This window comes from Plecotus auritus (assembly GCF_963455305.1).
Source record: "Plecotus auritus genome assembly, chromosome: 4".
Lineage (NCBI taxonomy): Eukaryota > Metazoa > Chordata > Mammalia > Chiroptera > Vespertilionidae > Plecotus > Plecotus auritus.
The window spans coordinates 63,696,008-63,984,365 of NC_137775.1; the positions used below are offsets into that span (position 1 = coordinate 63,696,008).

Consider the following 288,358-nt stretch of genomic DNA (forward strand, 5'->3'; position numbering starts at 1 on the left):
TTTAAGGAACCCACACACACAAATAACATCTTATCACTGATTGGGGAAATTTAGTGAAAATGCAGAAATTAAAACGACATTAATATGGTCACATTGCAGAGGATCTGAAGAAGAGACTCATGTTTAGATGCTTTAAAATGTAAATAGTGCCAGCAGGGGACAAAGCCTCGCTTCACATAATGGGTTTTAGATAAACAAGTAGGGGAAATTTGCACTGATTCTATAGGGGCATAATTAAAAATAATTAGGAAAAAACACTCTACATATTTTATAAAATAACTTCAAGAAAACAGACAGAGATGGATTTTGCATTTTCAGAAAATGGTGAGCATGTAGCACAGGGTTGGGATCTGAAGACCCCAATGATGCAAGCTTCCTTCCTTGTGTATATACATGCCAATTTACATTAAATAAATAAATAAATAAATAAATAAATAAATAAATAGAAAAAAGGTACAAAAGACTGTCTCCAGGGAAGAGAAGTTATATGTTTAATGACTTGCTGCCAACCATCAGTAAGTATGCTAGTTAAAGCAACCAAAGAATGTAATATACATACTGCATATTCAGGAAAATACTAAAAGGGATAGAGAGAGAGAGAGAGAATAACCTATGGTAAAATAAAAAAGTAGGCAGAATGACAATCACTCTGGTTTTTGCTACAGTAACAAATAATGGCCAAGGAGAAACCAAGATGGTGGCATAGGTAAACACCTGAACTTGCTGCCTTGCACAACCACTTCAAAACTACAACTAAAAGAGAAAACGAACATCATCCAGAACCACAGGAAGGCTGGCTGAGTGGAAATTCTACAACTAGAAGGAAAGAGAAAAGCACACTGAGACTCAGAGGAGCTGCAGAACTAAAGTGCAGAGGTACGGAGGCGCGTGCAGAAAGGGCTGGCAACTGACTATGTGGCTGGCTTTTTCAATCCGCAGGGAGACACAAGCTCCCAAGTGCTCTGAACTCCAGTTCTGGGCAAGACTCTGGGGACCCAGACTCATACGGGGAGAAACTGGACTGTTTGGCAGTAGGTGGAACTCGAGGGCGGCTTTCTCTCAGAGGTGCTTGCAGTGATTACCAAGGGACACTGACACCCAGGGGCCTCTTAGGGCAGGGTTGATGTGAAGCCATTGCTGTTTGCTCTGCCCTGAGACTCCGCCCCATCCAAGCTGTGCGAAGAGGCTTTTGCATATGAATGGCCTGGTCCTTTGAAATCTAAACTTACCTAACAAACTGCAGCTGTGTCAGAGAGACCAAGAACATCCAAAAGTAGGCCCAGGGCTCCACAGCAGCTTGCATTGCTTCACATCTGGGCCTCATCTGGGCCCTCCAAAACCCAAACAAAGAAGAGGAATCTACAGATCTCTCCATAGCTCCTGCTGGGTGGCCTCAGGCAGAGGCTAAATTAGCACCTCCTTGGAGATCCAAGAGCCAGTGTACTCAGGGGTCAGAGTGGGACCATCCAGATTACAACTCCTCAGATCCATAAGGGACACACTCAGAGGGCAGACTCAGTGAGCACCAAAGCCCAACTGAAGCAAGTCTTGCCCCATAAGGGTGTCGCCAGCACAGAAGTTCTCCCATTGTAGACACAGCTGATCCTCACAGCCAATTGGCCTGGAGGTCAATTCCTCCCAGTGATACCAACAACAATCAAGGCTTAACTACAACAAGACTGTGCACACAGCCCACAAAGGGGTGCACCAAGTGTGTCCACCTCAGGTAACTGGGGAGGCTGACCCACTGGGCCCTATAGGACACCTAGCACACAAAGCCACTCTATCAACTCAGGGAAGCAGCCAAAATGCGGAGACAAAGAAACAGGTCACAAATGAAAGAAATGGAGGAAAGCAAATGACTGGATATAGTGTTCAAAACCATGGTTATAAGGTTTTTCAAGAATTTCCTAGGAAAGGCCGATAAACTTAGCGAGACCCTCGAGGATATGACAAAGGACCAACTAGAAATTAAGCATACACTGACTGAAATAAAAAATATTATACAGAGATCTAACAGCAGACTAGAGGAATGCAAGAATCAAGTCAAAGATTTGAAATACAAAGATGCAAAAAACACCCAACTGGAAAAGCAAAAAAATAATAAGAACCCAAAAATATGAAGATAGTGTAAGGAGCCTCTGTGACAACTTCAAGCATACCAACATCTGAATTATAGAGGTGCCAGAAGAAGAGAGCGAGCAAGATACTGAAAACCTATTTGAAGAAATAATGACAGAAAACTTCCCCCACCTGGTGCAAGAAAGAGACTTACAAGTCCAGGAAGCTCAGAGAACCCCAAACAAAAGGAATCCAAAGAGGACCACACCAAGACACATCATAATTAAAATGCCAAAAGCAAAAGACAAAGAGAGAATATTAAAAGCAGCAAGAGAAAGACAGTTAGTTACCTACAAGGGAGCACCTATACGAATGTCAGCTGATTTCTCAACAGAAACTATGCAGGCCAGATGGGAGTGGCAAGAAATATTCAAAGTGATGAATAGCAAGAATCTACAACCAAGATTACTCTACCCAGCAAAGCTATCATTCAGAATTGAAGGGCAGATAAAGAGCTTCACAGATAAGAAAAAGCTAAAGGAGTTCATCACCGCCAAACCAGCATTATATGAAATGCTGAAAGGTATTCTTTAAGAAGAGGAAGAAGAAGAAAAAGGTAAAGATAAAAATTATGAACAACAAATACATATCTATCAACAAGTGAATCTAAAAATCAAGTGAATAAAAAATCTGATGAACAGAATAATCTGGTGAATATAATAGAATCAAGGGCATAGAAAGGGAGTGGACTGACAATCCTCGGGGGGAAAGGGGCATGAGGGTGCATGAAGAGACTGGACAAAAATCATACACCTATGGATGAGGACAGTGAGTGGAGGGGGCCGTAAGGGCATGGGGTGAGGTGGGAACCGGGTGGAGGGGAGCTATGGGGGAAAAAAGAGGAACAACTGTAATAATCTCAACAATAAAGATTTTTAAAAATAAATAAATAGAAATTAAAAATAAAAAAAACAACAACAACAAATAATGGCCCAATCTCAATGCATCTACAAACATTTATTTCTTGCTCACATTACATGAAGGCTATCGGTCAACTGGGCTCGCGCTGAGCGTGGCTGGGCTCTATGAATCTTCTCATTCGGGGACCCAGGCTGAAGCAGCAGCCCACTATTTGGGGCATGCACTACTCATCTTTAACAATTTCAGTGTCTTTACTGTCTATGTTCAAGTTGTGTTTCTTCTGTGGTCATGATTTTTGTCTTCTTGATGTTCAAATGCAGTCCTGCTTTGGCACTTTCTTCTTGAATTTCAACCGAAGTTGTTTTAAAATATTGCTGCTTTCTGCCAGTAAGATGGTGTCATTTACATATCTTAAATTATTGATATTTCTTCCCCTAATTTTCACTCCTCCTTTCTCTGAGTTGAGCCCTGTTTTATGTATGAAATGTAGCATACTTCTCGTCCGCTCACAGATTAAACAGAGGGATAAAATGCACCCTTGTCTGACAACCTTGCCTATAGGAAACCATTCTGTCTCTCCATATTTGGTCCTGACAGTGGCTTCCTGTCCACAATACAGGGTACGCAGCAGGACAAATCAAGTGCTGAGGGACACCCATTTCTTTCAGAGCAACCCATAGCTTTTATGATCAATGCAGACCTGTCATCCATAAAACATAGACCATCCTTCTTCTGAAATTCTTTGGAGCATTCCATATGCAGTGAAGGATCGCAATAAAGAAATGACAAATTTAGCCTGGTCATTGTGGCTCAGTGATTGAGCATGGACCCATAAACCAGGAGGTCATGGTTTGATTCCTAATCAGGGCACGTGCCCAGTTTGCAGGCTCGATCCCCAGTGGGGGGCATGCAGGAGGCAGCCAATAGATGATTCTCTCTCATCATTGATGTTTCTATATCTCTCTCCCTCTCCCTTCCTCTCTCTCTAAAATCAATAAAAACCTATATTGAAAATATTAAAAAATGACAGAGCACATCATGAGAAGGCGGGGTTTTGGGAAAAGAACAGTAATGCTGGAAAAAATAGAAGGCAGCAGGAAAAGAGGAAGACCAAATGTGAAATAGATTGACTCCATAAAAGAAGCCACAGGCATGAGTCTAAAGGAGCTGAGCAGGAGTGTGGCCTGAGCAGCATTATGGCCTGTCTTCCATAGAGTGGCCAAGACTTGGAGCCGACTCAATGGCATGTAACACAGTACTCATAGTGGACAGCCGAAGTTGAAGGACAGAGCCAAAACACACAAGGGCATTGTGATTTTCTGCTGGGACGTAGCATACTTCTCGATGGCTCACATTCCATTCCCCAAAGAAGTCCAAAGTCAGTAGGTGAGGAAATATGGCAAAGATTGAGAGGATTGAAAATTTGTGGGCAAATAAAATAGTCTTTCACACCTAAGAATTAGAAAACACCAGACCTATTTAGCTCAGTGGTTAGAGTGTCCTCTCTCGGACCCAAGGGTTCCCGGTCAAGGGCACGTATCTCTCGGTTGTAGGCTCCATACCTGGCGCCAGTCAGGGTGGGAATTGGAAGCAAACAATCAATGGTTCTCTATTTCTCTCCCCACCCCTCCACTCTCTCTAGAAAAAAAATAATAATAATCAGAAAATAAATGTATATATTTTAAAGAAAATATTGTGATTATTAAACACTTAAGCAATCTAAACAGAAAACTCTTTCAGTCAGTGGTGGACCCAAATTTTATTTGTTCTTAAACTCATGCAATTTTTGTGATTATTTTTAGGAAAATATGATCAAATACTACTATTATAAAATTAGGGCCCTTGAAGCTTAAATTTAATAGCCTTCAGTTTATGTAATGTAAAAAAATCTAATGCCGTTCATCAACAAAATTGTAGCAAAAACATATAGCCACCATTTCAAAACATATATTGGTACAGTTCTTTAAAAATAAAATACCATAATTTGTAATAGGCTAATGATTATTTATTCATTTGGACCTAAAAATACAATAAGGTAATCTTCTGTCCTCCTGAGACCGCCGAGGTCATACACTAAAAGGGAGGTGGGAATTCCCTGGAGGGCCTCATATGAAAAAAACCATAGAATCACATTTTTATTTATTCAAAGAATCCAAACTGGCTGTCATTGTTTAATGTATTATGTACCTCTTCATGGTGCTGTTGTAATGAGTATATTATTTTGGAAAAAAATATTTGCTCCCCTCATCCCAGAATATAGGTGATGTGTAGATGCCAGGTGTTTACTAAGAATTACATATTGTTTTTAGTTTAAAAAGTAATTCATTTCTTATACATTTTCTATATGACTAGATGTTATTGAAGATAATGGGGGAAATGGTAGATCGTATCATCTTTAAGCCAGGTGAGCTCAAACTAAACAATAAGAGTGTTATATTGGGTTGTATGGTGGTAGACCCAGATCCAGTCAACAAGATAAGACAATGAGAATAAGTTGAAAGGTGGAGGCCAGAAAGTCTTTACATTCTAGCCTTAACTTGGTAGGGTAGGCAGAATAATGGCCCCCAAAGAAATCCATTTCCTAATCCCCTAAGCCTGTGAACATGTTACTTTACACAACAAAAGGGGCTTTGTAGAAATGATTAAGGTGATAGATCTTGAGATGGGAAATTATCCTGAAATATCCAGATGGACCCCCTCAAATTACACAAATTTTTAAAAACAGAGACTATTTTCTGTGGTCAGAGATGATGTCAGTGTGACTGGGGAGAGAGACACGACCTGATATGCTGGCCTCCAAAAGTGAACACAGCCCTGCTGACACATTGATTTAATCTGGTGAGATACTCACTGGACTTTTGACCTACAGAACTGCAAGATAATACATTTGTGTTGCTTTAAGCCACTAAGTTTGTGGCAATTTGTTGAGACAGCAATAAAAAACTAATACACTTGGTGAAGCAGGGAAGTACGTCACCTGATGACTTATGCAGATGGGTTCTTAATTCCCTAGTGTGAGTGCTCCAGGAAGATTAAATTCCCTGAACCTCATCTTTTGACTCTCACCCAAGTTTCTGAGGCTTTCCCAGGTCCAAACACTGCCACTCTGTCACGGCCCACCAGGCAGTATTTCCAACCCAGAAATCTCTTCTAGTTTATCTTTTCTGGTTTCCTCAATTTGTGTTTGTGAAGTGATATTTCAGATCCTCTTAGTTTAATTATTCTGCATGAGGTAAAGTGGGAAAATACACTTTGGCAACCCCATGGGTCGCATTCTCCAGTGTGATTAAGCTGTTTGCAGTGATCGGGGAAATGATTTTGGAAGTACGTTAATTTTCTACTGGTACAGTGTTTAACAATGTGGTTTGCTCGTATTGCTGAAACTGAGAGCCTATACTGTTTAGTTCTTCAGTGGCCCTTGAAATACGGACATATTTGAACTATTAAACTGCATTCTGTTGAAATCCACCTAAATATTGTTGCAGTGAAAGCATGCCTGTGTTTTTGTTCTTGGCTGGACATACTGCTGTGCAAAACAAGTGTCTGTCTAGCTCCAAAGGGGATACTCAGGAAGAAGCCATAAGAGGAAGCTTTAATTAAAGACAAAGGCAAAAGTGAGTCACTGGGGAAAGTTAGAAAAAGATGGCGACTATGTGCAAAGGCAATGGATGGACTAATTCCAAAATGCTGTTTAAAATAGTTTGAATGGAAATGGTCATTGACCGGAGGTGAGAAACAGTCACACAAAAGCTATAATGAATGGTTTTCTTTGCACATAAAATAGACTGGAAAATGGATTCAAGCAGCAATGAAGGCGTGATAAATAAATGGACTAAATCTACTGAGGAAAAACAGAAGTCCTCCTGGAGAAAGACTCTGTGAAACAATAAAGCCACTTGTCAAATAATGGACCAGAATGATGACCTTTGAATTAATTGACATTGTCAGGTTATTGTATAGTATTTTATTACACTTTAATATGTTTTTTTTTTAACATCAAAGGACTTAATAATGTCCAGAAGAGTGTTTAGTATCCTCATTGAGTTTGATTTCTGGATTTCAGCTATGCATCACCACACTAACAGAATGTAATATTAATGGAGCATTACTTTGCAAGGATTATTGGCTATTTATAATATACAGTCGTTAAAAAGAAGCATTGGCTTGCTAACAAGATTTAAATACTGGAGGTTGGCAAAAGAGAAGGTTGTGTTCCTAACGGGAGATACTTATTCATGCCGACTTTCTTTCCGCTATAATCCAAGCAGAAGCCACAAGAATGTATTTTGTACCTCCCCTTGAGAGACAGCTAAGTGCAACAAAGAGCACTGAACTTGGTGCCCGAACACCTGGGTTCCAGTCCTCATTCCTCTGCCTCTGGCACCAACAACGCTAGGAGGCCTCCCAGAGCCTGTTCTCTACCTGAAAAACAGAGATAATGTTACTTATTTTTGTCTGATTCACAAATGAGGTAACATGATATACTACAATAGGAAAGTGCATTGTAAATTTTAAAGGGCACTATATATTAGGGACTTTACATTAGGCTTAAAAGATAGATAGATGATAGATAGATAGATAGATAGATAGATAGATAGATAGATAATCATTGAAACACCAATTCAGTACAAATATATATTGTTATAATGTTTGGTATAATTTTATCAAAATTTAATCTTATGATAGTTTTGCAATGTGGTTCTTATCATCTTAGGCTGTATGTGTTTATAGTGGATATTCATTGCACATGAATATTTGGAAAATAAATGTTGCCTTCTCCACAGTGCTGCCTAGAGCTAGCCTTTTGCCTTTGTTTTTGAGTTCCTTATATTGTTTGTTTACAGCCAGATTATGTCTTCATTAAGGTACCAGAACAAATGTTAAGTTCACTGATTTATTGACCAGAAAGTACTAACCACTTATTATGTGGGTAGCATTATACAAGGTATTATTTTGTAAACTCAGCAAAATGAGGGGTTTGATCCCCACCCCCCCGCCCCCACACACACACACACACCCTTCTAAACTGACTAGCTCTTTGTCTGAATTAATCAAATCAACCAGTAAGTTTTTGGCTTTCTGTAGACACAGCTTAAATGTCACTTTCTATCTCTAAGCTGCTATTTTGAGAATTGGTGATGTGTAGGTGAAAAACACTTTACTATTTAGAAATAGAGTACTACACAGAAAGGCTTATTAGAAAGTTATTTTCACTTTGTAGTTTTTATTTCATTTAACTTTTTTAAAATATATTTTTATTGATTTCAGAGAGGAAGGGAGAGGGAGAGAGAGATGGAAACATCAATGATGAGAGAGAATCATTAATCGGCTGCCTCCTGCACGTCCCCTACTGGGGATCGAGCCCGAATCCCAGGCATATGCCCTTGACCAGAATCAAACCTGAGACCCTTCAGTCCACAGGCTAACGCTCTAGCCACTGAGCCAAACCAGCCAGGGCTCATTTAACTTTTTATTATGGAAAATTATAAATATGTACATAAGCATATGGGATAATATAAGGAATCCCCCATACCCCTAACCCAGCTTCAACAATTAACTCGTGATCAATCTTGCTTCATCTGTACCCCCACCTAAACCTTTAGTTTAAAGCAAGCATCAGAAATTATATGATATAATACTAAAATACTTCAATGTGTACCTCTAAAAGATAAGATATTTTAAAAAAATAAATAACCACAATAAGCCTTAGCCAGTTTGGCTCAGTTGATAGAGTGTTGGCCTGCAGACCAAAGGGTCGGGTTCAATTCTGGTCAAGAGCATGGACCTTGGTTGCAGACCCCTCCCTCGCCCAGGCCCTGGTCAGGGTGCGTGCAGGAGACAACCAATCAATGTGCTTCTCTCATATTCATATTTCTCTCTGTCTTTCCCTCTCTCTTCCAGTCTCTCTCTCTAAAAAAAAGAGGAAAAATATCTTCTGGTGAGGATTAACAAAAATTAATAATAACCACAATAACACACCCCCCAAAACAAAATTAACAGTGATTCCTTGATGTTATCAAATATTCAGTATGTGTTCACATTTCCAACTGTTTTTTGCTGTTTGTTTCAATCAATATTCAAAAAAGGTCCACATATTGTGATTGGTTGATCTGTCTCTTATGTCTATTTTAATCTTCAACTCTCTCTTCTCCCCCCCCGCCCTTGCAATTCATTTGTTGAAGAAACTGGGTCATTTGTTCTGTCATCTTTTCTACAGCCTAGATTTTACTGAGTGCATCCTGTGATATAGTTTAATATGTTTTTCAATCTTATGTGTTTCCTGAATATTACTATATGGCTATAGAACTGTACTGCCCAATATAATATGCATATGTAGCTTCTTTTAAAAAATAAACTTTTTATTCTAAAATAGTTTGACTTACTGAAAAATGTGAAGACAGAGAGTTTACACCCAGTTTCCCCTGCATTGAATATTAAGCATTTTCTTTCAAGCAGGTAATTTACATACATATTTTATTTCTATATATTTTACTATTAAATCAAGAGTCTGAAATTTTGAATTTTTCTACATTGTGCCAATTCAACCAGTTCAAGTGGCTATTTGGTTAAGTAATGCTAACTAAGTGTCTGTGTGACCTTTGACTATTTTTTTTTAATTTTTAGAGAATTAACTAAATATTTTGACATCTTGTAATTACAAAATACCTAGAGAAAGTTAATAAAATGGCAAGTATCATAAGGAGAGATAAAATTTAGTTTTGTGGAAATCATACAGTAAAAATTTATTAAGATGAATCCTTTAAGGTATACTTTCTGAATAGCTAGATAAACCAGCAGTTAAAATTTTCATTGTAAAATTTATAAATCACTTGTTATGAAAATATACAATGGTATTATAAAAATCTAATTCTAGAGGAATAACACATTTTCAAGGATTGTCATTTCTATACAAAATATACTAATTGGATTTTTCATTTATTTGTTAAGGTTATTTTCATAGAAGTTGTTTTTTAAAGATTTAGTTTGATGAAAGTTATCCATCAGGATTTCAAAGCCAGGCAGACTGAGCAAAACAACTTACCAACTATTTGACATTGGGCAAGTTAATCTTTCTGCTCGTCTCCTCCCCTGTAAAATCTGTTTTAAGGCAGATTGGTTCCTGTATGTAAAGTACTTAATACATATCTACATGTATGCATAACATGTATGTATATCTACATATATTAACATATGTGCTATGTACATATATTAACATATATGTGTTATATATATATATACACACACACACACACAAAATATCTAGAGTCCAGTCCATCTTAATGCTCAATTATAGTTGTCCCTTTCTTACCTTTTAATACTTTATTTTCCTTCTAAATACTTTAATATTACTCTTCTTTAGTAATATTCGGAACTTAAACATTTTGCTAATTCTGACTTCATCATTCAATCCAAATTAGTGGAATTTTGCTCTAGTTTATATGTTTTCTTTATACCAACACTATAATGGGAATGTGTGAGTATATATGTGTGTGTGTGTGTATGTATATATATATATATATATATATATGTATATATATATACAGATATATATACACACACACACATATATATGTATGTACACACATACACATATATATATATATACACACACACACTTTTTTATCTTTTGTATTTCTTAGTGTGTAACCTTTGCTCATTCTTCCCAAGGCATTAAGATTATAAGTAGAATGCAAAAATTAAAAGGGTTTCAATATTCAGCTTTTACTATTTTAAGCAGGAGTTTGAGTTTGCAGCAAGAAAATACTCCTGAAATCCAGGCTTTGTCAAAAGATTCCAAAAATTTCTGTGTTGACTTTGTCCTTTGGAGTTATCAAATGCCAGGGATAGAGGCCCTGGCCAGGTTGCTCAGTGGGCTGGAGTGTTGTCCTGTTCACCAAAAGGTTTCAGGTTTGATCCCTGGTCAGGCCCTTACGGGGAGGCAACCGATCAATGTTTCTCACATTTTTGTTTCTCTCTCCCTTCCTTCTCTCTCTGAAATCCATAAAAGGGTATCCTCAGGTGAGGGTAAAAAAAAAAAGCAAAGGATAGACAGAATTCAAGATAAGACCTGAAGGAAGACCTTGTAACTTGGGAAGATCATGGATAAGGATAAGGAGAAATCAGGTTATCTCTTTTGGCCTAGGGCAGATTTATAGAAAAGAGAATAGAGACAGAGGTAGGAAGATTCAATCCCGACCATTCCTTTGCAGGCAGAAGCCCCTATGGAAGTGGTAGTGCCTTTAATATATTGGAGAACACTGCAAGTGAGGGGTTTTGCTTTGCTCTCTTTTTGGAAAAATGGGAGGAGACATGGGTGAGTAGCCCAGCAATAGCACTTGGTAGAAAGAAATTATCTAAACCAAGCGTCTGGCTTCCTGGCTCTCCTGGCCTATGTGCTGTGAGCTGGGGATCCAGAGTACCTATGTGTCTTGGTGGGGAAAGCAAAGATCCAGAAAGGCCCAGTGGATTGACAAGATCCAGGGGTGAGGCAGAGACCAATGGTCCAGCAGTGGGTGCCCACACAATGCCCCACAGTGCAAATGGGACTGTGAGCAACCAGGAGTCACAATTCAGGAACCAGACCAGACACTCAATTGCAGAGACCAACGAGGGCCCACTGAAGTCACCATCTGAATGCAAAGCCCCTTCTCACCACCACTCTCTCCATCCCTACTCCCCTCAGATAATGTCATGACAGTGTCTTGGAGCTAAGTGGAAGGAGAGAAAAATTTTATGTAATTAGCATTTTCTCAAAAGAGATTGACATGCCCCAAAGAGACTGATTAAACCACCAAGAGCTCAGTTACAGTGAATCTACATTTAAAACACACTCACTATCCAGTGAGTGAGAGTTATGAGAAAAAAAGTTTCTAAATTTGAAACCCAATACAAATAGCAAAGGATTTGAAGACAATAAATGCCTTTCCTTACCTGGCTGCTCTGCAAATCAGATGGGACAAGTTGATGGCACGCAACTTTGTCACTGCAGGTATGACCATGGCAGCTGCATGCTCTGACCTGAGCATGCTGGGAATGGGACCACACAAGCAGCAGGCACATCTCAGCTCTGGGCCAGGCGGTGAGGGCACGAACAAAAAGCCAAGTTCAAGCCAATTACAGAATGTCAGGTAGAAAAAACCACAAGTTACGGAGAATTGGAAATCCAAATGGTACTAGAGGACCAGGTCTGAGTACAATCTCCCTTCCTGAGGAGGCAACATGGAGGCTCAGTTCTCCAGAAACATCTAGGGGCCTAGGGCTATCTGATGATTTCTTTAGTTAAATTTATTATGCAAAAGACTGGATATCACAACAGTGTGGTGATGGGGGGTACGGGAGAAGGTGGAAGGGCAAAGAGGGGGTAAATGGTGATAAGAAAAATAAAATAAAATAAAAAGACTGGATATCTAAAAACAGGTTCACTGAAAGTATGTCATAGAGTGTGGCTTTTAGTCCCACGGAGGAAGCCTTAAATTAACATTAAGAATCATTTTGTCAGGACAGAGAAATATGAGAAGGTTAAATCATAAAACTAAATAAGATCTGGATAATTAATTCAGGGGAAATTTCCTCAGAGGTTCACATTGAGGAAAGAAAGTCTTTGCAAGAATGGGGGGGTGTGGGGGGGTAGATGCAGGAATTCTGATGGACTATATTTTAATTCAGTTCTATTTATGGCATCTAACAGGTTCTTTGGTAGGTAATAAAGAGGCCCTTGCTAATGATCCAGTAGGAGCCCAGACAAGCCAAAAGACCTTTGAAACAAACACAGTAATTAGGGAGGAATGGGAGCACAGAGGAAGAACAGAGAGAATGACACTTTTTAGCCTGAACTAGCCAGTGTGGTATCTAGTTAATCAACTATCTCAGAGCATATTCACTGAGGACCTACCAGGGGCTCGACTGTACTAGAGGATATAGAAGTGAATGTGGGGTGCCAGAAGAGGCTTCCTAAAAACAGTAATATCTAAGTTGAGACCTGAAAGAGTGGGCATTTCTTTCCTCTCCTCCCACTTGCCTCACTCCCATTTCCTAGACTGTCTATCATTCATCTGCATGCCACTTTTCCATTGCCTAACACAGTGTCTTCACAAAAGTGCTCAATAATTGTTGAATGAATGAACCAAACTCCTTTAAATCCCCTCAGAACCATCCCTGGCCCTCTGACCCTCTCCTGTAGTGGAAAGGATGCCTTGCTCCTTGCTCCCAGAAGCCCTGTGAATACCCATCACTACAGCTAGCATTATAGGTTACCTTGATCTCTCGCCCCAGAAATCTGAATCCTGAGCAGAGTGGTACTGAGACAGAAAATGGTGAGTACAGATTCATTCCAACGGGCTTTCTGAGTACACTGTGCATGGGTTCCTCCTACCTAGATTCATGGGACTGCTCTAGGATCTGTCCCTTCCCAGGGTTGCTCATCAGCTTTCCCTTTGATTCTGTGAGCAAACCCGTGTTCTTCCAACAAATTTCTTTTCTGTTTAATTAGGCAGAGTTTGTTTTCACTGCATATAATCAAACTCTAATAGTGGTTGGACGTGAAAGTTCCACTTTTACTATGGTTTATGGGTATAGCTCAAACCAGCAAAAAAAGAAATAACTGAAAAAAGTCGTGTATGTGTGTGTGTGTGTGTTTTCTACTACATGTATAATGCACAAGAAAAAATAGACTTTGTGCTATAATATACAGGGGTGGAGAAAAAGTAGGTTTACAGTTGTGAGTATGCAAAACAGAGTTCATTCTTGTATTTTTATTTATTAATTATTGCACTATTTATTATTAACCTACTTTTGCCCATCCTTGTATATAAAGGGAAAACAGGCCAACTATTATTTTATCATGGAAATCTATATGTGTCTTAAGGTAACCTGAAATTTTAATTACTCAAATGAGAGCTCTCTTTGCATATTTAAAGTTGCCATAATTCTTTTTTAAAAACATATACTGCAATATTACACATTTTTAAATTTAAGTTCTTTGTTAACTGGACTGACATATATTTCCCTTAAACATAATATTTACATTAAACTGATTTATTTATGAGGTAATAATAAAACAATAAACACATCAAATTCATAAATTAGAGGAAATAATATGCAATTGTAGCTTAATTTGCTACAGTAAACTATAAACCCATTACATTTTATGAATACAAATATATGCATATTTTTATGTAAACACTGTTAATAATTTCATGATGAACTTTAGCTGTTATTTAATTTTAAATTACACTTAATAAATTAAACTAACAAGTTTATAAAAGGTGTTCATTTTAAAAAATACTTATTAAAATCCCTTAAGAATTAGCCTATAAGAACAATCACCTATGTTCTCTCTGAAAAATAATTATTTTTTGGAAGAGTAATATACAAAGGTTTTCAATAAATAATTCTGAGGGATTTTCCCATCTCTCCTTTTGACTGTGAAGGTTTATTCATTTATTTTTCTTTATTTTTATTGTTGACACTATTACAGATGTCCCTATTCCCCTCCCTCCCCCCCTTTGCCTGCCTCCACCCAGCCCCCACCCCACCTTCCCTCTGGCCATCATCTCACTGTTGTCTGTGTCTATGGGTTTGGCTAATCCCTTCACCTTCTTTCACCCAGTCTCCCCCTCCCACTGCCCCTCTGATAGCTGTGAAGTTTTAAAAGATTTAATCTGATTTAACTCTTTTTTGGGTGAATGTATATTTTGCAGGCAGAATGTTACATTGAACACTGGAAATAATTCTAAGGCAGTATTTATAATGGTAGCAAAAAATTACCTAAAAATTTACCAAGAAGTCTTCACAATGCCTATAATGTACATTGTATATAATACAAGTACACAGAGGAATTTTCCAATAGTTAATATGCCATCCTCTATGTTTGGCATATTCTTGGATTAAAAAATATGTTGCATACAGAGACAACACTAATTTTTATTGCTGCATACATTGTCTTTACAACTAAACAGAAAGAGAGAAGACACGAGTCTGGTATCATCTCCCTTCCCTTGTTTGAAGTTGCTTTGCCTTGCCTTTCATCCCCTGACCTGTGTGGATCAGGCTGAAGCACTGGTCTTCAGCAAGGGTTGACTGGGGTTATGTGAGTGTTGTTATTTAGCAAACTATCTCTGATAGCACTTCGTAAAATAGTCTTTCATGAGTTGGAAAATATTTCAAAAGATGGTCCTGGTTTTCTTATTTTAAATTCTGGGCTTTTTGATTTGTGAAAACTACTAGAAGTGTGTGTGTGTGTGTGTGTGCGCGCGCGCGCGCGCGTGTGCGTGCGCAAAAAAAAAAATGCATAAAACAACTACATAGGAATAAAAAGACCAAGACAGAGAGGTCTTCTGAAATAACCTACTTTGTAGGTGTGCATGAATACATAGATATTATGCACATTATATTCCCAGATAATTTGTGCTACTATAAAGTTCTTAGTCATCATTCTAAACTGGGTCCTTGATATTTCCCAGAAATCCTACTAAATCTTTCACATTTCCCACCAGCTCTTTCTCATTCCCACAGCAATCAATCACCAAATCTCAACAATACTTTCTCCTAAATATATCTCCAATCCAGCTGATGTTATACATTCCCGGGGCTCCTTCAGAACTCTGTTCTCGATCCCTTGATGCTTGATTATAGCATCAAACTTCCAGTGGGTTTGCCTACCTTTCTTACCATTCCTCTTCTTTCTGTATTCCCAGTAATCCATTTTGGACTCCTCTTGACTTTTAAAACATGCCACATCTTCTTCTTCCACGAGTTTCCACTTGTCTTCCTTTTTCCTGAAACAGGTTTTCTCTCTACTCTCTATTTAAACAATATCTATGCTGCAAGTTACAAATTAAATATTCCTTTTTTAGCAAGTCATTTCCAGTTTTTAGGCCTGGCTGGGTTCCCTTCCTATATGTTCTGTCATAATAATCAATTCACTTGATTGCTTTTGTTTTTTGAATGTATCTTCCCTGCGCGTCTGTAAATTCCTGGGGGTAGGGACCATGTCTTGCCTTGTCTCCTGTGCTGTCAGCTTCTCTCCTGTGCTGTCAGCTCCAACTGAGAAATCCAGGAAATCTTTATCCAGTCTGGGAGAAGTTGCAAAACCTTCTCTTCTTACACTTCCTGCTTTCTTCCAAATGTTTTGTCCTTGCCAAGGCCAATGTTTTTGAGACTCAAAAGCAAAGAATTGATTCCTTTGTTCTCTGTCTTTGGTTGTTTCATCCTTCTGTCAAGACAATGGCAGATGGGACAGAAGAAAAGTCTGGGGTATAGGAATGTGTCTGTGAAAGAGGGGTCCAATCAAATGTTGTCTCAACTGTCATTCCACCTCACATTCACAGCCAGCACCTAACCCAAAGATGACATCTGTTCTCCATGACGTCTGGATCCTGTGCTGCACAAGGATCCTGTTCTCCTTCTGTGACTAAAGGTCTTAGTCCCCCGGAACCAGGAATTTTGCCTGCTGACAGCTATCGGCTTTCAGCTTTCTCTGGGAATTACGCTCAGCTATAGAGAGCCTCCTTGCCTAGGTTCCAGCCCCTTGCCTTAGTCATTTCATATCCAATCTAAAGGCCAGCCCCTTCCACTGACCTAATCCCAGGAGTTGGCCGAAGTCTTGTGACTACATTACAGCCCATTTTCTTGGTCCCATTCTGCCCAGTCCTTTCCTTCACGCTAAGTGTTGATCCCAAGAACAGTCCCCAATAAATTTTCTGCACACAAACCTCTATTTCAGAGTCTCCTTCCTTCCTAACAGACTTGTTCTTTATAATCCTCTTTGTGTGGTTTTTTTTTGTTTGTTTTTTTGTTTTTTGTTTTTTCAACTGTCTATCTCCCAGTTCCTGAAACCTAAAAAGGGTGGGGAAATTTCACTTTGCTAGTCTTCCCTTAAACAAGTGATATGGGAAAAGAATTTTTATTTCTGTTAATTTTTTTATTTTGGATACAGTCAGTGGGTATATTGTTCCAAGGAGAGGGAAGGACAGGGGAGACAAAAACTTCTGCACTTTTACTTCTTTCTAGATTGCATATTATATATAACATATGTATATGGAGAACTCATAGAATTAAAAGTAAGAAAGACGTGTAAATGAAAGTTGCTGGCAATTTTTAAGTACAAATTATATAAATTTCTCTAAGAAATAAAGTAACAAGTCATTTTAAAGAGTAGAGCTGGTGTTTGTTGTGCAGATTATAAAATATCATCTGACAAGACTTTTAGTGTAATTCCTTTTCCCTAAAAAACTGAAGAAAATCAAGTTGAAGAAAAGGTACGATTAAAAGAGACAACATTCACTGTGTTTTTTTAAGTGCAAAGGAATTATAATATTACTTTTTCCTGAGAGTTGGAAGGCTCTTAGAAGTCCTATCGTCTAAAGTCCTGGCCAGTTCAGGAATATCTTCTGTGAGTTATTTTATTTTTGTTTAGAACACACAAACATATTTCTTTTCTTTTTCTTTAGTGTGAATAAATGTTTGAAATATTTTTGCTTCTGTTGTTATTTCACTACCATGGGTGTAACTGTAAGGACATTTAAAATGAGAACATGTGATTACAAGCTACTTGATAAAATGATAAAAGGGATTCATTTGTAGAAGTCATTCTATTTCAAAACTTCAATGTTCCCTGCTGTTTTATAAGGTTAAACTTAAATCCTTCAAAATGGTTTCATGGTGCATTCATTGACAAATATATTTCTAATATTAATTTTATAGTTTCTTGTTTTGAAGTTTAATTAATAAATTTTGTTAAATATCAGCTTGAGGCTTTATGCATACAGTGCTTTTTCTTGCTCTTTGGTTGTGTTAATATTGATGCTTTTGCCCTATCTTTTGTTTAATTTTGCCTCTGGGATCTATTACATTTAGTTAGCACAGAGCATATAAAGGAGTTACATTGATTTACTTTGGTTTGCCCTCAGACTCATACTACACTTAACCCATATTCATGATAGTTCAGAAGGTTTTCCCTCCTTGCTGAACAACTACAAAACAGAGGTGAACAGTGTCCAAGTAATGTAGCATAATAACTCTCTTGAGCATTGACTCATTATGGATGGATTGTGCTACAAAGAATGCATCTGTAATTTGTTTCCCTGTGCGAATGTATGTGTATGAGGAACAAGAGCTAGAATGTCCCCGTTGCCATAGAGTTTATTACTTTTTTGCCTCTTTATGAACGCTAGAGCAATTTTATTCAGAACATGAAAATTAAAACAAAGTAATAACAATTGGCCAGTCTTTACAAGTGGTTCTTATGTTCTAGGCACCATGCTGAGTGTTTTACATACATTTGGCCATTTAAGTCCCATAACCCTGTACTGAGTGGGTTGGTATTACATACCCACATTTTACAAGTAAAATATCTGAGGCTCAGAGAGGTTTAAGTAATTTGTCTAAAATCACATGGCTGAAAAATTATCACAAGTCCTATCGAATTTTTTAGCCACTCTTTTCAAACTTTTAAAGATTTCAACTTCAGGTCTTGACTGACTTCTCCAGAAAGAGCCTCTCTGCCCTTAACTTTTCCAATGTGTGTAAGTAATTCAATTCCATTGCTTTTCTTCCTCTCTGCACAAAAAAAAAAAAAAAAAAAAAAAAAAAAAAATGCTCCACACTTCTTCCCACTACCAGCTATCTTCCCTTTTCCCAACCACCTCTCACTACTCAACACTTATCTCTTTGTTATCTCCTAGAACTTGCTAACTGGGTGACTAGCTGCCAAACAAAATCACAGGAGGAAAAGATAAAGCATCTCATCTTTCTCTCTTAAGCCTTTGCTCCCTTCAACTTCCTCCTCAGGGAGTGTTCAAGTTCTCCTGTTACCCCAGGCAGGCCCAGTGCTAAAAATAGCCCACTATGTGCGGTTGCACCAGTGGCATTTCCTGGAGTATGAGAGTCCCAGTCAGAACAACTGGTGAGATGAGATGATCAAATAATGCAAGTGAGTGTGGGGACACCCTATACCTCTCCCCTGCCCCACTGCTAAGATGCTCACACTTCCACAGGAGTTTGTTCATAGCCACTCTTAGAACAGATCAAAAGGAACCAGTGTGTTTCCTCTTCGCAGATAAGGGTGGCATAATTTACAATTGTTTCAAGGGCATAAAACAAATGTAATCATTGAGATAGAAATATAATTTAAACCTAACTGTCAACCATACCATTGTTACAACTAAGCAGAGAAGCTTGATGAGACGTAAATGTTAATTGAACTGCTAATGTTTAGCAAACCTAATTAAACACATTGCAAATCAATGGAGGGACATTTTTTTCTCATACATACATAACATTTGGGGAGCTATCTTAAAAGAAAGATAACATTAAAAAAAAAAAGACTTTCTGCCAGGATAAAGACGGAAAAAATGATAAAGAGAAAATATATAAAAATCTGTACTCTCCCTCAGCAAACTGTTATTATGAAACTAGAGGCCCAGTACATGAATTCGTGCACAGCTGGGGTCCAGCTGGCCCGCCCTGAAGGGGGCCCATCGGGCCAGGCTGGCAGGGGGGAGGGGCTGCGGGTGGTTGGCCGGCTGACCCCACCCCTGATCAGGGTGTTGGCGGCCAATTGGGGGCCAGCAGCCTGGGGGTGCGGGGGAGAGGGGAGGCTGATCAGGGCCCAGATCAGGTTGGTTGGCTGCCGCAGTGCATGTCATAGCCACCAGTCATTCCACCGGTCCGGTCGCTGGGCTTTTATATATATAGATAACCTTTCCATACACAAAAAAAGCTTTATCTTCTTTTTCTGATTGCAGTAATAATATGCTTACTTCTAAAATTCAATGTTAAATTAAAGAAGAATGTAAAAATTATACAAAATCCTCCACACTGAGAAAATCAAAATTTTCTTACAATCTTTAATGCATACACAAAATTCATTTTCCTAGCCATGGGGATTCAAAATACAGCCAGTTGGGGACAGGATGTGAGAAGTAACTTGCTGAAAGGTTTTTTTCCTCGCTCTTAAAAATAGGTCATTAAAAGAAACTGGCTGTTTTTCTTCTGGCCAGTGTCAAGTGTAGATGCCACTTCCAGAAAAACTGCTGTAGCCATCTTGATACCAGTCCCAGCAGGAAGCCAATTCAAAATAAGTGAGTGAGAAATTACTTGAATAAAAACACTGGCTTAAGCCCACCCTGCCTATGGACTGCCAGGCATTTGAACCCATAAAATGCCTGTATGAGTTGAATTTTTTGGTACTAGAAGCTGAATGCATCCTAGCATATATTTTTTGGCCTAACAAAAATTTTAATATTTATATAGGGTTAATGACATGATTTGTTTATTTATTCATCCATTTCTTTCTTTCCTTTTAAATTGAATTTATTGGGGTGACGTTGATTCACAAAACCATACATCATCTGCACTCCAGGAAGACAAACTAACTAGCTGAAAAATGGGCAAAGGATCTGAAGTGACACTTCTCCAAAGAGGACATACAGATAGCCAATAGACATATGAAAACATGCTCAAAGTCACCAAGCATCAGAGAGAAGCAAATTAAAATCACAATGAGATATCATCTTACCCCTGTCAGAATGGCTACCATCAATAAATCAACAAACAATAAGTGCTGGCAAGGATGTGGAGAAAAGGGAACCCTCATGCACTGTTGGTGGGAATTGCAGACTGGTGCAGCCACTGTGGAAAGGAATTTCCTTAAAAAAATCACATATTCTCTTAACAATTTCTGGGTTACTAACTTGCTTTAAAAGGTATCCCCAATGTATAGGTTACACATATGGTCTTCTAATTTTAACTTTCAAAATTTTTATTATTTTATTTAACTTTTAAGACTAGTGCAATGGTATATACTATATCATATTAGTTAGCATTCCAACTATACACTAGTATATCTACCCAGCTCTCTTTCATATTCTGCATAGTAATTATCACCTCAGCAACTGCTCAATAATTTTACTTGCCTCCATCTTGCCTCTCACCTTCTCAGCAGAAGACTTCACTTCTAATATCACTTCTAATAGCATCCGTCATGAATAAACTCCTCAACTTCCCTTTTCTGCCTCCAAATTTTTCTATATTTTTTCCCTCCCTAAACTTTCCTACATGCTTCAGAGGAAGAAGTGGCCCTGTTTCTTTCCATCTTCTTCTGCCTCCTTTGAATTGTTTGCCTATTAAGTATTGACTTTCAAATTTGTATTTTGGTCAGGATAACTTATGCTGTGCAGCAGTAACAAAACAAAACAAAAACACAAAACCATAAGTCTGATGGCTTAATAAAAATTGTGTTTTACTTATTTCATCCACCAGATCCATTGTGGACCTGGGCAACTCTGCACTGCAATTGTCTTTGATGTGGTGACTCATGAATTCAGGCAGCTATGATCTTGTTGTTCCTACATGAGTCCCTCTTGGTTCCCATGACAGGTGAAGAGAGACATTTCAATTACAAAGGGGTTTTGAAAAGTGCCCACCCACCATTTCATATGTATAACTTGCCTTAGATATTCCCTACATTCCAGCCACACTGAACTGCTTGATGTTACCCACATGCTTCATGCATTCAACAGCTTTTTTTCTCTTTCCCTCGTGTAACTCCAGCACATAGATACTTTTTCCTAGAATGTGCTTTTCTCCATCCTTACCTCTGCAGCATCCCTGCTTATTCCTCAAAGCCAACCCGAATACCTATGTAGCTTTCCATGAGTACTGCAGACAGAAAAAAAGGCTCTCATATCTGAAATTTACATATTAGGATGCTACTAGGATTCTTTTATATATTAAACTCATCACCAGTCCATTATATATATATATATATATATATATATATATATATATATATGAGAGGAGTCAGAAGCTATCAGAAGGGGTACCTAAACATGCAAACATTTAGTAACCTATATTACAGTATAATTATTTGCATGATTTCTTAACTTTCCATCTAAACTATGAGATCATTAAGAGAATAATTATGTTTATTCACTCATATACTCAGCAGCTTGTACCTGGCACACAGAAGGCTTTCACTAAATGTTTAGTGAATAAATGGCTGAATAGGTCAGTGAATAGTAACATTTCTGAACACTGATAGGGGAGACTGCATGTTGCAATTTTTAAGGTGTTTATGTTAGGGTTCTGTTTTATCTTTTCTTAAAGAGAACACATTAAATACTTATTTCTTCTAAAGAATTATTTGGTAGCAGAAGTAGCATGAGATAAAGAATTATGAATAGTATTATAATGTACTAGTGGCCCGGTGCACGAAATTCGTGCACATTAAAAGGGAATAATTAGAGGAAATAATTTAATATTGCTATTTGCCCTTTCTCTATAATAGAAGTGTCAGAGATGAAAGAAAATTAGTAAAATGTATATGAAAACCTTCCTCCTGTCAGAGTCTGGGGTGCACCACAGGACCCAGAGTCAAGTCCCCACCCACCCACATGCGCCTCAAAATCGCGTGAGACCCAGACCCCGCCACCCCCCTCACCATTGGGCTAGTTCCAGACCCGGCCAGTCCCACCCTTGTCAAGCCCCGCCGGGCAGGGGCCATAGCCTTAGGTCCCCCAGCCTGGCGCCAGGACGGGGGGCGTGGCCTGAGGTCCCCCAGCCCAGACCAGGGTGGGGGGTGTGCCTTGAGGTCCCCCATCAAGACCCTCTGGGTGGGGTGCATGGCCTGAAGTCCCCCATCAAGCACTGCCAGGCGGGGGGAGGGGGCGCAGCCTCAGGTCCCTTGGCCCAGTACTGGGAGGGGGCGCAGCCTCAGGTCCCCCATCAAGCCCCGCTGGGTGGGGGGCATGGCCTGAGGTCCCCTGTCAAGCCCAGCCAGTCAGGGGGCACAACCTCAGGTCCCCTGGCCTGGTGCTGGGGCAGAGGGCAGGGTCTGAGGTCCCCCGGCCTGGTGCCAGGGTGGGGGGCACGGCCTCAAGTCCCCCGTCAAGCCCCGCTGGGTGGGGGGCATGGCCTGAGGTCCCCTGTCAAGCCCAGCTAGTCAGGGGGCACAGCCTCAGGTCCCCTGGCCTGGTGCTGGGGCAGAGGGCAGGGTCTGAGGTCCCCCGGCCTGGTGCCAGGGTGGGGGGCATGGCCTGAAGTCCCCTGTCAAGCCCCATCTGGTGGGGGGCATGTCCTGAGGTCCCCCAGCCTGGCGCTGGGGCGGGGGGAGCAGCCTGAGGTCCCCTAGCCCAGCATCAGGACAGGAAGCACACCTTAAGGTCCCCCATCAAGCCCTGCCAGGCGGAGGGCATGGTCTGAGGTCCCCTGGCCTGGCACTGGGGTGGGGAGTGCAGCCTGAGGTCCCCCAGCCTGATGCCAGGGTGGGGGGCACGGCCTGAGGTCCCCTGTCAAGCCCCATGGGGGCAGGAGAGGGCGTAGCCTCAGGTCCCTGCTGATTGCTCGTTAAGGCTCCTTGTGGGAACTTGGCCTCAGCTGTGGGTGCAGCCATCTTTGTGATGGAGTGATGGTCAATTAGTATATTCCCTCTTTATTAGATTAGATTATTTATAAAGCACTAAATAACCATGGCATAACACAAAACACATACTAAACAAACTATCTATTTAAAGGAGTTAAAGTATGTCTCAATATTTATGATACAATGCCTTGTAATTGAGGCGGGGATACTCTGGCATGTCTCCCATGATTGGTGATAATGTTTATAAATTCAGTAATATACAAATAAATTTTACTTCTATATGAAGCATAGGTATTATAAATGAACATGTACCCTTCAATATATAATATAAATTCTAGAAAGAATGGACTAATTAATAATAATAATAAAGCTAAACAAATGTTTAAGGAAACATTTTAAAATATTCTGAGGATGTTTATAATTATTAGTAAAAGTTTTTAAAATTTGGAATAGATAATAAGATTTAATAATACTGAAATATTAGGATATCATTTTAACCATTCATTTTGGATATTTTTATAATGCTTATTCATTTGATTATGTATTCTACCATTTGGCTTGAATAGTATGACAAAAGTAGTTATCCTCTGAAACTTCTATTTGTTCTAAAATATAAGCAAATAGACAAAGGGATCCTGGCCAAATAACAGTGTTTTATTCATTCATTCATCATAAGTTATACCATATAGCCAACGTAAATCTTGCTTTTGTTAGAAAATGCTTTTTAAAAACTAAGATTCTTTTATATATCAAACTCATTATATATATACATATATAAATATATATACTAGTATACTAGAGGCTCGATGCATGAAATTCATGCACTCTGGGGGAGTCCCTCAGCCCAGCCTGCACCCTCTCGCAGTCCGAGAGCCCTTGGGGGATGTCCAACTGACAGCTTAGGCCCGCTTCTTGCGGTTGGACATCCTTAGCGCTGCTGCAGAGGTGGAAGAGGCTCCCGCCACTGCTGCTGGGCTTGCCAGCCATGCCCAGCTTCTGGCTGAGCGGCACTCCCCCTGTGGGAGCACACTGACCACCAAGGGGCAGCTCCTGTATTGAGCATCTGCCCCCTGGTGGTCAGTGCGCATCATAGTGACCTGTCGTTCTGCCATTCAGTCTACTTGCATATTAGCCTTTTATTATATAGGATAGCCAGGAAGCAATCAGAAGGGATACCTACACATGCAAACATTCAGCAAGGGTTTGCCCTGAAATGGCAGTCAGAAACCAAAAGGAGGTGAGCCTAGGTGCAGAGTAAATCCAGAAGCTGGAGCCAAAGATCAAAGGCAAGTTGGGCCCTTACAGACAGAGTTATTTAAAAGAAAAGAAAAAAGAGCAAGCAAGAGGAGTATAGGAAGCCAAGGCAGTGAGCAAAAAACATAGTAGGAGAGAGAATCACGAAGGGGGCAGAGTAGTTAGCTGGGAGTGAATTAGTGCCAGAAGAATTGTTCAAAGAACAAGAGTGCCTGTTCAGAATTCTGCTGGACAACTCACCTCTTCTACTTTTGTTTATTCTTAATCTCCACATTGCGGGGGCCGGATTATTTTTTTTAAATAAATCTTTATTGTTCAGATTATTACAATTGTTCCTTTTTTGTCCCCCTATAGTTCCCCTCCACCCGGTTCCCATGCCACCCCATGCCCTTACCCTCTGCACTGTCCTCATCCATAGGTGTACAATTTTTGTCCAGTCTCTTCCCGCATCCCCCATGCCCTTTTCCCCCGAGAATTGTCAGTCCACTCTTTTTCTATGCCCCAGATTCTATATATTCACCAGTTTATTCTGTTCATCAGATTTTTTTATTCACTTGATTTTTTTTTAAAATATATTTTATTGATTTTTTACAGAGAGGAAGGGAGAGGGATAGAGAGCTAGAAACATTGATGAGAGAGAGATATCGATCAGCTGCCTCCTGCACACCTCCCACTGGAGATGTGCCTGCAACCAAGGTACATGCCCCCGACCGGAATCGAACCCGGGACCCCTCAGTCCGCAGGCCGACGCTCTATCCACTGAGCCAAACCGGTTTCGGCTATTCACTTGATTTTTATATTCACTTGTTGATAGATATGTATTTGTTGTTCATAATTTTTATCTTTACCTTTTTCTTCTTCTTCCTCTTCTTAAAGAATACCTTTCAGCATTTCATATAATACTGGTTTGGCGGTGATGAACTCCTTTAGCTTTTTCTTATCTGAGAAGCTCTTTATCTGCCCTTCAATTCTGAATGATAGCTTTGCTGGGTAGAGTAATCTTGGTTGTAGGTTCTTGCTATTCATCACTTTGAATATTTCTTGCCACTCCCGTCTGGCCTGCATAGTTTCTGTTGAGAAATCAGCTGACAATCGAATGGGTGCTCCCTTGTAGGTAACTAACTGCTTTTCTCTTGCTGCTTTTAATATTCTCTCTTTGTCTTTTGCCCTTGGCATTTTAATTATGATGTGTCTTGGTGTGGTCCTCTTTGGATTCCTTTTGTTTGGGATTCTGTGTGCTTCCTGGACTTGTAAGTCTATTTCTTTCACCAGGTGGGGGAAGTTTTCTGTCATTATTTCTTCAAATAGGTTTTCAGTATCTTGCTCTCTCTCTTCTTCTGGCACCCCCATAATTCTGATGTTGGTACACTTGAAGTTGTCACAGAGGCTCCTTACACTATCTTCATATTTTTGGATTCTTTTTTCTTTTTGCTTTTCCAGTTGGGTGTTTTTTGCTTCTTTGTATTTCAAATCTTTGACTTGATTCTTGTGATCCTCTAGTCTGCTGTTAGATCTCTATATAATATTTTTTATTTCAGTCAGTGTATGCTTAATTTCTAATTGGTCCTTTTTCATATCCTCGAGGGTCTTGCTAAATTTATCGGTCTTTTCTAGAAAATTCTTGAAAAACCTTATAACTGTGGTTTTGAACTCTATATCCAGTCATTTGCTTTCCTCCATTTCTTTCATTTGTGACCTGTTTCTTTGTCTCCGCATTTTGGCTGCTTCCCTGAGTTGATACAGTGGCTTTGTGTGCTAGGTGTCCTATAGGGCCCAGTGGCTCAACTTCCCCAGATACCTGAGGTAGACACTCTTGGTGCACCCCTTTGTGGGCTGTGTGCACAGTCTTGTTGTAGTTAAGCCTTGATTGTTGTTGGTATCACTGGGAGGAATTGACCTCCAGGCCAATTGGCTGTGAGGATCAGCTGTGTCTGTGACAGGAGAACTTCTGTGCTGGAGACACCCTTATTGGGCAAGACTTGCTTCAGTGGGGCTTTGGTGCTCACTGAGTCTGCCCTCTGAGTGTGTCCCTTATGGATCTGAGGAGTTGTAATCTGGATGGTCCCACTCTGACCCCTGGGTACACTGGCTCTTGGATCTCCAAGGAGGTGCTAATTTAGCCTCTGCCTGAGGCGACCCAGCAGGAGCTATGGAGAGATCTGTAGATTCCTCTTCTTTGTTTGCGTTTTGGAGGTGCCCAGATGAGGCCCAGCTGTGAAGCAATGCAAGCTGCTGTGGGGCCTTGGGCCTTCTTTTGGATGTTCTGGGTCTCAGTGACTCAGCTGCAGTTTGTTAGGTAAGTTTAGAATTCAAAGGACCAGGGCATTCATATGCAAAAGCCTCTGTGCTCAGCTAGGATGAGGCGGAGTCTTAGGGCAGAGCAAACAACAATGGATTTGTGGGGTGGGATCTCAGGGCAGAGCAAAGAGCCTTGGCTTCCTGTCAGCCCTGCCCTAAGAGGCCCCTGGGTCTCAGTGTCCCGCGGTTATCACTGCAAGCATCTCTGAGAGAAACCCGCCCTCGAGTTTTGCCCGTCACTAGACAGTCCAGTGTCTCCCCGTATGAGTCTGGGTCCCCAGAGTCTCGCCCGGAACTGGAGTTCAGATCAGTCAGGAGCTTTTGTCTCCCGCCCGCTTGAGAAAGCCAGCTGTGCACTCAGTTACCAGCCCTCTCCATGTGCGCCTCCGTACCTCTGCCTTCCGCAGTTCCTCTGAGTCTCAGTGTGCTTTTCTCTTCCCTTCTAGTTGTAGAATTTCCACTCAGCCAGCCTTCCTGTGGTTCTGGATGATGTTCGTTTTGTCTTTTAGTTGTAGTTTTGAAATTGTTGTGCGAGGCAGCAGTTCAGGTGTTTATCTATGCTGCTATCTTGGTTTCGGGGCAGGGGGGTTTGATCTTAAGCCTTGAAAGCATGAAGAATGGTTTCTGACATTTCAGCTCTCACAAACATTTTCTTTCTCTACAAGAAAAAGAGCAAAGGTTTTAACATTTCAAAATCCAAAGATAAAAACATGCACCTAAGAATTTTTTTTTAACACTGAGAAATTCTTTAAAATTCACAGAAGCTGTGTCTGTGACACAGCTTGTATATTGTATGTTTTTTTAAATTTCATTCTACAAGAGGTATTGACAGGGTTCTTGTCCCAGCCTTACAAAGGTTCAGCATTCTGGAGAAAGGGGCTGATGCGTAGATTCAAGAAGGAGTCCAAAGATGAAAGATAATTTTGAAAGGCATTGGGGGTCAGAGGATCTTCAGCTAAAGGAACTGAAGACTCTTTCCTCATCTCAGGACCCTGCTTTTATTAACACAATTTGTCCCTAGGCAAGGTGGAGATATACACTTCAAATGGTAAGGTTTCAAAGGGTACAGAAGCATTGTCAGTTTGGGGAATAGCCTACAGCTGTTCAGGTGTTTGGCCAACAGGAGGCAATAAAATGCCCTGAGCTGTCTGGCAGTTAACAATCCTATTCAGGTTTGGGGGAAGTGCCTTTTAGCCATTCCAACAGGTAAACTGCGTATGTGGCTCACCCTTGTTGAGCTGTCCAAGCTTCACCAACCTTTTGGTGAAACTCTTGTAATTATCACATGCTGGAATTGGTTACTGGCAGGTCTTTCAAGTCAACTTTTTGCTATTTTGTTTATCTTATGAAAGATTACGGTGCATTAACAAAAAAATACAATTACATAACTAATGGTCATATCTTGTAGTTGCTGGTACCTTGGCAAAATTAAATTTCAGATTTGTTTCCAGAAGGAAATGGGCCAAGAATTTTTCCATGGTGGAGGTAGGCTTCATTCCCTCCTTAGATAACAAGAAATGCACACTCCAGCTGGTGTCTGTGAATGACTGGATAGAAATGGGCATCAGCTCTTCCCTTGTGTGAGGCTGGTAAATTAAAGTCACGATGATAGCCACCTTCATCCAATTATATATTGATTTAAATGCAAACAGAGGCCCCAAGAAGTTTAAAAGTTTAGCAAAGGTAGCAATGCTGGTGAATGGTGGAATCATCAGTTAAACTTGGCTCTGGTTCCCAAATAACAATTCTAACTTTAGATAAGTTATACATTTACTTTGAGCTTCAATTTCTTCAATTGTCAAGAAAATTAGAAATATGTTGTTACTACGGTAACAAAAATCCTGGCACACAATCTCAGTTGTCCAGAGATAAAATCTTTGAAGTGAGTATGAACAAGATAAAGATACTGGACTGCCTTTTCCAGTCATAGAGAGAGCAGTATATTCCAGCCAATTTCCTCTCTAAAGAACTACTTTTGTAAGAGGCATCAAGAGGCAGTGGTTAAGAGCACAAAGCCCCTATTTCCTCATCAATAAAGTGGGGATTATAATATCTGGTTCATAGGGTTGTTGTGAAAAGTAAATGAGATGATACAAAGAAAGTGTTGGGCTCAGAGCTTGAATATAGTAACCAATCAAAACATGCTATAAATTATTAATATTATCATCATTATCATTATGAAAAAGCTATATTTCAATCTTAGATTACAATTACAAGAGACAATAATGATGTTCATTGCTTAAGGAATATAAAACGCTTAAATAATTTTAAGTTACTCAAAATAAAAAAACACAACTGTTTTCATATCCCTAATTTCTTGGAGAATTTTGCTTTGTAGGATCAACCTTTCTAAATGGAACCTACACCAGATGGATGGTGATTCACATAGACTTATGCCCAAGATACTTCATTCTACAAAAATGATTGACCAGGGTTTTTTGTTTTTTTTTTTAAGCATGAACACATTTGTTTAAAAAAGTAGGGGTCTCTGAAGGCTGAAAATGGCACCTGAGGATGCCATAGCTGGCACCCATTCCCAGGCTTAGCCATTATCAAACTGGACATATTCACAGAGAGCCCAAGAGCCCATGTCTTTGATCCATGCATAATTTTGGCCATAGAACTATTTTATCTAATGCAGACATTTTTATTACACACAAGTTAAATAGAAATAATCAGCTAGTGATTTGGTTGTAATGTTTTAAGAACCAATTTAGGCTTTCTGACTAGGTAAGCAAAGTAGAAATGTAAAATACAGCATGAAATATGTTTCTGATCTTTCCAATGATGTGGACCCCCATTTCTAAATCAAGTAATCGCTGAATCAAATCACCTACTATTCAGTATTGTGTGATCATGGAGTGAAATTCCAGATCATATTGTGTATGCACAGTTAATAATGGAACTTCATGGCTTTAATGAATGAGCAAAGTAAAATATTTTACTATCTCCATCAAGCATTCAAAGTTCATAACCCTACTCAGATTATTTATGATTATAATGGTTTTTTAGCTAAAAATCAAGTATGAGTAACCCCCCTTAAGCTATTTCCAAGGGCATAACATTTAGAAATAACATATGGTCCCTGTAGTCAAGAATAGGTTCCTTAAATTAGCCAAAGACATTCACAGAAAAGTGAGTTGGAGGAAATAGGATCATGGGCAAGAGGGAAAAAAATGTCATCTCTCTTCTCTCTGCTTTTCATTTTCTTTGCATGGCTGAATGTGGTTTTCATTTTCTACCCAACTCTAGAGGTAAAAGTAGAGGTGCTATTAGTCTCACAATGTACTCACATTTTGTTTAGTTACTATTTTAAATGTTATTAAAATAGAAGAGTATACCATATCATAAAATGTGAATATTACTTTTATTCATTTAATAAGCATGCATTGGATGCCTTCCCTGTGCCCAGGGCTAGGCCCTTAGGGCAGCACATATTCCCTAGTCACTATTACAGTCTAGTCGCAAGGGAGAAGACAGACATAACCTGGCTCCTTTTACTCTTGCATTCTCTAATCTTTTCAGGATCATATTGCTTACCTGCTGAAAATCCTTCAATGGTTTCCCATGTCAGTAGAATAAAATCCAGACTAATTACTTTGTCTCATACAGTTGTGCATGATCATGCCTCTACCTCTCAAATTTTAGCTTTTGCCAGTACCATCCACTGGCCTTTCAGCATCTTCCATTTGTCTTGCTTCTTCCCAATTGAGGGCTTTACATATGCCTCTCCCGTGTATGGGGCATTCCACACATACACACACACACACACACACACACACACACACACACACACACACACACACCATAGCTAGTTCTTTCTCATTCTTCATTCTTCAGATTTCAACTTAAGTATCACCTCCTCCTGGAGAGACCGTCCCTGAAACTCACAGGTAAAAATAAGTCACTTCACATGCTTTCTCTTATTCCCTGTAATATATATTCTATATATTTAAAGATTTTACTTTTAGAGCAGGAGCCCTGGCCGGTGGTGCTCAGTGGGTTGGAATGCTGTCCCCTGCACCAAAAGGTTGCCGGTTGATTCCTGGTCAGGGCACATACCTAGGTTGTGGGTTTGATTCTCAGTGGGGGTGTGTATGGGAGGCAACCAATCAATGTTTCCTTCATACAACAATGTTTCTCTCACTCCCTTTCCCTATCTCTAAAAAAAAAAAAAAAAAAAAAAATTGGGAGGTAGGTACAGAGATTTTCTCTGCCCTCACGCATGCATATCTTCCTCCATTATTAATACCTCCCACCACAGTGATCTACATTGATATATCATAATCACCAAAGTTTATAGTTTACAATAGTGTTCACCAAGAGTGTTCACTCTTGGTGTTGTACGTACTTGTTCATGATAAGTTTCTCCTACTTATTAGCAGTGAAATACCTGGATCATAGTAGGTGTTCAATAAATCTTGCTGAATGAATGACTATTGAATGAATGAAACAGCTAGGAAATAACTGCAGGGTAGCATTTACACAAGCACATAACAATTTAGTACTAATTCTAGATATATACTCTGGGAAAGGCTTGATCAGAAAGGAATGGAATTTGCAGTCACAAATAATTTGTCCTACATGCTAACAATTTGTTTTTGTTGTGGTTAGACATTTCCTGGTAATCACATTTTAATTCTAATTCCTGGAAGTAAGTAAATAAGACAATTACAATACTTTAAAAAAAAAACAGGTGGGTTAACTAAGGCACTTGCCTCACACAAAGTTGAATTAGGCCACATGAAAAGTTCCTTTGCATAATCTCTTCATGACTTTGCATTTAGTTAAGTGGATTCCAAGCTAATGTAACTAACCTCTAATTTTAAAGAAATTGTAGACATGCATTTATTATTTTTCCTTTGGAGAACTTCTTGATAAAAAATTGGGTTGCTTTAGTATCTATTTAAATCTCATTAGGGCAGTGGTTAGAAGTTCCAATAACAGCTCTCTCCAAGGATTTGAGGTTTGGCATTCACCTTTGTAGGAGCTGATTCACTCTTTTTAAACTATTTTCCATGTAAAGAAATGGGGCTCATTATCTTCACAAACCTAATAATTAACTAGGCACAATGCTTCTCTTTATATCTCACATGACTGATGAGAAAATAAATCATTCATTTTACAAATATGCATTAGGAGCCTACGGTGCGCCAATTATTATGGCAGGAGTGAAAGGGTCAGAATCAAATAGGAAGGGAAAACTGGCATGGACACATCATTCAATGCAGAGCTAGCTACAGGGGTGGCACAAAGCTCTGTTAAAGGGAAGTTAGGGAGGATTTCTAGAGAAGAGATTTAAGCTCAGGTCAAAAGTAAAAGTATGAATATTCCTGGTAGATTAGGGTTGGAACCTGGGTAGGGAGAAATTGGGAGGATTGAGCAATCCAGGCAGAGGAAATCTATATATATAAAACCCTAATATGCAAATAGACCGAACAGCAGAACAACCAATTGAACAACCAGTCGCTATGATGTGTGCTGACCACCAAGGGGCGCATGTGGAACATGGCAGGCGTTGGCAGCAGGCGGCAGAACATGGAACATGGAGGGTGTTGGCCGTGGCCGGATGGTGGAGCAGGTGAGTAGGGGCGCCAGACCAAGGCAGGGAGCCAGTCGCTATCATTGGGGTGAGCCTCTGGTGGTTACTGAAAATTCTTTGCTCCCACACGCCACGGTCCCACCCAGTGCTTGCACCTGCTGCTGGCACTAATCCCACTCACACCCACTGCCAACATTGGAGCTGCCACACACCTGCTGCCAGTGCCTGGCGCCAGCCCTGATTGCTCGGCACCGTCAGTGGGTGCAAGTGAGGCTGCCGGCTCTGATAGCCCCTCAGGGCCTCTCCACCTCCCCCTGCTCCTGAGGGATGATCAGGGCAGCAGCTGCTGCTTGCACCTGCTGCTGGCACTGCACCCAATTGCTCTGCGCCATGAGTGGGTGCGAGCAGGGCCACCGGCAGACAGGGGGCCAGGGGCCATGGCAGGAGGGGCCGGGCGGGGACACGGAGGATGGGCCGAGCCCTGCCCCTGTGCCCACTGCAGCCTCACGGCCCACAGTTCCTTTCAAGGTGCACAAATTTGTGCACTGGACCCCTAGTATTAAAATAAATGTACAGGGGCATGAGACAAGTGGCGCACAAGCTCAGCTTGGATGAAGCTACAAGTTTGAGAGCTAGAGCAGTTAGTTAAGCAAAAAATATGTATTGGGTGATTATTAGGTGCTGAGCACCCTGCTTGGTTTAGAAGATTCCTGAAGTAAATGAGACAGACCTTCAAAAAGATTACAGGTTAGCCCAGAAGACAGATATTAGGCAAATGATTTCAAATGCAGCATGTGCTTCAAAGAAGGAATACAGGGCGCTGTGAGAGAATACTACCGTGTTTCCCCGAAAATAAAACATCCTCTGAAAATAAGACCTACTTACAGGTTTCCTTCTGAGTGAAATATAAGGCATCCCCCGAAAATAAGGCCCCCAGGCTCTGTCTCAGAATGAAAAGTAATTTACCGTAAACTGGTCGCTAGGGCCGCCCCGACTGGCGTCTAGCAACCAGTGACATTACGCGGAGTCCTGACATCACTGCTGTGTGGAGGCGGAGCGGACATCGGAGTAAGCGGTGAGCGCGGGGCGGGAGAGAAGAGGAGACTTTTGCAGATGCGTGTAGAAGAACAGGAGGATTAGAGCGGACGGGACGTGGCGAAGGTGGTGAGTGCTGGTCTGTCTCTGGTGACACTACCTGATGCTCACAGCCGCCTTCATGATGACTGAAGGTTCTCAGTCAGTGGCAGACCCTGCTCCAGCCCAGATCCAGGCCCCAGCAAGCCCAGTGACAGTCCCCAGGCAGGCCCCAGGGGGTAAATGTCTGATAAAGGGGTAGGGGGATGTCTGGTGAAGGTGTTCAGTGGCACAGGGGTGGGGGGAGGGGGATCACTTAAAATGACACAGGAGGATCAGAGAGGGCAATCAAAATAACACAGGAGGATCAAAGGGGGTTACTAAAATGGTAATCCCCCCTCTGATTCTCCTGTGCCATTTTGATTCCCCCCTCTGATCCCCCCTGTGTCATTTTGAGTGATCCCCCTCCCCCCACCTTGATACCCCAATTCCTTTTTTTTTACCCCTAGAAATGAGCGCAAAAAGAAAAAGCTACTTCGTGGAGTACAAGAAAGGAATCGTGGAAGACTCTTGGGGCCAAAATCTTACTGCTTTCTGCAAAGAGAAGATGTTGAGTATCCGATTGGTCCGAAAATGGCGAGCAGAGTATGGTAACCTCATTGAACAAGTGGACAAGGGAAATGCTAAAAAGCGCAAGTGTGGATCAGGTCGGCAACCATTATTTTCCAAGCTGGAAGACCTGATCTGTGAATGGGTTGTTGACAGGAGAGCAAAGGCTTTGGTTGTGAATAGGGCTCAGATTCAAGAATTTGCCCTTGCAATGGCACCACAGTTTGACATAGCCCCCGAAGACTTCAAAGCATCACAACACTGGCTGGATAATTTCCTTCAGCGAAGTGAACTGTCTTTAAGAAGATCTACATTGTTTAGGTTGGAAGATACTCAAGTTATTAAGCGAGCACTTGCATTCAAGTCCTTTATTGATGATGCTGACTTCTCTAAATACAATCTTTTCAACATGATTGCTATGGATGAAACCGCAGTGTTTATGGGCCAATCATCTCAAACAACAATTGAACAGCGGGGTGCCTCCTTGGCGTACATTCCCTCCACTGCTTACGAAAGTGCACGTGTTTCCTGTATTTTGGCAATTCGTCTGGATGGCACTAAAATCCCACCTTTAATCATTTCTAAGGGCAAGAAGAAAAAGATTGAACGTGTTTTGGGCGTTTTTATTCTTGAAACTGAAAAAGCCTGGGCCACACAAGCAGTTATAAGGAAGTGGGTCGATTTAATGCTGCCGCTTGTTATGCGAGGGAGCCAAAGAGGTCTGCTAGTCTGGGATGCAGCCAGCACTCACCGTGCTAAAGACATGAAGACATTTCTTCACGAAAGAAAAATAGATCAGATAATGATTCTTGCAAGAATGACGGCCTATCTCCAGACTCTTGATATTGCAATAAACAAGCCATTCAAAGACAATTTGCGCATGGAAATTAATGACTACATTGAAAATAGAATGGAGAGAAATCAGTGTGGAAACTTTGTGAAACCTAAACTGCAAGAAGTTGTGACTTGGGTGAAGAATTCATGGGAGAAAATCACTGACAGTTGCATTGCAAATGCACTGTGAGCAGGCTACCTTGACAAGAAGTACTCATTTAAAGACAGTGCTATTGCTAAACATGAGAGATTTGGTCCACTGATTCTGAAAGAAATGGAGTCACAAGAAATTCACCAGGAAATTCAGGAATTGGATTGTTATGATGATGTTCCAGAAGATGATGACATGATTGTCATTGAATAAATGAGTAAATTCTTGATACTGTAGGATTCAGTTTGTCTGGTTTGTGTTGACAACTACCGTACTACCGTACCGTATACAGGTAATAAATTTCCTTTATTTTCATTTAACAATAAATGTGTACCGTATTCTTCTTCATGGAAAAATAAGACATTCCCTGAAAATAAGACCTAGCGTGTCTTTGGGGGCAAAATTAATATAAGACACTGTCTTATTTCCGGGGAAACACGGTAGTAAATCTGGAAAAGTAATTATGGAATACCAACAAATGTTCTTTCTCTCTCATTTTTGCTTTCTTCCATAAATGCCTCCCTTTCCTTTCCCCATTCCCAAACCCAATTCAGGTAGCTTGTCTCGTTGCCAAAGAGGAACACTTTGCCAGTATAGAGAAAATAAGTAACCTCTGCTGCTTCCTAGCTTTGCGGTTATTGGTGTAATAATTGAAAGCATGGAAGTGGACGACTGACCTAGAGAGGACAAAGGATATGGAGTGAAAAAAGGGCAGTGTCTAGCATAGAGCTATGAGAAGCACACAAAGAAAAGTGTAAAAGAGCCGACATGAGAAAGAGTCAAGACAGAGGAAGAGAGAGAGAAGGCAAGTCAGGTGGGGAGGTAAGCAAGGCTCAGCTCTACAACAGTATCAGGAATAGGAAAATGAACATCACTATAGATCTTACCTACGTTAAATGTATAATAAACACCCAGGAACACCTTTATGCCTACCAATTAGTGAACTTCAATGAAATGGATAAATTCCTTGAAATACACAAAATATCAACGCTTGCTGAAGAAGAAATAAACAACAGAAATAGCCAGTGTTGATTAAAGAAAATGAATTTGTAGTTAAAAATCTTCACATGAAGAAAACTCCAGGCCCAGGTTGACTTCGCTGGCAAATTGTATCAAGTATTTAAAGATGAAATAATATAAACTCTATACAAATGCTTCAAAAAAAAAATAAGAAAAGAGGGAACACTTCTTTTTATTTCGTAAGGCTAGCATTGCCCTGGTAACAAGATGTGCCAAAGACATAATGAGGGGGTTCGGGTTGAAGACTCTGTGCTGAATCCCACCCCCCAATGTTCCTGATATACCTTTAACTTTCATAATTTCCTGTGCAACCATGCCACTTTGGAGATCTTTCCCCACAATCTTGCCTTCTACCCAGAGGTAGCCTACTATTATTGCTTATTATTCAACTGGGGGCCCAGTGCACAAATTCGTGCACCTTGAAAGGAAGTGTGGGCTGCGAGGTTGCAGTGGGCACAGGGGCAGGTCTTGGCCCATCCTCCGCGCCCCCACCTGGCCTCTCCTGCTGTGGCCCCGGGTCCTCTGTCTGCTGGCAGCCCTGCTCCCGCCACTGCCAGTCCCACATGCTGATGGCGCCGGCCCCTTTCGCACCTGCTGACAGCATGGAGCAATTGGGATTGGTGCCAGAAGTGGGTGCGAGCGGGGCTGACGACACCATCAGCAGGTGTGAGTGGCGGCTGCTGCCCTGATCACCCCTCAGGAGCAGGGGGAGGTGAGAAGCCCTCAGAGGAGATCAGGGCTGGCAGCCACTACTCACACCCACTGATGGCACTGAGCTATTGGGACCAGCACCTGAAGCCAGCAGTGGGTGCGAGTGGCGGCTCTAGCACTGGCTGCAGGTGCAAGTGGGGCCTGCGCCGACAGTGGGTGCAAGCGAGCAGGGCCATCAACAGCAGTGGGTGCAAGCAGCGTCTGCCAGCCCTGACCGCTCCTCAGGAACAGGGGGAGGTGGAGAAGCCCTGAAGGGCGATCGGGGCCGGTAGCCACACTCACACCTGCTGATGGTGCCGAGCAATCGAGGCCGGCACCAGGCACCAGCAGCAGGTGTAAGCAGTGACTCTGGCACTGGCAGCAGGTGCAAGTAGGGCTGGCGCCAGCAGCAGTATGAACGCCAGGCTGGACTGCGGCATGCAGGGCAAAGAATTTTCAGTAACTACTAGAGGCTCACCCCAATGACAGCGACTGGTGCCCCGCCTTGGTCTGGTGCCCCCGCTCACCCGCCTGCCGCCTGCCGCCTGCTGCCAACACCCACCATGTTTTGCGCACGCACCCCCTGGTGGTCAGCACACGTCATAGCAACCGGTTGTTCTGTTCGGTTGTCCTGCCATTGGGTCTATTGGCATATTAGCCTTTTATTATATAGGATGCTTGCTACCTGGGGGGTAGGCGGGAAGTTTCTCTGTTGTCCTGGCTCACTTCAGTCTTAGTTATGCTCTGTGTGCCTAGGTCTTTGTGACGGGTATTCTCATGATCCTGCCATGACAGCCAAAATTCTGCTATGCATTCTTATTGGGTCTTTTTAGGGAGTTTCAAGACTCCCCGCCCAATGCCCCTAGCCCTCTGGCAATAGACCTCCCATGGTATTGATTGACATAGGGTCTGTGTCTAGGACTGGTTCCTGCCTCTCTCCTATAAGTAGAGGGTATTTTTCTTTTACCTGTCTACCAGCCATAATAGTGCTTCAAGTATGTCCTGGGAGTATTAGGGTTTGCTGCTTCTACTCTATGACTTAAGGCTTTTATTTCCTAGGGGTAAAGGTCCAGGAGATGCTTTATGCCTTTGCCACAGCAGCACCCAATCCCTTTCAGTGACCCTGCACTACTAAAGGACGTTCTTTCTGGTCCTTCCCGCAGCACCCAATGGAAACCCAAGGAAAGGGTTTGCGTTTAGGTGCTGGCTCTCTTGGTTTGTGGCTCCCAGGTCATACTGTCATGCTAGCCCATCCTCGGTCTTTTTATCTATTTCTGAATTTTTTACATGATTTTTTGGTGCATCTTGCCTCTCTTTCTCATGCTGTGCCATATATAACCCAGTTCTTGCATTCTCTCTTTCCTTGGAGAAGCCTGTCTGTTTTTGGATTTCAGGCCTCATGCTTGCTTTTTTTTTTTTTTTTTTTTTCAAATTTTTATTAAGGTATTATATGTGTACATATCTTACCATTGCCCCCCACCCCCACCCCACTCCCATACATGCCCTCACCACCCTATGTTTTGCATCCGTTGGTTACTCTTATATACATGCATATAAGTCCTTCAGTTGATCTCTTATTTCCCCCACCTCTCCCTAACCTTACCACTGTAATTTGACAGTCTGTTTGATGCTTTACTGCCTCTGTAACTATCTTTTTGTTCATCAGTTTATAATGTTTTTCATTATCCCCAAATGAGTGGGATCATGTGGTATTTTTCTTTCATTGACTGGCTTATTTCACTTAGCATAATGTTCTCTAATTCCATCCAAGTGCCTACAAATGGTAGTAATTCCTTCTTTTTTACGGCAGCATAGTATTCCATTGTGTAGATGTACCATAGTTTTCTGATCCAGTCATCTGCTGATGGGCACCTAGGCTGTTTCCAAATCTTAGCTATTGTAAATTGTGCTGCTATGAACATAGGGGTGCATATATCCTTTCTGATTGGTGTTTCTGGTTTCTTAGGATATATTCCTAGGAGTGGGATTACTGGGTCAAATGGGAGTTCCATTTTCAGTTTTTTGAGGAAACTCCATACTGTTCTCCACAGTGGCTGCACCAGTCTGCATTCCCACCAGCAGTGCACGAGGGTTCCTTTTTCTCCGCATCCTCGCCAACACTTGTCGTTTGTTGATTTGTTGATGATAGCCATTCTGACAGGTGTGAGATGGTATCGCATTGTTGTTTTGATTTGCATCTCTCGGATAATTAGTGACTTTGAGCATGTTTTCATGTGTCTCTTGGCCTTCCTTCTGTCTTCTTTCGAAAAGCTTCTATTTAGGTCCGTTGCCCATTTTTTTATTGGATCATTTATCTTCCTTTTATTAAGTTGTATAAGCTGCCTGTAGATGTTGGAAATTAAACCTTTATCAGTGATACCATTTGCAAATATGTTCTCCCATACAGTGGGGTTTCTTGTTGTTTTGTTGATGGTTTCTTTTGCTGTGCAAAAGCTTTTTATTTTGATGTAGTCCCATTTGTTTATTTTCTGTTTGGCTTCCATTGCCCTAGGGGCAGTATCACTGAAAAAGTTCTTTTGGCATATGTCTGAGATTTTGCTGCCTGTGGATTCCTCTAGTATTTTTATGGTTTCCCGTCTTATATTTAAGTCCTGTACCCATTTTGAGTTTATTTTTGTGTATGGTGTAAGTTGGTGATCTAGTTTCATTTTTTTGCATGTATCTGTCCAATTTTCCCAACACCATTTATTAAAGAGACTGTCTTGACTCCATTGTATGTTCATGCCTCCTTTGTCAAATATTAAATGCGCATATTGGTTTGGGTCGATATCTGGATTCTCTATTCTGTTCCATTGATCTATATGTCTGTTCTTGTGCCAGTACCAGGCTGTTTTGATGACAGTGGCTTTGTAATACAGCTTGAAATCTGGTATTGAGATCCCTCCTACTTTATTCTTCTTTCTCAGGATTGCTGTGGCTATTTGGGGTCTTTTTTTATTCCAGATGAATTTTTGGAGAGTTCTTTCTAGGTCTGTGAAATACGCCGTTGGTATTTTAATGGGGAGTGCATTGAATCTATAGATTGCTTTGGGTAGTATGGACATTTTAATGATGTTGATTCTACCAATCCATGAACATGGTATGTTCTTCCATCTGTTTACATCTTCCTCTATCTCTTTTTTCAGTGTCCTGTAGTTTTCCGCATATAGGTCTTTTACCTCCTTGGTTAGGTTTATTCCTAAGTATCTTAATTTTTTTGGTGCGATGGAAAATGGGATTGCTTTTTTAGTCTCTCTTTCTGTAAGTTCATTGTTGGTGTATAGAAATGCCATAGATTTCTTGGTGTTAATTTTGTATCCTGCTACATTGCCGAATTCATTTATTAAGTCTGTTAGTTTTTTGATGGAGTCTTTCGGGTTTTTTATGTACAATATCATGTCATCTGCAAATAAGGACAGCTTTACTTCTTCTTTTCCAATTTGGATGCCTTTTATTTCTTCTTCTCTAACTGCAATGGCTAATACTTCCAGTACTATGTCAAACAGGAGTGGTGAGAGTGGGCATCCCTGTCTTGTTCCTGTTCTTAGGGGAAATGGTTTTAGTTTTTGCCCATTGAGTATGATGTTAGCTGTGGGTTTATCATATATAGCTTTTATGATGTTGAGGGATGATCCTTCTATTCCCACCTTGTTGAGAGTTTTTATCAAGAAAGGGTGTTGGATTTTGTCAAATGCTTTTTCTGCATCAATTGATATGACTATGTGATTTTTATCTCTCAATTTGTTTATGTGATGTATCACATTTATTGATTTGCGGATATTGAACCATCCTTGCATTCCTGGGATAAACCCTACTTGGTCATGGTGTATGATCTTTCTGATGTACTGCTGGATCCTATTTGCTAGAATTTTGTTGAGGATTTTGGCATCTACATTCATGAGGGATATTGGCCTGTAATTCTCTTTCATTGTGTTGTCTTTATCTGGTTTTGGTATTAGGGTGATGCTGGCTTCATAGAAGGAGCTTGGAAGTGTTCCTTCCTCTTGAATTTTTTGGAATAGTCTGAGGAGGATAGGTTTTAGTTCTTCCTTGAATGTTTGGTAGAACTCTCCTGTGAAGCCGTCTGGCCCCGGGCTTTTGTTTGCCGGAAGCTCTTTGATGACTGCTTCAATTTCTTCCATAGTTACTGGCATGTTGAGCTGTTTAGATTCTTCCTGATTGAGTTTTGGAAGGTTATATTTTTCTAGGAATATGTCCATTTCCTCCAGGTTGTCCAGTTTGTTGGAATAGAGTTGTTCGTAGTATTTTTTAACAATCCTTTGTATTTCGGCGGGATCTGTTGTTATTTCACCTCTTTCATTTCTGATCTTGTTTATTTGGGTCCTCTCCCTTTGCTTCTTGGTGAGCCTGGCTAGAGGTTCATCAATCTTGTTTATCCTTTCAAAGAACCAGCTCTTGGTTTTGTTGATCTTTTGTATTGTTTCTTTGGTCTCTATGTCGTTTATCTGTGCTCTGATCTTTATTATTTCCTTCCTTCTGCTTACACTGGGCTTTTCTTGTTGCTCTTTTTCTAACTCTTTGAGTTGTTGGGTTAGGTAATTTATTACCCCTGTTTCTTGTTTTTTGCAGTAGGCTTGTAGAGCTATGAACTTCCCTCTCAAGACTGCTTTCGCTGTGTCCCATAGATTTTGGATTGTAGTGTTTTCATTGTCATTTGTTGTCATGATGTTTTTTATTTCTTCTTTGATCTCTCTGGTAACCCAGTCATGGTTTAATAGCATGCTGTTTAGTCTCCATGTGTTTGATTTCTTTGGGTTGTTTTTATTGTAGTTGATTTCCAGTTTTATGCCACTGTGGTCTGAGAAGATGCTTGATATGATTTCTATCTTCTTGAATTTGAAGAGACTTTGCCTATGTCCCAACATATTGGCTATCTTTGAAAATGACCCATGTGCGCTTGAGAAGAATGTATATTCTGTGGCTTTGGGGTGAAATGTTCTGAAGATGTCAATTAATTCCATCTGGTCTAGTGAGTCATTTAGGATTGATGTTTCTTTGCTGATGTTTTGTTTAGAGGATTTGTCCAATGGTGATAGTGGGGTATTAAAGTCTCCTACTATGATTGTATTGCTGTCAATGTCTCCCTTGATATCTTCCAGGAGTTTTTTTATGTATTTGGGTGCTCCTGTATTGGGTGCATATATGTTTACCAGAGTTATTTCTTCTTGTTGGATTGCTCCCTTTAGTATTATGAAATGGCCTTCCTTATCTCTTGTTATGTCCTTCAGTTTGAGATCTAATTTGTCAGAAATAAGTATTGCTACCCCAGCTTTTTTTTCAGTTCCATTTGCCTGGAAAACCTTTTTCCATCCCTTCACCCTCAGTCTGTGTGCGTCTTTTTTTCTGAGGTGGGTTTCTTGTAGACAGCAGATATATGGGTCGTGTTTTCTTATCCAATCTGTTACCCTATGTCTTTTGATTGGGGCATTTAATCCATTTACATTTAAAGTTATTATTGATAGGTACTTATTTGTCGCCATTCCTATTCTTTACCCCTGTGTTACTTCTTCGCTTCCTGTTTCTTTCTTTCTTTCTTTCTTTTTTTTTTTTTTTTTTTTTTACAGTAGACCCTTTAGCATTTCTTGCATTGCTGGTTTGGTGGTAATAAATTCCCTTAGTCCTTTTTTGTCTGTGAAGCTCCTGATTTCACCTTCAATTTTGATTGACAGCCTTGCTGGGTACAGTATTCTTGGATTCAGCCCCTTCCTTTGCATGACTTTGTATATTTCATTCCATTCCCTTCTGGCCTGATGAGTTTCTGTTGAGAAATCAGTTGCTAGTCTGATGGGGGTTCCTTTGTATGTAACTTTCTGTCTCTCTCTGGCTGCTTTTAAGATTCTTACTTTGTCGTTGGTGTTTGCCAATTTAATTATAATGTGCCTTGGCGTCGGTCTTTTGGGGTTCATTTTGCTTGGGACTCTGTGAGCTTCTTGGATTTGTGTGGGTTTTTTCTTCTCTATATCAGGGAAATTTTCTGTCATTATTTCTTCAAATAGGTTTTCTATTCCTTGCTCAGCTTCCTTTCCTTCTGGAACCCCTATTATGCGGATGTTGTTTTGTTTCGTGTTGTCCCAAAGTTCCCTTAGACTCTCCTCCTGCCTTTTAATTTTTTTTTCTAGAAGTTGCTTTTCTTGGGTATTTTTTTCCATCTTGTCTTCTAGCTCACTGATGCGGTCCTCTGCTTCTTCTAGTCTACTCTTGATGCTTTCTATTGAGTTCTTTACAGCAGCGATGTCATTTTTCATTTCTTCTTGGTTCTTCTTCATTTCCTCTTGGTTCTTGCTCATATTGTCGAATTTGTCTTCCATTCTTTTCAGCCACCTTATGACCATTTCTCTGAATTCTTTTTCTGGAAGGTTGCTTGCCTCCATTTCGTTTACTTCCTTTTCTGGTGATGCCTGCTTTTCTTTCATATGCGGACTGCTTCTTTGTCTCCCCATGGTCTCTCTTCTCTGGGTGTCTGGTTATGTAGTTCTCTCTCTCCTGGGTTGATTTAAAGGCACAAAATACAGCACTACCAGGTACAACTCACAAGGCTCATGCTTGCTTTTTAATCTTAGCTTTCTGATATGTTCAAGAAAATGTATGTGTTTGTAATTCATTATTATAAACTATTTCTAACTGTCACAGTAGAAACTGCACTCTTCATAGCTTTCTACATCCTAAGAGAAAGCAGAAATTTTCTTCATTATTTATTTATTTATTTATTTTTTTAAAAATAAATCTTTATTCAGATTATTACAATTATTTCTCCTTTTTCCCCCCATAGCTCCCCTCCACCCCTTTCCCACCCCACCTTCTGCCCTTACCTCCCCCCCACTGTCCTCATCCATAGGTGTATGATTTTTGTCCATTCTCTTCATGAACCCCCCCATACCCCTTTCCCCCTGAGAATTATCAGCCCACTCCCTTTCTATGCCCCTGATTCTATTATATTCACCAGATTATTCTGCTCCTCAGGTTTTTAATTCACTTGATTTTTAGGTTGGCTTGTTGATAGATATGTATTTGTTGTTCATAATTTTTTCTCTTTACTTTTTTCTTCTTCCTCTTCTTTAAGAATACCTTTCAGCATTTCATATAGTACTGGTTTGGTGGTGATGAACTCCTTCAGCTTTTTCTTATCTGTGAAGCTCTTTATCTGCCCTTCAATTCTGAATGATAGCTTTGCTGGGTAGAGTAATCTTGGTTGTAGGTTCTTGCTATTCATCACATTGAAAATTTCTTGCCACTCCCGTCTGGCCTGCATAGTTTCTGTTGAGAAGTCAGCTGACAGTCGTATGGGTGCTCCCTTGTAGGTAATTAACTGTTTTTCTCTTGCTGCTTTTAATATTCTCTCTTTGTCTTTTGCTCTTGGCATTTTAATTATGATGTGTCTTGGTGTGGTCCTCTTTGGATTCCTTTTGTTTGGGGTTCTGTGGGCTTCCTGGACTTGTAAGTCTATTTCTTTCACCAGGTGGGGGAAGTTTTCGGTCATTATTTCTTCAAATAGGTTTTCAGTATCTTGCTCTCTCTCTTCTTCTGGCACCCCCATAATTCTGATGTTGGTACGCTTGAAGTTGTCCCAGAGTCTTCTTACATTATCTTCAACTTTTTGGATTTTTTTTTTTGCTTTTTGCTTTTTCGGTTGAGTGTTTTTTGCTTCTTTGTATTTCAATTCTTTGACTTGATTCTTGTTTTCCTCTATTCTGTTTCTGGGTCTCTGTATAATATTTTTTATTTCAGTCAGTGTATGTTTAATTTCTAGTTGGTCCTTTTTCATATCTTCGAGGGTCTCGTTATATTTATCGGCCTTTTCTAGGATATTCTTAAAAAGTCTTATAACCGTGGTTTTGAATTCTATATCCAGTCGTTTGTTTTCCTCCATTTCTTTCGTTTGTGATCTGATTCTTTGACCCCGCATTTTCACTGAATCCCTGAGTTGGTAAGGTAGATATTTGTGCTAGGTTTCCAATATGGCCCAGTGGGTCTGCTTCCCCAGTTAACCTGAGGTGGACACTCTTGGTGCACCCCTTTGTGGACTGTGTGTACAGCCTTGTTGTAATTAAGTCTTTATTGTTGTTGGTATCACTGGGAAGAATTGACCTCCGGGCCAGTTGGCTGTAAGGATCAGCTGTGTCTATGCTGGGAGAAGCTCGGTGCTGGAGACAGCCTTATAGGATTAGACTTGCCAAATTGCAATAGCCTCTGTGCTCAGCTTGGATGGGGTGGAGTCTCAGTCTTGGCTTCCTGTCAGCCCCGCCCCTGCGCGCATGTGCGCTTTCAGTCCTCCGCCTTCCCCAGCTCGAGTCTCGCCTGAGAGTCCAGACTACCCCCACAAGAGCGTGGGTCCCCAGGGGCTCGCCTGGAACTGGGGTTCACTGCAGTCAGAACTGGGGCTCGGTGCAGTCAGAATCCTCTGACTCCCCTCCACTAGGGAAAGCCTGTGGCAACCCCCGCAGCCTTTGTGCGCACCGGCGCGGCGCGTGTGCGCACTTTCAGTCCTCCGCCTTCCCCGGCTCCTGAGTCTCCGCCCGAGAGTCCAGACTCCCCCTACAAGAGCGTGGGTCCCCAGGGGCTCGCCTGGAACCGGGGTTCACTGCAGTCAGAACTGGGGCTCAGTCAGGATCCTCTGACTCCCTTTCACTAGGGAAAGCCTATGGCTACCTCCGCAGCCTTTGTGCGCACTGGCCCGTGTGCGCCTTCAGACTTCTGCCTTTCCCAGCTCGCGGTCCGAGGCTTCCTTCCCCCTTCCGCCAGAGGAAGTCAGCCAAGCTCTCAGCCGCCCTTCCTCTCTGCGCGCACAAAGCCCCTTTGCCGTACCTCCAATTCTCTGTGAGCTTTTCTCCTTCCTTCTAGTTGTAGAATTTTCACTCAGCCTGCTTTCCTGTGGTTCTGGATGGTGTCCGTTCTGTCTTTTAGTTGTAGTTTTGAAATTGTTGTGCGAGGCAGCAGTTTAGGTGTTTACCTATGCCGCCATCTTGGTTTTCCCCCTAATTCAATTTTCTTCATTATTTAATGATCTTATTTTTCTGGGTATAAAACTATAGATTAAAATATTTTGTTTTCTTTGGTTTTATTTCTTTTTAAAAAAATATTTTATTTATTTCAGAGGGGGAGAGAGAGATAGAAACATCAATGATGAGAGAGAATCATTGATCCGCTGCCTTCTGCATGCCCCACACTGGGGATCCAGCGCACAATCTGTGCATGTGCCCTGACTGGGAATTGAACTGTGACCTCCTGGTTCATAGGTGATGCTCAACCGCTGAGCCACACTGGCAGGGCAGATTTTATTTCTTTAATGAAGTGTCTCCATTGTCTTCTGGCCTGAATGGTTTCTGATGAGAAGTCTGCTGCCATTTTTGTCCTTATTTCTCAGGACATAATGTGTTCTTTACCTCTAGATGTTTTTATGATATTTATTTTTATCACTGATTTTTAGTAATTTGATTATGATGTGTCTGGATACACTTTTCTTCATATTTTTGCTGATTGAAGCTCATTAAGGTTCTTGAATCTATGGATGTATAATTTTCATAAAATTTGAAGAAACTGTAGCATTGTTTTCTAAAATATATTTTCTGTTTTCCCTCCCTTCCTGGTTCATCAATTACACATATATTATTAAACTATTTGATATCCCACAACTCATTAATTTATTTTTTTAATGTTCTCTTTTTATTTCATTTTGGAGTGTTTCTGTTCCTGTGTCATCGAGTTCACTAGTCTTCTGCAATGTGCAACATACTGTTAATCTCATTTCGTTATTTCAGATCTTGTATTTTCATATCTAGAAATTCAAATTGTTTTTAATACCTTCCATTCATATTCATGTTTTTTTTTAACATCTTGGACATATTGAAAATATATATGTATATATTTTTAATAGTTTGTTTTTATTCATTTTTAGAGAGAAAGGAAGGAAGAGAGAGAAAGAGAAACATTAATGTGAGAGTGTAACATAGATCAGCTGCCTTCTGCACACCCCCAACTGGAGATTGAGCCCATAATCTTGGCATGTGCCCTGGCCAGAATCGAACTGGCAACCTTCTTGGTGCACAGGACCATGTCCAACCAATGGAACTACATCAGCCAGGGCCTTAAACATATGGAATATATTTAAATTAGCTATTTTACCCTCCTTGCCAGCTAAAATTCTTTTATCTGTATCACCCCTGGGTCTGTATCTATTCATTGATTTTTTTCTCCTGGGTATGGGTTGCATTTTTCTGCTTCTTTGTGTGGTGTTAATATTTACATTGTTAGATGTTGTATTTTGTAGTGTTCACTTAAATATTGTTGTGCTTTGTTGCTTGGAATCAGGTTGACCCTTTTGAGATTTGCTTTTAAGTCTGTGAAGCAGATTGAGACTAACTTTTAGTTAGTAGGCTAATGTGTCCCTATTACTGAGGTACCATCCTTCTGAGGACTCTACTTAATGCCCATGTAGCAGGAGTTTGTTTCATTCTGGTTAGTTAGAATACAGATTATTGCTTGTCTGTGTGAGCTTAATGATTATTTAGCCTATTTCTTCCTGGGAGTTATTTTCTTCAGCCTCACACAGTTCCTTCCATAAATTCATAGATCAGTACTCAGCCTCAAGACCTCTGAGAAGCCCTCAAAAGATCTCTGGAGCTACCTTCCCCCCAAAAGCATTTACTTCTTCAGTATTTCCCTTCACAAATTCTAGTTACCTTTATCTCTCTGCGTTTCAAACTCTACCTCTGAAAAGAGCAAGACTGCCAGACTTCGTTTTGGTTCTCTCACTTTACTATGGCCTGGAAACTTCCCATGCAGTGAGCTGGGGCAATCAAAGGGTTCACTTTATTAGTCTCCTCTCTCTTAGGGATCAAATGTCCTGCACTGTCTATTGTCTCAAAGTCTAAAAAATGTTTTGTTGGTTTCTAATTGTTTAAAGCCAGTGAATAAATAGACTCTCTTTACTCTAGTATATCTAGAAGTGGATGTAGTCAACTTAAATGTTTTAAGGTATAGACAATGTGGTAACATTTGTGGGTAAGTCACTCTGATTGGCCAATGAAGTATTAATTGGAGGAGAGTGAGACTAGATACAAAAAATCAGATTAAGTGCAAATAGTCTGTGCAACAGACAGCAGAAGCATAAATTCTAGGTAGTAGAGATGGGTGTGGACAAGAAGTGATGGATATAATAAATATTTAGAGCAATGGGATCTACTGACTGATTGAATATGGAAAAATCAAATGAGATAATGAACACAAAATCATTTTCAAACATTAATAACTACTGTGTGCCCAGCAGTATGGTAGGTTAACAGACTACAAATATAAATACAAGATAGTATCTGGGCAAAGAGAGTTAACAGACTACAAATATAAATACAAGATAGTATCTGGGCAAAGAGAGTTAACAGACTTATAAATATAATTATAAAACAATACAGGGACTGCCATAATGAAAGTACAAGCAAGGGGCTTTATTACATAAATGATGGAGTGATAACAGCAGAGGAGAGTCAAGGAAGCCCTTTAAAAGGAGGTCATATTTGAGATAATTCTTGAAAGGTAGGTAGAAGCTTTTTAGACAGATAGGGAAGGAAAGGACATTGCAGACAAAGAATAATAAAAGAATAGTGATTTCTCAGAACAGAGACAGTTTCACTGTGAATGAAGTATAGAATATGTTGAATAATCAAGGTATATAAACATCAAAATGTAATATTATAAAAGCAAGATATTATTGCAATTCCAAGGATTGTTCCTCTATACATATGCATACATCATGTGAAATGTGTAAATAAGTTTTGGTGATGCCATGGTACTCAAAGTAGACTCTGTATCATCAGTTATCTAGAACAGAAGAAATCAATGCTTATGCCTACTTCCAATCCAGGATTCAAGAAATGCAATTACTAAAAATGTCTGCATTCATGTACCAAGATAATGTTCAAACAATCCATGCAGTCTAAAAGAAATAGAAGTAAAATATTTGTAATGGTTCTAAGAAATAAAAAGAATTTTACATAGCATTCATTTTTTTTTAAAGTTCTCTTTATGTAGGCAAATTCCTTTGGCAATCATTGTTACACAACAAAATAATGTTCTTTCTGTTATTTGTATCCATGACTCTAAAAAACATATAGATCTCCTTAATATTTCAGTTTTGAACATTCTGATGTTAACTTTGTCTTCATCTACCTGTTTCCCATTTGGAATTCCCATTGGAAGTGTGCCTGTTCTCTAGTCAAGACCCTCTCTTTAACCTTCTCCAGAAAATAACCTCCAGTCTGTTGCTGTGTAGTAGAAGGTTAGTCATCTGCAGTGCAGAGTAGCAAAGGTGTCTGTGGGTATAACTGCTTCTCAGACTTTCAGCCAGTCTATTTTTGCCCAGAATTTACCTTCTCTATCAGAGGTGCCAGACACCAATTGCTGAACCTTTGGGGTGGGAGAGGGGGTGGGAGTGGGGATCAGATTCTGCACTGTATGTAAATCAGGCTGCTTCTTGGCTTCTCCCCACTGCAGCCTTAGCTCTCCTGGGTCTGCTAAGTTAGTTGCCATTTATCTTTCTTCTTTCCAGCTTCCTATATTCGAGTGATATTGTTTTGTTTTTGTTCTCTTTGTCCTTGTGGGTTTAAACCTTATGTTTAAAAATCCATTTACTGTCACTGTAGTGGTCTTCAAGAGGAAGCTGAAAATACATGTGTTCAATACTTCCTCTTTAACTGGAAGTCCTTCAGCTCATTTGTTTTTAATATCAGTGTCTTTTATAATGTATACTAGCGGCCTGGTGCACGAAATTTGTGCACGGGGCGTGTGGGGAGTGTCCCTCAGCCCAGCCCGCACCCTCTCCAATCTGGGACCCCTCAGGGGATATCCAACTGCCAGTTTAGGCCTGATCCCTGTGACAGGACTGGCTTCCTCCACGCCGCGTGGAGCCGCGGGACCCCCAGCACTCACTGTGTGGAGCAGGCGCCAGGCCCCGCCTCCGCTGTGCACATGGCCATCTTGTGGCGGCCATCTTGTGGTGGCAATCTTGTGATGATGTCGCACATGAGGGTCACCTAGGTTTTTATTAGTATAGATACTATAGATGGCGGCCATCTTGTGGCAGCCATCTTGTGGCGACGTTGTGTGTGAGGGCCACCTAGGCTTTTATTAGTACAGAAAACATATTTGTACAATAATACACACACGCACGCACACACATACACACACACATATATAATCCTATATAATAAAAGCCTAATATGCAAATTGTCCCCTTGGGTGGTTGTTCGACTGAGAGTTCAACCGCTCGTTATGACATGCACTGACCACCAGGGGGCAGTGAAGAATATGGTGGGTATTGGCCATGTGCTGTGACCTCTTGCTTGGGGTGAGGGTGACGGGGACGGAGGTGCGGTGAGAATGCGGGGTGTCCACCAAGCTCGCTCTCACTCCACCTGCTACCCTCTCCCAGGACACCAGGGCTCACGCACCAGGGAAGCACCCACGCTCAGGTGCCAGGTGCCCACGAGAAGCCTGCTCCACACCCAAGTGGTCTCTTTCAGGTGAGCAGGGCTGCAGCTGCTGGAACTGCAGGGGCCAGTCGGGCTCCCCATGGGTTCGCACAAGAGCTGGTCTGTGAGGCCGGCTGGGAGAGAGCATGCTGCCCACCTGGCTTCCCTGTGGTGCCACTGGGCAGCCCAGAGGCCCGTGCTGAGACCCGGCCCATGGCTTCTGGCCATGCTCACCACATCTCCCAGGTGATGCCCAGGGCCCAGAGGTCATCTGTGACCTGCCCTTCCACACCAGACGCTCATGCTTTGATCGCCGGCCAGGCCTAGGAACTGCACCCATGCATGAATTTCATGCACCAGGCCTCTAGTTTATAAATAAAATTCGTGCACATTAAAAGGGAATTAATTAGAGGAAATACTTTAATATTGCTATTTGCCCTTTCTCTATAATAGAAGTGTCAGAGATGAAAGAAAATTAGTAAAATGTATATTAAAATAATATATAAATTTATTAATAAATAAACAATAACAATATGTTATAACAACAAAGGGTCCAGGGTGCAGGTGAATGGGATTCCTGGCTGGCATGCTGCTGACAGCAAGCTGACCAACAGCCGATTCCATGAGGAATGGGGCTCCCTCCTCCCTCCTGTCAGGGTCTGGAGTGCAGGTGAATGGGATTCCTAGTTGGCAGGCTGCTGACAGCAAGCTGACCAATGGCCGATTCCTTCCTGTCAGGGTCCGGTTTGAAGGCCGGCCACACCCTTGATCGCAGAGACCCAGAGTTTTGCCGCACCCTGGCTGGGGCCCAGAGCTCCCTCCCACCGCCACTGTGCCCAGGCCGGGGCTGGGAGGGAGCTCACTCCCACCAGCAGCCTGCTGTTCAGTCATCCATTTGGTCGTTTAGGTCAGGACAACCCCTGGATTTTTATATATTAGGATACCTACTATCACATTGCTCTATTTAAATTACTTTTTCTTCTTCTTACAGATTATGTGATTATAAAGGTTTAAAGGCTATGGTTCTTCCTGGCCTCTCAATGAAGGGGCACCCAAGGGCTCAGAGCTTGGCATTTTTCTCTTTTTGTATTCATACTCCTTGAGGTGATCACTGCTGATGCATCCTGATGCTGATGACTCCAAAATGTATACATTTAGCCCTGACTTCTGTATTCATGCCAGATATCCAGATATTCACTTAATATTTTCACATGGATGTCTAACAGACTCAAATTTAACCTCCAAATCAGAACTCTTGACTACCACAACCCCACACGCTCCACAAACTGCACCCTGCCCAGCCATACCAGTTATACAACCAAAAACTTGTACTGAATATCTATATGATTCCAAAACCAGAGATTACAACATTAAACCAAACTGAAAGACTGCTGCCATGAAGCTTACATGCTCAGAGGTGGAGGAGAAGACAACTAAAATTTTTGAAGTCAATATATATCTTGTGTTTATACTTACTTACATTTATCTAGGTTAAGTGCTACTGAGAAAAATATAGCTAAGGAAAAGGTATGGATAGTCATGTATATCTGTGTTTTCTGTTATCTCTTCTTTCCAGCTTCCAAAATTTTGTCATTAATATCTCCTATGTTGCTCTTTTTCTTTGTGAGTTGCTGGGTTTAAAATACTGCCATTTAGTAGAGTTTGAGGAGAGTGCTGAGGGAAATGCAGATGTTCAATCTTCCATCTTCACCTAGAAGTTAAAGAGTGTCAAGGGAATATTTATGAGAAAATGATATTTAAGCAGAAACCTGAAAGAAGTGAGGAAGTAAGCCATGTAGAGATCTAAAAGAAGAGCATTCCAGATGGAGGAAGCTACAAGTGAGAAAGCTCCTAAAGAAGGAGTGTGTTTAATGTGTTCAACGAACAGCAAGGAGTCTAGTGTTGCTGACGTGGAGCTGAGAGGTGGGATGAAAAGGGAAGACTGTTAGAGAAGGAAGTTAGAAAGGTGGCAAGGGGCCTGATCATTTATTGGAATCAATGGTAAGTATTCTTATTTTTATTCAGAATGAAATTGGAAGACCTTGGAAGATTTTAAACAGACATTATTAAAACTATGTTTTAAATACTCACTCTGGCTGCTGTATAATGTCCTGTAGGGAGATGAAGGCAGAAGCAGAGACATCATTAGGAGTGTATAGGCAAGTGATGATGATGACCTGACCTAGAACAGTGCCAATGATGTGGTGAGAAGTACTAGCATTCTGGATATGCTTTGAAGTTAGAGCCAAAGAATTTTACTGAGAGATTGGGCAACAGAAGAGTCAAGTATATTCCAAGGTTTTTGGAGACTGAGGAAAGAGTTGTCAATGAAACAGGAGAACCAAGAGAGGGTGGTGCCTAGAGGAAAAGTGATGGGTGTTTCAAGAAGAAGGGAGTGATTGATTCTGTTAAGTCCTGCTAAAAAGGTGAATAAGTTAAAATCTGAGAAATGATTACTAGATTAACAATGTGGGGATCACTGATGACCTTGACAGGATAATTTCAGTGGAATGAAGGAAATGTAGCTTAATTACAGCACTGCAGACACTGACTTGATGACTCAGAATGAATAGAAGTTATCTGTTGGAGCAATCTTCAAAAGTAGGCAAGAAAGAGGAGAGCCAGAGTTTAGATGGAGATGGTGGTCTTAAGTAGGAGACCAGACAGTTCATTCACTGCAATGGAGGGAAGCCAGAGAGCTCAGTTTGCAGTAAGTTGGGAGATGGAGCCAGAGATATGGAAGCTCATTTTTTATTAAAACAGGAAGCAAGGCCATTATCAGCTGAGAAAATTGAGAATGGATAAGTATTGGTTAAAGGAGAGAGAACATGGAAAATAGTTATCTAGGAGAGTAGAAAGGCAAATTAAGTAGGAAATTATAGTAGGATTGCATGGCAGGGCAAAGTCCCATATGAAGTCTGAAGTCATGAAGGAGATTAGTTAGCTTGGACATGTGCTTTTTCTCCATCCATGTTTCATCACTCAGGTGCAAGTGAAGAGTCCATGGAGATGTAGATTTTACCAAGTTTGAGGTTTTTCCCAGCAAGGTTAATGGAGAGGGGCAAGGGAGCTGACAGTGTGACAATGAGGTGATTATATTGTGGTGGGCCACCTCAGCTAATGCACTCTCCATCACTTGGTTGCTCTACCCAAAAGTCTCGAAATCATTTTTGATTTCTTCCTTTCTTCATTCCCTACACCATCCTATCGGCAGGTCCTACTGTTATTTCCATATGGAATCTATCACCTTTTCTCAATCTCCATGGCCACCACCTTGGCCTAGTCACTTGCCTCTTGGTGCCAGTCTCTTGGCTGTCTAACCGGTCTCCTTGCCCCATTTCTTACTACCCAGCAACCTTTCCTCTACACAACATCCACAGTCAGCTTCTAACATCTTAACCAAATTATAAAGTCCCTACTTCAGCCTCGAGTGGCTTCCCACTGAACTTGTTTTAATCCAAATGGAAGCCACCAAGAGCTTTGCATTTCTGCCCACTTCTCCAACCTCCTCTAGTACTGCTTCCTCTGATGACCACTCTATTAGACACTCTTCTCTAGTTTTCAGACATGCAAACATTTTTTTTCTCAGATTGATGAAATTATCTCTCCTTCTGACTGGAATGCTCTTCCCCTGGCTATTTAATTGATCAGTTTTACTCATTTTTCAAATCTCAGATCAAACTATAACTTCCTCAGAGACTTCCCTGAGCTTAGTATTTAAAGCATTTTTACCCATGTACTGTGCATCACATCACCTGGTTTCTTTTAGAGCCTTACACAATCTGAAGTTATCTTTATATATTTGTTCACCTCTGTACCTTTGTTTCTTTCATTATCCTTCCAAGTCCTAGAGCAGTGGTTCTCAAACTTATTTGTCTCCAAAAATTTACACTCTTAAAAGTCATTAAGGACCCCAAAACATTTTGTGTATGTGAGTTATACCTGTTACTATCAACAATTAGAAATTAAAACTGAGAATTAGAAAATATTTATGTATTCTTTTATTTAAAACAATTAACCTATTACATATTAACATCAATAATAATTTTATAAAAAATAATTCTATTTTCCACCACAAAAAATAGTAAGAATATTATTCTTCATTTTTGCAAATATCTTTGATGTCTGATTTAATAGAAGACATCTGGATTCTCCTGTTTCTGTTGTAACATGTTGTTTTGGTTGAACTACATAAAAATAATCAGTTTTCACCCTGACATAGTTGGAAAAAAAAGAATATTTTATGGACTTTTTCAGATACTTGTGAATATCTTCTTTGATACTACACTAAAACTCAACTAGTAGTAGTTCCTTAAAGGCTAATTACAACAAGGAATCTGAAACCCTATCAAGTCAACACTTTGTGTATTAAAATTCATTGGTCTACTTTAAAATTTGAATGGATCTTTTGCCTATATATGATTTTATAACTTCATGCACTGGTCATTTGCCAACTCATTTATGTGGATTTTTCAAATGTTGATGTATTTTATTATACAATATAAAAAATTCACATTTCTTCTGATCTCATTAGAAAAGTTCTTATGTATTGGGAAGCTGTCAAGTTCACAGTAGTAGATAAAATTTTCCTAAATTCTAATTTTCATTTAGAAGCTTTAATTTCTATTGGCACCAGCTATTGTGTTCTTTGTCTCTTTTGAAATGAAATAGTCACTTTTTCTTATTTTTGAGAAAATGTTAAATAGCAAATCCAGTAATCTATATATATAAAAGCCTAAGTGACCAAACGACCCAACAACCGGTCACTATGATGCGCACTGACCACCAGGGGGCAGATGCTCAATGCAGGAGCTGTCCCTTGGTGGTCAGTGCACTTCCACAGCCAACCTCCCGCAGTCCCTCCTCCCGGCCGGCCAGCCCAATGGCCCTAATTGGGCAGCAAACCTCCTGTGACCCCTTCCCCCACCTCCTCCCCCAGCAGGCCAAACTCCTGCAGTCCTGATCGGCCCCGATTGCTGGCCAGGCCAAGGAACCCCACCCGTGCATGAATTCATGCACCAGGCCTCTAGTTTGGTTTATAAGCCAGTCAGTCTTTCTATTAATAATGATATTCCATGAAAAAAAAAGTGGCTAATTCAGCTTTCAAATAATGGCAAAAGCACTTTCCTCAAATGACCATTGTACTTCAGATGCATACTTTCCATTTTATCGCAAAATATTAAAAAGATAAATTCAAGAGTTAGCTTTGATAAAATTAATAACCGCATTGCCTCAGCAAGGAGATTCTTAATAAATAAAACTGATGTTATTGTTTTTTTACTACGAGCTCCTGTCAGTGACGACCTCATGACTACTGGTACAGTGTGGTGCTCTGCCTTGATTCATGCTAAGACACCGACAATTTTACTCATTATTGCTTGTGCACCATCAGTGCAAATGGCATCAGAGTGAAAAAAGCAAATAACATCTTAGAAAATTTGTGAATATATTCTTATCTCATAGACCTGAAGGGGTCTTGGGATCACAGGTATCCACAGACCGTACAAGAACACATGATAGCTTGCCATATGGTAGAAAGTCAATAAAATTTTGTAATATAAATTAGGTACTGGATTATCCTACCATCTTGGTCTATTATTATTGACCCAGCAAGTTCTTATTCTAAAAAATAATGTCTTAGAATTTAGCATTTTGTTTGAGGCATCTTATGAGAAAAAATAAGGAATCATTTAATCAAAAGTACATATCAACGTCTGTCTTTCCATGGAGCTGTGCAGACACTGCACAGAGCAAGTCAAACAGACCTTGTTTTGAGGAGTTTATAAACACTACAAACATAAATAGCATAAATAGGGCTAATACTGAACATGTACATTAGTTAACAATGCTAACATGTCACAGATTAGATGAGATATCATTCATACCTTAGTCCTCTAGGGAGAAAACTTAAAACTCTACTAAATACCATGAAAGAAGATCTGAATAAATGAAGATTTAGCTCATGCTTATAGATAGAGTGACTTAGTGTAAAGATGTCAACTATTCCTGAATTACTCTGTAAATTCACTACAATCCCAATCCAAATGTCAGTTGTAATAGAGAGATGAATGGAGTAGACATAAGGAATTGACAAAGGAAAATACTAGCTTTGCTATAAAGCAAACTCCTAGAATCAGCAAAATGGAAAACCCTAGAAAGATGAAAAAATAGGAATAAATAACAAGTATATTATCTCACTAAGTAAAGAAGAAAATCAACAATGAGATATTACTTTACACCCACCAGATAGAGAAAATTTGCCCAATTCAATAATGCTAAGTGTTGATGGGAAAACAAGAACTCATTTATACATGGGTATTGCCATTTTGGAGAACAATCTGGCAAAGTCATGGTACCAATTATGTATGATTATATAATCACACTCCCAAAGAAAAAGGGAGAAAGAGAAACTTCACAAAAAGAAGCATGTAAGAGAATATCTTTTTCACACTGTTGTTTGTGGAAGCAGTAAATTGGAAACAACTTCATTGTCTACCACTTGAGGAAGAAGGAGAAGGATGTGGATGCACTCTACTGAATATGACACCATAGCTAGAAACAATGTAGAGCTTAAAAACATAATGCTTTGTGGAAATAAACAAAAAATGACATCTAAGAATGTAAAATGAACATATTTAAAATATACACATGCAAAATGAAACTACATGTTTCCAAAGGCACATTTAACCTTAAGAATGCACATCAAGCACATTAGAGCAGTTACCTGTTAGGAAGGAGAGGATGGGAGTGAGGGATGTGGTAATGTGAAGAAATCCATTTACTAGTAGAATTGCTTTTTGGCCTTATTCAGATCAATGATGACAATGGAGCATGAACCAACGACTTAGATTAACTCAACCTCTGCATCTATTCCATCCTCCTCTAAATTTAAAAAAAAAAAAAATTAAAGAAAAACTATGTATATTGTAGGATGGTAACATATTCACAGTTTGCATATTTATACAAAGATAATTAGAAAAAATTGCTACCTATCTATTGTATGATTGATCAGAGGAATTAGCCAGAGACCTGTAGAATTCTTGAAAGCTGAAAGAAGATCTCAATAATTTGGTTTTTCTAGTTCCCTGGTTATATTTTCCCTGTTGGAAAAGACATCAACAAAGGGGACTCCACATCTTCTTTTAATAGCCTGTAACAAACGACCCTTCTTTCTTATGTCTGTACTGTGTTTTCACTGTTACTTTCAAGTCATTTCTCAGAGAAGATGGGTAAAAATTGGTCTGTCTTTCTTATGATAATGTCTCATGTATTCAGAGACAATTATTGTCTCCTGACTAATTAATTCCAACTCCTTCTACCTGTTCTCATGGGTCTTATTTATTCACTATTTTAATCATATTATTAAACTACTCTGAGCTTCTCCACTTCACAGTATCCTCAAGGTGAAGAGACATAAAATGGATGCAATACTAATTCCACAATGGCCCAATGTATGCCTAATTGAGAAAGAAATTATTTCCAACGACTGCTACCAAGAGTCCTTAAAGATAATAACTAGGGGCTGGGAAATCTCATCAACCTTTTTTCTTTATGCATTTTAATTATAACAATCCCTTATATGTATAAATGTTATTGTTACAAAACACTATCTTATTCGATCTCCCAGCTCAATAATGATAGGAAAAATGTCATAATTCTCATTGCATACATGAGTAATGTAAACTACAGAGATTAAAGTAACTTTCCTGAGGTCTCTGAGCTAACAGGTGCTGGAGGTAGGATTTATGATTCTAAGCATGTAGGAAGCATGCTTGATTTCAAGCATGTAAAGAGCAGTATAGCATAAGAGAAAGAACATTAATTTGTTGCCGGAAGACTTGGAAACCAGACCCCAGCTCGGCCACTGGCAGCCCTGTGACCAAATGGGGAAAACAGGGTTAATGTAAATGTGTGGTTAAGGTGTAATACAGCCAAAAAGCTTTGATTGTTATGTTTTCTTTTCTTTGTATTGATGATTTGAATACATCTGATTTTTTTAAAAAATATATTTTATTGACTTTTTACAGAGAGGAAGGGAGAGGGAAAGAGAGTTAGAAACATTGACGAGAGAGAAACATCCATCAGCTGCCTCCTGCACACCCCACACTGGGGATGTGCCCGCAACCAAGGTACATGCCCTTGACCAGAATCGAACCCAGGACCCTTGAGTCCCCAGGCCAACGCTCTATCCATTGAGCCAAACTGGCCAGGGCTGAATAAATCTGATTTAAAAAATTACTCCAAATTAATTTTCCTTTGCATTTCTGCTCCCATATCACCAGTTTATTCTTCTTGAAAATGTTTCCTTTTGTTGTTATTTGGGTTTTCTTCCTGTCCCACCTAGACAACATCCCCTTGCTCTTGTTTTTTAGATATTCATTAACAAAATTAGGAAATTAGGAAACATTTGCTATGACACTTTTGCTCTTCTTTAGATTATATAATCATCTTCAAGAGGTTAACAGCTATAGACAAAAGAATGAAAAGCACAAATATTTGTGCTTCCTTATACATTTGGGTTTTTTTTGTTGTTTTTTTAAAATATACTTTATTGATATTTTTACAGAGAGGAAGGGAGAGGGATAGAGAGCTAGAAACATCGATGAGAGAGAAACATCGATCAGCTGCCTCCTGCACACCTCCCACTGGAGATGTGCCCGCAACCAAGGTACATGCCCCTGACCAGAATCGAACCCGGGACCCTCCATTCTGCAGGCCGACGCTCTATCCACTGAGCCAAACCGGTTTCGGCTACATTTGGTTTTTGAAGCACTAAAAGATAGAGCAAATGACCACAGGAATTGAGAAATAAATATTTTAATATCAATGTAACTTTTGTAAGCCTAATGACCTTTTAAACCTTTAAAAGTAGGGGGGGGAGGAACATCTGTAATACTTTCAACAATAAAGATAAATTTTTAAAAACTTAATATTGGAGGAGAAAATTTCAGAATGTGTTAATGGCCCACTATTGCGATATTTTATTACACATAATTACAGTAGTTATACACCAGATTTTCCCATATAGAGTGTTACAAAGTCTTTACAAATTATAAGCAATGTGTAAACTTTATTTTTTGCTACACAGGGAACATCTGAAAGTTTCTAGTTCACACCCACACCTAGAAAATGTCCTCTTCTCATCCACGGACTGAACATTGGTCCAGGGCCTATGTTCAGAATTTCCTGAGACTCAGTGATTCCTGACTTATTTATGGTTTAGTTGTTAGTATTTCCTTGGATTACATGAACCAATTTAATTCTTCTTTTGCCTTACTGTGGTAAAATCTCTCTTTCTTTCCTCTCTCTCTCTCTCTCTCTCTCTCTCTCTCTCTCTCTCTCTCTCGCTAATACCTGCTACAATGAAGATTTATTTATATGTGTATGGTCATGTCTGTCAGCTAGGATGCTGAGCTGAGTAGGTCAAATGGGAAAGTGAACAGGAGGAGAGAGCAGCCTCGGGAAAGTAATATTAACCTGGCAACAAAGAAAAAAATCATGTAGCATGGGAAGATTCAAGAAATTTGCCTAAAAAAAAAAAAAAAGAAATTTGCCTAGTGAGTATTCAACACTACACAATCAAGGCATTAGCAACAGTATTGAAAGAACAAATAAATGAACTGTCTGATAACTGTCTCTGCTTTCACAGGCACTGTGAGATATTATTACTCAGTTGCCATTGATTTGTTGTAATTGTTGCTCCCTTTAGCTTTGCTTCCAGTCTTGAATGCTTTCAATGTGCTGCTATTGCTGTAATATTCAAAAGTGTGACAGAAACATATCAGACTGATATGCATAATAGAAAAGAAAGAAGTTGAAACATACTTTACTTTCTCAAACTCTGGTCTTCGGTCTTTACATTTAATATGTCTAGAATTGGAATATATTTTACAGTGATATTAAAAAAACAAAAAAAAAAAACACCTGCCAGCTGCGGGGGGTGAGGGTGGGGGTGTGGGGAGGGGAGAATATTTTGTCATTGTCTGCGCATGTGCAAACTTGTATTTAGCCGGAATCTATTCAACTTTGTTATTTGCTGTTGAATTTTAAATTAATGAGAATCTTGCTTATATAAAGTGAAAGCCTTTCACTAAAGCATTGAACATCTATCTGTGAAAAGCTCCCAGCTGGCTTTTAAGAAAAGTAATTATTAATTTACAAAAACCCTGTGATTTTACCCAAATAGAAAGTGCAGGAAAAACACTGGTAATCTTCAATATGCCTAAAAATTCTCCTCTCTAGCTTTATGATATTAGAGTTCAAGGTTTGAGCTTAAACTATGAAATGCAGTGCGTCACCATGGTATTATCTATAATTAAAAATAGCCTAACATCATGCAGACTTCTTGATGTCAGACATACAGATTTACTCTCCAGTGCTGATTTGCTGCTCAAAGAAACAATACAGAATTATATGGATAAGAGAATTATACTGGCAAATTAAAATAAATTATCTTCATTTAATATAGTTTTTATCCTTGAAAACTACTGCAAAATAAACGAGGTGTCTCAATATTCCTGGCAATTGAGGGATCCATATATTTTTTTCTGTACTTCTAAAAGACTGCTAGTTGTGACTTGAGTATCTGTTGTTCATATACATAGATGTAAAAAAAAAAGTATGCCTGGCCTATGTTGCTGTGTTCTAACATTGGCCCCTCCACCAAGTGGTTTCCGGTTTGATTCCCAGAACCTGGGTTGCAGGTTCAATCCTCCACTCAGGTTGGGGCTCCTTCGAGAGGCAACCAATCAATGTGTCTCTCTCACATCAATATCGATGTCTCTCTCTCTCTCTTCCTCTCTCCCTCCCTCCCACTCTTCCTCTCTCCCTTCCACTCTCTCTCTAAAAAAAAAATAATAATAATTCAATGGGAAAAACATCCTAGGATGAGGATTAACAAAACAAACAAACAAACAAAAAATGTGTTTGGATTAAATAACCCTGGTTTAACTGAATTGCTTAACAAATAATTTTATCTCCTCATCCTCTAAAATTTCCAGGATATGATTGCTGTTTTAGAATGATAGTTCTGTAAGTTTCATCTGCCATACTTTTAAAAAAATTATCCTTTGTAGAAAAAGCTTTTTAAAGTTTTTATGAAAGGTTTTCACCAAGAAGTCTACTCAAATCAATTGGTGATGATTCAATGAGTTTCACTGCCACTTTAGGGATTCTTTTTAAACTCTCAGAGAGGTTGGGAATTGCTTGGGATTGAAACAAGACGAAATCTCCAACTTTAAAACATTTAATAAACAGCTCTGAAAAAATTGAAAACTGTATGTCTTGAGGCTAGTGATTACTGAGATAGAAGGATCATTAGTAAGGTAAATAGTAAACATAGCCAGCCATGTAGCGGTCTTTTATTCCAGCATCAACTGATCTAAGAAGTTTTAAGTGATCTTTAAGTTCAGAGTTGCAGCAGTATTGGGACTTCTTATTTTGGAATCACCCATTTAACTAAATTCCATAACCTATCTAGAATTTGTGTTCTTTGTCAAGGATACATAGCTTTCTTAGATATTTGATCCTATATAATAAAAGCCTGATATGCAAATTGACCATCACTCCAACACACAAGATGGCTGCCCCCATGTGGTCAAAGATGGCTGCCACAAGATGGCCGGCAGGGGAGGGCAGTTTGGAGGGACCAGGCCTGCAAGGGAGGGCAACTGGAGACAATCAGGCCTGCAGGGGAGGGCAGTTTGGAGGGACCAGGCCTGCAATGGAGGGCAGTTGGGGGCAACCAGGCCTGCAGGGGAGGGCAGTTGGGATTGGGCCTAAATGGGCAGTTGGACATCCCACGAGGGGACCCAGACTGGAGAGGGTGCAGGCTGGGCTGAGGGACATCCCCCTACACAAATTTTGTGCACCAGGCCTCTAGTATTTTAATAAATAGTTGTATCACAATATTTTAATGTCAATATAACCTTTGGTAAAGCAAAATTTCATTATGTAAAGATGTTTAATTTTTTAAAAGTAACTAAATATCTTTGTTTATCAGAACCCTAGTAAAAAGCAGTATGGATGGAGTATTGCAGCTTGATACTAGCAGATCAGATTCAGTTTCTTTGATCTGCTTAAGTTTCCACAGGAATGGATCTTTAAATAGTCCCCACATCATGCTAAGATATTGCAACTTGTCACTCTTGCCACCTGTGCTTGAATTGCCCGCCGTCATTCAAAGGAAGCCACATGCAAGCATGACCAGACTTTATCATCTTTATCATTGTTACTATGGGCCATAAATTAGGAGAACACATTAAAAGCATTTCCTATACTCATATACTACTCTTGCAATTAAATTGCTGCTATTAAATTTAGCCTTTTTTTCCTGAACCCTGACATTTTATGTCAATGTTGCATAGATAAATGATAATTTTCTTTCAGGGAGAAAAATACTTCACTGAAACAATGAGTACAATGGAAAAGCTTGTATATTGATTTAAATTAATAACTTTAGGAAGAACACAGGAAAGGATAAGTTTTCATTTTTAAAAAGATGGTGTTTTAAAACATTAATATTCACTCATTATAGTTAGTTACAAAACAAAAAAAAAATACATTCTTAAAAACAACAACGAAAATCAAAACACACAAAACAAAACAAAAATCACCATAGACTTTGTAGTAAAGCTCAGAACCTCTAGCTCCATTTATTGTATTGGATAATTGGCTAATAAGATATATCCTCAAACAATAATGCAGTAAAGTGTTTTAGTGATAAAAGAAAGCACCTCCATTTTGAAATATATTTTGTTAAATATACACTGTATGTTTTTTGAATTAAAGAAATCAAAATGGGAAACTACCAAAGGGAGAACTGAGCATAAGTTGAGTCTGAGATATGGCATGAAAAATAAAGGATATGAATGGATGATGAAATTTTTTAAAAGAATGACTTCATTGTTACCATTCTTTTCACCAAAGAAACATTCCCAGGTATCAAAAATGAAACAAAAGGGAGCATAAGAACCAAAGATGGTGCTTACTTAATAAATACTATTCAAAAGTAAGAAGATGGACTTGCTCATGAACTTCAGCTGTTTAGAAGGTTCTGGTTTGTTAGAAATGACATAGAAATAATAACACTTCCCATATAAAAATTATGATAGTGAATTACCATATAATGATTAAAATGACTAACCCACTTTCTGAGATCTAGTGTTGCTGGACTAGAAAGAGGAAAGTAGTGAAGAAATTATTTACTGTGAGAAAGAATGTGATTTTTTTAAAAAATTACTTACCTTGGTATATAATGAAATAAATTTTATCAAACTGGCTTCGTGATTTAGCATAGACATTGGTAAACTAACACCTCAACTTTAAAAGTTGACCATATGGGTAAACATCTTTTTCTTTTTTTAATGTCAGTTTCTAGCCTTAACCAAACGCTTCACCTGAATGTGTACTTATTTATTTACTATGAGAGAAAAATAAAAACCAAATATAAGACAGTTACATTTTTTTAAGGCACCAAAGGGATGATTATCCTGATGTTGAACCACCAGATACAATTTGAGACTTGGCAAGAGATCATTAGGCCAAAAATGTCCACTCGGAGGCCTGAGTGATCTAGATTCTTAATTTATCCTCAGAGGATAATTTTATAAGGGTGTCACTTTTAGTACTTTGACGGGGTCTGGTTTTTCTGTAACTCTACTCTGCAATGGGACAAGATTGAGGAATCTTATCTATAACAACTCTCTTTGAATACCAAATAAAGGTTATGGATTCTATGTGCATAAAATAGGAACACTTACACAAAAATCTGCATATACTGTAATATCAAGAGGTTCACAAATTCAAGAGCTCCTGTGTACCTGGTCCCAGGTAAAGAAATTATTTTGCAAGGTCACATATGCTATAAACTTGCTGTGAGCAGTCTTTTCCCTGCCACTGAAGTCTACATAACTTCCATAATATGATAGTCTCACCTGCCAGTAGGTATCATGCTTACTGGAGGATAAAACAGCAAAGGAGAGGAGCTTTGTCTGTCAGTACTAAACCAAGCATACAAAAGGAATAAAGAAGCCCTAAGTATTAGTCAACCTGTCATCACTGACAGCCCCAAAGAAATCAAACCTAAATTTGTCGAATGCTCAAATTTTATCTTTTGATTTTATGGTATATCGATAGACAAATGCATGTTTTACATAAGTAACTATAAAATAATTTATATTTTACTTTTTTAAATGGTTTAAAAATGTCGTTATGACATTCTAACTAACTCTGGTGGCAAAAAAAAAAAAAAAAGCACAAAAGAGAATATACTTGGTTTCAAGCTTTTCTGCAAAAAATAGTACAGTGGTGAAAAAGAATTAGGCATAGCAGTTAAATCTCTTGCTTCGATTTTTGTTACAATTAGAGAAAGCATTCATCATACAATGTCTTACTGTCAAATTGATACCAATAGCTTACACTGAAGACATTTTATGAAGCTGATAGGTGAAAATTATCTGAGTCAAGCACCAAGATAAATACAAGAGTGAAAAGCTTTCTTTTCCCCTTGGAGAAAAGTCACATTTATTTAGAGTGCCAAGGTTTAAAATATTACTTAAAAATAAGCATAATGTAAGAGAGATAAACTACTCTAATTTGGGTGAGATAAACATTTTATAAGCTGAAGAATGGATTTCTGCTTACAGCCAAGATGGAATAACAGAGACTAGATTTACTCTAGGGCCTGACACAAATAAAAAACTAAATAAAATATATAAATCATATGTTTTCAAGAAATTTAACATCAGGAAATCTGTGACAGTGATCTAAGAAACAGGAAACAAATGAGGTGAACAACAAAATTACCCCAGTTTATTGCCTAGAAATACGTTCTAGATTGTGGTGCGGAATGGAGGAAACCAGATGGAGACCGGGAAGTCTCCCCAAGTTCAGGAAGCATGGTTTGAGGCCAGGAGGGCCAAAGCTGATAGAGTTTGCAGGGCACAGAGGAGAAAACTGTATAAACAGAGATATCCTACATACACTAACAAAGCTCACTCAAGAAAAAAAATATATCATTTTAATGATAATATATTTATTAAAGAAAATAATTTTTTATCTAAAAAATTTCTACAGAGAACAACTCTAGGTCCAGAAGGCTCTATTGATGCCCTAGCCGGCTTGGCTCAGTGGATAGAGCGTCAATCTGCGGACCGAAGGGTCCCAGGTTCGATTCCGGCCAAGGGCACATGCCTGGGTTTTGGGCTCGATCCCCAGTGGGGGGCGTGCAGGAGGCAGCCAATCAATGATTCTCTTTCATCATTGATGTTTCTATCTCTCTCTCCTTCTCCCTTCTTCTCCCTTCCTCTCTGAAATCAATAAATATATATTTAAAACAAAACAAAACAAAACAAAAAAACAGAAGGCTCTATTGGTGAATTTCACACAAATATTTAAAGAAGATAACAATCTTGCCCTAACCGGTTTGGCTCAGTGGATAGAGCAGCGGTCTGCGGCTGAAGGGTCCCAGGTTCGATTCCATTCAAGGGCATGTACCTTGGTTGCGGGCACATCCCCAGTGGGGGTTGTGCAGGAAGCAACTGATCAATATTTCTAACTCTCTATCCCTCTCCCTTCCTCTCTGTAAAAAAACAATAAAATACATTTTAAAAAAAGAAGATAACAATCTTATAAAGACTTCGCCAGAAAACTTAAAAAAAAACAAACTTTCCAACTCATTCTATGAGACTAGCTTTACTCAGATTAAAAGCCAGACTGAGACTATACAGACCAAAAACTACAGACTAATATTTTTCATTTACATAGATGCAAAAGAATTTTTAACAAAATTTCAGCAATTTGAATCAAAAAGTAAACTCCAAGTAGGGTGTGCTTTTTTTTTTTTTCCAGAAATGCAAGGTAGGTTTCACATTTAAAAATATCTTTAATGTAATTCATCACAGTAACAAATTAAAAAGGAAAACCATATCATCTCAACTGGTGCAGAAATGTTTAATCCACTTCATTCCTGATTAAAACTCTCAACAAACTAAGAAAAGAAGGGGACTTCCTTAATGTGATAATGGGCATTTATGAAAAGCCCACAGCTACCATCAGACATAATGGAGAAAGACGGAATGCTTTACTCCTAATGCCAGCAGCAAGGCAAGTATGTCTGCTCTCACCATCTTTACTGAACATTTTATTGGAGGTTAGAAATAAAAGTTTGGACATTGGAAAGAGAATAAAACTGCCTTTATTCACAGGCAATATGATTTTCCTGTAGGACAAATTATATGGAAACACATAAAAGACGTTAAAACTACTAAAGTTTAGTGAATTTGAAGCATAAAAGTGCATTATTCAAAATTTAGCTGTTTTGCTCAGCTGGTGTGTCTCAGAGAGTTGGTTGAGCAACATCCCATGTACCAAGAGGTCACTGGTTCGATTCTCAGTTAGGGTACGTGTCTGGGTTGCAGGCTTGATCCCCAGTAAGGGAAGTGCAGAAGGCAATCAATTGATGATTCTCTCTCATCAATGTTTCTATTCTCTTTCCTTTCCTCTCTCTATAAAATCAATAAAAACATTTTTAAAATTTAGTTGTTTTTTTATATTAGCAATGAAAAATTAGAAATTGTAATAGAATTTTTGACAAAGAAGCAATGACAATTCAGTAGAAAAAGAATTATCTTTTGAACAAATGATACTAGAAAATTTGGACATGCATATGCAAAAAATTTTGATCCATACATCACATCATATACAAAAATTAACTAAAAATGGATCATAGAACTTGATGTAAAACCTAAAACTATAAAACTTCTAAAAGAAACAGAAAATCTTGGGTTAGGCAAAGGTTTTATAGATATGATTCTAAAAGCATGGTTTATAAAAGAAAAAACTGATAAATGGGCTTCAAAATTAAAAATTGCTCTTCAAAAGATACTATTAAGAGAATGAAGAGAAATTGGAAAGAAAGTAAAAGTTGTTATATGAACATATAAGCCACAGACTAAGAAAAAATATTTGCAAATAATCATTATATCTGATAAACAATTTCTATCCAGATGTTTTTTAAAAACCACGTCTCAGATATCAATAAGAAAACAAATAACACAATTATAAAAAGGGTCAAAAGATTTCAACAGACCTTTCACCAAAAAAAAAAGACATAGAAATAGCAAATAAGTACGTGAAATGATGTTTAAAATCATTAGTCATTAGGGCAATGCAAATTAAAACTACAAGACACCACTCCAAGACTATTCAAAAGCTAATATACTGTACTAACACTAATTAAAAAAAAATGTGAGTAGCTGTATTAATTTCAGACAGAGCAGTCATCAAAGCAAGAAAACTTATAAGAGAGAAAGATGGGCATTACATAATGATAAAGCAGTCACTTCTCCAAGAAAATATAAGAATCCTTAATGTGTATTCATCTAACAACATGGTGTCAAATTATATGAGGCAAAAAAATTGATAGAACTTCAAGAAGAAATAGATAAATCCACTACACTTGGAGACTTCAATACCCCTCTATCAGAAATAGACATATCTAGCAGGCAGAAAACCAGAGGGACATAGGTGAACTCTAAAACACCAACAACTGGATATAATTGATATCAATAGACGACTTCATCCAACAACAACAGAATAAGTATGCAGTCTCAAGTTCACATTGAATATTCACCAAGAGTCTGGGCTGTAAAACACACCTTAACAATTTAAAACAATAGAAATCAAACTATGTCTGCTTTCAGACCTGAATGGAATTAAACTGGTAATCAATAACAGAAAGATAACTGAAAAGTCTCAAAACATGTGAAGATTAAACAGCACACTTCTAAGTAACATATGGGTCAAAGAAGAATTTTTCAAGAGAATTAAAATATTTTTAACTAAATGGAAATGAAACAACTTATTAAAACGTGTGAGATACAGTGTAAGCAGTGCTTAGAGCAGTGGCTCTCAACCTTTTTAATGCCGTGACCCTTTAATACAGTACCTCATGTTGTGGTGACCCCCAACCATAAAATTATTTTCGTTGCTACTTCATAACTGTAATTTTGCTACTGTTATGAATCGTAATGTAAATATCTGTGTTTTCCGATGGTCTTAGGCGACCCTGCTAGCAGTTCTCAACCTGTGGGTCGCAACCCCCAGGTTGAGAACCACTGCTGTAGAGCCTAAGACCACCGGAAAACACAGATATTTACATTACGATTCATAACAGTAGCAAAATTACAGTTATGAAGTAGCAACGAAAATAATTTTATGGTTGGGGGTCACCACAACATGAGGTACTGTATTAAAGGGTCACGGCATTAAAAAGGTTGAGAACCACTGGCTTAGAGGGAAATTTAAAGCATTAAATGCATATATTAGAAAAACAAAAACAAGTCAAAATAAAAAACAACAACTAAGTTTCCACCTTAGGAAACTAGAAAAAGTAGAGCAAATTAAATGCAAAATAAGCAGAAGAAAGGAAATAATAAGAATTAGAGCAGAAATAAAAGAAACCATAATCAGTAGATCAATAGAGAAAACTAACAAAACCACAAGCTGTTTCTTAGAAAAGATTAATGAAATTGATAAGCTTCTAACCAAACCAAACAACAAAGAAAAGAGACTGGATACAAATACTAATATAAGAAATGAAAGAGAGGATATCACTAGAGAGCCTATGGACATTAAAATAATAATATAATACTATGAACAACTCTATGCCCACAAATTTGACAAACTAAGATAAAACGGACCAATTTCTTGAAAGAGACAATTTGCCAAAACTCATACAAGAAACAGACAATCTGAATAGCCCTACATCTAGTAAAGAAATTGGTAACCTTCCAACACAGAAAACACCAGGCCCAGAAGGGTTCACTGGTGAACTCTACAAAATATATAGGGAAGAAATTATAGCAAAGTTCTATAATTTCTCTCAGAGAATAGAAGCAGAAAGCCTATTCCTAACTTATTCTATGAGGCCTGCACAAGAAAGAAAACTATGAACCAATATCTCTCATGAATATAGATGCAAGCATCTTCAACAAAATATTCTTCCCTGTATTCCAGCAATGAACAAGTGAAATTTGAGATAAAAAACACAATACCATTTTCATTGCATGCCAAAACATGAAATATGTAGGTATAAGTTAACAAAATATATGTTTGATCTATATGAGCAAAACTACAAAACTCTAACAAGCAAAATCAAAGAAGAACTAAAAAAATGGATAGATATTCCACATTCATGGATACGAAGATTCAATATTATCAAGATGTCATTTCTTCCCAGCTTGATCTACAGATTCAGTGCAATCCCAACTGAAATCCCAGCATTATTTTGTGAATATTGACAAGCTGATTCTAAAGTTTATATATAGAGAAAAAGACTCAGAATAATCAACACAATATTGAAGGACAATAACAGAGTTGAAGAACTGTCACTACTCACCTTCAATACTTAATATAAAGCTACAGTAATCAAGACAGTGTGGTATCAGTGAATGAATAGACAAGTAATCAGTGGAACAGAATGGAGAGCTCAGAAATAGACCCCTCCCCCATAAATATAGTTAACTGATCTTTGACAAAGGAGCAAAAGCAATACAGTGGAACAAAGATAGTCTTTTCCACAAATGTTGCTGGAACAATTGGACATCCATATCCTATCTAATAAAGAGGGAATATGCTAATTGGCCATCACTCCATCACAAAGATGGCTGCACCCACAGCTGACGCCAAGTTCCCATAAGGAGCCTTAACGAGCAATCAGCATGGACCTGAGGCTACACCCTCCCCCGCCCCCGTGGGGCTTGACCGGATCTCAGGCCACATCCCTCACCCAGCAGGGCTTGACAGGGGACCTCTGGCTGCGCCCCCGACCTGGCAGGGCTTGACAGAGGACCTCAAGGTGCGCTTCCCGTCCTGGTGCTGGGTTAAGGGACCTCAGGCTGCTCACCCCGCCCCAGCACCAGGCCGGGGGACCTCAGGCCATGCCCCCCACCCCAGCACCAGGCCAGGGAACCTGAGGCTGTGCCCCCCTGCCTGGCTGGGCTTGACAGGGGACCTCAGGCCGTGCCTCCCACCCAAAGGGGCTTGACGGGGGACCTCAAGGTACACCCCCAGTGCTGGGTTGGGAGAACTCCGGCTGCACCCCCACCCAGCAGGGCTTGACAGGTGACCTGAGGCTGCACCCCCCTGCCGGTGGGGCTTGATGGGGAACCTGAGGCTGCACACCCCCTGCCTGGCGGGATTGATGGGGGACCTCAGGCCATGCCCCCCACCCAGCAGGGCTTGACAGGAGATCTCAGGCTGTGTCCCCCACCTGGCGGGGCTTGATGGAGGACCTCAAGGCATGCCCCCCCATCCCGGTCTGGGCTGGAGGATCTCAGGCCACACCCCCCTTCCTGGCACCAGGCCAGGGGACCTGAGGCTATGCCCCCTGCCAGGTAGGGCTTGACAAGGGTGGGATTGGCCGGGTCTGGATCTAGTCCAATGGGGGGGGGGGAGGCGGCCGGGTCTGAGTCTCATGCAATTTTGAGGTGCATGTGGGTGGGTGGGGACTTGACTCTGGGTCCCATGGTGAGCTCCAGACTCTGACAGGAGGAAGGTTTTCATATACATTTTACTAATTTTCTTTCACCTCTGACACTTCTATTATAGAGAAAGGGCAAATAGCAATATTAAATTATTTCCTCTAATTAATCCCCTTTTTAATGTGCATGAATTTCGTGCACCGGGTCACTAGTGTGAAAATAAATAAATAAATGTAGACACATATTTTACACATTCAAAAAAATGCACTCAAATGGGATGAAAGGACTAAATGTAAAATGCAAAACTTCTAAAAGATAACATAGGAGAAATTCTAGATGACCTTGGGTATGATGATGACTTCTTAGATACAACACCAAGGACATAATCCATGAAAGAAACAATTGATAAAGATTAAAAATGGTGGCAGAGTAAGTGGATGCTGCACGAACATGCTCCCAGAAACAAACTGGTATTAACAACTAAAATACAGAAAAATTTCCTGAATAATCAATGGAAAACTCGCAGGAGAGAACACTGATACCCAAGGACTGAAAGTGGAGACCACATAGAGACTAGTAGCAGGCGCAGAGGCATGAAAGGACTGGCTGGGCACCCACAGACAGCAACTGAAGTCCTGGAGAGATATCTCAACTGTGGGGGGTTGCCACTGAGAACTCTGGGATCTAGTCCCCAAGTTAGGCCCTCCAGCAGAGCACCAAAACTGAGGAGGGTACCCACATAACATCTGGCTGTGAAAAGCAGCAGGGTGCTATCTGCCAGAGAGTAATAACTGAAAATTCAAGCACCTTCTTAAAAAGCCAACATACAAAATTCCCTGTGGAGCCGCCCACCTTGTGCTCTGGAAGAGGGTGGGTGAAGAGGACTGGAGCTGTGAGAGCAGAAGCCAGGACTGGGGACTCGGGGAATAGAACTCAGAAGGCCACCCCCACACCGGTTTCCTGGGCTGAGCATTCCCTCACATAGCAGAGGGCATCTTTCCCACATAGACATTTTCCTTGCCTGGGGGGAAGAAAGTTGACACACGCTATTGGAAAACACCTTGTCCTGAGGCCACTTAACAGATTAAAAATAACAATTAGCCTCCAGGCAGAAGCAACTGCCCCACCCTGTTGAAAAAAACCTCCCACCACACCTGAGGACCATTGCCTGGGGGGCAATTCAAGTTGGAATCCTATCAATCTGTAGGCAGAGACGGTTTCTGGAGGCTTTGAGTCTTTGCCTGATCTAATTAGTTAGAAACAGCCTTTAACACTATCCTGCATTAGAGATTGAGAGGTGTAGAGCAAGCATGTCAAACTCAAAGGCTAACACGGGACAAATAAATGAGGCATTTGGCCCGCAGGCCGCAAGTTTGACATGCTTGGTGTAGAGGATCTACCTAACACAGAGTCTCAAACCCAAACAGAAAACCAAAATGAGAAGACAAAGAAACAACCTCCAAATGAAAGAACTAGAGAATTCTCCAGAAGAAGAGATAAATGAAGCAGAGATAAGAAATTTATCTGAAACAGAGTTCAGAGTAATGATGGTAAAGATGCTCAACAACATGAAAAAATATATGGTAACTATGAAAAAAGAACAGTCTGAGATAAAGAATGACAAAAAACAAATGAAGAACACATTGGAAGGAATACACAGCAGATGAGAGGAAGCTGAGGATCGAATCAGTGAATTAGAAGACAGAGTTGAAAATATCACACAATCAGAAAATCAAAAAGAAAAAAACAATTAAAAAACAGAGGACAGCTTAAGGGAGCAGTGGGACAACGTGAAGCATAACAATATAAGAATAGCAGGTGTGCCAGAAGAGGCAGAACGTTCCCATAAGGCTGACACCTGATTTCTCATCAGAAATTCTACAGACCAGAAGAGAATAGCATGAAATACTCAACATAATGGAAAGCAAGGACTTGAGACCAAGATTACTATATCCAGCAAGGCTATAATTCAAAATTCACAGTCAAATGAAGAGCTTCCCAGACAAAAAAAAAAAGGCTAAAGGAGTACATCACCACTAAGCCATCATTACAAGAAATGCTAAAGGGATTGCTGTAATGAGAAGAAGAAACAGAGAGATAAACCTAGCCATTCAGAATTAAAATGGCAATAAATAAGTACCTATCAATAATAACCCTAAATGTAAATGGATTAAATGCTCCAATCAAAAGGCGTAAGGTAGCTGAATGGATACAAAAACATGATCCAACTATACTGAGTGGCCAGATTATTATGATCTCTGAACGCATAATAATCTGGCCACTCAGTGTGTGCATGCGTGTGTGTGTGTGTGTGTGTGTGTGTGTGTGTGTGTGCTCGGTGCATGAATTCATGCATGGGTGGGGTCTGGCCAGCCTGGCCAGGGGGAGGAGACATGGGCGCTTGGCTGGCCTGCCTGCTGGTCAAACTCCTGGTCGAGGGGATAATTTGCATATCAGCCTTTTATTATATAGGATATACACTGAGTGGCCAGATGATAATGCGTTCAGAGATCATAGTAATCTGGCCACTCAGTGTATATGCTGTCTACAAGAGACCCACCTAAAAACAAAAGACACTCACAGGATGAGAGTAAAAGAATGGAAAAAAATCTTACATGCAAATGGAAAAGAAAAAAAAAGCTGGAGTAGCAATACTTATATCTGACAAAATAGACATTAAAATGAACACCATCACATGAGACAACAAAGGTCACTACACAATAGTAAAGGTATCAACCCAACAAGAGGATATAACCCTGGTAAACATATATGCACCCAAAATGGGAGCACCTAAATATGTAAAAAAAACTTCTAGAGGACTTTAACAGAGAGATCGACAACAATACAGTCATAGTAGGGGACTTTAACACCCCTCTGACTTCACTGGATAGATCTTCAAGACAAAAACTTAACAAGGAAACAGAGACTCTAAAGGACATCCTGGATCAGATGGATTTAATTGATATTTACAGAACATTTCACCCCAATGCAGCAGAATATACATTCTTCTCAAGTGCACATGGATCATTCACAAAGACAGATCACATGTTAGGACACAAAACCAATCTCTACAAGTTCAAAAAGATTGAAATCATATCAAGCATCTTCTCAGATCACAGTGGAATGAAATTAGAAATCAACTACAGTAAAAACATACCAAAACATTCAAACACCTGGAGGCTCAATAGCATGTTATTAAACAATGAATGGGTTACCAATGAGATCAAGAAAGAAATAAAAAACTTCCTGGAAACAAATGAAAATGAACATACAACAACCAAAAATCTCTGGGCCACAGCAAAAGCAGTCCTGAGAGGGAAGTTCGTAGCACAATAGGCATACCTCAAAAAACAAGAAAAATCAGCAAGAAATTATTTAACCCTACAACTTAAAGAACTAGAAAGGGAACAACAACAACAAAAAAAGCCTGGAGTATGTAGAAGGAAGGAAATAATAAAGATTAGAGCAGAAATAAATAACATAGAGACTAAAAAACAATACAAAAAAATCAATGAAACCAAAAGCTGGTTCTTTGAAAGGATAAACAAAATTGATAAACCATTAGCCAGACTCATCAAGAAACAAAGAGAGGACCCAAATATATAAAATAAAAAATGAAAGTGGAGGAGTAACCACTGACACCACAGAAATACAAAAGATTTTAAGGAAATACTATGAACAACTATATGCCAACAAGCTGGACAATGTGGATGAAATACACAAATTCCTAGAAAAATACAATCTCCTAAAACTGAATCAGGAAGAATCAAAAAACCTGAATAAGTCCTAGCTGGTTTGGCTCAATGGATAGAGCATCACATGCAGACTGAAGGGTCCCAGGTTCGATTCCGGCCAAGGGCAAATGCCTGGGTTGTGGGCTCGATCCCCAGTAGGGGGCGTGCAGGAGGTAGCCAATCAATGATTCTCATCATTGATGTTTCTATCTCTCTCTCCCTCTCCCTTCCTCTCTAAAATCAATAAAATATATTTTTAAAAAATGAATAGGCTAATAACCACTGATGAAATAGAAGCAGTAATAAAAAACCTCCCACCAAACAAAAGCCCAGGTCTGGATGGCTTCACAGGGGAGTTTTACCAAACATTCAAAGAAGAACTAACATCTATACTTCTCAAACTATTTCAGAAAATCCAAGAGAAAGGAACACTGCCAAACTCTTTTTATGAGGCCAGCATTATCCCAAGTCCAAAACCAGATAAAGACACTACAAAGAGCCCTAACCGGTTTGGTTCAGTGGCTAGAGCAGGGGTGGGCAAACTTTTTGACTCGAGGGCCACAATGGGTTCTTAAACTGGACTGGAGGGCTGGAACAAAAGCATGGATGGAGTGTTTGTGTGAACTAATATAAATTCAAAGTAAACATCATTACATAAAAGGGTACGGTCTTTTTTTTTATTTCAATAGTTTTATTCATTTCAAACATTTTAACAAGAAGAATGTAAACACTAATTATTATAATTTGAAACTTCAAAAAATGGAGGAATCATAGCACAATAACATACCTTATATTGAAGATGGCAAAGGCAAAATAAAATTGCCTAACAAAGGAAAGGTACAAAAGCCTTTCAAATTAAACTTAAATATAATAAAATAATTTAAAACTAAAACAAATAGAAAAGAACAAAATGTGTAAACAGTAAATTAAACATTTTCTTGAGTGCAACTTCCAAATTATGCCCGGGACATAGATGTAGATGGCAATGTAGACTGGGTTGAAAGGTTTTTGGTCTTTAAAACATCAACTTCAGTGGGAACAGTGTTGTTGGTCTCCTTTTTAGCTAATGCTCTGATACTGTGCTCTCCAGGGGCATGTCTCCCTACATCACCACGATAACATGTCTACGCATTCCCAGGGTGATGTCGGGGGACGCGTCCGCGGGCATTACAAGGAGCCTCTGGAAGATTGAGAGGTTGTTCCTTCTACTGAATGGGCAGATATAAATCCACCCACTCAGAAGGAGCTGCGGCCGTGTTTCCCGACGTTGCCATGTTAACACTGCTGCTGGTGAAGGAGCGGAGGGGAGAGCAAGAGAACCCTCCGCTCTTTCGGCTCCGCGGGCCGGATAGAACAGCCGAACGGGCCGGATCCGGCCCGCAGGCCGTAGTTTGCCCACGGCTGGGCTAGAGCATCGGCCTGAAGACTCAAAGGTCCCAGGTTCGATTCCAGTCAAGGGCATGTACCTTAGTTGCGGGCACCTACCCAGTGGGGAGTGTGCAGGAGGCAGCTGATTGGTCTTTCTCTCTCATCGATGTTTCTAATTCTCTATCCCTTTCCCTTCCTCTCTGTAAAAAATCAATTAAAAAAAAAAGACACTACAAAGAAAGAGAATTACAGGCCAATATCCCTGTTGAACATAGATGCTAAAATTCTCATCAAAATTCTAGCAAATCGTATCCAGCAATATATTAAAAAGATCATACACCATGATCAAGTGGGATTTATTCCAGGGATGCAAGGCTGGTACAATATTCTCAAATCAATAAATGTGATACATCACATAAACAAATTGAAAGACAAAAATCACATGATCATATCAATAGATGCAGAAAAAGCACTCGCCAAAATCCAACTCCCATTTTTGATAAAAACTCTCAGCAGAGTGGGGATAGAGAGAGCATATATCAGCATGATAAAGGCCATATAAGACAAACCTATAGCCAACATCATACCCAATGGGCAAAAACTATAACCATTTCCTCTAAAAACAGGAACAAGACAGGGATGCCCATTTTCACCACACCTGTTTGACATAGTACTAGAAGTGCTAGTCATAGTGATCAGATAAGAAGAAGAAACAAAAGGCATCCAAATTGGAAAAGAAGAAGAAAAACTGTCATTATTCGCAGATGACATGATATTGTACATAGAAAAACCTCTAAGAGTCCATCAAAAAACTACTAGACTTAATAAATGAATTTGCAATGTAGCGGGATACAAAATTAACACCCAGAAATCTATGTTGGTTTCATACACCAACTAGAGGCCTGGTGCACGAAATTCGTGCACAGGGGTGGGGTCCCCTCAGCCCAGCCTGCACCCTCTCCAATCCAGGAACCCTCAAGGGATATATGACTGCCAGTTTAGGCTCGATCCCGGGGATCAGGCCTAAACCATCAATCGGACATCCCTCTCACAATCTGGGAACACTGGCTCCTAAATGCTCACCTGCCTGCCTGCCTGATCACCTGTAACTGCCCCCCCCGCCAGCCTGATTGCCCCTAACTGCCCTCCTGCCAGCCTTGTTGCCCCCAACTGTCCCCTTTCCCCCTGCTGGCCTGGTTGCCCCTCACTGCTCCCCCCCTGCTGGTCTGGTCTCCCCCAACTGCTCCCCCTGCCGGCCTGGTCGACCCTCATGGTCCCCCTCTGCTGGCCTGGTTTCCACCAACTTCCCTCCCCCCCATCGGCCTGGTCGCCCCTCACTGCCCCCCTTTGCCAGCCTGGTTACCCCTCACTGCCCCCTGCCGGCCTGGTCACCCCACGCAGCCTGCTGTTCGATTGTTTGGTCATCCATCACCAACCCCCCTGCCAGCCTGTCGCCCCATGCAGCCTACTGTTCAGTCATTACTGTGAGGGCATTCTGACCAATTTGCATATTACCCTTTTATTAGTATAGATAATGAACTCAGAGAAAGAGAAAATTTTAAAAAATCCCATTTACCATTGCAACAAAAAAAATTAAGATACCTGGGAATAAACTTAACTAAGGAGATAAAAGGCCTGAATTCAGAAAACTACAGGACATTGAAAAAAGAGATAGAAGAAGATATAAACAAATGGAAGAATATACTGTGTTCATGGACTGGTAGAATCAACATCATTAAAATATCCATATTATCCAAAGCAATCTATAGATTCAATGCAATCCCCATTAAGATAGCAATGGAATATTTCACAGACCTAGAACAAACTTTCCAAAAATTCATATGGAATAAAAAAAGACCCTGAATAGCCACAGCAATCCTGAGAAAGAAGAACAAACTTGGAGGGATCACAATATCAGATATCAAGCTATATTACAAAGCTACTGTTCTCAAAACAGCCTGGTACTGGCACAAGAACAGACATATAGACCAATGGAACAGAACAGAGAACCCAGAAATTGACCCAAGCCATTATGCTCAATTAATATTTGACAAAGGAGGCAAGAGCATACAATGGAGTCAAGATAGTCTCTTCAATAAATGGTGTTGGGAAAATTGGTCAGATATGTGCAAAATAATGAAACTAGACCACCAACTTACAGCATACACAAAAATAAACTCAAAATGGGTAAAGGACTTAAACGTAAGATGGGAAACCATAAAAATATTAGAAGAACCCATAGGCAGCAAAATATCAGATATGTCATAGCAATATCTTTGACAATACAGCTCCTAAGGCAATGGAAACTAAGGAGAAAATAAACAAATGGGACTACATCAAAATAAAAAGCTTCTGCACAGCAAAGGAGACCATCAACAAAACAACAAGGAAGCCCACTGCATGGGAGAGCATATTTTCCAATGTTATCTCCGATATGGGTTTAATCTCCAAAATTTACAGGGAACTCATACAACTCAACAAAAGGAAGATAAACAATCCAATCAAAAAATGGGCAAATGACCTAAATAGACACTTTTCAAAAGAGGACATACAGAAGGCCAAGAGACATATAAAAACCTGCTCAAAGTCACTAATCATCCGAGAGATGCAAATCAAAACGACAATGAGGTATCCTTTCACACTTGTCAGAATGGCTCTACCAAAGAAACCCTCTTGCACTGCTGGTGGGAATGCAGACTGGTGCAACCACTGTAGAAAATAATATGGAGTTTCCTCAAAAAATTAAAAATTGAACTTCCATTTGACCCAGAAATCCCACTTTTAGGAATACATCCCAAGAAATCAGAAACACCAATCAGAAAGGATGTATGCACCCCTATGTTCTAGCAGCACAATTTACAATAGCTAAGATTTGGAAATAGCCTAAGTGCCCATCAGCAGATGAGTGGATTAAAAAATGGTGGTACATCTATACAATGGAATACTACGCTGCTGTAAAAAAGAAGGAACTCTTACCATTTGCAACAGCATGGATGGACCTGGAGAGCATTATGTTAAGCAAAATAAGCCAGTCGGAGAAAGATAAATATCACATGATCTCACTCATTTGTGGAATATAATGAAAAACATAAATTGGTGAACAAAAATAGACACAGAGAAAAAATATTTTAGAATATAATAGAAGTAATCCTGTTATTTGCAGATTTTTAATATTTCCTACAACTTTTGTGATATTATACTAAAATAACTATGTTAGTACAGTTTTCGTTTTTCTTGAAATATTAATTATTATTGCATGTAACATTATAAAAAAAATAACATAGATGGTGTCAGGTGGGTACTGGAAATATTGAGAACACTTTGTAAAGCACATGATTGTCTAACCATATGCTGTATACCTGAAACTAATGCAAAAGAATATTAAATGTAAACTGTAATTAAAAATAAAAATTTTCAAAAGAGAAAAATAAAACATGTTAGAGCAACAGTAAAAAAATATATAAAGATACAAAAAGTAAGTCTCCAGTCCCCATTAAGGATTATTTGTGTATTCCAATGTTACAAGAACAGAATTTTAAAGCATTTCAATAAAATATGTTAATTAAAAAAAGAAATAATTGATAAGCTGGAGTTTATTATGATTACAAAATTCTACTCTGTGAAAGACAATGTCAAGAGAATTATAATTCAAGCCATGAGCTGTCTTCTAATTTACAAAACACACGTCTGTTACAACGGACTTTTACCCAAAATACAGGAAAAAACCCTCTTAAAACTCAACAAGAAAATAAGCAACCCAATTAAAAAATGGGCCAAAGAACTTAACAGATACCTCACCAAAGAAAATATATAGATGGCAAATAAGCATACGAAAAGATGCTCAACATCACAAGTTAGCAGAGAAATATTTCTAATGTTAATGTATAGTACCATGGGATAATGCTTTGTGTTTCCAGTACTCTTCCTTGTGGCACTTTGCATTAGTTTTTGGCACAAAAGCTATTTAGGACAATGTTTTATAGGGAATAATCCTAATATATAAAAAGAAGCCAAGGGCTGTCATGACCAAAATAACCGAGTGGATGACCGAACAGCAGGCTGCGTGGGGCAACCAGGCCGGCAGGGGGGTTAGTGAGGGACAACCAAATGACTGAATAGCAGGCTGTGTGGGGCGACCAGACCAGCAGGGGGATTAGTGAGGGACGACCAAACGGCTGAACAGCAGGCTGTGTGGGGCAACCAGGTCGGCAGAGAGAGCAGCTGGGGGCGACCAGGCAGGCAGGCAGGTGAGCGATTAGGAGTCAGCGGTCCAGGATTGTGAGAGGTATGTCCGACTGCTGGTTTAGGCCCGGGATCGGCCATCCCCCGAGGGGTCCTGGATTGGAGAGTGTTCAGGCTGGGCTGAGGGGATCCCCCCACCCCATGCACGAATTTCGTGCACCGTGCCTCTAGTCTAAAATAACTATAGATCGCTTGTCTAGTAGTTCATCTTAGGAACCTGCCACTTGATATCATTAGCTTTTCTTTTTCTCCCCATAAAAGCTTACTATCAACTGAAGATTAGTAAATTTTAATGTGCATTTGTATGCCCCATCACATTCTAAAATATGAAACCTGACTCCATTGTTGACTCTGGATCTATCTACCATTAGCTTCTGTTCTTTAGAAAGTTATTAAATTCTTTCCTTGCTATTTCTCATTTCCTCCTGACTAAAATTTGCTTATATGTCCAATAAAACATTGCTATTATGTGTATATGTGCCTTATATCATATATACATACGTACTCATATATCTAAGTGTCATTTTAGTAGAAGAAAAATAAGAAGAGCATGAAGCATGACTTTGAATTCTGGTTTAGATGATGGAGTATGTAAATGCTATGCTCACCTCCTTGCATGACCACATCAAAAATACAACTAAACTACAGAACAACCATCATTGAGGACCACCTGAAGTCTAGCTAAATGGAAGTCCTATAATTAAGAAAATATAAGAAGCCACATTGAGACTGGTAGGAGGGGTAGAGACATGGAACTGTCTGGTCCCACACCCACATATGGTGGTTAAAAATCAGAAGGGATATCTTGGCTGCAGTGGTTCTCCCTGAGATGTGAAGAGTCCCAGCCTAGGGTTCTAGTCCCAGGAAGAGAAGTCCCCATAACTTCTAACTATGAAAACCATCAAGGATTGTAGCTGAGTGAGAGAAGAGCTCCTAGAATCCTCCGTGTTCCACTAAAAAGGCTCACAAATGGACTCACTCACTTACAGATTACATGCTCTGAGCTCCAGCACTGGGGCAGTAGCTTGAAAGGCAGCAGGGACATACATACAGGGAGGAACGGAATTGTCTGACTTCAGGGTGAGGGCTGAGGAGACAGCTTCTCCAAGACAAAGGTGCTGGCAGAAGCCATTGTTCCCTTGCTGAGCCCTCTCCTTGCAAGTGTAGGCAGGCACCATATCTGAGTCTACATCAACCTGGCTAACACCTTTGGCCCTGCCCTGGTGATTCCTCAAGACCTCACCCCACCAATTTGCTGGCCCACCCAAGCTGCTTCCAGTAGCTTTTCCATACAAACACCCTGTCTTGGCTCTTGCTGTGGACTTTCCTAAAGTCTCTCAAAGGCTCACAAACACCAAACAAGCAGCATCTGGCCTCAGTGTGCCCTGAACCTCTTCCTAAGCAGCTCAAAGACCAGCATTAGTGGGAACAGCCTCGGATCCCAGGTTAGCCTCTCCCAGGCACCTCTAAGCCTGGCACAAGTGGCAACCATCTACAGATCCTTTTGTAGCTCATACACAGTGGCCCCAGACAGGGCACAGGCAGTGTCTGACCTGGGCCTGTACCAGAGCCCCTTTCAAGAGGGTCCAGAACCAATATACCCAGCAGCCAGCTTCAGACCACACCAGAACAGCACCCAACCATCTCCATAAATTATACACCCAAAGGGAGGAGTCATCAGGCATCAGAATCCTGCTAAAGTGAATCCTGTGACAGAGGGGCAGCCGCTGCAAAACAGTTCCTTTCCTGTAGTTACAGCCAGTCCTCACAACCAATCAGCCTAAGGGTCAATCCCTCCCACTGATGTGCCCACAGCAATCAAGGCTCAACTACAACAAAAGGGCACACACAAACCACACAAGGGACAAACCTGGAGCATTCGGCTCAGGTGACTAGGGAGACTGCACACCTGGGCACCCAAAGGACACCTACTACATAAGACCTCTCTGCCCAGACCGGGAGATATATCGCAGCTCTACCTAATACATAGAAACAAATACAGGGACCATACATCCCTTCATTTTAAATAATTCTGTAATGAAGGCTCTGAAAGGACAGAGCTAATGTCCAAATGTTACATGATATTCTGGTGTTTCTTTAAATACAACACATATTTTGTTTTCTTCCTTTAAGTAAAGTATCCTGTGAAATTAGGGCAAACTGAGGTCATTGTTAGGAACCATCTTCTATATAATAAAAGCCTAAGCAACTGTTATGGCAGAACAACCAGAACGACTGGTTGCTATGATGCGCACTGACCACCGGGGGCAGACGCTCAATGAAGCTGACGCCTGGTGGTCAGTGTGCTCCCATGGGGGGGTGGGGGGGGGAGCGCTGCTCAGCCAGAAGCTGGGCTCATGGCTGGTGAGCTCAGTGGCGGTGGCAGGAGCCTCTCCCGTCTCCGTGGCAGTGCTAAGAAAGAAGCAGCAAGCTGAGTGGTAAGGAGCAGCGAGCAGGTGGGCGGTAAGGAGCGAGGGGTCCTGGACTGCAAGAGGGATGTCTGTCTGCCGGCTTAGTTCCAATCCCCCCCTCTCCAGTGCATGCATTTCATGCACTGGACCTCTAGTACTAATATAATTCCAGAAATGACCATAGTTTCTTTATCTAATAGACATATTCCAAGGAAAACAATTGAATGTGTTAAGTGCCTGCTGTATATTCTGAATTGTTGCATATACTGGGGACATAGAAAACTAAAATGGAAAGCTCGTTCTACAGAAAAAATATTAGTGAATCAGAACAATATAAAACTGTAACATACCTGAAAGCTGTGCTACAGTTGAGACATATGAAAGGGGTTCTGGAAACACAGAGGATGAACACCTAGCTATCTGCTGGAGGAGAGGCATACAGGCTTTCTCAAGGAAGTGAGGATTAGGTCGTGACTTGAAAACTGTATGGGAATTGGTCTGATTCTGAGATGAGGAGCCCAGAAAGAGAGACCAGGATATGCAGAAAATGAAAAGGGGGTTTATTTGAATAATTGTTTCCATATAGGAGGAGTTTAGAGTGCTTCTGGTCCAGTGGGTAAAGTTGAGTGTGAAGAGGTTGAGGAGGGCAGATGATAAGGGATCTCATGTCATAGTAAGGATTGTCCAGGAGTTCATGAAGCATCATTTAATGAGTTTAAGCAGTTGAGTGATATGATCTGTTTTGTTAGCAGTTTACATTTCCAACCATAAGAGAACTTCTTTACAAAGGATCCCAATGACCTTGTCCAGCCAATCAATTTCCAAGGCTTGATACAGTGCCTAGAATATGATAGTTGCTTGAAAAATGTTTAATATAAGAGAAAGGCAATAGATAAATCAATCAATCAATGTCAGAGCTAACCTAGTTAAAATTTGCTTCTGGACTACAGATCAAATTTTTTACAAGGGTAATGTTAAGTTTTATTTTAAGACATTTAAACAAAAAGGGGGTGAAATATGATTGACCAAATGTGGATAATTATGAATGCTGGGAATATGGTACCTGGTGGGTCATATTTCTGTTTTCTTTACTTTCTCAAACATTTGACATTTTTCCAGAATAAAGAGGCTTAAAAAATTGCTCCTGAGATAAGGAGAACTGATTTCTAGGTTCCAATGTATTGAAGCATAAATATTTTAGTTTAAGAAAGCTAAACTTTAAAATAATATGTTTGTACTTTTTAAAAAAATGAAAGCAAAAGAAAAATCATGGACACTATAAAAAAGTTTTGGAGTCAATGCAACCCTTGATTTCTAGATTTGTAAGTTTTTGATCTAATGTTGGCTAGAGAACTTCTTGACTTAAACCTTTTCATAGTTTATGTTATAAAACTGAAACTACTCTGTTAGAAATTAGTTGTTAAATTTCTTTAAAATATGGAAATTATATGCTCATTCCAAAAAGTACTTTGAAAAAAATGTTTTCATATTAATCTATATCACACTTGATTACTTGACAAAATTTGTTATTTTGTAGTTACTAAAAATAACTTGGTAGAATTTATTCCTGCTTGTATTTGTAAAATATATACACTTTGTACTAAAAACTATATATATATATATATATATATATATATATATATATATATATATATATATATATAATTGTTTCTATTTCAGAAATATGAATTCTTTATATTTAAATTTAAAAGGTATGGATAGCTATTGATTCATACCTCTTTCAGTCCATTCAATAAATTGAGTTATTGCTCCTAAATAAAGTTAGGTTTTAATAATTGATAATTTCTGGAGACTGGCCAGACTATCACTGAAGTCTGCTTTCCAGGTGTAGAGGGAAGTCTCAGCTGCTTCAGATCAGCTCTCATATCTACCATCAGCCTCCGGTGAACTGGTATCTCCATGTATTGGACACAATGTTGTACACATGATTGTCTGACTGAAAGCCAGTGTTGTCAATGATGATTTCAGTTGATGTACAGAGAGAAAGTAAGAATGCTGCAATGAGAATAAGAGAGAAGTAGGAATGGCAGATGGAGACAAGGGACAGAGAGTAAAGATCGATTTTGGGTCCCTATTTTAACTCATATGATTTTGCCCAGGAAAAAAGAAAGTTTCACAGTAGTAGTACAAGTCACCAAAACTTGTGACAGAACTTCTTATTTTTATTCTTACCATTAAAAAATTTCATTTCTATTAAAATAATCTGTTAATAATAAAAAGGAAAAAGAAGAGACCACATAAGAAACTGGCTGAATAAAAGGGAAATGAGTTTTGTAATTATCCTAATAGAAAAATGCTATGTTAATAGGCATTTACTAATGTGTGTATACATTTTTGGGGGATACCCTACACATGCTTCACAAACAGAAAATTCTTGCTGTTTATTACTTCATTTCTTTCCTATGGAAAAGCAAAGGAAGGAACTGTTTTTTTCCTCCTTTCACACCCGTTGTGTAAATCCTCTCTAGTCTTTTGTCTAATAACCAGGAGAGCTAAAAATAAGAGATACTGAATATCTTAATGTGTGACTGTCTCAACTAAAAGAAGCAAAGAATAGATTCCTTCATATTTTAGAGCTCTTAAGGTCTGTCCAAATTAATTGTGTATCTTACTTCGTATATTTGGTTTACCATTGGAAACTAAAGTTTGAGTGATGGAAAAGAAGGAAATTTGTAGAGATACTGAGAAAACCGAAAATTTGCTGTATCAGGGAAATATGGAAATCTTATACATATATTTACACACACACACACAAAACACCAAAACACTGAATGACGAAAACAAGTATAAAGTGTAAAATGTGCAAACCAGAGAGGTGAGGATGGCAAGAGAAAAAGGCAATATATTTTTTTCCTTCTAATACGATACAGCTTACTTGATATTCTTAAGAAAGATGTCTAGAATAATGTTCAGCTACATTATACTGATAACTGTTGAGAGGAAATAACACATATGCCCTTACCAGTAGATCCCATTTAAAGGCTACATTAGTTTTTATACAAATTATTATCAGTTGGTAAGTTCTGATGAACATTAAAAAATCCACTATAACCATTTCACCCACACCAATATTTTTATGCACTCAAATGTAAGCATGAAAATTATGAATGCAATGGAATTTGTAGGTGTAACCTCAAAACCAAATTATAAGCTTTTCTTAAATTTTGAACATATACATCTCAGTTGAAAGATCTACTTGCTATCAACAATATTTTAAATTTTAACTATATAATAGAATTCATTCTTTAGGGTAGAAATAGCTAACCACTATTTCAACAAATACACATGACTATAGCCATCAAAGGGAACAAAGTACAGAGGCATAAGTCAATATCTTTGCCAAGTATTTAAATAAGAGAAGAAAAATAGAGGCAATTTATAAAATAAGGTAGTAAATTAGACAGGCCTTCCTATAGGAATTTGGAAAAATGGAAACCCCATTTTTTATTAAAAAGTCAGTTTAAATCTAAATTGGCTTTTTTTCAATTTTGAGTTGGATCTTACTTTCATATATGTCTTACTCTCATATCTGAATCTCAAGTCAGACTTGTGGGCACTCTGAAGATGTTATTCTTTTAAACAACCATTCTCCTTTCCCAACAACAGTGTCTACTTTGGTGTCCTTGATTCTGAGTGTTTTTATTATGCAGAGATTCCTCACTAACTTGTCAGATAAACTTCCCCCTTTCCTTTCCATGAATAAAATAATTTTTCTTCTTTGGGATTCTTAGTTTACGAATTTGGGTACATGTAAAAGCAAGTTACTACATAACTGTTGCATCAAATTCCCTCTTAAAAGCACATTGATAATAAATAGCATGCTTTGTTTAACACACTACCACTAGCAACTGCATCCCTTCCCCCGAGTCTATCGTCTCTACTTCCACTGTTCTCTGATCAGTCCAGCCCACTCTCCATCCATCAGACATCTTCATATGATACAACATGCCTACAGACTTCTCCTTTAAGTTTCTTGCCATCTGGAACAGCTTTTTCTACTCCATCCACTGTTGCTTTAAATCTTGGGGGAATATGTTCTAAAATTGCTTTTCTACATTAATCTTTGTAATTGTACTGTTAGATCATGAAGTGATGTTAAAAATAAAACATATATGTCCATGAAGATGTCTTTCTTGTGCAAACTAAAACTTACATTAGAAAAAACAAATTCCAAGCTCCTAGGATTATTTAATTTGGAGGAAAAAAAGTTGAGTGGTGAATTACTAATAGCATTTAAATAAGTAAGGGATTATTTGGTTGTTGGTAACAAGCTAATTTTTGTTAGATTAAAAGGAATTGTGCTCTAATTTAAGTGAAAAGCTTTCTCAGTGAGATACAAGGGAGACAATACAAATTGTTAAATAATGACTTGGCTTACTCTATTCTTTCTGTAGCAGCTAAATAGTATATCTGCTCATCTTTCAAATTTGATATGTATTCAAGCTTTATAAATGGGAGAAGAATATGTGTGTTGAGAGAAAGTCAGAGAGATCTGAGCAGAAACATACAATATTGGGAGCAATCCAGAAGAAGGAGTGAGGTGTATTACACAATATTCTTTTGACAGCTGTATTTTGTTGTCAGGACAGATGAGCATTAAAAAAGGAGGTAGTTTTGAAGAACAGTGTTTTCTACTTTTCCATTTCTACATTTTATAGCTATAAAAAAAAAGCATAATATCAAAATAAAGACGGGATTTAATATATAATTTTAAAAGTTCTTGCAGAGTTTTTTGAGCCATGTATTATTTCATGCTAGTGGAGATAAACCAATTTCATAAATGTGGTGGAATCCTTTTATTTATAAATACTATGCTATCTTGTTCCAGAAAGAACTTGAATGGCAGCAATTGATTATTTCATTAGAATAATAACTTATCACAATCAAGACAAACTTTTTGTAAATAATTTATCTTGTTTCATGTGATGCCAAGTGAAAACAAGTGATGAATTTCACAGAAATTTTTCTTAAATTTCACATTGTAAGAAAAGTTTGTAATTCTCCTAAAGAGACTACTATAATAAAAACATGAATCATTGGTTTTCCAAACTTTTACTATTTTTGTTAGCCTTCTTATATAAAAGGCATGAAAATCTTTTAAATTGACACTTTATTTTTGAAGTCCATAAAAAAGTTAAAATACACAAATAGAAAGGGATATAGATGGAATCTGAACTATCCTTATATGCAAAAGAGAAGGCTGAGAAAAGAATTGCAAGTGCCATCACCTTGGGAACTAAAATACAGGACTTCAAGGTAAGATTTTCCTTCTATATGATATGTGCAGTCTTTCTGTACAATAAATGACTTAATAACCCTATAGTTAACAAAATCCAGAAATGTATTTTATGTTTAAAGAAATTAAAATGTTATAAGGAGTATTACATTTAAAAAACTATGCAAAATTCAATTTAACATCCACTGTTAAAAAAACAGTTTATTTGGCTTAAGAGAAGTTTTAATTTTTAGCAATTAATATATATTTTCTTAAAACAGACTGATAGTTATAAATTATTTCAAAGGCAGCCATCTTCAAATTAGGCCTTTGAAAAACAAACTATAACTATTGTCAAAGGTTAGTCAAAATGACAGAAACATCATATTCAGGAAACTTCGAAGGGCTATTTTCCTTAAAAAATTTAGGAGCTAAGTATAGTAGCATACTTAGGGAAAGCTTTTGTAGCTTCTAAATGGAAAACATACATGAGATAATCATACAGCTTTCAATGTTTACATAACAGTCACAAGATATATGTGGAAAACTTTACTCAGGGTAATTTTATATTTCATGTCATAATTTGATTTATTTTCCTTCGCAAGGATAAAACATCTATTAGTAAGAAAGAGACTAATACAAACATTTCAAAACCACAAGATTCTAACTATAATCCTTAGTTCTTGAAATCTGTTTATTTGAAGAACATCCTAATATAAAATATTACACTTATTGGAAGAATATAATACTTTTAAAAAAGAAAAGATAGACTAGAAAGCATCAATCATAGAAATAAACAGAATTTCATAAAGGCATATTAAATGTCTGTCTTTTCAAACCTAATCACCTAGAAGAAGCTACTTTACCTATAATAGTTAGAATGGAATTACTGTCTTTAAAAATGCAAATATTTTCAATATTGGAAGGATAGCCATTTCAAGAAATAAGTTTCTCTGATAATTAAAATGCAATGGGACAACTCTTTTTTATTTGAATTAAGGTTGCTAAAAAAGGCAATTTTTACATCGTATTATTCCAAGGATGTCTAGTCTTTTTTTCTTCTTCATCATATGTCTGATGATTTCTGGATGTTTTAGTAAGGGCATTACACAGATGCAGTCTTGCAGTGCAGCTCAAGGCAGTTGCAGCAAGTATTTCTCACTAGGAATGTTAAGGAGCTCAGCGGGTACAAGGCTTGAGGAAACAATCTAGAAAACCACAATACAGCTTGTTGGTCCTTTCCCCCACGAATAACCTTTTTTTAGACCACATTCATAAAATGCAGTTTATTATCTAAAATTTTTAAGGAGAATCTTTTGTTAAATGTTAACAAAAGAACGACTATCCTAGTTCCCTTTAAAATGCAATCCTTAAAAACAAAAATCAACTCCCAAGTCTTTTGGAAAAGTGCTTAAATCATCTGGAGATAAATATCACTTAGTGTCCTTGTTTTCTAACAAATGGCTTTTTCCATTGTTTCCATTAATTTCACCCATATTCGTTTTTTAACAAACAAGGCCCTTATCCTCATCACAAAACGCAGATGTAAGATTTAGCATATAAAACCGGTAATTACATACTAATTTACGAAAGATTAATTTTTTCTTCTTTTGTCAGTTTTCAAGAAGTCTTCCCGTGATTAACTGTAAACAGGAATGGTTTACACCTCAAATTAGAAGCCATTAATTAGTATGACGAAGTCAACTACAAGATACACAGATAATTTAAATTATTTAATCACTAATCAACCGGGTTAAAGTGTAGTATACTGTTTCTATATCTTTCGGAGGTTATTGATCTGTCACTAAACTACCTCCAGGTCAGTTAGGATAAATATCAGTGTTCTTTCCTTTCTTTCATGTTTACATTATTCCTTCTGGTAAACACTTAAAAAAGCTTTAAGGTTCTTTAATCCCAAATCCCTAATTAGCCGTCACTAGCCTTTTTGTAATCAGGAAAAGAGTATCTGAAGTACAGATCAGGAGTTCGCTTTGCCCATATAACAATAACAGCATTTTTTAAATGTACGCTTAAGGCAATGGCAGTAATATAAGATATATGAATAGGTGGCTTCAGCAAATAATGGGCTAGCAAACGCAAGTGCTTAACAAAAAGAGCCCGAATCTTTATTGCAATATAAAGCACTGGAATAAATTACACTTTGCCTAGGTTGCAGCAATAACGCAGGACAAGACTTACACAGATGCCAATCCGCAGCATTTATACACATGCACATGGCAAGAGACAGAAACCAAACACTATCATTCAACTCGGGCCGGGTAGCGCGATCCCGAGTTTGCCCAGCGTGAGAGTGCTCTCTGCGTGTGTCCGTGTGCGTGCGTGAGAGTGAGACCCATCCTCGGGGCATTTCCCCTCTTTGGGCAGTTTTGCTTCATTTGTTTCCTATTTCTGCTACATAGAAAGTAACTTCCATCTCAGCGCCAGCCAGCGCCACTGAATAGAGCTGTGCTGCGGCTCCGTTTGCGTCAGATCCCTCCGCGGAGCAGTCCCCGGCCCCCTCCCTCCCGCGATCGGCCTCCACAGAGAAAGCGCCTCCCAGCCAACCCGCGGCTCCGGCTCCGGCATCTTCTCCAGCTGGAAATAAACAAACAAATCGCACCTTCGGACGGGGAGGGGTGGGTGGGGGGTCTCACCGCGCCGGGCGCGGGGTCGCTGGGGGCGCAGGCACTCCTTTTTCTCTCCAGGGGGCGGGAGCGCGGGCCGGGGCCGAGCCTGGGGCCGGGAAGGCGGCGGACTCTTTTCTGCGGCGGAGGGATCCCCGGCGGAGGCGGCGGCGGCCGTAGCCGCTGCCTGAGAGTTGTTGTTTCCTCCTCCTCCGCCTCCGCCTCCGCCGCCGTCGCTTGAATGGTGGAGCCGAGGCTGGGCTCGTGAACACACAGTGACAGCTATAGGGCAGGCGGAGGCACCATCCCCGCTTCCCCTCGGCGGCGGGGTGTCCCGCCAGCGGCCCTGAAGTGACCCATAAACATGTCTTGTGAGAGGAAAGGCCTCTCGGAGCTGCGATCGGGTAAGTCGAGGGGCTCCCGGGGCCGCTGGCACCGGGCGATTCCGCTCGCGGTCCTCCGCCCCCCGCAGCCCGGCCGCTTAGCCCGTGTCTCCCCGTCCCTCTCTCCCGTGCAGAGCTCTACTTCCTCATCGCTCGGTTCCTGGAAGATGGACCCTGTCAGCAGGCGGCTCAGGTACGGCGGCGCGCGGCGCGGGCCGGGCCGGGTTCGGCGCTCGCGGGCGTGGGGGAGGGCGGCGGCGGCGCGGGGCCGCGGCCCGGGGCGCGGGGCTCAGCTCTCCCCGCTTTGTTGTTGCAGGTGCTGATCCGCGAGGTGGCCGAGAAAGAGGTAAGGGCGGCGGCGGTCCGCCGCGTCCTGCCGCCGCGCGGCCGCCCTTGGGCCGCGGCGCCACCGCTGCCGCCGCCGCTGGGGCGTGGGGCGCGGGGCTTGGGGTCCCCGCCGGGGCGCGGGGCGGGCGGGGGAGGGGCGCGGGCGGGCTGGGGCCGGGGGCCCGGCTCACGGGACGTCCTCTCCCCGCAGCTGCTGCCTCGACGCACCGACTGGACCGGGAAGGAGCATCCCAGGACCTACCAGAATCTGGTGAGACATTCACGTCGCGGAGCAAAGAAACTTTTCCCCGACTCGAATAAAAATTGAATTTCCCGCAATTTTTTACAGAGACAAAAACTTGGCCCCAGAACGTGAAAGCTCCAAAGGCCAGGGGGGACGTTGGGAAGTCGGCGCGGGGGCTGCGGGGGGCAGTGGCCGGGGGGACCTGCACCCCGGGGCCGTAGGGGCTGCAGACAATTTATTTGTGATATTTGGTTAATGTGCTAGAAATAAAGATACGTCATGAGTGTTGTGCAGTGCAAGGCCGGAGGAGGAGGGGCCGGCGCGCGCGGCCGTGCGGGGGCGCGCGCGCGCGCGGCGGCGGCGGCGGCGGCGGGAGCGGCGCGCGGAGGGCGCGCTCGCCGCTCTGCTCGCGCGGTCGGCTCGGCGCTCTCCGGCCCCACACAATGGCTGGTGACTAACAGCTCCGAAGTGGCATTAGCATTTCACAAGCAGGCTAATCGGCAGCAGCGGAACCGTGGCGAGACGTTATCTATTTTTTCTTCTTCTCTGGTTTCTTTTTGCTTGCTTTAAATTCAGAGCTATGTTTTTTGTTGGAGGGGTTCGGATGTGTGATAGTTGGCCTTCAGAACATCTTGCATTTACCAAAACAACGTTCGCAGAAGTGCAAAAGCCTGTAATACCCTAAAGCCAGAAGTTGAACAGGCTTTTTCTAATTTTGCTAATTCTGGTGTTCTGCCCCTTGTCCGACTGTTACTAGAGGCCACTGAAGCGTTTTTATTTTTAGCCACGTATTTAGTGAAGATGGAACTTTGGAAGTAAAAGTTTTCCAATATATCTTAGGATATATTTTGTTAAATAGTTTTAAAATGCCTACTACTTAATTTTGTGGGTTTTCAAGATGAATATTTTAGTAATTTGTAGAAATTGACTTCTAAATGTGGACCTATTACTTTAGGATTGTGTCTGTGAGAAGTAAGGTATCTGTATCTGGGAGTTATATTTTCCATGTTCTTTTCTCCTAAACTGATTTAGGTTATTTGTATGAACAAGTGTGTGTGTTGGGCAGTTAACGCACTCACTCGGGGCAAATCAAGCATTTAAAATTTATGCATGCATTGATTTTCTGAGACATTTGCAACTGATGTTGTGATGTAGTTAATGACTGTTACTTAATGAGGGTTTCTGAAATATTTGGACGTTTCAAAGCTCTCTTAGAATTGAATTGCTCGAGTAGGGTGAAGGCATGACATGATTTTGATTTGATGGCTTTTCTTTCATTTGGATGTAGAACATTTAACGAGTCTAAGTCTCTTATTATGATTTAATATAGGTTGCTGATAAATGCCTACATCTGTTGAAATAAGCAAGGGCACTAAGGTTTAGTAAATTTAATGGAAACTTGAACAGTTTGCAAGTAGTGATTTAGGCTAGTTTCATTCAATACTTGGCTAAAATAAATAGAGTTTGAAGCCAACTCAAATTCATTAACTTAAGTATTTAAATTTTTAGATTGTAATCTTTAACAAAATCTGAAGTGTCTTCCTTGTTACTCCAAAAAACTATAAAGATTATAATTTTCCTTTTTAAGAATTGGGCAGGTTTTACAAAACTCATCTTTGCATCTTATAAAAACCAACAACCCCCAAGTTCTTAAAGATTGCTGTGTTTTCTTGGAGACAGTTGGTAATGTTAGATTTATATTTTTAAAATGAAGTGGCTAATGGTATCTGGCCAAATAAGGGGAATGTCTTATCCTTGAAGGAGTATCGTTTTGTTTTCTCCAGTAACAAAAAAGGGCACCAATGTTGATTTTTATTTAATATAATTTTTTGAGAGGGTTTCTTGTCTCTCAAATATTAATGCATTTATATTCCTGGCTCTTTCTCAAAACTTAGGACACAATAAGTAGAGTCTTCATTGGTGTGTTATTTATCGACATCCGCCTATTTCCCGTGGAAGTGGTTCTTACCTGGAGTGTTTTCATCCTTATATTAGAACAGTCATATTGGCATTTCAAGAGGCAGTTAAAATTCTCATTAGAATTCAGAGTTCTCTGGATCATTTTCTCTTTTTATTCATTCAGCATGTTGCTCACTCCGTATCTACTGGATACAAGGCATCATACAAGGTGCTTTCATATTCATCAAACTATATCTAGGTGTGTAGTGTGTAGGTATTCTGTTTAACTTCGACTTTTTCATTGAGATTTAGTTAGCTCTAAAAACATTTTGGAACAGCAGGTATCTGAGCACATTCTTGTTTGATAGTAAATAGGATCTTGAATTTTATGTGTAGGTGAACATGCAAAACTTTGTATAGTATTCTCTATTGTCTTAATTTTTCTTATGACTTAAACACGTTTAACTTCGTTGCCTATCAAATTGCTTTTATTTGACATTGATTTGAAGACTATTTTGGTGAGTGAAACTAAAATAACTATTTTTGATAGGTGGTTTCAGTAGTGTCTACCTGTACCTGGAAATTTGTTGTTACATTCCTGATAAATGAGTAATATTTTAAATGGAAAAATTCATGTCAGATTGAAATTTCTAGAAAAGTCTCAAATTACAGTTATTTAGGATGGGAAGTAATATTTGTATTTATGAGCTTGAAAATAGGTGGAGATTAGTATCTGCAATCAGCCTACAGATACAATCAGTGATTGAGTTTTGACCAAGAGGAAAGTGGAGATTTATGAGCAGTTTTAAAAGTTTACAGATTTTTTTAAAAAAATGATTTGTTTATTTCAAGTGTGATTGACAAAACTTCATTGTGATTATTTCCCTCTACCTTAAGATTTAAAATATTTTTGATAGGAAATTAAAACATTTTTTTGGCTTTATGGTATATGTCTAATTAGTTTTTTATTTTTAAAAACAGGAGGTCGATTTAAAGCAAAAGGGCATTTTTAAAAACTTTTATCAGAATTCTTATTTTTTAAATGGAGTGAGGCTTAGGAGACAAACTATAGAATAGGAAAACTCAAATAATTTTTGGACAATTATTTATTTCTTAGTTTGCATGGTGGAATTAGTTGGTTTGTTAACTTCCCTTTCTAGTCTCCATCTAACTGGTGCTTGCATATTTATGAAGAGATCTTGACACAGAAATTGTATGCTTTTTTGCTAGATTTGGGACTCGGATCACATTTCTTGATTACATGGCTTTTTTTTTTTTTTTTCTTCTTTCCAAAACAGGATTCATGTTTTGCTAGTCTGTTAAAATGATATAATACTTATTTTATGTTTTGTAGTGGTATTTACTTTTCTTAAAATGATTCCACTTTATTAGAAATCATTCTATTTAAGTGAAATGATTCGGAGCCAGGAGATGTGGGACTGTGACCTTATCCCTGCCAGCAGTTAACCTGCAGGTAATCTCCAGCAAGTCATTTCTGTGGGCCCCAGTTATTCATGAAATAAGTGAATTACAACTTTTCTAATCTGAAAATCTGTTTTTGAAATAGAAATAGCAATACATTGTCCCTAATAGTTCAACTCTTTCCTTTTGGAGTTTTATTATCCAAAACACAGAAAAGTAGATATAGAAGATTATGCATATTTTAACATTTTATAAATGCTTTTGATAGTGCCATGGTTAGGTTGTAGTATGATTTCTCTTTGCAAGGATGAAAATTTTTGAGACACTAACCACATTGTTCACTACCTCTTTACCCTATAATTTAGTATGTTTTTCGATATGGTTTAAGTATTAGGTTTAATAAATTATTGGTGGTCTTAAATTCAGAGATGAATAGGAACCATGGATAGGAATTACTTAGGTATGTATCATGTATACATTTATTTAGAGTGTGCTGATTAATGTGAAAGTTAAGGTAAAAAACATAGGAGACAAGTTTTAGGGGGGAACGGTATAACAGTTCAAATGTTTTTGAATCAGGGAATTTCATTCTATATTAGAGATAACATAGTATTTTCCAAACTTAACCAGTATAATTTGGGGTGGGGTGTGCCATATGAAGTAAGTGTGTGTTGCAGTGTTTCCATTTCCTTTTTTAGTAGGGTATCAATGAAATAGTAAGCTTAGCTTGGTAGCCTCTAAAACAGGGCTTTAATATATCATAATCATCATAACAAATGAAATGTTAGCTGAAGTGGAGAAAACTACATCTTACACATGCAATTATTATAATGGTACTTATATCATTATTTTTAAAAGTGAGACATTTACAAACATTTCAAAATTAAATAAGTACCTATTAAAATCTTAATACCCTTGAATTGGCATTATGTAGAGAGGAAGTTGTATTATCTTCTCCCTAACTACACAGTGATGTTTTAATTGTTATGGGGTAGAATAGTAAGTCTGTTTCCCAGTCTACCAAATGGGCTAATAATAGCACCTACATTGTAAGATTCTGTGAGTGATAACAGACTGGCACAAGTCACATGCTAATAAGGGTTTGTGTTTGCTCTTACTAGAACTATAGTAGTTGTAATAAAGTTGTTCCAGTTATAGCTTTCTAATGTATTAATGTTCAATTTAAGAAAAACATTATTTCAGAAACAAGTATACATAACTTTCTGAACATAACAGCTACAGTATAAAAAAGGGCACTTTAAAACTTCAGAAAATACTATTAGTATAATTTCTTTTAGATTCAAGAACAAAATAATTAAGCCTATGATATAAAAAAAAAGTATAGTAAATACCAAAAATAAATAATTCTTTAAAAATATTGGGTAGAATATCTAGAAAACTTTGGATGTTCTGTATAGTGATTCAAACGAGTATTTTTCTGTAACAGCATTAAGAAGTATTTCGGTGTTTGAAATACCCAGAATTGATTAGAGGATATATGAAGCTTTTTTCTTTTGATAGGTGACATTTAGGAATATGTGAAGGATCCTTGGCTGTTGCATCTGACTCCTCCTATCCAGAGATTAGTGTAATTTAAAATCATCACAAGAGTTTGTATTCTTTTTGGAAATTAATCAGAGTGTTTTGCCAGTCTGGCTTAATGCTATGTGTGTTTTTAATTAAAGAGTTTAATAAAGACTTTCAAAAATTCTTAAGTGTACATTAGGTTAAATACTATGAATATCAATTTTTCAATCCACTTGGTATTTCTTTATTAGATAACTAGAAACTCCTCTCACTGCAGGCATACTCCTCCCTCCCCCCGCACCCCCAAGTTTATGGTTATATATTATATCACTACAGAATTATAGCAAATAAAATTGTATTTTACCCAACTTATTCTGGGTAAATAATACCAAACAGGTTGATTTTATTCTTGCTAGAAATTCCCTCACAAAATTTTAGAATTCAGAGTATTGTAATACTAAGCAAAGGGGCAGTTATACTACACATATCCATTTAGAAACACTTCCTATTTTAATGTATTTTTAATTAACTTTAAGAAAGTCATTACAATGAGTTTATTAGAAAAAAATTATTAGCAGTAAAAATTTAGGTTAAGTTGCCTTCATAATTACATCTAAAGTGAAAAAAACATTTGGTAATAGAATCAAATTGAAATTTAAAAAAATATATATTTTATTGATTTTTTACAGAGGAAGGGAGAGGGACAGAGTTAGAAACATGGATGAGAGAGAAACATCGATCAACTGCCTCCTGCACACTCCCCACTGGGTATGTGCCCACAACCAAGGTACATGCCCTTGACTGGAATCGAACCTGGGACCCTTGAGTCTGCAGGCTGACGCTCTATCCACTGAGCCAAACCAGTTAGGGCCCAAATTGAAATTTTTAGAAATAAATTTAAAATGTGTAAAGTTACCAGTTTCTGTGTTTTTGTTTTGTTTGTGAGCTGCTATGTTTGTGAAATGAGTAATTTATGAAAATTAATAAATTATTTAGGAATTATTAACTATGTTACTGAGCATATGGAATATAGATTTCAAGTATCTTATAACAGATTGGGGGATATGATAGTACTTTTTTAAATTGAATTTGAGAATTGAGGGTACTGAAAAATCAAATTATCATAATGCACATTGAAATATTTAGGTGTAAGAAGCTTTGGTCTCTAGAGATGGCAGTCATTAGGTTTAAAGCAGGTCTACCTTTAGTTATTTGCCTTACACACACACACACCCGACTGTTTGGAGCTCAAGGATCATTTAAGGAAGAGGATGGTTGGATGAAAAGTTTTGATACTAAGAAAAATTAGGTAGCAACATGGTCTGATACAGCTTCTACTTAGTTAAAAGTAATTGAAATTGTAAGAGACATGAGATTTGTAGTATAAGGCTTAGTAAGTTATTCATGACAGCATAAATGGTGGCAGCCTTCTGCAAAGGAAGAACATAAAAAAATCCATGTAGTGATTGCCTGTTGTCATGGTGGCATGACCCATTTGGTCTCTGTCATGGATAAATAAGCGGCACATAGTCTTCTCAGAGGTTATAAAATAAATGCAAGAAATATTTACCTTTGCTTTTGTCACTTGGTTCTAGTTTAGTTTTGGGGTGTGGAAATAATAAATTCTAGGCAACTTGGAGAAATATACATTTTCTGAAACAACCTTACTGCTATTGTATATGTGGTGTTAGTTATTTTGAGTACAGTGTTTGAAACTGAAACATTACTAAAAATGAAACGGTGTTCTCCTAAAATTACTTATTTTGGCATCTTAAGCATAAACTGTTTAAGAATTTTTCATCTTTAAATTAATAGATACGAACTTTTTCAACAGAATTATAAATTTGAATTTTAAATTACTAAATTAAGTATTTTAAAGAGGATTTTTTATTGCACAAATTTTGCTTAGCAAATATGACTTGATTTAAAAACAAAACTTCAAAGTGTATTTAAATAGTTAAGCTTTGTTGTGTTTCAAATTAATTTTTATAGAGCATCTTTGTGTTTTGTGGAAACCTTAATTCTGGATAGGTTTGGGTGTTTTTGTTTTCTGTTTTATTTATTTATTTTTAGCAGAATATAGCTTGTGATGAATGAATAAAATTTGAAAGAGCAATATTTCACTTTCTTTAAATGAAAAATTTGTATTGATAATTGTATTTATCATACTAACTGAATTATCTAAATGAATTCTTAGGTGGTTGACTACATTGTGAGTATAAGACAGTCTTTCAAGTGTGTTTATTCACAGGTAAATAGATCACCAAGATCAATTTTGACACCTAATATGATTCTATATTAATTTTATTATACTTCTAATTATAAAGAAATCATAGGCAAGTAAGAGTACTTCTGACAGCAGTTTCCCAGCTTAGAAGATTTGACTTGAAAGTGGTTATATGGGTTCTAGTAAGTTTATAATCATGAAACGTGACAATGGGGCGGGGTAATGTTTTGAGAAGGAAACTAATGTAATAAAAATAACAGTTAACTTGAAATCGGGAGATCTGGGTTTGATTATTGTTTTTCTTTTTAAATGTATGACCTTGAACATACAGTGTAACCTTTGGACTTCAGTTTTCTTTACTTGTGAAGTGGGTAGATACTTGTTTGTGAAGATAAATAAATTTGGAGAATACTTGGCACAGTGTGTGTGTGTGTGTGTGTGTGTGTGTGTGTGTGTGTAATATGCAAATTTGTCTGGGACGCCTTTACAGTCACGACTGGCGCGGCTTGGAGCACGCCCCCCACCCCAGCGGACACACACGGGGGTCTCTGCACGTGAGCTGTGGAGGAAACACCTTTTCTGACTGCTCATTGGCTAAGCTCCCTAAGGTCTCCTGGACTGTGAGAGGGGGCAGGCTGGGCATAGGGACCCGCCACCCCAGTGCACGAATTTCATGCACCGGGCCTCTAGTCCTATATAATAAAAGCCTAATATGCAAATTGTTCTCTCATCCGGAAGTTCGACCAGGGGGGCAGAGCTAACCAGCCAACCACCCTCGGCCCCTCCCCTGGGCCAGCCCCTCCATGGCTGGCAGTGGTGGCAGGCAGCCGGGGAAGGGGGGCCTCGGCTGGCAGCCGCTAGGGGCCCTACCTGTGCATGAATTTCATGCACTGGGCCTCTAGTTCCATATATTTGTGTGAAGATGCTATTAGTAAAATTACTCAGAGAAAACTTGTACACTTGCTTTAATGAATATAGATAAAATTTAATATATACTTTGTAATAATGGTAAGAAATTTATAATTATAACTAGAAGTTTTGAGAAGTTAAGGGGCTGGGTTTTAATAATAGGCTTATAAAGTGATTAAATAACAAATAGATTTTTTAAATTTATGGATTTTGTTTATGTGCTAAATAGTCATAAAAATAGTAACTATAGTCCATTAAGCTGACCTTTTATTTAATTAACTTATTTTTATTCCTCACCTGAGGATATGGTGTGTGTGTTTTTTTTCTTTTTTCACTAATTTTTAGAGAGAGAGGAAGGGGGAGGGGGAGAGAGAGAAACATCTATTGGTTGCTTCCCATACATGCCCTGACTAGAAGTCAAAACTGCAAGCTAGGTATGTACCCTAACTGGAAATCGAACCCACAACCCTTTGGTGTACCGATGACGCTCCAACCAACAGAACCACCCAGTCAGAGCTAAGCTGACCTTTTAGTACTCAAAACTAGAGCAGAGAGCAAAAGCAGGTAGCCTTTCAGATCTGAAAAAATGGTGAGAAAACAGATGAGACAATCTGAAAAACACTCTTTTTAGAACCAATCAGCTTTTCTAGAAATGAAGTACCTAGTCAAATGAAATCATACTAGTGGTAATTATGAGGTGGATCTTATTTTCATAGGGACCTCTTATATGCTAGACAAAGGACTGGCATTTTCTCACAGGTAAATTTAACTAATTGGAATTAATATATTGATCTAGTCTCACTTGGAAAAGATCCTTAAAAAGATGACCTTTCTTTTTTCTCCTTGTTTAGGTCTAGAAAGTTTTCTTTTTTTAATATCAAAGGTCAACATGTAAAAGCACCTCTTGGTACTATGATCACCTCCCCAGGTGGTGATTTTAAAGTCCTAGTCTTACAGATGAGGACATTGAGACTTCAAGTAAAATGTTTTTCCCATGCTCATTTGGAAGCTTAAATCTAGGCCATCTGACTTTAGGGACCTTAATCAAACTACTGACCTTTCCTTTAAAAATGGATTAGAGAATTTCTTAATGATAGTATATGTGGTAGAATGTAGTAGTGGCTTCCAGGTTCTTTATATTCTCGTTCCACTGGTAACACCTACATTTAAACAATACCTTCCACTGATAATGAGAAAATTTTCTTGGCTGGAGGGGTTAGCTGTTTATATGAAGTAGCATACCATGCAGAAGCAGGTTGGTTTATCGCAAAATGCAGGAGAATAAACCACTCTAAGAGCTCAGTTTCTTTTCTTTGGTTCTTCCTTGCTACAGTTCATATTATCAGGAGATTATCCTATTGTTCAAATTGTAATTGATAATTCTAGAAATACTTTATATATGCAGTCTGAGAAAGGAGTGCTACAGATTTATGATTGGGCCAAGATGGAGAAGGTATGAGCAGAGTTGCCTTTGTTTTGCAGAATTGTGTTAACCCTACTGCTGGAAAAGTTGCTAGAACCAAGGGTCATTCTTTAGATCTGGGTGGGTAAATTATGGCTGACATGGGCAAACTGTGCAGATCTGTTTTTGCAAGGCTCCTAAGCTAAAGTTAATACCTTTTAAAAGAGTTGCATATAGATAGTATTTCCCAAAGACTAAAATATTACCATCTGATACTGTATAGAATATGTTTGCTGACCTCTGTTTTATGTAATGTAACATACTTACAAAAAGGGTAATTATGTTTAATTCAGGTTTTAGCCATTAATTATAGACAGTTAAAAGATTATTGTTGTTACTAGTATACTGATTCTCAATTGGTATTGGAGGTAGGGGCAGGGATATGAAAAGTTTGAAAAGTCTCTGGCCAGTCCACTGGTCTAGGAGTGAATCACAGTGAGGTGGCATCGGGTTGCATCCATAGAGCAGGCTCTTGTATCTTAGTGGGAGAGGAGATGAAATGTTTATCAAAAGGGGCATGGACTTAAAAAAGTGGAGGACTACTGATAAATGTCCATTTTTAAAAATTATTATTTTTTAATAGTAATAACATTTTACAGTCTTAACCCTTTTGGTGTAATCTACTTATACCTCTTTTCTAACTTTATTTTTAATTTTTCCACATATAAGAGGAAACTTTAAAAAAATTTTTATTTTTATTGAATTTATTGGGGTGACACTGGTTAAAATTATACAGGTTTTAGGTGCACAGTTCTATAGCACATCATCTATTCACCACCCCAAGTCAGGTCTCTGTCCATTACCATTTATCCCCCCTACACCCTCCTCTACCATCTCCCCACTCCCCTCTCCCTGGCAGTCACCACAATGTGTCCCTGGCTGTGAGTTTTTTCTTTTTCTTTTTCTATTTGCTCAATACCTCGAAATCCCTGACCTAGCCTTCCCACCATCACCATAGCTGTCAGACTGCTCTCTATGAGTCTGTTTCTATTTTGCTTGTTAGTTCATTTTGTTCATAAGATTCCACATATGAGTGAAATCACATGGTATTTGTCTTTCTCTGGCTGGTTTATTTCATTTAGCATAATGCTTTCCAGATCTATCCATTGCTGTCACAAAGAGTAAGATTTCCTTTTTTTACAGCTAAGTAGTATTCCGTTATGTAAATGTACCACAGCTTTTTTTATCCACTCATCTACTGATGGATAATTGGGCTGCTTCCAAATCTTGGCTATTGTAAATAATGCTGCAATGAACAAAGGGGTGCATATATTCTTTTGAATTAGTGTTTCAGGTTTCTTCAGATAAGCTCCCAGAAGTTAAATTGCAGGGTCATAAAGCAGTTCTATTTTTTATTTTTTTGAAGTAACTCCATACTGCTTTCTTTCCACAGTGGTTGTACCAGTCTGCATTCCCACCAACAGTGCACTAGGGTTTCCTTTTCTCCACATCCTTGCCAACACTTGCAGTTTGTTGATTTCTTAATGATAGCCATGCTAACAGGTGTGAGGTGATACCTCATTGTTCATTGGCCCTTTAAAAGGGCGCCTGTTTCTTTAGTGGACTTCTCTCTGCCCATGCTGGTCAGAAGCCCTGGTGCTTTTCACAGCCAAAATGTTATGTGGGTGCCTCTTCCTGGCTTTTGGTGCTCTGGGCTGGGGGTGGGGGATGGGGAGCTGTTTTGGTGTCCACCCCACGCTTCTCAGGGATAGCCTGCAGCCAAGACATCCTTCTAGCATCTCAGCTGCCTCTTGTGGGTGCAGGACCAGTTCTTTTCAAGTATCTGCCCTTCCTATCAGTCTTGATGTGGCTTCTGTAAACCCTTGGTTATGAGATGTCTCTTCAGCTAGTCTTAAGTTGGTTTTTCAGGATGATTGTTCTGTAACTTAGTTGTAATTCCAGTTTGTTCTTGGGAGGACATGAGTGCAGCTTCCACCTACATTGTTGCCAGCTTGGACCTCCCACTTTTTAAATTTAAGAGTTTAAAATTTTAATCTTAGTAATGTACAAAAGTAGAACTGATCACATTGATTTCCTTCAGTCATTTTGGTAGAGTATTAGTTTTATCTTTTACTTGTATCCTTAGATTCTTAAGTGTTCCCCTTTACCTATAGGAATTTATGCTCTTGTGCTTATTTTTTTTAGTAGTGAGAATGAACTTTAAAATGTTTCTTTTTCTAGCTCAGTTTAATGTCATCTTAAAACTATATAAAATCTCCTTTGTAGCTTGCTTACACACTAAATGTATATATATATGTACTGTGGGGTTGGGCAGTCTGAATATGAGCTCTGGAGTTAGCCTGTCTTGGTTTTATTCTCATCTCTGCCATCCACTAAATATGTGACCTTTCATGGTTGTTTTACTTTTTTGCACCATAATTTCGTTATTAATGGGAATAATAATACATACCTTTTAGGGTTTTTAAAATAATTAACTTATATGTAAAACTTAACCACACTTACCCCAAGGGTTAGCATTTAGTGTTCAGTCATTATGTTTTAGCTCTGTGTTATTAATATTTATCACACTTTAACTTCATAATTTGGTCATATTTTTTAGGTGTTGAATATCTAAAGAGCTTGAAAGCAGCTCTAGTCATGGAAAGTAATGGGTATATTAGAACTGAGGATATCAAGTTGTGTTTTGTTTTTCCCAAATGATAATGTATAAATAGTTACCGAGAATTCAAATATAGATATTTTTGAGAAGGCATTTTATTAGAATTTTCCTTTTAATTTTCTTTAAATTATTTATTAGTATAAATAAATAAAGTAATAGTTTATTCAAACCAAAAGGCTTAATAGTAAAGATAGGGGCTTTTACTAATTTGAAAATTAAAAGTTATATATGTATAGCCATATGAACTATTTTAACTTTTTAAATTTGTTTTTGGTTTTACTTTTTAAATATTGACCATGGATCAGTAGTGGCATGGGTTAATATTCATGAAGAATAATGTTTAGAAAAAGACTGTAGCAAATGATAATTTTAATTTTTTTTCTTTAATATGTATTGTGTGTGACACAGTTGGGACCAGTTGGACATATATGGTCCCTGTTCTCTTATAGTTTGTGGTGAACTGGAGAATAAAAGCATTAAATCTTTACACTTTAAAATGTATAATCATAAACTGATAACATAAGTTAAGGAAAAGTCACTTGAGTGTATGCACCCAAGATATGTACAGACTGAATAGGGTAAAGGAAAACAAAATTACACTGGAGGGAAGATCTAAAGCATATAGAAGAGTTGTGTGAAGGGGATGTGGGTGCATCACATGGGAAAAGGCTGACAAGAGTGCAGGTAAAGAACCTGGAAGAGGATGGGTGTGTCTAAATGTAGAAAGTTGGAGCTGGAGGGTGTATGGCTGGGAATGTGCCTGGTAAAGCAGAGAACCAGGAATGGACCAGAAATATGTGTCAGGGTTTGTAGACCATGTTAAGGATTTGAGTCTGCCAAGAATAAGGAAAAGCCTCTTTTAGGTAGGGGTGACTTGACCAGATACATGTTTTGGAAAGAGCATTCATTCAAAGGAAAATAGAGAATAGATTTGAATGAGGTAGAGGGCATGAGTAGATGTCAGAAAGATAGGAGTTTATTGCAAAGATGATTTGAAGTTGGGCTGTTATTGTGGTGAAGGAGAGAGATAGCTGCATTTAAGGATAGGAAGGACAAATCAGTTGGATTTGGTGAAACTGCTTGGATATTGGGAATGAGATGGGAGGGAGGAATGGGCAAATGTAAAAAAAATGACATCTTGGTTTGAGGCTGTGTATATGGTTTGCCATGTTGGAGGGTTTTGGCATGAGGCTTAAGAGTTCATTTTTACATGATGAGTTGAGAAGGCTTTGGGACTTCAAAGAAAGATGTCTTCTAAGAAAGTTTGATATGTATAAGGACTGTCCAAGAAGAGAGTATATAGTGTAAAGAAAAGGAGTTCTGGAGCTGATGTCTAGGATCTCAGACCATAAGGAACTTAGTGTTTCGTGGCTAAATAGAAGTCAGTGTTTCTGCATATATTCATGTGTTCATTTATTTAACAATTTATTAAGCACTCAGTATATGCACTGCATTTAGGTACTGGGTAGACAGGTAAACAGGGTCTCATTTCATGCTTATGCAGGACATGGACCATAAATTGGCAGTTTTAGTATAGTGTCAGGGGCCTTATGAACCCCCAAAACAAGGCAAGATTGTGGTAGGACCTATATATGTGGTTTTTTCAAGGGAGGTAGAGAGGAACATAACTACCATTAGATTCCACTGAGGGCTGGGTATTATTAAGGAAAATTAATACAATATAAGTATTACAAAGTGTTGGGGATGGGGTCATAAAGGAACATTTGGGAAGGAGTATATAAGGAGCTTATGGAAACACAAAGAAGGGGCAGTGGTAATATAACAGGTCATGTAAGGCAGTAAAGCATTGACTGAGACTTGAGAGTGATAGTGGAGGTGGGTGGGTAAAGAATAGATTTTAAGCAGAGAGATCAGCTTGTATAAAGTCTCAAAAGCCAGAAAGCATGAGGAGTTTTAAGAATTGAAAGTATCTCTTGTAACTTTAAAATGAAAGTTGATTTTGAAAAATTGTAATCATCAAGAAAATATTTAGTCAGGAAAAAGTGGATTCATAATATTTTATTAAAAGATGAAATTCTGCAATAAGGATTTTCAGGTTCGTTACCTGAAATGTATTTTGCAAAAAGACACTAATACAGGATCATCACAAAATTAACATTAAGAAGTAATCAATTTTCTTGTTAAAATAAAATTTTTACAAGGAATTTTGATCAATTTAAAGAAGTCACATTAGAAAAATTATCATATACAAATTTAGATCTGGAAGGGACATAAATATTTTAGATACTTTTTCTTTTAAATTTTATTGTAAGCAAATTAGGAAAGATTAGAGAAAAGTATAAATATATCTAAAATTATTATTTTGGCATATTTTCTTGTAAATGCTTTTTCTATTTAGCTAATCATACTGAAACTGATATTTGAAAAAGTATTATTTGGGGTCAAGATGATACTATTAGTGAAAAAGGGATACTATAGCTAATGAGTTTGGGAAATTGTGCATTAAACACAATTAGATAGTTTTATCTTAAGATTTTTCAGAGGTTTTAATGTCATTGTGCTTTGTGAATCTCAAAAGCAGCGATGTAGTGTATATAATTTGTATTAGAACCTTCTTCAGAAGTATTTAGTCTATCAGTACTTACTGACTATTTTTTGCCAGACTGTATGATTTTAAATCAGTGTGATGGTATGGCTCCATGCTGTCTCCATGACAGGAGTGTATTATGAGGAAAAGTAAAGTAAGTTCCTCTCAATTAGTTTCAGCTTAGAAGGATGAATACTAGCTAAGTTTTTAGAAATATCATCATGGTCTTCAGTGCTTAGAGTATGACAGTTACTACAAGATGGAATGAAATTATTTAACCCCACACATCTCCAAATCAGTTTTATAAGGAGTTCACACTAAAATTGCCATTACTAAATGAATTAGAGTAGCAATTCTCAAACTTCTTGGCCTCATCACCCCTTTACATGAATAAAAATTGTTGAAGTTCCTTTGTTTATATAGATTATAATCTCATATTTATCATTTAAAAATAGAAATTTTAAAATGTTTTATTTAAATTTATTTCACATTACTATAATTAACTTTTTATTTTTTTAATATGCAGTCACTAAATTTTATTTATAAAGCAAATACTAACATGAGAACAACAAAAATATAATTTTATGGAGAAAAGATAGGATAGAAAATTTGTATATGTATATATAAAAGTTATATATGAATATATGACATATATGTGAATGATTATAACATAATGTAAAAATGCAAGGTAAACAGAAGAATGAAAAAGCCAAAGGGCCATACATCAACATTCTTTTTTCTTTTTTATTGTTTAAAGTATTACAATGTGTCTTCTTTTTATCCCCATTGACCTTCCCCCACATTACTCTAATTAACTTTTTTTTTTTTTTTCTAAATATATTTTATTGATTTTTTTACAGAGGAAGGAAGAGGGATAGAGAGTTAGAAACATCGAGGAGAGAGAAACATCGATCAGCTGCCTCCTGCACACCTCCCACTGGGGATGTGCTTGCAACCAAGTTACGTGCCCTTGACCGGAATCGAACCTGGGACCCTTCAGTCCGCAGGCCGACGCTCTATCCACTGAGCCAAACCGGTTTTGGCTCTAATTAACTTTTAAAATAAAATAATTATTTTCCAGAACAAATTTGTGAGAATAATGTCATTGTTTTACATTTTTTAGTCTGGCTTAATAGAGACAGATTCTTAAATACTTTGGTATTCATTCTGTTGTAACATCACATGTCATGTAGGCTCTGGAAAACACCAAATACTCATGAGAAAAATGGGAGTGAAAAGTAAATAGTATCTTATTATTTGTAATTTTTGCCTGAGGAACTCCCAGAGGTTTTCTGAATACACTTTGAAAACAGCCGAATTAGAGAGTATTATTATTTAGGTACTACAATGAGAAATTGTTAGTAACTTGATAACCTCTAAATATAAAGTGGTAAAATAGTATACTTTATTTTCTTTAATTCTCTTTAGATTAATATGCAAATATTGTCTATTTACTGAAAATACTCTAGGATAAGTAAATTAGCATTGCATAACGTGTTTTCAAATGGTAGCATAAATTAAGCAGTGTTTTGAAGTTGTTCCAGAAATGCTCCAACTTTCTAGAAGGTAGATTATTTTTTTATACAAGTCAAATATGTTTCAATTAATAGTTGGAATTTGACCTTTATGTTAGGTTGTAGGTAAATAATAAAACTCAGCATAGATGCTCTCTTAAGTCTTTAAAATTTTGTAATGAAAACATGAACTATCAAGTTTATTTAATCCTGAATTATTCTGGAGATACTCTTTATAATATCAAGGATATAAAACATTTTACTTTATTTTATAGTTTGACATTTTTGTGAATTAAAATGTTAAACTAAAACATACCATTTTAGATTACAATGCTATATATTTATTTTCATCATTCAGTATTTGCATTGACTAACATCTGTTAATTTATAACTTGCTATATTTAGGTTACATTAATTCTTTTGTATTTTTTCTTCCTCTGTAGTTTAAATGATGGTTGGGTACCTATTCTGTTTTGTGAGTCAAGTGATTTCACAGAATAAACATGAACTATTCTCCCAAGTAAAATGAAATGTTAACTAGCCAGAACAAATTACTATATTTTTTAAAGAGTATTTACTTATTATAAAGAATTACATCACTTTATTTAGCAAATATTTCATGTCTTTTATGTAATAGGTGAAGTATTACAGACATTTAGCACCTGATCACTTGCTGCAAATATGTCATCGATTAGGACCTCTTCTTGAACAAGAAATTCCACAAAGTGTTCCTGGAGTACAAACTTTATTAGGAGCTGGAAGACAGTCCTTACTACGCACAAACAAAAGTATGAAAAATTTCTAATAGCATTTAGACATTCTTTTCTTATTTCTTGGCTTTGTGCCCTATCTTCATACCCATAAATATGTGTGTTTAATAGGCTGCAAGCATGTTGTGTGGAAAGGATCTGCTCTGGCTGCATTGCATTGTGGAAGACCACCTGAGTCACCAATTAACTATGGTAGCCCACCCAGCATTGGTGAGTTAAGTTTATTTTCAAGTTGCTATTCTTTTGGTAAAGAGCTTTTGAAAATAAAAATGTTTTTTATTTACTGTTGAATCAGAGAATTTCATATTACGTACATTAACATTCAAAGAGGATAACACTTATCAGATTCTTTTTTTTTTTTAATATATATTTTATTGATTTTTTACAGAGAGGAAGGGAGAGGGATAGAGAGTTAGAAACATCGATGAGAGAAAAACATCGATCAGCTACCTTCTGCACACTCCCTACTGGGTATGTGCCCACAACCACAGTACATGCCCTTGACCGGAATCGAACCTGGGACCCTTGAGTCTGCAGGCCGACGCTCTATCCACTGAGCCAAACCGGTTAGGGCTTATCAGATTCTTATATAAGTGATCTTAATAGTGAAGAAGTCATCCTCCTATATAATAAAAGGCTAATATGCAAATTGTCCCCTCGACCTGGAGTTTGACCAGGGGGCAGGGCTGGCTGGCCAACTGCCTACGGCCCCTCCCCCTGGCCAGCCCAGCTTGATTGGCCCCAATCGGTGCAGGCCGGCCGGACCCCCACCCATGCACAAATTCATGCACTGGGCCTCTAGTAATCCTAATATATAAAAAGCCAGGGGCCCTCACAACTGAAACAACCAGACGGACAACCGAACAGCAGGCTGTGTGGGGCGACCAGGCTGGCAGGGTGTTAGTGAAGGACAACCAAAATACTGAAGAGCAGGCTGCGTGGGGTGACCAGGCATGCAGGGGGGGCAGTTGGGGGAGACCAGGCCGGCGGTGGGGAGGGCAGTTGGGGCGATCAGGTAGGCAGAGGTGGTTAGGGGTGATCAGGCTGGCCGGGTGGGCAGTTAGGGGCGATCAGGCAAGCAGGCAGGTGAGCAGTTAGGAACCAGCAGTTCCGGATTGTGAGAGGGATGTCCAACTGCTAGACATCCCCCGAGGGGTCCCGGATTGGAGAGGGTGCAGACTGGGCTGAGGGCCCCCTCGCCCGTGCATGAATTTTGTGCACTGGGCCTCTAGTCTATAATCATAAAAGTGTAATATGCTGATTGGACTGGACATCCTTCCAGACGAAGCTGCAGCGGCGGGGGCCCCGAGACAGCTGCCGCGGCGGTGGGGACCAAGCCCCTTGCACGAGTTTTGTGCATCGGGCCTCTGGTAATATAATTATGGATTGTGTATATTGTATCTAATTTGGCTAATTAGTTCATCAGTATTTTATTTTTACAAAGAATTGTTTACTGCATCGATTTTCAACTATGCACTATGTAGTCAGGGCATTGACCTCTTTTCCCTTAGATTGTGAAATAAAAAAGGACAAAAGCAAAAATAACGATAGCCATTTGGTGTGAATGGCCAGTCTTAAACCATAAATATATAGGTCATATAATAGAGTTGCATCTTATTGGTCGTGTCACATAATAGTGTTGTATCTAATTGGTTAATTCTTAGTACCATAAATCCTTATATACAAGTATAGGAACCTGATTTTTTTTTAAAGTCACTTTGGACCAAAAAGTGTAGGTAATTATTATTATTTTTTTGTAAATCAATATTATACCTTTTTTTTTTTTATCAGATCTGCAAAAATTATGTTATTTGTTGTGCTGCAGAATTTTAGTAATTTGTGTGCCATGAGATGAAAAAGGTTGAAAATTGCTGGTTTACTAACCTGTGTGTTATTAGGTTAATTTAATGGGCGACTGCATCATAATACAGAATAGTTACAAGGGTGGAAAACAAAATGTTTGGGTTTTTTTGGTTTGTTTTTTGTTTGTTTATAAAGCATAGTGCATTTTTTTGCTTTTAAAATTTCAAAGAAAGAAAACTGATGCAGATAGGTCTTCCTCTTGAAAATGCCTCCTAGATCCCTTTTACCTTATTAGGTCCTTACTTTATCATAGACTCCCCATCTTCTGATACCTTCTCCATCTCTCCCTTCCACTAACAAAAGTATGAAAAATTCCAGGTCATACTGTATAACACTGTAATATTCCTCTTATTTAATTCTACTTTAGCTATGTCGCTTTTCTGATTAAGGTAGTATAATAATGTTGTTTAAGATATTTTAATCCTATGTAATAAAATTCTAAGATGCTAAGTGTCCGACCGTTTGTTCGACTGTTCAACCAGTCGCTGTGATGCACACTGACCACCAGAGGGCAGACACTCCGACCGGTAGGTTAGCTTGCTGCTGGGATCTGGCTGATTAGGACTGGGCGAGACAGGCCGGATACGCCCTGGAGTCCTCTCCAGCCCCGATGTGCACCGGTGGGGTTCCTCAGCCTAGTCTGCACCCTCACAATCTGGGACCCCTCGGGGGATGTCAGAGAGCTGGTTTCGGCCCGATCCACACAGGCCAGGCCAAGAGACCCCGCTGGTGCATGAATTCGTGCACCAGGCCTCTAATGGTATTATATTTCCTTTACCACCAAGTTTAAACTTGTGAATTTTCAGAGACCTTTATTTTAATCATTGCCTCTTTTACTACCCCCATCCTCCTACCTAGCCATCTATCCAAATCCTATTTTTTCCTTTTTTGGATACTTAACTATACTAATAATATTAGTTCGGCATAATTTTGCTGTATGTTTATATACTACTAGGGGCCTGGTGCACGAAATTCGTGTACTCGGCGGGGGGGGGGGGGGGTGCACAGCCCAGCCTGCGCCCTCTTGCAATCCGGGAGCCCTTGGGGGATGACCCTAGGAGCAAGCTAACCTACCGGTTGGAGTGTCTGCCCCCTGGTGGTCAGTGCACATCATAGCAACTGGTCGATGAGTTGACAGTCTGCCCCCTGGTGGTCAGTGCACAACATAATGAGCAGTTGAGCGGCCTTAGCATACCATTAGCATATTAAGCTTTGATTGGTTGAACAGACTACTGGACACTTAGCATATTAGGCTTTTATTATATAGGATATCTTTTTCCATTGTTTTACTTAGAGTATCCTTTCATTTTCTCTATCTCTTAAAAATAGTATAGAAGTGGCTTTTAAAAAATACAGTATGACAGTCTTTGTGTTTTATCTGGAGCATTTTGCCATTTATATGTAATTACTATATATTTATGTTAAAATCTATTGCTACTGGAAAGTGATCTCTTTCTCTGGTTGCTTTTAAGATTTTCTTGTTGGTTTTCTGCAGTTTGTGTCTTGGTGTTAATTCTTTTAAATTTATCTTGTTTGAGATTTATTAGGCTTGAATCTATAATGTCTTCTATTGTACATTAGAAAATTCTCAGTCATTATCTTTTAATACTAGTAGCCCATCACGTGATATCATGCGCAGTAGGCCGCCCGCCGCTTCCGCAAGAGCCAGTGGGAACCGCAGCGCGCTGCCGAGAGCCGCGCTGCTTCCATGGGAGGCATGCAGCTTCCGCGGGAGTCGGAAGCAAGCTGCCGGCGCCCACGGGAGCCGCAAGGGCACCGCACCGCTTCTGCGGGGGGTGGGCCTGCCGTCTCCTCTCCGGGCCTGTGCTTGGCCGCAGAGGCTGCAGGCCGGGCCCTCTGTCCTCCAGAGGCCCTCTGCAGCCGGGGCGTTACCACGGCGACAAAGCAAGCGTCTCACCCCAGCTGATCCGTGCTCGCTGCCCAGAGGCCCTACATCGCCATGGCGATGAAGCAAGATTTCGCCAGGCCGTTCACACTGCCTGCTCTCAGTGTCAGCCCCCCAGGACTGGGGGACTCTGTCAAGGCTAAGCGGACTGGGCGCCGCCATCTTTGTGATGGAGTGATGGTTAATTTGCATATTATCCTTTTATTAGATAGGATATCGTCTCTGCTTCATTCTCTCTCCTCTGGGACTCCAGTTGAACAGATGTTAGACTTTTTTTACTTCTCTGTTACCCTCTTTTTTTTATGATTTATATTTTTATCTCTGTAATGCATCTGGATTGTTTTCTCTGACCTATTTTTTAAAGGTATGTGACATTTGTATGTTGGGTAATCATGGATTTTTTTTTTTTTTGAACATATGATTACCCTGGTTAAAAAATGATCTCTCTCTCTCTAATCTATAAATAAAAGGTTAAGTAACCAACTGTATGTATGTCCAACCATCCGACCGACTGGCTGGTACATATGATGCGCACTGGCAATTTAAATATAGATGTTGACTTGCACATGCGCAATACATATAAAGCTCTTGCTGGCGCCAATCGCATGTGTGTTTTAATTTTATATTATACATACTATTTTGACATGTAATTTTTTGTAGTAACATAATTACCGCACAAATCTTTCTTCTAAATAATTTCCTTTTAATGTGCACGAATCTGTGCACTGGGCCCCTAGTCTTACTATAATGAACAACTATTTAAAAAAACAACACAAAGAATTGAGACAATAGAGTATATTTGCACTTAGAAAATTAAACTGGGGGTAGAATAGTTTTTATGAAAGAAATGGAAATTAAAATATTATGGAAGCTTCCCCTATAGGGAAAAGTTTATTCTCTTTTTGAGAATTTCAGATCCATATATTATAGGAAATAGGTTGTGTTGTTCTTTGAATACCTTGTTAGGCAACCCTGTGGTAGTCAATTAAGGTGCAAAAGGGTTGATAGTAAATAACTTTCCTATTAATATTTGCTATGTAAGTAATTACTGTGTACCAGGCAGTACTCTAGTATTTTCCCTTTTAAAACCTTAAATGGTTTAGAGGAGGAACTATTATTATTTTACAGAGAAAGAAATTGAGGCAGGGAAAGTTTTGGCAACTTGACCAAGATTACACATTTAATGAGTCATGAAGCCAGTCTGACTCCATTATTCCTTACTAGAGGCCCGGTGCACGAAATTCGTGCATGGGGGGGGTTTCCCTCAGCCCAGCCTGCACCCTCTCCAATCTGGGACCCCTCGAGGGATGTCCGACTGCCCGTTTAGGTGGGATCAGGCCTAAACGGGCAGTCGGACATCCTTCTCACAATCCAGGACTGCTGGCTCCCAACTGCTCACCTGCCTGCTTTCCTGATTGCCCCTAACCGCTTCTGCCTGCCAGCCTGATCACCCCCTAACCACTCCCCTGCCAGCCTGATTGATACCTAACTGCTCCCCTGCCAGCCTGTTTGCCCCTAACTGCCTTCCCCTGCAGGCCTGGTCACCCCTAACTGCCCTCCCCTGCAGGCCTGGTCACCCCCAAACTGCTCTCCCCTTCAAGCCTGGGTCCCTCCCAACTGCCTTTCCCTGCAGGCCTGTTCGCCCCCAACTTCCCTCCTCTGATGGCTTGGTCACCCCTAACTACCCTCCCCTGCTGGCCTGATCGCCCACAACTGCCCTCCCTTGCAGGCCTGGTCCCTCCCAACTGCCCTCCCCTGCTGGCCATCTTGTGGTGGCCATCTTGTGTCCACATGGGCGTGGGATCTTTGACCACATGGGGGCAGCCATCTTGTGTGTTGGAGTGATGGTCAATCTGCATATTAGTCTTTTATTAGATAGGATTCTCAATATGCTAAACTTTCAAATAGTAACCTTAGGCTACTAAAGGAAATTGGTATTAGTCATATATGGTCAGATCAGTAAGTATTGCTGACATGAATATAGGGAATGTGAGTATGACAAAAATATCTTGGGTTTTGTGTTACAACACAGAAAGTCAACTGGTATATTCAGGTAACAGAATTAATTACTAAGTAGGTAATTGTACCTTTCTGAAAGATTTTATTTTGTATTTTATTTTTATATATATAAAAATTGTGTTAAGATTTTTTCTTCTATTCATATCATCAGGAAAATGCTAGTTCTTTATATTTAAAAATATATACCTGTACTAGAATGCTTGACAATTTTACCTACTTTTTTTTAAACATGTATTTTTTGAAATCTCTAAGGAAAAGCTGGATTGTCTGACCACTATGCTCTACACCTGAAACTAATACAAAATAATATTGAATGTAAACTGTAATTGGAAAATATAAAAACAGAAAAGCTAGACTAATGAAAATGACTATTCTAGTCATGGTTTAGTGTCATATCTTGTTAGTTTACCTGGTGACAGCCTTGAATATCTTTCCTAGAAAATTATGAAATAGGATGGTATGGAAAGAAAAGTTCATCAAGATTTTTGCCTTAATAATTTACCTGCATGGTGATACAGTGTATCATTTCAAGTTATTACAGAATATGGGTCAGAAAACATATTTTTAAAATGCAAACTTTTGTAGTACTGACTTATTTCTTCTTTTTGGGGGGGGTTACTCTTTGCCATTTTCTGTCTGGCTACCTTTAAAGATTTTCTTTGCTCTTTTCTTGGTCAGTGTGGTATTGCCAAATATCAGTGGGGAAAAAACAAAACCTTTATATTTAGCTTTTCTTAAAATACAGATTTAAATGTTTAAAATCCACATATTTTAATTTTGATACATTTGGGATATAGGGTGTTTTTTAAAATACAGTTTCTATTTTGGAATAGGAAGTCATTTATCAAAAAGTTGCATAGAGCCAAAACCGGTTTGGCTCAGTGGATAGAGCGTCGGCCTGCGGACTGAAGGGTCCCGGGTTCGATTCCGGTCAAGGGCATGTACCTTGGTTGCGGGCACATCCCCAGTGGGAGGTGTGCAGGAGGCAGCTGATCGATGTTTCTCTCTCATCGATGTTTCTAGCTCTCTATCCCTCTCCCTTCCTCACTGTAAAATATCAATAAAATATATTAAAAAAAAAAAAAAAGTTGCATAGAGCCCAAAGCCAGGGATCCATTTGTATGTTACTGTGTTGTTGTTTTTTTTGACAACTAAACATTTCTGTACAGACCCAATAAAACCTGTGATGTACGAAAAAAAAAAAGTTGCACAGATTGTTCAAAGAGTCCTGTGTGCCCTGTATTTAGTTTAACCCTAATGTTATAATCTGGTACAGTTCTCAAAACTACTAAACCGACATTGATACAATATTATTAACTAAGCACCAGACCTTACTCATATCTCAACAGATTTCCCAATTAACTATATTTTCTTGTTCCAGGATTTTTGGTCTAGGATACCATACTGCACTTAAGTTTTATTCATTTTCATTGAACTTCTTGCTGTAAGTCAGATAGATGATCACTTAAGATCAGTGTGGTGGTAAATTGAATTTTCCATTCTTAACTTTTTTCCAAACTATATGCGAACTATTGGACCTCTCTATTTGAATACCTCAAATTTGTCTCATACTTCAAAATGTCTAAAGTAGAATTTTTGGCCCTCTGAAACTTGTTATTCTAAGCCGAGGAGTCATTTTATTTTAGACTTTTTTATTCATTTTTTGGGGTGTATATTTAGTAAATTAGACATATACTCTTTTCTAGTCTTTTAAATCTGTTTTCTTTTACTGTGGCCACAGCAACATTTCACGCCTTGGTACTTAATGCCTGGAGTTCTACATCATTCATTCACTTACCAAGTAAATGTTGAGTCCCTACCTTATATCTGGCAGTGGACTATGATAAATGAATTTTTTTTAGAGTTGCAGGATAAACAGGGAAATGGCCTCTGTTCTAGAATTTACAGGTTGTCCGATTATTTGCTCCAGTCTTATTTCTGTACTGTAGGACTTAGCTCTACCAGGATTTCTAAATCAGGGTTTCTTAACCTTGATACTGCTTACATTTTGGGCCAGATAATTTGTTGTTCTGTGCATTGTATTGTGTTTATCAGAATCCCTGCCTGTACCCAATACATTTTAGTTGCAATCTACTCTACTCAATACTTCTCCACCATGATTGTGACAACCAAAAATGTATCTAGACATTCCCAAATACCTCAAATAAAATTGCTTCTAGTTGAAAACCACTGCTCTAAATGTTCTAAAATACAAATATGCTCATATCCTGCCTCCTTTCTCCTGATGACTTTGAATAGGGTCAGCCCTAAATGTGGCTCACAAAACTGACTTTTTTCTACTTATCCTGCCTTTTCCTAACCTGGACTCTGCTCTAGCTTTGTACACCTCTTCCGCAGCCCTTAGAATCAGCCAAACTGTCTTTTATCCCTTTGTCTCTGCACATGTTTTATTTTTCTCTGCAGTGTCTCTTTTTTTGTCTATTCATCCTTTAAAACTTAAATGTCACTAGGGTAGAATTAAGTGCCTACTGTTAGTTATCTCTAGTATAGCTTTTTTTTTTTTTTTAATGTTTTTATTGATTTCAGAGAGGAAGGGAGAAGGAGAGATAGAAACATCAATGATGACAGAGAATCATTGATCCACTGCCTCCTGCGCGGCCCACACTGGGGATTGAGCCCGCAACTCGGGCATGTGCCCTTGACCAGAATCGAACGTGGGACCCTTCAGTCTGCAGGCCAGGGTTCTAGTATAGCTTTTATCACATAATTGTAGCTATTTATTTACCTTTGACTTTTGTAATATTAAACTTTTAAGCCCTGGAGGATAGGGATTATGTTTTATTTTATTGCTCTTTATAGACCCAATTCCTCAGCATCCTATATAATAAAAGCTCAGTGACCATAACAGCAGAATGACCGCTCGACCAGTCACTATCAGGTGCACTGACCACCTCTCGGTCCCTCCCCCCGGCAGGCTCTGATTTCCGGATGGTGAACGGGGAACCGGGGTGGGTGGCAATGGGGGGCCGGACTGGCGAATGGGTAGAAGAGCCGACCTCTTGGTCCCTCCCCCTGGCCTGCAGGCTCCGATTGCCGGATGGCGAATGGGGAACCGGGGTGGGTGGTGGGGGATGCGGCGGTGCCAAGCCAAGGCCCTCATGGCTGGGGTGAGGCTGGCAAGCGGGCGGGAACGGCTGGTCTCTCAGTCCCTCCCCCTGGCCTTTAGAATCCTATCGCCTCATGGCAAACTGGGAACCTGGGTGGGTGGAGGCACGGGAAGTGGCCAGCTGCCAGCAGCCAGGGAAGATGGCCCTGATCTCAGGCTAGGCCTAGGGACCATACTCACGCACGACTTTGTGCACCGGGCCTCTAGTTAGTAAATATTAAATAGACAGTAGTTAAGTCATGTCATTGATGAACTGGGATGAAACAAGGAAAGTTCAGAAGTGGGTGAGGGTAAAAAAAATAGAATTGGTGGTTGGAAGAAGAGAGATAAGTGATCCAAGGGTAGCTTTATGGAAAAAATCCAGAAACTGATATTTAGAAAATGAAGGTTTATTAGTGAACTAAGTTATCAATTGATTACACTTGGAATATTAGAACCTATGCTTGTACAATTTAAGAAGCAACTTTTGAGCTTACCTCAGTGCTGGTTGGTTTTTAAATATATTATTATTTTAAAATTTTTAATTATTGATTTAGTTTTTTCAGAGGGCAGGGGAGAGAGAGAGATAGATATTTGTTGTTCCACTGATTCATGCATTCATTGGTTTATCTTGTATGTGCCCTCCAGGGTTTGAGTCTGCAACCTTGGTATATGGGGATGACGCTTTAACAACTGAGCTATCTGGCCAGGGTTTAACCTTGTTTTATTTTACTCTCTGTTTATAAATCCGGACTACTTTGTACCTACTAGTCTGTGATGTAAATTGTAAAAATTTAACAGACTTAATTGAGGTAGTAACTAAAACTTAGTTATTGCCCTGGTTATTTTGTCTCTGATCTTATGCATTTATATAGCATCCTTTTGCCTTCTCTGAAATCTTTATGCATTAGTCTTGTACCAGCTGTGTCTATTTATAGGCATACCTTGGAGATATACCACCGCAATAAAGTGGCTATTGCAATAAAGCAAGTCATAATCTTTTGTTGGAAGAAGGTCCGTCCAATTTGTAAATAATTGCAATATCTGAAACACAGTAAAACAAACCACAATAAAATGAGGTATGCCTGTATTGACTTATGTATAGGAACATTTTGTCTCAGAATCTGAACTCTAGAAATAATAAGGCTTGATATATTCTTTCTTTCAAGTTTATATCTTGCCACATAAATACTTAAATTTGAGAGGAAATATTCAGTTCTTTGAGAAAGCTTTAGAATCTTGTCGGCAAACTGATTAAATTTTTTCTAAAATGAAATTTTGTTTTTGGGAACCTTTGATTTCTTTTACAAAATCAGCTCTTGCTTTTAGTTACATCTCTTCTGGTCTATTCTTATTGCAGTCAAGAGATTAAACTGCAATTACTTCAAAGCTGTTTTATAATATCATACCCACTTCTTTCTTTATAAAAGTCTTCAGCTTACTTTTCTTGGGAAATAGTCCAAAATTTTTGACCATACCTTAGAAAGTACTCTGTAGTATGCCCTCTAAAACGAAATTTTGTTTTTGGGAACCCTTTGATTTCTTTTGCAAAAACAGCTTTTGCTTTTAGTTACATCCCTTCTGGTCTATTCTTATTGCAGTTAAGAGATTAAACTGCAATTACTTCAAAACTATCTTATAATATCACTAGAGACCCAAAGCACAAAATTTGTGCAAGGGGCTCAGCCCTCACAGCCCCGGCTGCCTCAGCCCTTGCAGCCCCAACTTCATCCGGAAGGTTTTCTGGATGGTTGTGCTGCTGTTAGGTCCAATTAGCATGTTAGCACTTTATTACATAAGATACCCACTTCTTCCTAAAAGCCTTCAATTTATTTTCCTTGGGAAATAGTCCAAAATTTCTGACCATGCATACTCTGTAGTATGTCCTCTATCTTCTCAGTCTCTCTTTTTTATTGATTTTTAGAGAGAGATGGACAAACAGACACCAGTTTGTTCTACTTATTTATGCATCCATTGCTTGGTTTTTTTATGTGCCTGACTGGGGATTGCACATGCAACTTGGCATATCCGGAATGCTGTGACCAACTGAGAATCTTAGCCCTCTGTCCTCTGTATGCTAACCATAGTACACAACTTCTTTAACTTGTTTGAATACTATATTCTTTCCAGCCTCAGAGCATTGCACATGTTCTTTCCTTGACCTAGAATATGCTTCCATCTTTTGCTGTTCATTTTCCAGTCAAAAATAGCGGAACTTTTTCAGTTTAAATGTCAGTGTTTCAGAGAAATCTACTCTTGATTCTCAGATAAAATCCTCCCCCCGCCCCACCCAAAGTTTAGTACCCTGTACTATATATTTCATAATTTCCCAATACCTTTTGTTTGATGCCACTTAATATTGTAAGTCCTTGTTTCATGTCTGTCTTCCCTGCTAGACTGCAATCTCTCAAGAGGTAAGTGCTTTGTCTTGTTTTTCTCTATTATATCACTTAGCCCATACTTGGCCAAAATAGGTGCTCCATAAAATGTTTGTTGACTGGGAAATGAATGATTAAAATATTTTAAATAGCTCTGGCCAGTGTGGCTCAGTTGGTTGAGCGTAGTCCCATGCACTGAAAGGTTGCCAGTTGGACTCCCTCTCAGGGCACATGCCCAGGTTGCTGGTTCAGTCCCTGGTTTGGGTGCATATGGGAGGCAACTGGTTGATGTTTCTCTCTCACATCATTCTTGTTCTCCTTTTCTTTTCCTCTCTCTCTAAAATTAATAAAAACTTAAAGATATATTTGGCATAAAGCTATAGCTTTTTAAAATTTATTCAGTACTAGAGGCCCGGTGCACAAATTCGTGCACCAGTGGGGTCCCTCGGCCTGGTCTGCAGGATCGGGCTAAAACCGGCTCTCCGACATCCCCCGAAGGGTCCCAGATTGTGAGAGGGTGCAGGCCAGGCCGAGGGACTCCACTGGTGTACATTCAGGGCCAGGGAGGAACGTGGGAGGTTGGCCAGCTGGGGAGGGCTCCAGGGTGTGTCCGGCCCATCTCAGTCCTGATCGGCTGGACCCCAGCAGCAAGCAAACATACCTGTCGGAGCGTCTGCCCCCTTGTGGTCAGTACATGTCATAGTGAGCGATTGAGCGGCCTTAGCATATCATTAGCATATTACACTTTGATTGGTTGAATGGACGACCTGACAGGCTTTTATTATATAGGATTTTTATTGATTTCAGAGAGGGAGAGGAAGATAGAAACATCAATGATGAGAATCATTGATCAGCTGCCTCCTAAATGCCCCCTACTGGGGATTGAGCCTGCAACCCGGGCAAGTAACCTGACTGGAATCAAACCCTGACTTCCAGGTTCATAGGTCGATGCTCAACCACTGAGCCACGCCAGCCAGGCAAACTATTGCTTTTAAAAATAATTTTTTTTTAAAGAACTATAAAATACATAAAATGTTTAAAACTTAAAATGTTACATTATTTTCTGTTTGAAGCAGCATCAGACTAGTTTCCAGAAAAGAAAAGAGGAGACAGAATAATACAAACCAAGTAATTATACAATTCTAGTAAGTTACAATCCTAGTAATTGTAACGTCTGTTTTGTTTTTAGTGCTTGTTATGTACTTCATTCATGATATTTTTTGTTTAACTTTTAGAATCATTATTGCTTTCTGTATTTTATTTCAGTTAGTATTTGTGTTCTTTTTTTCAGACAAACATGGTATCTTTCAAACAAGAGGTACAGCTAAACATCAAAATAGACTGTGTAGAGATTGGGAGGATAGCTACTGTGCATAGTAATTATGTTAGTTTCAGTAGCAAAATGAGAGAAGCTCTCATGAGCATAGTGTTTCCCAGGTGATTATTTATTTTCCTTTACTCTTCCATTCTTTTTTGCCTTCCTCCTTTTTTGAGGGGGCCAAAAAGTTGATTACAGAATTATCAGGATTATCCTTTTAACGTTGCAACCTCCTCCTACTTTAACTAAAGTTGGGACTTTTGTTTGTTATAGTTATAAGTTTGTCTTTTACCTGTGTTGGTCATTTGTTAGCTATTGGTGTAGGATGATACAGAGATCAGATGATGCTGTAGAAATAAACCAGTCTGCATTGGATTATTTCCCAGATTATCTCTGGCTAGTAACTTCAGAAAAATTATTGTGGCAAGCTTATCAGTTGGCTTTATAGTGAATTAAACATTAAAAGTTGTTCCTTATCCAATTCCTTTCCAAATTAAATTGAATCTAAACTATCTGTGATGTATTAGAAACAACACTTATAGATAAAATTGTTAGCCCTTTATATTTTACTAGAGGCCTGGTGCATGAATTCGTGCATGGGTGTGGTCCTGCTGGCATTGAATTCGTGCACGGGTGTGGTCCAGCTGGCATGGCACACCCCAATCAGGGTCGGGAGCCAAATTGGGGGCGAGCCTGCCTGGGAGGAGGGGCCAAAGGCAGTTGACGGGCTGGCTCAGCCCCCTGGTTGAACTCTCAATCGAGGGGACAATTTGCATATTGGCCTTTTATTTATATAGGATGGCTTTTGAGTCAAACCAGATGTGAATTCTTTGTAGCATACCATTCAATCCATTGTCAAATAGGCAATGTTGATTCTCTGTGGTATAGTACATATTCAGTTAGTATAATGTACTTAATTTTTAGTTTCCTTTTTATGGTTAAGTAAACTTAAATTTCTTACATCTTTATCTGTGGGCCTATTTTTCTCAGTTTTTGAATATAAGTTAATCTCTTTAGACAATTTAGATATTTCATATTGCTTTTATGAGTTCCATGCAGTAGATTGAACTATACTTTAATTAAAAAATCAAGCAGAATGAATATATGCTCAATGGAGAAAACTTGTAAAACAAGAACAGCTAACATATCAGTCAGTCTCGCTGATTATCTGTTATTAGTACTTTGGTATGTTTCCTTTCAGTCTTTTTTCCTAATAGTTGTCTTTCTAGGCAGCATAGTAAAATTGCACTCTTTGGAATCAGACTGTTTGAATTCAAACCTGGGCTTCATCTCTGGGAAAGTTAAATTTTGTCCTTCAGTTTCCTTATTGGAGACTAGAGGCCCAGTGCACGGAATTCGTGTTCTATAGCTCTTTCTCCCCACACTGTGTATTGTATTTTGAAGTTTATCCACATTGTTAATTGCTACAGATAAGCCTTTTTCTGCCATCAGATTCTTCAGGTCTTTCTAATAAGAGACTCTTTCTAGCTCTAAGCCCTGGTGACTTTTCTCTTCTTCATAGCCATTTGACTTTTGGCTTTATCATAACTTCTCTTTTAGTGAATTATGTAGCAATTTTTGACCCCCCAGCCATATCTCCTTTTCATTAGAATATTTTTTGTGGTTCTTTCTTTTTTTAAAAAAAATATATATTTTATTGTTTTGTGTTTTTTTTACAGAGAGGATGGGAGAGGGATAGAGAGTTAGAAACTTCAATGAGAGAGAAACAGCCATCAGCTGCAACTGAGGTACATATCCTTGACCGGAATCGAACCTGGGACCCTTCAGTCCACAGGCCGATGCTCTATCCACTGAGCCAAACCGGTTAGGGCTGTGGTTCTTTAAAATGAATAAAATTCTATGCCTTATCAAATACTTTATACCACACAGTATATTTGTCTGATAGGAATTCTGGAATCACCAATATCATATAGTATATATATGTAGACAACTTTTGGGACTTCGAATGAACTTGGAAGGTCATTTTTATTTAGTTAGAATAAGTTCCTGGTCATGGATGTAGCATTATTTTGTGGGGAAAATTATAGTACACCCATTATATGTATGGATTCTGAATCCATGAATTTAACCAACCATGGATCAAAAATATTTGAGAAAAAATGTTACATGTTGCTAATGTATACTGTTTTTTTAAGCCTAAGATGGTTGTGTCTATACTGAACATGTTCTGAACATGAACAGACCTTTTTTGTCATTATTTACTAAACAGTACAACTATTTACATAACATTTACACTGTATTAGGTATTATAAGTAATATAGAGGCAACTTAAAGTATCCATGCAAATACTATACTAGTAGAATCACAAAATAAAATAAGTTAAAATATAGTACAAAAATGAATTTAATAAAAATTAATCAAAATACTCTTGATAAAGTACTCTGGTGTTATTTCTGACCTGAGTATCCCTTTTTCTGTATCAGAAAAGAACCCATGTTGTACTGAAATACCTTCTGAGTTACATATTTTATCTTCTCTGCTTCCTATTTAATTCTGGTAATCAGAAAAGAGCCCACGTTGTACTAAAATACCTTCTGAGTTAATATTTTATCTTCTCTGCCTCCTATTTAATTCTGGTACTGGCACAAAAATTGGTTTTCAGGTTTTGGGATCTGACAGCCACACGCTTCTTCTTGTACTGACTATACTTTCTCCAGGGCTTTGATTTCATGAACTCATACAAGTTAATAGACACTAGTTCTGGGACTCTTCAGTTCTGATTCTTAAGGGGGAACAGCTTTCCTACACTGTAGTAGACATTGTATAGCATATTATATTGTTAACAGTTAAAAAAACTTTTAAAAACCTCTGCATTTTGTTAATTCAGAGTAATTTAAATATTTAACTCATCTTTTTAAACAATGGTTAATTTTGATCTTAGATAAATTATTGCAGTCGCACCATGTGTCATTATTGTCCATTTTACAAAGTGCTTAGCAGAAGGAGAAGAAAATTTAGAAGAGGGGGTTATGGTATTTCTGCTTTATGTTCATTCTTACTTGCAGAGACTTTATTATGTATTTTTCTAATGTCCTAAAAATGTAGTTACTGTGGTTATTGCAGATGCTCTTTTCTGGCAGCTACCCATTTACCCCCCATGAAACTTAGTTCAAATGGTACAGATTTGTATAGTGAGAAAAATTATGGTAACACTATGTTTATCTTTTTTCTAAAATCCTCTGCGTTAAAAACTTGGTTCCAGCTATAGGAAGAAAGCATCATGTTCCTGGATAGAAAAGTGTCAATTGTTTATAAGTGAATGAAATTAAAGTTATATTTTCAACACATTGATTCTTTTGCAGTTTTATTTATTTATTTATTTATTTATTTATTTATTTATTTATTTATTTATTTTTAAATATATTTTATTGATTTTTTTACAGAGAGGAAGGGAGAGGGATAGAGAGCCAGAAACATCGATGAGAGAGAAACATCGATCAGCTGCCTCCTGCACACTCCCCACTGGGGATGTGCCTGCAACCAAGGTACATGCCCTTGACCGGAATCGAACCTGGGACCCTTCAGTCCGCAGGCCGACGCTCTATCCACTGAGCCAAACGGGTCAGGGCTGCAGTTATATTTATTGTTGAAAGTATTACAGATGTCCCCTCTTTTCCCCCATTGACCCCTCCTAGCCCCCACCTAGGCCTTCACCATGGGTTATACACATATACAATAAATTGATGTCTTAAAAAACTTTTTAGTGATCTTCAAATTAGATAATAAATAATCAAGACTAAGACATTTCAAAATGGACACATAATAAAGTAAAATAGCCAGATAAATATTAAAACATCATTATGTATAAAATTAAAATTTTGGTACTGGCATATAAATAGACATATTATCAGTGACCTGGTACAGAAATATGTATATAAGACAATGAAAATTTAATGGACTAAAGAAGGATTAGTAAAGGGAAAGGCTGGGACAAATAGTTGATCATCTGGGGGAGAAAAACCTTCCCTCCAAATTTTCACTCACTTCATATTATATACTGAACCTCCAGCTATATTAAGGAAATTTAAGCCATCAAAAAACTAAAAGATGTGAAAATGGATATTTATTGTACTGTTGGCTGGTAGGAGGACTTTTCATATTAAAACAGAAGAAATTACAAACGAAAGGAAAAATATTGTTAGAATTGACTAAAAATTTTGAAATTGTGAGATGTCAAGAAACAGCATAATATGGAGAGCAAAGTATATTATGGAAAATGTTCCTAGAAATGTAACTGGAGAGATTAAAGTTGAGAAACTTGTTTCTAGTCAATCATACTGTCAAAGTTGAACACAAGTATGTTGAACTTAATGCCTTGTTCTTTTTGTTTAGGAATATAGCATAGCTGTTAAAATGCTATTTATGAAGGAAACCTTTGCAAATTCTAAAATTTGCTTTAGGTGGTAAAATTATGGATTTTTCTTTTTATTTTCTACATTGAGTATGCATTAGTATTACGATTAGAGAAATAAATCAATTCTTGAAAAATAACTTATGTTTGAACTAGGAAAACGTGACTTGTGGGCCAATTTGATTTATCATCCTAGCACCTTGAGAAGTAATCCTATCTATATAAAAGCCTAAGCAACCATCACAACCAAATGGACGACCAAACAGGCTGCGTGGGGTGACCAGTCCGGCAGGGGGGTTAGTGAGGGGTGACCAAATGACCGAGCAGCAGGCTGCGTGGGGCAACCCAGCCAGCAGCGGGGGGTTAGTGAGGGGTGACCAAACGACCGAGCAGCAGGCTGCGTGGGGCAACCAGGCCGGCAGGGGGGGCAGTTGAGGGTGGTCAGGCTGGCAGGCAGAGGCAGTTATGGGTGATCAGAGGGGCAGTTAGGGGTGACCAGGCTGGCAGGGAGGGCAGTGAGGGGTGATCAGGCCAGCAGGCAGAGGCGGTTAGGGGTGATCAGGCTGGCGGGGGGGGGGGGGGGGGCAGTTCGGGGCAATCAGGCAGGCAGGCAGGTGAGCAGTTAAGAGCCAGTGGTCCAGGATTGTGAGTCGGACATCCCCCGAGATGTCCCGGATTGGAGAGGGTGCAGGCTGTGCTGGGGGGACTCTCCCCACCCCCGTGCACGAATTTCGTGCACTGGGCCTCTAGTCTGTATATATATAAAAGCCAAGCGACCTGAATACCAGAACGACTGGAATGACCCGGTGCTTTGACGCACACCGTGGCCCTGGTTGTCCCCTACCCCCCGGCCGGCCTGGCCCTGATCGGCCCTAATTGGGGAGGGCCAGCTCGACCCCACTCATGCACAAATTCATACACTGGGCCTCTAGTATAAAAGAAAAGGCTAATATGCAAATCGGTGGAACGTCTGGTCACTATGATGCGTACTGGCCACCAGGGGGCAGACACTCTGTGCAGGAGTTGCCCCCTGGTGGTCATTGCGCTCCCACAGGGGGAGCACCACTTAGCCAGAAGCTGGGCTCATGACTGGCGAGCACAGCGGCAATGGTGGCAGCACTAAGGATATCTGACTGCCGGCTCAGGCCTGGGTGAGTGGGCCTGATCCGGCAGTTGGACATCCCCTGAGGGCTCCCTGATTTACGAGAGGGTGCAGGCTGGGCTGGCCCCCCCCACCCCACCTGAGTGCACAAATTTCGTGCACCGGGCCTGTAGTAGATAAGAACCATCGGTTAGATACGTGTGCACAGTTATATCTAACTTGAAGAAATCATGGGCCTTTTGTTTATCTCTAGTAATTAATTCTGTAGACTTTTGCACATAGACTTGGCTTCAAAGATTGTTCTGAATGATTTGCTACAAATTACACTTGTTATTTTGCTCCTTTTCTCTCTTCAGACTTTAAAGAGATTGATACTTGAAATGGATAACAGTGATTTCTGGAATGTTAATTTCATTTACTGGTCTATTTACTTGGAAAACTGAGTAAATATGTTTACTTCTATTTCCCTCCAAATTAAATCCATTTAGCAGGGCATTGAAAATGAAGGAGTATTTAGAAATATTTTCCATTTGGAACCTGTACGATAAAGAAATCCTCCATTTTTGTTTTATTCCTAAACGTAATTGTTTTATTAACATGTAATTTTTCATTAAATTCACCAAATATATATTGATCATCTACTAAGTGCCAGTTACCACAGTTCTTAGGCTAATCAAAGAGCAAAACAGACAAATCCTGCCCAGATAGAGCTTATTATAGTGTAGTGGGGGATATAGGAAATTACTAGTGAACATAATAAGCATATTAATGTAAAGCATCAGGTGATAAGTGATGGACAAAGAACAATTTTAAAACTACATAAAGGGGGATTAGGTGTTGTGGGTGGTGGTGGTAGGGAATCGTTGCAGTTTTCAATGTGCTGATTAGGTTAGGTCTTGTTGACAGAAATATGAAGAAAGACTTGAAGTGGGAGGTCAAGGAATTAGCCATATGTGGCGGGTAGTATCCTAGTCAGATGGAATAGCCAGTGCAAACATCGTAAATTTAGGAGCATACCTGATGTATTGGAAGAATGGGAAAAATTGGAGTGGCTAAAGCAGACCAAATAAGGGGCAGGGGGAGTAATAGGTGAGGGCAGAGAGGTGATGGGATACAAGATTATGCAGGGCCTTGGTAGACTGGTGTATAAAGAATTTGGTGTTATTCTGAATGAAATGAAGAGTGGTATACTTTTGAGCAGAGAAGTAAATGTTGCAAGGCAACCAGTTATATTCAGTACAGTCTTCCTAGAGGAGGTGACATTTTAACTGGCCCTGGATATGAAAGAATTTTCCAAGTAAAGAAGATAGAGATTTGCTTTGGCAGGCTTAATTTAAGAATATTTCTCATCACTGTACTTATGAAAATAAATGTGCTTTTTAAACTGAAGTCATATATGCTGCTTGATTTAAGGTTAAACTATTGTAATGTCATAGAATGAACTTATTTCTTTGTGACCTCTTATATCTGTTTAACCACGCTCATTTAGAAAATTGATGTTCTAGTCTAATAAAATTTAAGGAGTTCCTATAATCCAAGAGACATTTCTTTCCTCTTTTACTCAAATCCAATTAGTCTACTAACAGTTTCTTTAGAAAGTGAATAATTGCCATTTGCATTTCTGCTATAAAACTATAAATTAAATTGAACTATCTTGGGTATCTTACTATTAACTAAAATTCATTTATATACATTTTTATTTAAAAGGCTCTATACTCAGTTGTAAGAAATACGTATATGACAAAATTTCAGCCTTTAAGGCACTTAAGATCTGGTAAGGGAAACAGACATATTATGCAAGTTGTATAGTAAAATAAAATGTGAATTTACTAAGAAGGAGTCCTATAACATTGTTCTCTCTACTTTTGTAGAAATTATTCCATCTGGTCAGACTTTCAAATTTAACCTTCTCAAATTGAACTTTAACTATTGAATCATACTTGTATTTCTTTTTTTAACTCACTGTATCAAGTTTGAGTTACCAGCTTACTACCTGAAAATTCTATATACTCGTCTCTCTATAGGTCATATCTTTCAGTTGAACCAGTTTGTAATTTGGTTAAGAGCAAGGTTGTGGCTAGTACCTTCTCCCTTAGGACACAGTCATAGTCAGTAGTTAATTGGTAGTGAAGCATAACAGACTAGTGTGGAATATAATTTTAACTATAAATATATTGCACTTAATGTTATGTTTCTGGAAAGTCTTACTTGAGAAGTTGACTGTAAAATAACTTTTTGAGGATATCTTTTTTTTTTTTTTTCTGTTGACTCTCAATGAAAATGAACTTTAGGTAAAGATTTAGTAAAAACTGTTTAAGAGAGCAGTAATATTTTTTTTCTCTTTACCTGAGGGAAGTATTTTTGCTTAGAAAATACTTTATCAACTCTGATTTTCCCAATGATCTTTACAAAATAATCAGTTAAATTCCAACACATAATCAAGTGCTTGATCACTAAAATAATAGTTTTGATATTATAATTACCATCAACAATCATTTTTTATACCTGAACAATGTTAAATATTTTAATAAAATTGGACATTTTTAGAATTTTGTTAAATTTTAGAGAGAGGGAATTAAACTATGTTTTTTAACTGTCAATGTTGTGATATATGTCATCACTTATTTTCTTACAGAAATGTCATTGATTCTTAGTGTTTGGATAAGATTCTTTGCATTATAGTTTGGCAAGACAGTTGATGTCTGTGTTTTTATGTGATGCCTGTTCTAAATCAGTTTGGAACCAAAGCACTGGAGGACGTCTTTACCAGGCCATTTCTGTGTATAAGGAAAGATGTGTCAGGCCTTATTAGAAACTTATTGAATCACTGTATAACCAACTTAAGCCTAAATATACTAATTCATAGCTGTTAAAGCTTATCTTAAATATTCATAGATGTTGAAATAGATTTTTGTATCGAATTTACATGTTAACAGCAGAAGAGATAATCTATCTTATATAATAAAAGCCTAACATGCTAAGTGCCCGACCACTCGACTGTTTGACCAGTCGATATGAGGTGCACTGACCACCAGGGGGAGATGCTCCGGCCTGTAGGTTAGCTTGCTGCTGGGGTCCAGCCAATTGGGACAGGGTGAGAGGGGCCGGACACACCCTGGAGCCCTCCTGTGGTCCCTCCCCGGTCCTAATCGTGCATCAGTGGGGTTCCTTGGCCTGGTCTGTGCCCTCTCGCAATCCAGGGCCCCTTGGGGAATGTCTGCAGGCCAGGTCGAGGGACCCCACCGGTGCACAAATCCATGCACTGGGCCTCTAGTTAGAATTTAAAATGATTGATACAGTAAAAGAACATAAGGGTAATGTAATTATTTCTTGAAATGTTATTGTAAAATATTCTTCCTTAAATCTCACCAGTCCCCAAGATTTTTTTTTTGTGTTTTGTTTTCAAATATATAAATAGTATAAATATACAAGCATTTATTGTATGTGGATAAAAGAAATACTGGTGTTATGTATGCTATAACTGAGATATTTGTGCCTCGCCAATAATTGCTAGGCTCTAAATCTAGTTTAAATAGCATTTTTTATATGTATTTAATTATCTTTGGGATTAAATTCAAGTGAGAAACTATAGTCCTTACTATCCATCTAGTGCTTACTAGATGGTACTTACAGTTAGAAATAAAGCTTTATATTAAAAAATATTTAGGTGAATAATGTGCCTGCTGATCAGTCAGCATATGTTTATAGAACGTCGTCTTTGTTCATAATTATCAGTATAGAAGATAAGTACAGTCATAATTTAGTTGGAAGAGAACATCTTGTGCTGTCGTAGTGAAGTAAATTTCAATTATATTTGAAAGATAGTTAAAATGGATTAGTTGAAAAAAGAGCAAATAGGCTTTAGAGAAAGAATCACTCACTATACAGTTGTTTGTCAAGATAACCAGTTTAATTTTAATTTTTAAAAATAATACAGTGAATTATTTTTCTGTCTTCATTTAAAGTTTTTAAAAGCATCACTTGGCATGTCAGATTTAGTGTGTTTAGGAATTGCTGGATGATAAAAACTAAAAATTACTGGATCCAGTTTGACTGCTTTTGTAAGAAAACCTATCTCATAAAGGCTTTTAAAGAAATAATATCATATAAAATGAGACTAAAACTGAATAAAGAAGCCTGAGTTTAAATTCTACCTTCATATTTATTTTGTGACTTTGGACATGCCATTTAAATGAATTTGATTCTTTGTAAAATGAGGATAAAAGTGCCTAACTTATCGAATTTCAGGTGAAATAATATGTTTTTATTATGACTGTTTTGGAGACTTTAACTAGGAGCCATATACATTAGAAAGCATTGTTATTATCAACATATGAGAAATTAGAATATGTGAATTCTTAAAAGGTAATAATTAAGAAAAATAATTTCTGAATTATAAATATTTTCCTCCTTTTTCTTGGTAGCGGATACTTTGTTTTCAAGGAGGCTGAATGGGAAATACAGGCTTGAGCGACTTGTTCCAACTGCAGTATATCAGCACATGAAAATGCATAAACGAATTCTTGGACATTTGTCGTCTGTGTACTGTGTAACTTTTGATAGAACTGGCAGACGGATATTTACTGTAAGTAATTTTAAAAATATCTTAATTCATATGAAGAATTGAAGAAACATTGCTTATAGTTGAACTTCAGATTAAACCTTTATTTTTCCTTTTAATAAAAAACTGGAAATTCAGGTAATTTAGCTTATTCTCAGAAGATTTTACTTAAAGCTAGACTTTATCCAAGTTTGGAAAATTCCTAAAAGACATGTTATATCACAGTCACAGCTATATTATAGTCCCACATCATGGATAAGTGTAATTCCCAGCATTATTTCAAATATACAGTTTGAAATTTTGTAAAATGTCAAATAATAACTTTAATTCTAAACCCAAGGGCATTTCCAAAGTGTGTTAAGCGTATTAGAGGAGACTACTAAATGTGTCTTTTTATATTACTTGTAGAAAATGGCTCGTCTATGGGAAATTTCCCTTCAAAATTGTGGCAGAAAAAATTCTGAGCATATTTGACATGCTTTGTTTATTAGCTTTTGTCCTTAACACTTCACTCTTTAACGTGTATGATGTTGTATTCAAAGAGGCTCTTTGGGTTTATTTTTTATTCTTTTAACGTGTTGAATGGAGAAAAGCACTGGTTTTCAGTTTTAAGTGAGAAAATTATTTTGGGGGGAATTTCAGTTTATTTTTGGACTCCTTAACTATTAAATCTACTGAGGGTAATATTTTTCATACTAACAATACTTGTATTTACAATTAAATTACTCACAAAGTTCTTAATTTCTTTTGAAATAAGAAAATAGCAAATGGAAGTTAAAATGGAAATTCCTGTCTCTGTCTTTGAAGCAAGCAGCTGTGAATTTTACATAGTTGAGATAGTTATAGATTCCTCTTTTTAGTAAACATGCTTATAAACTGAGATTTATTTATATCTACTACTCCTGTACTTGTATACCCAGTCATCGATAAACCAGTAGGATGTGAGAGAAATTTTTATACATATCTTTTCTCTGGTTCTAATTCTTTTCAAGTTTTTGTAGGTCATTTTCTACCTTAATATTCCTCCATTTTACCTTTTTTAAAAAAAAAAATTCCATTGTTCTTTATGAAGCAGCATAAAAGTGAAAAATTTTAAATTTTCTAACAAAGGTTATTTTCACAGTGAAGAATAGGTATATCTGTTTGCTAAAGTGTTTGACATATCTGCAACAATAATTACATTTAGCTTTTTCAAATTTATTATACTAATAAATTCAGTTCTCAAAGCAAAATGAATTTTTTATTTCTAATGTTTAAAAGAATTCTTTCAAAAATAGTCTGAAATAATGAGGAAAAAACATTGTGTTTGTACTTCATTTTGGTGAGTTAAAAAGTTATGCCATTGCATTGAGATTATAAAAAATATGTAATTTCTTAGTCTTTGATGTCTGTAAAGTACCTTGTGGGAATTCTTTTTTAAAGATTTGAATTAGGTCAATAATCTAGAATTCTTTTTAAGGAAATGGAGTGAAATAATGCTTTTACTCTCATAAGTTTAGTTAGCGTGGTAGGTACAGACAAGAGTTGCAAGACCCCCACTCTGAATCAGCAGTTAGAAAACTACTACTGTGAGTAAAGTCTAACTTACCACCTGTTTTTGGAAATAAAATTTTATTCAAATATAGACATGCTTAGTTGTGTATGTATTGTCTATGGTTGCTTTTGCAACAGCACAGTTAAGTAGTTATGACTACAAAGCCTAAGATAATTACTATCTGGCTCTGTATAGAAAAAAATTGCAGCTCCTATTTTAAATGTATAATTCCTACTTTTAAGATCATTTGATTTGGGCAACAGGAATGATATGTGAAGATGAAACTATTTTCAGTTATTTTCCTTTGAAGATAAATGAAGGGAGAAAATTATCACTATTATTTTATATGGTCTCAACAAAAGTCTAAAAATGTTGATGTTTTACATATGTGATACAATTTGCTAATTGTGTCAAAGTCTGTCTCATTTGTAATTTTTTATTGGTGATTTGCAGTTACAGATTCCAAAATGTTTCCTTATGAATAGAAATGCAAAAATATGAGAGTATGTTATTTAAAATTTTCTTGTATTTTTATGATTAACCCCCTCAATTGGCAAGTAGAGTAAATATGTGTTCACTGTTCATAACTTTATAAAGTGGGATGGCTGCTGGGTGGGTGTTCCCTCATTCCACTGGGAACACACTAGCCACTGACTAATGCTTTGAAAATCAGTTTTGAAAACTGATAGGATAAGGCTTTAGCATGGTAGATCATGACTGATAGTAGATCATAGTATTCTCTCAAGAATAAGCCATTCACTCAAAATACCATCTTTCATTCCAGTGAGGGGTCTCATTTTTTAGTTATTGAAATAGCAATTCAATAGTAGACTAACCAGTATTTTCTATTTATGTCTTATGTACCTTAAGACCTTGTATATTTATTACAAAGGTTTTTGTGCAGATATATTTGAAAGCTTTTTCCAAGGGACTAATTCTCTTCGAGTTTTTTCTGAGTAGGAATAGCTAGAGGCAGTTTAGATAGCAGTGTGGTTAAGAGCCTCAGCTTGGCATTAGGGGACTCTTAGTTCAACTCTTAACTTTACCACTTCCTAGCAGTTTAGCGTGGACAGATGATCGCACTCCTCTAATCGCCAGTGTCTCATCTCAAAAAAAGTGGGAGGGGAATAGATAATAGTATAATCTACAGCAGTTTTGTGGGATTACATGAAATAATGCATATAATTAGTATAGAACAAGATGTGCAATAAACAGTCATTAAGTTTTACCTGCTGGTCTTAATTTTATAGATAGATTTAAATAAATTTTATTTTTTTATCCATCTTAGAATCTTATTTATAAACTAGAGGCCTGGTGCACAAAACTCGTGCACTTGGGGAGGGGGCGTCCTCACAATCTGGGAGCCCTTGAGGGATGTCCGACTCCTGGCTTAGGCCCACTCCCGTCATCAGTTGGACATCCCCAGCGCTGCCGCTACTGCCACTGCGCTCGCCAGCCGAGATTCCAGCTTTTGGACAGAGCAGTGCTCCCCCTGTGGAAGCACACTGACCACCAGGGGGCAGCTCCTGCGTTGAGCGTCTGCCCCCTGGTGGTCAGTGCACATCATAGCGACTGGTCGTTCAGCCATTTGGTCGATTTGCTTATTAGCCTTTTATTATATAGGATGCTATATAAGATTTAAACTGAAATCATTGTAATTGGTAAGTGAAATTCTATATTGGGGAAGTTTGCCATTGTTTTATACTAGAATATTTAATAATAGATGTTTCCCAGTAGAAAAATTAGAAGAACCCAGGGAGGAAGCTAGCATAATTACCAAGTAATACTTGATCTCTAATTCTCTTAGTTTTTAAATTATTTTTACTTGGTTTCAGAATCATTGCCTTAAACAATATTTGCTTAAGAAAAGTAGAATTAATGAATTCTCTCAGGAATAAGCCATTCACTCAAAATACAAAAATACGTTGAGGACCATATAAAAAGCTCATCTGCCCTCTCCTTTCCTTTTAGAAACAAAATGTATCTCTCTTTTCAAAATAAGGCAAAAGAGCATAAAATATTTCTATAAAGGCAGTAAGTTATGATAAAAAATATGAAGTTATGCATTCTTTTTGTTTTATTGTCTAAAGTTTTACATATGTCTTCCTTTTCCCCAATTGACCCTCCCCTCTCCCCCCCCGCCACCCCCCAAGGTTATGCATTCTTTTAACACACTTAAGTTTTTAGGAGCCAGACACTGTTCTAAAACACTTAGGATACAGAAATGAAAGTCATAATATCTGTTTCTGGAGAGCTCACATATTGTTAACAGACAATATTGATATAACATGAAAAGACAGAGACTGCTCAAGATACAGAGGTATCTATCATAGGAGATAGGTAACTAATCCAGTTTATAGTAGAGATAGAGGCCCGATGCACGAAATTCACGCAACAGTAGGCCTTCCTTCCCCCAGCTGCCAGTACCGGCTTCCCTCTGGCACCTGGGACCCGGGTTTCCCTCGCAGCCCCAGCTTCATCTGGAAGGTCGTCCGGAAGGATGTCCAGTCTAATTAGCATATTACGTTTTTGTTATTATAGATAGTAAGAGAAACTTACTAGAGAAGGGACACTTCAGCTGAGTTGAGCTGGACATTTCAGACTTAGGGAAAGGCATTTATAAACTTTGGGAGAATGTAATGTGCAATTGTGAATTATTGGATATGGCAAAGAATAAATATGGATCATCGTTAAACAAGAGCTGGAGATGTTGGTGGAGGACAAAATCCTCAATATCCTTTTGGGCATATGAAAGATTGGGTTTCTTGCCTGAAGTCAATGGAGAGAAAATGACAAATTGAGATAAAAGAATGAGTAGAAATTCTTCTTTTAATGACACCCTTGGCATTATTAAGGAGAATGGATTGAAACTAAATATATACAGAGGAATTGGTTCAGGCAGTGATCCATGAAAGAAATCATCAGGACTTGAACAGAGCCATAATGGAAGTAGGGGTGGGATTAACAGATTAAAGCTAGAATCTCTAGAATTTAAGAAATTCATTTGAATTTAGGCAGGATTTAAGAGAGAACAGTATAGAATGACATGTTTTTAACTTGTGTGACTGGTTACGAAGTCCAGTCACTATCTGTGATGTAGGGATTTAAATGGAGAAGTTTGTGAGGTTGGGACATATTGAATTTGAGATATTCATGTGGCTAGCTAAATAGAAATGTTCAAAAGGCTGTGGGAGCTCAGGAGAGAGAGCTAGGCTATAAGATTCAGCTTGGGAATCATTGAATAAGGAAATTGACTATATTACCTCATAAGTATGTAATGGAAAAAGGCTGAAACTTCACCCTTTAAAGCAGACCAAAGACAAGGAGAGGAATCAGTAACTGAGACTGAGAAAGAGCTGCCTAAGAGGGCAGAGAAAAATAAAAAAGCAAGTGGTATCTTAAAAGCCAAAGGATTACCATTTCATGAAAGATCGAAATCTAAAGTGAAATTAGAACTGAAAGACATCTTTTGGATTTGACAAGGCCATTAATGACCTTGACCCCCCCAAAAAATGTTTTAGTATTAGGGATAGGAGGGAGATTGCAATGCACTGAGGAGGGGTGTTAGGAATTGAGAAATTAAAGAGACTTCATACAGACTTATACTCCAAAAAGCTTGACAATTGAAAAAGAAAGACTGTTTTCTGAATGTGGAGTACCACCACTGAACTTCATACTTACATTATACTAGAGGCCTGGTGCACAAAATTTATGCACTTGGCGGGGGAGGTGGGTACTTCAACCCAGCCTGCGCCCTCTCGCAGTTCGATCCCCGTGATTCATCGCCCCACAGAGGGAAGCCCCGCCCACCGCCGCCAGCCAGGTAGCCTGGGCCTCCCTCTGCAGGGCGATCGTGGGGTGATGGTGGGGCCCCCTGACCAATTGCATTGTACCCGCCTTGGTGGTGGCAGTCAGTGCTGGGTCGCGTTGGCGTCCGTACCCCAAGAGGAACAAGAGAGGTCACCAGTTCAGCCCGCTCACCAGTCCCCACCCACCCGAGCCTGCTGTGCGCGCAGCCTGGCATTTGGTTGTCAGTCTGGTCGTTTTGGACGTTATGGACCCTGGCTCTTTATATATTAGGATTGTATTTTCTACTATGTTGCAAAAATTTGTTTAGCTGTTTGTCTATTACATTAAGAGTTTCTTAATAGGAAAGACTTTTTCTTGAACCTTTTTAGATCTATAGTGTCTTACAGAGTATCTGGTGCATACAGTAGGCATACAACAAATGAATGAATCAACCATTCAATTAGAAAAAAAAGAATAATAGACTCTGTTGAGGGAGATAAGTGCGAATGTCTGTAGGACAAATTCCCTTCTGTGCTTCAGTTACACTGGTCTTTTTTTGTACTAGAAACTTGCAAAACCCATTAGTGACGTAGAGATTTTTGGTATGAGCTATTTCCTTTGCCTGGAATTGTCTTTATCTTTAAGTCAAATATTTCTTTATCTTATTCCTGTATTAGCTGTTCTCTGTTCAGTTGCAACTTTCTTAGAGACTCTTCCCTGCTTACCTTCCTGCCCCTATTCCACCAGTATCTATCTTATTCCTGTATTTTTCCTATAAATCATTCTCTGAAATTTTTATTTTTACAACTTTTTTTATTGTACCTTTTACTGAGTTCTGTGAAGACAGAGACCTTGACTGTTTTATTACCATTGGCTAAAATAGAAATGCATGAGTGATTCTGCTTTAAATAGGTAACTGAATTAGTGAAAGAGAAGGAGAAACCTCTTTACAGTAGAATGCCAACTAATAATTTAGAAAGAATGATGGTTTAGCAGCCATCATAGTACTGGTTGATTCATTTGTTTGTCATCAATGAAGGCTAACACTGGTAGAGGATCTTAGTTTGAAGAGCTTGACATAATTTTGCAGTGTTTCCACAAGATATTATTTAATTAAATATACTAATCAATTTAACGGGAAATTGCAACTTTTCAGGGTAGAAACCTTGGAAACACTAACTAAACAAAGTTCACTTTATTAGTTGGTGGGGATGGCTTGACAGTATGTGTCCTCTGAAGTGTTGCACTGAGAAAAACACACATCTTGTCTGTGGGATATACCAAGTCACTAAGATCTGGGTCTGATCATGAAGAAACATTATACAGACTTAAGGGTCATGGTCATCTACAGAATGTAAGGTCTGTATTATTTATAAATTTCTGAGGACAAGAAACACAGAAAAAGACTGAGGAAGTATTCCAGATAGAGTAAAGTTATATTGTAACAAGTGTTGCTATATGGGATCCTGGCAAAAAAGAAAATGGGACATTCCCGGGATAGTTAAAAGAGTTTGAATGGGGTCTGAGGATTTGATGGTAGATTTATCAATATCAACTTCTCAACTTATGTAGGTGAGTGTCCTTATTTTAGAGAAATATATCCTAGGCTATTTGGAAGTGATGAGACATCAAGTCTGCAGCCTGCTCTTAAATGGTGCAGAAAAAAACGTGTGTGTGTGTGTGTGTGTGTGTGTGTGTGTGTGTGTGTGTGTTATATGGAGAGATAGGAAGTGAGGAGAGGTGGTGCTGGAGCAAATGTAGTGAATTGTTAATAGTTGATGAGTCTTGGTGATGAGATATGGAAGATATTGACACTATTCTTTAACTCAAGTTTAGAATTCAAAATTATGTTTTAAAAGTGCATGGCAAGTGTTTGTAGGAATGATGGTGAGTATTCAGTAAGTATGTTAGTAATGGAAAGGAGAGCTAGAGGATGGTAATTCATCGGAAGAAAAACTTGTGAAATATGGTGTGGGTCAAGAGGAAGGAATTAGGAGAGCCAACTTAAAGATATGAGAAGAGATAATTGATATGCAGTGGTTTTCAAGGAGGATAGATAGATGAATAAGTAGATGAAGATGGGATATATAAAGAGCAGTTTATTTTGACTATTTAGAAAGATAGTTAATTAGGTTTCAGAATGAACAAATCCTACTCTTCAATGTGAAATATCTTACTTGATAAGAATCTTGGTTAGAAAATGGGACTGGGTTCTAGACATGAGTGATACAATAATAGTAGAGGAAAGGAATGATGAATACAAACCAGTTAGGGATTTAAAAAAAGGATTACTGATTAGCGTTAGGTGGACAGAGAGTAAGAAAATTGAGCATGTGTTGAAACGCTTATTACTGAAGTTTTGGGTAATTTGTAAGGAAAATGAAACAGATCTGATAGATTGGTAAGAAAGAAAACCAGTGGTGTTTTCTTGAAGAAAAAAAAGAACATTGAACTAAATTTAAATTGTAAGCAATTTTTAGCTGCTTGAAGAACAAGAGTACTTTTTAGCTTAAGTAAGTAAATGACGTTGTAGAATACATAGTATTTTAAACATTTAATTATTTGTTCTAATGGCACCAAGAGGTGAAATCTGACTTATAAAGCTATGTAGTAGTAGCAAGAGAAATAAGAATTTTCTTTGTTCTTATAAGAAACGCCAAAATCTCCAAGATAGAAGTTTAGAAATTACATAATTTATTATATCTTTTGTCAAAGTAGTAATCTTTGGTTGGTCTTCACGATTGATGCTTCTCTTAGCAGGGAAAGGTTTATAGGTCTACTTTTTAATTTTAAGGGCATCTGAGCATAAGTAACCTACTGTACTGTTTCCAACTGTGTGCAGTTTTCTGCTTGCAGAAGTCAATCATTCTTTGTCATGTACTGCTCTACCCTGTACTTTTCATTGAACAGCTCACATAGTTGTCACTTCTTTTAGTTTTTAGTTTAAATAAAGAAATGCATATAGTTCAATTAAACCCTTTAAAACTTGTCTTTCAGAAACTATTAAATTTTGGGGGTATAGACTTTAGGTTCTGCTTTAGTCTGCATAGGAATTTAATTGATTCAAAGTCCTGTGTCTGAAGTTATTTCATAATGTTTTCATACAAATAGGTGGGACATTTTTTTCTAGGTTTTAAGGACAATTTTAATACCCAAGTATATGACGAAGTAGAGGAGAAAGCATTGTCACAGAGACTTGTGGGACTTTTGTTTACCAGACTTACCAAAGCCAAATGTGTACTAGACATTGCCTTATGCTTTATTTTTGGAGAATGTTAGTATTTGGTAGACAAATAAAATAGGAATTACCTGTATTGTTAGATGCAGATGTACGCAGGAAGAGAAGGTCATTGGTGCCACTATTTTCATAATCTCCTTAAAAGTATTAAAAGAAATAACAATGATTCTGGAATAAGTGTCTGCTTCTGTTTTCTTTCTCTGTCCTAAGCTAAGGTGCATATTGACTGTCTTAATGGCACAGGGTTTATCATTATGTTCATGGCTTCTTTAGATGTGGTGGTGGAATAAGCAAACTTAGAGGACACTTCAAACTAAATTCCTATTCTTAGGCAAATTTAAGGTTTATTTAAGTCCCACCTTTTCTTACCAGGACTTTTCACTATGTGGGTGTTTTTTTTACACCATAGAAGAAAAGGTACTTTTATTTTCTCTTTCTTTCTCTTTTTTTTAGCTTCCTTGTCTTTGCATTGAAGATGTTTTGACATTTTTAAAAAACACACTGCTGTATATTTGGTGTCACATTTTGTTCTGGGATTTAAGTAAACTAAAGCTATTGTAATGTTTTCTGTTTATGCTAGGTTTGACATAGACAAATGGTAACATATTAATCAACATACTTTCACAGTAATTACAAGAGGTTTTCATTATTGAAAAGTGAAAATAGTGATCCTGTTTGCTTGGAATTAAATGAATTTTTAAAAAAAGCATTTTGGTTTTGTACCTGGCTAGATTATGCATTTCTTAAAACATTGTGGCAGCCCTAACCGGTTTGGCTCAGTGGATAGAGTGTCGGCCTGCGGACTCAAGGGTCCCAGGTTCGATTCCAGTCAAGGGCATGTACCTTGGTTGCGGGCACGTCCCCAGTGGGGGGTGTGCAGGAGGCAGCTGATTGATGTTTCTCTCTCATCAATGTTTCTAACTCTCTCTCCCTCTCCCTTCCTTTCTGTAAAAAATCAATAAAATATATTTAAAAACAAAACAAAACAAAAAAAACCCATTGTGGCAAAAAGTAAAACATCGTGGCTCAAAGAGTATAGTTGACTATGTCTTGTCTGCATAAAATTCTTCTGTAGTTACCTCACCAGGTTAAATCCAAACCTCCTTAACAGGCATTTTTAAAACACTCTTATCTTCCTCAGATAAAATATTTTTAGCTGAATTTCTTACTTCCACTATACTTTGTACTCCCAATGTTTTTCACCTTGCCATTTCATAATTCTAGCAACTGAAAATGACTATTTTATTTTCTCCTAAGCCTTGGAACTTCGCTGAAAAAATTGGTCAGCTGAGGTTTTCCTAAAATCACACTATCTTATTTTATCAGGACTTTCACTGTTGCTCACGAATTTTATTTTATTTTTACCTTTTTTCTTATTGCTCTTATTCTTTAATATTCCTATAAATTTTCTTTACTTTTGGGGGTTCCTTTTTTTTTACCCCTTCCCTCCTTTTAGGAAATAATCCTCAGATAATTGTTTTACTTGCTAAGGTTAGAATCATCTAATTTCTTTGTTGTTTATGTTAATGCTAGAGGCCCAGTGCACGAAAATTGTGCAAGGGGTGTGTGTCCCTCACCCTGGCCTGTGCCCTCTAGCAGTCCAGGACCCCACGGGTAGGGTCCCTAGGCCTGGCCAGCGATCAGGGCCTATGGGGTCTTTCCTTCCCCAGGCTGCCAGCAGCTGGCTCCACCCCCTCCGCTGCCACTGCTTGCCATCTGTGGGCGACAGACATGGAGTGCGATTGCTTGGCTGGCTTGGACCTTCCTCTTTGGGGCGATCAATTGCAGGGCTCTGCTATCGATTGCCCAGCAGAGGGAGGCCCTGCCCACCTGGCCGGGGCTCCACAATTGATCGCTGCTCAGAGGCCTGGCTTCCCTCTTTGGGGCGATCAATTGTGGAGCCCCCCCCGATCAATTGCATTGCACCTGCCTTGGCTGGCCTGGTGCCAGTGCGTGTCATAGGGTGGTCGTTCTGCTGTTCGTTCATTCAGTCGATTTGCATATTATGCTTTTACTAGAGGCCAGGTGTGCACAAGGGTGTGTGTCCTTCAGCCAGGTAGGATCGGGCCTAAACGGGCAGTCGGACATCCCTCTCACAATCCAGGACTGCTGGCTCCCAACCATTCGCCTGCCTGCCTGATTGCCCCTAATTGCTTCTGCCTGCCAGCCTGATCACCCCCTAACCACTCCCCAGCCAGCCTGATTGATGCCTAACTGCTCCCCTGCAGGCCTGGTCACCCCTAACGGCCCTCCCCTGCAGGCCTGGTCACCCCCAACTGCCCTCCCCTGATGGCCCACTCACCCCTAGCTGCCATCCCTTGTCAGCCTGGTTGCCCCTTATTGCCCTCCCCTGCCAGCCTGGTCCCCCCCAACTGCCCTCCTCTGCCAGCCTGGTCCTCCCCAACTGCCCTCCCCTGCAGGCCTCGTCACCCCCAACTGCCCTCTCCTGCAGGCCTGGTCCCCCACTACTGCCCTCTCCTGCAGGTCTGGTCCCCCGCAACTGCCCTCCTCTGCCGGCCTGGTTACCCCTAACTGCCCTCCCCTGCTGGCCATCTTGTGGCGGCCATCTTGTGTCCACATGGGGGCAGCCATCTTTGACCCATGGGAGCGGCCATCTTTTGTGTTGGAGTGACGGTCAATTTGCATATTACTCTTTTATTAGATCGGATTATTATAGATTGCTATCTCTACTATACCTTTCTTTCTTTCATACATCTTAGAAGCCTATTTTCCCTCCTAGCCAAGACCAATCCCCATGCTTATGTAGTTGATCTCATCCCTTTCACCATTAAAATAACATTGCTTTTATTTTAATATCCATAATTCTTTTTAACATTTTGATTGAAAAACTGCAATGTCCTACTTTTTGGTTTATTATTGACCACATTAACATTTGAGATAGGCTTATCTGAAAAAAGGTCATCTGTTCAAAAATTCTCTCTACAGTATGTCTTTTTAAAAGGAATTTTGTCCTTTCACATTTGATTTAAACACATTTATGGTGCTTTTAAAAATATTTTCCCAGCCCTAACTGGTTTGGCTTAGTGGATAAAGCATTGGCCTGTGGACTGAATAGTCCTTGGTTCGATTCTGGTTAAAGGCACATGACTGGGTTGCTGGCACGATCCCCAGTAGGGGGTGTGCAGGAGGCAGCCGACCAGTGATTCTCATCATTGATGTTTTTATCTCTGTCTCCCTCTCTCAAGTCAATTAAAAATATATATTTAAAAAATAAAAATATTTTCCCAGTAAATTTTTCTTCTCTTTTGCAGTCCTTTTTAATTATTTAGTATACTTATATTTCCTATAGTCGTTTCGAAATAGATGAATTTGTCAAATCATCCGTAGTTTCACATTTCCATTAAAATCAATCAATTATTACAGTTAATGATGCATGGAATAAAATTGCTTATGGATGCTTTAGAATTCTGTTTCAAATTCTGTTTCAAATTCTACTGGTTCTGGGGAGCAGGGGTGAGAGTGGAGATAACTATTTTATAGGGTCATGGAAGGAAGATAGTGAAGAGAAATTTCCCTGAAAGGTCACTTATGAATATTTCTCTCCTGCAAGTTAATGGAAGAAAAGAAAGGTTAATTGGAAAATGTCAGTGAAAATGTGCATAGTGTTTTTTGTTGTTTTCATTTGTTTTTTTATTACTTGTCTAAATAGAGTAAATTTATACAGTAATATTAAATTGTTAACATTACTAAATAATGAACTCAATATGAACATAATGGGTCTTTTTGTTAGGTTTTAATCAGTGAAAAGTTACTGGAGGTGGATTTTTAGATCATAGGTTGCCACTCTTGTTTTCAATAAAGTTTTGGTTAAAAAGCTGTGGGCTTTTTTTCCCCATTAACATGAAAAATATGTGAAATACCTTCTACAGTAGAATCTAAAAAATATGTGAAACACCTTCTACAGTAGAATCTAAAGCAAAGTCTCATTCAGATACATAAGAATGAAATGAATTGTATCAGTAATGTGATGCATAATGAGATGCTGTGAATTTACTTTTTTCATATATTCTACCTGTATTAGCATACTTAAATTTTTATTTTTGTTGTGAATGTAGATTAGAGCCAAATATCGCCTTAATTAATAGGTCAATAAATTGACTTAATTTGTGGAATTTAGTGAAATTGAGAGTTGAATGACTACTCTAAAGTCATTTTTTTAACTCAGCAAATACCTAGTGTATTTCCCATGTGCCAGGTAAACCAGCTGTCTGGAAGTCATAGTCCAATCACTTCCCCTAGATAGCAGTGATACAGTGTCATTTCTTTAATTTCCCAAATAGCTATTCTATTCGCCTCTTCTGATCTTTTTCTTCTGTAATAACCTCAGTTTTATCACTCATTCTCTCCTGCCTGTACTATTTTAACAACTTCCACCTAGTTTTCTAATTTCTAGCCTAATTCCCACTGATGTCAGGATGACCATTGAAAAACACAAATCTGATTTTGATACCTTCTTGATACCCTTATAGTGATCCTCATTTTATACCATATTCCTTAATATACCATAAAAGGTCCTTCACAGTTTTTTTTTCCTGACTATATCCTTATGCCTTCACCTCACACTCTAAGTTAGCTTAGACTACTTGTAGTTTCGTAAAGAACTAACATATTTTTTTCATGACTTTGATCATACTTTTCTCTATAGTCACCACATGGAATATTTGTTTTTTTAAACCAATAAGAATATTATTAAAATAAGAATAAGAATACTACCAAAAGCAGTATAGGTAGATAGTCCATATATAGCTTTTACTGTGTACCAGGCACTCTGCCTTCATTACTCATAGTTTTTGCAACAACCCTATAAGATAGGTACAAATGAAAAAAACTGAAGGACAGGAAGCATGTGTAACTTGCCCATGGTCAAGCATCTCGAAAGTTGATATAGCAGGTCATGAACCCAGACATTTGCTAATACACGACATTGCGTGGTCACGCATGAGACTGTCTAAGCATCACTGCATCTGGTTTCCTTTCCAGATCTTACCTCTCCACCTCCCAAGAAAAACAGGCTGCTTCCTGTATAGCACTTAGGTCATGTTACTACATTTACACTCTTCTGCCTTGCTTCATAAGGACTGGAAATACCGTGTTTTTGTATCTTATCTTTGTATCTTCAGTGGTTTTGGCACATACTTAATGACAAGCAGTTGGATAAATGAATGCATAAGTCACAATTTAAAGGTGGAGGGAACATTAAAGATCACCCCTTTTAACCTTATTTATAGACTAGAGGCCCAGTGCACGAAATTCGTGCACGGGGCGGGGGAATGTCCCTCAGGCAGTCGGACATTCCTTTCACAATCCAGGACTACTGGCTCCCAACTGCTTGCCTGCCTGCCTTCCTGATTGCCCCTAATCACTTCTGCCTGCCAGCCTGATCACCCCCTAACCACTCCCCTGCCAGCCTGATTGATGCCTAACTGCTCCCCTGCCAGCCTTTTTGCCCCTAACTGCCCTCCCCTGCAGGCCTGGTCACCCCTAACTGCTCTCCCCTGCAGGCATGGTCACCCCTAACTGCCCTCCCCTGCAGGCCTGGTTCCCCCCCAACTGCCCTCCCCTGCAGGCCTGGTCCCCCCCCAACTGCCCTCCCCTGCAGGCCTGGGTCACCCCCCCAACTGTCCTTCCCTGCAGGCCCAATTGCCCCTAACTTCTCTCCTCTGCCGGCCTAGTCACCCCTAACTGCCCTCCCCTGCAGGCTTGATCGCCCCCAACTGCCCTCCCTTGCAGGCCTGGTCCCTCCCAACTGCCCTCCCCTGCTGGCCATCTTGTGGCGGCCATCTTGTGTCCACATGGGGGCAGCCATCTTGTGTGTTGGAGTGATGGTCAATTTGCATATTACTCTCTTATTATATAGGATGAAGAGACTGAGATAAAGTGAACATGATGATAATATCAGATTTGAATGTGGATACTTTAACCAAAGTTAAGTTTTAGTACTAGTCTTTAGTGGTTGGGAGCCCATTTAATTTGCTTCAGAGCTCAATCTGAAGAACTGGTTTAGTGGTTGTGAGTGTTCTGGGTAGTGCCAGCAGAATCTGGTTAGGAAGTACAGCATTTAACATGTTATATTAATGCCGTGTGATCAGTTATATCTATTAATTATAAAGCAGATGACTAGTATCATTTGCTTTTTTAGGTCCTCTGAATAATGTCCAGATACAGTGGTGCTTTAAAAAAAAAAGATTGTGAGGTTGTAAAGAATTTTAATATATGCAACCTTTGAAACTGGTTGGTAAATTTTGAATCTAGAAAATGGATATATGGGGTTAATGATAATATTCTCTACCTTTTTTGTATACACAAAACTTAAAACATTTTAATAATAAAAAGTAGGGGGCTATAGGGAGAGATTGGGAATTGAGTATAAGCTATAGATGAATAAGGAAACTTTGAGAATGAAAAAAATAAATAAAAATAAAGCCTAAAAGTTCTAATCTGTACTCTGGCTGTGTGAAATTGGAATGTTTATTTGTAAATGTAGGTCTTCATAGTATGCACTGTATATTTTACAGTTTCTTCCTGAGCTTACTTTGCTGTTGTAGCATAAACAAGTAATTTATATGTTTTTTTTTTTATTGATTTCATTCAGGTAAAATTTTTTTTCTGATAACTGGCTTTGGGTGACTTTATATGTATGTTTAGCTGAAGATCAATGATGGGAAACATTTTTAGCTTCCTAGGGGAAAAAGCCCCAAATTAGCTTACTTTTATTTTTATATAACACAATACCATAAATAGGATTAGTCACTATTGTATATTACATTTATTTTTGCAATTATTTTGTTTTCTTCAGAAATTGAGATTCTTTCACAAGGTTCTAGATAAAAGTTATTATGATGGATGGTAGTTAAGGGATAATAGATAAATGTTAGCCATTGGTAACATCCTACTTCTGTTAGATGTGTGCACCTGGGTATTCTTTGTAAGTGAATAATTTAATAAAATAGCCTTGTGTACAGGACAATTGATAACACAAGTATTGATGCTTTTCAGTTCTTAAAAATATAATTGTTGGGAAGTGGACATAAAGATATGATTTCTTTATCTGTGTTAAGATTTTAAATTAAAATATATAGAGTTAATTCTATTACTATTCTTATTTTAAGGGTTCTGATGACTGTCTTGTGAAAATCTGGGCAACAGATGATGGCAGATTGTTAGCTACTTTAAGAGGACATGCTGCTGAAATATCAGACATGGCTGTAAACTATGAGAATACTATGATAGCAGCTGGAAGTTGTGATAAAATGATCCGAGTCTGGTGTCTTCGAACATGTGCACCTTTGGCTGTTCTTCAGGGTCACAGTGCATCTATAACATCACTACAGGTACTTGTTTTAATCCATGTAATATCCTTTTTTATTACAATTTAAAGTAAGTTTTGAGAAGTTACTTGTATAATTCATTGTATAAAGTCTAAGACAAAGGAATATTTCTGTTTTCTTTATAAATACATGGCTTTAGATAACTTGGTAGTCGTGACTTTTGTCATTAATGGATGTTTTTAATTCTGTTATTGCTATTCGCATGGTGAAAAATGGGTTTTATTAATTTGGACTGTGTCACTCTTGTAAAGATATTTTTTTTCTTTGATTGTTTTTCAGTTCTCACCGTTGTGCAGTGGCTCAAAGAGATACCTATCTTCTACTGGGGCAGATGGCACTATTTGTTTTTGGCTGTGGGATGCCGGAACCCTTAAAATAAAGTCAGTTGCTCTTTTATTTCACAGATGTAACTTTAAAAGCATAAATGTTTAGTGGTTGAAATTGCAAAAGTTATAAAGTAGTTGACAATAGCAATAAATTTACTTTATCTCCTTGAGTAAGTAACATTTTGGCTCTTCATTGACCTCTCATTTTTATGTTTTCTTTTTCTTTTCATGCATCAGAGAAAGTTTTCTCATGTTAACATGTTTGTTTCTTTTTTCTCTTATCTTTATCCTAGCTCTAGCTCTTTCCTATAGACTATACCTGTCTTACTGCCATTCATTTCTGTATGCTACCTAGTTTTATCTGAATATCTCCTTCTGTTCCTGAGAACATTATCTTAGAGTTCTTAAGCTGTTCTTTAGAACAATTGTAATTATTTGTTACCACATCTATAAATTGTAGGTTTTATTGTAGAAACTTAGGAAAACAGAATCAATACATTTTCTCTAGGTAGATGCACCCTCCCTGTTGGAGGTTTTTGCTTTTATGTTTTTTACTTATCTTAGTTTATCAAAACAAGTTGGCTGGAAAACATTATCTTTTGATTAAAGGACAATGAGGTAAAGAAAGGTTAATGACTTTCCGATAGTTAATACAGTTTTTAAAAATTGGCAAAGCCAGGATTAGCACACTTCCTTACCCTTGGGTCCTGCAGCCGTGGGCAAACTATGGCCCGCGGGCCGGATCCGGCTGTTCTATCCAGTTCTCTTGGTCTCCCCTCCGCTCCTTTCCTTTGAATTTATATTAGTTCACACAAACACTCCATCCATGCTTTTTTTCCGGCCCTGCGGTCCAGTTTAAGAACCCATTGTGGCCCTCGAGTCAAAAAGTTTGCCCACCCCTGGTACACCATGCCACCTCTCGAGTGGAGGTAGTAGGTACAGGAAGTGTTCTCTTTACTCCATAGACCAGTGGTTGGCAAACCGTGGCTCACGAGCCACATGCGGCTTTTTGGCCCCTTGAGTGTGGCTCTTCCACAAAATACCACGGCCTGGGCGAGTCTATTTTGAAGAAGTGGCGTTAGAAGAAGTTTAAGTTTAAAAAATTTGGCTCTCAAAAGAAATTTCAATCGTTGTACTGTTGATATTTGGCTCTGTTGACTAATGAGTTTGCTGACCACTGCCATAGACAGTCAGTGAATGGGGAGGTAGTACATCTCGTGTTTCCACACTGTTGAAATGGCCATTTCTGTGCTTTCAGGATAGAAAGTCATTCAAATTAGAAAGTTTATCTCAGTAATTATCTCTCTTGTTTTCAAATTGTCAACGAAATTGAGTTATTTAATTAAAAAATTGTGAAATTTGTTCTTTTAAAACAGTAGTGTTTAAATAAATTCATATGTATGGACATTCCTGGAGAATACCTCTTCTAGTAGGGCATTAGGGGGCCATGGCAGCTCGAGTAACAAAACTAACTGTGCTTCATTTGACAAAAGGATTGTGATCAAAGACATGGTTCTTTGGAAAAGCAAATTCATTTCACTGTAGTTGCATTCTTAATATTTAGAATGTTAAAGGATTTCTGTAAACATTTAGATAAAAGTTGAAATAGCTTATTGATATATATGGACAATAGCAAATAGTTAATTGTTGTTTTCCTTGAGCATTTATTTACCTCCCTATGGACATGATTGGAATACCTTTATCCTTTTCATTCTTGTTTTTATAGAGAAGAAAAAGTGATTAGTGATCTTAAAATTAGCATGGGAATAAATATGGTATTACAAAATTAAACTCTTAACTTTGTGCTTCTTGAGAATTACATTGCTCAGTATAATAATAATTATCTGTATCATTGAGAAGTTATTTCACATAACTTTTATGTAGATTTATCTATAAACCCTTTACCGTAATTTTTTCATGTAAGATTTTTAAAAATTTAGACAAAGTAGGGAAATATTTTCTGCTGTTTTTTTTAAAGTCTATCATAGACATAATAATTTCAATAGTTGCATTATATTTCATTGAGTTGTTGATCTATACTTTGCTTAGTGATAGTTTAAAAATTTTTTTGGACATACAAGGTTTTCTAGTTGTTTGTAAGTAGTATTCTTTTCTATTTGATATGGTAATTGTTCCTTAAAAACTTTTAAGCTAGAGTCAGGCATCAAAATAAGAGTGATTATTTTTTTTAGATATAGGGACACCTGTTTACTGTATTACACATAGTTGATATTTAAATTACCATATTTATATCATATAGGCTTTAATTACTAATTGAAGGCAAAAAATGTATTATGCTATAATTCTTTTTTGTGTAAATGACTTCAGCAATCTTCTGCATTAACTGAAAGAATCAGTTTCATCTAATTGAAACCTGTTTTGGAAAACCAAGTCTCTTGATAAATTCAGAGGATTTGATGTAGGTTTTGTATGTACACTCCCCCCTGTAAAGATGCTGCTTCTTAGGTGAGGAATCTGAGTGGCTGGGGCCCAGAAGTTGGCTCAAGAGGTCTCTTAAGTAGGAGGAAGCTGTCCAAATATATATAGCTTAGATGTAAGGAGAGAATTGGAATCCTAAAATATGCAGGTAATAATGATATTCAGTTTTTATTAAGCACTTATTCCGCCAACCTAGTACCGAGCACTTTACATTTTTTATATGTTTTGTCTTTATGGCAACTCTATGAGGAAGGTATATTACTATCTTCAGGATGTGGGGTGGTGGGAGGAAACTGAGGTGAATACTGGAAGTATATCATCACAACCCACTTTCTCTGTCGCCTTTTTTTTTCTCTTTTTTTTAATGAACCTTCTCTTAACCATTGTGCCAAACTAAGTAGCGATTATTCATTGATGGAGTATCTAGAACTGATTGAACCTAATTAAAATACTAATAATACTAATATTTATTATGTCAGCACTAAGCACTTTACATGGATTATACTCATTCAGTTCTCTCAGCAACTCTGAGATATCTTCTCTTTTTACCCCCATGTTACATATGAGGAACCTGAGGTACAGAAATGTTAACTTGCCTAAGGTCACATAACTGAATAAGTGTCAGAGCAGGGAATTGAACTCAGTCTCTGTCCAAGGCCACATCTTAAAGTAGTTCAAGTATGCACTTAAAAATAAATTATTTGTACCTGCTTATCTTAAACTAGAGGCCCAGTGCACAAATTCATGCACGGGTAGGATCCCTAGAGGCTGCCAGCTACCAGCCAGGCCTTCCTTCATTCCGCGCCGCCCCCTGGTGGTCAGCGCACGTCATAGCGAGCGATCGGACTCCCAGTCGAACTCCCAAGAGGACACTTTGCACATTAGGCTTTTATATATATATGTATATGTATATATATATGTGTGTATATATATTATTTGTACCTGCTTATCTGTTTTTTCCCTTTAAAAATATTAAAGTCTATTTAAAATGTCAATGTATATGATTCTTTACATATTCTGGTTATGAGTTCTAACTAAATGGTTGGTTGTCGTTTATGTGAATGATTGTGCCAAAAAATTTTTAAATGTAGAACTGTTGATCCATAAGATATTAAGGAAAGTGTAGCACATTATTTGTCTTTATAATTTCAGATTAACTTAAATATCAATTACTTTATTTTTTAAATATATTTTTATTGATTTGAGAGAGGAAGGGAGAGGGAGAGAGAGATAGAAACATCAATGATGAGAGAGAATCATTGAATGGCTGCCTCCTGCACGCCCCCTATGGGGGATCAAGCCCACAACCCTGGCATGTGTCCTTGACTGGAATTGAACCCCCGGGACCTTTCAGTCCTCAGGCCTATGCTCTATCCACTGAGCCAAACCTTTTAGGGCTCAATTACTTTAAATTTACTCTGATAAATTTAGGTTTAAAGAATGTTTTAATGACTTTTAAGTTTATCTAAATTATATTTATTATGCTCAACTATATCAGAGCCTATGGATATTAAGAAAAAATGTTTAAAATGTTAATTTTTACAACTTTATTTCAAATTTATTTTAAAAACTTAACAAATAATATGTGTTGTGTTCTATATCAGTAAGAAAGACTATTATTCAGAATATATCATTGATAGGTAGCTCCAAAAAATACATTTTATTTCCCTAAATGATTACAAAATTGAAACCACTTTATATTTGAATGCTGTGGATTGTGAAAGTTGCACAGTGCATTCTGGTGAGGTTGAAGACTATTTTTGAAATTTTCTCCTAATCTGAGAAAAACTAGGTCAAAATGTATATTAAATAGGGCTTTAAAAGTAATCAGTATATTTTGGAGCATTACAAATATATATGTATTGAAGCTGGTATATAAAATATAATTTTTTTCTTAATAAAGTTGATTATAACAAACATTTAATACGAATAGTATTAATGAGACATAATCTAATACAGTTACATAATTAATGTAAATATAGCTGAGTGTGACCTATTTTCTACACATCACTGTTTTGAATGAGCATTATAGTTGACATAAGAATCAAATACTTTAAGATTTTTACTAAGATTCTTAATTTTTGGAGTTTTATAAGACATTTTGTAACATTAGAAGATAAACAAGGGGAGATGTTTAATTTCTGACATGGAGAAATTTTCGTTTGGTGTGTATATGCTACAGAGGCAATACCTATTTTGCTTGAGTGTCCATGTTTACAAATGACTTGTTTATGTATTTGTGCTCTATCAAAATCTGTGAAACGTAAATTTGATTAGGAGTGGGTATAACTAATACCTCCATGTCTTGTTGTCATAGTGGCTTTGGAATTGTTTATGTGTGGATTGTTATGTAATCAGGAGCTCCTACAAAATCTGTATGTGGAGTTTCCACAAGATCTACTGATCATGACATATGATTTCAAACCTGTTTTTAGGAAGGGAGCCATCTGTTGCTTCTTACATAATTCTGTCCTTCTGTGATTATTTTTTTGAAATAGCAGATTTCTGGTGTTGCTATTCCCTTTGGGATATTTTTAATTGTTAATTTTTTTTTTGTATTATAGTCCAAGACCTGCAAAATTTACAGAGCGCCCTAGGCCTGGAGTTCAAATGATCTGTTCTTCTTTTAGTGCTGGTAAGATTTTTTTTTCTCCCTAATTTTCTGTTTAAAGTTATACATTAGATCTTACTTTTTTCCTGGATATTATACAGGGTGGGGCAAAAGTAGGTTTACAGTTGTTGGTATGGAAAATAATAAATAATAATACAAGAATAAACTCTGTTTCACTTACAACTATAATCCTACTTTTGCCCCACCCTGTATTTTCAAATGCAGTTATGTGCTTGAGGTAAGCTGCCCTAGAAAGTTCTCTGCACTGAATAATTTGTGGTAAATTATTGGTAAAAGACAAAGTCACCCATAAGCAAAAGCTTTTAATGTACAAAGCGTATGTACATTGTGTATAAATACACAAAAACCTTTGTTTCAGAGTTGAGAAGAAATGGTAGAGCTGTTGATTAAATGCTGCAATTTTCATGAATTAGAGAAAAATAGATTTGGTAAGGCACAGGAGATAAAAAAAAAATGTGACATTTTGTGATAAAGACACCATCAGGGTCCCTGACTTCACTACAGCATTGTCATGGACTGAGTATTTTTGTCCCCTCATCCCCATGCTGGCACCCTGACCTCAGATTTCTCAGCCTCCAGAACTGTGAGTAATAGATGTATATTGTTTTTGTTTTGAGAGAGAGAAGAGGGAAAGGAATAAAGAAAGCTGGCTTAAAGTGGAACACAGTTTTGGAAAATATTTACTATTGTAATATAAATCATATTCTTAAACATATGCCAGGGGATGAAAATTAATTTAGAAATATTTGAATTTTGTTAGAATTTAGTTCATATACTCATGTGACTACTATTTTTCTTTAAGAAGATTATAATGCTCTAGTAGGAGAGAATAAATAGTTTCAAAATCTACTCTGTTAAGGAATACATCTTTGAGTAGGTATCTTGTTAGAAGAAAGGTACTTTAAATCTGCTTTATATTTTCACAGATTTTGGAGGTATCCCTTAGCTAACTAAAATAAACTTGATATTTGTACGACTTTATTAATTACTTTGCTCAGTTCTTATTTGCTCTTTAAAAATTAGCTGTACAATAATGCTGACATTCAAATTAACGAGTTTATGTAGCAGCATTTTGAATGGATATTAATCCTTTTAAACAAATTATGATCTGCAGATTTGAATTGAATTGATGACAAATGAAATGAAACATGAATGAATTTAACATTTAATGTTTCTAGTACTAGTTATTTCCACATTTATTTCCAGTTTTACTTTATCTTTTCATTTCATAATTGTGAATAGCAGTAGTGCCTAAGATAAGATTGCAAACTGATGACATGAATGTATTTGAATATCAATATTCAAACATTTTTAATTTCTAACTTCTAGATTTCCACTGTTACTTCCATGAAGACAGTTTTTCTTGTAGTCATAACACAAATGTGGGCACTATGCATGTGTTTGAAGTACTCTAAATACAGTTATATATATAGCACTGTTCTTAACACTGAGGGGAGAGTACTGATTTCAAGGAGAGAGTAAATGGAATATATCAACTGTAGTGGAAGCTAAACTGTTTATGCTATATGACAAAGTCTTAATGAGAGTTCAGAGGAGAGCAGGCTCATTTGATTAAAAAACTTGTAAAGACAATTTACTGAAGGAGTTGGGCCCTAAAAGTTTGATAGAATTTTAACATATGAGAAATGGGGCAAGAGAGGGATTTGAACATCTAAAAAGGCATGTTTTCTAGTGAGGATGACTGTTAATTTCAATTTAAGATTATGTAATCTTAGTGAAACCATTTGTAGTGGAAAGCTTTCTTTCCTAGTTAAAACTATGTTAGCAAACTTCTTTATTTAATTCAGGTTAGATATATATTTAGGATAAATAGGAATAGTTTTAAAGTATTAACCATTTAGTATACATTGTGGTAATGTTTGTGTTGTATTACCTAATTTTGAAATTGTGTTTTACTGTTAAATGTTTGTATGCTGTTGTTTTTCAGGTGGAATGTTCCTGGCCACAGGAAGCACAGACCATATTATTAGGGTTTATTTTTTTGGCTCAGGTCAGCCAGAAAAAATATCAGAATTGGAATTTCATACTGTAAGTATTGGTGAAAAGAATTAGATAAGTACAATTTAAATGAGTCTTAACAGTTTATTTTCAGGATCCTCTTTTTTGTTTATCTGTTCATATATAGGACAAAGTTGACAGTATCCAGTTTTCCAACACTAGTAACAGGTAAAATAATTATTTTTGCTAAATTTAATTCCAATTTTTAAATAGTCAGATTTTTATAGTCAGATTTTAATTAAAATTATATAGGAATTAATCACCTAAAAGAAAGATCTTGACTAGTTATATTGAAAAGTGTATATAGCATTTGTATGTGAACCTACATCTTTATGTTTTATTTGTAATAATGTTAGTTTAGTTGGCCATTTTTAATAATATGGATTTTTATCCACCTTGCCTATTTCCTATATATATCAAAGTAAAGGGACACTTAGTAGAGATTGGAAATATATCACACTGTAATATTTGAGGCAGAACTGGTTTTTCCATGTTCTGGTTTTAAAATGAAAGAAAGGTATTTCTAAGAACCTTGAACAGAATGAGTCAAGGTCATTAGTGTTAAGAGAAAAGTCAGTAATTTTCTATTTGAAAATATAAATTCTTTTTCTAAGGTACTAAATGGTGGCTTTGAAACCCTTTTGAATATTATTTTGAGACCTAGCCATTCATATTAGAATAATGTGTATAAAATTTTAAAAGCCTATAATGTTTCAGAAGTTCTTAGATTTGCAGTGAATATCTGGTTGAGTATGAGAATGCTATGTAAGTCAAGATGAGTGTTGTCTTTTGAGTATTTTTAAAAACATAACTCTTGGAAAGTTCATTTCGGTAGAACGTGTGATTTTTATTTTGGTGGTGGACTTCTTTTTAATGCAGATTTGTAAGTGGAAGTCGTGATGGAACAGCGCGAATTTGGCAATTTAAACGAAGAGAATGGAAGAGCATTTTGTTGGATATGGCTACTCGTCCAGCAGGGTAAGAAATCAAATTTGATATAATATATCAGTATAGATAGATCATTTAAAGTATGCCGTATAACAGGTTGGTGTATCTCCAAGCTATAAAAGCATATATCATAATCATTGTTAAAATGATTGCTTTATGACTAGAGGTTCTACTGGAGATGAAAGGCTTTAATTTTTATAAAATGATTTTTGCACTATCGGAGAAGGCCTACTGCATTAATGATTTTTTCAGTTCAGTTTTGTTAAGACAATGATGGTATTGTAAGAATAGTTTTAAATTTCACTAGTTTTTTAAAAGCAGAGCATATTATAATGCTACCTTTGTCACAGAGGGATCATGTGGTTTATCCAATTGTTTTCTCTAGCCAAAAGAAATGATATTATACCTTGTAACGTTGTTTTGGTCTTAACCATTTTTTTTCTATTTGTTTTTGTGTAGTAGTCTCGGATGGAAGAGCAGAGCAGTTAAGCAGGGCATAACAGTAACAGTAAAAGATGGAGAGCAGCATGACACAGAGTTCCAGGGTCCAGATAGAGTTAAAGCAGTGACGTTTATTCAATTATTTTGAAGGCTTAGGAGTGCTGGAATCCTGGGTTTGCTGACTTGGTGCAGTGATTTTTGCCATCATCCTATGTTTATTCAAACTATTCTTAACTGCTAGGTGATAGTTATGTTACTGAATATAAATTATATGAAAATACATTTAGGTTTTTGTCATACTTGTATTTTAATAAATAGTATCAGTGTAAACAAATACTGCCTCCATCACTTTCAGTCAAAACCTTCAAGGAATAGAAGATAAAATCACAAAGATGAAAGTAACTATGGTGGCATGGGATCGACATGACAATACCGTTATAACTGCAGTTAATAACATGACTCTGAAAGTTTGGAACTCTTACACCGGTCAACTAATTCATGTCCTGATGGTGAGAAAAAAGATTAAAATTTATTTGGTATAATTAAAACTGATTGTAGAATGGAGTATGTTCATTTAGGAATAGTCTTAAGTTAGTTAAAATCTCCTAACTTGCTAGATGGGTAACTTGCCAGAGATTGGAAATAATTTTAAAATACAATTAAATGGGTTTGGCTTGGAAATATAAATCCATGCTGTTTTTTGGTATGTAGGGCTGCATCAATAGTATTCTCAGGTTTCAGCAAATAATAGCAAAACTCTGGATAGTGATATTATTAGCTCAGCTTTGTTATTATACATTGATAAATATGAAGATTTTTGCCACCTTAATAATTCTGAAAACTCAGAACTTTGAAATGTTTCCATATTGTTGGATGGAATTTTCTTAATATTTATAAATATTTTCTTTAATATTTATAAATATTTATTTAATATTTATTCTTTGCTACTTCAAAAATACTTTAGGGTCATGAAGATGAGGTATTTGTTCTTGAGCCACACCCATTTGATCCAAGAGTTCTCTTTTCTGCTGGTCATGATGGAAACGTGATAGTATGGGATCTGGCAAGAGGAGTCAAAATTCGATCTTACTTCAACATGGTAATTATCAGTCTCTTTATAGCTATTAAAGATTTGGGGACTTATTGACTCAGGTACTCTGCATATCACAAAGGAAATCCATTTAAGAATAAGTTCAGACATTATTTTGACTTAAAGTTTCAAAAGTTGCTTATTTCACACTTATTTACATGCTATATTTAAAGGAAAATTAATTGTGCATGTTACAATACATACGAATATTATGATAACAGCTAATTTTTAAAATAGTTTTAATAGTGAAACTTCTGTGAGAAACAAGTATGATTACAATAGAGATAGAACGAAAGTTTGGAAAAATGTGAAGAAATTATAAATAAATTTTTATATTGTATTATTGTATTTTACCAATAGTCCTATAGTACAACATAACTTAATTAAAATACACCATTTTAAAACGAAAGCCAAAGAATCAGTCATTCTTTCCTTTTATCAAATTGTAGTATATTAGATATTTATTTGTGATTAAGCACTTTTTTCTCCATATTTTGCTGCTTATATCAATTTTAGTATATTTTGCTGAATACTTGAATTGCAGTGGTTTGATATCACATCTTACTCTGTAGTGTTTTCAAGAAGTGCTCCTTAAATACTGCTTAGTTACATTTTTTTACTCCTCTTCCTATACATCAGTTATATCTTTTAAAAATAAAAACAAAAATGTGTCTACTATTTTGGCATGTTTAGATATTTTTAGAAATCAAGGATAGAAATCTTTGGTAATAAATCATAAAATAATACAACTAACAGTGTGGTTGGTCAGTTATTTTGCAAAAATAATTGTTTCACAAAACAGTCTTGACTCGGGAAATATAATACTTTGTTAAAAAATTTCATGAAAGTGATCCCATAGTTGATTGATAATCATAGTAAAGCTATATCTATGTAGTAAGAAATCACTGATCAAAACAGTTGAGGGAGGATTAAGCAGAAGATAAAAGGATTTTTATTAATGAAGGAATTAACGGTAGCTGTCTTTATTGACATGCCTTAATGTACAATAAAGTAAGAAATAAGATTTGTCAAATTCTTACTTTTCTAAAAAGACAGCGCTAATTTATTTGGGGTACAATTGTTAGTGATGGATGGATTTCCTTAGTGATTATATGTATAGAGGAGACTTTTTAAAAACAAATCTTTAAATATGCTGGTAAAGAATATTTTCACCTCTTACTATCCTGGTGTTTCTGGTTTGCTTCTTTTTGGGACATTTCTATTGAATGTGGAAATTAGTCATGTCTCCATGTGTCTTTATAGTTTCAAAAGAAAACAATTTGTCTATACATTTATTACTTTATTTAGTAATTTCTTATATTTTCAAAGGGCATTGGTATATTAATAAAGTGTTTAGAGGGAAAGTTTTCTCTTACTTGAGTACTGCTGTCACCTTTAAGTTATAAAGGTGAATTTATTTCTTGTCAGGTAAGTCTATCACACTAATATTCCATTTTATAAGTAGATATAAAAATTGAAGCACCTTGAGATTGAAATGATTTACTCTTAGATCATTACAATTTAGTGATATAATCAGGAGTAGAAGTCACCAATGTTATATTGTATACTCTTTGAAATTAGCTAAGGGGGTTAGTTACAATACTGCCTTAAAAATTATTTCTTGTTTAATGAGTGTTTTAGATAAGGATATTTTCCCTGCTCTTTTTAATAAGAAACTAAAGGCCTTTAAATGGCAGAAGAAACAAGAATTGGATAGTATCCATAGACTCTACAAACTGTTAAAAACAAAACAAAAAGAATTAAAAATAAATCTTGCATTTAACAAAACAGAAAATGAGCTATTCTTTATCTTATTAACATAAAAATACGCTGTTTAATTTTTCGAATGATTTTTAAAGGCTTCTAAAATGCTTCTACATATTATCTCATCAGTGTCTTATGAAAAGATAATAAGGGTAGTAGATTTTACTATTACTGGCTTTGCAAATGGAGAAACTACACAGATAAATGCTTTGCCTAGGGTCAGCTAGGTCACAGCTATTATACGGGTACTTGTAACTTAAAACCTTGTTTTTCTGTCCTTTGTTAATGTTTTCTTAATGCTATCTCTAGTTGGGTTAAATTATTGCACAGCTAACTTCCAACTCTACCCAGTTAGTGATGTGTGCAGTGGGAAAATATTTTTTAAATGAGATTAACTCCAAGTAGATCTCTTAAGATAAAAGTTAGCTTGACAATTTTTTTCTCTTAATTTGAAGTCATCTACGTACCCTGGTTTTTGCTCTTTACTCCTTTGTGTGTGTGTTTTTTTTTTTTCATTGTTTGTTTTATCTATGGGCATATGGAAGATAAAGCATCCAGCATTGCTATTAAGAAAATAAAAACAACTTGAGGGAGGAGTTGAAGCTTGTGTTCACTGTACACTATGCTGAATGTTGAATGTTGGCTGTAGTTATAACTCTTTTGCTCTCTGAAGCTAATAAGTAAGCTTTGGTGTTGCTAAAATACCATATGTTGATTGAATACAAATTCAATTCCTGACATTAAATTGAACTAATAATCATAAGATCAAATTAGTAAATATTTTATTGTTTCCTATGTAAAGGCACTAGTTACGGTGAAAGTTTAGACCAAGTATTATTAAGATTTGTATTATTAGTATTTCGTGTGAGTTTTAAAATCAAACTTACAACATGAATAAGTAAATTCACCATTAAATCTATGGCCAGAAAATAAGGAATGTAAATGGTGCCTTTATTTATTTATTTTAAATATGTTTTTATTTATTTTTAGAGAGAGAGGAAGGGAGAGAAACAACATGCCTCCTGCATGCCCCCTACTGGGAATTGAGCCCACAACCTGTCCCCCAACAAGTAATTTAACCAGTGACTTGTCAGTGCATGGGAAGATGCTCAACCAACTGAGCCACACTGTCCAATGCTAAATTGTGCCTTTAAAAGAACAAAAAATTTACATACGAATTCTTAAAACAGGTTTTTATTAAGTATATTTTGAGAATACTGCTTCAATATTGGTCATACACACCCCCTCCCCTTTTTTTCCTTTTTTTAAAAATCCTCACCTGAGGATATTTTTTTCCATTGATTTTTTTTTTTTTTTTTTTTTAAGAGAATAGGGAGGCGGTGGGGGGAGAGGAGAGAGAGACAGATACAAACATTGATGTGAGGGAGACACATAGATTGGTTTTGGTTGCCTCCCTCACATGCTCGGACCAGAGCCAGGGATTGAGCCTGCAACAGAGGTAGAGATATTTGCCCTTTACCGGGAATCAAACTCACAACCCTTCAGTCTATTGCTGACACTAACCACTGGGAAAACTAGCCCGGGCTCCCCCTTTTTATGATCATTGAACTTTCTATTTGAAAGTTATACCTTTGTAAAAGGTAATGAAATAATGCAGTAAATAATTATTTTGTACTAAAGCATTGTATTACATTTTTCTTATTTATTACATAAATTAAAATTGTTTTATGAAATTTTAGAAATTGTAAAAAATCCTGTATTATCAGAAAGCCTTTTAAAGGTGAAAGGTTGAATTTTTAAATGATTAAATGACTATGTTTGGTATATAGTAATTATGGTTTTTTTGTTTTTTTTTAAATATGGAACGCTTCACGAATTTGCGTGTCATCCTTGCGTAGGGGCCATGCTAATCTTCTCTGTATCGTTCCAATTTTAGTATATGTGCTGCCGAAGCGAGCACAATATAGTAATTATGTTTTAATAACTTTTCAATGCATTTAATAAATTTAAAATATTGAGCCATTAATATTTCAATATTGCACTGATATTCATCATTCAGATACTCTTTTTTTTTCTGCAGCAAGCTATGATAACATTTAAAAATCTTATACTTTATTTTAGCATCATCCAAATATATAAACAACATTTTTGAGACTGAGAATTGAGATAAAGATTTAATTTCTTAAATGCTTACATAATTCCCTAATTTATTTCATTTCCAAATCTTATAAATTCTCAACTTGCTAGTGAAATTTTTTATGTAAGTGATGGAGTAATTTTCATTATTTTTACTGCTAGCTTTATTTTTAATAGAGGAGCTGAATAATAAATGCAGTTGGAGAATAGATGTTGGGTTTTTGTTACTTACAAGAAGTACATGTCAAGTGACATAGGGTATGAAATGGAATGGACAGTGTATATTCCTTGTACTCTCCCCCTTGTCTCATTTTAAAAAATGAAATAATTTTAAGGTAAACTTTTAAAAGCACTTGTTGGAAAAGCATAAGGTAGAAACATTGAACCCTTATTTTTTTTTTTAAATGAACCAAAGAAAGAAGCTAAAGAAGATATTGTCGAGATTATAAACATAAGACAAATTTATTCTATTTTTTAAAAACCTGAATTCTCAACCTTAAATTTTACTTACCTACATTCTTTTTAAAACTATGTAAATTTATTCATGTTTCAGCTGAACAGTCCTTATATAACTTGAGTGTTCAGGGCAAAAGTAGAGTATATTTGGACATTCTTTTGAAGGCAGATAGTGTATATTAAGAATATTCTTAACTCTTGGTATAGTTTGTAAGCCCACTTGGTAGTGGCAGGAGGTAAATATCAGTATAGCTTTGTTTTGATGAAAGTTGTTCTGAACTCTAGTTTAAAAGCTCTAAACTCCAATTAATTACTGAGAGGTAGATAAATTAGTCCTGGAAATAACTTGAAAATGTATGCAAATTCATTGAATTGAAGTTGGGGGCTTTTGTAATATTTTAATTCCCTGAAAGAGGTAGGCAAGTTAAATTTATATAAGCATAAATGTCTCTAAATTTAAAAGTTGTTTTTTTAGCCCTTTTTCTCTTAAATTATCACAGCACAGCTAAGTTTTAACTACAGGTTTAACTAAATGAATATTAAATTCATTTGGAAAGATATGAAAAGAGACTTTTAAATTTCTTAGTGCTAGGCCATTTGATTATTAGATAGTAAATAAAAGATGTTTGGAGTGGTGTTTGTAGATTCCACATTAGTAGTTTTCCTCATGTGTCTGCCCCTTTTGCTTTTATCTTGCTCTCTCTTCTCTATATCGTTCTTTCTGTGTCTATGAATCTGTCTCTCATGTCTGTTTCTGTCATGTTATTCAAAGCTCTTTTCTGGTTGCCTCTTATCTGGTTCTGATTTTAACTGAAGCGTACAATATATCTTTTGTTAGAAAGCGATTTTACTGAATTTGATTGTTGCTTTGTTTTTGTTGTTTTATGAGTAATTTCCAAATAACAATTTATTTAATTAATTTTTTTCTTATTTTTATAATTGTTAACCTTTCTTTTACTTGAGATTTTTAAAAAATGTTCCAGTGTCCACTAATCCAGAACAATAAATTTCTCCTTGCAACGTTCTAAACAAGCAGAGGCTGCCAATCCACCACTCAGAATTTTTGCACATGCTTATTGATATTAACCTGTTCTCAGTGCGATTTCTATTTTAGTTTTGGACAATTGTAGCTGTATGTATCTAGGAAAGGGAGAACAAAAAGCTTTATAAAGGTATATTATATCGTGTTCTCTTGTGAATCCAAATTTCAAGATCTCTATATCTTTTTCCTTCTTCCTTCCTTCCTATCTATCTCATTACCTATCATCACCTAACAAGATGTCATATCAGCATTCTGTGTGTTAAAAAGGATTCTTTGATGCTTCCAGTCTTTGTTTCAACCTTTCTGGGTAAGGAATTACTTTCAGTCTTCTGATTATAACTTTAGTTATTGCTGCTGTCTTTCAGATTTCTGGAGTTCTTTAGATTCTGTCTCTTTCTTATCTATATCTTGGTATCAAAGACATAACCTTAAAATTTGTTGCCATGACTGTTTGTCTCTCTGGTTTGTCACACTATATTTGGGGAATTACGTTTATGTTGTAATTCTTCAGTATGCTCTATGAGTTGATATCACAAAGATATTCAAGATTTGAAAGTTATAAGGGAAAGTATTTAAATTCTGTATAATGTAAACACACAGGTGAAGACATTTTGATTAGCAGATAGAACAAGGGATGGTACTTGATTTTAACCAGTGTGCAGTTGAATTGGGGAGATAAAATATACCTGGAAAAAAATACTGATAAGTAGTTTCAAATGCCAGCGTGCGTATGAGAAGATAATTGCTATATCTAAAGATGTAGGGGGATCACTTCAGGTGGTTGGTCAAAGGTTTTGTTGGGCAGGAGGAATTGAAAGTATGCTTTGAACAATAATAAGAATTGAATCAGTAAAAAATAATTTTATAAATAAGAGGAATATTATAAATAACAAAGTAAGAAATATTAATACATGTTCATAGAGCAGTTCACAAAATATGTCTGGAATAGATTTTGAAAAATTGTTGATAAAATGAAAAGCGTGAAGTTGAGGTGTGTTGTCGATGACCTCATATTATCACGTGAGCATAAAGAATAGTTAAAATTGTGGGGATTTTTGGCAAATTATATTTATATTCCAGAAACTTAATAGAAAAATAGTTTGAATGCCAATAATAGTATTTCAGGTATGAAATTTGATAGGTGGGGGAAGAACTAGTTTTATTAGTGACATTATAATGAAAAATTATAGGGGTAGGTAGTAGGAAATTTGTGGAACAAAGAAATTATGTATATGTATATATATGACTTGGTATTTTTATAGAAGGGTTAGGGCTAGAGAGTGATAGATTTAATAAATTTGTTGAGTATTAAGCTAGATGATTTTATAATATTGATATTATTGGAAATATGAAAGTTGTGAAGGAAAACTGATTCTTTTCAGTTTATTTTTATACATTTACTGTTACATAGTTTTGGACAATATATGTGGAAATGGGCAGCCAGACTTGGAGATAGAATAAAAGAGAAATAGAATAGTGTTTACCTCCTCATGGAGATAGGAAAGGCAGTGTAAGAGCTTAAATCTAAACTTTTAGAAATAGTTATATTTAGCAGGGTAGTGAAGAGATCACAATGTTTAGAGAGTAAGACACCATGTCAGAGGAACCAAAGGAGGAAAATAGATTTCAAGGAGGACTTGATTAATAGTATTGCTGCCCTCAGAGAAATCAGAATATGGTCAACAAAATGCTGTTAAATTTGAAGATGAGTTCTTTATTTTGATAATGTATTTTTTTCTAAATGAAAATTAGAGTTGATTCTTCAAAATCACTTTTACATATCTACTGGCTTTATCAAGCCAGTTTCCTTTTGTATGTAAATTTATCTTGGCACCACTTATTTTAAAAAGCTATCTTTTATTCATATCTAATAATGTTACCATAAAGAATTTTCAATATTAAAGAAAACATTCATCCAGCAGTGATCTTTTAAAGTAATTTGATGACACCTAGATTATTGGAATGTTGATTGCTTCCCTTAACATATATTCTTTGTTTACACTGTAACTATTTTAATAATTAAAAGGTCACCAAAGTATGACAGTGACTATCTTTAGTATCTAGTATACATTCTTAATCAACTTTATTTTTCTCTCAGGTTGATAAACTTTTAAGGTTCTTCATATATAAGAAAGAACACTTTCCATGTCTATCCCATAAAATTATAAGGTTATTTTAAATGACTTATTTTAAATTATGTACTATTTTCTGGATGAGATGCTCCCTTTTAATCAATGATGTATTTAAAAATATGAATTAGACCAAAAAAATTGGCATTGATTATAGACTTGGAATTATTCCATAACAGGATGATTCTGCTTAAGAGAGTTCGTACTTTCTACCTTTCTGATTTGTGTTGTGTTCTTTTAGGTCACAGTGGTTCTCAACCTTTCTAATGCCGCTACCCTTTAATACAGTTCCTCATGTTGTGGTGACCCCCAACCATAAAATTATTTTCGTTGCTACTTCATAACTATAATTTTGCTACTGTTAATGAATCGTAATGTAAATATCTGTGTTTTCCAATGGTCTTAGGCGCTACAGTAGCAGTTACATAGTTACTGTTACATAGTAACCCACAGGTTGAGAACCTGTGACCCACAGGTTGAGAACCACTAGCAGGGTCGCCTAAGACCATCGGAAAACAGATATTTACATTATGATTCATAACAGTAGCAAAATTACAGTTATGAAGTAGCAACGAAAATAATTTTATGGTTGGAGGTCACCACAACATGAGGAACTGTATTAAAGGGTCGCAACATTAGAAAGGTTGGGAACCACTGCTTTAGGAGTACATACTTCTCGTATTCTGCTGTATGTACCTCATGATTGATATAATTTAGACCCTATAATTTAGTCTTCATTGTAGTGCTTTTAGCATACCTCATTTCCAAAATGTCCAGTTCTTCCAAAAAGTCTTCCTGAATATTAGATTTAGGATTTTAGATCTGGATAGGACTCTAAAGATCATTTAAGTATCTCCATCATTTCACAGAGAGAGTAGGTAATTTGCTTATTACTAGAGGAAAGGTCTCTTGGATCTAAGGCCCCATTCCTCTGTTTCCATTAATTATTCATCTTTCTACTTAACAAAGATTATATTAGAAATTATGGATAGTATTCTGCCTTGAAAAGGGTACTAATGTACTTCATTAAATATTACAATTCTATCATCATTATTTCTTGGAAATATTTTCAGCATTCTTTAGTTAATATGAGAATTTTCTTGCAAATGTGTTCATTATTTTAACTCGTCTGGTTCTTTCATCTTTTGCTTTAAAAATTAATTAAAATAACAATAGTTGCTGGATATGTTTTTATTTTTTAACTCCTATTATTGAAATTTTTGCACTAATTAGTAAATACTAGCTCCTGGATTTCTCAGCTTTTATTGTGATTTAATGTATATAAGTATTATGTGGTGTTTATTAACATGTCTCAAAAAATTTTTAGTAAGCATACTTGATTTTATTAGAGGAATAATTCATCTAAAATTTATTTTGAACATTTCTCATTCATTCTGGGTTTTTTAAATTTACTAAAGCTCTAATAGTACTAGCATAAGTTATACACAATATTAAATTTATATTAACTTCTTTTGTTAAGCAGTACATTTAATTTTATGTGATAGGTTTAACTTTAATATGGTAGAGAGGATATTTTTTTCTTTCGGTTTTTAAATATAAACCTCATTGCTTTTCTCATTACACATACATATTCAAATAGTGCATTAAATTTTTCTTTGAGAATTCTTATAAATACTTTATCCTGGTTTAAGAAGATAAAATTATTTTCAGTGAGAAATATTTAACTTTTTGTTTGGTTTTGTTTTCTTAGTTAATCATAGCATAGATAATAAAAACAGTGAGGGTGTATATAGTATATAGGGAAAGTAAAATATTTTCCTTATTTTGTATTAACTGAAAAGCCTTGTCTACATTTTGTAGTTATGGGTGTTGGTTAACTGAGGAACCATTACTAAATATAAATTTGGCATTTTAATTAATAAGGTCCCAGCACCTTTTCTAATTGGTTCATGAGTAAGTGCATATTCTTTCAATGCCTTCTTTAATGACTAAGGTTAATCCAAATACATTTTAATGTATTTTACCTATTTTTTATTTTATTGATTATACTTTCATTTTCTCTGTATAAAAATCACTTTGAAGTTATATAGATGCCTTGCACACACAAAATTGATACCATCCTGCCATATTAACAATGGCATGTGTTATATCAGAAATTTAGTGGTCTTCAATAAGATTGCTATTTTTTTTCTTTGCTTTTTTTGAGCTTTATATGTTTCGTGTCTCCTAGGTATTTTTTAGAGATCTATTAAGTATAAATGTGGCAACATTGGTAGATAGCATGGTTATAAGTGGATTAATTCTCAAACCACTACCCTTCCTCTCCCACAAAAAGAAAAAACTATAGAGCAAGATTGCCTAAACATCACATGAAGGCTATCCTTTGGCATTGCTGAGTCAGACTTCTTTCATATATCTTTCTCACTTTCATGTTCTTAGAACTATAAATTTAGACTTACAATAATATTACAATTTTGGAAGCATTTATTATATTAGAGTATATTTATGAAGTAGTTGGTTTTTTTTTGTTTTCTCTTTTATGAAAATTAATGAACCAAGATAAATAAAACATCTAATAACACATGGCCAAGGCAGTTTCTACTCTTTATCTTTACTTGTTTTATGTAAAATTCTTTTTAGAGGTAAACTTTGTTGATGTGGTTACTTCGTTTAACTTTTTACTTGGAAAAGAAATTGAGGCTTGAATTCTGACATTTCTGCTTATAATCTTTAAATTTTGGCAAGTAGTAAGTTATATAGCTAACAGTGCCTTAATGTTAACTTGGGGAAATATATTCTTTCTCATTTTTAAAAAGTTTTCAAGGATTTGGAATCAGTTTCCTTCCTCTGCTGTCTTACCCTCCAACTTACTTCATAACCAAGACATGGTCCTATTTCACATAGGATTCATTTTCTTGCTTTTATGGTTAATCTTTAACTGTAGTAGACATTAGATAAGTTCAACTTCACTAATTTTCTTTCGTATGATTAAGTTTTGAGGAAAGTTATTCTTCTTTTCCATTATTATTACTATCTAAAACAGCATTAATAAACACTAGTGGGCTCATTCCTTCTTTTCAGCAAGCTAAAGGGGAAAACTTGTTTTGTTTTTGAGGCAATTCCATTTGTGGTATCTAAATGTATTAGGGAGAGCCCTTCTTTTTAAAGCGATGTTTTCTCTTTTGACCAAAATACAAACTTTTCTTGAGATACCAACTATTGTTCTTCTAAATTTTAATTTCACTTCTGCATTTGCTGAACTGAACATTCATCCCTATGCCATATTTTTAACATTAAAGAAAGAAAATTACCACTTCTCTCTTCCAAGCGTTTCTTGGGATATCAGAATAATACTAATAAAATTCAGTTCTAGATCAGTGGATACCGGAACAGAGAGGAGGTGTTTCTTACCTGATAAAGTGTGTGTGTTCCGATTCTGCTAATCCAGAAATCCAATCTCATTTGTTTAAAATCATCCTTAGTTGTTATTTGTTAGGGAGTCAACTCCCTATTTTGATTTTTTTCTGAAATTCAGTCCCTAGATGTGCTTTAGATAGGGTAGAATTTTTACCTCTTTCAGAACACTGCTAAAGAAGTTTTCAACTGGAACATAGTGTGAAGAAGCACTGAGAGCAAAAAAATTCAGAGTGGTGATTGGCCACCTCTGTTTGATTGACAGGTTGCAGGGAGAAACCCATTCGTTCTGGATTAATGGAACTGGAAAGCAGAAAACAATTATCAGGTAAAAAAAACCTTTTCTTTAACCTTTGAAATTCACCATTTAAAATATGAGTCAGACCATCAAGGGAACTTATTACCAAAAGGAAAAATAATTAGTGTCTCATGAGCATCTTTGGCTACTACTTCCAAGAGTTACCAAGAAAAAAAAAGCTACAGTTACTACACATTGTCAGCCTTTGCCGAAAGGGCTTGATTAAATGCAGATAAGTTGAAAGGGCGTGTAAGGAGCAATTACGTTTTAAGTCTGGGTTAAAGACATGAAGCAGAATTCTATGGGTGGGGGAGATTGGTGGTGTTTTATTTCCTGAATTGTGTTTGGTTTGTGGATAAATAGAACATTTTGGTTTTCAGAGCTTTAATCTGGCACTTTCCATGAATATTCACAAATTTTGTTACTATACTGTGTTTGTTATACTTACTTACTTCATTAGGATGTATACTTATATATCATCATAAAATTCTAGTAACAATAGTGACCAGTTCTTTATTTTTTTAATGGCAATTTTCTGATTACTGGTTAAATACATTTCAGATTGAAGGCCAAGGACATGGTGCAGTATTTGACTGCAAATGCTCTCCTGATGGACAGCATTTTGCATGCACAGACTCTCATGGACATCTTTTAATTTTTGGCTTTGGCTCCAGTAGCAAATATGACAAGGTAGGGTATAATGACTATATATCTTGTTTTTTCTAATCCCTGGATGTTTAATGGTTGCATTTGGGGCAGGGGGTGAGAATCATTTATGCTTTCAGCATATATGAAGAATATTTCAGCAAACAGAAGAGCCATATTTTAGTCTGGAGATTTATGTTTTGGAGAGAAGGGTGAAGATAACAATTTTCAAATCTTTCTTTTCTATAATAGACATTAGATAATAATTATATGTTATTTAAATAAGTAAAAATAGACTCTTTATATTTCAGAAGGAAGAACTTTGTACTTAATTAGCCTGCAAGAACAATCTAGATTGTAGTCTTAAAGTTGGAGCATATAAACTGGGGATGGGCAATATTATCCATAAAAGGACTTTTGAAATTATGTAAAACATTTTATTTGTATGGATAATATGCATTTATCTGGGGTACAAATTTGTGGCTTTCATACTGACGGTAGCTAATGTTTTTAAATAATTAAGACTCTAAAATGAGTGACTAAAATCTAAAACTGCTTTTTTGTAGTAGAGTGGTATAAAAGATTATAAAAATTGCATAGTTCATGATTTAGTTTAAGATGTTCCAAATTAACCATTATAAATGTTGATGTTACAGATGTCTGAAGTATGAGTTCATATTAATAATTTTATATTTTAGAAAAAATGCTTAAGTCTTGGAAAATGGGATAATGTTAAATTTTTATATTAACATTATATAAACCATATTCACTGTATATTAAGGATTTTCTTAAATTGTATAAGTGATATCATTAAAGAGTTTTATTCTGAGAATAAATTCATTGAATGTTTACCCTTTGTAAAATGCTAAATAATATTACCCCATTTGTTAATTTAAAAAGTAAGATAAAGCGTGTTAGTTCTGCTAAAGTAATAGTACCGTTGGATGATTTATGCCTAGATTTGATTTTATTATGTAATTTGAAATTATATAACCTATCTATTCAATCTCTTGTTTCAGAGAAAATTCAAAGCAGCTACTTTTTCTGATTATAAAATTCAATGTAGAAAATATAAAGATTTATTTACAATTAATTAAAAAATATTCTTTTATATTGCTCTTAATATCATGATTTATGGTGAAATGTTTGTTTTCTATTAGAAATTTATAATGATAAATTTTATTTTTCTAATCTTTTATCATCTTTTCTTTTTAAAGATAGCAGATCAGATGTTCTTTCATAGTGATTATCGGCCCCTTATTCGAGATGCCAACAATTTTGTGTTAGATGAACAGACTCAGCAAGCACCACATCTCATGCCTCCTCCTTTTTTGGTTGATGTTGATGGTAACCCTCATCCATCAAGATATCAGAGATTAGTTCCTGGTCGTGAAAATTGCAGGGAGGAGCAGCTCATTCCTCAGATGGGAGTAACTTCCTCAGGTAAATGTTCATTTTCATAGACAACCAAATTTTTCTTTTCCTACTGAAAATTTATAAAATTGTTAATTGGGTAACACTCTGTTTTGAATATATGAGAAGTAAAATGATTTTCTATACTTCCCTAAAGTTTTTTGAATAATGCTTAAGAACTTCAAGATAATTAAGGAACATTGAAGGTTTAAAGCAATAATTTGATCTATATCCATTTATAACCTCCGGGGACTAATAGGATAAGTTCCTATATTTGATATGAGATGAGTCAACTTATTTATTCATTCAGCAACATATATTGAAAATATCCTCTGTCCCTGACACCTGCTAAGCTGTGGTATTCAGTAATCACAGTTGTAAACAGATACATGGTTAAAAATTGTGATAAATCTTACTAAGGGGGTAATAGTGTGATGTGAGATACTAAGATTAGATAGTCTAGTCCCATTGAAGATTGTTTAAAAAAGTGATCAACTTTTATTAGATTTTTTTTTTAGAGAGAAGGAGAGAGAAATTCATTAATTGGTTGCCTCCCCTATGTACCCCTACTGAGGATCAAACTTGAAACCCTGGGTACTATGTCCTGACCAAGAATTAAACCCGCCACCTTTTGGTATGGGTTGATGCTCCAACCAACTGAACCATACCAGCTAGGGCAAAAGTGATCAAGTTTTAGAAGTTTATATGTAAGATAGGGATGAAAAGTGTTGAGAGCTATTATAGTGATGTAATGAAGGTAAATGTTAAATGAGTTATGGAATTGGAGTTTAAAGGTCTATAGACACCTTCCATCCTTTGATTAAGAAACAACACTAATTTATAAAGTGAAAATAATGGACTCTATAAAGAAGGTTAAAGCCAGGTTTGAAATTATAAATCATTCTGTTATATTTTAGAGTAGAAAAATGTTTGTGAGATATTTTAAGTTCTTGACTCTAGCATAATGGACAAGTAGGTTTAAAGGACATATATGGGATATAATATATAATAAGTAACTTAAGTAATGAATTCAGATTCTACAGGCAGCATAGAAAAAACTATTTCATTGCATTATAGAGAACTCACTTCTTATTTTTTCTTAAAGGATTGATCATGAAATTTCATGAAGATGAACATATTACATAGGAAAGGCTGCTCTTGTAACTATACATGCCCACTCAGGATGAAGGGTGTGGAGAAACATGAAGGGACACATGAAGGGAATAGTCCCTGCTGCCACTTGTAGAGAGTAGTACAGTCCAGCAGACCTGAGTATCTGGATTATTTGAAATTAAAATGTTTCAATACAGGGACACAGCATGGCTGGGATTTTAGGCATAAGGAAATGAGGAAATGATTCACTTATTAAAATATTAGTGCTACTAATTAGTGTGATTACTTTTTTCTTAACTTTTTATAAAGGGCTTTCATAAATAATGTCATTTAATCTTTATGTCTATGGTATCTCAATCCTAAAAGTTTAGAAAATGAAAACAAGATTCTATCTTGTCCAAGTTAAAGTATATGGAATTATAGGTACTCAAACTCAGCCTGACTTCCAATCCATTGTTCTTTCTTTCATACTAAGCTGACCTTGGAGTAAAAAGAACACTTGATTTTGAAAATGAAATAGACACAGAGTTATCAATACAGTTTTGGTCACTAGAGAACCTATAGCAATAATTGTGGCTTCAAAGTGAGTCACAGAATTTGTAAGTGTTCTAGATCATAGAATTCAGGTTAAACATTTCTTTCATTAAGAGTTAAAGAGTACAAAAATAGAACAAAATTTACATATTTTTAAAATTTAGTTTTATATGATTTTAGAGAGCAAGAGAGAGAGAGAGATAGAAACATCATTGATGAGTGAGAATCATTGATTGGCTGCCTCCTGCACACCCTTCACTGGGCATACCCGGACATGTGCCCCTTCGGGAATTGAACCATGACCTCCTGGTTCATAGGTAGATGTTCAACCACTGAGCCATGCCAGCCAGGCAGTAATACTTGTTTTTTTTTTGTTTGTTTGTTTGTTTTTAAGCTTAGCATTATTTTTAACTAAATTTCTGTTTGCAAATCTAGATCTATAATAATACTTATTTTTGAAAAATATCCGTAGTGCTAGGTAAAAATAGATGATGGCTATTGTAACAATAAATTGACTCAAATGCAGTTTTGTTATATTTACACTGAACAATACACTTTAAGTGTGTTTCCTCAATTGTAAACTTGAGCTATGTAAAATTACTCATGATCATTTATACATGAGATGTTTTGCTAGCAGCATGCCAGGAAAGAAGCATCCATAGGCCTTTTTTACATTTACCTCTTTCTTCTTTTACCACTTTCTATCTTTGTGATCTTGGATAAATTATTTTATCCCACTGATTTTTAGTTTTCTCTTATTTTATAACATTATAAGCTTAATACATGTATCCCTTTCTTTATGCCTTCATTACTATACTTTAAAAAAATATATATTTTATTGATTTTTTTTTTACAGAGCGGAAGGGAGTGGGATAGAGAGTTAGAAATATCGATGAGAGAGAAACATCGATTAGCTGCCTCCTGCACAACCCCTACTGCGGATGTGCCCACAACCAAGGTACATGCCCTTGACAGGAATTGAACCTGGGACCCTTCAGTCCGCAGTCCGCTCTATCCACTGAGCCAAACCGGTTAGGGCTTTTTTTTTTTTTTTTTAAATATTTTTTTACTCAGAGAGGAAGGGAGAGAGAAATGGAAACATCATTGATGAGAGAAAATCATTGATTGGCTGCCTCCTGCATGCCCCCCTATTGGGGATAGAGCCTGCAACCTTGGTATGTACCTTGACTGGGAATCGAAATGTGACCTCCTGGTTCATAGGTCAGTGCTCAGCCACTGAGTCACAGCAGCCAGGCATTAATACTTCTTTACTGTAGGATATCTTTTGTGTCTTCTTTTCCTAGCCCATGTTAAAAGTCTGATCTCATCAAATATTCTCTTCTGTACCTTCACACCTCATATTAATTGTTCCCTTCTCAAAGACTCATGTCAGTGCTTTCTATATTTCATGACACTTAAATATTATTTTATTCATTTAGCAGGATTGAACATATTTGTATATCTAGCTTTGTGCTAGATTTAGAATTTAGAATATTAAGATAAATAAGTCAGTCTAGGCTTTTGAGGAACCCATGCTTTTGGACTTCCTTTCTGTATTGGCTGAACACTTGAGATATAAATGTACATATTGTTTGATTAAATGAAAGAGAATAACAGCTAATTTTTTCAGGGATAGTTTGGGAAGTTTTCACAGATGTAATATCATGGAGATACCATTTTAGTTGGTGCTTAAAGGATAAGATAGTGATAATCACGTGTATATTTGAAGTGAAAGTATTATGGTCAAAGCATAAAGATATTTACCCCATAAGAGTAAGAGTCAAGTAGTTGCATATGGTACAGGTGAGAGTTGATGCTGGAAAAGTAGAGTGGATTAAAACACATTAAGTTCCCTCCTACCTCAGCATCTTTGTATCGACTCTTAGCCTACTGTCTGGAGTGTTCTTATTCTTCCTCCCCACATGGATTACTAATTCTTCTTCTTCTTCTTTAAGTGTAAGCTCAAATGATGCCTTCTCAAGGAGAACTTCTTTGACTTTTGTGATTCACCATAGTTAGTTCCAATCTCCCTTCCCTATTTTCTCTTGTCTCATCATCATCTTTATTTAAACATTTTTTTACAATCTGTATCAATGTATGAGTTTATTGTTCAATTTCCCCATTAGATTGTTATCTTCCTGAAGGTTAGGGACCTTGATGTTTCTTATTCACCACTGGATCCTCAGTTCTTTGGCATAGTCTCTAGCACATAATAGACACTCAAGAATTTGTTGAATAATTAAGCTGTAAAGATTTATTTTTTATATGAAGTAGATAATCAGATTTGCCTTAAAAAAAACAATACAACTATGATCTCTAAGACAAAATCCTGTTATATGGTTTTAAGTATTTATTTGGCTTTCTCACTTGCAAATTTAGAGTTAATCATACGTAACTAATTGAGTTATTGTGATGATTATATGAGTGACTTAATCATGATAAACACTCAGATATCATCATCATTTCAGTTTTCAATAGATTAAGATTGATGGGGACATGTTTCCATTTACTCCCATTATTTACTGTTGATCATTTTAGGTCTTCTCAAGCAAAATTTTCGTTTACTTCTGGACTCAAAGTGTGGTAAATGAGTGAAATGGTTTGAATAGTTGACTAAAATATTCTTAGCATTTTGTGTCTTATTACATAGGACTGAACCAAGTTTTAAGTCAGCAAGTGAATCAGGAGATCAGCCCACTGGACAGCATGATTCAAAGACTACAACAGGAGCAAGACCTGAGGCGTTCTGGTGAAGCAGGTATCAGTAATACCAGCCGTTTAAGTAGAGGTAAGATGTGATGCTTTTAAGTGAAATGTTAAAAACCCGAAACAGTCTAAATTTTTAACAGTAGAGACGAGATTAAACAAATTATTGTACATCTATAAAATGAAATACTAGGTGCCAAAATGATAATGTTTTTTGAAAAATATTTAATGACTTAATGTTCCTAATGTAAGGTTTTAAACTGTAGATAGAATTTTTAATGTTTATTCTTCCAAATATCCCATAATAATCATGTAGAACTTAGAAAGACTTTAAAAATAAATGTATTCAGTAATTTATGAAATGCGTTAAAAGCCACATTCTCAAACAACTAATCACTTTGTTGTATATTATTAAACTTTAAGAGAAAAGTTAAAGCAAATTTATGAACCATAAATGTCCTTGGATTTGTCTGCTTCTGCTTTTTATATCATTACCCCCAAAATACATGGTGAGCATTTTTAAAAAGTAATTATTTTAAATCTTTGGGCCTTCACAGTCAATACTTATGATTTATTAACGTATCTAATCAACTGAATAACCATGTTTTATTGTTATTAAACTTTTGCCTGTGATTTAGTTCCTGATTTGGTAATTTATTATTTGCCACAATATGAAATTTCATGTGGAAGTTAGTGTAGATTTTTTTTTTTCTATTATAAGCTAATGGAGAAGTGTCTCTAAATATAACTTACTATATTTTTCACTAAGGTTCTGTAAGCTCTACCTCAGAGGTTCATTCACCTCCAAATGTTGGGCTAAGGCGGAGTGGACAGATTGAAGGAGTACGACAAATGCACAGTAATGCACCAAGAAGTGAAATAGCCACAGAGCGGGATCTTGTAGCTTGGAGTCGAAGGGTGGTAGTACCGGAGCTTTCAGCTGGTGTAGCCAGGTAAGTGGAGTTGTGGATTCTTATGTACCCCAGTTGTTTGTGTTTATTTTTAATTATAGTCTTAAAAGTACCTTTTCAGCACTGTAATTTACTTTAAATTTATCTGAAGAGCTAAAATTCAATACATTTTTTTTTTCTAGAATGAGTCATGTAAAGGATATGAAGGGAAGATGTGTTAAGGTGAATGGGGGAAATCATAAATTTGGACTAACTAAATATGAAATTTATTGAATAGCATATTTAAATCTTAATCTGTCTTATTTAATTGTAGCTTAAAACACTCCAGAAATTAGTTATAATTAAATTTTGAATGGATTTTATTCATTATTCTTATTCACAGGCATAATGAAAATTATTTATTGATAATACATTATATAAATATGTTTATATATTGAAATGATCCTTTTTTGTATATAAATATATTATACATGTATAAATTTAAAAGTATTGATTTGATATAATCTTTTTCTTGAGGCTCATGCTATAAGGGAACTTTAAAACCAGTTCTTTTTGATTCTTTAGTAATTCATGAATGTGGTCCATCTGAACCCAGCGCACTACATACTCTTAATACTACACTATAATAAAAAAATGTGAAGATTAAAATGTGAATTTGATTTTAGGATTTTCTTTTCTTTTCTTTTTTTTTTTTTTTTTTTACTGATTTCAGAGAGGAAGGGAGAGGGAGAGAGATAGAAACATCAGTGACGAGAGAGAATCATTGGTCGGCTGCCTCCTATAATGCCCCTTGCTGGGGATCAAGCCCGCAACCCCAGCATGTGCCCTTGACTGAAATCGAACCCAGGACCCTTCAGTCCACAGGTTGCTCTATCCACTGAGCCAAATTAGCTAGGGCAAGATTTTCTACTACTTAAAAAACTCAAAAGATAATAGTTATTTACAGATAGTCTCTACCTTACAAATTTTTTTACTTTACAATGGTATGAAAATGATTTGCATTCAGTAGAAACCATACTTCAAATTTTGAATTTTGATCTTTTCTTGGACTGGTGATATATGGTATGATATTTGCTCATGATGCTGGTTGGGTAAGTGGCAGTGAGTTGCAGCTCCCTGTCAGATATGTTATCATGACAGTAAACATCCTGTATTCTATGTTGCCAGTGTTTTTTAGGGAATTATGTTCTGAGTATGTTTAAGGTAGGCTAGGTTAAGCTGTGATGTTTGTTAGTTTAGGTGTATTAAATGCATATTTTCAGCTTATGATGAGTATATTGGGATGTAACCCCATCTTAAGTTGAGGAGCATCTATGCTTAAAATAAATACTTTTGAATGTGAATGTTTATATAGGAAATGCTTTTTTATTGGATAATACTTCAAATTTGTGTTGGGGTATGATTAAATCTACACCTAAAGTATACATTTGAACAATAACTTTATCTGTTGGAAAATATACATATCTAAATGTCTTTAATAAAGATTAACTTTCACTTTATTTTTAGTTGGATTCCTATCCACTTTTTAATTCCAACATTAGGGTTGGGGGGGTGAGGTAATTGAAAACAAAAGAAAGAATAAAACAGACAGGAAATCAGAATATTACTTTTTACAATTGATACAGCTGTGGCTTTATCTTGTATGAACAATGTGGCTTTTACTTGCCGTAAAGTGCGATTTCTAATACTGTACTCCAATAACAGGTAACATTGAGCTTCTCAGTATTTCTCCCCATGGAGAAGCAGCTGGTTTACTTCTTTAAAATGCAGAGCAGAATATATACATTGCTAAGCTGTTTTTTTCTTCCAGGAATTAGTTCACTTCTCCTCCCCTTCTTAAAAACCTAAATATGCAGTTCCCAGTGATTATCCTTTTGGAGATATATACCAAAGGAATTAAAACTTATGTTCGCACAAAAGAACATGAACACTGATGATATACACTGAGTGGCCAGATTATTATGATCTCTGAACGCATAATAATCTGGCCTCTCAGTGTATATCCTATATAATAAAAGGCTAATATGCAAATTGTCCCCTCAACCAGGAGTTCGACCAGCAGGCCGGCCAACTGCCCATGTCCCCTCCCCCTGGCCAGGCTGGCCGGACCCCACCCATGCACGAATTCATGCACTGGGCCTCTAACACACACACGCACGCATGCACACACACACGCGTGCGCGCGCGCCAGATTATTATGCGTTCAGAGATCATAATAATGTGGCCACTCAGTGTATAGCAGCTTTATTTGTAATAGCCAAAACCTAGAAACAACCCAGGTATGTTCTTCAATTGGTGTGTGGTTAAAAAACTGTGGTATATCCACTGCATGGAATACCACTCTGCTATAAGAAAAAGACATAGAGAACATACTAGTGCTGGCTAGACATTGAGGGGAAGAAGGGCTGAGGAAGAGGAGATAAAGATAGGTATGATAATTAGAAGAGCACAACAAGTGATCTCTGTGGTGATGGATGGATACATAAACCTACACATGTGGTATAAGTAATCACATTCTAACACATACATACACGAGTGCAAGTAAAACTTGGGAGGTTTGAATATTGATGGGTTGTATCAGTGTCAATATCCAGGTTGTGATATTGTACTATAGTTTGGCAACATACCATCATGGGAAAAACTGGATAAAGGAAATCTTATTATTTCTTAAAACTAGAGGCCCAGTGCATGAAATTTGTGCATGGGGGGGGGGGGTTGTCCCTCAGCCCAGCCTGCACCATCTCCAATCTGGGACATCGCTCTCACAATCCAGGACTGCTGGCTCCCAACTGCTCACCTGCCTCTGCCTGATTGCCCCTAACCGCTTCTGTTTGCCAGCCTGGTCACCCCCTAACCACTCCCCTGTCAGCCTGATCGATGCCTAACTGCTCCCCAGCCGGCCTAATTGCCCCTAACTGCCCTCCCCTGCAGGCCCAGTCACCCCTAACTGCCCTCCCTGTTAGCCTGGTTGCCCTTAACTATCCTCCTGCAGGCCTGGTCACCCCCAACTGTCCTCCCCTGCTGGCCCTGTCACCCCTAACTGCCCTCCGCTGCGGGCCTGGTCACCCCTAAATGCCCTCCCTTGCCAGCCTGGTCGACCCTAACTGCCCTCCCCTGCCAGCCTGGTCTCCCCCAACTGCCCTCCTCTGCTGGCCTGGTCACCGCTAACTGCCCACAACTGTCCTCCCCCACTGGCCACCTTTGGCGGCCATCTTGTGTCCACATGGGGGCAGCCATCTTGTGTCTTGGAGTGACAGTCAATTTGCATATCACCCTTTTATTAGACAGGGTTGTATGTGAATCTTCAGTTATCTCAATAAAATTTTTAATTTAAAAACAAATAAATTGCTAAGAACTAACAAAAATTAAATCAAGGCTAATATTTTTATAAGATTTAAATTAACTCATTTTATTTTCCACTCAGAATTATGACCAGCTGCAAAAGAGATTTTGCAGTTAAGTAAAATGACATTAATGTACTCTAGTAAAAACAAAATTAACTTTATAGAACTGTTCCAAATTTGAATGTTAACTCACAGCTGTGAAATCATCAGGAAAAACTATCGTTCCAAAACTTGAAAATTGTAAAGTATTAATGTAAAAGTCAAAATTTTGATTTTTTTTGTCCTTGTGAGTTCAGGTTTCATGACATTGTAATTCACAATTAATGTTATTCAGCGTTTTCTGTTGTACCATTTCAGCTGAGTTCTGGATAGAGTTGAAGTTTTTCAGTAGATGAAGGCTGACTTGCCTTTCACTGGAAAGAATGTAGTTCTTTCAGGGCTTTGGGTTATGTTCGTTCAGCCTGAAGGTTCTGTTTGCCTTTTTAATTTATTTTTATTTTAGGATTTTAGCTGGTCATATGGCACACAAGATTATCACAGCATAAGCTCTATGTTGATGTAATATTTCCAACATAAATCCAATTTCTAACTATATAGAGCAGGTACCTCAGGAATATAATCATGTTCCCAGAACCTAATACTTGATTTGACAACAAACATAGCAGAACCAGTAGTATCAAGTTCAAGTAGTCAGTCTATCTTTCCCATGTTTCAGTCACCTAATGCCAAATGTCCAGAGCACATAATCTATGAATATAAGCTCAGAAATATTTATCATATGCCTCTATCTGGAAAGAAAACAATAAGAATAGCATTTCTTCTCTGACACCTAATACCTCTTTAGGTGAGAAATTAGTTGTAAAAATTAAAGATGAACATGTGTCTTTTAATTTTCTTTCAGTAGGCAAGAAGAATGGAGAACTGCAAAGGGAGAAGAAGAAATAAAGACATATAGATCAGAAGAGAAAAGAAAACACTTCACTGCTCCAAAAGAGAATAAAACACCCACTGTCTCCAAGGTAAAAATAGTAATTACTTTTGACGTGTAATATTTGCTTTATAAATTTAGTAACCTTTTAAAGACCCTTTTGTAATAAAAAAAAGTTAACTTTTTAAATAGGATGCTTAATGAAGTAAAATTATATAGTTATTTCTTGATTTCCTCTTTGTATTATCTATTATATTTATCATTTAAAATACTTTATTTTGCATTTCTTGCCTTCTATCACCTCTTGGCCTTTTGGATAAGGTCAAGTGTACATTTCCTGCCTTGTAGCATACCTTTTCTCCAAATGGCAATTTTTATATACCCATTAAACCTAGTAAATTATATCAGAAGCCTAAGCAAGATCTTTTTTTTTTTTTTTAATATATTTTTATTGATTTCAGAGAGGAAGGGAGAAGGAGAGAGAGATTGAAACAATGACGAGAAGGAATCATTGATCAGCTGCCTCCTGCATGCCCCCTACTGGGGATCAAGCCCACAGCCTGGGTTTGTGCCCTTGACCAGAATTGAACCTGGAACCCTTCAGGTCACAGATTGATGCACTATCCATTGAGCAAAACCGGCTAGGGCAGTGGTCGGAAAACTCATTAGTCATCAGAGCCAAATATCAACAGTACAACGATTGAAATTTCCTTTGAGAGCCAAATTTTTTAAACTTAAACTTCTTCTAATGCCACTTCTTCAAAATAGACTCACCCAGTCTGTGGTATTTTGTGGAAGAGCCACACTCAAGGGGCACTCAAGGGGCTCACATGTGGCTCGCGAGCTGCAATTTGCCGACCACAGGGCTAGGGCAAGTTCTTTTTTTTTTTAATTATTTATTTATTTATTTTATTTAAGCTCTGCCATTGGTTGCATACTGTGAAACAGTTTTGTGGTTTTGTATTGGTCCTGTTTGGTTGTGGGGTTGTCGTTTGTTTGATTTTTGCTGTGTTGCACTGATATGTTATTGTAGACAATTAAGTCAGTTATGCTGTTCTAAATAATGGTTCTTATTTCCTCCATTACAAGAAGTAAATTATCTCTACTAGTTTGACCTGTAGGTTTCTCTCCCTAATCTCAAAAAACTGGAAACAGTAGTTTACAGTTGGTCATGCAATAATCTGGGAGAGATACATACTTGCCTCCTTGAAGTGTCAAGGTATCACAATTATCTATTCTTAAATTTTTTAAAATCAATTAGCTTGAAAGCTTCAAAGTTTTAGAATTTGAAATTGAGGAAAGCTATATGGGAAAAAACTGGTTTCTTGACCCAGCTTTATGCTTCTTCCTCTTATTATTTGCGTTTCATAAACCTGAATTAGTCTACTTTTCTAGAACTTTACAGTTAAGTGAAAAAGACAAGTAGAACAGTAATATTTATAATATAACCTTTTTTTTTTTTTCAATGGAGAAATGTTTGAGTGCACACATACTAGGCTTCTGACATTGATGATCACAGATGTACAAGTAATGAGATGTCATATTTTATTTTAGAGTTGCAGTGTGTTGTTTTTTTTTCTAATAATAGAGGCTACTGCTCAGTGGTCGGTTGAACCAGGAGGTCACGATTCCATTCCTAGTTAGGGCACTTGCCTGGGTTGCAGGCTCAATCCCCAGTGTTGGGCGTGCTGGAGGCAGCCAATCAATGATTCCCTCTCATCATTGATGTTTCTATCTCTCTGTCCCTCTTCCTTCCTCTCTGAAATCAATAAAAATATATTTAATAATAGAGGATACTAACTATGCAGATGGAAAGTATAAATTAATATAAAATTTGTTTAGAAAGTAGTTATGAAGCTGATTTTTGGCAGTAGGTTTGGTACCAAAATTATAGTGGCTTAAGCGTGTGGAAATGTATTTCTCTCTGATGTAAAAGCCTCAGTATGTGGTTCAGGCTTGGTATGCCCTCAATGTTAAGAACTGAATTTCTTTAATTTTTCTGACCTTTTGTGTGTGAATTTGACCTCATGACTAAAGTTATCAGCATCCTCATTTAAGAGTATAGGATGGAGAATCAAATCAGGGAAGAAGGTACAAATGGCACATATACCCTCCTGAAGAAGGTTCTTTGAAGTTCCTTTGCAGCATTGTGCCAGATAGCCTATTGGCCAAAATTTAGTCTCATGAAACTCTGTCAGAGGAAATTTTAATTTTTATCTTCAAGAAGGGAGAACAGATATTGGTCAACAAACAGTTTTCCCTTACACTGCATTATTTATTTAGGCATTAAAAACGTTTGTGTTCTTTGACTTGAAATTTATTCTAAAAAAATATAAAATTGTGAATAAAGCTTTTACAAAATAGAACAAATAGCAATTTTTAATGAAGTGGAATTGAGTAGGTAAATATATTTAAGTGAAAGTAGCAGGGTACATTACGTTCTTAACAATGGATTACTCAAAATTTATGAGATTATAGTTTGAATATATTTTTTTATATTTTTACATATTTCCCAAATTTTTAAAAAATTTACTAAATCATGCATTATTCATTTTAGAGAGAATCTGTGTGGAGAATCTTGTGTCCTTGTAGTGTATGAAAGTCTTTTATTTCTCTTGGCTATGACTAATAGCTGCCCCAACAAGAATAGAGCTGAAGTGCAGGAAAGAGTTTTAGTGACAAGGCTGGTTGTGGGGAAGGAAATAGAGTGTAGTGGTGGATTGAGGAATATGAATGGTTGAATTCAGATTGCAGTTTCATATTGCAGGTATTTTTATATTGAAGGTATACACCTTCCTTATACACATCCAGAATCCTTTTGGGGAGTACACAAGACGTAGATTTTAGGTTTTTATCTCTCTTTCCCCAGTGCAACATTACTTATCTAACACAGTGAAGCCAAAGCATGATAGGGGGCAGGGAGCCACAATGCTAACGAAGTTATATGACTTATATAGGGAAAGTAATGAAACGCACAGTACATGTTCAAAACAGCATAGTATTCTCAGAAAGATAGGAGGGGCTATTGAAAACTTGATATAACAACAAGCCGTTTTGAAGAAGATTCTACTAGATGAAACATTGTTATTGAAATTGAGAATTCAGTGGATGGGTTGAATAAAAGAATATTGAAACACTAAAAAATGAGTTGGTAAGCTAGAAAGTCAAGTTGAAGAACTGCCCCAGAATGTATCCACAAAGGATAAAATGATGGAGAGAATAAGGGAAATGTAAAAAACAAATACTATCAGGCCGGCAGGGGAACAGTTAGGCGTCAGTCAGGCCAGCAGGGAAGCAGGTAAGGGGCTATCAAGCTGGCAGGCAGAGTGGTTAGGGGCAGGCAGGCAGGCAGGCGAGTGGTTAGGAGCCAGCAATCCCGGATTGTGAGAGGGATGTCTGACTGCCGGTTTAGGCCCGATCCCGCAGGGCCTAAACTGGCAGTCGGACATCCCCCAAGGGGTCCCAGATTGGAGAGGGTGCAGGCTGGGCTGAGGGACACCCCCCCCCCATGCACAAATTTTGCGCACCGGGCCTCAAGTTATTTAATAAAAGTCAGAATCTTGAAAGAAGAGAAAATACACAGTGGGGCAAGAGTTTTAAAAAAATAATGAACTAGAATTTCCTAGAACTAACCTCTGGCTAATGCGCCAAATAGGATAAATCAGGAAAAAATAATGTAAAACCAAAATATTTAAAACCTCAACTAAGCACATTAAACATTTTGAAAGTTTCTGGAAAGAAAAAGAGAATCACCTTAAAATGAACATGAAGTGTTAATAAAATGGATTTCACTGAGACATTGTATAACAGCTACAAGAAAATAATCATCTACATTAAGAAAATTGGCTACAAAACCCCTACACAGTAGCATTTGCACCAATTTCTGGTTGGAATGGTGACAGCATAGTGGAGCCAAGGGCTAATAGTAAGGTGGTTGATTCAAGCTATTGAAAATTACCTATTAAGATGGCAGTGTCATTGGAACCAGGCTCTTGAAGCTCTGGATTGCATCCTTCTATCAACTCATGCATCTGGCAAGCCCTCACACTTAACCCTCCAGGATATCCACGAATTTGGTGATAGAGGTCCTGTCCCATGTGAGGCAAGAGCTAGTGTTCTCCAACCCATCATGGTGGTCACCTTTGCTCCAGTCACTTTTAGAACCGTAATAAAGACTGTTGTAGTGCACCATGAAGTTTTGAGCAAAGCTCTTCCTGGGAACAGTGTAGGCTTCAGTGTCAAGAATGTGTGTCAAAGATACTTGTGGTGGTAACATGGCTGGTGACAGCAAAAATAACACACCAATGGCAGCAGGTGGGCAGCTCAGGTAATTATCCTGAGCCATCCAGGCCAAATCAGTGTTGGCTATGCTCCTGTGCTGGATTATCACACCTGACATTGCTTGCAAGTTTGCCGAGCTAAAGAGGATTAGTTGCTTTTCTGGAAGAAGTTAGAAGATGGTCCCAAATTCGTGAAATCTGGTGATGCTGCCATTGTTGATGATAATTCCTGGAGAACTCATGTGTGTTGAGAGCTTCTTTGATTATTCTTCTCTGGGCCGTTTTGCTGTTTGTGACATGAGATGGAAAATTGTGGGTTTAAATCTATATATATAATCTATCTATCTATATATATATAAAGAGATAATATGTAGATTTGTCCGAGATGCCATAATGTCATGACTTCAACAGGCTTGCATGCGCAGCAGGGTGACTTGGATGAGGCTAGCTTCCCTGCCCATGGCACCGGGCCGGGGAAGTGAGGCTGTGTCCCCTGCCCCGCGCCCGAGTCCCCTTTTTCTCCTGGGTGCACGCACCCGACAAACACCCCCGCGACACATTGCCCCATCTGAGAGCACTCTGCCCGGGGACGCCACCAATGTGTCCCCCCGAGGTGGGGGGGGGGGCCGAGGGGTGACACCCACACAGGAGAAGGCCAGTTCTCGGGGCCTTGTCGGCAGACACCAACTGTGGGGTGCGCGCGTCAGCAGTGACCCCGGGGGGGAGGGGTCACACACACAAATTGAGAGGGTGGGGACCCAACACGAAGGAAGGGCCCAGGCGCGACGACACAGAGTGGACGTCGAGGAAAGGCACCGGACCTGGACGGGCCACCGGGTAAACAACACGGGATCCCACCGCCACAGACACACAGGGTGGCCCTGCGACATCCAGGATGCTGGTCGATCCTCCCAAACGCACAACCTCGAAGCCTCCTCTCACCGCACGGACCCAGACCCACCACAGTGGAGACCACAGGTGACCCTCACACCACAGGGAAGCTGCCGCGGCTTTCTCCAACTGTCCATCCATTCATCTGCCCAGTCCGACCCGGATCGGGGCTCGCATCCTGGGCAGAACGCCCTCACCGAGGACAAGCCGGACCCCGACCATGCCTGCGCAAGCACGCCTGTTGCCTGAGCAATCACACCTGTTGCCTGCAAATTCGGGACGGGAGCTGACGGAGAGCTGCTCAAGGCATGGGAACGGGCACGCTAGGGGACGGGAAAGACCTCTGCGTCCTCCCACTTAGGCATGCAATGGGAGAAAAGCCTCTCACACACGTAACACAGTGGTCCCTCTGATGGGCCCTGGCCCGGCAGGACCCTCCCCCAACTCGGATGGGGGAGCCACCGGCCACAGTAGGCAAGACACAGCTGCGTCGTTGCTCGGCCCCTCCAAGCCAATGCGAGAGGGGCCCGAGTGACCAAACAGAGGCGGCTACAGGTCCCAGAGACAAAAGAAGTCAGTACTAAGACAGGACAAAAAGCATAGAATTTTTAATTAGCCTGTAAAAAGAGTGAGGGGGGAGGGAAGAAGGGAAGGAGAGAGGAAAGAATTTTATAAACGAGTCAGTAGACAGCAGAGTTAAAGAAGGAAAGGATGTATGAGTGAACTGTAGAAGCTATAATGAAAGTCAAGTATAGTTGTGTACTGGGGACAGATTTTAAAAGAAGGAGAAAAGAAAAAACAAACGATAGTAAATAATTGGGCAGGTAGATAGATATTAAAGCAGTGGAAGTAAGTAGAGAAGAATGTATGGGAAAGGTAGGATGAGAGAGAAAGAGGGAGGGAAGAAAAGTTTTAAAGGGAAGGTGGTAGAGCTTAAAAGGAGAATGGGAAGAAGGAAGAAATGGGGGAGGGAGCAAAGCAGGTCCAAGGGAGGAAGTAAAGAAAAAAATAAAGGTGGAAAGGAAGGAAAAGGTGAGGGAGGGAAGGGGTAAAGATAAAGGAAAGAAGGAATCAGGAGAGGCAGGGAGGGTAGGAGAAAGATGGGAAGAAGGATGATGGAACAGAAGTAGGAAATAAGGAGGAAACAAAAGTTTATAAATGAGTCGGTAGGAAAAAGTGTTACATAGAGAGAAAAATTGTGTGAGAGGGAGAAGCCAATAAGGAAGTCAAATACAATTGTGTGTGAAGGGGATAATATTTAAAAAAAAATAGTTATAGGGGTGACCAGGCCGGCAGGGGAGGGCAGTTAGGGGGATCAGACAGGCAGAGTGGTTAGGGCAGGCAGGCAGCTGAGTGGTTAGGAACCAGAGGTCCCGGATTGAGAGATGGATGTTCAACTGCCAGTTTAGGCCCAATCTTGCAGGGATTGGGCCTAAACTGGCAGTTGGACATCCCCCGAGGGCTCCCGGATTGGAGAGGGTACAGGTCGGGCTGAGGGGAGGAACCCCCCCCCCCCCCATGCACAAATTCATGCACTGGTCTCTAGTCAGTAATGCAAGCAGTGGATAAGAAGGCTGGTGGAGTTATCAAAATCATCAAGTCTGCCCGGAAAGCTCAGGAGACTAAATGTTTATTATTCCCAATACCTGCCAACCCATCTTAATCATTGGTGGGAGAACATCTCAGAACTGGTTTTCTCAATTGGCCATTTACATTTAATATAAAAGACTGGTTAATGATAATATTGCATAATAAAATCTTTAGGGAAAGGAGAATATTTTATGGACCGTTTATTTTTGTGTGTGTGACAGTTTTAAGTTAGTTTTTAAATCACTACATTTTAATGAAAACTTGACCAGAAAGTTTAATAAGAAGGGAAAAAAAGTATGAATGTAATACAGGTTCAAAGTTATTTTCCATCAACACTTTAAAGATAAGTGTTCCTTTTTCTTATTGTATGATTTATTGTGTGATATAAGTCTGATGTCAGTATCTTTTTGAAAGTAATCTATTCTAATTCCTTTATTTTTGTATTATTAAGGGTTTTTTTTAAGTGTAGGTTTTTTTTTGTTCTTTTTATTCCTCACCTGAGGATATTTTTTTCTATTGCTTTTTAGAGTGTGAAAGGGAGGGAGGGAAAGAGAGAAACATTGATATGAGAGAGACAAATCAACTGACTGCACACTTGCCCCGACCGAGGGCAGGGAGCAAACCTGCAACCCAGGTTCGCGCTTTTGACCAAGAATCTAATGAGTGATTCTTTGGTATGCAGGCCAACGCTCTAACACCACTGCACAACACCGACCAGGGCAGGTTTAAATGCTTAGGTTGTTGAGTTTTATTTCTGTCACCATGTTGGACTTTATAAAAAAATTTTTTTGTGACTATTGTGTTTTCATCTGCTGCAGAACTTTTTCCACATTTATCTGTATTTAGAAGAAAAAGAGCTAGCTACCTGATACTCGATTCTCATAGTGACAAAGTAGTTTTGTGATCACCTTTTTGGTTTCTAGTTTGCCTCTATCAATATGCCTCACAGTCTGTGGGCCTCTTTCTCATATTTGTTTTATAGGTTTGGATTTGTGTGGGTATGGGAGAATTCAGTGTTAGGCTTAGTTTATTAAGAATACTTAAATCCGTATTAATCAAAAGCAAGGTTTTGATAACATCAATTAGCAAGTGAATTTCAACATACACAAACCTGTGATTTTACTTGATATAATAAAATATTTGAACAGGTATTCTAATCTAGTTTATGTAATATAATATAAATATGTATAGACTTTTTATAATTAAGAAATACAACTTTTAAAGTAAAAAGTTAGCTCTTTAAGCATTCTGTAAATAAATTTAATTTACTTTTCCCCCAGAATCATGCCCATGAGCATTTCCTGGATCTTGGAGAATCCAAAAAGCAGCAGGCAAATCAACATAGTTATTGTACCAGATCTGCATTGGAAGAGATTCCTAGACCTTCAGAAGACATAGAAAATGGCACTAGCTCTTCAGATGTAAGATCTTATCACATGCATACATTTGTTTTCATTTTTACTTTTTTGAAAAATTATGACTTTCATTCTTCACATTGATTGATAAATTTATAGATGTAGCTCAAATATGGGCCTTATAATGATAGTGATAGCTTCCATTTACTGAAGACCTGCTCTGTATGTTCCAGGCATGGCACACTTATGCATAATCTCAGATGCACAACATATGGGAATTTTCTGAGTCTTTTTATATGCATAGGGCAATATTAACTCAAATTGAGAGTATTCTACCCATAATTTAAAAGTTAGTCTCTGATGGCTTAGGTCTTAGTATGGCTAGGTCAAAATGATATGTTTAATCTGGTAAAGAGACCACATTTACTAATTACATAAACTCGACACATGACAATTTAGATATGTATACAAAACATAAAATGTATGTCAGCAAGTTATTTGCCTTATAAAATGTTTCTCTATTTTTTAAAGTTTTGTAGTATTTTTTAAATACTAAGTTTCTAGAAAATATTTTTTTGGTAATTTATTTTTAATTAATTGTATCGGTGTGACATTGTTCGATATGATAATAATAGGTTTCGGGTGTAGGTTTTTATGTTATAAGATCTGTATATTGCACCATGTATCCACCACCCAAAGTCCAATCTCCTGTCACCATATATTAGGATCCCCTTCTCCCCCTATCCTCTTTCCTCTAGCAACCAAACATCATTTCGGTTCACGAGTTTCAGATTTATATCCCACATATGAGTAAGATCATATGGTTCTTAGCTTTTTCTGGCTGACTTATGTCACTTAGCATTATATTCTAGAAAACGTTTTAAATATGATTCAGCTTACTAGAATCTTATTTATTTTCAGGTGCATTTGTTACATAAGAAAAATTTACTAATTCTTTATATTCAAACTAATTTGTGCTTTACCCTCCTTTTAGAGCACTTAAATAAATTTCTAGAGGACTACATTAAGAACAGAATATCACCTTAGGCACAATGTATTATTAATGGGAAAAAACGCTGATTTTGGTTCAAATATTTTGTATTTAGCAATATATCTTCTTCCTCTTTAAAGAAATAATATACTAAGGGTGGGAATAATCAGATCATTTGTTTAGATTTTTCAGTTATATTAAACAAAGATTAAAGAGAAAAAACGTGCTTGGTTATTTTTTAATCCTATACCATTTGGACAAAATAATACCAGACAGGAATATTCTTTTTGTATAATAAAGCCATTTTTATAATAATAATTATAATACATAAAAGTTTATAATTTTAAGCTTCCAAAAGCATCTATTTTTTTAAAAAAGCTTAAATTTTAACAAAGGCACAAGAGGTAAAAAATGATTTGCTTTGTCAACTATGGAATTTGATATCCAATCTAGAAGAGAAGTGATAAGTCTTCTAAAAACAAGTAAAATATGGGGTTGGGCAAAAGTAGGTTTATAGTTGTGAGTACATGAAGCACTGTTTATTCTTGTATTATTTATTAATATGTTTTACATATGAACCTACTTTTGCCCTACCATGTATGTTATTTATCCAAGAGATTGCTCTGAATCCAATATTAAAATAAATATTATATGCTTGGATACATTTAATAATTTGGATATATTTAATAATTATTAAATACATTGAATAATTTTTGTATAAAAAAGGCCTGTATTTTGCAACTCATATATATCAGGTTTTTATTTAAATATTCTGCTTTGATTGGTAATATTAGATAATATTGATATTTTCTATAATCATAGAATGTTATTTTATAAAATTGCACAATAAAATATATATTCAATATCTCACAGGAAGGTGAAGTTGTTGCTGTTAGTGGTGGAACCTCTGAAGAAGAAGAGAGAGCATGGCACAGTGATGGCAGTTCTAGGTAATTTAATGAATTTTTATTTCTACAAATGTAATTAATATAAACTCTTTAGAAAGCTGAAGATTCTTTTGTATCAGTCTTTGATTTTAAAGTTGCTCCTTCAGAGATATTTTGTAGTCATCTAAAATTTAGATTTTCTTTCTGACATGTTTTCTCTACTAGAAAAAAATTTTGGTTATTGCAGCTAGATCTACAAAGATGCTTTATCTTTCTAGGTGATATTTTATTATTGAATGTTATTATTTTAACACTGAACTACAAATTAGTTTCATTACGGGTTTTGAGAAATATTTGAGCATTAAATTATGAAAGTAATGAGATCTTACAGAATTAACTGTCTTATATAGTGGAATTTGTTGAATACTGTTAAAAATTTTTTTCAAGCAGTGAGAATAAGTTTTTCTTTTTCCTGTTATCACCACCCCATTTGGTCATGTAAGTGAGGATTCCTTCAACTTCTTATAGTAGTAATTCTCATTATTACAGGGCTGATATTCTTGGCAGATTTTGTAAGAACTTAGTAGCAAGAAGGAGTGTAGCCTCTGGAGTTGATAATTATGTTTAGTTCCTCACACTTATTCCTTAGCAGCAGTAGCTTTTAATATACAATTGTCAGAGAAACCATGAGGGTGAAAGCTATAAGAATTCCTTATATCAATGTTATAATCAAGGGCTTTCCTGTGTCCACAACAGAAATGATATGCAAGTGCTAATGGTTATATCTGGTAGTTTCCTGCATTCGAAACAGGGCTGTGAAACAAATATTTTCTTGTGGCAATTTTATAAAGAACATGGGCTCTCAGTTTTATAGTTAGGTCTATGCTGGCAGCAGAAGATTTTCCATAAGAGCTTAGTGCTCCATGTAGTAGCAACTGTCAGTATTTGCAGGTGCTGTTTGCAGGGACTGTGGCTGGAGCAAGTGTAAATAAATGCTTGTAAGTTGAGAATAGTCTATTTTTGTATAGATGTTTGCTCTACAGATGCATTCCCATGCATCTAGAATAGTGTCTGAAAATTTTTAAGTTCTCTAGAATCATTTTTAATTTTAAAATGAAGTCTGAAATCATACTAGAAAGCCAGTGAGTTAAATTTTATCTGTGGTGATAATTCTTGGGGAGGTATAGGTAAATGCCTATAAAGGACATGGGGCCAAGGGGGAGGAGAGGTGACGGGAGTGGAATAAAATTGCAGAAAAATCTGTCCTTTCAAGATTTACCAGGAATATTTTTAGAAGAGTGAGGTCATACATCACTAAATTTCGGCAAATAATTTATTGATTTTAACATAGTATAACTTAGATTTAAGGCATTTATATTTGTAAAACTGTATAAAATCAAGTAATGTTCTCATGTACTAAAATTGAAACAGAAGATAACATAACTGGATTCTTTATTTTGCAACAATATCAGTTAAGCATAACTTTTAAGTCTGTTAAAGGTAAACTGAAAAGAAATGGCAAACATGATTGGTAGTGATACATAAAATAATAGGGTAAGAGTTGAAGTTTTTTGAATCATGGCATGCTTGGAAGCGTAAGATATATCTAAGATATATGTAAATGCTCAGTATAGTTTACAATCACAACCTTTTCACTGAACAAAAATACTTCTGATCTTGCCATGAGGGCATCAGTGCTCAACATAATCCCCCTGGCAAGAGCTCTCATCTCTCAAAAAAAGTAATCCCTATACCTCCTCCTCAGTGTTGATACCTCCTGTGCTGTCCAGGGCTATCTTCCTACTGGTACTAGAATTGAGGAAGATGATTCTGCTACTTGTTTTTGCATGCCTCACAATATTTTGAACATATGAAGCACTCATAAATTAATTTGGCTAAAATCACAAAAGGCACTTAAATTCATTGTTTCAATTAAAGCTGTGGCCTTGTCCTAGCCAGTTTGGCTCAGTGGATAGAGTGTTGGCCTGTGGACCAAAGGGGGTCCCAGGTTTGATTCGGGTCAAGAGCACATACCTAGGTTGCAGGCTCCTCCCCGGGCTGGACTCGAACAGGAGGCAACCAAACAATGTGTTTCTCTCACATCAATGTGTGTCTCTGTCTTTCCTTCTATCTTCTACTCTCCCTAAAAATCAATGGAAAAATATCCTCAAGTGTGGATTAACAACAACAACAAAAAGCTGTGGCCTTATTTATCATAATTTCTTTTTTTTAAGATATTTAAGTAAGTTAAGCCTATAGAATTTTAAGAAACTGTTTAGAAGATAATGAGTTGAAAGTTAAGGAAATATTTTTTTTTATTTTTATTTTTAAATAAATCTTCATTGTTCAGATTATTACAGGTGTTCCTCTTTTTTTCCCCCATAGCTCCCCTCCACCTGATTCCCCACCCCACCCCATGCCCTTACCCCCCGCCACTGTCTTCATCCATAGGTGTAAGATTTTTGTGCAATCTCTTCCCGCACCCCTCACACCCCTTTCCCCCTGAGAATTGTCAGTCCACTCCTTCTATGTCCCTGATTCTATTATATTCACCAGTCCATTCTGTTCTTCAGATTTGTTATTCACTTGATTTTTGGATTCACTTGTTGGTAGGTATGTATTTGATGTCATTTTGTTGTTCATAATTTTTATCTTTACCTTTTTCTTCTTCTTCCTCTTCTTAAAGAATACCCTTCAGCATTTCATGTAATCCTGGTTTGGTGGTGATGAACTCCTTTAGCTTTTTCTTTATCTGACCTTCAACTCTGAATGATAGCTTTGCTGGGTAGAGTAATCTTGGTTGTAGGTTCTTGCTGTTCATCACTTTGAATATTTTTTGCCACTCCCTTCTGGCCTGCATAGTTTCTGCGGAGAAATCAGCTGACAGTTGTATGGGTACTCCCTTGTAGGTAACTAACCGTTTTTCTCTTGCTGCTTTCAAGATTCTCTCTTTGTCTTTTGCCCTTGGCATTTTAATTATGATGTGTCTTGGTGTGGTCCTCTTTGGATTCCTCTTGTACGGGGTTCTGTGTGCTTCCTGAACTTGTAAGTCTATTTCTTTCACCAGGTAGGGAAAGTTTTCTGTCATTATTTCTTATAATGGGTTTTCAATATTTTCCTCTCTCTCTTCTTCTGGCACCCCAAAAATTCGGATGTTGGTATGCTTAAAGTTGTCCCAGAGGCTCCTTACACTATCATCATATTTTTGGATTCTTTTTTCCTTTTGTTTTTCTGGTTGGGTGTTTTTTGTTTTCTCATATTTCAGGTCTTTAGTTTGATTCTTGGGGTACGTTGATCTACAGTTGAGTTTCTGTATATTCTTTATTTTAGACAGTGTATGCTTAATTTCTGACTGGTCCTTTTCCATTTTTTTGGCATTCTCATTAAGGTCCTTGAAGGTCTCACTAAGTTCCTCGGAGGTCTCATCAAGTTTTTCGGCAGTTTTTAGAAGATTCTTGAGTAACCTTATAAATGTGGTTCTGAACTCTATGTCGTCCAGTAGTTTGCTTTCCACCATTTCTTTCATTCGTGACATGTTACTTTGTCTCTGCATTTTGCTGCTTCCATGTGTTGATGGAGTGGCTTTGTGTGGTAGGTGACCTATAGGGGCCAGTAGCTCAGCCTCCCCAATCACCTGAGGTAGACGCTCTTGGTACACCCCTTTGTGGGCTGAGTGCAAAGTCTTGGTGTAGTTAATCCTTGATTGCTGTTGGTGCACTGGGAGGAATTGACCTCCAGGCCAATTGGCTGTGAGGACCCGCTGTGTCTATAATGGAAGAGCTGCTGCGCTGGAGACACGCTTATGGTGCAGGACTTGTTTCAGTGGGGCTTTGGTGCTCACTGAGTCTGCCTCTTGAATGTGTCACTAATGGATGTGAGGGGTTGAAATCTGGTGTCTCACACTGACCACTAGGTACACTGGCTTCTGGATCTCCAATGGGGTGCAGGTCAACTACTGTCTGAGGCCACCCAGCAGGTGCTACAGCGAGAACTACAGTTTTCTCCTCTTTGCTTGGGGTTTGGAGGTTTTGGAGCTGTCTGACCAGAGCTGCAGTTTGTTAGGTTAAGCTGCAATAGGGCAGCCCATTCATATGCTAAAGCAGCTGCTAGGAGCTTGGGTGGGTTTGTAGATTGTGCAGGGTGGGGTCTCAGGGCATCACTAGGCTAGGGCGTGGCAAACAGCGATGTCTGCCAGTAAGCCTGCTCTGTGTCTCCCACTGCACATCCCGTGCCCCAGCGCAGTAAACAATTATTCCTGCGCGCAGCCCTGCAAGCAAGCCACCCTTACTTTCCGACCCGATGGCAGACAGCTTCTCCCCGTAGGAGTTTGGGTCCCCCGCGTCTCCCCAGAAACTGGAGTTCGGAGTAATCTTCGGGTTGAAAAAAGCAGCGCTCCCAGTCGCCCTTCGCCAGCCTGATCCGCGCGCCCCCGTACCTCAGCTCTTCAGCGCTTGTGCACGTCTCAATGCTCTTTTCTCTTTCCTTCTAGTTGTAGAACTTCCATTCAGCCAGTCTTCCCGTGGTTCTGGGTGATAGACGTTTTGTCTTTTAGTTGTAGTTTTGAAATGGTTGTGTGAGGACCTATGCCGCCATCTTGGATCCTCCCCAGGAAATATTTTTAGTTCATTAATATGTACTATTTTGTCATTTATCTTAATTATAATCCTTTTTTTTTTTCATTTTTATAAAACAGTCTTAACATGCCTTTTGTCTGTGTATGTGTTTTAACTAACTTTTTTTTCTTTTCTAGTGACTACTCCAGTGATTATTCTGACTGGACAGCAGATGCAGGAATTAATTTGCAGCCACCAAAGAAAATTCCTAAGCATAAAACCAAGAAAGCAGAAAGCAGTTCAGATGAAGAAGAAGAATCTGAAAAACAGAAACAAAAGCAGATTAAAAAGGAAAGGAAAAAAATACATGAAGAAAAAGATGGACCAATATCACCAAAGAAAAAGAATCCCAAAGAAAGAAAACAAAAGGTTAATTTATATATAAACTAATGTTTTCTATGAAAACAAAGCACACATTTTAAAAATGCAGTTTACGAACATTAACATTGTTGAGGTGTACCAGCAAAGAGTAATAGAAAAAATTTGGAAGTACAGAGTAGTAAAACAGAGTACAGCAGATCATTGAATTATTTTTCATTTAATATCCATTTGATGTAATGTTATGAGATGCTGTAGGAACTTAACTCTTGTTTATATTAATTAGCCTCTTATAAATTGGTTTTATTATACGTCATTTCGACTTTGTAAGTCAGAAAACCTGTTCACAACAGTGAAGACTTAACTGTATACCAAAATATATTTTGTTTATTCAGGTTTAAATGCTTACCTTATGAGAGTGTTTCCTGTAGAATTAATTATTTTCTAAATATTGAATATTCAGTCTATAACATGAGCAGATTTTTCTTGACAATCCCGTGGGATTTATTTGTTTATGTATGTTTTTAAAAATGCTACAAAATATACAGTTTATTAGTCTTTTAATTGCCATTACCTTTTAACCACCCTTATTTTCATTGCTGAAAATAAACAGAAAGCATAGGGAGAACATAACCTGGAATAAGAATGGCAAACTTTGTCTGGCCTATGGTGATAGGGCCAAAACTGGCAGTCTGACACTCCCCGAGGGGTCCCGATTGCGAGAGGGCACAGGCCAGGCTGAGGTACCCCACTGGTGTGGGCCTCCAATATAAATATAAAGTAGGATACTACTACTGTAACAAGCCTTTACCAGTTTATATAGTATGTGAGCCATAATCACATGGTCCTTGGGCTGTCATTTGTAGAATTTAGTACTAGGGACACTTTTAGGGTCTTTATCCCCAGAGAGCTTTGAAAGTTTTAAAGAATACTTTAAATTTGTCTTAAATATTTATTGTAGGCGTCCTCAAACTACGGCCCACGGGCCACAAGCGGCCCGCCGAGGACATTTATCTGGCCCGCCGGGTGCCGCTGCCTGTCCTGCTTAGCAGCCGACTCGTCCTGGGCCCGCAGTGCGCATAGGAATTTGTTCATAGTTTTTTTTTTAAACTATAGTCCAGCCCTCCAATGGTCTGAGGGACAGTGAACTGGCCCCCTGTTTAAAAAGTTTGAGGACCCCTGGTTTATTTTATACTAGAGGCCCAGTGCATGAAATTCATGCACTGGGTGGGTGGGGGGTTGGTTCTCAGCCCAGCTTGTGCCTTCTTGCAGTCCAGGAGCCCTCGGGGGGATGTCTGACTGACAGCTTAGGCCCGCTCCCTATGGCAGTCAGACATCTTTAGCGCTGCCCCAGAGGCGGGAGAGGCTCATTCCACCACCGCTGAGCTTGCCAGCCGTGATTCGACTTCTTGCTGAGTGGCACTCCACCTGTGGGAACACACTGATCACCAGGGGGTAGCTCCTGCATTGCGTGAGCATCTGCCCCATGGTGGTCAGTGTGCATTATTGCAAATGGTCACTTTGCCATTTGGTTGATTTGCATATTATATTAGCCTTTTATTATATAGGATGTCTCCATTCAGCTCTTATTTGTTTCAGCTTTATAGTTATGAATTACTTTAATTTGGATTCCACTGCCTACTATTCTTTTTGTCATCTCCTTTTCTTTTGTCTGGGGAAGATTTACCAAAGAGAATACCATGCTTTTGATCAGTTTTCATCTTCTCTCTTGTCAGTGATGATAAATGTATATGGACCCATTATTTTGTGTGGTAGTTTGGTTAAAGAAACCTTATTTAGCCATGTATCTCACTAATAAGGTTAACACCTTTTTTTTTAAGCTCAAGACAACTCTGATGCACCTTATGTACTTTGTGGTCTCCTTTGATTGATAATCATCTACAAACTAATACCTTGGGCTCCTTCATACAATGCTGCATTTGTATCCGTTATTACTGTTTGGTATATTTTAATTTCACTGTTTTGCTTATACCAGTAGTATTCTAATAGGATCTATCTGCCACTAAATTTATGTGGGACAGATTTAAAATATAGTAAGATTACACTGTATCTGGTTTGGTTCAATGGGTAGAGCATCAGCCTGCAGACTGAAGGGTCCTGGGTTTAATTCCAGTCAAGGGCACATGCCCAATTTGCAGGCTCAATCCCCAGTGTCGGCGCGTGCAGGAGGCAGCCATTCGATTCTCTCTCATCATTGATGTTTCTCTCTCCCTCTCCCTTCCTCTCTGAAATCAATAAAAATATTTTTTAAAAAATAAAATAAAATATAGTAAGTCTAGGATATTATAGGTCATTTCCTTTCATTTGGATTTTGTTCACATGGTTTGGTGCTAGCCTACTAGTAGACCCAATAGTGGGTAGAATTGTCCTTATTCCGTAGTCTTCTAATTACCTCAAGTAATCATTTCCCTTTTTATGTATAGAGTTGTAGAGCTGGAAAATAAGAGATCATTAAGCAATGATATTATTGCTTCTATTAAAATATTTTCCATGTGACTAATTCTGTTTCAATTAATTAAGCAAGAAAATCAGTAAGGCAGTTACATAGAATGCTTATAAGAAAATAGAATTCTCCAAAGAGGAAGTAAAGAAATCTCAGATGGTATCTGACATATATCCCTTATGGTGAAGGGGCTCTGGAAACCAGATCAATAAATTTTTATTGTGTGCTTATTATTTATAAAGCAATACAGTGGATAAAAAGATACGTAAGACATAATTAATACTTACGCTAAAAATAATGTGTGACTAACAAGTTGCTTGAATTCCCTAAGGTATAAATAGAAGAAATATCATATGTTTAGTTGCCAGATAATGTTTAAAGATAATAAATCAGAAACCAAATGGGGATATCTTACTTCAGAGTTTTACATAAGGCTTCCAGAAGAAATAAGATTTGAGTTGGGCCTAGAAGAATTTCTATGGATAGAAAAGAAATTAATTACCCATATTTCCAAAATTTTAAACAAATCTCATCATTAGGCTAGAAATTTTGAGGCATATTCAGTGCATTTTACTCCCTAAGTGGTTTTAAATACTAAGTGACAGAAATCTACTTTAACCAAAAATTATAGGTGTTCTAAGAATTATTGGTGAACAAGATTTATTATCAAAATGATTCTTGGCTATGCCATAGTCTTACAGTTATAAATATAATTATTCCTGTGTAATGTCCAATTTATCTGGCTTTATGTAAGAGTGGTTAGCTATCCCAATCAACATAGAATTTTCCTTAGGGGAAGAAATACTTGTCTAGTATAATTGAGAGTCCATACTGAGGCTGGAATTAATAATTTTTCGATTTTTTTTGTACTTGTTTTTCTTTTTATTAAGTCAAAGGACACCTTTTTAAAAATATACTTGAACTTTAAACCTCAATATATAAAACTGATAAAATTTGTGGATCTAAACTCTGATGCAGTACATAGTAACAATGGCTACTCAGAAACCCTGTGGATAAAATAACTGTTCAGGTGTCATCTGACTTAACATTGCAAATCTTACACATACAAAACTTATTTTCTAAGTGATCCTCTGTAGCCTGTTTTCCCTTGGTCATCCTCATCTCAGTCCAAAACCTTGCTGTTATCCTTAATTCCTCTTTTTCTTTCATATTGTACATCCAGTCCATCGGAATTATTGTGGTTCTTTCTCTTAAATAAGTTCAGCATCTAATTGTTTTCACCATTTCTGGTGTTACTAGTGTTAGCTACCATGAACTCTCACTTGATTTATTGGAGTAGCCTTCCATCATTCTTTCTACTTCTTCCCTTTCCCCCTTAGAGTCTATTCTGTGAAGCAGGTATTGACAAACTTTATCTGTAGAGTTCCAGCTATTCTGCCATTGTAGCCTGAAAGCAGCCATAGACAATGCATGAATGAATATGGCTGTGTTCTAATAAAATTTGATTTGTAGATAGCAGACTGGGCTTGGACTGTGGACCATAATTTGAAAATCCCTACTCTGGTGCATCTGGAGTGATCCTTTTAAAATGGAAGTCAGATCCTATCACTCTTCTGACTAAAATTCTCCAGTGGACCCATGTCACATGCAGTAAATGCCCATCTTTTTTTCCTTCCTTACTCTCTAGGAAGATGTGGTTAATGAAGCGGAAAGTGGATATTGAGTAGCAGCTGTAACAGTACCTGTTGCAAATAGTGTTCTGTGATACCCCTTTATGACATTGCTTCTTATAGTGAACTTGCATTAACTCAATAATAACTATCTTCTTTTTTAAAAAACACACGAGAATAAAATTTAGAATCTTCTTATGTATATAAACACAGAACCAAACAGTTTTAATCAATTGCATGAAGTTTCTCTGCTTATAAATATTAGGTTTCAAAGCCCATTTTTCCTAAGTCTAAGGTAACAACATTCAGACCATGATGGCCACTTGTGGGGTGAGCAGCAAAGTTTAAAAGGCCTAGTTTTATACTTATCACATATTTTATATTAAATATATTTTCTCAGTGATCCTTTCTAACCTGTTGTACTCTAGTCCTCCTCATCACTTAGAAAATAAGTTTTCTCAGAGGTCTACTTTTATATTTATCCACAAAAATTTAAAAGTAAGGTAACTGGCTTAACAGCATTTTGTTTGGGAAAACCGAAGAAATTTTTTTTGTTTGTTTGTTTGTTTTTTGTTAGAAGCTAATTATGAGACAAGAGTGAGAAATGGCAATTTTAAAAAGGGAAGAGGAGTATTCTTGGGCTATATAGAAGTATAATGCCCAGCCATGGAAACAATTAGACTTCTGTGTCTTACATGAGTTAGCCCATATGAGAATATCTTAGTTGTTATGAACACATTATGACTAGGATTTAAAAAACAAGAAACAAACCATCAAATATGCTTTGCTTTGCTACATGCAAAGTTTATAAAACTGATCGAACTTTGAGAGAAAGGGAGACTACACAGAGCGTATACTTTGATGTTTATGGGAATATCTTGTCACTTAGTTTTGTTGTGAATGTTGTCTGAAGGTTTTAGATTATCTAGCTTTTTGTGTTGTTCTTTTTGTGTGTATGTGCAGTGATTTGGAGAGATTGAATACTATACTGCCACTACTGCCATCTTTCCAGAATAGCTTTTTAATACCTAAAGAATATACATTGTTGTACAGTGATTTCCTTTATTTATTTAAATACCTTTATAGTTATTTTAAAACACAGATTACAAATGAATGCTTTTACGATAATATTACTTTAAATGTTCTAAACCTTAGAGATTGGCGGTAGGAGAACTAACGGAAAATGGATTGACATTAGAAGAATGGTTGCCTTCAACATGGATTACAGATACTCTTCCCCGAAGATGTCCATTTGTACCACAGATGGGTGATGAGGTACATTTAACTTTTAAAAACATCCTTTGTTTTTTTCAAATTACTTTAAACATTTTAATAGCTCTAGAAACAGAACTCTAGAAGATTGCAATTTCTTGAAGTATTGCATTCTAGATGTTTGTAGCTATATTTGGAAAAAGTGAAGTTAGGAGAGAAGTGCTAATGATCATCTTTTTTGAGATTTCTGTAAATATTGTAAATCAAAATAATTGTCAAAATGGAAATTTTGATGACATTTCAAAAACTACCATTTATTTTTAATAATAGACCTTTGTTGCCAGTTTTTTTAAATTAAAATAAATTTTTTGTTTAAGACTTCAGTATTTTTGTTTTAATTTAATTCATAAGTTTTGTTTAAATACTTACAATGTTCATAATTTGTCTCTTAGATCTTTAAAAAGTTCTATTATTTTAGCATAAGAAATATTTCATTTTTAAGAAAATATGATTGGCCATCATTTGACTATACACTTTGGACTATGAAATGAAAAATGTATGATCTTAGATCAAAGTTTCCCACTCAGGGATTCATGTCTCCTTGCGTAAATGTTAAGAGATAGGATTATCTGGTGTGCAGTAGATGAACGATAAGAAATCAGGAATTAAAACTGGCTTCTTTAGCAAAGCATACTAATTAGCTATAGAAAGTGGCAGGTGGCAGTTGATAGTAAAAGAAGGAAAACAAAAACTTTATATTGCAAGAGTAACTAATGAACAGTCTAAAATAATTCATGTAGAGACCCTATTTGCCAAAGAAGTTTTGAAGAGTACAGAACATTATCACATTGTTGTAATTTAGTACAATGATAGATCCTAACAGATCCTGCCACATCAAGAAAATGATTGATTATATTATATTTAACATACTGCTTCAAGATGGTCAGAAAGTGTGTAATTGCTATCAAAATGTCCCAAGTTGTCTTTTTAGTTGTTGGTGCTTAAATAGGTAATTTCTCATTATTCAGCACCATTCATTCCTTCATATTAGAGTTCAGACAACTGAATAATGATATTAATGGATAGAATGAAGGTATGTAGAATAATGAATGTCTGAAAATATTACTAAGACCTTAATAACATTTTTAAAAATTTTAATAGGTTTTGTGTTGTTTTTTTTTTTAAACAAGCTCTATTATTTTTTATTAGTGGGAAGAATTTTTGGTATCCAACTACTGTGTTCCAGTATCAGTTCTATAGGATGGTAGTCAGGAGTTACTTAAATTTGACCTTTATAGCATGAGGATAAATGGATGCCTTGCTGTTTTTACAAGGATAAAGTATATGTGAGAATACATTTTTCACTTTCAAGTTCTGCATATGTATAAACGACTTGCTGCAAAAGTAAGGGAACAATAAACCTAATCATGATCCCTAGTCATAGCTTTTTTATGCAACAAGATTAACTTATTTTGAATCAAAAAATAAAATGGTGGAACAAAAAAACACCAAAAAATGACTACTCTTCTTACTTAGTCTATAACAAAATTAATGTTATTTTGAACACTTTAGGTATGATTAAGTGACATAAAACACATGGCACAGAGGTTACATGACACATTAAGGATTTCTGCTGCAGACTTGGCTGCTTAAGAGCCAGGTGAATCATAGCACTTGACACAGCCACCGAATGAACCCCATCCTCGGGCTACTTGAAAATATTATTGAACTATATACAATGAATTTTGTTCATTTATTATTATTATTAACTAGAGGCTCGGTGCATGGATTTGTGCACCGGTGGGGTCCCTTGGCCTGGCCTGTGGGGATCGGGCCAAAACCAGCTCTCCAACATCCCCTGAGGGGTCCCGGATTGCAAGAGGGCAGTTCTCGGGTGACACCTCAGAATTGGGCTCCCTCCTCTCTGGTTCCGGTTGTGTCACCCAAGAACTGTAGCTGCCAAGTCACCACAGCTCAGAAGCTCCTGCAATGAGCATCTTCCCCCTGGTGGTCATTGCACATCATAGCTATTGGTCTAACAGTTGGACAGTCACTTAGGCTTTTATATATATAGACTAGAGGCCTGTTGCACAAAATTCACGCACAGGTAGGGTCCCTAGGCCTGGCTGGCAATCAGGGCTGATCAGGTTCCCCGTGTCCTCTTCACCTCGCTGTCTACACACCGCCACTGCGTGGTTCCCTGCCTCTCTGCCTCCTCCTTCCCTTACTATCCGTGCACTGCTACCGTGTGGTTCGCCCACCTCCTCCTTCCCTCACTCCCTCAGCGCCCTGCCGCCACCGCTGGTTGGTTGTCATGTTCTGCGCTGCTCCCTGGTGGTCAGCGCACATCATAGGGCGCGATTGAACTCACAGTCGAACTCCCAAGGGGATACGTTGCATATTATCCTTTTATATATATATATATATATATATATATATATATATAGGCATTTAGTTCAAAAAAAGAAACAAAAACTTGAGGAAAAGAAGGGGGGAAATAAAATATTAGAATAACTTTAAAGGACATTAAATTCTTGCATATTGGGTTAAAGGAAACACATTCAAGTTTTAAAATTGTGACTTTATTTACTTTTTAGGTTTATTATTTCCGACAAGGACATGAAGCATATGTTGAAATGGCCCGGAAAAATAAAATTTATAGTATCAATCCCAAAAAACAACCATGGCATAAAATGGAACTACGGGTATGATAGCCCCAAACTATGTATTTCTGGAATATGGAGAAAATTATATTTTTACTATAAGAAACTGTATCATGATGATACCTTTCTTAAACTGAAGCAATCTAGGGAGTTAGAGGGTGTTTAACGTTCTAAGAAACACAAGATTGACTAAATTTGTATACTCTCATAGTTTATAAACTGGGTACAAAATATAATTTTAGTGAAAATTAGACAACACTAATGTTTAAGGTAAAAATTCATGTTTGTAAATTTGTTAAGTATTTCTAGATTTAGCAGTAGTTCAAAATTACTAGTTCTAAACCTCTAAGTGTTGGAAAACTTATTTCATTCAAAGGTTTCGTTCTATATTTTCTTTACTGTTTAAAATTTAAATATAATTTGCATACTATATAGTGCACAGATCTTAAGTATATACCTCAATGAATTTATATATATATGTGAATTTATATATATATATACACACACATACATACATACACGCACAGTAATTACCTAGATCAAGATTTAAATGAAGATGCTTTTTCAATTATGTTTAGCAATTTATTTTGTGAAGATGGTTTCTTATTTCCTGTATCTTCCTCAGGAACAAGAACTGATGAAAATAGTTGGCATAAAGTATGAAGTGGGTTTGCCTACCCTTTGCTGCCTTAAACTTGCTTTTCTGGATCCTGATACTGGTAAACTGACTGGCGGATCATTTACCATGAAGTAAGAACTGTTGAAAAAGGCAATGGTTTCTTAGTATTGTAGATTATTTTTCAAGATTCAGATAAATTTGAATGTCTCTTAGATATTTTTAGGTATGTGACCTAATCAGTTTGTTTCTCTTTGTAATTAGATACCATGATATGCCTGACGTTATAGATTTTCTAGTCTTGAGACAACAATTTGATGATGCCAAATATAGGCGGTGGAATATAGGTAGGTAATTTTAGAAACCATAGATGTTTGTTTTTAATCTAATAAATCATTTAATATTTTTCATTATTTAGGAAAAGATAACGAGAGAAATCGTCTTGTCATTTCTGGGACTATTAATAGCAAGTACAATATTATGTCAAGTACTTTTAAGTATTTTTTTATGAATGAAATGCTTTTAATTTAGTTGATGCTGAAATTCTAAGCATTTTTTCCTCTTAAATTTGTTAACTCTTATAAGATTCTTTATAGCTATTCTTTAGCTGTTTTGTATGTTAACTTAAATTTTTATTCAGAAATATTAATAACAATTCAAAATTGAAGCAAAAGATGTCTTCAGGGTTCATATGTTTAATAATAATTTAGACTGGGATTAAAGCTAAACTGATATTTTTTGTTTAACTGTCATGTAATCCTTCAAAATTAATACTGTTATCAAGACTCAAAGAAATTTTAAAATCCTTAAAAGTTTCTTGGCATTTAAGATGCATTAATTTATGTACAAATGGATGTACTGTTCATTAAAATGCTTCTTTTAAAAATTTCATACAGGCCACTCTTTGTCATCTTGGAGTGAGATGTAGTGCATATATAGATAGCATAATGTGGTTTGAAAAGGCACATTAATTGATACATCAGTCCATCTCTCCTCCATGCCATTGCCATGATTTGTCTTTTTTGTCTGGGCTTGGTGGACTTAGAAATTTATATGTGTTCTCTAAAAGGAAAAATTAGGAAAATGCAAGTTACCAAAATTACGGTCATGGGAGTTACCCAAAAAAATTATCATACATCATTTCTCTGGAAGTTTTGAAAGGTGTATTCCATAAAATAAGGGAGTAAACCAAGATAGAGAAAGATATGGAATCCCCCTCCCACAGGAAACAGGAAATTTTTCAGAATAGGAAAGAGCAGAAAGGAATTCCCAAGTAATAGTCAACAGAAGTCTAAGGATAGCATCTGTCTAGCAAGCCTATAAAACAACCAGATTAGAAGATATTGTCTTCGAAGAATGCAGTCTTCAGGGGAGCAAAATGGAACTGATAAATTATCTAATATGTTTGAAATTATATTGAAGAGTGTTTTTTAGTTTGAGCTGTTAGAGAATGTGGGAAGACAATCATAAGTGCAGAGAAAACTAACCATTTAAAAAATGAAACAATTAGCCCTAACCGGTCTGGCTCAGTGGATAGAGCGCTGGCCTGCGGACTGAAGGGTCCCAGGTTCGATTCCGGTCAAGGGCATGTACCTTGGTTGCGGGCACATCCCCAGTAGGGGGCGTGTAGGAGGCAGCTGATCGATGTTTCTCTCTCATCGATGTTTCTAACTCTCTATCCCTCTCCCTTCCTCTCTGTAAAAAATCAATAAAATATATTTAAAAAAAAAATGAAACAATTAAACAACATACAAGAAAGTAAGTGTATGCAACTTGGCTTAGGAGCAAACAATATTTACATAGTCATGATAAAAACAATATGGATTAAATAAAATACATACACCTTTTATATACAGTATTATGGAAAGAGGTCAGTACTTAATGTCTAAAATTGATGAATGAAGAAATAATTCTATATTCATTATTTAGAAATTTGTAAGTAAATCTCAAGAAGTAAGAGTTATAAGTTTTCTTGGTTTTGGTTATAATTTTGTACATTTGACTTTAAAAAATTATTTGCATGTATTGCTTGATATATGGTACATTTTCTTTTTTTAAGAGCATGCATCTGCCAATTAATTGCAGAACAAATATTCGTGTCCACAAATATATCAGAAATGAGCTGATAACAAACTAAGCAAACAAATATGGCAAGCATTGGAGAAATCAAAGAGATATTTCAAATGGACGTACATCAGAATTTTCTCATTTGGATCTTACAGCCCTTACCACCACCACCGCCAAATTTATAGATTAATATTTCTTCTAAAGTTAGTACTTCTTAGTCTTTTATTTCTGAAGATACACTAGTGCCAATTCCTTGTCTATGGATATGTGTTTCAAGGCTCCCAGTGGATACCTAAGGCTGCAGATAGTATAGAACTTTATATATAGTTTTTTTTTCTATGCATACATACTGTAATAAAGTTAAATTTATAAATTAGGCACAGTAAGAGATTAATAACAATAAATAATAAAATAGAATATAACAATATATTGTAATAAAAGCGAATGTGTCCTCTCTCCTCCGCCGCCGCCCTCCCCCCCCTCAATAATGAATGGGTAGCTTATATAGTGTGGATATGGTGGACGAAGGGATGACTATGTCCCAGGAATGAAGGTGTGGGATGTCATAAGATTGCATCTTGCTACTCAGAATGGTGCACAATTTAAAACTTAAAGATAGTTTATTTTTGGAATTTTCTACTTAAATATTTTCAGGCTGTTATTGACCACAGGTAACTGAAATTGTGGAAAATAAAACTGCATGTTGAGGGGACAGGGCTATACTGTATATGTATCTGTATAACAACTGCTATTTAAAATTATATTAATAGTAATTACTCTAGCCTTCTTCAGAAATGTTGAATGCTTACTTTGAATAGTGGACTCTATTTTTTGTTTAACTTTATTGTTATCATTGTACTGTATCGTTCATTTGGGTGTTAGGCATACATTGTTCAGTTCTTTCTCTTTAGAATAATGTCATCAGTCTATGTAGGATCGTAAGAAATAGTTACTAGGTGTACCAGTTAATAATGCGGATTTTTTTCAATAGATGGAGTTACACATATGTTGATATATATGCGATTTGATATGTATGCTGTTTTGGTGTACTGACAGCAAGCTTCAAAACTGCATATGTCAAATTTTCTGAAGGTGTTAACATCATAGATATTTTTACGCTTAAAAATGTCGAATTTCGTGCCAAAAAGAGCATTTTTGGGAAGTTTTAATTCATTATTTTGAAGAAAAAGTTATTGTGTACTTGGGAAGCTTATGATGAACATGCTCCATCTCCAGATACTTGTGTACGCTGGTTTAAGCGCTTTAAAATTGATGATTTTGATGTGAAAGACAAAGAACGTCCAGGTCAACCGAAAAAAGTTTGAAGACCACCAATTACAAGCATTATTGGATGAAGATGCGTATCAAACTCAAAAACAACTTGCAGAGAGATTAAACGTTGCTCAGCAAACAATTTCCTATGATTTACAAACAATGGGAAAGACTTTAAAGGAAGGAAAATGGGTATGGGTGCCACATCAACTGAACGAAAGACAAATGGAAAACCGAAAAGTCATCAGTAAAATGTTGCTTCAACGGCACAAAAAGTCTTTTTTGCATTGAATTGTGACTGGTGATGAAAAGTGGATTTATTTTGAGAATCCCAAATGCACAAAATCATGGGTTGATCCAGGTCAACCATCAACATCGGCTGCAAGGCCAAATCACTTTGGAAAGAAGACAATGCTCTGCGTTTGGTGGGATCAGGAAGGTGTGGTGTATTATGAGCTTCTAAAACCAGGTGAAACGGTTAATACTGATCACTACCGAAAACAAATAATCAATTTGAACCACGCTTTCATTGTGAAATGACCAGAATGTGTCAGAAGACACGGCAAAGTAATTTTGCTTCATGACACACTATCACACACTTCAAAACCAGTTAAGGACACATTAAAAGATCTTGCCTGGGAAGTATTAACCCACCCGCTATATTCACCAGACCTTGCTCCTTCTGTTTATCACTTGTTTCGGTCTATGGCACACGCACTTTCTGAGCAGTACTTCAAAACATATAAAGAAGTGGAAAATTGGGTCTCTGAATGGTTTGCCTCAAAACAAGAAAAGTTCTATTGGGACAGTATCCACAAATTACCTGATAGATGGGGGAAATGTGTAGCTAGCAATGGACATTACTTTGAATAAATCACTTTTGATGTTTCTCTTGAAGTTACCGTGATTTCTTTGATTACAAAATCCGCCATTATTAACCAGTACACCTATATGAAACTCATCATTATATTGACTGTAAGGTGGTGGTGTCAAGAATGCTGGTTAATACCCTTGGTCAGGTGGCTCCGTTGGAGCATTGTCCCATACACACACACACACACACACACACACACACTCAAAAAAAACCCCACAAAAAACAAAAAGGTTGTGGGCTCGATTCCCTGTCAGGGCACATACCTAAGTTGTTGGCTCTATCTCAGTCAGGTTGCGTATGGGAGGCAATCAGCCAATGTTTCTCTTTCTCTAAAATAATAAAATAAAAAATATATCCTTGGTGAGGCTAAAAGAAAAAGAATGCTGTTTATTAAATTATATAGTAGCTTCTCACTAAGCTTAGTATCACTCATATGCATCTGAGGAACAATTAGAGACTCAAATCTAATAGTAGCTCATAATTCCGTTTTGACACTGGCTGTTAGAATGCTTGAATCTAAACTTGGATCCCAGTGTATACCCTCTCAGAGACTATGTATAACTTAACAGGTAATCTTGGCCCCAGCTTTTTTTTTTTTAATCAATTTCTTTTATCTTTTTAAATTTTTAAATTCATCTGTTTACCTTACTGGTAAAAAAATGAGAACAAACAAATACTAATTAATTTGTTCAAAGTCACATGGGTAAGTTATTTGAACTCAACCTATGCTTTTCAGGAGAAAAGTCATTAAGTACTAAAGTACTATGAAAGCCAGGGAAGGGGAAAATGTGGCAATAAAGGAAGAGAGTGGTTTGTAGTTTTCATGTGACACAGAGGAAAGTTTAGGAGTTAAGTTATTAGGTCAGTTTCCCTATAATGCATTTATGTAAGGAAGGAAAGATACTTAAAAGAGTGAGTCTGTTTTACAAAGATCAGTTGTTTTTGTATTTTTTTTTCATTTGGTTTTTATAGGAAAGGGGAAGTGTATGCATGAGTGTTATGGCTAGGGGGAATTGAGATAAAGGAAGGTAGTTTGGATTTCTGTTTTTGGTTTTGTTATTTTGAGGCTGGACTCTTGAATGTTGGTTAGAGGAATCTGGCTACAGAAAATAAGAAATTAAAAGATAGAGTATAAATATTTGTTGAGCAGAAATTATGAAACTACATTTATTTGAATGAAAAAATTTGACATAGTCCTCCTGATGAATTAAAAATGCTAGATTATTAAAAATGCTTGAGGCAAGAGTGAATTTCTCCTTACCTAATAAAATTTAAGAAATGGTACTGGAAACTGGTAAGTCACACTTCAGGTGTGCTTATTAAATAACTTTTTCCCCAGTATTGCTGATTTATTTACTTATTTTGAAGTTTGTATGTCACTTTTTATATAACTTCTGAAATCATACAGGCAGTTTAAGTATCTCAAGGGTATACCTCAGGATAAAGGAGCAACAATAGCAGTTTTACATTTCAGAGTAATGAGATGGCTTTTATTCTTGTCCAGGTGACCGTTTCAGATCAGTCATAGATGATGCCTGGTGGTTTGGAACGATTGAAAGCCAGGAACCTCTTCAACATGAGTACCCTGATAGTTTGTTTCAGTGCTATAATGTTTGGTAAGGAAGTATTTGTTGTATTTTAGTGCAGCCTGAGTTGCTTTGAATGTTTTCTCCATCTATCTATATAAAAGCCTAATATGCTAAGTGTCTGACCGTTCAACCAGTCGCTATGGCATGCACTGACCACCAGAGGCAGACGCTCCAACCAGTAGGTTAGCTTGCTGCTGGGGTCTGGCCGATCCGGACTGGGTGAGATGGGCCAGACACACCCTGGAGCCCTCCCGGGGTCCCTTCCCAGCCTCTAAAATATTTCTTCTAATTAATTTCCTTTCAATGTGCATGAATCCGTGCACCAGGCCTCTAGTCTATCCATAAAGTGACAGAGATACTTCTTTTAAACGCTGAAGCAATTATTTTTATGACACGATTTTATTTTAAAAATTGCATAACAGTATTTAGGTTTTTTTAATAACAGTATTTTTTTTTTCCCTTTAAGCTGGGATAATGGCGATACAGAAAAGATGAGTCCTTGGGATATGGAACTTATACCTAATAATGGTAAGTGTATGTTAGGCTTTTCAAATGTGTATTATGGAATTAATTTCTTAAATAAGATACCTGATTTGCTGACTAGCTGTTGCATAGGGTTGTATTGACTTGGACTTTAAAGGCATAGTAGTGAACAAGATAGACATAATCTTTGCCCACTGGAATTTATGATCTAACAGGGAAGATTGAAGTTAATTAATTACAGCTAAATATGAAATGTTTTTCAAATTATTATTCAATCCTAAAAGGTTATCTTTGTAACTCTAGAATACTTAAGAATATAACATAATATAAAAAGTTCAGGCTTTTGAATGGGACATAGCATAGATTCATATCCTGGCTCTACCATCTTCTTTCTATTACATCTTGGCAAATTCCTTAAAGTCTCAAAACCAGATTCTTATGATTCAGTCTTCGAAATTATGTAAACTAACCAGAGGCCTGTTGCAGGAAGATTCCTGTAAGAATAGGGCTTCCTGCGGCTGGAGCGAAGCAGAGAAGGGAGCGAAGCCCGTCTCCACTGCCTCGCTCCCTCCCTTCTCTGCCACTTTGCTCCCTTCTGTGGCGCTTGGCTTCCTTCTACACTGTCTTCAGTCTTCGCTCCACGCCTCCGTATGCAAATTAACTGTCATATTTGTTGGGTTAATTTGCATGCTCATGATTGGCTGGTGGGCATAGCGGAGGGACAGTCAATTTGCATGTCTCTATTTTATTAGTGTAGATACCTTCCTTACGGGGCTTCTGTGAGAATTAAAAGGCACCATATGTCTAATATACTTATAGAACCTGACACATGTAAGGGCTCATTGAGTAGGTAATTACAATTAATAATAATATAATAACTGCCCCTTATATATAGCCTGACACACAGAGCCTTGGAATTTGGGAGTTAGCCTTAGGCAGTTAGTATGACATCTTTCTGGAACTGAGAAAAGGCCAGTGTGGCTAAATACTTGAGATTGTATTTTCATTCTACCTCATTACCTATCTTTGTTTCAATTTAAGAAAAAAGCACACATTATACTGTATATGCATAAAATATATTCCAGATTATTAATATGGATTATTTATAAAGGGCAAGAATATGAGGACTTCCATAAATTATGTTTTACATTATTCTATATTCAATTTTTTAAAAATATTACTTTTATTATCAGATAAGAGGAAAGATTTTTTTAAACAGGAAAAAATATGACGTGAAATAGTAGAAATAATCATTTATGAATATTCACTAGTTAATGTATTCTAAGAAGTCAGAGAAAAAAGATAACTTAGAGAAAGTAAACCCATTTGATAAACCTTAGAAATGAGAAAATCATGCTAATAATGTCCAAGACTAGTTTTTTTTAGAAATTATTACTTTAAAAATTTAATACCAGAAGTGTATTTTCATCTCATTGCTAGGCTACATCTGTTTAAAATATCTTAATCAACTTGTAACCATGTTACATGGCTTATATTCTGTTTTTATTGTTCTCCTTCATGAAAGTTTGAAGTCACATTGCACTATTATGAATATGAAAGAAATGAAGCTGCTAATTAGTGTTGTAATGCCTCGGGTATTTATTGAAATAAATTGGTGCCATTAAGTATTATTTGTTTCCTACCTAAATATATCTGTACTAGGGGCCCAGTGCACAAAATTTGTGCACTGGAAGCAGGAGGGTCCCTCAGCCCAGCCTGCCCCCTCTCATAGTCTGGGAGTCCTCAGGAGATGTCCTACTGACAGCTTAGGCCTGCTCCCCGGGGGGAGTGGACTTAAGCCGCAGTCTAGCCTCCCTCTGCGGGAGGTGACCAGGCTGATTAGGGGAAGGCGCCACCCCATCACCCCACTGCTGCTGCCACTACCGGCTGCTATAGCCCCCAAGGTGTTTTTATGAACACAGACTCCAGGTCCCTTCACCAAGAAAAAAATGTCTGTGTCCCCTTGAGTCTGCTCCAGCCACGCTGTAGTGGCTCAGGCACGCCGCCCTGTCTGTGTCCACTCCAGGCCTGCTCAAGCCACACCACGGTGGCTCGGGCCAGGCCCGCCGTCTGTGTCCCCACTCACCAGCTCCTGCCTGCACATGCCTGCATCGGGAGCAGCTTCTGCCTCCAAGGCAGCATGACATTAGCACTGGGCAGAAGTCCCCGCCCCCGTCCCCACCCACCAACTCCTGTGTTCGCGCAGCCTGTTTACTGGTTGTGACTGGGACACCATTAGGACCAATTAACATATTACCTCTTTGTATATCGAGATGTGGAGGGGTGGATTTTTGTTGTTTTTTATCTATTTGGATACACATACATATGCACCTAGAGTTTAATTGCATTTTGTGAGGAGGAAAAATTTGTATACAAATTTCTCTTATTTAGGTCTAGTTCAAAGAAAAATTTACTTGGGCAATTTATAGACGTAGGTCATCATAGAACCCTAATAGTTCTCTTAAAGATTCAGTTGAAGATTCTATTAAAGATTTGTTCATTCATTAAAGAAACCATCATTTAAGAGCAATAAGCATAAGAATTAGCCATCAGTATTCATAATTTTCTCTGTTCCTACATTTTTGAAATTGTAAGTTTTATTTGAAGTATTCCAGAAAATACCACTTAAGTTCAGTTTTGCCTTGTGTATGTTTTATCAAAATAAATATGGAGATTATATTATGAAATAATTGATACTTTTTAAATTAGCCTCATTTTATAGAAATACTTTCTACTTCACCTGTAAATGATGATAAAGCAAATTGTGGGGTAAAAATTTGGAGAAGTAATTACAACATTTTAAAAATTATTTACGCACTAGCTGGTTTGGCTCAGTGGATAGAGCATTGGCCTGCGGATTAAAGGGTCCCGGGTTCGATTCTAGTCAAGGGCATATGCCCAGGTTGTGGGCTCGATCCCCAGTAGGGGGTGTACAGGAAGCAGTCTATCAGTGATTCTCTCTCATAATTGATATTTCTCCCTTTCCCTTCCTCTCTGAAATCAATAAAAATATACTTTAAAAACTTATTTAAATTTTATTGACTCTTGGAACATACTTTAATGAAAATAAAAAATATACTTACCAGATTGTTATAAAAATTGACTTTAGTTTTATGACAATACCAATTCTTTTTAAAGATAACCTAAATGTTATGAGATTACCACATATTTTCACTAAATTTGTATTTCTTTTTGTGTATTTTAGCTGTATTTCCTGAAGAACTAGGTACCAGTGTTCCTTTAACTGATGTCGAATGCAGATCATTGATCTATAAACCTCTTGATGGAGAATGGGGTTCCAATCCCAGGGATGAAGAATGTGAAAGAATTGTTGCAGGAATAAATCAATTGATGACACTAGGTAAATGATAATAGTAGCACATCAATGTAGAAAAACTGGCAGAAAGCAAACAGAATAGTCTTTTATAATATTAAGTCAGTAGTTTTCAGAACTACTTGCAAGTGGAAGTTCAAAAAATGAGATCTTACACAGGACTCAGATATCTAAAAACAGTTATAAATGGGATTGCTCTAGCTGAATTTAGAGTGAGGACCCCCAGAAATGCTAGGGGTATTTCTGAAGAGTCTGGTTCCTCCAGAACCCAATTTGAAAACCCTTGACATATTCAGGCTGACATGATGTAAATTGGGAGAGAATGGCTGAAAGCTGAATTATAATTATTTGGATAGTTATACTAGTTTTTCCCTTAACTTTACAATGCATATACATAAGAGAATATTTGTAAGGGGATGGGAGAAGGTCATATTAATTGCTTTGCCTCATAAAATAAAAACAATGACCACAAGTTATCTGGAGTAACTCTAAACTAGTATGGTGCTTTGTAGCAACCTCCACTTTCAGTACAGAATCAGTTTCAGAGTCTAAGGAGAAATTAACATGAATAAGAAGAGCTAAAGACACTGGAGACACATTGGATAATATTTTCATCTGAAGTATTTTATAAAATGGCAACACTTCATAAAAATTGTCTCAAAATTACTTAATATTACTATCTTAAGTAATTTTAGTAGTATTTTAGGCTCTGATGTCATACTGTGTATGCATGAGCAAAAAAAATGAAGCTGCTAATTAGTGTTGTATGCCCAGATTTTATCAGTTTACTGTGTGCCATTGAGTCAGTGACTTTGAGCCAAAGACTTCTGGATCTTTTTCCTCTTCTCTGCTTGCCTAATATTTCACAGCACTATGTTGTAAAGATTAGTTAAGGTGATACGTTTTGAGAAAATCAAAGGTTACAACGTTTGAATGCATGTATTATTATATATTATAGTGTTGCTGGTAGAATGTCAAGAACATAGAATCAGGAATGGCCAGGTTTTAATTAGAGAAATGTGTGTGTCCTTAGTAGATCACATATATATTATAAGTCATCTTTTCTAAGCAACCTATGAATAACAAATATCTCTAGAATTTTGCAGTGTAATTGTCTACATAATAAAAAATGGGACTCATAGGGTTGCTAAATTATGTATTTTCTATGAAGAGAGTAGCAGACTAATGTTATGTGGATCAGACCTTAAGTCTTAATTCATGCAGAATTGTCCATGAAGTATTTTAAGCAATACAAATATAAATTTATAAACTTATTTGTCTTATTTATTTTAGATATTGCTTCAGCATTTGTGGCTCCTGTGGATCTGCAAGCCTATCCCATGTATTGCACTGTAGTGGCATATCCAACAGATTTAAGTACAATTAAACAAAGACTGGAAAACAGGTTTTACAGGTTAGAACTGTTTGCTGTAGCTACTACCAAAGGAAAGCTAAATGATTCTTTTCTCCATTTACTGATCTTCTATAACACTGTTTCTCAAACATTAATGTACATAAAAATCAACTGGGATTTTGTTAAAATGCAGAATCTGGTTCCCTAGGTTTAGAGTAGGACCTGAGATTCTACATTTCTGAAAAGTTCCCAGCTATGTTGCTGCTGGTGGTCTTATAGACACTAAGCATACAATTTCTAGGTACAGTTTTTCCTAGTTGCTAATATGAGTTTCTGCTCACTGTCTTTATATTGTATTTTATAAAGCAAGCCGAAGTGTTTCATTTTCCCCAAGATATTGCATTGAAATGTTTGTTCGTTAATTGATTTTTCATAGAATAATATAAAAATTTGTCTTTTTTTTATTTTGCTTCTCTTCAGCTTATTAATACTTGTCCTGAATTTTCATTTTTTGTAGTTATAGGTTAGTTTAAAATATAACTAGAGGTTTTTTTTTAAAGACATAATTTGAATTAATTTGCATCATCACCTTCCTGTTAATAATTTCAATAAATACTGAGTTCTAATCTCAGGCATTGTAGGTTTATTACCTAAAATATCTTGTCAAAAAGTGAGTTTAAGTCTATAGTTTTGACATAATGAAATCATATTTGTTTTCATTTTTCTTATATGACTTGCTAGACAGGCCAACAACATTTTAATTCAGATTATACTGCATTAAAATTTTCTCTTTGTGACCAGCTTTTTATTACTTTAGTTCTTTACATTTTTATTTATTTAACTTAGAAAAGTTTTTATTCATATTTTTCTACATAAAATTAGTGCTTTTCATTCTTTTTATTACTTAAAAAATAAGTCTTATTTGGTACTTTGTTTAACTGGCACTGAAAATGCCATTTGTTATTCCTTTCTGACAAAAGTCGATTTTCTCAATAAAAACATTACTGGCATTTGGGGCTGTCCCCTATCCTTTAAGTGCCAATAGCAGCCCCTAGTTGTAAAACTAAAAATGTCTCCAGACATTGCCAATGGCCCATGGGGGAGGGAGAGGGGAACAGGGAGGCAGAATCACTCCTGATTAAGAACCACTGGAATAAAGAAAATTAAGACATTAGATTTCAGGTTCTGAAGATTTTTCTGATCTTATTAGATGTTTCTTCGGTTGTGTCATTGATATTTATCAAAAGCATAGAAAATGATAATGTGCCTCCCAGCTATCTTACCCTTATAGCACATCTCTTTAAATTTTTAACTCCACATATCAGAAGTTTAAGAGAATAAATGGAGAAGAAATTCTTAACTATAGCCTTATTTCTCCTAGTCCCCCTAAAATGCTAAGTCTTAGGACTTATATCTAGTACTTCAGAGATGGAACAAGATATGGAGGGTAACAGGGAAAGAATTGTTCTTAGACAAGGGTTTTTGGATTTCAGCTAGAAAGATAAACTTACAGCATCTCCCACTGTTGTTATAAATATACTTTCTCGTAGAAATACTGCTCATTATAAATTGCTAAGGTATACATATCAAGTACATTATAGCTTAAATAGAATTTCTGGCATTAGCCTGGCTTTGTAATAATCAAGTTTGAACACATCTTTTGGGATACAATCCTTACATAAATTTGAAACTACCTGTTTTTCTGATATGATTATAGACCCAAATTATGTTTGTAAGTGCAATTTCACTGTTTTAAGCTTTTTTGCTTCTTTACTTATTGGCTTCAGACTTCTTACAGTTTATGATTTTCCTCTTCAATATTTCTTTTAGTCTTTTGTTAAACTACTGTCAATTTGCCCTGCTGGTATTAATCTAATACCTTATTTTATGCACAGTTTTCTATAGGGTTTTCTGAAGATACCTGTGATTTTTATTATTAGAATTAGCCTTGTGAATGGTATTTTAAATCCACAGAAGTATTACTGTATCCACAATTATAAATGTTTTAAATTCCATATAATTATATTTTTGTTCACACTTCAGTAAGATTATCTTAGTATTTCCACATATTGGATAATATTCTAGAAGTCATCTTTGGTTTTTCTTTCTTTAAGAAATAAAATAATAAAACACCAAAATTTATTTTAGTGTTGTCAATTCAATGTTAAAAATAATTTTCATAAACTTACTTTTTTTGATAAGCTCTAACACGGTTACTGTGTTTTTATATTTTTATATTACATAAGCAGGCTATCAGTTAGCTTTTCTTTTTTACATGTCATTTAATTACCAGTAATATAATTAGATGAAAATTGTTTTCTTTTCACATAAATGTCAGATATGCTTATTATAAGAAATGACACCATATATGACAGTAATAAGCTAAACATAAAACTCCAGTTCTCTTTTGCTACTCTCCCTATAGACAGTCTTTCTCCCTAAAAGAAGGAACATTGTGGATTAGACATAGTGTGTCTAATCAGAAATATTCTCTGCAAATACATAATGTTACTACACTTTTTTCCCTTACACAAAGAAGTGATAATACTTTGAAAATAACTTTTTAAGTTGTGAGTTTTGTACCTGATTTAAGACTGCAATTTGAAAAGTTTCAATGTCTTGGTTTAAAATTTTGTGGCTAATTTTCTAAATATAATGAGGTTAATCCTTCTGTATTTTGTTTAAAGGCGGGTTTCTTCCCTAATGTGGGAAGTTCGATATATAGAGCATAACACTCGAACATTTAATGAACCTGGAAGCCCTATTGTAAAAGCTGCTAAGTTTGTGACTGATCTTCTTCTGCATTTTATAAAGTGAGTTATTTTTCCACACATAATTATAATTACTGTAATAATTAATAGCAATATTGTCAAATACAATCTGTCTTATATGAATACTATCAATGCTGTGCTATACCCATGGTTCCACTCAACGCAGAGAACAAATGTCTGTGTCTAAAGTAACACTTAAACATTTAGTTCATTAGCTAGTATTTACGAATTCATAAAAATTGTGTTATACAGTTAACAAACAAACGTATCCTTTTTTAAATCTAGCTGTTGGACAATAATAATAACTATTTATTGAACATGTAATGTTTAACCTAAAATAATTCTTGTAGCCAAAATAATCTTAAATGTGGGAGAGATCATTATCTGGAATTTATAGTTAAGGAAACTGAGTCTTTTAGAGGTTAACTTCACAGTCAATGAATGTCTGCCATTTGATTTGAGAACTTTTAATCTTAATATTATAGTACCCTGTCAAGTTTACAAACAAGTATTTAAAGAGTCTAGCAGGAAACTAAATTTAACTTTTTAGATGATTCTTCTTTAAAACCTACTTTACTTCCTCATTCATTGATTTTATACCACGAGTGGTAACACTCACTTTTAAGGCAGCAGCACTTTTATTTACTTGTCTTAGGGATTTATGTAACCATAGAATGAATTGAGCCTTCTAAATTAAAGCCAGAGGATGTTTTGTATAAGATACTGCTTTGGGTTTGTATTATGGTTATTTATATTGGATAATATTTCTTGTTAAGAGGAGACAATGTATTTTCTAATTTAAATATTCAGCTGCTATCAGCTTTTATTTTTACATGAAGGGATCATCAAGGCTTTTTTTTTTTTTTTCTTTAACATCTCAAGCTATTCTCTTTACCCATCATAATCAGAGGCTCCCTTTTCCTGGTATTAGTTGTTTATTTGTTTGCTAAGGAATGTAGGTAATTTCAATATAAGAAAACAGTAGAGAAAATTAGTAAGATAAACTTTATGCCCTTCCTCTACCTTATTCCCTAAAGAAATCTGTTGACTTGCAAGTGGTTTAGGGGTTATTGTTGCAGTGCCTTGCTTTTCAGTAAAATTGGTAATCAAGAATTAACTATCCTCAGAGGACTGTTTAACTTGGTTACATTAGCTTATAATAATTTAAAGTCTTTAGTCTGTAATTTTATAAGTGTTATGTGGATATTTATTTACATCTATTTTTCCAGAGAGATGAATCAGTAGAATTCAGATAGAGTAAATTTATATTTTAGTGAAATAATTTAAATAAAACAATTATTTTTGTATTTGGAATAGTCTATACAATTGTATTTTTTTCAAATAGTTATTGTGAAGTGCCTTGTATGAACACACTAATATAACATTTTATTTATTTATTTGTTTATTTTTGTTAATCCTCACCCAAGGATAGGCTTTCCATTGATTTTTAGAAAGAATGGAAGAGAGGTAGGGAGGGATAGAGAAATTGGGACCAGGATTGAACCTGTAACCCAGATATGTGTCCCTGACCGGGAATCAAATCCAAGACCCTTTGGTGTGCGGGTGGACAATCTAACCACTTAGCAACACCAGCCAGGGCGATTAATACATTTAAAGCATTCGTATTGTATATATCTAAAAATAAATCTCTGGCAATTTTTAGATATATATAATTTGTTAAAGCCATTTTTAACTGAAAGTAGTTTTCAAAATGTTATTTCAAAATTTTGATTATATTTTTTAATTGAGTTATTTGCCCTAATTTCAAACAATGCATATATACAAAGTTATGTAATAGATATTTGGAGATAGAAAGAAGTGTATATTTAACCTCTTAATATAATTTATAGACAGGTAAATCTGTAAATAACTATAATAAGTTTAGTTATTTAAATTGGGTGAAGTAGAGAGTACATGAGCAGAAAGAAGTAAGGGATGCAGTGTTGTAAACTCATGTATGGGTCAGATCATGGAGGGCCTTGACTGCTGATCTAAAGAACTAGACCTTTAAAATATAGGCACTGGGAGCAAGGGCCTATGAAAACATTTTTTAAAAAATATATTTTATTGATTTTTTACAGAGAGGAAGGGAGAAGGATAGAGAGTTAGAAACATTGTTGAGAGAGAAACATCGGTCAGCTGCCTCCTGCACACACACCCCCCCCCCCCCCCGGGGATGTGTCCGCAAACAAGGTACATGCCCTTGACCAGAATCGAACCCGGGACCCTTGAGTCCGCAGGCCGATGCTCTATCCATTGAGCCAAACCGGTTAGGGCTATGAAAATATTTTAACATGAAAATTATCTGATGCAAAATATGCCTTAAATATTGTAATTTTTAAAAATTTTTATGTATTGATTTTAGGGGGAGAGAAAAATATAGTTATTCTACTTATTTATACTTCATTGGTTGATTCTTGTTTGTGCCCTGAGTGGGAATTGAACCCACAACCTTGGCATATTGGGACAGTGCTCTAACCAGCTTACGTACCCGTCCATGGCATCTCTGGAAATATTTATTTCAGTGTCTAATATTAATTTATAGGGATTAAACATAAAGCTTAAATAGCAGATTGGCTGCTATAGCTAACCAAGTAAGGTGATGAGGAATTAATTTATGGAAGTGAGAAAGGCAGATGCAAAGAGATTTTGAAGGTTATACTCACAGAACTTGTCCCATGATTGGATTGATAAGGAGGCACGGGGTGGAATAATGAAAAACTGTGCACTACTTTGAAAATGTGGAATACTGTTTTAAAAAATACAGAAAAACGAGGAACAGTGTCTGGGAGTGACATTTAGGTTCAGACATGGAATTTTAGATGATGGTAGGAATCTCAGAAGAGTCAGACCAAATTATAGGAATTTGGAATTCATTTACACAAATACAATACAGAAATATAAGGTTATCATGGCAAAAGGATAAAATTTTAGGATATGACTATGTGTAAGAATGAAAAAAATAAGAAATTAGTAGGTATTACCTTTTTCTTATAGACTGAGTAACAAAAGAAGGCATCCCAGGCACAGCAATGATCTGAGCAAAACTTGGAGATGAGAATTGGATTGGGTTTGGTGTAAAGAAATAGACCAGAATGGAGGCTCCACATAGAGTGGAGGAGCAGGGTCAGATGTGTGTTTTGGCGTCAACCTATGAAATAAGCCTTCAGTTTTAAATTTTATCTTAAAATTGTTTTTAGTAACAGGTTTAAAGGAAAAATATCTCATGACTCTAATCTTGTATACTAATGTTTCCTTGTTATGTAGGGATCAGACTTGCTATAACATAATTCCACTCTACAATTCAATGAAGAAGAAAGTTTTGTCTGACTCTGAGGTATTTAATATTTCATTTTAATTATTACACTGGTCTTATTTTGTATAAAAAAGAAACACACAATAGCTTTTAAATAAATGCCATTGTGAAAATTATTTTTGTCTAATGCTATAGTTAACTTAATGGTTCAGAATTTTTTTGTTTTGTTACAAAGAATTTTTTTTAAAAGATAGGGGAGAGACTTTAATGAGTCAGTAAAGTGTTCCAGCATATCCATTATAGATTTACTAAAGTGTAAAGGAGATAAACAACTATAGATTACGGTTGACACTTGAACAACATGGGGGTTAAGGGCGCTGACTCCCCGAGCAGTCAAAAATCTGTATAACTTATACCTCCCCCAGAATGTAGTTACTAATAACCTACTTTTGACCAGAAGCCTTACTGATAACATAGTTTATTAACACACATTTTGTATGTTATATGTATTACATACTGTATTCTTACAATAAAGTAAACCAGAAAAAACAAAATTATAAAAGAAGAAAATACATAGTTATGTATTCAATAAAAAAATTTGTGTATAAGTGGACCTTCCCAGTTTAAACACATATTCAGAGGTTCACTGTAATAATGAAATCTAGAACATTTAATCAATTAGATAAATTCTTGCTTCAAAGGAAGAAGAGAAAGATGCTGATGTGCCAGGAACTTCTACTCGAAAAAGGAAGGTAATGTATTTTTTGTTTTAACAGAAGAACTTTATGGGAATTAAAATGTACTCAGAGCATTTTTTTTTTTTTTTACTGTTAGTATTCCAAGTAAATTTCCATCAGAAAATGCATGATTATCACAACTAGGTAAATGATATTTTCTGTTATTTGTATTACTGGATATTACCTAATTATGTAAGACTGCATTAAAAATACAAGATTTGTTTTTATGTCATTTTATTAATATTTTTTAACACTTTTATTTTAGGACTATCAGCCTAGAAGATTACGAAACAGAGCTCAGTCTTATGATATTCAAGCATGGAAGAAACAATGTCAAGAATTGTTAAATCTCATATTTCAGTGTGAAGATTCTGAGCCTTTCCGCCAGCCAGTAGATCTCCTTGAATATCCAGTAAGTATTTTTGAAAATATTTTCTTTACCTGTCTGTTTCGCTATATGTCTTGTTCATGAAAATTAGCTATTTAAATTATTTTTTTTTTTTATTTTATTTTTTTAAATATATTTTATTGATTTTTTACAGAGAGGAAGGGAGAGGGATAGAGAGTTAGAAACATCGATGAGAGAGAAACATCGATCAGCTGCCTCCTGCACACCCCTTACTGGGGATGTGCCCGCAACCAAGGTACATGCCCTTGACCGGAATCGAACCCAGGACCCTTCAGTCCGCAGGCCGACGCTCTATCCACTGAGCCAAACCGGTTTCGGCTAAATTATTTTTTATGGTTATAGTGTATTTCTTCATTATTTCATACATGTTCTCATTATCCATTTGGTTATAAAGAGCATCTAAGTTGGATAGTGTAATAAAATAGAACTCTGAACAAATACTCCAAAGAATTGGGTTATGGTCCCACCTCTGACTTTTACTAATTGTGCAATTTTCTCACCTAATTTTTTTTTTTTTAATGTCTATACACACACACACACACACACACACACACACACACACACACACACACTAATTCTGTAAATTGTTATACCTATTTAACCTTCCTTATGGGGTTATAGAGATGAAATGAGATTACATTAAAATAGTTTTAATTGAAGCATTGATTACAACTATAAGTTGGCATTGTTATGTATGTTTAGATTAGGTCAACTCATGATCTTTATGGATTAATGGTTAAAAGGTTGAGTAAACATAATTTAAGTATTTATTTTTGCATGTAGTCTTAGCAATGTAAATTAGCTTAAAATGAGCCTTAATTTCTTTATTTGGTTATTAAAGTTTATACAGTTCAGATAACATTTGTGGTTTGAAATTAAAATTAAAATGCAGTATTTTATAATAAGAGACCATGAACTGGATGTGGTATTATCTGAAATATGTGTTTATGTGTATGTTCTAACTTACAGTGATGAAAATAGAAATTTCATCATAAATATCATAAATGCCTTTTCTCATTTAAAATCAAGAAACATGGAATCTTAAGTGTAAAAGATAAATCTTTAATTCCAGCAGTGTGATAAACTGGGCTAGTTCAAGCCCTACCCTCCAAAAAACTCTTTAGAGCAGTGGTCGGCAAACTCATTAGTCAACAGAGCCAAATATCAACAGTACAACGATTGAAATTTCTTTTGAGAGCCAAGTTTTTTAAACTTAAACTTCTTCTAACGCCACTTCTTCAAAATAGACTCGCCCAGGCCATGGTATTTTGTGGAAGAGCCACACTCAAGGGGCCAAAGAGCCGCATGTGGCTCACGAGCCGCAGTTTGCCAACCACAGCTTTAGAGAAACTGAGCTAATGCCTCAATGCTCTGGTTTTCAGTTCTTTTTGTTTTGGAACCTCTGGATTTCCCTTTGTTTCTTGCAAATCCAACTTTGTGTCTTAGAAAATAAGTTATAATTTACCCACTGCTTGCAGGGGTTTGTATTCTGGACTTTTCCCCAGAAAAAAAGTGATAGATTTTAGAAGCACAAGTATTAACAATGAGCACGGAGACAGGTGAAGCCATATGAGCCGTGGTGAGGAAGGAAATTGAGACTCCACTGGAACTGTTGAAAGACTTTACCCTCAATGAAAATAATAGAATAATTATTCTTTCTACAAAGAAGAATGTCTCTTTGGTGTCAGAGAAATATCCCTAAGCTTGCACTATGCATGGATTTGGAGTCCAGATTTACACACCCTGTGGTGTAGATATTCATCCAGGGAAAAGAAACCAATGCCTACTAAAGCTGAACTAATGATAAAAAGAAATTGTAAACTATATAAGGGTGTCATGCGTTAGGTATATGACAACAGAAACAATAAATGGAAATAATAGATTATTCTGAAATATGTTTATACTTTATCAAATCGAAAACACTGTTCATTGTAAGATGACTGGTATTTAATGTACCACCCAGACAAAGAAAAAAATTGCCAATTAAACTTTGATTTGTCATTTTGGTTAAGAGATAAATGGAGGGATAAGAAGCATAAGGAAATAAAGACAAAAATAAAAATGTTAAAGCAATTATACAGAAAAAACAGAAGAGACCCAAAACCAGTCCAATCAATTCATTTTACTGAGGTTGAACTGAGGCTTAGATTAAGAAGCTTTCCAACATATGCAGCAATTTATTGACACAGTGAGAAGAGGCCATTTCTCGTGTACCTAGTGCACTAGAGCTATATGTATTGTTGTTAGAGAATAGGTAATACATAGGAATGCAGTCTCAAGTGTTCAAAATAATGAGAATGCTATTTAGAATCTCTTCCTTCAACCAGCTAAAAGTATCAGCAGACAAAAAGTACCAGAAAGAAGAAAAAATTTTAATTTAATCTATCTGTTGTTGAATTCCTTGATGGAGGTGTGAAAACTTATGGCTCTTTATGATTTCTTAATACTGTCACAGAGGAGAAGAGGAAACTTGGAAACCTGCTTTTTATACTTCAGATTTAACTATAATGAACTATCAGCCTTACCAGTAGAATATTTAAGGCAATAATGCTCTTCATACTTAAGCTTTTGTTTGAAAATAATTACTTTACATTTAGAGTTTATCCAAATCAAGATTTTAAAAATTAAACTTTTTTATGGAAAGTAGCATGCTAAATCTACTCCATTTACTTATTCAACAGAATTCTATTGAGTGGCTACCATATGAACTAAGGAAAATGAAATGCTCTACATAAATTTCACATTTAACCAAAATTTTACAAAACATGAAAAATTTTCTATATCATTTTCCCAAAATTTGCAGTTTGTAAATCCAATCCTATCTAATGAAAGAGAAACATGCAAATTGACTATACCTCCGCAACACCCACAAGCCAAGCCCACCAGCCAATAAGGAGCGAGTATGCAAATTAACCCAACCAAGATGGCAGCGGCCACAAAGCGGGAGCCAACCGGAGACTTGGGTTGCCCCTGGCAATGGAGGAAGCCAAGCTTCCACCCCACACCCTGGCCGGCCCTGGCATCCGCTCAAGGCTACAAAGTTTTAATTATAGAAGATAAAGAAATCCCAGCCCTGGCCTGTTTGGCTCAGTGGATAGAGTGTTGGCCTGCGGACTCAAGGGTCCCGGGTTCGATTCCGGTCAAGGGCATGTACCTTGGTTGCGGGCACATACCCAGTGGGCAGTGTGCGGGAGGCAGCTGATTAATGTTTCTCTCTTGTCGATGTTTCTAACTCTCTATCCTTCTCCCTTCCTCTCTGTAAAAAATCAATAAAATATATATAAAAAGAAATACCAGATACCTGCTTCCAGCCAGCCCTGGCCTATGCTTGGTTTGCCGGGGGGTGTGGTCGGACTGCAAACCACCACAGGCCCCTCGCCCAGGCCGCCCCATGCCCCAAGGGAACCCCCACCCTGATCCAGGACACCCTTCAGGGCAAACCAGCCGCTCCCACCTGTGCACCAGGCCTCTATTCTATCTAATAAAAGAGTAATATGCAAATTGGCTGCCCCTATGTGGACACAAGATGGCTGCCACAAGATGGCCAGCAGGGGAGCACAGTTGGGAGGGACCAGACCTGCAAGGGAGGGCAGTTGCGGGCAAATAAGCCTGCAGGAGAGGGCAGTTAGGGGTGACCAGGCCAGCAGAGGAGGGAAGTTGGGGGCGACCGGGTCTGCAGGGAAGGGCAGTTGTTGGGGGACCAGACCAGGGGAGAGCAGTTAGGGGCGATGAGGCTGGCAGGGGAGGGCATTTAGGGGTGACCAGGTCAGCAGGGGAGGGCATTTAGGGGTGACCAGGCCAGCAGGGGAGGGCATTTAGGGGCAATTGGGCTGGCAGGGGAGCAGTTAGGCATCAATTAGGCTGGCAGGGGAGTGGTTAGGGGGTGATCAGGCTGGCACACAGAAGTGGTTAGGGGCAATCAGGAAGGCAGGCAGGCGAGCAGTTGGGAACCAGCAGCCCTGGATTGTGAGAGGGATATCCCAGATTGGAGAGGCTGCAGGCTGGGCTGAGGGGACCCCCCCCCCCCATGCACGAATTTTGTGCACCGGGCCTCTAATATATTACAATATTTAATATCCAGGTAATTAGAGATTTTGTCAAATTGATTTTATATCCTCAAGAATATAGAGAGGTTGGACACTGTCCAGATGTTGTTACCATTGCATAAAGCAATTTTGTAACTATTCCCTCACCCCCATCTTAAGAGTCAGGCATTCAGTCTTTGGAATATTGTGTTAAGTATGTTTTTTATTGGTTTTAGAGAAAGAGGAAGGTGGGGGGGAGAGAGAAACATCAGTTGGTTGCCTCCCATATGCACTCTGATCAGGGATCAAACCTGCAACTTGGGTTTGTTCCCTGACCATGAATTGAACTGGTAACCTTTCTGTGCAAGGGACTACGCTCAACTGAGTTACGCCGCCCAGGACTGGAATTTCTTTCTTCTTTTCTTTTTTAACGACAGCCTTCTGCTAGTAAGGTATTTAATTTCTGTAAGTGGCCAAGTTATTTAGACCAAATTTCGTACATAAGGTAGACTTGTACACTGTTTTTTGCTAAAATCAAAATATTATTAGAAGATAGTAAGACCAATTTATTATATGACTTTATAAAGTGGTTCTAAAGTTGTTTATAGGTGAGATACTTCAAAATATTTTAGTCAGCCCATGCCAGGTGGCTCAGTCAATTGTAGCATCATTCTGTACACCAAAAGGTTGCGAGTTTAATTTCAGGTCAGGGCACATACTCAGGTTGTGGGTTCGATCCCTGGTCACACATACTAGAGGCAACCAATACATGTTTCTCACATCAGTGTCTCTCTCTCTCTCTCTCTCTCTCTCTCCCTCCCCCTCCCCCTCTCTCTCTGTTCCCCCGCCCTCCCAATCCTTTCTCTCTAAAATAAATAAAAATATATCCTTAGGTGAGGATTTTAAAAAATGTAAAAAATACATTTTGTGTCAAAAGCTGTATAATTGGATTTTTGAGAAGGAGTAGGCATACTTTCCCCACTAAATAGAACTAGAAAATTGTGTATGTTTTGTATAAAAGAAATTTAAGAAAATTCTGAAAGGAGGAGAGCAGATGGACAGGTTAGGGTCCTTAGGACCTGAAGAATAACACAGTAGTGAATTTCCTGGGGTTTTGTTTGGTTGGTTTTTGTTGGTTTGTTTTTTGTTTTTGCCTTATATATTCACCACCTGGATACTGGAGATACAACCAGAAATGCCAACATGCACTGACCAGAAAAGCCTACTCTCTCAGCCAGGAAAGGGGCAGCCTAACAACACAAAGTTTAGACAATAATTGCTCTATCAGCCAAATACCATAGAAAAATTGTGGCCTTACTCCTTTCCCACCTGCAAAGATCTGTGGAGAGCCATCTCCATGTTTCCCAAGAACCACCCTAGACTTCCACCCACCACCTGTCAGTAATGAGGTAACCCTGCCCTACGTCTTTGGATGATATAAGCAGAGGCCTAGTGGGGAGTCAAGACTTTGACCACTGATCAGTGATAACAAGGCCACCCTCATAGTGTCAGTAGAGGCCATGCAATAACAAAGGTACTCCCACTCTAGCTGGTATCATGGAAATCTAGTAACGAACTTGAACTCCTAGCCCAGTGGTCAGCAAACTCATTAGTCAACAGAGCCAAATATCAACAGTACAACAATTGAAATTTCTTTTGAGAGCTAAAATTTTTAAACTTCTTCTAACGCCACTTCTTCAAAATAGACTTGCCCAGGCCGTGGTATTTTGTGGAAGAGCCACACTCAAGGGGCCAAAGAGCCGCATGTCGCTCGTGAGCCGCAGTTTGCCGACCACTGTCCTAGCCCTTTCAACAGTTTCAAAGAGGTACTCCTCAATCCTCAAGTGTCTGTGAAGGCCGAATAAAACCTGGACTTACTCTCCCACTTGGCAGTAACAAGGCAGTTCCCTCTCATAGCCCAAAGAGGGGTCAGAGTAAAACACAAGATTTAAAAAAGATCTTATCTTAGATTCAAAATGTCCAGGTTTCAATCAAAAATCTCTTATCATACCAAGAAAGTCTCAAAAGGAATTAGAAGAATCGAATAGAAATAGAACTAAAAAATAATAACAAATAAAAATTTGCCGAAGAGGACAGAGGGAAAAAATCAGTGAGCATAAAGGTAAAAAACATGGGGAGGGAAGGTTTCTGTGCATCACTTGAACTGGTAAATATTGACACAATTATATTTTGATGAGCATGTATATGTTATAAGATACCTGAACAACCACTTACAAAACTGTACAGACATTTATAGTCATGAACATTATAGACAAAACAAATGGAATTCTAAAAATTTGTTCAAGTGACCTACAAAATTGGAAAAAATAAACAACAAACAAAACAATTAAATGACAGACATAATTGAAATCATATAGTGTGTCTTTCAGCTACATTGTAATCAAACTAGAAATCAGTAACGAAAAAGTAACAAGAAAATCTCTAAACACATGATAACTAAACAGTATATTTATAAATAATCCATGATTTTAAGAAGACTTATTTGGAAATAAATTTTAAAAAACATTGAACTTAATGAAAATGAATACAAATCAGAATTTGTGGTATACAACTAAAGCAAAGCAGGGAAATTGATAGCACTAAATAGTTCATCAGAAGAGGAAAAGTCTCAAATCAATAATCTAAGCTCTCTCTTCAAGAATCTTGAAAAAGAAGAATAAACTTAACCAAAAGTGAGCAAAAGAAAGGAAATATTAAGAGCAGAAATCCATGAAACTGAAAACAGAAAAACAGTAGAGAAAATCCATAAAACCAGAAGCTGATACTTAATAAAATTGGTAAAGCTCTATTAAGATTTACAGAGTTAAAAAGAGAGAAGACATTAATTGCTTCTATGAGGAATGCAATAGAGGATATCACTACAGACCTTGCCAATATCAAAAGGATAATAAAGGAACACTACAAACAATTCCACATATAAATTGGACATCCTAGATGGAATGGGCCAATTTTCAAAGTTCAAACTGCCTTAATTCACCCTATATGAATAGATTATTTGAATAGCCCTATAACTAATAAGGAAATTTAATTTTGCAGTTAAAAGCTTTCGAAAACGAAATCTCAAATCCAGATATCTTCACTGGAGAATTCTACCAAATGTTTAAAGGTTTAACACAAATTCTACACAATCTCTTTCACAGGTAGAGAATACTTCGCTCAATCTATAAAGCCAGTATTATCCTGATATCAAACCAGACAAAAACAGTATAAAAGAAAATTTAAAATTCTTAATAAAATCAACAAATTAGAATTCAGCAATATATAAAAATGATTTTATATCATGACTAAGTGGATTTTTTTTTTTTCAGGGATATAAAACTGGTTCAGTATTCAAAAAACAACCATAGTCATTAATGTAGAAAAAGCATTTAACAGAATGAAATACCTGTTTGTTCTAAGAATGTACATGTTGGATGTGATAGGGTATAGTAAAGTCATCATGGCCACTGGAGAACAAGAACGAAGCTTGGGAGGAAGGTTATTATACTTGCAGGTTCTAGGGAGGGGGTTCACCCAATGCTGTTTGGCACCGTAGTGAATCACCACATTTTGATTGGGTGACAGAAGACAGGAGCAAGGAAAAAGTTTAGGCCAGACCCTTTCTTGGGATTTCAATGAGAGAGACAAGGCAGGGTAAGGGTAAACAATTTAGAATGGACTACTTTGAATAATTCCAGGGGATCATAGAGAGTTACATAAGGAGGTGGAACATGTTCCCAGTGCAACCCTTAGCTAACATTAAGAGGAAGGTCAGTGTCTTCTCAGGTCTGTAAGGCCCCCAAAATGCCAGAGCATCAAGAATACAGAAAATACGAAAAAATAGTTAATATAATTGGCCCTATGACAAATGGATGCTAAATAGACAAAATACATAACCTAAGAAAACTAGGAATAGCGGGGAACTTCCATAACTTGATAAATAACCTATAGCTAACATCATGCTTAGTTGTGAAAAACTGAATGTTTCCCCCCCTAATATTGGAAATAAGGCAAGAATGTCCATTTTCACTGCTATTGAGTATAGTACTACAAATTCTAGGCAGTGGAACATGGCAAGAAAGGAAATAGAAGGTATGCAGATTGTTAAGGAAGAAATAAATCTTCCAATTTTTAAATGGCAATAATCCTGTTTGCTTCATGGTAAAACATACTTATAATTTAAACTTGATGGTTCAAAGTCAAGTTATATTTCGAAAAATATAATTGCATATGCCAAGGCAATGGAAAAGGTATATATAGTACTCTCTATCCCTATTAGGAGATACTGTATTCAGATACTGTTCTGCTATTCTGTTGCTTCTTTTTTGCTTTCACTTGTCTTGTTTTTATTACTTTTTTATACATAGTTGACTAGATAGAGACTGGGTGATTCCCCTTCTCTGTGATATGAAGTACATAGGCTTTGTGACACCTATTTAAAATTATGATTATATTTCAGTGAATCAGCAGCCTTTAGAGTTTATAGGTAGCATAAAGTTTTGGGTTTTTTACATCAGACTTTTATATTTGTAGTTGTAGAGCTGAGATTTTTTTTTTTTAATATATTTTATTGATTTTTTTACAGAGAGGAAGGGAGAGGGATAGAGAGCTAGAAACATCGATGAGAGAGAAACATCGATCAGCTGCCTCGTGCACAGCCCCTACTGGGGATGTGCCCACAACCAAGGTACATGCCCTTGACCGGAATCGAACCTGGGACCCTTCAGTCCGCAAGCCGACACTCTATCCACTGAGCCAAACCGGTTAGGGCGAGATTTTTTTTTTTTCAATACTTTCTTAATCCCCTACTCCATTTACCTCTTCCCCAAGGAGGTTTGTGGGAGAGGGGCAGCTGTGGGAAACAGAACTTAACAGGTTCTTGAGTGAGAAAAATCTTGTGTTGACTGCAATATAAGGTGGAGGACATGAAAAAATTATTAGGAAAAATGGATCCTTGGTGAGGAAAACAAGGAATGATTATTAAGAGTTCTAGGACTTTTGTTCATCACAGAAATTGTATGTGAATCCCTGTGCTGAGATGTTATGACTTGTGGTAGTAATGATGATAATACCACCTATTTTTCCTCTCTTAGGACTACAGAGACATCATTGACACTCCAATGGATTTTGCTACCGTTAGAGAAACTTTAGAGGCTGGGAATTATGAGTCACCAATGGAGTTATGTAAAGATGTCAGACTTATTTTTAGTAATTCTAAAGCATATACACCGAGCAAAAGATCAAGGGTATATAATTAAATTACTTTCTTTAAATTGTATTTAAATTAAATGAAATTATTAGAAAAAGTTTTCTCATTTTTATTTAAAATTTAGAGCAAAGTTGATTGACTATGTTCTTAATGGTATCCTACTGGTTTAAAGAATTGACTTCTTTCTACTTTGTTCTTTCTATGAAATAACACTGGTGTTACTAATGTTTAGGGATGCCTACTTTTCCTGAAGTAGTGTAGTTAAATAGATACCACATATGTATTGTCCTGGTATATATTAGGGCTATGTGGGCTTAACTTTTGCAGCTATTTTCTGCATTAATAGAAAGGACCATTTTTGTGAATTATTCATAAAAATGAGTAAAACTTTAATTTACTCTTGTTTGGCCAGGTAAGACATCACGAAGGGGTGATATGTGCACATGAATCGAGAAAGAATAGATAGTTAGTTTTAGGTAGCAGTGGAAAATAGATTAAAACTCTCAGGGATAGTGTCAGTATGACCAAGTTTACAGAAAATTTTGTCTATATAAGCCATCTGAATTCATAGTAGGGCTTTTCTTTAAGAATCTCAAAGCTTGGAGATTCCCAATCTAAATACAAAAATAATTGTAAAAATGCTCCAGTTTTACTTCTCAATAAAAGAGACTGGGAGATAGCAAAGTTTAAATTCTAAAAACTTTTGGCTAGAAAAATGTTTAAATTGTATGTCAATATTTTCTTTTGAGAAATGTTGGAATAGTTTCTTTTTCTTATCACAGATTTACAGCATGAGTTTGCGTCTATCTGCTTTCTTTGAAGAACATATCAGTTCAGTTTTATCAGATTATAAATCTGCTGTTCGTTTTCATAAAAGAAATACAATAACCAAAAGGAGGAAGAAAAGAAACAGAAGCAGCTCTGTTTCCAGTAGTGTTGCATCAAGGTATTTAATCTCTTTTCAGCAGCATCAGCTGATCTATAACTTTGTCATCTAAATGATAGAACTCAGTGTTTTTTAATACTTCCTTTACTATTCCCTATATTACAGAATGATATATTTGACATGCAAGTTCCTATGATGTGGAGGATTTTTAATCTTTTAACTAAAGCTATTCTAGTGTAAGTGCTTAAATTCAAACTGCTAAATCTATACAGTAAAAGAGCATTTTTAGGATAGTGATGGCATCATGCTTTCTGTCATATATAACTATAGCATTTACAGTGATCCTTCACTAAATATTCCATATGAAATCCATATTTTAGCATGTTTCATAATAGTGCAAATATTGGATCCAATAGTATTTATAAAACTGTTTTATTCCACAAAGAGCTATAAGATAACTAATGATACTATTTTATTTACAGCCCTGAAAGGAAAAAAAGAGTCATAAAACCCCAACTAAAGTCAGATATCTCTACCTCTCCATTCTCTACAACTACACGATTAATACCACCAAGGCACAATGCTGCGCAAATAAATGGTAAAACAGAATCCAGTTCTATAGTTCGAACCAGAAGCAACAGAGTGGTTGTAGATCCAGTTTCCACTGAGCAACCTTCTACTTCTTCAGCAGCAAAGACTTTTATTTCAAAAGCTAATACATCTGCAATGTCGGGGAAAACAAGTAAGAATCAGTTACAATTTTTAAATTGAAATATATACCATAATTTTCTTAATTTAAGCTTTTACTTTGCCAAAGGAAATATATTGGATTTTAGTAAATTCTAGCAGACACTGTTGGTTTTTGTTTATTGTTTTTCTTCTTTAAAAAAAAAATATTTGTAATAAAAATAAAACTGAGGTTAAGGAGTATCAGTATAGAATAATGCTTAAAAATGGCAGCTCTGATCCAAAATGCCTGAATTTCAATCCTAGTTTCTAGACTCGCTAGCAATTTGCCAAGACTTGCCTTCATAATCTTGAAGTGAGTGGATAGCTTATAAAAAGTTCTAAAATTAAGAGTATTTGTTTATGCCTTTTTCCTATTTTGAAAATAGATTTCCTAAAGAAGCTTTAAGCCCCCAGGTTTTGTCCTCTTGGCTAATTTAAGTAATTCAGGTTATATATAATCCCAACCCTCTTGCTTGTTTTTAGGTTAAATAACTCTTAGCTTTTAATGTTTCATATGTGCATGTGTTTTAGTTCTAGAGAATTCTGTGAAACATTCCAAAACTTTGAATACTTTATCAAGTCCTGGTCAAACCAGTTTTAGTCATGGTACTAAGAATAATTCTGCAAAAGAAAACTTGGAAAAAGAAAAGCCAGTCAAACGTAAAATGAAATCATCTGTACTCTCAAAGATATCCACTTTTTCAAAGTCATCAGCTCTCATTGAGCAAGGTAAGGTGCCTTTCAAGGTATAGTAGATTTTTTTAAAAAAAATAAGTTTTATTGATTTTTTACAGAGAAGAAGGGAGAGGGATAGAGAGGTAGAAACATTGATGAGAGAGAAACATCGATCAGCTGCCTCCTGCACACCTCCTACTGGGGATGTGCCTGCAACCAAGGTACATGCCCTTGACCGGAATCGAACCTGGGACTCTTGAGTCCACAGGCCGACGCTTTATCCACTGAGCCAAACCGGTTAGGGCTAGTAGATCTTTCTTAAAAACAATGCTTTTGTTGGAGTTAGCATTCTATCAATTTTTTAGGTTGCGCATTTAAAAGTCACATTCTGTATTAGTTGATAAATTTAGTGAGACATCTTTTGATTTGCAGCCTTGTGCCAAAAGCAAACTGCATTATTAAATTTTAAAGGCCAAGAAAATTTTTCTATATGGAAATGAAAACAAACTGGACCTGCCCATTGTGGCTCTATTGGTTGGAGCATCATCCCTACACCGAAAAGCTGCAGGTTTGATTCCGGACAGAGCACATACCTAGGTTGTGGATTCCATCCCTGTTTGGGACACCTATGAGAGGCATCCAATCGATGTTTCTCTCATACTTCAATCTATCTCTCTCTCTCTCTTTCTCAATTATATTTAGTTAACCCATATAGCAGTCTTCACTTTTTAAGAAAAATCAGTTGTTACTACATCACAAAATTCAACACACCAATCTTCACAAAATAATCATTCATCAAGGCTGTCTACAGCCAGGCCATGTATTCTAATATACAACTTTTGGCCTTTTACAGCTATTCTTCCAAGTCCTTTCATCTGCAGATTTTAGTTTTAAAGGCATTATGTTTGAAAGAGAAAGTAAATGATATAAATCCACCCTATGACATGTTAAAACTACTATGGCTTATTGGCAGCAGACACTTCAACAATAAGCATTTTGTATCATGACTTCCAATTGTATCTGAACCCTTTCAACTTCAATGTTCTCCCCAGAAACCTCTCAGATTTTAATTTTTTATTGAAATGCTCTCATTTTGATTAATGGTATTGGGATCTACCCATTAACATAAGGTTAAAATCAAGGAATCATCCTAGCCTTGTCTTCAGCATCCAGATCTAGACAGTTGTTTCTGCCTCTTTAACATCTCTAAAGCCTATCCCCCCTCACCATTCTCACTTCCATGGCCTTAATTCAGGCTTAATTTCTCACCTGGACTGTTGTCTTAATTTTCTAACTGGTCTCTCTGCCTCAGTCCTTAACTCTTCCTTACCCAGTCCGTCTTCCACATTGCAGCCAAAGTGACCTTTCTGATCATTTCTCTGTAGCTAAGTGCACAAACACACTTAAATCCTTGCTTTCCAATCATATATGGAATCAGATTTTAATGTTTTTGCATATTATATAAGATTCTAAATTACTTGGCTGTTGCCTAACATTCAGCTTTCTTACTTGCTTTCCCTCTTTTATTTCCCAGCTATTTCCTAACCTACTTGGAAGTCCCGGAATATTGTTGTTCTTTTCTTCCTGTGGAGTGTCTTTTTTTCCTTCTAGTTTAATGGTTTCCTGCTACTTTTTAAGTCTTACTTTAAAATGCAATATTCTCCAGAAAGCCTTCTCCTGGGTTCTTTAGGCAAAATCAAGTACTTCTTTGTGTTCCCAGAATACCCCATTCATTGACTTCAGTGGCCCTTAAACTATTGATAGAATTATTCTTTTTTACATGTGTCTATCTCCAGTAGACTCTGAATTCTTGTGTTTAATTATTCATTTTTAAATCACGTCAACTTAATATATAGTGGACAATAAGTCTTTGAATAAATAAGAAAATGACTTTGTATACGAATGTTTTACCATTTCTTCCTTTCTGAACTGAATTAAAAGTTTTAAATAATATATTGGCCTTGCTTCTGTCACTTCTGAACCCTAGTGAAATAAAATATATATAGTGAATTTGTACCAGTATTACAATAGGGGAGGGTTATTAGCCAATTTGATTTATAATTTTTGGGTATTACAAATACATAAGAGTACCAGTACAGTATAGAAATACAATTAGCATTAAATAACTCATTAATGTTGACCTATTGCATAAATATTGACACCTGAATTAACTACTAGAATAAAGAACAGTGCTGTATAGTAAAAATATAAGCCAAATATGTAATTTAAAATTTTCTAGTAGCTACCTCTAGTAACAACAAACAGGTGAAATTATCCATTTAAATAAAATTTTAGTCTATTATATCCAAAATATTATCATTTCAACATATAATCAGTATTTCAAAATGTATCCTGCTTTCATTTTCACATTTAAATTTAATTAAAAATTCAGTTCATCGGTGTCGTAGGTGTACATTTTAGGTGCTCAGTAGCCACATGGTTAGTAACTACTAGCACAGATCCAAATCAGTGCTTTTTCGCTTTCTTTTTTTTTTTTTTAGCTCTTGAACTCATTTTTAAGAGAGCTGCGTTCTTAACCTTTTTTTAAGGTTTATATATTTATATATAGTTAATGAAACCTGAAGTCCTTCCCCCAGAATTTGCACATAGGCATATTCACTCAAAATTTGGACCATTCAAGGAGTTCTAGAGTTCCTGAATCCGGTCTGTAGAACTTTTGTAGTGGGTATGCAGACTGGATATTTAGAACCCTTGTCCATAGTTTTAATGGGAAACAAATGGAAGAAATAGACAGAATTCTCAGGCAGTTTAAGTGTAATTGTTTGTTAGTAAATGCTTAACTGCTTTATGTGCACACACACACATCTTCCCCCATCAGTATAGAAAACCACCAACCTAAAGAAAATCATTTGTACTTTGGGGGTCAGGAAATGAAGGCTTTCTCTCCTCCCTTTGCTATTGGCTCTGAGTTTCTTGATATTTTATTTTTATTTTTTTAATATTTAGGAAGTAAAATTCCAATCCCTTACCAAAAAATACTCTTAGGACAAAGCATTCTTTTTAAAAGCAGTTTCCATCCTTTTATGGATTTCCTTTAAAATATTTTATTGCAGATCATGTACCACATAAAGAAAAAACAAACAAAAAAAACCTCCAGAATTTTGGAAGAAAAAAGTTAGTAGTGGTGCATGTATGTCATCTTTTTGTTTTCTTTATCTGAAATGGTAATAGGTTTTTTTGTTTTTTTTTTTACCACAGAAAACAGTGCATCATGATCTCCAGATCCTACATACTTAGAATTTGATGTCCCAAATTTTTTCATATTTTAATAAAGCATGATGACCTTTATAGTGGAGATTGTTACATTGGTGTTTTAATCATGATAATGGTGGCACACATACCAGGCATACCTTGGAGATATTGCAGGTTCAGTTCCAAACTACCTCAATAAAGCTAATATAGCAATAGAGCAAGTAACACAATTTTTTGGTTTCCTAGTGCATATAAGTTATGTTTATACTGTACTCTGTTAAGTGTGCAATAGCTAAAGAAAATAATGTACATACCTTATTTTTAAAATACTTTATTGATTTAAAAATGCTAACCATCATCTGAGCACGCTGGAAAAATGATGCTGATAGACTTGCTTGCAGAGTTGCCACAGACCTTCAATTTGCTTTTTTTAAAAAGCAGTATCTGTGAAGTACAATGAAGTGAAGTACAATAAAATAAGGTGTGCCTGTAAATAATATCATTAAACTACTAGCCTTTTGTTGTTTTTTCTTACGTTAGTAAAAAAAAGTAATTAGGATTATGTCATTACATGTAAGTATAAGTGATGGACTTACTTATGAGATTGAGGGTCAAATAAAAAAGCAATTCCGTATATTAAATATGGTGATGTTCTCTTTTTTTTACAGATCGTAAGAACAATGCTCTTGTACCAGGAAGCATTCAGGTAAATGGCCATGGAGGGCAGCCATCTAAACTTGTGAAGAGGGGACCTGGAAGGAAACCTAAGGTAGAAATTAATACCAATAGTGGTGAACTTATACACAAGAAAAGAGGTAGAAAGCCCAAAAAGCTACAGTATGCAAAGCCAGAAAATGCAGAGCAAAATAATATACACCCTATCAGAGATGAAGTAGTTCCTTCTTCAACATGCAATTGTCTTCCTGAAACTAATACTGTAAAGGAGGATTTGTTACAGAAAAAGAGTCGTGGAGGCAGAAAACCCAAAAGGAAGATAACACAAAAATTAGACTCGGGTCTCATAGTTCCTACAAGTGTTAAAATGCTAAGGAGAAGTAACCGGAAAAAGACAGATGATCCTGTGGATAAGGAAGAAGAATTTGGGGAACTTAAAGGCTCTGAACCCCACATGAGAACTAGAAACCAAGGTCGAAGGACAGCTTTCTATAATGAGGATGACTCTGAAGAGGAGCAAAGGCAGCTGTTGTTTGAAGACACCTCTTTGACTTTTGGAACTTCTAGCAGAGGACGAGTCCGAAAGTTGACTGAAAAAGCAAAAGCTAATTTAATTGGTTGGTAACGTGTACCAAACTCTTTTACTTCAAAATCATAAAGCAGGTACAATTAAGGAATAAGTAGAACTAAGGCTTCTGTTTCCTTGCTGCTGTGGTGGTTTAGGGAATATTATGATTTGATTTGCAAAAAAAAAAGGTAAACAAACTTATAAGATACTTCACTTCTTTAAATGAATATATATATAAATATATACATATATATTTTAAATGTTTGCTATTTATTACCCTTAGGTAGTTATGCATTTCAACATTCATTTCATTCACTGTTCGAAGAAAAAAAATTGAGTACCTATAATAAATGCCCTGTTTATTTCTGGAAAAGACAATTCTACATTTTTAAGGAGCATAATATTCCTAGTGATAGAGCATTTCATGTTAAAATGAATTATTTTTTACCAAGCCAGGTACATTTCTATTGATACAGAAGTCGTGCACCCTAGAAAGACATATGTTACCAGAGCAGCAGTAAATTAAGAAATGTGTTTCTTCTAAAGATAAATATAAAATTCCCACAATTTGATACCCTAAAGAGTTTAATTTTAATTGTACAATGTTCATCTACAAAGAATCTAGAGGATGCTTTTGCTGTATTCCATTTCTGCCAAACATAAGTGAAAATGTACTGATGAAAAGGAAACATATCCACATTGGAAAACATTTGACTGTCTAATTTTTCAGACCTTGATTCTTATATCAATCACTTGATCTCTGTTTATTGTGCCAAAGAGTGAGAATCAGTGCAGTGGAAAGCCTGTTTTTGACTGTCAGGACAGCATATACTTTTCAGTATTGGAAAGGCTGTATATTATTCTAAAGAGCGTGTTATTAAAGAGTTATGCTGAGACGCATCTTTTTTTTTGGTACTAATAGTAGAAAGTAATGCACTGGTGGGTCCTTTGACAGAGATGTTTTAGAGAAAGTGTTTAAGTGGTTAAAGGATTCAAGGAAAATACAGGAAAAAGGTATGGGATTTGATGTTTACTTATTGATCTGGATTAATGTCATTTCTAAACTTTAGACATAATCTAATAGGCTAAAATGACTTACAAAGAAATGTGTCTGTGTGTGTATGTGTATATATTGATAAATGGGTATAATTAAATATATATACAAACACATACTTATATGCTATTACCCAGATATAAATTCTTTTCTTCAGGATTTTTTAGATAGTGGTAGAATAAAAATAATTTTAAAATGTCATACTTTATAGTTTAATTTTAAGGGGAAGATTGGTTATTTTCAATTATTAAAAGTTAAAATAGGCCAAATCACTTTTTATGCAATCATGTTTTATACAGTGGTATCATTGCACATTGTGTTTTTTCTGCACTTTTTACGGTATCCTTATCACGCTGGTATGTCAATATACACTCTAAAGGAAAAATTCCATTTAATGATTGTGCCTTGTATTCTATTCTTTTTTTGCATCATTAGTAAAATTAAGTTGTCTATTGTAAATGATAATTATATGACTTAGGAGAATGTATTGCTATATGTACTGCTATGGAAAAGGAAAGCAGTTATTTATTTGTTTATGGTACAGTTACTTATTTTATACCTTAAAAACCAACATAAATACCATTTCTATTGTTTAAAAATTATTGTCCATTTTTTAAGAAGTTGAAAGAATGTAGTATTTTCTGAGGACTGGTATGGTACAAAAATGTAACCAAAATTTTCAGATACTACATTTTTTTTTAAGTGAGGATGGGAAAATATGTATCAGCATGACCCTGATATAGAAAAATAAAGTTTTTAATTGAACCTCGACAAAATACATTACATAATTATTTCTTTACTCAATTTCTGGTAGGGATAAATGTTAGCTATCATTTAATTATCTTGAAGAAGAATAGAAAGCAATGCATTTGGGCTTTTTAAATCATTTATAACTAAATTTGTACAGAAATCCTGTGAAATTAAGTAAACCATTTTCCAGATCTTAACTGGGTTGCTGTGATTTTGCAGTTGAAAAATTTCAAATTTTTCAGGTTTTTTTGTATATTTATTTTTTTCTAACAAATATATTTACTATATAATTAAAATTCAGTAGCTAAACTCTTCATAATTCAGAAATGGATGGCTTGGTTGTATAGTAAAATGAGTCTTTCAGTTACACAATAATAGTGTATATGTTTGAAATTTGTCATTAAAGTAATTTGTTGCTTTTGAAGGCAATCTATTTGAAACATGTTATTTCCTGATGTTATCTGCATTGTGTTAGAAAAAAATAATAGACTATAAATCCATTTTTGTAAAAAATATGTGTACAGTTTTAAAATGTGTACAGATAAAGGAAGCACGTACACAGTCTTAGAGTGGAATATACCTCTAGTACAGTGTATGGATTAGTTCTAACTCTTGAAAAAGAAATGAGTATTTACCATTTTACCTGCAGCAAGTAAATGTATTACTCCTGTTCTAAAGACACTGTATATTTATGACCCTTATTTGGACATTATTAGACACTGGTTTCTTAGTAAAGCAAAAATTACTTGGATGAGATTATTTGTAATTGAAACACTTAAAAATGTATTAGTAATACCAGATATATTTAATTTTATATTTTTATAATTTAGCTTCTATACATTGCAGAAGTTGAATTGAGAAATTTAGGTCATCACCATATTTTTGTTTTGTTTGACCACTTGGAAAATATCTTCTTTGAGACAGTGACTCTTTGTATGTATTGTTTATAGGCAAAAGGAAATGTTGGCAGTTGTCTTAGGTAAGCAATAAAAAAACTCAAGTTTACTGAAAATTTCAGAAATACTATATAACCTGTTACATGCATGGAAATTGTAAATCAATTTGTGTATTTTTAAGTACCTAACCCTAATATTCTCCCTTTACCCCAACATTCTCAAGTTCCAATCAAAGCTTAAACAATTATAAAATGTAACAGATGAGCATTTTAAACATTCAGTCTAATTACAGTCTCACAACTGGGCAACTGATAAATACTTTATTAAAATTTATATATTCTTTAAATTTTGCTATTTGCTATTATGGCATTGGACTGTTTTCTAAATACACTTCTGTACTCAAGATTTGTTGCTCTTGTTTCCATTCTTTTTATTATTGCACAGATTCACAGTTTGAAGACATCACAAAACTCATCCTCCCTAAATTTAATTAGAAAAACTATACAGAATATTTGTGAGCTTGATTGGGTCACATCTGAGACATGAATTTGGCTAATTTAGTATCACTTGGAAATGGATTACATAAGATACACTGATCAAAACAATCCTCATGTGGCATGTATGTGTTAACACCTGGAATTATCCCTTATCTGCAGTGCAGTAGACTATAATTAGACATTTTAACAAATGTATTCAAATAACATTTTTGTGTTATTTGCAACATTTACATGTTTTAAAATATGATTTGTAATATAAATTAGTTCATCCAGTTACTAGTGTTTAATTCTAGCATTCCATTTTATACATACCAACATACCTATATCTCTCAGATGTCAACTGTAAGCAATTTTATTTTAAGTGTTCTAATTAATGAAAACAAATCATTATTCTGGATGTTTTTGTTTACCTAAAACTCACTTTTGAGTCGGCTTGAAAGGACCAAGACATTTGAGTATTTAAAGGGCTGTAAGTGTTCTTAAATGCAGGAAATACATGATTTTAAAAGTTAAAATGGGGGAAGTACTTTTATGTTCTGTGAATTACCCCATACTTAGAGAGTAGTTTTTACATAATAGTTTTGAGAAGTGGTTTAGTTATATTTAGTTGAGAATTTACTTTCCTGTTAAAATTGGGATATACCTTTTCCTCTCTTTTCTCCTTACACTTCTCCTCACTCAGTTCCCCACATCTCCAAGTGATTTGAACCAAATATTACATTTACTAAGAAGCTATTTTTGTTTTTAATTATGCTGAGCTAGTCACTTCAAATGAAGTCATTTTGTACCAGCTACAGTACCCAAGACAAAGTCAAATTAAGTCAGAAACCTGTAAGTACCACTTTGGACGTTCCAGAGATAAACTTTGTGCACGCTGCAGTAAAATGATTAGAAAATATCACAAGTTATAAATACATACTTATTTTTAGTTTTGATAGCTCTGTGTTGAAATATTTTTTAATGCAGATAAAATAATCAGGAAATTAATCTTATATGGCACAAACCAAATACATATAGTGGGTGGCTATGAGTTACTTCATTTAAGGAACTAAAAGAATAGGTTTGAGATGATATATAGTACACATATATGATGCAGATGTACACGTATGCTCGTTACTTTTAAGATTGTGCGTGTTGATTCATCACGATAAATATAAATTGAGACAAAATACAAAGTTACATTTTTGGACCATATTAAACTGCAAGACATGGGGTCTTATTAAAGATTTTCTAGAAAACTGTTAAATGCTGTCACACGATATTTAGACTTGTAGAATGTAGTTCAGTTTTTAAAAAAGTAACTGACCTAGAGGGTTAAAGTTGAAACTGACACATTTTCAAATCAAAATTATGCTTATTTTGTACAGAAAACAATGTTAAACACAAGCAAATCTGTTGTATGTAATAAGTAACAGAGTTTAAAGACAAATTAATTATTTAGCTTTATTGAGATTTTCTTTTTTTCCTTCCTGCAACCTGGAGTATCATGTTATAAATGGCAGTCTCACACCAGAATAGTAGTACCCTTTCTTTTTGTACATATTGATTGGACCTTTCTTTACTGTTATGTGAACACTTTCTATGTTAGTTTTGATGCATAATTCTTTGAATCCTTTTATACTAGAATGTATGTGTAAGAATTCCTGTCCCTGCAATGTAGTAACTATAAACTTATTTTTAAATAAATAGAAAACTTGTTTTTCTAAACTATTTTGTAGAGCCTCATGATTTCTTTATTATTCTTTTTTGTTTATTTGTTTAACACATGAAGTATTCAGTACATAATTTCATTGGGCATTATACCAGAGAAGCTTTTATATAAATGGTGATATATTAGATTTTCCAATGCCCTAAGTATCAAAAAGTTAAAATTACTAGCCAATCAAAGGATTGAGTACTGCAATGTAATTTAATTCTAAAATAACTGAAGGTTAAAGATAAGTCCTTTGCCTTTTAGTGTGTACACTTAATAAAATAATCTTATTGATCTGTTACTAGGTGATAACTATTTTGATATATATTTCTGTAAGATATATTTAAAAGGAACAGTTTGCATAAGTATTTTCTTAAAAGTATGAAGTGAAATTTAAGGGAAAAAAATAGAGGAATGATGGAACCTTCTTATTAAGCAGCTATACAAAATGAGATTTATAAAGCTATTGCTGTTTTTCTAGGAATTTGTTTAGATTGGCATACATATTTCTTCACTTCCTGAGAATCCCAATTTTAATATAATATATAAAGGTATAATAAATGACAGATTAAGCACATGAGGGGATGGTTTGTACTTTTTGTGCTATTAATGATCATTTCTTCCTAAGAAATTTTGTTTAAATGACTTTGTATAAAATTTCTAAGTTAAGGAAAGCAGGTAAAATATTTCTAGGTACTTTTTCTTCCTACAGTATGCTGTTACTAATATATAGTATATATTTAGAAGAACCAATCAAAAATTCATTTTCAGCAACTTTTTCTCTTTGTATTGACATCAACTTTATGTTCTAGGCTAAGTTTCCCCATTATTAAAAAACATTAAAAACCCAAAGCACAAAACCTTCTGTTCCTTGCATTTGTAAATTTTTCACACTTAACACGTTTACCACATGGTGATAACTTTTTTTTGGGGGGGGGGGGGCGGGGGGGGTAAGAATAGTGGAAAGGATTCAATGAGGCAGCTTTCTGCCTAGCTAGCGAGGCCTGTTGGCAGCACAACAGTGGAATGAACTAGGTCAGTGGTCGGCAAACTCATTAGTCAACAGAGCCAAATATCAACAGTACAACGATTGAAATTTCTTTTGAGAGCCAAATTTTTTAAATTTAAACTTCTTCTAACGCCACTTCTTCAAAATAGACGTGCCCAGGCCGTGGTATTTTGTGGAAGAGCCACACTCAAGGTGCCAAAGAGCCGCATGTGGCTCGCGAGCCGCAGTTTGCCGACCACGGAACTGAGCTTAGAATGAAATAATCTCTTTGAGCTTCACTTTCCTCATCTATAAAGTAAAACACATTGATTAGGTAATCTGTAGGGTCCAATTCCATTAAAAAAAGCCTATGATTATTTATTTGTTTATTGTCCTCTGTATCCCTGGCTCAATCTTGGCTTTTCTATTTAGTCCCTAAAGAAAATAATGCCATTTAATGCATAGCTTCCAGATAAGCTGTATCTTGTGACTATAATCTGATTGTAATAAGTGGGAGATCTGAATCCTTAGAAAAAGGAGTTTCGACGCTTTTGTTGCAACGCACTATAAATTGTGAGTTGAGTTGAAATATGTGTTAATTACTAATAAAAAGTACTAAACTTTGTGCTTTTCCAGGAGCCATCTAAGAAATGTTAATTCAGTAAGTGAACCAGTAAGAAGTTAAGACGAAAGAGCATTTGAGAGGGTAGGTCTTTATAATTTAATATGTTGAGATTGCTGGAGGAGTTATGCCACCAAAAGTTATGGAATAGGGAATTTCAAAATTCCAGCCCTCCACTAAACTGGCAAAATGTGTCAGAATCAACTTGTTCTCATGAAAAACTACCAGGGGAATGTTGAATGAAGAAAGAAGCTGCTAAATTTCAGTAAGGAAGTTATGTTGTTTTAGCTTATCCACCATTCCCCACTCCCTTTCTGGTGATACAGCAGGGACCATGAGGATGGCAACTTGCATTCCTAGTACCTGAGTGGGAAACTATATAGATTTTGTTCTAAAAGAATTGTCCTTTTGACCTGTCTAGTGGTTCCCGTAGGGGTCAGTTCTGGGACTTGCCTTTGTTTCAGTGCTGAAGTGGCCACAACAGATGGTATGAGCACAGACAGACCGTAAAGCTTGGGAGGAAGTTATTACATGGGAGAAGGGAGTTTGGGTGCCTGTCCACCAATAACCCTGATGTGCAAAAGCCAGACATTTGATTTTGGAAAATTGAAGGTATCAAACAAGTTTAGTGTGCTGGATATTTTGATACCAAAACTTAGATAATGGCTTATCTTTAAAATTAAGATTTCAGTCAAGACTTTTTAAAAAGTTACCCTCTGTGTTAACCTTTCCATAATTCGGTTAGGTGAAAGGCAAGTTAAGAGACATAATTCCTTGAGTTCTGAGAAAAATTTTCAATGTTCTCTTACAAATTATTAACATTACTTAAGGTTAGCTAATAAACGTATTAGTTTGTTGATTCCTAGTTAAAGCAAGTATTTTTTAAAATTTAGAGGAAATGTTTAAAATTATATTACAAATGAAATTTTATTTTTAAACATTTCATATGACTCAAGCATTTTGGGTTAGTATAATATTGCAAATATAGATTCTAAAGTCTGTCATCTTGCGGTTACTAAGAAGCAGCTAAAACATGTCAAAAGACAGAAGTGTATATCATCTGCTAACTTCCTATTTTACTTACTATTGTATCTAATATCAGGATTTTCCCAAGAAATCTAAGAAATGCCATTTTTTAACTTCTTACAGAAACAGTTGAACTATTCCTAGAGAAAAACAGGAGTTTGATTTTATATATGTGTCAGTTAGTTTGTTCTCATTATTTTTTGTCTAAACTCTTTCCCCCACCCCAGACAAATTGTATATATTAAAAGTGTATAACATACGGTTTAATATATACATTGTAAAATTATTATCGCAATCAATTCATACATTCATTACCTCAACCTAGTTATCTTTCACTTTTTGGTGTAGTAAGAACACTTAAAAGCTCTCTTACTAAATTTCAACCACACAATTCAGTATTATTAAAGGTAATCACTATGCCATAACATTAGAGCCTTAGAACATACTCATCTCATAAATGAAATTTTGTACCTTTTCCCCAACTCCTGTTCCCTACCTGCCCTTGAAACACTGTTTTGTTGTCTGGTTCTACAAGTTTAACTTTGTTAGATTCCACATTTAAGTGAGATCATACAGTATTTGTCTTTTTCTGTCTTATTTATATCACTTCGTCTAATGTCTTCCAGATTCATCCGTGTGTCACAATAACAGAGTTCCTTTTTTTTTTTTTTTAAAAAAAAAGTTATTTCAGAGAGGAAGGGGGAGAGAGAGAGATAGAAACATCAATGATGAGAGAGAATCATTGATTGGCTGCTTCCTGCACACCCCCCACTGGGGATGAGGCTGCAACCTGGGCCTGTGCCCTTGATTGGAATTGAACCTGGGATCCTTCAGTCCACAGGCCCACACTGTATCCACTGAACCAAACAAGCTAGGGCCAGTGTTTCCTTTATAATGGCTATGTAATATTCCACGGTATATATGTACAACATTTTTTTGTTCACTCATCCATGTATGGACACTTAGGTTCTTTCCATGTTGGCTATCATAAATAACTAGAGGCCCGGTGCACGAAATTCGTGCATGGGGGTGTGTGTCCCTCAGCCCAGCCTGCACCCTCTCCAATCTGGGACCCCTCGAGGGATGTCCGACTACCCTAACCCGATCCTACCTGGATCGGGCCTAAATGGGCAGTCGGACATCCCTCTCACAATCCAGGACTGCTGGCTCCCAACTGCTTGCCTGCCTGCCTTCCTGATTGCCCCTAACCGCTTCTGCCTGCCAGACTGATCACCCCCTAAACCACTCCCCTGCCAGCCTAATTGATGCCTAACTGCTCCCCTGCCAGCCTGTTTGTCCCTAACTGCCCTCCCCTGCAGGCCCGGTTGCCCCCAACTTCCCTCCTCTGCTGGCCTGGTCACCCCTAACTGCCCTCCCCTGCAGGCTTGATCGCCCCCAACTGCCTTCCCTTGCAGGCCTGGTCCCTCCCAACTGCCCTCTCCTGCTGGCCTTATCACCCACAACTGCCCTTCCTTGCAGATCTGGTCCCTCCCAACTGCCCTCCCCTGCTGGCCATCTTGTGGCAGCCATCTTGTGTCCATATGGGGGCAGTCATCTTTGACCACATGGGGGCAGCCATCTTGTGTGTTGGAGTGATGGTCAATTTGCATATTATTATTTTATTATATAAGATTAGATAGGATAGAGGCCTGGTGCATGGGTTGGGGGCCAGCTGGTTTGCCCTGAAGGGTGTCCTGGATCAGGGTGGGGATTCCCTTGAGGCGTGGGGCAGCCTGGGCGAGGGGCCTGTGGTGGTTTGCAGGCTGGCCACGCCCCCCGGCAACCCAAGTGGAGGCCCTGGGATCTGGGATTTATTTATCTTCTATAATTGAAACTTTGTGGCCTTGAGAAGAGGGCTGGGCCTTCCAGGGCAGGTGGAAAGCTTGGCTTCCTCCATTGTCGGGGAAACCCAAGCCTCCTGCTCTCTCCATGGCTGCAGCCATCTTGGTTGGGTTAATCTGCATACTCGTTCCTGATTGGCTGGTGGGCGTGGCTTGTGAGTGTAGCAAAGGTATGGTCAATTTGCATACTGTTCTTTTATTAGATAGGACTAGAGGCCCAGTGCACAAAATTCGTGCACTCAGGGGGGTCCCCCAGCCTGGACTGTGCCCTCTCACAGTATGGGAGCCCTGTGATTGATTGCCCCAAAAAGGTAGGCCCTGCCCATCCATACGGGCTCCTTGATGGATTGCCCCATAGTGGTAGGCTGGAGCTAGGGTTCCTGCCTCCGTGCCGCGCGGAGCCATGGGACACCTGGCCTCACCGCACAGAGCCACGGGACCTGCCTCTGCACCGCACATGCAGTGTCAAGCTCCCACCCACCCGCGTCCACACGCAGCCCTGCCCACCCATGCGTGCCCACTCCACACGCAGCCTCCTGGTGATCGCTCGTTGTGTCGTGAGGGCATCACAGCGTGAGGACGTGACAACCACATAGACCTATTAATAGGATACTGTGATAAACATGGCAGTACAGATATCTCTTTGAGATACTAATTTCATTTCTTTCAGATATATACACAGAAATGGGGTTGCTGAAAGATATGGTATTTACATTTTTAATTTTTTAAAATATATTTTTATTAATTTCAGGGAGGAAGGGAGAGGGGGAGAGAGAGAGAAATATCAATGATGAGAGAGAATCATTGATTGGCTGCCTCCTGCATGCCCCCCACTGGGGATCAAGCCTGCAACCCAGGCATGTGACCTTGACTGGAATCGAACCCAGGACCCTTCAGTCCACAAGCCGATGCTCTATCCACTGAGCCAAACCAGCTAGGCCCATCATTTATTTTAAGAAGAATAGTTGTAGGTAGGGAAGAAACCTGAATGCTTCTAATTAGCTTTCAATCCAATACCAAAAAAATAAAAATCAGTAACTTACTGAGTTCGGCAATAGTAATAAAAAAAACACTCGTTTCATATGTAAATGTTGCTAATGAATTTTGCACATTAAAGGTGAATAAATGTTTTTCTCTTTTTTGCCTGATATACTACATAGAGAAGTTTCTTAGAAGATTATCAATGTGGAAATTCCTAAAAAGAGTGTACTGATGGTTTTGCGGCTCTGTGTGCTGCTAGCAGCTCTACCAGCAATGTTTTGTCTCAGGAGTAAAGCAGTGCTTCTGCTCCAGAGTCTTCAAGGAAACATGTAATGTATTATAACTGTCTTTTATTATCTTTTGACTCTTAAAAAAATAGCTATCCTTCAGAGGAGGAGACCTTTACATCATTTAAAATAATACTTTGGGATTGTGGGGGTAGAATGATGATTGATAAATTTAGTGGCTTTTGACAAAAGATATAAAACAACATGTGCACATTTTACTATTTATGTCGGGAATTAAGTCCAGGAATAGAAATCCCCTAGCAAAATGATATAATCATCCAAAAGAAAAAAACAAAAACTAAAACAAAAAATGAACTCAAGATCAGTATGCATTCTTCTTTTGTAGCAGAAGCTCTGTAATTAAAACTTCCCTCCTTATCTTTTTCTTGGGGAACAGGGGAAGATCATCTAATTTATTGAGCTTATTAAATACTTTTCAACATTTTTTTATCTGAATGCTTAAAAATTGCTGTTAGCTTTAACAACAGAAACTCTTAAAAGTCTTTAAAAAGTAGCCTGAGCACTGATGGCAAATGGGGGCTCAAAACAATTTTGGAGAAAAATGAGGTCACTTAATACCCTTAGATGAAAAAGTAAGATTTCTGAAATGCTTTGCATGTATTGAATTGTGAAACACTCAATGTATTAATTTTTTTTATTTTATTTAGTTGACATTCAACTCTGAGTTATACTTCACCCCCTACTCCAGTATGGAATGTAATACCTTAGAGCCAGGGGTCCTCAAACTATGGCCCGCGGGCCGCATGCGGCCAGCCGAGGACATTTATCCGGCCCGCCGGGTGCCGCTGCCTGTTCTGCTTAGCAGCCGACTCGTCCCAGGCCCGCAATGCGCATAGGAATTTGTTCATAGTTTTTTTTTTAAACTATAGTCCGGCCCTCCAACAGTCTGAGGGACAGTGAACTGGCCCCCTGTTTAAAAAGTTTGAGGACCCCTGCGACTTTTCATGATTGCTTTAGCATAAACTACAAAAAAATTATTTTCATGCTATTTAATTATTTGGGCTAGAGTTGACTTATTTGAATCATTACACTAATTTTTAAAAAATGGAGTTACAGTAAATATGACTAATTCAACAAAAGGAAACAGCATATGTTTTTGTATTTGCTACAAATTAATTAATTGTTATCAAGTACAGATAAGATTTTCTAAAATAGCCTTTGAAAGTAAAATTAATGCTAATGGAAACAAATTCAATTTAAGCATCTGACAGCCAGCTTTTCTTCTTCCTTAGCCTTTTACCAGCCAGATACTGGGAAAACAAATGTTTAAAACATAGCCCTACTCTTGAGGCATTCATAGTCTTATGTAGACAGATAAATTAAAAATGGAACTGCCTTTTGACCCAGTGATTCCACTTCTGGAAATATATATGAAGAAATCCAAAACACTAATTCGAAAGAATATGTGCATCCCTATGTTCACTGCAATGTTATTTACAATAGCCAAGATCTGGAAGCAGCCCAAGTGCCCATCAGCAGATGAGTGGATTATAAAGCTATGGTACATTTACATGGTGGAATACTACTTGGCCATAGAAAAGAAGGAAATCTTACCTTTTACGATAGCATGGATGGACTTGGAGAGTATTGTGCTAAGTGAGATAAGCCGGTCAGAGACAGACAAATACCATATGATCTCACTGTATGTTCATTAGATTCATGCGGAATCTAATGAACAAAATAATTTAACAAAATAGAAACAGAAACATAGATACATAGAACAGACTGACAGCTGTCAACGGGGAAGAGGGTGGGGGAGTAGAGAGGGCTGGGTGAAAAAGATGAAGGGATTAAGCAAAAAATAAAAATAAATAAAACACATAGACACAGACAACTGTAAGGTGATAGCTAGAGGGAGGTGGTGGAAGAGGGCAAAGGTAGGCTAAATGGGGACAGAAAGAGAGTTTACTTTGGGTGATGGGCACATGATGCAGAGTGCAGATGGTTTTGTTGGGTTGTAGACTTGAAACCTATATGGTTTTGTTAACCAATATCACCCCAATAAATTCAATAAAAATAATTAGGATATATTAATGTCATCAGTGTAACACTAAGGTATGTATGAAAATGTTGAAGCTAATTACCTGAATTTGACTTGCCAAAAATTGTTTATAGAAGGGAAGGAGTAGAGGATAAGTGATAGAACCTCATTAACACACTTACACACATGGTACTTGGAGGATTTTTTTAAAAATTCAGGGATCGTAAACTTTTTTCATGATCATTTAGATTAGCATTTTCTAAAAAATATCTGGGATTTTCATCTCTTAGTGTGTAAACTAATTTTAGCTTTTGGTTCACTTTTGTCTCTTATTAATTGCACTGAGTATATGAAACACTGATAAATCTTCAACCCTGTGTAGCAAGTAATATGTTTTGCTTAGTCTTTTTGTGTTTTGTTTTGTTTTCCACTGTTATAATAGAACCAATTTACATCTGAAGTCCAAAGCCAGCATTTGTTCATTTTGATGTGGGATCAGCCACAAGCGACATGACTATCTGGGAGTAACTGTTGGTTGGGAAGTTGAAGCCAGAGCTCCAGAAGAATGCTGAAACAGAACTATCCTCTGATAACCAGGCGATAAAGGGGTATTATTCTTTTAATAAAAATAGTACAAATAATCCCCCTTGGAAATTATTACCTCATCCTGAGAGCAGTGTTTGACTTGGATTAGCCACTGTTAATTCTAGTCTTTAAAAAAAATTTTTTTTATTGTTTAAAGTATTACAAATAGTAGTACATATGTCTCTCCTTTTTTCCCCCCATTGACCTTCCCCCAGCCTCCCCTAACCCCCAGCACATGCCCTCACCCCCCCCCCCTAATTCTAGTCTTTTAACATAACTGAACATGTTAAAGTAATTTAGGCCACATTAGATTGAGTAGAAGCCATTTGCATAAAAAAACTGGTAAATATTTGTTATTTTATTAATCTTATTTATATTTATTTTTTAAAAATATATTTTATTGATTTTTTTACAGAGAGGAAGGGAGAGGGACAGAGAGCCAGAAACATCGATGAGAGAAACATCAATCAGCCGCCTCCTGCACACCCCCTACCGGGGATGTGCCCGCAACCAAGGCACGTGCCCCTGACTGGAATCGAACCTGGGACCTTTCAGTCCGCAGGCCGACGGTCTATCCATTGAGCCAAACCGGTTTCGGCTATTAATTTTATTTTTATTGATTTTTAGAGAGAGAGGAAGGAAGACAGAAACATTGCTGTGAGAAAGAACACCGATAGGTTGCCTCCTGTATGTGCTCTGACTGGGAATAGAACCCACAACCTTCTGGTGTATTGGACAATGCTCCAACCAATTGAGTCATCCAGCCAGGGCTATTTATATTATTTTAATTAAACTACAATTGACTGTTGAAGAATGTGGGGGTTAGGGATACTGACCACCTCCCACCACACAGTGAAAATCCACATATAACTTCTGACTCCCCAAAAACTTTGTTGTCCCTTAGCATCCACTGAGGATTGGTTCCAGGATTTCTGAGGATGCTCAAGCCCCCTATAAAGAATGGCATAGCCCTCCACATTTGTGGATTCCAAACTGCTGAACGAAACAGTACAGGTATTTATTGAAAAAAATCCACATATAAGTGGATCTGCATGATTCAAACGTGTTGTTCAGGGTTCAACTATAATACATATAGTTTTTTTCTGGAATTAATAATAAAGCATTTTCCTTCCATATAATTTTATAATATAGGCATCATATATTAAATCCCACTTTTTACCTCATAATTCACATTTTTATTTCTTTAAGCCAGTCAGAAGAATTCCTTACTATCAAATTCTCATCAAGTCTGACAGAATTGGGATAACCTTGACCTACATTCCTGGGGAGGACATAACAGTTATGGGATATGAAGTACAGCATCTTAAGTTACAAATTATTTTTACAGGTCTTATTTATTTACATTGAACTCAAATTACCTGTCAAATAAGAATACTGATAAAAGTAAGACATATTGCTACTACAAAAAAAAAAGTAATTTAGCATGTAACTAAACAGAATCCTAAATTTTATTAGTAATATTTAGAAACCTTATTTAAATAGTATTTCCTTTTATAAAGGAGCTTAGAATGTAGTGGTTTCATTCAAATATCCTAATTAGAATTGTTTTTTTAAAGAAAGCAATTAGAATTTATTGCTTTCTGGAAAGATTTTTTAAAAAAAATATATTTGTATTGATTTCAGAGAAGGGGAGATAGAAACATCAATGATAGAGAATCATTGATCGGCTGCCTACTGCACGCCCCCTACTGAGGATCAAGCCCACAACCCGGGCATGCCCTGACTGGGAATTGAACCCTGACCTCCTGGTTCATAGGTCGATGCTCAAACACACAGGCTGGATTGGAAAGATTTTTTTAAAAGGAGGTTCAGAAGAAAGGAATTTTGTTAGGATTTAGTTCAGGATAGGTTTATTCTAGTAGGCTTTGTGGCACAGGTTCACTAAGTAATTCACTGTGAGATTCCAGTATATGCCATGTGTCAGAAATTAAATTGCCATCAACTGTCCACAAAATATGATACACCCTTAGTACACAGGGTATCGTACGTAAACCAGTCCAGTCTGAAGAATTTATTTTCTTAGCTGCTCTATAGAATTGTATGACTGTCCATTTTACAGAATTATTTTTTGAAGCAACATCTTTAAAAATTTCTGTAAATTCTAAAATGTGTTTGATAAGTTAAAATCAAATTTTTCTTTCATGCTAAGTTGGAACATACAAATATGACAGAACCAAGAATGTAATGAAGCCATGGCTAAGAAAAATCTAGCCATATGATTAAATTTTTGAGTGTAAAGTTTTTTTCCCTTTATGTACAGCTCCAATTGCACTTTTCTACCGAACTAGATAAATAAAAGCTAAGATATAATTTAACATTTTTTTTGAAATAAAAATTCACTGTATCTTAAACTGTTTTTCTTATAACCTTATTTTTATCTGGCTAAAAATTCATCCTAACATTAGACTTAGAAAAGTCAACTTAAAAAAAAATATATGTTTTTATTCATTTCAGAGAGAGGAAGGGAGAGGGAGAGATAGAAACATCAATGATGAATCATTGATCGACTGCCTCCTTCACACCCCCTATGGGGATCTAGCTGGCAACCCAGGCATGTGTCGTGACCTCCTGGTTCATGAGTTGATGCTCAACCAGAACTACACCGGCCAGGCAGAAAAGCCAACTTCTGACAATAATCAGAGAATGCAGTTGATAATGGCTACCATGTACTGAGCGGCTGCATTGTTTTCATGGTTTTACATTTTATCAGCTTTACCAGCTTTATCTTACAGTAGTAAGTATTGTTAGTTTCATTTCATTAGTGAGGAAAGAGTAGCTTAAAGAGATTCAAGTGCCTTGCAAAGTTTGCAAAACTGGTAAATTTGCTCAGCAAATACTCGAGAACTTACTCTGGGTTGGCCCTGACACTATGTTACATCTCTATTTGAGATGTAACCATGTACATAGCAATGCCATGTACATGGTTACATCTCAAATAGCCTAATTATTATCTCAAGGTATAACCCTGCACTGTTCAACATGGTGACCATTAGCCACTAATGGCTTCAGAGTACTTGAAATGTGGCTAGTAAAACCAAGGAATTGAATTTTAAATTTTTTAAAATTTTAATTTGAAAACAGATAGTTGATCAGTTGCTAGATCTTTTAAGCATATTTGGAACAACTTGGGTATGTGAATGTATTGTTTCAACTAAACTTTAGGAAACTTCAAAATAGATCATAAATTTCTGGTGAAAATTTAGCATCTGAATTGAAATGTGCTATAAGATACACACTGAATTTTGAAGACAGTATAAAAGTAAATATAAAATACCTGTTAATTATTTTAATATATTGGTTACATAACAAAATGATAGTATTTTGGATATACTTTGTTAAATAAAATATTAAAATTAGTTCCAACTGTTTTTAAAACATTTTTTTAATGTGTCTACTAGGGAATTTTAAATTACTTATGTGACTTGCATTATATTTGTATTGAAGAGTGCTGGTATAATCAAAGAAGCTCTGATGAAGAGAGTCTGGTCCATGTATTACCTTTTATTTCTAGTATCAAAATATTTTCATAATATACTTCCTTATCCTTTTATCAAAAGTTATGTTTTGCTTTTCATTCTTTCTATTAGTGTTAATGATCATACTAATAACTGTGTCAATATTTCACATACACTAATATAAATTCAGTATATACAAGTGTGCACATATTTATTTCCGAAGAGTATTTCCCACAGTAAGATTTTCAAAATAGAAAGTAAACATAAGTAGTCTGTGGAACTATATTTAAGGATTCACAGATTTTGGGGAGAAACACTTTATATACTACATATATATATTTTTTTCAGGCACAAGTAAACATTATAAAAAGTATAAAAATAGACAAAAAAATACAAACACAATATATTTTGGTTGGAATTTCAGAGATGTTTTTTTTTCTTCTCTTTTCCCTTTACTTCAAAAGTTAAAAATACTTTTGAAGCAGCATGTATTGTTGCACTTTTGATTTTTTGTTGTACAGTTAATGAACTTGAGAGTTTGGATGACTGGTGATCATCTATTTGGCCTTCCCATTCTTTCGTTTCTTCTTCTTTGATTAATAAAGGTTTTCCTAGAGTTTGGCCAACAAGGTTACAGACTTCTTGAGCTTTGCGCCATGCATTCTCAACAGCAACAAGACAGGCTTGCCGTCTTAGGAATGAAATGCAGAGATTATTAATATGACATTCAGTGAACTGTAACACTGAAGAGTTTTGTTTAATTAATTGATAATTTAAAGATGTGCTGAACTTACCTAAGATTTTCAAAAGAACCTGGAGTATGATAGAACTGGGGTTGACTGATAACAACAGAGCTATCTAGTTTTTCAACAAGAAAGTTACAAATATTTTGCATTTTTCCAAATTCAGTAAATGTAATGCAGACCTGCAAATGAAATGACACTTGAAATTATTTTCATGCCTGATACATTATTTCAAAATTTTCTCTAAATTAGATTTTAAAAAGTAAAGACATATTACACTGAGGTCATTTTACAGTATGTAACAGATATAAAAAGCCTAGCTGATACTTATAACTAAATTATTTTGTTATTAAATTTATTTTTGCTTAGGAATTTTATCTAATATTAACTTGAATATTTAAAAATATGTTTTAAACCAGTCAGGGACTTACTTTTTAAAAAATATATATATTTTATTGATTTTTTACAGAGAGGAAGGGAGAGGGATAGAGAGTTAGAAACATCGATGAGCTGCCTCCTGCACACCCACTACTGAGGATGTGCCCACAACCAAGGTACATGCCCTAGACTGGAATCGGACCAGGGACCTTTCAGTCTGCAGGCCGACGCTCTATCCACTGAGCCAAACCGGTTTTGGCTAGTCAGGGACTTTCTTATGAAAGAATTGGAGGCTTTTCCCCTTTAACTTTATTATTTGGCTGAATTCTAACTTTACTGATAAATTTTTCATGACCCCTTAGTCGAATCTATGCCATTAGCTTCCTGATTAGCAGTAGTTACATCATAGTTCACTTCACTGCTGTCAGTGAGGTATGTTTCTTCTTCCAGTAGTTATTTTCAGATTTATATGTGGAAACATCTATTTCATTATGTCCTCTTTCTTATACAATGCAGAACAGTTGCCTTTAATCATAAATGCGATCCAGTGAAGACTATGTTCTGTTTGATTTCAATTCTTAGTAAATAAGGTATTTTATAATCATTCTGTCAACTTATATTATTTTAAAAAGCTTACTGGGATTTTGATTGGGATTATAATGAATCTATATATATTTGATTAAGGAAGAACTGATATCTTAATGATATTGAGACTTCCAAATTACTAACAAGGTATGTTTCTCCATTGATTAGGTCTTCTTTAATTTCTCATAGCAATGATTTGTAATTTACAATTATAGCTCTTTCACATTTTTAAAATCAGACTCATCCCTAGGTATTTTATATTTTTGCTGCTTATCAATTCTAATAGCTCTTTTGTAGGTTCCATCAGATTTTCTACATAGATGGTCATGTTATCCATGAATAAAGACAATTTTACTTCTCACTTTCCATTCTGGATGCCTTTTATTTCTTTTTCTTGCCTAACTGCATTAGCTAAAAATTTCAAGTACCATGTTGAATAGAAGTCATGAAAGTAGATATGTTTTTCTTGTTCCTGATTTAGGCACAAGTATTTAGTGTTTTTTCACCATTAAATATGATGTTAGCTGTAGATTTTTCATAGATTTTTTTTATCAGTTTGAAGAAGTTCCCTACTATTCTAGCTTGCTGAGAATTTTTATTAGGAATAGATGTTGGATTTTTGTTAAATGCATTTTCTGCATCTATTGAGATGATCATATGGTGTTTCTTTTTTATTTTATTAATGTAGTAAATTAGATTGGCCTGTACTAGCTGTATTAAAGTACAAAACAGATTGATATTGTCATATAAATGCTTCATATCTCTGGTCAAGAAGAATCCCCATTAGTTTAGCATTTCAGTAATGAAGAAACTGAATTCCAAAGTAGGTGAAATTTTAAGTGCTTTTAATAAATTCATCTTCTGGATAAATCAAATCTCGGCTATTGAAATATTCTGCATGTAAGACTTCTGAATTATAATTGCTAACCTAAATTACCATAAAGTACAGGTCAAAATCCTCCCTAAAAATATGTGTAGTTCTAATTTCCAAAAAAAGGTGGGCAGATAAAACTGAACAAACTAAGTCTAGTGGGCTAGACACCTTTTAATCCCAGGCAAGGTTCTAGAACAGAATATTTTAAAATTTAGTTTATAAGAAATAAGAAAAGGGGAAAAAAAGATTTCTATCAAAGGAAAGAAAACAGGACCTTTGGTTCATTTTGATCCTTGCTATAGGCCTCAGCACTCTGCATATTTTCTTTTCTTTTTGGTACTGCCATAACCTATTTTTGTCTTCCCACTCAAGTCTCCCTGGCTTCCTTGTTCCTGTCTCTGAAGAAATGCATACAGGGCTTCCTCCAGGTAGGCCTTTGGGAATCCTATACAATAAAAGGCTAATATGCAAATTGACCGAATATGGAATGACCGGTCGCTATGACGCACATTGACCACCAGGGGGCAGACGCTCAACACAGGATCTGCCCCCTGGTGGTCAGTGCACTCCCACAGGACATGTCACTGTCAGTTGAACATTCCCTGAGGGCTCCCGGACTGTGAGAGGGCACAGGCCGGGCTGAGGGCCCGCCCCCCCCTCCGCCTGCCCCGAATGCATGAATCTCGTGCACCGGACCTCTAGTAACAAAATAAAGACACAAGAATTTAAGACTGAAATCTTTCAGGGTCCTTAGAATCATACATTCAGACTCGAATTACTGAGTTTCTTGCTGAGACACTAAGTAGAAAACTCATCTGATTTCTAACTTTGCTTTTACTCCTGAGAGTAAAATTCACCAACTCTATACTGTTCTCTTAATCTCTACCTTCTGAATCACTGCCAAATTATTTGTCCAAAGGCCAATATATTGAACATGTAAATTTGAAATCATTAAGAACAAATGAAGATGTACTAAATTTTACTTCCTAGTTGGTAAATTACCAGAGAAATAACATAGCCATAGGGGGTTTTCATTTTACCTATATATTCATACAAGCCTTAGGATATACTGACATACAATCTTCATGGCAACATTGTTGCTTACGGTCACAGTTCATTAATGCTACTCAGTATTTTAATTAATTACATAGATGGAACACTGATGATTAAATCAGCACTTGAAATAAAGCTGGTAGTACTAAAAATAAACACGGCTTGATAAAATTGAAATTTAAAAACAATCCCAATAGGCTGGAAATATAGATCAAATCTAGTGGATAAAATCATCCAGAGATAAATGTAAAATCCTATAATTCATTTTAAAACAGCAATAACAAAGTGTAAGATAGGAGAAAGATGATTTAAAAGCAGCATGTGAGAAAGAGTTTCTCATATAAGAAATGACCAAAGAAACTGGGGATCTTATCTCTAGAGAAGAAAAAAGTAGCATCAATATGATACTGAACTGCAAGTGTATACTTCAAGGAAGAAGAATTAGCTTTGTTTTGTTTTTGGAGAGGTATCCTATCTAATAAAAGAGTAATATGCAAATTGACCGTCACTCCAACACACAAGATGGCTCCCCCATGTGGACACAAGATGGCCGCCACAAGATGGCCGGCAGGGGAGGGCAGTTGGGGGTGATCAAGCCTGCAGAGGAGGGCAGTTGGGAGGGACCAGGCCTGCAGACGAAGGAAGTTGGGGGCGACCGGGCCTGCAGGGAAGGGCAGTCAGGGGAACCCAGGCCTGCAGGGGAGGGCAGTTAGGGGTGACCAGGCCTGCAGGGGAGGGCAGTTAGGGGTGACCAGGCCAGCAGGGGAGGGCAGTTATGGGCAAACAGGCTGGCAGGGGAACAGTTAGGTATCAATCAGGCTGGCAGGGGAGTGGTTAGGGGGTGATCAGGCTGGCAGGCGGAAGCGGTCAGGGGCAATCAGGAAGGAAGGCAGGCGAGCAGTTGGGAGCCAGCAGTCCTGGATTGTGAGAGGGATGTCGGACTGCCCGTTTAGGCCCGATCCTGGTAGGATTGGGCCTAAACGGGCAGTCCGACATCCCTCGAGGGGTCCCAGATTGGCGAGGGTGCAGGCTGGGCTGAGGGACACCCCCCATCCCCCCCGCGCATGAATTTCGTGCACCAGGCCTCTAGTACTACTAATAAAAGATGAGTACTAATGAGTCAATTCTGGTTTAATGTCAGAAAATTTTGTATTTATTAGATGTCTGAAAATGGAATGGGCCTTTTATATTCATGCTTATCTATGTATAAAGTATTCCACAACAAAAATTAGAGTTAAAAAAAATTAGATGAGATAATGTATGGAACACACCTGACAATGGTAAACATGCAATGAAAAGGAGAGGGAAAACTGCCTGGGAGGTTATACTGCTTTTTCTATTAAAAAGACATTTACTCAGCCTTTTATATCCTAGGCTTTTAAAATCCCTTCTAACACTGAGATTATGATATATCTCCATTCTTTTCCACGAAAAGTGGAGAAGAGTGGAGATATATGAACTACAAAGCCAATGTTTTTAATCCAAATCCCCTCCTCACACATAACCACCATTCATCCACCTTTAAAGTCACTTAAATAATTTCTAACTTTCCATCTTCTTATCTTTATAACTACAGGCCCGGTGCACGGATTCGTGCACCGGTGGGGGTCCCTTGGCCTGGCCTGTGCCCTCTCGTAATCCAGGACACCTTAGGGGATGTTGGACTGCCAGTTTTGGCCCGATCCCCGCAGACCAGGCCAAGGGACCCCACTGGTGCACGAATTCGTGCACTGGGCCTCTAGTATGCATATAAGATCTTTGGTTAATCTCTTCCCACCCTCCCTGCTCCCTCCTTCCCTCTGAGATTCATCAGTCTGTTCCATGTTTCCATGCCTATGCTGTGAGCATCTGCCCCCTGGTGGTCAGGGCGTGTTATAGCTACCAGCCGAACGGTCACTTAGGCTTTTATATCTATCTATATGAAAGGCTAATATGCAAAGTGTCCCCTCGGGAGTTTGACTGGAAAACCAAGAGTTTGATCGATTGCTATGACGTGTGCTGACCACCAGGGGTCGGTGCGGAACGAAGGAAGGCCCCGACCAGCAGCTGGCAGCTGGGGAAGGAAGGCCCCAGCCAGCAGCCGGAGGCCCCGATCGGCCCTGATTGCCGGTCTCCTAGGGACCCTACCTGTGCATGAATTTCATGCACTGGGCCTCTAGTATATAGATAAGCAGCAGCAGCATGGTAGGTGGAAGGATAGATAAAGAATCTTTAGAGTGCCTTTCAGGATGAAAGTTTCAGATATTACATGAAAAGTAATGTTCTACCATCTAATCTTAATGATATATTTAACTGTCCATGAGAATCTTGGTATATGTAAGACATTAGGTATTACTTTTCATGACATCCACATCCAAAAGCCACACATTGTTCTCTATTTTGTGAGCCCACCATCCTGGTCTCTGCTGACTGCTGATGCTAACTTAAGGGCAAGCATGTATTGGATTGTGTGATATGAGTTCTGTGTACCAGGGGGCCCTATACAAAATATAATCAGATTCTCTTTTAAGAAATTTGAGTACAAGACATTAAAAAGGTAAGTACAGCAGAAGAAAGAGGAGCAGAGTTTAGCCAAGTTCTCATTTAGCCATGCCTTATAATAAAACAAGTAGCTCTAATGTACTTTCTGTACATTAAATAATTCACTTTCTGATAATAAAGTATTATCTGCCTGAAGGCATGACTAGGTGATTTCTTGAGTATTGTCCACCTCTAAAGACAAAGATTCTCTGACTAGATAAATAAGATTCCACTCTAACCCCATTCTTGTTTCCTGTGGCAAGGCCGCAAGCATGGACCAAGCACATACTCCAGGATGTTCCTAATCAGAAACAGACAGCAGTCCTGTAACCTAATCACAACTATAACATACTCTGATTCATAAAATTCTGATCATAAAATCTTTAAAGATCAGGAAAAAGTATACACAGTTGTAGGAAATGAATGTTATCATTGAGTAGACAAAAACATTTTGTTCTTTTTAATATTTTGTTCTTATCACAACACAGTAAAATTGCATTGTGAAACAAAAGAATGTTAAAAAAGTGTTTCAATCCTTTGTTATGACTTTATTAATTTGCTTTTTATCTAAAAAGAAATTTCTCTCTTGTAGTGTTTCCTGCTCATTATGTAATGATAATTATTATTAAAATTTTATTCAGGTGGTAATTAACTGCTGCTTCCCCCTTGCTATTTTTATTCCATTTCAAAACAACTTCTCTTAAGTATATCTCATTACATTTATTTTAAAAGCTCACAGATATGTAACACCAAAAATGATTTTGAGAAAAATAACCTTTTATCAATTCCATGAGAAACATTTCTCCTGTACATTTCAGTTCAAGAACAAAAATAAATGCAAATTATTCACACAAAGTCATGCTGTTTTCAATTATTTGTTAAGTACATACCTCTGCTTCCATGTGATAAGCATTTTCCACTCTTCTAAAATCCTTTGTCACAGTTACATTTTCTGCCTGAAACAGAAAGTACGAGGGTATGATTACTAAATGTCTGGCAACGAAATGGAATTACTCTAAATGAATGTTAGAGTTTTTTAAATATTTGATTTACAGCCTGGCCAGTGTGGTTCAGTGGTTGGGCATTGACCTATGAACCAGGAGGCCACAGTTCAATTCCCGGTCAGGACATATGCCTGGGTTGCGGGCTCGTTCCCCAGTGTGGGGCATGCGGGAGGCAGGCAATCAATGATTCTCTCATCATTGATGTTTCTACCTCTCTCTCTCTCTCCCTCTCTGAAATCAGTAAAAAAATATTTAAAAAATATATATTTAATTTACAAATAATTTAATACAAATGTACTGAATATTCATAGTATGCAACTTTGGGCAAGTTACTCAGCTTTTTTGAGCCTTAGTTTCTGTATTTATAAAATTAGGTTAATACCAAGTATATATTACACAAAATTGTTTTGAGGATTTAATGACAAGTTATATATATAGCGCTTGACACAGAGAAGGTACTAAGCAAATGTAGATGCCATGCTCGCCAAAACCGGTTTGGCTCAGTGGATAGAGCGTCGGCCTGTGGACTGAAAAGTCCCAGGTTCGATTCCGGTCAAGGGCACGTACCTTGGTTGCGGGCACATCCCCAGTAGGGGGTGTGCAGGAGGCAGCTGATCGATGTTTCTCTCTCATTGATGTTTCTAGCTCTCTATCCCTCTCCTCTCTCTTCCTCTCTGTAAAAAATTAATAAAATATATTTTAAAAAAAATGTAGATGCCATGCTATTTTAATATAAAAGATGCTATGCTATTTTAATATAAAAGTCTCCTAAAATATTGGACCCAGACCAGTTTTTGAAAATATTAATGCTTTATGAATCTCTGCATGAATTACAGAAAGCTGCATAAAATCCCCTCCATTTTCCCTAAGAACTCCTGTGCCCTAGGCAAGGGAACTGTGTATAGTGTTCTGAACACATATACTTGCTGCACTCTAGTGTGAAACTGGAATGCTTTCCTGCCAGCCACTGTTTAAGATTTGACACGTGTCATTTCCATTATGAAAGCTTTCTGGAATTCCTCAAGTAAAATGAACGTTGCTTTCTTTTCTTACACTACTATATTGTTTCACATACATACTTTCATCACAACACCTACTATGTATAGTCTATTCCTATCATCAGACTCCTTCAGCACAATACCTAAATTTTACTCCTTCTCCATTTCTGGTGCCTAGCAACATGCTTAAGGCATTCATTACATGTTTATTGAAAAAAAAATACAGTAAAGAAGAGGCAGATATTGGAGCTCACAGCCTGTGAGAGGAACATACAAACCAAAAAACAAAAGAATTATACATTACACTAAGTGCTGTTTTAAACTGAACAGTGATAGGGAATGCCTAGTTAATATATGATGGTTGAATGAGTAAATACTGCTTAGAACTTTAAAATATTTTCCAAGAAAACCCTAAAAAATGAGGCTTATGCCTTCAGACATGAAGCTATGTGATCATAAAACTATATATGATCTGTAATATAGTTGAAGTCATTGTTTATGCTTCTCTCATTTTTTCTTTTATTCATTCAGAAACCATTTTCTGAGTATGCACCATGTGATATACACTGAGTGGCCAGATTATTATGATCTCTGAATGCATAATAATCTGGCCACTCAGTGTATATCCTATATAATAAAAGGCTAATATGCAAATTGTCCCCTCGACCAGGAGTTCGACCAGCAGGCAGGTTGGCCAACCGCCCATGTCCCCTCCCCCTGGCCAGGCTGGCCGGACCCCACCCATGCACGAATTCATGCACCGGGCCTCTAATATATATACACTGAGTGGCCAGATTATTATGCGTTCAGAGATCATAATAATCTGGCCACTCAGTGTATATGAAGCATAACCCATGAATACAAAGCAAACAAGAGGCAAAATGATCTCTTCTCTACAGAGGTTTAGAATATGGAGGAGAGACAAGTAAAACAACACCTATAATATAGAATGATAAGTTTTATTACAAGTGGGGAGTGGAGTGTGGCATGACAGGGACTACTGTTATGTTAGGAAAATAATGCCAAGGAGGTGAACTTCGGCTAGTTCTTTGAAGAAGAAAAAAAAAAGGGAGTCAGCTAGTAGTCAATCAGGAGAGAAGGATGACAGGAAATGATAGAGTTAGGCTCTATCTATAAAGCAAAGGAGTTTGGAATATGAGGAGCCCTTTAAACAGGGGAGTGATGTTTATAAACCCAAGATTCCAAAGTTTAAAATAAATAAAGGCTTTGTGAAGACCCAATATAATTCGCCCTGCAAAGTAATATAAATGATTTTTTTGCATTACCTATTGAACAAATTACTTACATGACTGCTTTTCTCCATGACTGCAGAGATAATTGGAAGATTACTGACCTTTGTATGTCTTGCCCTGAAAACTGAATCTTAATGTAAGCTTAACTATAATCTGGACATAGTAATTTACTTTGTTTTACATATTAGGAGTTAGTCATGTGGGAGTATACCTTTTATGTAAGTAACTTAAGAATTAGTAAATTATTCAAACAGGACTGCAGAACTGGCAGCAGTTTTCCTGGGAAAATATTTCTCTACATAATAAATACATTAAATTCACTTTATTCACATTATTTTAATTAGCATTTGAATTCTTCTAAACTGAAAAATCACTTAGAGACATTCTTTTACAACTGATTTTAAAAATAACTCTATGTTTGTAAATGCAGTACAAGTATATTTTCTCCTTAAAGACTTGATTTTTCGGGTATGTCATTTTTAACAATAAACTGGAAGAACTTTCATAAACTCAGTGTTACTCTGGGTCAATCCCAACTATGGCCTTTAGGGTCCTATTCCGTAAAACGAAAGAATTGAGAGAGTTGACCCATTCTATGGTTTCTGATTTTCTTTCATTCTAATTATCCGCAGCCTGGCATTGTCGGAAGCAAGCTGTGTTTTGGTTTCAGGAATACAGGAGTTCAAATATCGCCCTGGCTGACATTCAGAACATTACTTATTACTTAACCTCTTTAAATCCGGAAAATGAAGATATTAAAACCTGCCTAATGAAACTGTTGTATGTATTTAACAAGGCTGCTTCATTTTTTTATTCTGTTCTTAAAAGTAGGCTTAAGGTTAGATTTATCTAGTGATTTCATAGACGTCGGGTAAGTAGGGGTATTTTATATAGGCGGCATCTAAAATATAACAGCTTTTTTAAAATTTAAAACTAAAAAATTTGTTGAAAATTTTTGGGTCTTCAAGGACCCCCTTTCTCCACCCCCATTACTGTTTGCCAAAAATACTGAAGGACCATTCCATGCGAAGCTTTCCATGGCTGGGAGGAAGCAGGTCATGCTTTTCACTTGCCAATTCCATGGTGCAGCATCAAAACAAAAAAAAACACAAAATGATTAGTGTACATCACACTACTTAGGCAAGCATTTACATCTAATGTTTCAAGTTTAACAGTTCATCATTTCAAGGGTAAAAATCAAACTATGGCAGCAAATATCGCCATATAAAAAACCTTACTCAATTTGCATTCTCTTATTTTAGAAGTCACCGCAGCCAGTCATTACTTTCCTCAAGAAGGATGGGCTAAGGATTCACTCTGCCAGGTCCTGGCCCCTGCAATACCGTTGCGACAAAGATGCCTCTGGTGCTCAAGCCCTACCACACCTCCAGCCCCGCTCCAGACGCCATCGGGACCAGAACCTCTGCCATCTGTTTTTTGCGACCCGGCTTCAGACTCCTCCGGCGCAGAGCTCTCACCTGCAGACCCTGCAGCTGGAGGCTCTGCGTGATGTAGTCCAGGCGGCGGCAGACGCTCTTCTTGGCCTCCGCTGCCGCCTCCTTGGTGCTGCTCACCCGCACCGCGACCTGCGCCCGGTCAGGACTCGCAGACACCTCCGCGGCGCCGCTCACGTGCACCTCGCGGGCCGAGGTTTGGACCTGTGCCGAGGAGAGCGGATGGCGGAGGATGGGCAGCGTTTCTCCGCCGGAGACCAGATTGTTCTCCCGGCTCCGGTCAGCCCAGGGAACCAGTTCCACGAACATCCGAGACTGAGAAGCGTGTGGCAACGACATAGTGATGGCGGCTGGGTTACCATAGCAACTCAGGGCGGACGGCGGCCGAAGCGGCCAAAGCGCACCGGGGCTTCCTTGTGCGCGGCGCAGAGGCTGCCGGGAAGGACTGGGAGGCCCGGGAGCTTCTAGAGAGCGGGAGTCTGTGGAGAGTTTTGCCACATGTTCTCCACACGGTGTTGGCTGAACGGTTCGTCATAGTGTTTAACAGCTTCACCACATGGCCCTCAAAAGTCGTAGTCAGCTTTCTCCGCGGCCTTCCTCTCGGGAAAATCCGCCTCTCGCCGGCGAACTTCGGAGGAAGTTCCTGAGCGGCCAGCGGGCGGGATGGCTTTTTCACGTGTTTCTCCGTCGCGAGTCTGTCAGCGTCTTCAGCCGCGTCTTCTCTGACTTCGCCGTTCCGCCGGGGCACACCTTGTTAGCCATGGTGCGCGACAGGTGTCTGTGGGCATGGACTGCTCTTTGCCACTTTGGTTTTGGGAGTTCAAGTCCTCGAATTCATTTTCATTGTCTCAAAAGCCACGTTGATAATACGATTCACATTTGCAACGTGGTGGTCAAGTGCTTGCAAATGGAAAGCCGAGAGAAGAAAACGGATAGCTGTCAGTAAGAGTAGCGGAAGCTTTGGCAGGATTTTCCAGTCGCTCGAACTTTCTCGAAAGTCCCTGGAATTGTTCTGGCCTTAAATATGGACTGGAGCGACTTAGGCGGTATCAAAGTACGTTCCACATGGACATTGCTGGCCTGTACGACTTAGATTTTATTTATTCCCTTTTCTTGAGAGAACAACACAACCCTCAACCCACTGATCAACATTAGGTAGGTTTTCTTCTTACCACTAAGTATGTAAAAACATCTAGTCCTCCTGTTCCAGGAGAAAACAAATTTTTTTTTGATAAATACTTTTTTATAAGGACAACAATTCTCACAAAAGGAGCCTGAAAAAGCCTCCTGCCGATCCTCAAGTAGTTTCTTCTGTACTATTTTTCTTTCCTAGTAAGATAATGCAACTAAATCAGATGGTACTCTCTTCCCCTTTATTGGCTTATCATTTGGTTAATTTTGTCTATATTTATTTTGATGTTTATCATTACTTAAAAACAATGATATGATAGTATTCTAATTTAAAAACATGAAAAATTTCCCCCATATTTTTAATAACCTGAGAAAATGTTTCTTGAACTTGATGGAAAATTAATTTTTCCTAAAGATAAAGATAGAAAAATAATCTCCAAAGTGAATTACTGAATTAATGAATGCCATAAGTAAAAAGCAGCAGAAATTTTAAATGCATACAAGTATTTAGGAAATGATAAAAGATTTCAAATAAATGGGAAAATGAATAAGGGACACAGGGATAATTGGTTAGCTATATGAAAAAAGAATTGTTCTATCTTACATCATATAATGAAAATAAAATTCAGAGGAGGCAAAAGTATTGGAATAAAATATAGGTGAATATAAATATAATTCTGGAAATGGGAAGGATTTTCTTTTTCTTTTTAAATATATTTTATTGATTTTTTACAGAGAGGAAGGGAGAGGGAGAGAGAGAAACATGGATCAGCTACCTCCTGCAAACCTCCTACTGGGGATGTGCCCGCTGCCCGCAACCAAGGTACATGCCCTTGACCGGAATCGAACCCACTGAGCCAAACGAGTTAGGCTGGGAAGGGTTTTCTAAGCACAGTTTCAAATGAAGCAACTGTAAGGAAAGGCATGAAAATTTTGACTAAAAAAAATTTCAGTATACAAAACAAAAAGGTGAGGGGGGCCTGGCCAGCCTGACCTTGACCTATGAACCTGGAGGTCATGGTTGGATTCTGATGAGGGCACATGCTGGGATTGTGGGCTCCATCCTCAGTGTGGGGTGTGCAGCAGGCAGCCAATCAAGGATTCTCTCTCATCATTGATGTTTCTATTTCTCCCTCCTTCTCCCTCTCTGAAATCAGTGAAAAAATATATTTTAAAAAAAGATGAGGGGGAAAATAAATTGGGAACAATACTTGTAAATTAAAAATATTTGTAAAATATTTATACAAAAGGCTAATAGCCTAATGTTTAGAGAGCTCTTACCAGAAGAAAATAAAAGAAAAATGGATAATGAACAGAGGCAAACTGTTATCAGCTAGGCAAACTGTAACAAAATACCACAAACTGGATGGCTTAACAGAAATTTATTTTCTCACAGTTCTGGAGGATAGAAGTCTGAGATGAGGTGTTGACAGGTTTGGTGTCTTCTGAAGCCTCTCTTCTTGATTTTCAGAAAACTTCACTGTGTCCTCACATGCTCTTTCCAGTGTATACAAGCATTCCTGATGTTTCTTCCTCTTCTTATAAGACCACCAGTTCTATTATATCAGAGCTCCACCCTAATGATCTCATTTAACTTTAAATTCCTCTTGAAAGGTCCCTATCTCTAAATATAGTCATATTGGGGGTCAGCACTTCAACATATGAATTTGAGATGGAGGAGCGCAATTCAGTCCATAATACAAACCAAAGAAGCAGAAATACTAATCTATAACATGGGAAAAAAAGTTTATCCTCACCAGTCGTTAAAGAATTCAGATTTAACTATAATAAAATATCCTTTTTTTCTGAATTATTATTTTGGCAAACAATAAAGATAGTGGGAATGAAGATATGAGTAGATGAAAGTAATTTTGAAAGAAGAATGGAATAGTTTGTGGTGATAGAACTATATAGCAGATAAAAGAGAAGGATAACTGAGAGAATGAATGTTCAGCTCACAGTGACCTAGTGTTCTGTCAAAGTCAAGGCTGATCCTTTAGCAACCATTTTAAGTAAGATGACTCTATTTTACACAATTTGGACCCAAAATAGGAATCTGAGTTAAGCTGGGCCAGTTAGAGGTTTTTTGGTTTTGTTTTTAGAATGGAAATCCATATTTATACCAAATTTTAAAAATTCAGTCTCTCTGATGTCGGATCATGGCATATATTTATCTCTATAATAATAAAAGCGTAATATGCTAATTAGACCAGATGTCCTAATGGACGACCTTCTGGACAAAGCCTGGGCTGTGAGGGAAGCCTGGGTCCTGGGTGCCAGCAGCAGGGGGGGCGGGGGGAAAGAAAGGCCTACTCTTGCACGAATTTCGTGCTTCGGGCCTCTAGTATACATATAAAACCTGGAGAGAGAGCATTGCCCATTTGGCTTAGTGGATAGAGCATTGGCCTGCAGACTGAAAGGTCCCAGGTTCGATTCTGGTCAAGGGCACATGTCTGGGTTGTGGGCTGAATCCCAGTAGAGGGTGTGCAAGAGGCAGCCAATCAATGATTTTCTCTCATCATTGATGTTTCTATCTCCCTCTCTGAAATAAATAAAAATATATTAAAAACAACTACCTTCCTCTGAAGTAAATAAAAATATATTAAAAACAACAACCTTGAGAGAGATAGTCAGTTTTCCACAAACCATTTCTAGTGGAGAAGCAGAAAATGTCAGAAAATGAGAGAGAGAGAGAGAGGAAATCATACATTCAGAAAGAAATGGAGATGAGATACAGGAAGAGTCCAGATGTAATTCCAATCTGTTTGTGGAATTTCCCTTAGGCCTGCTTTCACTCCTGCCCTGTAGCTCTAAAAAATAGTCCTATCCTTATCATAAAATCTCCCCCTGCCCTTTTTTGCATAAGTAGCTTGATTTAGTTTTAATTTTATCTTAAAATTAAGAATATTGACTGAAAATAGTGGATGATAGACAAGGAGAATTCAAAGCTCTCCTGTATAGCTTTCAGCCTTAAGGAATTTGTAGAGTTCCCCATAAAGTGAATCACTAGGTGCAAAGCTCAAAGCTTAAACCTTTGAAAAAATTTTGCTCTGTAGTTATACAAGACACTCTTAGTGCTGCTATCATGCAGCTGCTTTCCACTTCCACCTGGAACCTGCTGATCCAGCCAACCTATTTATAAACCTATCCATAAAAGCTCAGGCTTTTTCCTCCTCCTTTAACTGTTCATACAAGAATGTCCATATAACCATTGGTGTAACCTGAGAATGGTGTTCTAGTGCAACCTTGGTAGGTGGCAAGGAAGTTTGAGTTACCTGGTCATGCAGCTTGCTTATGTCCTTTATCTTGTTCATGCTTGGTGTCCCAGATGTACTATTTTCATCTTTTGATGGATTTGCTCTGTCGACTTGTATGACTTGGAATTTCTTACAGGACCCAACTTATAATGGGTGATTCCAAATATCTCAAAAATTTAAGGATGGAAATATGTTTATAAATACAATATTTAGATATTTATTAGTGACCTTCAAAGAATTGTTTCACTGAGAACTGAATGGCAGGGTTAAGGGATGAGTTCAGGACTAGAACAAGTAGGAAGAACAGTAAAGTATTTGTTACTATTGTCTTAAGTGAGGTGGTGGTTGTTGTTTGAAAAAGTAATTAATTGGATTCAGGATTTCCAGAAATGAAAGGAGATAAGATCATAGCTTATCTCACAAACATCCCAGACACTGGAAATAGCTCTCCATCTTGTCTTTTCTCATTATTTCCAGGTTTGTTTTTTACTTTCTTATAGGTTACAGATGTTTATCTTCTGAAACCTTAAATGATGCAGGTACAACAGGATAGTGAGCATAGTGTATGTTGTGTCTATGTGGACTTTGGCAGGTTTATTTGCTTGTTTCCCCAGGCTCCCTTACACAGAGTCCCAGAGTCTAATGATTATATCTTCACTAACTATATAAAGTTAATAATTATCTCAGCCCTAGCCGGTTTGGCTCAGTGGATAGAGCATTGGCCTGTGAACTGAAGGGTCCCAGGTTGGATTCTGGTCAAGGCCATGTACCTTGGTTGTGGGCACATCCCCAGAAGGGGGTGTGCAGGAGGCAGCTGATCAATGCTTCTCTCTCATTGACGTTTCTGACTCTATCCCTCTCCCTTCCTCTCTGTAAAAAATCAATAAAATATATTTTTTAAAAAAGAATTATCCAGAAAAAAGTATTCTCAAGTACATCTCTACTCTCTGAGGGAAAATAAATGTGAGATTGCCTCCCCACTGTATCATCTTGTTGTTATGCGGGCTGACCTATATTTTGCTTCTGGATTGGAAACAACCCAAGTGGACACTTCAATATTTCAGATAAGCTTTTGGTTTAAATCTTTTTTCACTTATTTTCTCCCCAGTCCATTTCACATTACTGGTTTCCTTTGATATTATATGGTTTATTAATCTTAGCTTTCACATGTTTGGCTGTATAATGTAACAACTTACATTTTAATTGTTTAGGCAAAGCACTGGATGTCCCTTTTAATCAGAGGAAAAGTAATATTTTATAAATGAAGCTACTATAGTATAGTAACAATTATGAGTAATTACGTCTTAACTGATTTACATTATTTGTATCTAACAGAATAAGAAATATTTGACAGTTCATTTGTAAATTTAAGTTGTAAAACTCTCACTTGAGTAAAGATTGTTTTTTCTTGATATTAATTCTCTTCGAAAGCAGTGGACTAGATATAGCTTTGCCAATAGATATTTTTTTAAAAAATCATTGTAACTCTTAGTTAAATGTTCAACCATTAGAGAACTAATAGGGCACAATGAGGTAGATGCTAAATAAATGATTAAAATTATCATAGAAAAAGGATGATAAAAAAACTGTGATAAAGTAAAAGAGAAAATACCGTGGAAAAGAAAACATAGAATTTGGAAGCTAGCAGTAACATAGTCTCATTTTACAGATGAACGCATTACAGCAAACCAGAAAGTTTTAAAAATTATATTCCCCTGGTTATGGGGCAGAGACAGTCTAATGCTTTTTCCACTGTGCTGTGCTGCCTCCCAGTGACCAATGACTATTTGACTACACACAGGCATATTACTGCTGGCAAACCTCTTTCTCGGAGCAAATAAACAAAACATCCAATCACCTCTAGCCTCCCTTGGCTCCTGCAACGCTCTATTCTTATTCTACTTCCTTCTCTCTGGTCAGTTTTTACTGCATGTTTCCTTGACTTCTTTCCTCTCAATGACTCAGTCCTCAGCCTGCTTCCTCTCTCTCTAAATTTGTAGCTACCTTCATGGATTCAGTTTTCACCTATACTGACTCAATTTTCTTATTTGTAAAAGGAGTGAACTGGAGTGGCTTTTTTATTTTAAACTCAGGGTCAATGACAGTACAAAATGATGGATGTTATAAATGTCTTATTTTAAAAAATCAGCCTTGTCTGTGCAATCACTTCAGCAAAAAAGATATACAGAGGGTAAGTAAACGATGTTCAACATCATATGTCCTGACGAGTTGCAAATTAAACCTCTACACACATATTAGAATGACAACAACAAATGCTGATAAGAATGTGGAGCAGCAGGAACTCTCACTCATTGTTCGTAGGAATGCAAAAATGGTACAGACACATAGAATATACAAAACCATGTGTAAACCCTAATGTAAACTATGGACTTTTTGTGATTGTGATGTGTCAATGTAGGTTGGTTCATCAATTATATCAAATTTACCACTGTGGTGCTGGGTGTCAACAGTGGGAGGGATTGTGTTGGGAGGGGGTGTATAAGAGGTATATGGGAACTCTTTGAATTTTTTGCCCAATTTTTCTGTGTGCCTACAATTGCTCTAAAATATAGTTAATTAAAAAAAACAAACCACCATTGTGTTTTAAAAAAGACAAAGGTATTTTGAGTAAAATGACATTCATTGTCAAGATATGTGAGCTGTGAAATTTATCTCCTCTGAGGCTTAGTTCCTTTATTTTTTTAAATATATATTTCAGAAAATATTATAGCCATATTTGGGGAACCATCTTCTTAAGAAAAATGCCTTGGTAAACTTCCATGATATGTAGACGATGAGGTCTTGAGAGTAAGGTCTGAAGGAGACGCAACACTAAGAGAGAACTAAAGAGTTATGCACAAAGAAGTGAACATAGGTGTGAGAGGAGGAATACCAGAAAGAAAGACAAAGATGGAATTAGAGAAAAGGTCAGATAACAGATGAGAGGCTGGATTTTGTGGAGGATAGAAAAATTCCCTGGTTGCATATAGGCAAGAACTTTAAAGACCATAGACATCTAATTTACAATATTAGTTGTTGGCCTTTCCAATGTAACAGCTCACAGCATTGCATTATATATGTATAGAATGAGGAGAAGCAAGCATCTTCAAGAGTTGAGACGCGTGATCTGAGTTCAGCAGAAGTAGAAACAACAGTTTACCATGAGAATTAAAGTGCACAGGATTTAGGGCAACAGAATTTCTCACAGGAGACTTTATCAAAGAGAGAATGAGGTTCCAGTTGACAAATCAGATGACTGTATTCACAGGACAATTATGGGCATATTTGAATGTGTTCAGCAAATAGTTAACACATGGTAGTGTTACAGAAGACTGGAGAAAAACCAAGCAACGCTTAGAGAAATGGAGTTACACTTTATTATTATTATTATTATTATTATTATTATTATTATTACGTGTGGGCCCAGAGAAAAATGTCTTTCAAATCTCTGGGCAAAAACATAGAGGAAGCTTTCCCTAGTTATACTTTTTCCAGTTCTTTGCCTCCCAAATAAGGGTTTTTTCCGGTCCCCTTTTCAAGTTTTTAAAGAGCCCCATGTGCTGTGGCCTTGAGACCACAACTAAAGGCCTGGCCTGGTACCAGCACTGATAACTCTGTCTGGGGATAGTTTATGGCCTCTCTAAAATGGGAGTAAACAGGTCTTGCAGGACCAAAGAATTAAAGGGGCAGAGACTAGATTATAGGCTATTAAGAATGTGTATTGGGTTAATGGCACAGGTTCAGATTGCTAGATCCCAAAAATGTCTCATTTTCCCCATCAGTAGTAGAAACTTATGTAAGCACTTCCAATGGTCTTGTGTAGTTCTGCATCACTTTTGCAGCTGATTACTGCATTGGCTTTGAGGATTATTTCTGAGTAAGGTAGTAGGGTATCTCTGATAGATCAAAACTTTTACATGGTATCTAAAAGAATATGGAGAAAAACTGTTTACCAGAAAATGCCATTCATTCACTTAAGGAGAGTACTTATTAGAGGAAAAGGTTTAACTCAAATTATGTCCCTATAAGGATGCAGTTCAGACAGTAATCTTCTTTGTCCCAGACTTGTAGAAAATATGCTTAAGTCACATTAAGCTTAGAAAATATCATATATTGTGAAAACAGTAAAAGATTAACCCAAGGAGGCTTAAGGTTAGACAAATAACATTCTGAAAATTGCAACAGAACTGAAAAAACCAGCAACAAAATTTTCTCAGAACTGTGTTCATAAAATTTAGTAGATCAGGAATATTGACTAACAAGATATGCAAGTGCTCATAAGGTGCAATGGATACAAAAACTGAGAGGAAAAAACCATAGCAAATGACTAGCATCTTTGGATCTACCTTTTTTACTGTTATAGTTAACATCCTTCTAGACAGCTTTCCTGTCTGTTTGCTTCCAGACTTTCCCACCCTAACCAATTGCATAATTCAATGGCCACCTAAAGAAATGTGCTCATTTGCATTGGCAATACAGTTCATATCAAATTCAAGTTTCAAGTCTGTGAACTTCAAAATTTTTTATGAGATATTCCAGCATTTTTAACCTAAGTAATCTTTTGATGTGCCTTGATTTATATCTCATTTATAGCCAAATTAGCATAATGAGTTCCACGTATACCTAACAATTTTATCTACAATTCATTGCCAACTCACTAGTCATCTATCTATGAAGAAAATATTCTACTTTCATCTTAATCACTTCAAGTTCTCTCCTTCCCCTAAATGTAATCAATTTCTGTTTGTTCAGAAATTCAGGGAATGAAATGATTCTGAATACTTGAACAATGTGGCTAATTTAGTGTAACTTGCCTACATTAATTATTTACCTTAACTGAGTTATTCTGTAGTATAATGCTTAATAATAAGATTGAACTAAATATAATAAAGTCTCTCTTTGATAAATCAGATGAAATTTTAGAATCTGGAGTGGCTTAGGCTCACTAATAGAAGTAAAACTGTTATTCAATAGCACTGCAGAATAAATATAATTATTAAGGTATTCTAGGTATTTTTGGATTCTGGATAGATTATTTTAGCCTTCAAAACACAAATATTCTTTGGACTTCTTATCTGAATCTTGTTGGACTATAATCACTTATCGAATATGCTTGGGATTTATGTATTTCACTGTGTCATTTCAACAGTGAAATAACATACCTCATTGGTTCTATGTTTGTTGTTTCTTGAAGAGTCATCTCTTTAATGATGCAAAGTGAAGTTTTGAGTGTCTAAATAGATTTTCCCAACCTTGCTCTTTTGTAATGGCAGGAGAGGATAGGTAATTAAATTCCCTGTCAACTCCAGGCCATTTCCTTAATCCCCCCCACTGAAGTAACATACAGAGATGGTGGACAATTCCTGTGAGTTCTGCAGTGTTACGTAGAAAGCATGGGCTTTGAGGTCCTACAGACTTATGGTTGAATGCCGTTTTCTAGAAACGACATTGGGGAATTAATTTTAATGTTTCTGAAACTCAATTTTCTCATCTGTAAAATAAATATAATATATATCTGTTGCAGAGCTTGCTAATGCTTACAGTATTTATGTTCCTTTATTTTGGGGCACAACTAAAAATTATTTTATATTTCCCAGCCTTTTGGTGTGTGCATGGCTGAGTTCTGGCATTGGAATGCTGGTGGAAATAAAATTCACCACTTCCTGGCTTGACCCATAAAAATCCTCCATGGGCACTCATGTCTCATTTTATCCATTTACTGGCTAACTGGAGAGGACTCCAGTTATATGAGAGATAAGAGCTCTAAGACCGAAGAAGCTTGGAGCAGAGTCTGCTGCCACTCCTTTGCCACCTCTATTAGATGAAGCAAGAAGTAACATTTATTTTGGTAATCCCCTGAAATTTGCAGTTGTTTGTTTTAGCAGTTAGCCTACCCTGACTAATACACCTCTAGGAATATTATAAAGATTACATGAGGAATCTTTTAAAGTGTCTGATATAAATTAAGTGTTGAGTAAATGACAGTTATCATCACTGTCATCATTTACATGTAAGCATTCAGGCATTGCAGGCATCAGGGATTCCCAAAAGTGACCAGACTGATAGGATCTGAGTTGGCAGGATTGACTTCTTGCTGCTAGTTTTACAGCTAGACCCATTCCATTGTTATCTCTCAGATTTCTTGGATGTGTGAATGGTTAATTCTTTTTGTTATGTATTTTTGTTACTGAGATATAATTGAGCTATAACATTATATTAGTTTTAGGTATACAACATAATGCTTTGATATTTGTATATATAGACATACCTTGAACATACTGTGGTTTGGGTCTAGTTAATAAAAAGCTTATTTTCTTCAGGAAAAACTACTCTGTTTTCAAAGGAAATTTAACTTCTGTGTATAAAATACAGACTTTTAGAAACCCATTAATACACATTGAAATGCACATCCATTGTTGTTTTAATGAAAGCATAGATATCAGTCAGTTTCCAGTATCAATAAAAATAAAAGCATAATATACTAATTAGACTGGACAGTTGAACGACCTTCTGGACGTCATTCCGGATGTCCTTCTGGACAAAGCTGCAGTGGTGGAGGCCAAGGCATAGGCAGTTAGGGGCAATCAGGCGGGCAGGCAGAGTGGTTAGGGGCGACCAGGCAGGCAGGCAGGCAGGCAGAGGGGTTAGGGGTGATCAGGCAGGCAGGTGAGTGGTTAGGGTTGATCAGGCAGGCAGAAGCAGTTAGGGGTGATCAAGTAGGCAGGCAGAGGTGGTTAGGGGTGATCAGGCAGGCAGGCAGGCAGAGGGATTAGGGGTATCAGGCAGGCAGGTGAGTGGTTAGGGGCGATCAGGCAGGCAGAAGCAGTTAGGGGCAATCAAGTAGGCAGGCAGAGGTGGTTAGGGGTGATCAGGCAGGCAGGCAAGTGGTTAGAGGCAATCAGGCAGGCATGCAGAATGGTTAGGGGCGATCAGGCAGGCAGAGGCAGTTAGGGGTGATCAGGCCAGCAGGCGAGTGTTTAGAGGTGATCAGGCAGGTAGGCAGAGGCGGTTAGGGGCGATCAGGCAGTCAGGCAGAGTGGTTAGGGGCAATCAGGCAGGCAGGCGAGCAGTTAGGGCATCAGGCAGGCAGGCAGAGTGGTTAGGGGCAGTCATGCAGGTGGCAGAGGCATTTAGGGGTGATCAGGTAGGCAGGTGAGCAGTTAGCAGTGATCAGGCAGGCAGGCAGAGTGGTTAGGGGCAATCAGGTAGGCAGGCAGAGTGATTAGGGACGATCAGGCAGGCAGGCAGGAAGGCCAGTGGTTAGGAGCCAGCAATCCCGGATTGTGAGAGGGATGTCTGTCTGCCAGTTTAGGCCAGATCCTGCAGGGATCCCTGTGGGATCGGGTTTAAATTGGCAGTCAGACATCCCCTGAGGGGTCCCGGATTGCGAGAGGGTGCAGGCCGGGCTGAGGGCCACCCCACCGTGTATAAATTTTGTGTGGCCGCCCCCCCCCCCCCCGCATAAATTTTGTGTACCGAGCCTCTAGTATAAAATAAAAAAACAGAGTTTAGTTCAAAGACATGGGATTTATCATCATAAACAACATTTGAATAGTATGGTTACTTTAAAGATGACAAGCAGTCATGCCCAGAAGGGAAATAATATGTTGCAAGGTTGAAAGAAAATGAATTATTTAAGATGTCGAGAGGATCCAAGATGGCGGCGTAGGTAAACACCTAAACTGCTGCCTTACACAACAATTTCAAAACTACAACTAAAAGACAAAACGTCTATCACCCAGAACCACGGGAAAGCTGGCTGAGTGGAAGTTCTACAACTAGAAGGAAAGAACAAACAGCATTGAGGGGTGCACAAGCGCTGAAAAGCTGAGGTACGGAGACACGCGAATCGGGAGCACTGCTGTTTTCAACCCGAAGGGAGATAAGCTCCCAATTACTCTGAACTCCAGTTTCTGGGGAGACGTGGGGGACCCAAACTCCTACGGGGAGAAGCTGGACTGTCTGCCATGGGGTTGGAAAGTGAGGGAGGCTTGCTTGCAGGGCTGCGCGCAGGAATAATTGTTTACTGTGCTGGGGCCCAGGACGCGGGGACACGGTCGGAGACACAGAGCCGGCTTCTGGCAGCCATCGCTGTTTGCCACGCCCTAGCCTAGTGACGCCCTGAGACCCCCGCTCCGCACAAACTACAAACCCACCCTAGCTCCAAGCAGCGGCTTTAGCATATGAATGGTCTGCCCTATTGCAGCTTAACAAAGCAAACTTGCAGCCCGGGTCAGACAGCTCCAAAACCTCCAAACCCCAAGCAAAGAGGAGAAAACTGTAGTTCTCGCTGTAGCACCTGCTGGGTGGCCTCAGACAGTAGCTGACCTGCACCCCATTGGAGATCCAGAAGCCAGTGTACCTAGTGGTCAGAGTGAGACACCAGATTTCAACTCCTCACATCCATAAGTGACACATTCAAGAGGCAGACTCAGTGAGCACCAAAGCCCCACTGAAACAAGTCCTGCACCATAAGCGTGTCTCCAGCGCAGCAGTTCTTCCATTATAGATGCAGCGGGTCCTCACAACCAATTGGCCTGGAGGTCAATTCCTCCCAGTGTACCAACAGCAATCAAGGCTTAACTACACCAAGACTTTGCACTCAGCCCACAAAGGGGTGTACCAAAGGCGTCCACCTCAAGTGATTGGGGAGGCTGAGCTACTGGCCCCTATAGGTCACCTACCACACAAAGCCACTCCATCAACACAAGAAAGCAGCAAAATGTGGAGACCAAGAAACATGTCACGAATGAGAGAAATGGAAGAAAGCAAACTACTAGACGACATAGAGTTCAGAACCACATTTATAAGGTTACTCAAGAATCTTCTAAAAACCGCTGAGGAACTTAGTGAGACCTTTAAGGATCTTAATGAGAATTCCAAAAAAATGGAAAAGGACCAGTCAGAAATTAAGCATACACTGTCTGAAATAAAGAATATACAGAAACTCAACTGTAGATCAACGTACCCCAAGAATCAAACCAAAGATCTGAAATATGAGGAAACAAAAAACACCCAACCAGAAAAACAGAAAGAAAAAATCCAAAAATATGAAGATAGTGTAAGGAGCCTCTGGGACAACTTTAAGCGTACCAACATCCGAATTTTTGGGGTGCCAGAAGAAGAGAGAGAGCAAAATATTGAAAACCTATTAGAAGAAATAATGACAGAAAACTTTCCCTACCTGGTGAAAGAAATAGACTTACAAGTTCAGGAAGCACACAGAACCCCATACAAGAGGAATCCAAAGAGGACCACACCAAGACACATCATAATTAAAATGCCAAGGGCAAAAGACAAAGAGAGAATCTTGAAAGCAGCAAGAGAAAAACGGTTAGTTACCTACAAGGGAGCACCCATACGACTGTCAGCTGATTTCTTGGCAGAAACTATGCAGGCCAGAAGGGAGTGGCAAGAAATATTCAAAGTGATGAACAGCAAGAACCTACAACCAAGATTACTCTACCCAGCAAAGCTATCATTCAGAGTTGAAGGTCAGATAAAGAGCTTCACAGACAAGAAAAAGCTAAAGGAGTTCATCACCACCAAACCAGGATTACATGAAATGCTGAAGGGTTTTCTTTAAGAAGAGGAAGAAGAAGAAAAAGGTAAAGATAAAAATTATGAACAACAAAGTGACATCAAATACATACCTACCAACAAGTGAATCTAAAAATCAAGTGAATAAAAAAATCTGAAGAACAGAATGGACTGGTGAATATAATAGAATCAGGGACATAGAAAGGGAGTGGACTGACAATTCTCAGGGGGGAGGGGGTGTGAGGGGTGCGGGAAGAGATTGGACAAAAAGCTTACACCTATGGATGAAGACAGTGGCGGGGGGTAAGGGCATGGGGTGGGGTGGGGAATCAGGTGGAGGGAAGCTATGGGGGAAAAAAAAGAGGAACACCTGTAATAATCTGAACAATAAAGATTTATTAAAAAAAATAGATGTCATTTCACGAGAGAAAAATGATGTCTTTGATATTCAAAGCACCAAAAGAGAATTTAATACAACTGTGCTACAGAAACCAGAGATACATTTGACGGTTAGAAAAGATAGGGTTTAAAGGAAAAAGTGAATTACCTTGTTTTCCTCTTCCATCAAAAAAGGAGGTTAGATATATAAGGACAATTGGAGTGAATTCAGAGGAGAAAGTAGAATATATAAATCAGGTGATATAAGGAAAAAATAAAGCTATATACATACAGATTGTTAAATGATAAAAGAAAGAGACAGGTAATGTTTAACATAACTTAGTTAAAAAAACGTAGCCATCTTGTTATACATTATATCCCAGTACTTACCTATTTTATAATTATAACTACATATTAAAATTAGAGTGCAATTTTGGTGGAAATATAAGTTGGTACAGCCATTATTGAAGTGACTAAAAAATTAAAAATACAACTACCATTTGATCTAACAATCCCACTTCACTGTCATTTCTTCACTTTACCCCTTACCCAACACACTGTAAAGAACTGAAGACTAAGCTTTCTCTTAATGCAAGTAGAAATAGAGGACTGGCTCAACTATTTTATTTCTGGTAGAAGAGAGTTGGGATTTAGAATAACTATTCAAAAGCAACATTTTGGGGAGGTGTTCCCTGGCCTTTAACTTGCTTATAGCTATCAATCTATTTAGTAGTTGACTCATTAGGTGACTTAGAATACATTTTGTAGTGTTTCATTCTCAGAAGATTTACCAAGAAATTACATTTATTACAATTAAACATTTGATGGTTATAGTAATGATATTTTAAAGGCCAAAGTGGTATTAGGTGATTCTGACTTTCAAAAAATATCCCTTGATTATGATAATTATTACAGTCTTGCTTCGTATCATATAATTGTCTGCTTATAAATTAATAAGATCTTCAAGTTATATATATATGCACATTAAAGTCGAGAAGCACTGTCTGGAGAAACTCATGCCACTATTCAGAAGTTAAGTATGAGAAAATAGATTTCAGTATGTTTGTAATGTGACAATGGAAAAATTGTGGTATTATCTAACTGTTAACCAGCAGTTAAAATGAATTATTTATGTGTATAAAAATGGATAAACTATGTACACAGTATTGAAAAAAAGTAAATGTATGTGTGAGAAAGACTCCTATATTACCATACCATTTTTATAGAATTTTAACATAAAAGAAACTATACTATACATTTTTTGGAGATTTATACCTATATGGCTAAATTATAAAAATAAATGGAAATAATAAACATCAAATTTAGGACAACTCCATTCATTTGGAGAGGGCTGGTAGGGATGAGAAAAATGATAAGAGAGGAAGAATAAAGAAAACTTTAATTATATTTTTCATGTTTTATTTCTTAAGGTAGGTAGTGGGTATACAGGTATTTGTTATTCTTTAAATCTTCTTGTTTATCTGAAATATATATTTTCCATCTCCATCCAGAGTGGTCAATTTCAGTTTCTTATTGTTGACTCAGTCTCAGTTTGGTGACTGTGAGTGTAATCAGAAAGTTGAGAAATCTTTTTGTGAAAGTTCAAAATCACTAAAGTTTTCCTCCAAGTTGTTCAGGCTAAAATATAAGTCTTATTAGCAAATGAACTTAGGTTTTTGTGTGACTCAAATTTGGATAAATGCCTTAAAAAATGCTTATATAGTTATTAGTGGCCTGGTGCACGATTTGAGCACATTGAAAGGAAATTAATTAGAAGAAATATTTTAATATTGCTATTCACCCGTTCTGTATAATAGAAGTGTCAACCAAATTCACGATCAACAATGACAGATTGAAAAACATGCATGCGATTGGCGCCAGCAAGAGCTTTATATGTATTGTGCATGCGAGAGTCAACGTTTATTTTTAAATTGCCAGTGGGCATAATATGTACCGGCTGGTTGGTTGGTAGGATGGACGGACGGTCGGTTACTTAGCCTTTTATGTATATAGATTTCCAAGGCTTTTTACTTTAAAGTTGGTGACAGCATCCAAATAACAACAGACATATTGTGGAAACACTTTTTTTCATTGCTCCATTGCTTGATGGTATTAGCTATTTGCTCTCATGACCTTGGAAGAGTAAGGGCACCAACGAGGATTTTTGCTTTAGTTTCTTTTAATATCTCAGCAATAAACCCCTCAGATAATTTCTTGGTGTTTTGGCTACTATAAATAGTCATCTTTGTATCCTAGAGTTACAAAAATGATCATATTTATGTTCTAATTACCCTTAGAGCTGACTGTTGGTTTGGAACACAATTCTCTGTTTTGGATGCATTCAAACTGAATAATATTGTTTGCTTGATGCTTTTTAATCCTTTCTCTCTATTAGAATCATCTGGTGAATTGAAAAAAAAGCATGGCCTTAATTTCTAAAGATTCTGATTTAATTGGTATGATACTTTAAAAAAGACTTCACAGGATATTCAAATTTGCCGCCAGGTTGAGAGGCTCTGATTTCACAAATGTGTTTTCTTCTTTGTTGTCTAAAGCATTTTATTAGTTTTTCATCACTGACTTCCAGTACCTCTGCCCCTTAGTACTATGAACAGGATGGCATTAAAGTAGCATTTCCTCAGGCTAGTCCTCTGAATTCAGTTCTCTGAATTAAGTTTAGGAAACTTGAGCTAAATAAGCAAAACAGAGAATTGAAGAAATGACTCAGGTTATTTAGTTAATATTCCTGTTAGCTCTAAGAAACCAGGGGAGCCTTATGTGGCTTACGGCCTAATTTGGTTTAAATCAATTGGTAATTAAAGTTGATTTAACAATGATTTGTATGGATACTTTTATCTTTGGAAACCAGGCTGAAAATTGATCAGGTACATATATGTGTTTCTGTGTGTGTCATTGTCTCAGCAAGAAGTGTTATATATTACTCTGATTGGATTTTGTTCAGTTTTTATGTGGCTTATTGCTATTTGTAGAAGAATTATTTTATTAATGTTTCTTTGTAACTTTACTGATCAATTTTCATAGTTCTGCTACATAATTAAGCAGAACATGGTCATTGTTTAGAATCTATTTCTGTATGTTCATTGCCATGCTTGTGTCACCATATAAAGGAAATTATTTAAAGACCTGGAAAGTGAGTAGGTGGGACATTTTCTTCTTGTTTTTCTAAAATGATTAGGGCCATGTTGTTTTTTTCTCAATTAGCCATTTTCTTTTGAATATTTTTATTTTGGAGGAAGAACCTACTGCTCCCCACCTTCTATGCATTCCATAATGTTAAGTTAAATAAACATCAAGCGATTGAACATCACGTAATAATTAACACTTATGTGTTGAAGAACTGATTGAACATATTAATAATTCCTAGATATTGTAATAAGAATAATCAGTGTTCTATCAAAAATTATTTACACAGAACCTAATTTGTGGAAGGGTTTTTTTATACAGAATAAAAGACTCAGAGGGACTTCCACATCTTTTCCAATCTCCTTTTCAGACAACTGATGGTCTGAACCATCTTACTTCACTTTTCAATTTTTGTTTTTTGAAATTATTTTATTATAAAAGGTTATACACACTTAGATAATCCAGAAAAGTGCAAAGAAGAAAGTGGAAATCACCCATAATTTCATCATGGTTGACTTTTGATAGATAGCTAGAAATAGAAGTTAGTTCTTGACCTCGTATCTTATTTCAGGGTTTATTATCTTGAAAGTCATGTATTCTTTCTTTTCTGTATCATCTCTCTTCCAATTTTGATCTCATCCTTACCGAGAACAATGACTTAATTTTCTCCTAAAACACTTGAAATACTTTGGAAGAATTTAAATAATGCTCATATATCTTCTTTGTGAAATGAAGTAGATCCATTTAATCTGCTTTTAATACTGATATCCTATCTACAGGATACATTTTAACATCTTTTGGATATTTCCAGTTTCTCCAAAACTCATTCATTCAAATTTATGTGATTAAGACTGGACACATGCCTGTGAATGAAGAAAGATTAGTCAGCAATATTCTGATAATTTGTGTCTCTTCCCCAACCCCACAGATTTTTCAAAATTCAGCAGATCATTCATCCCCTTTAGTATTCTTGCTGATGCCCTCATCTGGTTTACTGTATTCATTTTTGTGAGGATGTTTTGGAGACCTGCAAGGGCAGGGAGTAAGTCTTTGTAATTTTCTGTCATATGACCTCTGTCCTATGTCCCTTAGCTCTCCAAAATTCAGTTGGTTTTATATTGATTTGTTCTTGTAAATAACCCTGTCCTTTAGCCCTTTCATTTGTTTTCTCTGAATGACAGGTAAACTCATTTTAGGGTCATGGGAGGAAAAGGGAAAGTCAAGTCTTCTGTTTCTTTAATATTTTTTCTTGTTCCCCTTCCTAACTCCTAGGACCTAGTATGGATTCTGTTTACGGTTCTTTTTTATTATTTATTTATTTATTTATTTATTTATTTATTTATTTTTATACTTATTTATTGTTGAAAGCATTACATATGTCTCCCTTTTTCCCCCATTGACCCCCTCCAGCCCACCCCCGCCCCTCCACACCAGGCTTTCAGCTCCCTATTGTCTGTGTCCATGGGTTGTGCATATATGCATACAAGGTCTTTGGTTGATAGTAGTCAACCAAAGACATTGTATTATTTATTTTAAAATTAAAGTTGATGTATAATAATATATTAGTCTCAGGTGTACAACTCCCTGATTAAACGTTTATATAATGTATGAAGTGATTACCCTGGTAAGTCTAGTACCCATCTGACACCATATAGTTACTTTTTTATTATTTTATTTTATTTATTAAGGTTTTAATATGTGTCCTTATTCCCCCTTTGCCCCCCCACCCCCCACTCATGCCCTCATCCCCCTGGTGTCTGTGTCCATTGGTTATGCTTATATGCATGCATACAAGTCCTTTGGTTGATTTCTCCCCCTTACCTCCACCTTCCCCTACCTTCCCTCTGAGATTTGATGGTCTGATAGATACTTCTCTGTCTCTAGATCTGTTTTTGTTCATCTGTTTATGTTGTTCATTATATTCCACACATGAGTGAGATCATGTAATATTTATCTTTCTCTGACTTATTTTGCTTAGCATAATGCTCTCCGGATCCATGCTGTTGCAAATGGTAGGAGTTCCTTCCTTTTTACAGCAGCATAGTATTCCATTGTTTAGATGTACCACAGTTTTTTAATCCACTCATCTGCTGATGGGCACTTAGGCTGTTTCCAAATATTGGCTATTGTAAATTGTGCTGCTATGAGCACAGGGGTGCATATATCCTTTCTGATTGGTGTTTCTAGTTTCTTGGGATATATTCCTAAAAGTGGGATGACTGGGTCAAATGGGAGTTCCATTTTTAGTTTTTTGAGGAAACTCCATTCTGTTCTCTACAGTGGCTGCACCAGTCTGCATTCCCACCAGCAGTGCACGAAGGTTCCTTTTTCTCCGAATCCTTGCCAGCACTTGTCATTTGTTGATTTATTGATGATTGGCATTTTGACAGGTGTGAGATAGTACCTCATTGTCCTTTGGATTTGCATCTCTCGGATGTTTAGTGACTTCGAGCATGTTTTCATATGTCTCTTGGCCTTCCTTATGTCTTCTTTTGAAAAGTATCTATTTAGGTCCGTTGTCCATTTTTTGATTGGATTGTTTATCTTCCTTTTGTTAAGTTGTATGAGTTCCCATAAATGTTGGAGTTTAAACCCTTATTGGAGATAACATTGGCAAATATGTTCTCCCATGCAGTGGGCTTCCTTGTTGTTTTGTTGATGGTTTCTTTTGCTGTGCAGGAGCTTTTTATATTGATATAGTCCCATTTGTTTATTTTCCACCATATAGTTATTACAATATTATTGAGCATATTCCTTATGCTATACTTTATATTCCCATGACTATTGTAACTAACAATTTGAACTTGTTAATCTCTTCACTTTTTTCAACCAACACCTCAACAACCCTCCCATCTGGCAACTATCAAAATGTTCTCTGTATCTATGTTCATTTTATGTTCTGCTTGTTCATTTATTTTGTGTTTTAGATTCCACATATAAGTAAAATCATCTGGCATTTGTCTTTCTCTGTTTGACTTATTTTATTTAGCTTAGTATTCTCTAGGTTCATTCATGCTTTTGCAGATGGCAAGATTTCTTTCTTTTTATGGCAGAATCATATTCCATTGTATATATGTACCGCTTCCTCTTTATCCATTCATCTATTAAAAGACACTTAGGTTGCTTCCATATCTTGGCTATTGTAAATAATGTTACAATAAACATGCGGATGTATATGTCTTTTTGCTTTAGTGTTTTGGGTTTCTTTGAATAAATATCCAGAAGTGGAATTGCTGGGTCCTTCTTTGGCTCTTGTTATAGCCTTGATTTCAGAGAGGAAGGAAAAGGGAGAGAGAAAGAAAGAAATATCTTCTGCATGTCCCCTACTAGGGATAGAGCCTGCAAACCCGGCATGTGCTCTGACCTGGAATGGAACCATGACCTGCTGGTTCATAGATCGATGCTCAACCACTGAACCATACCTGCTGGCCTAGCCTTTGCTTTAAAGTCTATTTTGTCTGGTATAAGTATTGCTACCCCAGATTTTTTTGTTTGTTTGTTTCCATTTTCATGAAATATCTTTTTCCATCCCTTTACTTGCAGTCAATCTGAAGTGAATCTCTTGTGGACAGCATATGTAAGGGTCTTGTTTTGTTATCCATTTAGTCAACATATGTCTTTTGATTGGAGTATTTAGTTGATTTGCATTTAAAGTAAGTGTTGATAAATATGCATTTATTGCCATTTTATAATTCATATTGAAAGAGTCTGACAAAGACCAGATTTAGAAAAGACCTTCTGAGATTACTGTTATCAGTGGATCCCTGTTGATGATTTCTTTCATTTGTTGTGCCAGGCTCTATATCTGAATGCAAGCAGAACAGGTGCTCTGATTTCTTACAAAAGATTGGCTTATCCCAGGCCTGGAATATACTGCCCATATTAGTGTCGGTCCTTACATTGGTAGGAGGTTTTCTCTAGGCTAGATCTCTTTTCCCATGTCAGTGCCAGCTGTTTGTTGCCTATGATTGGGTCTGACATCTCTGTTGCTGCTTGCTGGGTATACCAGTATTTACCTCTGTGAAATCTGCACTTCAATTCCCAAACATTATTTTAAGTTCTCTTTGTCTATGGCACTTAAAGATTTCCCTTAATTGCTTCAAGCTTGGCTATGTATTTTTCCCCCTAATACTTTATCTAGCATTAGGTAATCTTGACCTAAAGTCTTAATTATAGATCAATGTTAATCTCATTACTTGTGGCAGACATTTTTTGTTTCTTCCCACTATCAATTCCTCCCTTGTATCATGCTAATTTTGTTCATAGTGAATGTACTGAACTAAATACTGGTTTCCTTATATTTCTTTGCATCTAGGAATGGCCAGGTGACATAGTCCTGGCCATGAAGCTAATAATGAATAATGATAATATGGAAATGCATGCATCTGGCACTCTATGTCTTTTTTGAATTGTTCCAATCTTGGCACAGATTTATTTGGAACTATAGCAACTATTTTGTAGCCATAAGGTGACAAAAATGAAGAGAAAGGTCAGTGGCCTAAGGATAGGGGAATGGAAAGCTGGATAGAATTTTAGTAACTAATGACATTGTTGAGAAATAGAATCAAAGGTAGCATATGCTGTGGAGACAAGCCTTGATTTGTTTGAACCATAGTTAGTTGGCAGGTTTTATTTGTTTGGTTTTATTTTGTTTTGTTTTTGTTACTTGTGGGTGAGCCTATTCCTAATTGACCTATTTCTCTAATAGTTGGGATATTGATATTAGGTTGTCAAATAAAAGAAAGGAAGCTCTCCTACTTGCATTGGGTTATATGGTCTTTTAAATAGTAATTGATTAGTGACATGCATTGAAAAGGAATTGTTAGAATTTATAGAAAATGCAGTACAAATTCACCTATTTGCCTTGTGATTTTTAGGTTAAAATGCTGGCATATGTTTACAATTGACACATTAAATTAAAATTCTATATAAAATTGATGGCTTATGACTTGGCTGGTTTCAGGATAAAATTCTGTAAGAAAGTCTGTTTGCTTCTGTGGCTTTAAAATATAGAACTATGCTTTGTTTCTGCTTTATTGTTATACATCCTAAACTCCAGCTTTTGCATTACTCATACAGCTGAATTTTATATAATGCTACACAGCATTTTACATTGCAATAAACTATATAAGAGATAATAAATATGACCAGAATAGAAAATTTAAGAATTTAATAGGAAAGGAATTATAAAGAATTTGCTTAATAACCAAACTTTAAAAAATCCTATTGTAAGTAGATGGAGAATGGAAAAAGAGATAGTTAACTTTTATGTGAGAAATGTGGGTTGATATACAACTTCCAGAAAGTGTTCGTGTTTTTCCTTAACATATATTTTGCCTTTTGTATTGTGCAGTGACAAGACATTACATAAGATGGCAGTAGGAGATTATAAATGCACCTCAGAATGACATGTTTCAAAGAATCGGCCAGTGAAGCATAATAAACACAATTATATAATTGCTATTTTATATTGCTAGATTTTTTGCATATACTATTTTTTTGACTACCAAACCCTCTTTTTAATGGAAAGAATAAAGCTTCTAATGTTGAGTTTGCATACATTTTTAAAGGAACTACACACAATATTATATTTCAGTTCACTTTTCTCAGCCTAACTCTCTAAAAAGTAGAATTTTGCTTAATTTTTTGGAGGTATGACTTCATAGAGTAAACCAGAATTTCTTAGAATATTTTAGTATCTTAAAAAATATATATTTAATTGCTCACTGCAAACTCCATTAAAAGGCTATATTTCCAGAGATGAACCATTTCTTTACTCCCCCCAACCCCCACCCTCCAAGGGTTTTGGACTGGATTATTTTTTAGAGTATGCCGTTATCTTAAATTTTAGACAGTTAATCTGAGATGAACTAGGTTTTCCAGGATGTAGTTAGACATAAGAGATAGACAGTAAGCTTTATGTTCTTTGATGCTTCCAAAAAGGATGAAGATAATTGCTTAATGATGCCTTTCTGCATTTCAAAAGCCACATATGAGGATGACTCATAATGATTGTATCTATGATAATAAAAGCATAATATGCTAATTAGACCGGGCATCCTTCCAGACGACCTTCTGGACGAATCCGGGGCTGCGGGGGGCGAGGCAGCCACTGCTGCGGCAGGGGCCGAGTCCCTTGCATGAATTTCATGCATTGGGCTTCTTGTGATTGTACATTAATAAAGGGTGAAGAAAAATTGGAGGGAAATTTTCCAATAATAAATTTGTACCTATCTTTTTTGAAATAACTCTGTTTTCTTTTTTTTTTTTAATATATTT

General features: G+C 37.2%; 2 protein-coding genes across 4 annotated transcripts; one reads left to right on the forward strand and one right to left on the reverse strand.

The window, feature by feature from the left end:
* Window positions 1-90,535: 90,535 nt before the first annotated feature.
* PHIP (PHIP subunit of CUL4-Ring ligase complex) lies at window positions 90,536-237,249 on the forward strand. 3 transcript variants are annotated; one of them, XM_080666553.1, is made up of 40 exons: window positions 90,536-90,799; window positions 90,913-90,971; window positions 91,095-91,124; window positions 91,317-91,376; window positions 108,115-108,265; window positions 108,359-108,457; window positions 130,736-130,896; window positions 146,564-146,785; window positions 147,062-147,162; window positions 152,112-152,182; window positions 154,128-154,228; window positions 154,326-154,366; window positions 155,078-155,176; window positions 155,943-156,096; window positions 156,552-156,686; window positions 168,400-168,528; window positions 169,701-169,926; window positions 174,194-174,331; window positions 175,019-175,202; window positions 179,406-179,523; window positions 187,474-187,614; window positions 189,413-189,489; window positions 194,177-194,408; window positions 199,608-199,727; window positions 202,262-202,369; window positions 202,953-203,077; window positions 203,208-203,290; window positions 208,661-208,772; window positions 209,212-209,273; window positions 212,434-212,589; window positions 213,856-213,976; window positions 216,604-216,729; window positions 219,955-220,024; window positions 220,645-220,695; window positions 220,946-221,092; window positions 230,208-230,360; window positions 231,106-231,269; window positions 231,692-231,951; window positions 232,470-232,667; window positions 236,495-237,249. In XM_080666553.1, the coding sequence occupies exons 1-40, from the start codon at window positions 90,760-90,762 to the stop codon at window positions 237,124-237,126; spliced, it is 5,457 nt and encodes a 1,818-aa protein (XP_080522679.1). In that variant the 5' UTR covers window positions 90,536-90,759; the 3' UTR covers window positions 237,127-237,249. The 3 variants fall into 3 exon arrangements, with proteins under 3 accessions (XP_080522679.1, XP_080522680.1, XP_080522681.1); XM_080666554.1 differs by having other exon boundaries at window positions 179,409-179,523; XM_080666555.1 differs by lacking the exons at window positions 90,536-90,799; window positions 90,913-90,971; window positions 91,095-91,124; window positions 91,317-91,376 and adding an exon at window positions 93,405-94,722.
* Window positions 237,250-250,634: 13,385 nt separating this feature from the next.
* Window positions 250,635-265,038, reverse strand: IRAK1BP1 (interleukin 1 receptor associated kinase 1 binding protein 1). Its single transcript, XM_080667154.1, has 4 exons — window positions 264,654-265,038; window positions 260,811-260,876; window positions 254,562-254,692; window positions 250,635-254,458 (listed from the first exon to the last, which is right to left on the reverse strand). Exons 1-4 carry the CDS (start codon window positions 264,966-264,968, stop codon window positions 254,188-254,190), a joined length of 783 nt encoding a protein of 260 aa, XP_080523280.1. The 5' UTR covers window positions 264,969-265,038; the 3' UTR covers window positions 250,635-254,187.
* Between the last annotated feature and the right edge of the window lie 23,320 nt (window positions 265,039-288,358).

Excerpts from the sequence above, each read along its gene's own strand:
- PHIP (XM_080666553.1), top strand. The coding sequence starts at position 90,760 with ATGTCTTGTGAGAGGAAAGGCCTCTCGGAGCTGCGATCGG. Across the intron at positions 187,615-189,412 it reads ATGGCACTAGCTCTTCAGAT|GAAGGTGAAGTTGTTGCTGT; the intron begins GTAAGATCTTAT and ends AATATCTCACAG. Across the intron at positions 203,291-208,660 it reads ATATAGGCGGTGGAATATAG|GTGACCGTTTCAGATCAGTC; the intron begins GTAGGTAATTTT and ends ATTCTTGTCCAG.
- IRAK1BP1 (XM_080667154.1), bottom strand. The coding sequence starts at position 264,968 with ATGTCGTTGCCACACGCTTCTCAGTCTCGGATGTTCGTGGAACTGGTT. Across the intron at positions 254,693-260,810 it reads CTTATCACATGGAAGCAGAG|GTCTGCATTACATTTACTGA; the intron begins GTATGTACTTAA and ends TTTCATTTGCAG. Across the intron at positions 254,459-254,561 it reads GGTTCTTTTGAAAATCTTAG|ACGGCAAGCCTGTCTTGTTG; the intron begins GTAAGTTCAGCA and ends TTCATTCCTAAG.